The sequence below is a fragment of the Alosa pseudoharengus genome, unplaced genomic scaffold (genome assembly GCF_046254945.1).
Source record: "Alosa pseudoharengus isolate Yale_2024_CS ecotype anadromous, Long Island Sound unplaced genomic scaffold, YU_APseudo_1.1 YU_APseudo_1.1_scf_4, whole genome shotgun sequence".
In the NCBI taxonomy this organism is placed as follows: domain Eukaryota; kingdom Metazoa; phylum Chordata; class Actinopteri; order Clupeiformes; family Clupeidae; genus Alosa; species Alosa pseudoharengus.
The window spans coordinates 16,096,708-16,336,707 of NW_027468774.1; the positions used below are offsets into that span (position 1 = coordinate 16,096,708).

General features: G+C 42.3%; 14 protein-coding genes and 1 long non-coding RNA gene across 21 annotated transcripts in view; 11 read left to right on the forward strand and 4 right to left on the reverse strand.

The window, feature by feature from the left end:
- The window catches only part of vat1 (vesicle amine transport 1), a 27,104-nt gene extending 25,803 nt beyond the window's left edge, over window positions 1-1,301 (forward strand). The window contains exon 6 of the mRNA XM_076265013.1: window positions 1-1,301. This exon is cut by the window's left edge and continues 2,850 nt beyond it. The gene's annotated coding sequence lies outside the window, so the exon portion shown is untranslated.
- Window positions 1,302-3,497: 2,196 nt separating this feature from the next.
- On the reverse strand, window positions 3,498-5,553 carry LOC143101795 (E3 ubiquitin/ISG15 ligase TRIM25-like). The gene has a single exon (XM_076265014.1). The coding sequence runs from the start codon at window positions 5,408-5,410 to the stop codon at window positions 4,568-4,570; it is 843 nt and encodes a 280-aa protein (XP_076121129.1). The 5' UTR covers window positions 5,411-5,553; the 3' UTR covers window positions 3,498-4,567.
- Window positions 5,554-5,859: 306 nt separating this feature from the next.
- On the reverse strand, window positions 5,860-9,797 carry LOC143101797 (E3 ubiquitin/ISG15 ligase TRIM25-like). The gene is made up of 5 exons (XM_076265017.1): window positions 8,645-9,797; window positions 8,233-8,328; window positions 7,816-8,049; window positions 7,469-7,628; window positions 5,860-7,234 (listed from the first exon to the last, which is right to left on the reverse strand). The coding sequence occupies exons 1-5, from the start codon at window positions 9,230-9,232 to the stop codon at window positions 6,858-6,860; spliced, it is 1,455 nt and encodes a 484-aa protein (XP_076121132.1). The 5' UTR covers window positions 9,233-9,797; the 3' UTR covers window positions 5,860-6,857.
- A 125-nt stretch (window positions 9,798-9,922) lies between these two features.
- On the reverse strand, window positions 9,923-17,473 carry LOC143101796 (uncharacterized). Its single transcript, XM_076265016.1, has 6 exons — window positions 17,403-17,473; window positions 15,784-15,976; window positions 14,717-14,826; window positions 11,841-14,600; window positions 10,388-10,605; window positions 9,923-10,279 (listed from the first exon to the last, which is right to left on the reverse strand). The coding sequence occupies exons 2-6, from the start codon at window positions 15,965-15,967 to the stop codon at window positions 10,177-10,179; spliced, it is 3,375 nt and encodes a 1,124-aa protein (XP_076121131.1). The 5' UTR covers window positions 15,968-15,976; window positions 17,403-17,473; the 3' UTR covers window positions 9,923-10,176.
- Window positions 17,474-17,994: 521 nt separating this feature from the next.
- phb (prohibitin) lies at window positions 17,995-22,154 on the forward strand. The gene is made up of 7 exons (XM_076265018.1): window positions 17,995-18,111; window positions 18,627-18,729; window positions 18,971-19,132; window positions 19,247-19,389; window positions 20,211-20,327; window positions 20,520-20,615; window positions 20,776-22,154. Exons 2-7 carry the CDS (start codon window positions 18,645-18,647, stop codon window positions 20,986-20,988), a joined length of 816 nt encoding a protein of 271 aa, XP_076121133.1. The 5' UTR covers window positions 17,995-18,111; window positions 18,627-18,644; the 3' UTR covers window positions 20,989-22,154.
- Window positions 22,155-25,414: 3,260 nt separating this feature from the next.
- znf652 (zinc finger protein 652) lies at window positions 25,415-43,392 on the forward strand. 3 transcript variants are annotated; one of them, XM_076265019.1, is made up of 7 exons: window positions 25,415-25,676; window positions 25,856-25,914; window positions 32,025-33,682; window positions 34,308-34,455; window positions 34,596-34,711; window positions 36,898-37,042; window positions 39,324-43,392. In XM_076265019.1, the coding sequence occupies exons 3-7, from the start codon at window positions 32,612-32,614 to the stop codon at window positions 39,992-39,994; spliced, it is 2,151 nt and encodes a 716-aa protein (XP_076121134.1). In that variant the 5' UTR covers window positions 25,415-25,676; window positions 25,856-25,914; window positions 32,025-32,611; the 3' UTR covers window positions 39,995-43,392. The 3 variants fall into 3 exon arrangements, with proteins under 3 accessions (XP_076121134.1, XP_076121135.1, XP_076121136.1); XM_076265020.1 differs by lacking the exons at window positions 25,415-25,676; window positions 25,856-25,914 and adding an exon at window positions 25,959-26,050; XM_076265021.1 differs by lacking the exons at window positions 25,415-25,676; window positions 25,856-25,914 and adding an exon at window positions 26,287-31,497.
- Window positions 43,393-98,356: 54,964 nt separating this feature from the next.
- Window positions 98,357-107,460, forward strand: LOC143101801 (protein S100-A1-like). The gene is made up of 3 exons (XM_076265025.1): window positions 98,357-98,510; window positions 106,233-106,366; window positions 107,272-107,460. Exons 1-3 carry the CDS (start codon window positions 98,372-98,374, stop codon window positions 107,401-107,403), a joined length of 405 nt encoding a protein of 134 aa, XP_076121140.1. The 5' UTR covers window positions 98,357-98,371; the 3' UTR covers window positions 107,404-107,460.
- On the forward strand, window positions 98,517-106,226 carry LOC143101800 (zinc finger protein 862). 2 transcript variants are annotated; one of them, XM_076265022.1, is made up of 6 exons: window positions 98,517-102,325; window positions 102,426-102,765; window positions 102,870-103,118; window positions 103,270-103,535; window positions 103,611-103,749; window positions 103,928-106,226. In XM_076265022.1, exons 1-6 carry the CDS (start codon window positions 102,243-102,245, stop codon window positions 104,213-104,215), a joined length of 1,365 nt encoding a protein of 454 aa, XP_076121137.1. In that variant the 5' UTR covers window positions 98,517-102,242; the 3' UTR covers window positions 104,216-106,226. The 2 variants fall into 2 exon arrangements, with proteins under 2 accessions (XP_076121137.1, XP_076121139.1); XM_076265024.1 differs by lacking the exon at window positions 102,870-103,118.
- A 1,703-nt stretch (window positions 107,461-109,163) lies between the features above and the next one.
- Window positions 109,164-124,100, forward strand: LOC143101802 (uncharacterized). 2 transcript variants are annotated; one of them, XR_012982524.1, is made up of 4 exons: window positions 109,164-111,133; window positions 112,016-112,161; window positions 112,807-115,016; window positions 123,368-124,100. It is a non-coding gene; the product is annotated as an uncharacterized LOC143101802 (long non-coding RNA). The 2 variants fall into 2 exon arrangements; XR_012982523.1 differs by having other exon boundaries at window positions 109,164-112,161.
- Window positions 124,101-134,910: 10,810 nt separating this feature from the next.
- On the forward strand, window positions 134,911-140,589 carry phospho1 (phosphoethanolamine/phosphocholine phosphatase 1). Of its 2 annotated transcripts, none has more exons than XM_076265026.1 (3): window positions 134,911-137,534; window positions 138,025-138,072; window positions 138,544-140,589. In XM_076265026.1, the coding sequence occupies exon 3, from the start codon at window positions 138,655-138,657 to the stop codon at window positions 139,516-139,518; it is 864 nt and encodes a 287-aa protein (XP_076121141.1). In that variant the 5' UTR covers window positions 134,911-137,534; window positions 138,025-138,072; window positions 138,544-138,654; the 3' UTR covers window positions 139,519-140,589. The 2 variants fall into 2 exon arrangements, with proteins under 2 accessions (XP_076121141.1, XP_076121142.1); XM_076265027.1 differs by having other exon boundaries at window positions 138,692-140,589.
- A 6,009-nt stretch (window positions 140,590-146,598) lies between these two features.
- On the forward strand, window positions 146,599-170,210 carry nmt1a (N-myristoyltransferase 1a). The gene is made up of 12 exons (XM_076265028.1): window positions 146,599-146,734; window positions 150,931-151,030; window positions 151,461-151,605; window positions 151,736-151,854; window positions 152,048-152,139; window positions 152,305-152,421; window positions 152,721-152,891; window positions 162,932-163,040; window positions 163,244-163,414; window positions 164,446-164,613; window positions 165,910-166,047; window positions 168,775-170,210. Exons 1-12 carry the CDS (start codon window positions 146,625-146,627, stop codon window positions 168,793-168,795), a joined length of 1,461 nt encoding a protein of 486 aa, XP_076121143.1. The 5' UTR covers window positions 146,599-146,624; the 3' UTR covers window positions 168,796-170,210.
- Window positions 170,211-172,054: 1,844 nt separating this feature from the next.
- retsat.2 (retinol saturase, tandem duplicate 2) lies at window positions 172,055-179,635 on the forward strand. Its single transcript, XM_076265029.1, has 11 exons — window positions 172,055-172,251; window positions 172,733-172,915; window positions 173,836-174,077; window positions 175,074-175,275; window positions 175,735-175,932; window positions 176,205-176,324; window positions 176,543-176,681; window positions 177,440-177,549; window positions 177,683-177,849; window positions 178,099-178,258; window positions 178,399-179,635. The coding sequence occupies exons 1-11, from the start codon at window positions 172,092-172,094 to the stop codon at window positions 178,542-178,544; spliced, it is 1,827 nt and encodes a 608-aa protein (XP_076121144.1). The 5' UTR covers window positions 172,055-172,091; the 3' UTR covers window positions 178,545-179,635.
- A 3,933-nt stretch (window positions 179,636-183,568) lies between these two features.
- Window positions 183,569-191,914, forward strand: cdk21 (cyclin-dependent kinase 21). The gene is made up of 7 exons (XM_076266785.1): window positions 183,569-183,798; window positions 183,908-184,037; window positions 184,222-184,389; window positions 185,281-185,390; window positions 187,201-187,251; window positions 187,844-187,985; window positions 190,564-191,914. The coding sequence occupies exons 1-7, from the start codon at window positions 183,569-183,571 to the stop codon at window positions 190,639-190,641; spliced, it is 909 nt and encodes a 302-aa protein (XP_076122900.1). The 3' UTR covers window positions 190,642-191,914.
- Window positions 191,915-193,028: 1,114 nt separating this feature from the next.
- Window positions 193,029-225,158, forward strand: svilc (supervillin c). The gene is given in 31 exon segments (XM_076266629.1): window positions 193,029-193,095; window positions 200,670-201,259; window positions 202,003-202,122; window positions 202,602-202,781; window positions 203,519-203,553; window positions 205,460-205,521; window positions 207,117-207,262; window positions 207,990-208,212; window positions 209,125-209,699; window positions 209,841-209,931; window positions 210,737-210,784; window positions 211,240-211,308; window positions 212,048-212,119; window positions 213,140-213,447; window positions 214,430-214,587; window positions 214,785-214,886; window positions 215,149-215,285; window positions 216,128-216,275; window positions 216,434-216,579; window positions 216,803-216,978; window positions 217,267-217,414; window positions 218,387-218,684; window positions 218,957-219,190; window positions 219,975-220,182; window positions 220,425-220,558; window positions 220,653-220,808; window positions 221,179-221,307; window positions 221,952-222,058; window positions 222,993-223,041; window positions 223,043-223,116; window positions 223,734-225,158. Coding segments are annotated over 30 exon segments (4,833 nt in total). The 5' UTR covers window positions 193,029-193,095; window positions 200,670-200,924; the 3' UTR covers window positions 223,899-225,158.
- Window positions 225,159-225,921: 763 nt separating this feature from the next.
- Window positions 225,922-230,485, reverse strand: tmem98 (transmembrane protein 98). Of its 2 annotated transcripts, XM_076266786.1 has the most exons (7): window positions 230,408-230,485; window positions 227,536-227,762; window positions 227,154-227,285; window positions 226,958-226,991; window positions 226,751-226,866; window positions 226,494-226,553; window positions 225,922-226,304 (listed from the first exon to the last, which is right to left on the reverse strand). In XM_076266786.1, exons 2-7 carry the CDS (start codon window positions 227,664-227,666, stop codon window positions 226,115-226,117), a joined length of 663 nt encoding a protein of 220 aa, XP_076122901.1. In that variant the 5' UTR covers window positions 227,667-227,762; window positions 230,408-230,485; the 3' UTR covers window positions 225,922-226,114. The 2 variants fall into 2 exon arrangements, with proteins under 2 accessions (XP_076122901.1, XP_076122902.1); XM_076266787.1 differs by lacking the exon at window positions 230,408-230,485 and having other exon boundaries at window positions 227,536-227,770.
- Between the last annotated feature and the right edge of the window lie 9,515 nt (window positions 230,486-240,000).

Here is a 240,000-nt window from a genome sequence, read left to right on the forward strand (position 1 = left end):
CACCCTTTCTTCTCTCCCTCCCTCACACACACATCCACACACAAACCCCGCCCCCCACACACACACACTCCTGCAATCTCTCCCGTCGGTGGCTCACTCTCTTTCTGTGATAAGTGACCTGTATTGGTTTTGTATTATTTGCACTCTGCTTGTTGATCTTAAAGCACTTACAATGATGGCAGTTCCTCTCCTTTCCCCGTGGGCCACAGTATCCGTCCAGGGTTTTGCATGTTACCCTCCGTTGCAGACACAACTACACACACACACACACACACACGCACACACGCCTGCGTCGGGTGCCACGCACACATTCACAGAATCAATTTTTCACACAAGCGCACTCACATACACACACATTTATACAGAAACAGACAGACATTCACATTTGTGATGCAATGCTCTGCTTTGACTGGGTTTGGTGCGCCAGACAAGGCCACCCTATCAGATACGGTCAAAGAAACTTTTTTAGCCACTCATTCTGCCAGCGTCGTCCACCACAGCTGACCACTATTAATACACAGAGCAGAATCATTCAGAGCACATGAGACACAGCCAGCTACAGACAACTGGCCAATAGGCCTGGCCCTGGTCTGACACCAATCCACACCAGACCAGAGCCAGATCTCACACAAAGTTAGACGCTATCTGGACAAACAGACACACACACACACACACACACACAGATACACACACACACACACTAGCACACACACACTGCCTCTTTCATTCCAATAACTCGGAGTTTCAGCTGTTTGGTTGAAATTCAGCGGTGCACTGGTAGAGGCGTGGTTCTGCCGTCCTGGTAATGGAGAATCATGGTATTCTGTCATTAGAACCAGAACGGAACCCAATTTCTGCTCTGGTCTGGGTGCTGGCTCTCACTAGCTCTGTTCTGTTGGTTGAGCTCGTTCCTTATGTGTTCCTGATCCTGTGGACGACACCTCAGAGTTGGCTGGGGTGTCACCTGACCTAACAAAATACTCTTGTGAAGGAAGTCATACTATTAGTCTGTTTATGTTTTTATCCATCTGTTTCCTGTTTTTTCTTATCTATTTGTTTCAATGTTTGACGAGTGTTGGAGCTCAAAGGTCAGCCTCTTAGAGTGAAAAAAGAGAAAAAATGAAAATCTTGTTGTCACTGTTTTTGCATCCTGACCGAATGTGCCAAACTGTGTTTGACCCACCTTTAACCATGCCAAGCAAATCCTGCTACTGTGCTTTCTGTTAACAAACAAAAAATGATAAATGAAATGTTTTCTGGATACATTTCCTATGACCTTGCTTCAAAAAAAAAAAAGAAAAGAAAGCAAACAGAGTCAAAAATTGTTCCTGGCGTGTGTGGATGAATATCTGTGGTTTCCAGTCACGATGCTCATAGGTGCTGACCGAGTTCTTGCTACCGAATATCATCTGATGCTGTCACAGAAATTCCATCCCAACAATGCAGAGTGTTTGTGCTGGCGACTGCAGGACGATGGCTGTGCCTGCATACCAAACAAACTCTGAAAGGTTGACCACAGAAAGCACTCCCCACACACATCTATCCCCTGCTCTAATCGGTAGGCCTAATGTGTCGGCTCAGCCAGTGCTTGATGCAGTATGCCTGCATGTGTCAACATGTCACAAGTGGCTATAGAGAGTTTGGCCTAAGCGCTCTGGTTACAAATCTGTTTTTCAGCCCCCATTTTGTAACAAAATACAGCATATTTTGTGAAGCTTGTGGCCATTTACTAGGCGACACACACACACACACACACACAATCTCAAGAAAGATTCGAAAGCCAAGTTGTAAAATATGTTGCTGCTCGAGAGCATGGAAATCAGATCATCTCTGCTCTGCTCCAGCTGTGGTGCAGCTGTCCAGAGACTGATCGAGCTAGACGCTCGGGTCCTGGAACCCATCTCGTAGAGTGCTTTCCATGGCAGTGGTCATAACAGCAGGAACAAACCACAGACACTCAAACTCTCAAAAGTTGCTGTGCTAGAATCGATAACCCGTCTTCAGTGACTTCAGATCAAGGCGCTGAGGGTTTTTTTTTCCGTCTTTCCGTTTGCTCAGCTGTGTTTTAATTGCTAATTACATCCATCCGGCCTCTCAACTCAAACAGACCCTAGTATCAACATCTGGACTGGAATGACACACATTTATTGGCATGTGTGCTTAAGTGCGTTGAATTCGGCCCTGAAATTTGACTATGAATATATATTTTTTCTTTGTGTAGGTCTGAGCCAGTATGGCAGCGTTCGGGTCTCAGTGGCAGGTGTGCATGTCTCCAGTGGGTGGGGCGGAGTGCAACTGGAGAGCCAGAGTGAGACGCTGCTCTGAGCCAGACCACTTCCTCAGGATGATGGCTTCCCCAGAGCAGGAAGACAAACGGAGTTCCGCTCACTCTCTCTGGTCTCTCAGCCACTCTGCCTGAGCTCCAGATGCACTCTGCCACTAGACCTTTTAAACGATCCCTGAATCAGACATTTTAACCGATCCAATTTCTCTTGGCTTTTAAGGATTAGAATGCCTGATCAGGGTTAATAGAGTTAATTGAGCAGTTAGTCGGGTGAATTTGAGAATAAAAAAAAACAGATGTTTCACTGTTTGATGATACAGTCACTTCAAAACGTAGCTGTGCTTGGAATATTGCTTGGAGATGCTTAGATGAGATTCTAGATTAATTCTATAGATTTGATGCCACACTGTAGATGATCTGCTCAAAATATGAGCTAAATGCCTGTGTCTATGGCATATGGCAAGTATATAAAGATGTGCTTTTTTCAGTATGAGGGTCAGCCATAGGTTAGCCACTACAAACATGTGGACACATTTTCACTCATAGTATTGTATCAGTATTTTACTTCATCGTTGACACCTTCTCTCCGAGCACAGCATCCCCACACAAACCTTGCAGTAGCTTTTGTCTGGTTGTAAAGTTGTAAATTTAGCTCAGCTTTCAGTACAGTAGAGAAAGTCCTGATAAGAATGTGTTATGTGCTTGTTGCCTCAGTGTGTGTGTATACTGCCTGAATAGTGCTTATATAGCTTAACCATTAGAACATTTTCACCGCATTAAATCTGGTCTGTCACAGCGTCCAGGTCAGCCTGTATCTTGTGATTGCCAGCTCAATATACCAGTGGACACTCTGGGGAAATGCTGCACAAAGTCGAAAGTCAGGGTCAGTCTCATTCCTCTTCACACTCCGTCCATCCGAAAGGAAAAGGCTTCTTCCACACACGTCAGAGATTCAACCGGTTGTTTTACTCTGTTTGTTTGTCTGTTGATTTGTTTGTTGATTTGTTTACCTCCTCTCCTCTCTCTTCCCTTGCATTCGTGGTCTCTCTGTTTGGTTTTTTGGAAACCCTCTGAAGTGCTGCTGCTTCCTGTGCTTGACTCTAGGTTGGAGCAGCCATAGAGCTCGTAATGCTTCTGTGTGTGATGTTACCATATGCCTTACATGTTTTCCAGGACTAATAAATGAGCATAACAAAAAAGGTTTTATGGGAGGAGTTTTTATTCATCTGAACGGGAATCTACGCACACACATAGAAGGCTCATTGATACACATACAAAAGAGACTCTGTAATGTTTAATGAGATGTCACCTAAAGTCGCATAATTGGTATGAAATAAACATAAAATCTGAAAAGAAAGAAATCTAATTGACAAAATAGATAAAAGATAATGTAATCAAAATGAAATGTAATGTAATGTAAGATAATGTAATCAAAATAGAAAAAAGATAATGTAATCAAAATGATCATGATGTTAGATTTTTTTCTCAAAATGACTTATTATGGAAAACGTCATAAATATTTTCAGTACCAAAAGTTAGGCTGTCCAAGACAACATGAAAAACATTTCTGTATGCCCCTACTGAGCATTTCAGCAGTAGTTAAAGCCCACTTCATTTCCTAATTAAAGTGTGAGAGATGAATATAGAGTGAATGAACAGCCACCCAAAGTGGAGCTCTGTGACTTCCTAGGACATCTAATCAACACAGTGGAGTACTTAATATCCTTATGAAAACAAGTGTGCAAGTGTGCAAGAGGAATGCACTCGCATGATTACATACAATTTCACGCTGATGTACAGAGAGATGATGAATTGTCTTCCTAAGTCTCTCCTCAGTAAAATGGGTCACCCTTAGATAATTAAACCGTGTGATGGTGTTTTAAAAGGTTAACTACATTCATCTTGGTGCATGAATATGCAAATATAACAGGTAAATGTTAATTTGACATGTTCAAAGACAAAGTAATTACACCCTCAGAAATTATTGTCAATCATTGTCAATATGATATTGGTAATCTTTTCAGGTAAAACAAACGTTTTATACATTAAACATTGCACAGCATTTATTGACCATGATATAAGACTTATCCTGAAAAGTGCAACATGGAGGTTTCTGACTTCTGTGTATGCCTTGTATGTGTACATAGAGGTGGGTCAAACAGATTGAGAGCATTCAATCCTTACCCACATTGTGTTTTTCGGACACATCACAGCCTGATAGTGGGTTTGCTGCTCTCTCCACGCAACTTGACTGCATGCCCTGTGCCAAAAATCAGCCACTTCCTAGTGCCCAGTCTGCCCACCCTTGTCATGATGGCTCCTCCGGTGCCAGCTCCCATGTGCATCTGACTTATGTTCACTTTTTCCGTGCCCGCTGCCATGCTTCCTCCTCTTGTGCCCACTGCTCCCATGTCCAGTTTTTACACGCCCACCAGTGTGATGCCCAGCCTTCCCATGCCGATGGAAATGGCCATCTCTGTGCCCACTCTTGTGCCCACTGTTCCCATGATTATTAATCGAGTGACCGTCCTTTCTGTGCCCACCGGGTGGTACCAAAGACTTGTCAGCCAACACTACATCATGTCCTCTGTGTTCATCCGTTGTGCAGAGACGACAGATGAAGCTCTGGTCAGAGCGACAGTACGCATCCAGTCTCTTACCATGCCGTGAGCAGAATTTCAACTGCTGCTCGGTGGGTTCGATCACCTTGTGCCTCTGCCCTGGGTGGAGGCTGTCGTGGAGCCTGAAGTGAGTCTCGCAGTAAGAGGCGACGCACACCAAGCACGTTTTGATGGCCTTCTGTTTGCGGTCAGGGCAGACGTCGCAGCCCACGTCCCCTGGTCCAGCGTAACAGTGGCCGAGGGGGGCGGCCCGCAGGCTGGTCCTCTTCAGCCTCTCCACCACCTCAGCGAACATGGTGTTCTTGTTGAGGGCTGGCTTGGACTCGAAGATCTGCCTGCACTGGGGGCAGCTGTAGACCCCTTTGTGGTCCTCCTGGCCCCAGCAGTCCTTGATGCAGTCCATGCAGTAGCTGTGTCCACAGGGAATGGTCACTGGGTCCTCCAGCGGATCCAAGCAGATTGGACAGCTGAAGGGGTCCTGGTCCTCCAAAATTCCATCCGCCATGTTGCAGCCGTCTGCTGCGATGCAGCTCACTTAGCCACATGAAATACTGTTACTGTGTTTAATGGCTCTATGTCCAACACAACGATTATAAACCAAAACTTCCTGGTTGTGTCTGTTTACTCCCTAGAACAGTCAGAGACGCAATAGGAGGGAAGTGGTGGGAGTGGTCAATTCCTTTAACTCTGGTTTGACTAGTTGGGTAGGCATCACACTGCCTGAAGCCAAACAATGCAGAACAGGCTGAGCAAAAATGTGCGTCTTTCTGGCAAACTCCTGTAGAGGTAACCCATTAGAGCTTCCTGTGCGTATTACTACTACATGTACGTGATTGCATTCCCTCTAAGTTGCTGTAAAAACTGTTGTCTGTATTACAAAAATATGGTAATCTAAACTGGAAAACAATGCAAAGTCATTAGATATGGTATGAATCAAAGAGGCACTAATGTTTTCCATATTCTTTATTTTTTAAACCCCAAGAGTCTACAGCCAGCAGATAAGGACACCATATAACGTTACTGGAAACATTTAAAGGTCATTAGATGGCATTGGACAGACCAAACTGTCCTCAACAAATAGAGCAGACTACAGAATACAGGCAGTACAACAGGCTAAATAAGGTGGTTGGTAGCTGGGTCTGGTGACATATCAGGGACAAAGCTGAAGTGAAACAGACCCACCTAATTAAACTGTTAAGGCTGTAGTGGTGGATAACAGCATGCTCTCAGAGACGTATGTGTCTGTAATCAACCCAGGTTTCCCCAGTTCTCTCCTCCTTCTTGCTGTGTTCCACAAAGCCCAGACAGCACTGGCAACAGGCCCCCCACGCCCTGACTGAGGGCCACTCTAGTCTCATTACCTTGAGTGACTTCCTCCCTGGTTGCTTGAGACAGCAGAGGCTGGCAGTCAGCATGCATGTAAGACCACTCATTCAAACATTTTCATTACTTTGTGACAGGCTAGTGGCAGCACTGCCTACGTCAGTGGCACAGACCAGGACTGGTGCCAGGGGCAGCGGTAAAGAAAGAGGTCTAGGAAGCAGCTGCGGCAGACTCAGGCATGGATCCCTCGCAAGGGTGGTTCCCACTAGCCTTTGGGCTGGAGAATGCGTCAGGGCCCCCTACAGGAGACTGGGGGAACTTCAACTATAATCACTTATGTCCATCAGAGGGCACCTTCTTACCTGTAACAGGGACACAACCAATGAAACTACAAATTTTAGAACCTCATGAGGCCTCCCTAACCTTTTGTCCCTGGATTACCATTCAGAGATCCAGCCATGATTTTACTGGGATACATCATCATCATCATCATCATCATCATCATCACAAACATACCATGCCTTTTTATGTTTAATGTCAGGCTATACATATAGTCATATGTCATCTATTTCAAATGTAATGCAACTAATTTGTACCCTATGAATATACTGCTTTCCTTTGTGGGGGAATCACTGTTTCCATGTTGAGCCCTCTTCCTGCCACTCTCTCCTTCGAGACTGCTGCCTCCAGGGGTTTTGCGTTCTTGACCTCCTCTGCCCCCTATCCCCTGGGCTGGCCTCCCGTGCCCTCCACTCAGACTGCTTTTTCCTCCACGGCGGCAGTGCCCATCCTGGGTCTTGCCTCGCTGGCTCCTCTGAGGCCGCACGCCTCCTCCATGGTGCTGAGGGGGTCTGGTGCGTTGGCGCCTGCTCCTCTGAGTTTTGCCGCCTCCACTGTGGCTCGTTGCGACATGGCGCCATCTCCCCTTCACTCTCATGCTCTCTCGGCACCTTGTCTTTGCCCTGCCAACCTTTTCCATCGTCAGTTTTATGTGTAGATACATGGTCTATGGACGTAAACGAATGTTAATCCCATCAAGTAGTTAATCCAAACTTCTCTACATACTAGTGGGATACTGTGGATAGTGTCAGTTACTGAAATACCATATAGTTTATAATAATAAAGAGGTTAAGAATGTAGGTTATTAGACTAAGCAAGATCTCATATAGTCAATGTAGTTTCTGCAGTGATTTTGAATAATCACAGCAGCTCAATTACTGCTAAAAAATATCTCTCTTACCTCCTTTAGATATCTTTTCCATCGCCTGCTTGCAGATCTCCTGTAGTTGCTTTTGCAGGTCAGAGATGGATTCCCTCAAGTTTCCAAAAGAGCAGCGTGTATTAATGACCATGCTGGATGGATCTTCAGATACAGCAGGGCCACATAGAGGCTGAAAACTCTAAAATCAGTACAGGATAAATCATAATTATTAGTGGTTTGCAGATGGTACTGATTTACAAATAGTAGATAGTTTGTCTTTCCAATGTGAATGTGAATGACTCAAATCTTTTTCCGTTTAAATCAACCCCATCTAAACAGGATATAACAATCATGTGCTGCTGGTAAGGCAATGTTAATACTGGCACCTGAATAAAGTTGATGTGGTCATCGGTGTCTGAGAGCTTGTCCATCTCAGCAGCCCTCTCCTTCATCTCACGGCTCTCCTTGTCCAGTCTCTCCAGCAGGGCTGCAGCACGCCGGAGTTCAGCCTCCTCCTGAGCCCTGATTACATTCGTCACCTTGGAGCAGATCCTCTCAGCTGAGCCAATCAGCTCCCCAAACACTCGCTCACAGTCCGCCACACACGTCTGGGCCGACTCCTGATGAGGCACAAAATGGGAACACGACCCCATTTGAACTGCCCTGCCCGTGGCTGACACACACGCACGCACACACACACACCAAACTGGAGCTTTTGTAGCATAGGGTGGGGTGCATGTCATCCTAAAATCTCTTATGATCTACTGATTGTTTTGTTCTGTTATTGTATTGCTTGTGTTTACCTTGAGAGAGTCTGTGGCCTTCCCCAGGTCCTGGGCTTGCATCTCTTTCCTCTGGACACTCTCCAGGGACTTCTTCTGGGCCACACCCAGCAGCCTCTGGAGACACATTAATCATTCAGAGCCTGCCGTCATGCACTGAGAAACAGGAAACTCAGAGGTAATACAAATGTAAGGGCAGTTCGGCTTCTTTATTATAAACTGTAAGCCACACTTTGACAGGCTATATGACAGTTTGGGTGGGAACAGCTTTCAGTCTATGCTTACTGAATTTTACAGTGCCCAAGATAGATTCGATTAAGAAATAATACCACCGGTTAGTATAAAAGAGATTATTTTGTTCAGACTCATTATGTACCTCCTTGCTAACTACATTCACCCAAATTGAATTATCTTAGTTTCAAAGTTCAGATACCTGCTTGTCAGCACTTCCCACAACTGAGATGGTTTCATGGCTCTTGTGTGTGTCGTCCATGGCGCAGAGACAACAGATAAACTGGTAGTCAGTGCAACAGTAAACCTCCAGTAGCTTGCCGTGGGCTGTGCAGATGCTCTCCTGCAGTTTCGTGGTGGCACTGACAACCCTGTGTTTGTTTCCAGCATTTAATTCATTGTGAAGGTTGAAGTGAAGTTCACAGTAAGAAGCTAGACAGGTCAGACATGACTGGGTGGCTTTCAGTTTTCTCCCAGTGCAAACGTCGCAGCTCGCGTCTTCAGGTCCAGGGTATGCGGGCTCTGCAGACACAGGCTGGAGTCCAGTCTCCCTCAGTTTCTCCACCACCTCGGCAAACATGGTGTTCTTGTTGAGGGCAGGTCTTTCACTGTAGACCACCCTGCAATAAGGGCAACGGTAGACGTCTCCTTTGTCATCATCCCAGCAGCGCTTAATACAGCCAAAACAGTACGTATGTCCACATGGAATGGTCACAGGATCATCAAGCAGATCCAGACAGACTGAACAAGTGATCTGGTCCTGAGACAGCACGCTGCTGAATCCTGCCATTGCCTGTGCTGTGCTGTGATGGAAGGCAAAAGGGCATAACCGCAGAGCTCTTTAATGCCACAGGATCCTCTCAGTTTCATTTCCTGCTCAGAGTTTCATCTCTGAGTAAAGAGGTTTGCCACTATGTGAACAAGAGAACTAGGCATGTATTTTTTATGAGGTTGCACATTTTACAACTACACAATTACCATGCATTTCCAATGCAAGGGGCAGTACTTTGTGCTTCAACAAGTTTTATATAGGGAGAATAGCTCATTATGCAAATTCTTATGAGATGATGATGTGTCTCACACTAGGGCAAAACTGAACGTTTGGATGGATAGTGTGTGTGAGAGAGGGAGACTGTTCAAGACAAAATATCTGAACAGTGGAACCAGACTGCCCTGTTAATGGATCAGGTGTTGTGCTGACTTATCAAATGTGCAGGAAAATGGGGAAATCATTATCTCCTTTATTAAATGGATGGACAGGATGGTCCCTGGCCAAGCCGAGTCCTGTTACTTCTCCTAATTGGCTGTGTGAGGGCATTTCAATGGGTAATGAAAAACAATTCAGAGAGAATCGCCCAGAGATTTTGTAGCCTCTGTCTGATATGCTGGGCTGATACAGAAGAGAGGCACTGATTTTCTACTCAAGACTTGTTTGATTAATTAGAAATACAAATCCTCATAACTGAACAAAATACTGTGACATGTGTAAATGATTTTACTGTACAAAAAATTGTCAAAAATACATTTGGTATTGGTATATATTTAAAAAAACACATTTTTAAAAGACAAGAGTTGAACATCTTCAATTATACAATTTCCAAAATTAAAGCAATCCACTAAAGTGGTTGATAAAATAGATACAACTAAAAAGATTTTAAAAAATTATTCTAACACTCAAGGCAAGCGTTTTCACTATTTTGGAAAGGATTACAGTGCACTTTTGATTCTGCTTGGTCATGGTTTGGCTTTGTCCTGAGTCACTGGTACGTCTTCAATTCCTTGAGCCTTCAGGGCCTCTGACAGACGACTCAGGTAATTGGAGTCTGGATAGCCATTTCTAAACAAACAAACACAATGCTTATTGGGTGCTTAATAGATTAATAATAAAATAAAAAAAAGTACTTGGTATTTTTGGTCGACTAATTCCATTACTGTGATGACTTACCCACTTTTACCACCTTCCATTTTTGTCTTGTGGGGAATGTTGTGCCACACAACCTTGGCACCAGTGGTGTTGCCCATGGAGATGGAGATGGTGAAGGTGAGACCCTGCCGAAAAGCTCTCTCAAGGAGTGGCAGGAAGCCCCTACCTCTTGCACTGAGGGGCAGATAGGCCTCAAAAACTCCCCCCTCGAACGGTGACCCTGGACAGGGATGTCCCTCCTAAAAACAGCAGGGGTAAAGGGAATGAGACTGGACTGTATGGGATTAATAGAGAGTGGGGAGGCTCTCCGTAGACGGGCTCTGGCACCACTCATTTTTTTTTCAGACGAGCGTGACAAGGCGGAAACAGTTAGATAGACTAGTTCGAGGGCAAGCGAGAGTTGCAGTGTTTTGTTACAGTCGTGAATTTTTAATAGTTTGCTGGATAAGTTAACAAAGTTACCAGTGAGAGTTGCAACACATGGAATTAAGAGGAAAGAATAGAAACGATTTATTTTCAAACAAAGGATATCTATTAAGGCCTGAACAAAATCTCTTTCCACTTCAGGAAATAGGGTGTGGGCATCATGACGTAATTACTCCGCCATGTTGATTGCCTCCTTTACCGCTACTCAGACTACTGCCTATGACTACTGCGTAATGTACTCCCTCTCAGCCGTTAATAATGCTGATTTTGTCAACATACCGGTACCTGGCTTCTCTATTGAATGCGTCCCGGTAAATTCCAGATCCTTTTCGGGATTATTCCAGATCCTTTTCGGGATTTTAACATATTTCTTCTATCTATTTTTCTATCTATTCTTTCTCAACTCTACTTCTAGCTACGTCTCTTCATTCAACAACGTTATGTCAGAGTTATTTTAACGTTCGCGTAGCCATCAACATGGCCGCCACGTCCCACAATGCAACGCGGATCCCACGCCCTATTACACAAACTCAGCCAGCTGCTAGCTAGCTAGCCAGCTAACTAAACTGTTTAAATTATTAAAATTTCCCTCGGGATGACTAAAGTACCTATCTATATATCCAGCTATCTACCTGTGCACACACCTTGGAAACTAGATGATAATGATGATGGTAGTTGTGAATAGTAGCAACCAAAGTCTGAAGTATCATCACAGAGGCTAGCTACTAGTGTTTCTTACTGCAGCTTCTTCTGCTGTGTAACGTAGTAAGCGTTAGTCTTTTCACAACAGCGACACCTCTGTTCAGGAGAATATTAAAACTAGTGTCGCGACCACCACGCGTGAGTATACAGTAAATGGTTACGGCACTTCTGTGACGTCACATTGTCGCGCTACTGGTCGGGTGCGTCGAGTATGTGGGACATTTAAGTTTTGTGCAGGAGTTACAAACTGCTCTGGTCTCCAGAGCAACTATCACAAATGTCTAACTGAAGCTTCTGCTGGTATGAATACAGCCTAAAATATACAAATTGTGAATCCCATTCTTACATCTTGAATGCCATCAGTGATGACGTAGGTGATTTTGGCTGTGGTGTCTCTGGCATGGCCCGACAGGCTGAAAGGAAGCTCCACACAGCTCATGGTGCCATGGATACCCGGTACAGATTGTCCCCGTAACCGGCCAGCCGAGGCTTGGTCCTGGTTTTTGTTCTGTTCTTGGCTCTTATTTGGAAGTGACTGCTCTGTCCCTTTACTAGAGCAGAGCTGGCAGTGGCCATGGAGGGACATGCACCGACGACACAAAGTCAACCCACATGCCATGCGTGCCAACTGTGAACAACTCTCCCCACAAATGCATGTGGTCACTGTCGGGCTGGGATGAAGGTTAGTCTGTTTGACAAATTCTTGTGCTTTGGACAACGTAACTGGCAAAGAGGATGGCTTTTCATCAAACCTCCATGCCACTGCTCCTTGGCTTGTGTCAGCCGATGGGCTTGGAGATGTGTACGTCTTGCTTTTCCTGCCTGAGGTGGTACCACCCCTTTCAACCTTCTCCCTGGTGACAGGCTCTTTCTTTGCTAATGGCAGGCTAAGCCCTTCGGCCGTGGGCTCCAATGGATGGCCTTTCCGTCTGTGGGTGCTTTCTGTAGGTTCTGAGGGGAGTCTTTCTCCTTTCTGTAGGTCTTTCTTCCTGTTTGTATTTTTTTCTGTGTCACTGCTGCTGGAACCTCTTTGGGTGTGGTCGGGGTCCAAGCCATATTTTGAAGAGACTGGCTGTTTAAGGAAGGGTTGAGAGGGGGCCTTTTGCCCGGGCCCTCCAGAAAACACTTCTCGCAGCATTGCATCCACCTGTGAACACAGCAGTTTTGGGCCAATCAGGTAGAGACTTCCTCTGCACTTTCGCTGGCTAACCTTGCTGAATCGTGAACGTACGTCCGCGCAGCAGGCTTCAAACACCTCGTCCCCCTCGACAATGCCCAGGTCGGACAGACGCAACTCCATAATGCTGAAGTCCGACGTCACCATGGAAACAAGTTTCTGAAGCTCACGCTGGCAAGTGACCACCACACTTGACTCAGCTCCCTTCAGAACCACCTTAACACCAGAGTCTGTTCCTGACTGACTCTCTGACATCTGCAAGTCGGACGTCATATCGTCCAGGCGCGTGCGGTACGCCTCCTTCATGTAGGACCACATCAGCTGCGGCACTATGACCTCGGCCGAGTGAACTCTGGTGATGCTGTTGGATCTTGGTCTGCTGCGAGGAGCGGAGCCCGTTGCCTGCGCAGCCTCTGGTTTCGCCTCGTCCTGCTTCGCTCGGGTCCTGCCCGAGAAACTGCTAGCTCTCTTTAGACCAGAAGATCCTGAAGACCCAGACGGAGGACCAGGCGGATGAAGTGTCTTCACATCTAAAGGAGTTTGAAGTGGTATGGATGAGAATGAGGTGCCGGCACGAGTGGATATTGTCATGGACATGGGCACAAACATGGCTGCAGTGGTCTGTGGATCCGTGCCTCTGAACAGAATATCCTCTCCAGTGCGTTCAGGTGGCGAAATCTGGAGTGCTGCAAAATCTATCCCAGCGCCTCCAGACAAGAGCCTGTCTCTGCCAACTAACGAGTTTCCTGATGCCAATAGTGTCTCATTTTTAGTAGAGAGCCTCTGCAAATCTAAGTCTCTTTGGTCCTTCAGGTCACTCAGGTCTCCAGGCTTAGGCCCCAGCCCCCCTAACGTTACTCCAGAGCTCTTAAATCGAGCTGCCAGCTTGTACTCCATCTTGCGATCCCCTCCAGAGGTACGAAGCATCTTGCCCAACCTAGGATCCTCCACTGTGGGTTTGGAGTCCAACCGTTCCCCTTGGCCTGCATCAGAGGGGCTGGAGGCTGGTGAAAGAGTATGTGATGGAGAATGTGAGGGTGAGTGAGCAGATGTGGCAACAACGTCCTCCTTTCTCAGGCGATAGCCCAGCATTAAAAGCTGTTTGGCCTGAGACACGTCACTACTCTCTCCAACAATATACACATTTTCATCATCTTCAGTTAGCAGGAGCTTTGGCAGCAGGGACTGAACATTCTCCAGGGCTCGTGTACTACAGAGGGTGCTTTTACTCAACTGAGCCCTGCGCAAGGATGCCTCCTGCTGCTGCTGGAGCTGCCGTAGCTCTTTCTGGGCACGCGCCAGACGCTTCAGTGTGCGCCCTGGGACTTCCGACTCCTCTGTGACCTTTGACCTGGCCTGAAAGAAGAGAGTGGTGAGACCATGTGAGGTCTCGTCCACCACCTCCACATTGTGATCCCTCAGGATTTTCCGATACTCCTTACACCTCTGCAGGTACTGGAACAAATCAGAGTCCATAATCAGGGAGAGATCCTCCACCTCAGCATCACATTTTAACTCATCCTCCAGCCTCAACGGGTGACTTCCGGGCAGGCTTAGACCCAAGGCACCTCCCTCGGCACCCAGGTTCTTCACTTCCTGTCCTGCAGACGAACCTAAAGCTCCCAGTGCGAGTGGGCTGGGAGGTCCATTTGACTCCGGCCACATCTGCTCTGACTGTGATGCTGTAAGACCAAACCCATTCTCCTCCTCTGGCCTTGGATTCCTGCCCCGACTGTGCTCATGTAACTCGAGGATGTGGGCCACAGCGGGCTGCATCTGAGAGTACGGTCCACTTAATGAGCAACGGTTCCCCTCTGGAGAGGGGAAGCTGATGTGCAGATCTGGGAACTGGCGCTGCAGGCTAGTGACTGCCCTCTTACCCAGTGGTAGCTGATGGCAATCTACAGTCACCGACATTGTCAAAATAACCTGGAAGACATGAAAAGAGATGTTGAAGGAGGCAGCCGAGAAGAGATTATTTGATGATGGCATATGAGGAGTTCCGTGGCTTTAAACACTGTAAACAAAACGACAAACCACCTCACCATGTCTGGGTTGACGGCGGGTTGTGCACTGGCTAAACTGACAGAAAGTTCGTGCCTCTGGCCATCCAACTCCAAAATGTGGGGGCGATGGTTGAGCACGCTCAGTGCCACTGTATAACGTCAGAGAGGAGAGATCAATCACATTAGAGACTCAGTCTAACTCAGCACTGCACTGGCTGAATAACTTAAGCCACACACCTACACACGCTCACACACTTATTCACTAAACACAAATGACCAGTATTATGCACGTGCATGCACGCACACACACACACACACACACACACACAACCACAACCTATTCACAAATGTACATACGGTAAATACAGGCACACAAATACATAGATACACGAGTCACAGATATACAGAGTTCAAATATCAGATTGCCCCGACACTTTCAAATGCATTCCACAATTTACACATGATATTCACAAAAACAATCCAAAAACACAAACAGCAATTATATTACAGAGGCACAGAGCAAAACAACATTGAATAATTGTTGAACTCTTACCACCCTACTGTATGGTATACACCAACACACACACACACACTGCCTATCTCTACAGCAGGTCCCACCCACTCCCTCTAAATCAATTGAGGCAGCTCGTAAAAAAGTCAAACCACATCTCCCCACAAGCCAACTTACAAAAAACAACAACAACACAAAATGCAAAGTTCAAAACACTGGAGCACCACGGCAGGGCACTGCCCAAAACCTGAGCACAAATAGCACCAGCAATATTTGTGCTACTGGTGTAATCAGCAAGCCATATCCATCAGCTGTCATCACATAAACAATGTCTGGATCGCCTAGAATCCCCATTCACTCTGGTCTTGTTTCCAGTCAGCATTCCTAGGCACAAACCACTCAGCCCCACAAGCTCTCCCTATGAGGTTAGGGCAATGACACACATGGAAAGTAAATAAGATGCACAAACTTAACATGCGTAGGCATTCTCTCTCTCTCTCTCTCACTCACACACACACACACACACACACACACACACACACTCTCTCTCTTGCTCACACACACACACACACACACACACACACACACTACTGACCTTTTCTATCCTCAAAGGTGACGAGGGCAGACCGTGGCCTGGCTTTGCTGACAGTGACGGACAGCACCTCACCTCCCCCATTGCTGGGGCGGAGGAAGTGTATCAGGAGTTTGTCAATAAGACGGTCACGCTCAACGTCACTGGGCAGACCCACGATGTCTAACGACCGGCCCAAGCCTGCCATCTGCTGGATCTACTCTGAGGAGAACAATGGAAAAAAAAAAAATCAAACTATAAAATTTGCATTTTACCATGCCATTAAGAAATGAATTGGTGCAAAGGACAACAAATCATGCATCTCCAGATGCTGACAAATTAGGGATAACTTTCTTGTCTAATAGTAAGAGCATAATATTTGTAAATTAAAATATTTTTAAGATAAAAGGTAAAACGCACCCGCAAGCTATATCTAAACTAATCGAATGGTCGCAGTTAGTTCTAGCCTCTTTGATAGAATTGAATCACTGCTGAATAATTATAAAGCTTGGTTGTTGCCATGACTACTCATCAACAAATCCTTGCCTTGTGCTAAACATAATGTCAAAAGCATTCTGCATGGAAGCTGCCACTGTTGCCAACCGGTTGTCTGGGATGATTGTAAATAAGAGCCGCTCATGGGTAAATGATGAGGTCACAGTAGCCTACTTAAGCTGAAAATTCTAATCGGCTGTTTGTGCAAGCCATGTTGTTGAAACATGTTCTCCATATTTTCACATTTAATGCTTATTATCAGCACCAGAATAGTGGAACATGTAAACCATTCTGGCACTCATGCTTGACCGTCTTTGTAGTTTCACAATAGTCTTGCTCAGTGTTTTGAGATGTTTCCCAGTCTGCTTTGAGGGGGAAACCATCCTGTCACACAGTAAATCCTTACTCAGGTTGCAGTTCTTGACATTCAGAAACTGACTCATCTGGATTCACAGACCCTTCCAAATGAACATATTTTGTCTCCCCCTTTTATTGTCCACGCACACAACTCTCGTCTCAAATATCCAAAGGTTTTCCTAACCTTTTCAACCTGTCCCCTCCCATCCACATGAAAACACTGATCTGATTGGATGGATGAGACAAAAAAAATCAAAGCTTCCACAGTGGGACCACCACCACCTGGCCCCTCTATTGCATCCTTCTTGACTACATAGGCCTATGGCTCGATTAAAATAATACGGTGTGAAATGTTAAACAAAAGAAATGAAATACCAAATCCACACAGGATCACAAACAAACAAAAAATCAGCAGGTGGGCGCCAACCTCTTGGTGCGCGCGGGAGGACTGCTAGCTAGCTTTAATCACCACAACATATTTACCCCAAAATGCATTGTCTACAAGACAGGGATGTGAAGGTATGGTTATATGTAACAAATCGATCCAGTGTTTATACTACCAATAGTAACACATAAGCTATCTTGAGTCTAAATAATCAAAATTTGAGTTTGAAATGCAGCTGTCTGCAAACAGAAACTGATTATCAATTTGTCACAGAGAAAGCTGACTAGCGATGTGCTGCCTTTGGTACGACAATTCCCCAGCTAGATGCACACTGACATTCAATATGCTATGCATGTATTCTGTGCGTATCACATCAGTCATCTCTCGGACGAGAAGTGCAGTTTACCTGGCTCTGAAACGCAGAGAGATAGCATTCGTACTTCGCACTCACGCCGACATCTTCGCAAACCAGGAAAGTGAAACTTCTATGAAGAATTGAACATTGTATTTCTGTGGCTTGCAGCTAGGTGGCGTTTTAAAAGAAACGTCAGATTTGAGACAGGGGTTACAGAAGGACAGAGGGGCATGGTGTCAGACAGGCTGGCCACCAGTTTGAGTTTAATAAATACATGTGAGTGCTGTCAGCCTTACTTTACTTCCAGGGTTATTGTTTAGTTAACAAGCGCGCACGCGTTTGTGTGTGTGTGTGTGTGTGTGTGGTGTAGGCAAGTCGTTTTCTTATTTCCTTAACATACTCTTATTTTTTATTGTATTTTGATGTATTTTCATTTTCTTTAGAGAAGAATTGATTGCAACATTTGCTGTGGCAGCGATACCACCATTCATGCTAAACTATTTTTATAATTTATAGATCAGCAAAAGCCACCTGAATGCATGCACACACAAAAAAACTTAATCTACCGACATATCTTGGGCAGTCTGGACCGACCAATGTCATTTCACAATACATGCTAGACATACCTATGACAGAAGTCATCTGACCAATAAGAAGAACTCTTATTAGGAGTCAAGCGCATGCTCAGTAGGCTCAACATTTCATGTGTGTCTTACATCGCGAGTCCGGTGGAGGTCACAGTGAATTGGTAAAGCATTGGGTAAGTGCAGAAATAACAGAGCATGTGTTTGAAATATATGTAAAACATCCTCACTAAAGTATATCTATCACGTAGCATAAACCCATAACTCTTCAATTTAAGAAAGTAGTTGCGTTTTTGAACGTTGCTGGAAGACTGAGTGAAGAACGTCAAGTTCTAAGCTGTCTTCCATGCTAGTTTACATCAGCTAGCACGCATCCAGTGTAACGTTATCAAATGAGCTTTGTCACTGTATTTACTATCCAAGGAAAATTTTAGTTTAACGTTACTGACGCTTAGGCGGTTTTGCAGGTGAGAGGTTAACTAAGCTTCTTTTACGCCACATGGTGTCTGTCTGGGTAGCCTACTGGGTAGTCAAGATCAGAGAATCTTGTGTTCATTAACGTTATCGTCTGAGCTCCCAAGGGTGTCTTAAAGAAGGGGCAGAATTTGTCAACGTTGACGGTTTGACGTGTTTTATAAAAGAAGACATCTACCTCGCTCTAACTGAAATTATTTCTCTATTTATTTTTAAGGACTGATCCTTTCCCATCATGGCTAAATTGTTTGAGTCAATTGGAAAATTGGGGCTGGCCCTGGCTGTTGGTGGAGGTGTGGTGAACTCTGCCCTTTTTAATGGTAAGTTTTTGAGACGGCTTGCGGCATTTTGGATGGACTTTTGCTTGAAGTAGGATGTCAACCGTTGACTGGTACTTTTTGGTGTTTTTCAGACATATAGTGTGTAGCAAACTAAATATTCTTTCCTTGAGTTGAATAGTAATACACATAGAATTCATATTGTGTTTACTAATGCGAGTTAACACTCAATGGAGTAAAAGCCTACATGTTGATGATCCATCATCCTGTATGTGTGTCATAGTGGACGCAGGGCACAGGGCAGTGATCTTTGACCGGTTTCGGGGGGTGCAGGATGCCGTAGTTGGGGAGGGGACACACTTCCTGATCCCCTGGGTCCAGAAACCAATAGTCTTCGACTGCAGGTCTCGTCCCCGTAACGTGCCAGTCATTACTGGAAGTAAAGGTATGTGCCGCTCTGTACACCTTCTCCATCTCTGTTGGAGAAGGACCCTTCTCACAGGCCCGGTCATTTGTGTGCATGTGTGTGTATTTCTCAATATTTGTGGCCCACTTGCAGATTTGCAGAATGTGAACATCACCCTAAGGATTCTATTCCGGCCCGTTGCTAACCAGCTACCACGCATCTTCACCAGCATTGGCGAGGACTACGATGAGCGAGTGCTTCCCTCAATCACCACCGAAGTGCTAAAAGCAGTTGTGGTGAGTGACTGACTGTTGGTTCTGTCCTGATGTGAAGTACAGTAAGGATAGAGTGGAAATGAATGACCTTAGTCTTGACATTGTGTAAACAATTATGTGCTAAATTCAACTACTCCTGCAGATTATCTTTAGTCCTTATTCAAGACTCACTTTTATTTCTTTAAGCTAATGAGAATATACAAGGTCGGAGAACATGATCAACGATTAAAGATGTGCCCACCGCTTTGAAGCTTTTCCAGTTGTCGCCATGACCAATGTTTCTCTTATTCTGAAATATGTCTGGAGCTGATGTGTGTATTAGTTAATTAAGGTTCATGAACTTTGCCATGGCCAGTTTGATTACAATAACTAATATGTAATAACGAGTGAGACTACAAATGTATGTTTGCACAAAGATGTGTTCTTCATGCAAAAAGTGAACCTCTTAATCCTCACATAAGAATGAGCATATTAGCCATTGACGTCCTCAAGGTCTTGTATGGTATAGATATTTGCATTAAATAAAAATGTTGTAGGCCTAAAATGTCAAGCCACACAACACACAATACCCACTCATCAAACAACTCGCATCATCTTAACTTTCCTACAGTCTACATGTGTAACTGTTACACATTAAATCACTATATTTCTTGATACAATAAACGTTGTGATGTATTTAACCCTCTCAAGATGGTTCTTGATATGCTGTTGTGTTGTGCTTTCAGAATCACTCGTTTGTAGTAATTGCTATAGGCAATGTGACCTGTTTTTTTGTAATGCTTTAGCAGAGATGATTACATTTTGACTATGTGTTGTACTGCCTATATCATATGTGTTTGTAGGCCCGGTTTGATGCAGGAGAGCTGATCACACAGAGAGAGTTGGTGTCCAGGCAAGTCAGTGAAGACCTGACTGAGCGTTGCTCCACATTTGGCCTTATTCTGGATGATGTGTCCCTGGTAAGGATTCCTCCTCCTTAGTTCTCTCAAGACTTTAGACTTCTCTCAACACCTCCTAGTCTTTGACTCCCTGTGTTGTTTTCTCCACCTGTCGCTCTTTTCTCTTAGTTCTGTATGTATATCTATGGGGTTTCGTTTAAGCTGTTGTGTTCGTTGGTTAGTCTCATGTTGGCACGCCCTCTGTCTCTGCAGACACACTTGACCTTTGGTAAGGAGTTTACGGAGGCTGTGGAGATGAAGCAGGTGGCACAGCAGGAAGCAGAGAGGGCCCGGTTTGTTGTGGAGAAGGTAAGTGTTTACAATGGTTGAATATTGTAAATTTAACTGAAATGTTATCTGTCTCTACAAGAATACTCCCCTAAAACATGCAGGCTTCAGAAGGTAAATAAAACCTCTCTCTCTCGCGCGCGCTCTCGCTCTCTCTCTCTCTCTCTCTCGTTCCCTCCAGGCGGAGCAGCAGAAACAGGCAGCCATCATCTCTGCGGCAGGAGACTCCCAGGCTGCCCTGCTGATCGCCAACTCGCTGGCCACGGCCGGCGACGGCTTGGTGGAGCTGCGTAAGCTGGAGGCGGCAGAGGACATCGCCTTCCAGCTCAGCCGCTCCCGCAACGTCACCTACCTGCCCTCCAACCAGGGCACACTACTGCAGCTGCCCCAGTGAGGGCAGTAACACCCACACACACACACATATATACATATACACACACAGTAACGGACGTAACTCCAGACTGACTCACGCATAGACTGTGTTGAGCCACTGAAAGGACTACCAATCTCAAACCCAGAATGCAACTCGATTGTGACCTTTACGTTGTCGCTCCCCCGCTTAGCATTTCTTTGTCACTTGCTTACTCTCTCTGTAATAAAAGTATGAGGTCTTCAGATCATGGTTGAGGAGCATAGAATTGAAGGTGTGTTTGTGTGCATGTGCGTGTGTGACATTAACTCTTGTGGTAAAGCTTTATCTCAATTTAGCAAATGTTTCTGAAGGAAAATAAAATTACCGGATAGTGTCACACACACACATCACTATGCAGTGACATGATCCGTTGTGCATGCACCTCCTCTGAAATGAAGCAGACAGTCCAGCTTAGCCTTTTTTTCGCTGAGGCACAGGAAACGTGTGAGAAGTAGCAAACTGAGTTGTGTTATGTCTGGGTAGAGGACAACATGTGCTTCTTGGAGGGGGTTACAAATCGAATTAATAAATTATAAATACCACCAATCATTCAAATTCATTACTGGAAAAGATAGCTGTTGTATTGCCTGCTAGCTTATTAGCATTTTAAATTAATCTTGCCATTGAACTGAGGTAGATCTCTACAACAAGACCATATGTAACTATAATATCAAATATGTTGATGTAACAAATTGATACTGACATGAGAAGTGTTGGAATTGACTTAATCATTTTCTCAAGTATGTGGCACTTGCAGGGAATGGCATTTGGATCTCCCTATGTCCTTGAATTTTCTTTGGAACGCTAAAAAAGGTATATAGTACAAGATAGTACAAAGTACAGTGATGTGTCTTATTTTTGGTTGGAGTGTGAATGAAAAGTATGGGACTGTGTCTGCACTACCAGTATCCTGCCCCTTGAGAGCTTAATGGGTCAAGGTCCTACCATGTCCAGTGCAAAATGTGCCAGAGTGTGTTCAGATCAGGTCATTCATGCACACAAACAATATTGATTTGTGTTTGGCTTTGTGTTCTGCTGTGATTGATATGTTTTTGTAAGTTTAAGTTGAAGGTAAATATGTGAAGCTCTGCATTCCGTGCTGAAAACTCCACTTGATTCAATAAAAAATATCATATTTCTACTGGAAAGATCAAGGTAGTATGCACTTAACAATAACATGACTTAACGTTTATCCTACAGTTGTAAAGGGCAAAGAAAATATTTCATGTAAAATTCAAGTGTTTATGTAACAAATCTGGAGTTGGTGAGCTCTTACAGTACCTCATTTTGACCACTAGAGGATGGTATTTCCTTTACACTAGATTATCTGTACCAGAAGGAAGCCATGACTGATAAGAGTTGTATGACATGAGTCTCTCCTTACACATTTCAAGTAACAGGTAAATAAATCAATAAGCTTGTGTTCCACGTAATGGCAAACATGAAGCATGTTTGGTACTGAAAGTACCCTAGAGACCTAGTGAATCTTGCAGCACACTTGAATTGAGATTTGATCTGGTGTCAGCCATGCAGGCTATAAAAGAATCAGCTGCTCTCTTTGAGCCAGTTTAACTAGTCTGTCATAATCCTGGACATTAGACAAGTTACACCACTGAATATACCATCTTTACTCATCCAGCCTCTCAAAACACCATGAATAGGTCCTGGTTGCAAAAGTTTTGCCTATAGAGTGCATTGCCCGATTTGCAGATGCCAATTCATGGTATGCAAAAAGATGGAGGTGTTGAGGCATGTTCGTTTTGCTCAATATTCAATAATACATGGCAGGTTAATGTTAATGTTCAAACTACTTTACATTTCAGTTCCTAACCATGCTGTTAGAGCACTGGTTATTTAGAACAGGGGTTTTCAACTGATTGTGAACCAGGGACCACCACTCTGACTAATTATGTAACGCCATGACCACCACTGAATAAAAATACTGATTCCCACATTGCAACTACATTACTGAATCCATGGTCAGGGACCACCAGCAATGTCCTCGCGGACAGTACCCACAGCTTGCAATGAATTAAACCCCCTAACCTGCACCCATCCTTGCTGTACATAAGTCCTTAATGAACACATATTAGCCTTCTACACTTCAGCGGTTGAGAGTGTTCTAACTGGTAGCATCATCACCTGGTATGGGAACTCCACAGTTAGAGATTGTAGTACTCTGCAGAGAGTAGTGCGCTCAGCTGAACGTACTATAAGAACTCAACTCCCTGCTCTACAAGATATCTATTCCAGAAGAGTACTCCTAAGAGCCCAAAAGATTCTGAAGGACTCTTCTCATCCTAACAATGGATTATTCCTACCGCTGAAATCAAGAAGACGCCTATGTAGTCACAAAGCCAGAACAGAGAGACATAGGAGAAGTTTTTATCCCCAGGCCATCCGAACTCTGAACTCACACTACACTGACTTTGCACACATTCACTCCTCAGCACTCTCAAACATTTCCCAACTCTGAACTCACACTATACTGACTTTGCACTCATTCACTACTCAGCACTCATGACCCCCCCCCCACACCCACACCCACACACACACACACACACACACACACCTACAAGACTTTTAGCACTTTTACATCCCTCTCCCTATGCTACAGACCTTTTATTTATTTTCTTATTTCATCACACGTCAAAACACACAAACACACACACACACATATCTGACTTTCTCCAACTTTTGCACATCTCCATAGAACTTTTTATTTATTATTTTTGATTTCTCCTCCATCTACCCATGTCCTTGATTGCCTAGTCTTTCTGCCCCCCCCACCCCCCACCCAACCCCCAACACACACACTTACATCATCACTGTCATCACTTCACATACATACAGCACACTGCTTGCTACAGTAAGCCTCCTCTACATACTTGCTGCACACTGCCCCCCCCCCCCCCCCCCCCCCCCCCCCCCCCCCCTACATACACAGCACATTGTCTTCAGGATCTTCTCCAACACACATCCTCTACATACTTACAGCACACTGCCCCCACCTACCCACACACACACACACAGTCACTGCTCCACTCCCCTCCCGCCCACACACACATCTTCACTGTCATCACTCACATACATCATACATACAGTACTCTGCTTGCAATAGTAAGTCCCTGCCCCCCCCCCCCCTACATACACAGCACATTATTTCATCAGGAAGCTTCTCCAACACACATCCCCAACATACTTACAGCACACTGCCCACACACACACTACACACACACACAGTCACTGCTCCACTCCCCTCCCGCCCACACACACATCTTCACTGTCATCACTCACATACATCATACATACAGTACTCTGCTTGCAATAGTAAGTCCCTGCCCCCCCCCCAATACACAGCACATTTTCTCATGAGGAAGCTTCTCCAACACACATATTGCACACTGCCCTCTCCCCACATACACAGCACACTATCCCATCTCCCCTGTCATCCCCCCAACACACACACCAAGACCCCTGGCAGTTGGGTTAGCCCCTTGAGCCGTGGATCTGCCCGAGGTTTCTTCCTTGGTAAGGGAGTTTTTCCTTGCCCCTGTTGCTCTTGGGTGCTCCTTGTTGGTGCCCCCCACCCAATCCCAATCCTCCCCCACCTTTTTTATGCAGCCCTTGCCACTTAATCTACTAAACCCCTCTTCTACTGCACTTTTTAACCCCCCCCCCCATTAATGCACAAATAGGCTGACACCAGACATAATTTCACTGCATTTCTTACTTCCAGTAACTATATGCATGTGACAATAAACTTCCTTGTATCCTTGTATATTGCATTGATAGATAGATAGATAGATAGATAGATAGATACTTTATTGATCCGCAAATTGTGCTGCTTGTGAACCAACAGCCATATTGCCCCTTAAGTGCAGGGCAGAATAGCCAGCAGATGCAATGCTCAGGACAGTGTTAAGAGACTGACACCCTTTCAAAGCCACAGGATACAGTATATGCTTCTATTTAAACATGTACCTGTTAAAACCCCCAGTGAATTTAAATGCAACCATTTTCCATTGTGATTTCTTATCATTTTTTTTCAGCACCAGAGCTGATGGTGGTATTGGAGATAGATTCCAGCCCCTCACCATAGCCCTTTTGAGTGTTTCCTGTGTAAAACTATATATAGTTCACAGTGCAAGCACTCACAATCTCATCAACTCATTTGTGCTCTGGTTCTCTCACTGGCACTGACCAGTGGTCTATGAGCTAGGCCTATACTAGGGTGCCCCTGCGTCGTGTCTGACCTGCGCTGACCATGGACTATGGACTGTAAACTGAGGTCTAATGATGTAAAAATCAAACATGAGTCAACTGCGAAGCTAATCTTTTCCATGTCCCTCCAATAAGCACCTGAAATATGAATTCTGGAATATGAATAAAGCCACGTCTCCTGTTAGGGTACTTTTTAATGCATCTTCATTTAGCACTGTTTCAATCACGGACGGGGACGACTACGTGCGCGCGCCCCGTCTGATCAGGGCTCATGGCAGGAGACGGGTGAAAATCCTCCGCGACGATATGCGCGCCCAGACCAAGCCAGACAGAAACCGCGCGGCAGCCCCATTAGAGCGCCTCTACGGGATGATGGATGGTTAGTGCTCGAGACATAGGCCGGGCGGCCACGTAGCGATGGCTTGCTCCTGACGGTAACGGCAAAGGTGGGGGTCTGTTTGCAAACACACACTTCTCGTTTCAAAACAGCATTGCGAGATTTACCACACTATTTCTAGTATGCCATACTTACTGACAACCGCAAATTTAAGAGTTCAATACACCTGATTCTCAGACCTTATGGGAAGACAGACGTTTTTGAAGATTGTTTTGTTTTGTGTCTCAGCTCTGAATCCCTGCAACTCTTGACAGCACGCGATGAGGAAGAGGGCGCTCGCGAATCGGGTGAGTAGCCAACTGAGCACAAGAGCTCGCTACAAGTTAATTTAAGCTTTTTACCTATATCGTTTATTTACAAAGATGACAATCAGCCACGAACTACAACAAAGAAGAAGAAATTCTACCGTGGGCGTTTTCACAGGTACAGCACTGCTGTGCGTGAGTAATTGTCAACAGCCAACTGCGTTTGTATGTTTCAGCGGGCAAATTGCAATGCACAGGGTTTTGTTCAGAAAAGAGATATTTTAAAGCGTTCTTATTTAGTTGCTAACCTTAATCCGGTTGTCAAACAAAGCAGCACATACGCACAGCTCTGAGCTGCAAGTGGATCATGCGTGCGACACCGTGTCAATGCAAACAATTTAAAAATCACAGCAGGTTTCAAATCAATCTGGGCGGTTTTTGGGTTAAAAAAGTGAAAGTCGTTTGCGATTAGGATTCGCTAGCGAGCTGTGTGTCACGAAGGTAACGTTAGCTAGCTAGCTAATTACCTCCAAACACTAGCATTCTTTGTGGTTGAACAGATCATGGCTAGCTACCTAGCTAGTGAGATTACGTAAGATTGAGCAAGCAGCTACATAAACCCCTCAGAACAAACAACCTTTGTAATTTAGTGCGGTGTCTTGCCGTCTGGTTGATGCATCTGCAGACGCATCTGTGACTGTGGTAATCGGTCGTCCGCTAGCTCGCTAACTAGCTAGCTCGCTAGTATAACTTGGCTAACCGAATGGCCTGCTTTCCTGTCGTCTTGACCAACCAATGTTTCGTTCGATTTAACCCTTTCTTTGCGCAGATTTTAAAAAGTTGACGATTGCCACGCAGTACTGTGTGTTTGTCCAAATGCTGGTGCCATAAACAATTATTATGACTGCTAATGTTTTAGAATCATTCGGTATTTCACATTGTAAATGTGCATAGTGTTGGACTTGCAGGACCACTTTCAGATTCATAAAGTAGGCCCTTATTGAGACGGCGGCTTGGTGAACGTTAGCGGAGTTAGCTTACGTGCTAGCTTCTTCTGGAGAGGGGCAGGAATTTGCAGGCGACGGGTGAACTTCCAGGCCTAGAAACCCATGCCAATCTTCCCCCCTCAAAAAAACAAAGATGTCGCGCACAGTCTGATGGTTTTTGATTAAATGAATGGAAAACAAACGAAGCTGTCAACTTTGAGGTTCCCCAAATATTTCCAGGTACATCAAAACGTAGTTTACGTGAACGTCGTAGAATGACCGTACTTCTCTCTTTGATGAGAACTCGGATGGTGTTAAGGTATTTTCATAGATAGCAAGTGTTTAGCAGTTTATTATGATTTCTCAGCATAGCATGGCATTGTGTGTGTGTGTCTGTTATGATACGTTTATGGGTATTTATGGCCAGTAATGACAAAACATTGTGTTACATTACATTGTAACAATGTTACTACTTGAATTGAGAAGTTCCATACATTCAGCATTGATAGCCACTGTCACCATGCAGTTTAATTCACTTCAGTCTAGTGAGCAATGAAGGGCATCACTGAATCATTTCTAGCCTATTTCTGAATCCAGTTAATCACTTGCCTGTTGTCCATTTGCAGCCATCTGTAATGAAAACAACTTGCTTAATGATGGTAGGTGTAAACCAGAGAATTGGATTGAAACTTGTTCTGCTAGTTATCTTTCCCGGAGACCTCTTGGTCGATGACCTTCTAGGTCAGGGGTTTTCAACTGATTGTGGACCAGGGACCACCATTCTGACTAATTACGTAACGCCAGGACCACCACTGTATAAAAATACTGATTCCAATGTCCTCACGGACCGCAAGTGGGCCGCGGACCACCGGTTGAAAACCCCTGTTCTAGGTAATATAATTCCATAGCAGAGAAGAGTAGACAGAAACAGCATTTGTGGGGAACAGCAGAAAGCTCTGCAGAGTGGAAGGGACCACCTGGGGGATTGTACCCTGTAAAAACCCTTTGCAAAGAATGCATTTAAACAGGGAGCAGTGGATTAGGCAGGTAGCAGCCAGCATACTTCCCGTTCTATCTCTTCACTACTAACCTCCTCCCGCTATCAAGTTATCCCTTCTCTCTGCTGAAGATATCCCTTCTCTCGGTTTGGATTTGCATGTAAATACCTGTGTTGGTACTGCTCCCTTGCTTAAGGTCTTGCTAGTTATGTAGGTCTCTGTAATGCCTTATCTCGCTGCCTCATTCTTGACAACTTTGTCTTTGAGTGATTCCCTTCATGCTTTGATTTCTCTCTTCCTGTCTGTGTTTTGCATCCATTTCTTCTTCTTCCCTCCACCTCTAAAGCCTCTGAAAGCTAATTAAAGTTCACAGAGGGAGCTTGAGAGAGTGGAACAGGTGGATAAAAGTGAGCAGGAATTCTCTCTCTCTCTCTCTCTCTCTCTCTCTCTCTCTGGAAAGAAACTCCAACCTGCCTCTAGCTTTACAAATCTTAATTCCCCCCCAATTCTGTCTGCTTGGGTCTCTTCACCTCGCTCCTCCATGTTACTTTCTCTTTTGAATAAAATCCCATACTGCATTGTTTCCAGTCCCATTCACACTCTTTCTCTAATCTCTGCTGTTCCCTGTGCTGCCCCCTCCTCGTACCCTAATGTTGCCTCCTGCCTCTGATGAAAGAGGGATTGTAGAGTGGACATGCTGTCCCTTCTGACCTTGCCTGATGTATCTAAATTAGAGAGCTCGGGTCTGCACTTATAGTTATAGCAGGTCAAGCAGAGGGTCTGGAAACCATCCGAAACAGGCCTGCCCCCACTGCTTAAAAAAATCCTAGAGGAAACACTGCAACAGAAAGAGTGAGTAAGGGAGATAATGTGCTACAGTTGTGAAAGTCAAACGACTGGAGGAGGATTCTCTTTTCACAGCCACACAAACGTGCAGTCACAGTCTGACAATAGGCAGCATTGGATACAGAGTGGAGTGGAGTGGAGTCGTAGCCACAAACTCTTTAAAGCACCATGTGCAGTCGCATGGCCTTTCTGCTCTGAGAACAGGAAAGTGGGTGGCTGGCACACAAAGTCAACCAACCTGATCGAACACTTGAAGTGTTTGAAGGCAAACAGGTGCTATATTAAGCCAGATCTCCTCAGTGCTTACTGAGCTGAGCACAAGTATGGTTTGTTTGCGTTTAAATTTGGTTTTGTTAAAAGAACGGTGCAGATGCTTTTTGGAAATAGTTGCACTCTCCACGACACAGTATGTCTGTTGGCAGTATAATTCATATTCCATTCAAATTAACAGTCAAGCTACTTCCAGTTTGATTGTGAGTATGGCCATAACCTGCTACCAAAACGGTTGTGATGCCAGTTCATTTTTTGTTCAAGATGGCTGCCACCATTGCATTACAGTTATGCAATATACTTAAGTAAATGTGTTAGGCTGTCAGAGACCACACAAACAGGAATTTAAGCTGTTAATATTTTTTATCTTGAATGTTTTTGTAAATATATGGATATTTGCATGCATTTGTCATAATGCTAAGGTGGAAGAAGGAACTCAACTGATGTGCACACATGCACAGTTAGCGGCCTCATAGCTGTAGTTTTAGTGGAGGGGGAGGGGGTTCTGATGTGCTGTGATCGATTGATTACATGTGCAGCTAGTTAAGCTTATTTCATATTCCATCTGGGGTCAAAAAGTTTATTTATCAGCCTAAATGATTCAAGATTTGTAGGCGTGGTTTAGAAGTCACTATGACTATGAACCATATGATTCCATTTCCTCTGCCTACTCTGACTAGATCGCCTGTAGCACAAAGACAAAGAGGAATAGGATTCTGTGTGAATCTCCCAAAACAGGGCAAGGTTGTTTCTCAAGAGCAGAGGGCAATGTTCTGTGTATTTGGAACCATACTCCCGCAGTGATGCATATGGACCAAAGGGGCAGCAATGCTGTTGTATTGTGGCAGTCCCACTTCTTCAGCTCTGACCTTGTTAAGATCTCAATAAGTCCCTTTTCTCCCTCCATTATGTAGGCCCTCTAGGTAAGTTTACGAGAATGGTACATCCTCAAACCTCTATACAAACGGGACATTCAGGAAGATTTGGGCAGGCACAAAGTCTAGGTACAGGCTTGTATTTGACATAAAAGTTATTGGAATAAGCCTCACATTGTGAACTGGAAATGTAGCAAGAAATCTGAAAATGGTTCCATATTTCCTGTCATATTTGAGGAAAAAGGCATTCTCTTGGACATCACAAAGCAACAGAAAAAAAAAGCTAGCAGGAAAAGCTTGCTTTGTTCCCTAACCAACCAGATTAAAACCTTGGCTTTTTGCCACAGAGGACTTTTTGCATCTTGAGGTCACTTCAGTGAGAGTGCTCTCACAGGTGCAACATCTGGAAAGCAAGCACCTTTCCATCAGCTAGATGTGTGCCTCAAGAGAAGAACTCTGCGCTTACTGAACATCTGATCTCACGGATGTCAGGGCAGCATTTGGTGGCGCCCTACAATAAAGGGCTGAGCGCTCAGATAGCGTAGTAGAAGGTACTTTTGCTCTGCCACCACCAGCATTAACTACTCCACAATCTAGGCTTCGTCTACACGTGCACAAACGGTAAATGGTGCTGTCTGCCCATTGGCCCCCTTTCCCACATGCGCGCAGACACAAGTTTGTGGTTTGTTTTAACACATCTAGCTCCCCTCAGTTCTCAGAAAGCAGCAGCAGCATGCACCGGATGAAAGGTGGAGTGGCTGTGGCTTTGTGTGAGTGTGTGTAGTTCTGTGAGAATGTAAAAGTGGAGGATGTTGATATGGGACACCATTTGTTATTCAGTCATATTCAGTTCATTTTAAAAGTAATCAAGATTAATTTGTACAGCTTGTCATTCATCATGCACTCAGTTGATAAAGTATTTCTTAACTTTCATGGCTTTTTCAGTGTCCTTGATCATGCGTGAATTTTGTGATACAAGCCTGCAATGTTTACCAGATCTTTTTCAAATTTGTCTAGCACACTAATGTCACCAATGACACTTACGTTTTATACCATTTAAAGATGCAGTCCAATTGGCTTTCGTTAATCGCTGTATATTATTTCAGCTCAAAAGCCAATCAACTTGCGCTCCTTCCTTCTTTGTCCCTAAACTGATTGGCTGGCATCGTTTATGACTTGGTTCTAGGCGCTGCATTTGTTTCCTATTTGCAGAGCTAGTGTTGTGTACGAACAGAACACCAGAGTTGTCTTGAGTGCAAACACTAAACAGACAGCTAGAAGACCACAAGAAGCAATTTGCTGAATCTGCCAAAAAGTGTGTGGCTCTGCACCTATCACAGGGGCTGTAGCTTCAGCCTTTTGTTTCTTGGAATTAGTGTTGCACTGACAGTTAACCCTTAAAGGTGTAGGTTTTTGAACATTCTAAGTTCCGCAACAATTGAAGGTTCTAAAATTCTATGTTGAATTCAATGAACCCAGATATTCTTTAGAACGTTCATTTCTCAACATGACGGTACTCCTTTATTAAGGGAGGAAGAGGGAGGGGTGCTTTCTTTGGATTTGTGTTGGTGCTGTTTATTTCGGGGGCCTGCAAGTGACAGCGCTGCTGATTCTCCACATGTGTCCCTAGAGGTCACACAAAGGTCACAGGTAAGGGCAGTGTCCATGGATATGTTCACGGATCATGGTGTACGTTTACAATACGTGTGGAAGTGAATCAGTAATTGCTCGGGAGACATCCTGAGATTTGCTGATAGCGATGTAGATGGCCCACAGTGGATGAGCCGTGGCTAGCGATGTTACGATGGGAACCTAAACTGGATGGGAGAACATATTGAGCGATGTTGTCGAGATGTGAAACATCGAGGGCTGCTTTGCGTGTGTGGGAGGTGTGTGCCTTTTGCTAAGTGCTGCATGTGGTTTTCCTCTGTTCTCACACACACACACACACACACACACACACACACACACACACACACAGTCATTCTGAGACGTAGGGCCCGTTGCGGTGAGGCGTGCATGGTAGTAAGATTTAGTGTTAGATCTCAGCACCTTAACCAGACTGTAGTTTCGTGTCACACACTGTAGTGCACTGTTATCACAACTGTTTTCACAACTCCCTCTCTGTCTCCTTGTTTCTCTCTTTCTCTTTGTTTTGTTCATCCCTCTCGGTAAAGCAACCCTCAGCGGCTGGATGCTGAACCAGAACAGGCAGGTCCAGGCGATATCGCCCGCAGACGACGGAAAGGCTGAGCGAGATTCATAAAGTAGGACTTGATAGCATCTGAAGCAGCAGACAAGCAGGACCGTACAAAGAGGAGATAAAGCGCAAATCAAGCAAGTCTAGCAGTCTCTGCAGACTGTCACTGAATATATTCACTGTCTGTTTTACACCTGTAGCCTTCTTGGAGAGTGTGGTGCTTTTTTTGTAAAAAAAAAAAAAAAAGAAGTCCTCTGTCATTGTCTCGCACCTGTTCCTTCCTCTCTCGTCTCGGCGGAGTGCTCCACCACGCTCACTCGGAAACCAGAGGTCATGGGCGTCCCTTGGGGGTCGGGCTGAGAAAATTTTTGGGGACGCCTCGGCTCTGACCGCTCTTGTTTCTTCTGTGTGCTTCTCCGTCAAGGGGAGGGGTGGGGGATAGACCTGGTGCCCCCCTGCCCCTCCTGAACCATTCTTATTCTGACTGGACGAGGGCCTCCATCCTCGCCTGCGCTGGCCCAGCCGTCCCCTCGGTCGCCCGTCCCCGGCGGCTTCGCCACCCCGATGAAGTCCTGCCAGGCGGCGAAGGAAGCGGCGCCTGGAGACGGAATGTCCCAAGAGGAGGCGTCCAGGACGCACGGCTCCCAGCCCTACTACCACCCCACCGCTGCCGACGGCAACCTAGCAGGCAAGCTGTACAAGCGCGAGGGCGGGGGCAAGCCCTACTCCGTGCTGGTGGACAACAAAATGGCCGCCAAGCCGCCAGGCGGGGAGCCGGTGGCCGCCGCCAACATGGGCGCCACCAACCCCTCCCAGCAGTTCTTCAGGGAGGGGGGCAAGGAGGCAGCACCAGGCGGGCAAAGCCAGAACGGGGGCTCGTCAGAGGAGGAGGACGAGGAAGAGGAAGGAGAGGAGGAGGAGGAGGAGGAGCAATTTAAACGGGAGCAGATCATCGTGGAGGTGAACCTGAACAACCAGACGCTCAACGTGTCCAAAGGGGACAAGAGTGGTGGCTCTGGCACTGCCAACACCACAGAGGAGGGCAAGATGGGAAGTGAGGAAGAGGAGGAGGATGAAGAGGAGGAGGCGGAGGCTGAAGAGGAGGAGGAGGAAGAGGAGAGTCCAGAAGAAGAGGAGGAGGAGGAGGAGGAGGAAGAAGAAGATGAGGAAGACGAAGAGGAGAACATGAACCGGACAAGGAGGGCGAAGCGAGCGAGGAGAGGCATGACCCCGGTGCAGCCACGCCGGAAGAGCCAACGCGTCTCGGCCGCTGCTGCCGCCACGGTCAGCCCCACCGCAACCACAGGCATGACCACCAGGGGGCGCCGGAAGAATACTGAGGCACCTCCGCGGAAGCGTAGGCCCGCCCGCGAGTCCAAGGGCTCGGCCGCCGGCTCCGCCGTGAGCACGACGGCCGGCTCACGGGGGGGTGAGGTCAAGGCGGAGGCGGGCGAGGAGCGGGAGACGCTGGCGTGCGAGAAGTGCCCGCGAGTGTTCAACACGCGCTGGTACCTGGAGAAGCACATGAACGTCACGCACCGCCGCATGCAGATCTGCGACAAGTGCGGCAAGAAGTTTGTGCTGGAGAGTGAGCTGGCTCTTCACCAGCAGACTGACTGTGAGAAGAACATCCAGGTGAGTGTGTGTGTGTGTGTTTGTGTGTTTGAGTGTATGTGAGATTGCACCCTTAGAGTTGTTGTGGGGCCAAAGTGGAGGACTACTTGCATTAAACATTTCAACTGTAAATCAAAGCAGTAGAATGAATCAGGGGGCCCCTGTTATTCCCATAGTGGCCACCAGAGGGTAGCAGAGGTTTACTTTGCACAGAGTCTTCATTCACAGCTCTGGCTGTTCAGCTGCAGCTGCAATTTGAGCACTACTTCTTTATCAACACGATGTTAGTAGTATTCTCGGTCTCCCTTTCCCCCAATGCTGCAGCAGCAGCTGGATAAGTTAACCCAACATCAGTCACTATGAGATCCTAGTTAGTAATAGATTTGTGAGCGATCAATCAGACTTTGGTCACTTGCTCCTGTGATCTTGGATGTAGTTCATTGGTATGTTATGTAAAACAGTGTGTGGGTCCAGACAGAAAGCTTAGCTTAAGTACACATGTTTACTTATGTAGTATGGGATGCTTTCACTAAGTTTATTTATCGACTCTTTGAAGGAAATAAAATGCTGTCACTATTAGTGTTCTTGTTCCCTCCTCTTCCACTATAGAAATGCATGTCCTAACCTGTGTGTGTGTGTTTTACAGTGTGTGTCATGTAATAAATCATTTAAGAAGCTATGGTCCCTTCACGAGCACATAAAGATTGTCCATGGCTACGCTGAGAAAAAGTTTGCATGTGAAATCTGTGAGAAGAAGTTCTACACCATGGCTCATGTGCGCAAACACATGGTCGGTACGTATGCACACACACACACACACTCACTTTGGGATTCTAGTCAAGGCAGGAAATCTCATTTTTCCTGGAAGGTTTATCTATTGGGTACAAACACACCCTTTTCTCTTGTGACTATTGTCCCTTCTCCCCACCCGTAGCGCACACTAAGGATATGCCGTTTACATGTGAAACGTGTGGGAAGTCCTTCAAGCGGAGCATGTCCCTAAAGGTGCATTCACTGCAGCACTCAGGAGAAAAACCCTTCCGCTGTGAGGTAAACAACTACATCCAATGTCTCCCCAACATACACACACACTCACACACTCACTCACTCACACTCTTACACACCACACTCAGACTCTTACACACCACACTCATACTTAATCAAACAAGAAATATTCAGACCCTTGTATGTGTACTGTTGTAATAAATGTCAGTGTTTCCCACAGAATTGAATTCCATCTGTGGGGGTTGGTTTGCAGAATGAACTTGAATACAACAGTTTTTAACAAATTAAGTATAAGTATAAGTATATATACTCTTTTGATCCCGTGAGGGAAATTTGGTCTCTGCATTTATCCCAAACTGTGAATTAGTGAAACACACTCAGCACACAGTGAACACACAGTGAGGTGAAGCACACACTAATCCCAGCGCAGTGAGCTGCCTGCAATAACAGCGGCGCTCGGGGAGCAGTGAGGGGTTAGGTGCCTTGCTCAAGGGCACTTCAGCCGTGCCTACTGGTCGGGGTTCGAACCGGCAACCCTCCGGTAACAAGTCCGAAGCGCTAACCAGTAGGCCACGGCTGCCCAAATTAAATTAGCACAGCGTGGTTATGATGCTAACCAGATTTAAGCGCAATTTAGTACAACTTGGAAAATCATTGTGTGGTGGTCAATGTTGATATTGTGGTGGGCCGCCACAAATAAGTCAATGTATGGGAAACACTGAATGTGTTCATTGTTGGCTCTTTATATTGCAGTCTGGGTTGGAACATTGTATATTTGTGTTCTTTTTATATAAGCTGTTTGTTGAAGTCAAATCCCACAGGATTTACTCATTGGTTAGATTTGTACAGGATGTATGGAGGTGTCTAAAGGCATTGGTGGATATAACCAATTCTTGGACACTCCACTCCATTGAATTTGTCTAAAATGTGCTAAGGCTTACCAAAAACAAACATATTTATTAATTCCTGCCCAAAGAGGTTATTTATTTAGGATATGTGACATGAATTTGGGAGGAATTTGGTCTGCCGTAAACAGTGTGAGTCGCCAGGAAATGTTTAGTTGACAGTACAGACAGTGCAGGTGTTTGGATTCACCCAGAAGAGGAGAGCTAAGCTGCAGACACCAAGGTTACTACATGCTGAAACACCAGAATATGCCTACATGGAAATGTACAAACAAGTAAAAAAAACAAAACTGCCCAGTTTGTTGAATGCGTAAGCAGAGCCATGGATAGTTTAGGCCTTTCCAAACCATCATCATGGCTTACCAGATGTTATGTTGACACAGGAAAAAAAATGGCAGAAATGTGCTCGACTCGCCGTACACTAAAATAGTCGAGCCATAGAACGTGAGAGAACTTATGGAGTTGAATGTGGAATGTGTTCAGCTCCCGCATGGGTGTTCTCAAGCTGGCGCTGGTGGATGTTGAAAGGCAGCTGAAATAGCAGCACACTGTAGTGTAGTGGCATTGCACTCTGGTACTTCTCTGATGGAGCTCTTTGGACATCCTGCCAAACAGAAAGCTAGTTCAGCATGCTGATGCACATCCTCCATACGCACCACAGGTCACAGTTGTCATAGAGACAGGGGAACCTGGTGGGTGTGGTTGAACAAGGGTGGTCTGGGTGGGGAGCCGTTTACTCTTAACGTGTGTGTGTGTGTGTGTGTGTGTGTGTGTGTGTGTGTGTGTGTGTGTGTGTGTGTGTGTGTGTGTGTGTGTGTGTGTGTGTGTGTGTGTGTGTGTGTGTGTGTGTGTGTGTGTGTGTGTGTGTGTGTGTGTGTGTGTGTGTGTGTGTGTGTGTGTGTGTGTGTGTGTGTGTGTGTGTGTGTGTGTGTGTGTGTGTGTGTGTGTGTGTGTGTGTGTGTGTGTGTGTGTGTGTGTGTGTGTGTGTGTGTGTGTGTGTGTGTGTTTGCTTGCTTGCTTGGTGGGGCTGCATTTCCTATAAATAGTGCTGTAATGACAGTGCTATGCGCAGTAATAGAAGGCTGCTTTATTACAGACTGCCATGGCTCAGTCTCCAGTCCTGTCTACCGTTCCTCAGCTCTGATCTCAGTGACTGCTCTGCAGAGCTCTCATTTCTCCTCTCATCCATATGTGTGTCTGTACAGTACAGTAAACTTTTAAGTGCAGTTTTTCTGTGTGTGTGTGTGAGAGAGAGATTGTGAGTGAGAGAGTATGGGTGTGAGATTGCAGTGTGTATGTGTTAATTCTTCATTATCGCCTGCGCAGAACTGTGACGAGCGCTTCCAGTACAAGTACCAGCTGCGCTCCCACATGAGCATCCACATCGGACACAAGCAGTTCATGTGCCAGTGGTGCGGCAAGGACTTCAACATGAAGCAGTACTTCGATGAGCACATGAAGACTCACACAGGTGACAGACACACACACACACACACACCTGTGTGCATGCAGGCTTACTGCATGCGAACACTCAACACACAGGGAAAGCAGCCACAAATAAATCACGCTCACACACACAAACACACACCTTATAATGAACACCAATACACTGAAGAAGTCATCCACAAATAAACTGCGCACGCACGCACACATCAAACACACACACAACAAACACACCCACACACACACACACACACACAGATGTTTGGTGTGCCTCTGCTGTGCGTCTCTCCTTTTCTTTCATGTCCTCCTCTCCCTCGTTCCCTCCCTCTCGTGGCCAGATTTAGAATGTTGCGGTGGCGGACACGCCCGTGAGGCCAGGCAGTGGCCTGCAGTAGCCCCAGCAGGCGCGTGCTCACACGCACACACACACACATTTCCCACAGATTGCAAAGAAGGCAATAGGATGGCAAGACCAGTTGGGAAAAGCTAGGATCCCTCTTGAAAGTGAAAATCTGCATCTATATTGTCAGAAGTAAAAAGTGTTCTTCTAGCACAGGGCTCGGCAACCCGGTTGTGGAGCTCTGGAGCCCTCTGATGCGGCTCAGCTTTTGAAAATAATAATGAGTAGGCCTATTTAATTAAAATGTATTTTATTTTAGTTCGTAGGTCTATCTGAGTAATTTATATAACTTCCCACCTCACTTGACTCCGTAACCGTAGCCTGCACAATATTGTTACATTCACGGTTCGTTGCCATGTCAATATCAAAGAAAATCACCGATTTCCCTCCATTTCAGTCAACGAGAACACTTGTCTTTAATTGTTATTGTTGATGTGTGCGCTTGCTGTAGGCTAGATAAGGAAAATGTCAAAAGGGAAACGTCAGCGACCACAGCTTGCAAGCGCAAACACAAGCGGGCTGAAATGGGAAAGTTTCCAACCAAAGACTGATTCTGAAAACGCGAAATGAACTACCCGTTATATATCGCACACTGCTACGAATTAGTATTGCTGTTAACCCTATTCCACTTGCATGTAAGAAATCTTTCTCACATATGAAAAATATAAAGACAAACCTGCGCTCACATTTAAGGGCAATTCCGCGCAAAACTGTCACATCCACATGTCAATGCCATGGCTATTTAGTTGGCGTTATGGATATATGACAGTTTTGCGTGGAGTTGCCCTTAAATGATGACCGCCTCAATTCTTGCATGAAACTTCACCTCACTGAATATGAGCCAGCCAGACTCCAAGGCCATCAAATCTAATCTCTGGTAGGCCTAATGTTCAATTTCGCCAATGACATGTCAATGAAAATTGAGTGTTGTGTTGTACTAGTAGAAAATGTATTAAAAAATCCTCTGTTGAATGAAAGTAACTGTACGTTAAATATCCAAACTTTTTCTTGTAACCGTCTTTATGTGGCTCTTCTGAGATTAAAAAAAAATAAATTTGGTAAAAGTGGCTCTCCAGGCAAAAAAGGTTGCCGACAACCTTTGTGAAACCATAGAATATCACTGTGTAGCTGTACAGGATGTAAAGGATAATTTTTTTTTCAGAGTGGTGGTGGTGGTGAGGTGTGTGTGTGTGTGTGTGTGGGGGGGGGAGTAATTTGGTTCAAAATAATTAGTCATGAGAAACTGCGCAAGAGAAAATCTACATGAGGGAGGAATAGAGGGACTGTGTCTGAATGTGTGTGTGTGTGTGTGGACTTGACAGATTTTTGTGTGTGTGAGCGAGAGAAAGAGAGAGAGAAGCTGGGTGAAAGAAGTCTCGGTTGTATAATTGCATGCTAATTCGGATACCTATTCACACATTTGCTGAACATCATCACATCCGGCGTTTTCTCTCCTCCTCATCACCCTTTCATCTCACCTTCCCTCATTCTGTTCCTTCCTCCCTGCCCTCCTCGTGCCTCATCATCCCTCCCCCACACCCCCCGCTCCTCTCTCCTCTCTATTTCTCTCCTCCTCATCACCCTTTCATCTCACCTTCCCTCATTCTGTTCCTTCCTCCCTGCCCTCCTCGTGCCTCATCCCTCCCCCACACCCCCCGCTCCTCTCTCCTCTCTATTTCTCTCCTCCTCATCACCCTTTCATCTCACCTTCCCTCATTCTGTTCCTTCCTCCCTGCCCTCCTCGTGCCTCATCATCCCTCCCCCACACCCCCACACCCCTCGCTCCTCTCTCCTCTCTATTTCTGTCCTCTTCATCTCTGGGCCCAACTATTTAACTTTCTTTTTCCATTTTCTCCTCTCTCTCTCTCTCTCTCTCTCTCTCTCTCTCTCTCTCTCTCGGACTGTGCAGGAGAGAAGCCGTTCATCTGCGAGATCTGCGGCAAGAGCTTCACCAGCCGGCCCAACATGAAGCGGCACCGGCGCACGCACACGGGGGAGAAGCCGTACCCCTGCGAGGTGTGCGGCCAGCGCTTCCGCTTCTCCAACATGCTCAAGGCGCACAAGGAGAAGTGCTTCCGGGTCACCAGCCCCGTGACCCTCCAGCCCGCCGCCGCCGCCACCCTGGCCATGCCCCTGCACCTGGCGCCCGGTCCTGCCCCAGTCTCGTCTCCGCCCGGCATGCCCCCGGGCCAGGTGCCCCCGGCGGGGGTGAGTCCGGTGGTCAGTGTGGCCTCCCTGGGCATGATGGGCGCGGCAGCCGGGTCGCTCCAGCAGCGGGGCGGAGGTGGGCACAGCTTCTCACACCTCCACCTGGTGCCTGGACAAGTGCCTGTCTCCACCCAGCAGCAGCAGCACCAGCAGCAGCACCACCCGCAGCACCACCAGCAGCAGCAGGTCCAGGTGCACGGCAGCCATGTCCAGCATGCTCTGCCGATCCCACCGCCACCGGTCAGCCTGCTGTCCCCGCCCCCCGCCCTGTTCAAGAGTGAGCCAATCAACCACTGCGGCCAGGAGGATAGCTACCTGCGCCACCTGACCCAGCCCGACAAGGGCACGGGACCTGGCCAGCAACACCACTGAGCCCTGACTCTCCCTCTCTCTCACACACACACACCCCGGCTACACACAACCACTCACCTCCTGTAAGAAACACACCTCCTGAACCCTATGCACCATCCTTTTTTGGAGAGAAATGAAATGGTGATAGAAATGAAATAGAGACTTAAAATGGAGCTTTCACACATACATACACACATACATACACACACACACATACTCACATACACACACACACATACTCACATACTCACACACATACTCACATACACAAATACATACACACACACACATACATACACACACACACACACTCACATACACAAATACATACTCACATACACAAATACATACTCACACACATACTCACATACACACACACACATACATACACACACACACACATACTCACATACACAAATACATACTCACATACACAAATACATACTCACATACATACTCACATACACAAATACATACACACATACATACTCACATACACAAATACGCAGAGCTCCGCTGCTGACTTCAAATTCTCTTAGGACATAAGCATTAGAAGCTTGCATCTTCATGTGAGACATATGAACATGACCAAGCGCTGGGGCAAACCATGTTCCCTCTTTAGACTGTTGACATTTACAATGCACTTATGTAGGCACAAATACACACACACACACACATGCAGGCTCAAGCCTCAAAACCATTATAACACCGCTCACATCACACAGGCCTCATGTGAAAGCGATTTCGCTTTATACTAGTGAAACAGTACCTCTCCGCTCTCTCTCTGTCTCTCTCTCTCTCACAAACTAATGTCTACTCAGCTGCTGCTGCCTATGGTTCTACGGGTTACTTTCTTAATCAGAAACAGGTGCCGGTTATAGGTGAGGACGTGAAGTTTGAAACCGGTCATTCCTCACAACTCTCTCTTTAAAAGAATACTGAAAATGAAAACAAACCTCTAAATACAGGTCTCCCTCAGCGTCTCCTAAGGAGAGGGTCAGGGCTTCTTCAGTCATACGGACGCACCCACAGGCGTCTCTCCGTGTTTTTGTCTTTCCTCTTTTACACTTCACATACACACACACACACACACACACAAACACACACACTCACACGTACAATCACAGACCTGTTGAAGGTGTGCGGTAAGGGCACTTCTAACTGATTCGGACATGGTAACTTGGATCCTCTGAATGTGACCTTGTGCGGGGGATTGTCTTCAATCAAACTGGTTTTGGCAGGTTGTCATCAGAAGAAAGGAAACGTCTCTGGGTCTTGCCGCAAGATTGGGGGAGAACGGCTACCAGCTACGTGAATCCCAAGATCGAAGAGGCAACGCTGTCGTGCTTTAATAGGACTAGTTAGAAAAAAAATGGAAATTAACGGTTTTATATTCTAACACACTCACCTAATTTTTGTAAGCGTATAGACATATTTACTGTTTTCTTGTTGTGTTTTGTTTTTTTAAGGAAAATCTCATCTTAAGTGTAATCATACTTTGCGTGTATACAGTATATGTATGTTTGCATGTGGGGTGCGTGTTGAGGCTGGAGTTGCGGAGACCGATATGTCGACATGTACTTTGATGAGTTGGATTGACTCCCTCTAGAATGTTCTTTTGATGGAGTTTCCTTGAGAATCTGTGTGTCTGAGTGAGTGTGTGTGTGAGAGAGAGAGAGCGAGAGAGATTGTTTGAGCGAGTGTGTTAGCAGTGATGTATACCCCGTGGTGCTGATATGAAAAGCTGCTTTCTCTGTCTTGAGTTTGGTGTAGGGGGATTGGGGCTGGTTGAACACAGATATTTGTCATGATTAGGTTCTGTGTGTGTGTGAGAGAGTATGTGAGAGAGGGAGGGAGAGAGAGAGAGAGTGAGGGATAGAGAATTGTCTTACTTTGGCGTCCTTTGATTCAGCTGCTAGAGGTGTTGGTTGGTGAAACTGTTGATGGGATGAGAAGAAGTGAGGGAAGAGGAGAGGGGGTGCCCCTGTGCAGCGCTGCTTTAGAGCTGGGCCCTGTCTCAAACCGCTCCCTAGCCCCCCTGCCAAGAGCACAAGGCATCACGGCACTGAAGGGAACTCGTAACGGCAAATGAGTGAGCGATTTGTTAAGCAGCCCAGGAAGAGAGCTGGATTATGGCTTGGCTTTCTCGTGATTTATTTTCTTCTGTCTTCCCCCCCCCCCCCCAAAATTGGTGTAGTTGTTTTTATCCTAGGCACTTTACTGCTGTGAGAGACGGGCACGGTTGAGGTTGGAGACTGACAAAAGCATTGTGGGAAGAGTGTGTCCTGTTTTGGGAGGGTGAGTGAGAGAGTGTGTATGTGTGTGTCTAGATGGCTGAGACGTGAGAGAAAAGGAGGAGAATCACCTCGGAGGTGCTGAGAGGGTTTCAGTCCTTCCAACAGCATGATCAATATAATGTTCATTATCACAATTCGTTTCGTTCTATTTTTTTTGGTATTTTCTCGCCCTTCCCACTCACTAGGTTGTTTGTCATAAAGTGAACTAAGAGGGTTGTTGCCCATATTTAGTGGTGGTCCATCATAGTTGCTCATAGCATGATGGAAGTTAGAGAATGCATGGAAAAATGCATATTTTCTGATACCTCAGATTGCTTTCAAAATCCACCAAATTTGATCGCTAGGTGACCTATTTGAGGTTGGGGTTAACGTTAATGCAGTATTACACCTCGTTAGATTACTGAACACACAAGTAATTGTAACTTTTCTTTTCCAATGATATAAAATGTAGTGAAGGTTTTTAAAAATGTTATAGGAACATGATAAGAACAACATTCTAACAACACCAAATTAGCATTTAGTAATTATACGGACTCACTAAGTGAATCCTCCAGGAAAAAAAGAAACTTAAACGTTTTTTTTGTCGTGTCCGCTCTGCTCCTGATGGCTGTGTGTGTCAATCATAAGGCGGGGCTGGCTAAATAATGAATCCAAATAGTTTTGGGTTTGTTTTTTCTTTCATCACCTGCATCTGATTCTCCTCCTTTTTTCCTTGGCATATAGAATGCACTTTCTACTAAAATCTTGCTATAGTTAAAAAAAAAAAGACAAACAATAATGATGTATATTCTTTAAAGATGTGTTTTAATGTTTGTTGGTTTTATTTTCTACTCAATACTATTTCATTTTCTGCATTTTAACCACTTCAGTGTAGCAGTGAGTATTTTATCATTGTGAGTCTGGTACCAATATGTGCAGCTTTACCACATTCTGCAGTTTTTCTTTTTGTTTTGACTGTTTATGCGACAATGTAAGAGAGATGCATTTATGATGTAACGATGGCCTTTTTTTGATAATGTACATTTAACACTCAGCTAACTTTCAGAAGTAAAAAAAATGTAGCCATAATTACAGCAACTGAATTGTGAGTCTCATTTAATATCTGAAAGTGTAGGCTAGTGACAAATGGTCAGAAAGGGCTTTAGTTTTTGAGATACCCCTACCAGAGGTAGAACTAAACCCAACAATGTTTTTCCTCATCTCTAAGGTCTCCCATATATGAAATGATTCTTGGCTAAAAATATTTTACTGCTAAGATTGTTAAATTAACAGATATTGTTATACACCCCAAAACCAAAAAAGGACTAAAATAGCCTGTCCGTATTGGAGTTAAGGCATATAAATTAGTGCAGATCAATCACACAAGCTCTGAGAACTTTGAAACTTGGCATGTTTATAGCCAGGAAGTTGCTTTACCTACTAAAAAAGACTGAATGTGAATATCTTGATGTATGGAATGAATAGAGACATGTAAACATACAACTAAAATAAGCGGACATGCAAAAAATGAATATCTATGCAGAATGTTTTTATTTACTTTGTAGCTGCTTTACCAGAGATTATCATAGAAACCCATATGATTGCTTATGGGAAAGGTGGGGTTGTTCTGAATCCAACAATACCAAATATGTAAATATAGTATGACGAATCAGGGTGTTCTGTCACTGAATGTATGAGGTGTCCAAAATGAAAGAAAACGGAACACTGGCAAAATACAGTCTCAAGTCCAAATCACATTATCAGTGGTGAGAAGAATGTTGACAAATTCATTGTTACTGCAAGGTAAGTTACATAAGGCAGTGGTTCTCAAAGTGGGGTCCGGGGACCCCTTGGGGTCTGCGACCCATAGCCAAGGGGTCCGCAAAATAATTTGCTTGAAATTATAAAGTTGAGTTTTATCATTTTAAAAATTAATATCTATGGATGATGCCCCTTTTCACCCATAAAACAAGCAAATTGTGTCTATTTGCTCTACCCACATTTAACTTCACTTAGGTCATGAAGAACCATTCCTACTACTGCAGGGGTCTCAAACTCAAATGAGCTGGGGGCCACTTCTGCCAATGTCATCTGATTGGAGGGCCACGTCAGTGTAATACAAAAAAACAACGGCTATTTCCTAAAAGGCAAAGTTTTTTTCAAATACTGTATTTTCAAACACAAAACCACAAACAGAAAGTGCAAGTCTTTTTATCTATTTTTAGACACCTGTGCTAGCAACCTTAGCTTATAAATAAAATAATGATAAAATAAATATTAATACAAATTATAAAAACAAACAAAAAGCATAAAAACAGGTAGGACTATGTGTGTGTTTCACACCAAATAAAAATATTTTCCTCTCATAACTTTTTTAAATCTGGCAAACTAGGCGTCAGGTTTAAGAAAGCCTGAAAACACCATTGGATTTTTATATCAAAATATCAAAAGTCCATGGCTTGAAAGTGGTCAGAGATAATGTCCTACTGTAAATGTAAAAATCTTTGAGTATAAACAAAAGTTTATGAATTAGAGTTTGCCACTGGATGGCAAGCACCTCAAATTATGCACCTTTCAGTAAATACTGGATGAACATATTTGAGCAGGTTTACTTTCTTTTTTTGTCATATTACCCACATAACAAATTAACAGGAAAACACCTAAGATGTACACCAACAATACTAAGCTATTACTAGCCTATAACCACAAGGCCTACAATAAAGTATCCTGGTCAAATCAGTTCTTATCGCGGGTGACTTTGAGCACTTTGAGTCCCTTTTCTGGTTTGTTTTGGATGAACTAGAGACATTTTGACGATTGGTCCTGTCTCAACCTTTCTGACTCGTTTTGAATCGCCTTTGACTAGTCAGGGCTCCAGAGTGCGACCAATTCTAATTTTTCAAAAGTGCGACTAAAAAAAATCAGAGGTCGCACCGGTGCGACCAGCTATTCGAGAGAGTTCAAGTGTCCGCATTGAAACTCTACCTTTGGTTCAATAACAGACATATTTGGCCAATATCGTGGTTTAAACAAATCACAGATAGTGAAGGGCGGGACCTCCCCTCTGATTGCCCGTGGCCCAGTGCCTGTGTGTAAATTTGAAAATGCGTGTGCTGCAGAGAGAGAGAGAGAGGTCAGAGACGCGTCAGATAAACAGAGTGGATGTAGTTGCATTACAGTGTGGTCATACCCTGGAAATCCAGAGTTCTCGCGAGAGCACAATTTGAATTGTGCCCGCAAGATACTCTGGCCACGAGCAATGATCCGAATTTCTTCTACCTCTCAAGCGAGAGGGACCAATCAAATCGGTGTAGGCGGGACAAAGGCGAGCTGCACTGATGACGACGGTGCTGCGACGTCCGGAATCATCTAGAAAACATTGCAAGATAGCTACCGATGAACACCAGTTGTTTGAAACGGCTATGGCCGCTACAATAAAGGATTTAGATTTGGCTTTTCAACTAAAAGAGGAGCAGAAAATCGCCCTCAAATTGTTCCTTTGCAAGAACTGGATACGTCACACCGTGAATTGTTGTGATTGGTCGTAGCGTTATCCAACTGCGTGCAGTGAGAGTTTCAAATGCATGCTTGGTGCCGCCCCTCGAATTGGGCCATTTTCATTACTCGCGGCCAGACCAAGGGGGCAGGCGAATTCCCGGAAGTAGAAGAATCGACGTAGGCTGGAGGGACCACCTCTCTGCTAACTCCCATAGAAGTACATTCATTCTATGATTTTTTTGAAATACCATAACTTCATATAACATATATCCTGTGCCGATATTGTAGCTTCTGTGTAATCTACATAAACACTACAAAGGCAAAACAGACTCCACTACCTCGTCCGTAACGTTGGTTACCCGTAAGAAGAATGGTTAGCTTGTTCGGTTGGAGGGAAGCTAGCTTTGACGTAATCTCTCTTTCGCGCCGTAGGGAGATAACCGTATTGTTTGGATAAGAAGCTCAGTCCACCTTACTGTCTATGACGGTAACTCATAAACAAAACCTAGCATACACGACCGTATGTAAGGTAAAGCATTACACAGAGGCAACCTAATAATAATAAAAAAGTAAACCTATTTTTTTTTTTAAAACGGCACTAATCATTTCAGAGGTTTTAGATGGATTGACCGTAGGTCGGAAAAGTGGAAAGAAGATTAGCTTCAAGGCTATAACTTTTTTGTTTTGTTTTAGCATGACTGTTTTTGAAGATGATCATGTGTGGTAGCTTCAACATTAACACGACTTGGTGAGGATGATATTAATAATACATACATTTTGAAGGCGAAGGAAGTGTGAGAAGAATTTCTGTGTATCTATCATATGAGTTACAAGATTCAGTTTGATGGCTAACGTCACGAAGTTAAGTGTGAGTCTGCGCTGTACTGGGGGGACCAACTGAAAAATCGTTCTATTTGACTCAGTGCCCTCCCATTGAAAACGACGGAGTCTGTTCGTCCATTTCTTTTACTGTCTATGGGCCAGACCCTTAATCTGAAAGATTCCAGGGTCTGGTTTACCAGGCTAGTGTGGTCACATAGGCCGAGATAAATGTCCCCTCTCCCCACTGCCTTTCGGCGGCTGGCAGCAGCAAACCGATCAGACGCCCGAGATGATGATCAAGTTTATCGTTGCCTACGATAGGCCGAGTGAAACTTCCCTTCACCAAGTTCAGTCCGAAATAATTATTCACCAGAAAAATAGTTTGAACGTAAACCCGACGTACAGGAATGCCACTTGCGCCAAATTTATAGGAGTCATTGCAGATGAAAAGACGTCTTAAAATTGCGAACAATGCTAAGGCCTTCCCAAACGACAGAGATACAGATATCGGCGAAAAGGAGTGCGTCATTGACCGCAGTTACGTGCAGGGAGTAACCCGGTTTTCAACAGCAATATTCGTTTTGCGCGCGAGTTGTGTAAACTCATTCTGATGGCATCAATCAATTTAATCCGGTATTTGGCGCAAACCGAATATCGCTGCTACATTTAAAGCCCGAATATTCCCTGCATGTATAACTGTGGTCATTGTGTACGGTGAATTGAATGGACACATTTAGATTGAGCATGGTAGGCCTAAGTCATTGCAATAGCCTATAATAATAGGTCTACCATTTCGTTACTGCATTAACCATAGTGATGTTCTTATTGAACATTTAAAAATACTAAAATTAAAAAGTAAATTGCATTGTGGGGCTGTCAAATGATTATTGCAATCATCATTGCAAAATCACATAAAAATCCCCCAGGCTACTTGGAACATCTCTTTAAATTGTGCTCAAATACATTTCTATGGAAGATGCTAGCATGGTGAGCTGGTTTAGCCAAGGCCTAAAGATCATGAAGGATAGTATGTAAGACATTGAGCCATGAGATGTGCAGTTTGAAGCCCTTAAAAGACTGGCACTGTTAATTTACTCATTGTTATTTTTATTTAATTCATCTTGAGATGTTTTAAGTTTAAATTTTAGCTCAGTGAAGCACTTAAAGCACCAACACTTCAATAAGTTACTTTTCTTGTAGAATTGTAAATCATAAGTCATAGGACAACCTATATAGGACAGTAATTAAGGAAGAAAAGTGAACCTGCTGCGGTGTTAAATGCGATGTGGTTGAAAATTTGGGTGCACCTAACTTTTGTGCTGGTGCACCTAAGAAAAAAAGTTAGGCGCACCAGTGCAACCAGTGCAAAAGGTTAGTCTGGAGCCCTGCTAGTCAAGAGTGGCTGCCAGCAGGCATACTGTAGGCTACTCAAACATGTCCTAAAACAACCCTTAAAGGAAAATTCCGGTTTTTAGCACTTTAAGGCCCTTTTCTGGTTTGTTTTGGATGAACTAGAGTGGTGGACACCGAAATTTTGACGATTGGTCCTGTCTCGACTTTTCTGACTCGTTTTGAATCGCCTTTTCACTTCTCAGGGTGGCTGGCAATGGGCATACTGTAGTAGGCTAGTCAAACATGTCCTAAAACAACCCTTAACGTTCGTTTTCAAAACTGTGCAACTTACCGAGTGGTTAGTGGTGTTCGTTGATGTTCCAAAACAACTAGCATAGCGGAATACAGTTTCTGTCGTCTTTTATTTGGCATTTTGTAAAATCCCATTGATTTCTGTCAGTGCACGTTGATATTACTGCGCCACCGTATATGCTTCAGGTTCAAATACGAATCATACATTGCGCCGATATATTTGCTTTTAATAGTCAACGAACTCCACTAACCACTCGGTGAGTTGCACAGTTTTGAAAACGAACGTTAAGGGTTGTTTTAGGACATGTTTGAGTAGCCTACTACAGTATGCCCATTGCCAGCCACCCTGAGAAGTTCAAAACGAGTCAGAAAAGTCGAGACAGGACCAATCGTCAAAATTTCGGTGTCCACCACTCTAGTTCATCCAAAACAAACCAGAAAAGGGCCTTAAAGTGCTAAAAACCGGAATTTTCCTTTAACATTTGTTTTCAAAACTGTGCAACTCACCGAGTGGTTACCAAAGTGGTCACCAAATTTCTTGAGCATTCTTCTAATTTGACCCTTAGTCCGTACTCATGCCAATGGGTGAAAAGTTACGCGCATGAACGCACATCCAACTTTGGCCTGTTGGTGGCTAGAGGTGCCGGCATGAAACTTGGTGAAATGATTCATTGGACTGTCCCCAATCAGTGTGCCAAATTTCACAACTTTTTACCAGACGGTTCTATGGGCTGCCAGACTCCCATGGCGGAATAATAGGGAAGAAAACATACAAACACAATAGGTGCCTACACCGCTTCGCTGCTTGGCCCCCAATAACACAAAGCCTCAATTAACGAACAAAACCATCATTCAAGCAATAAATCTTTTTTATTATTATTATTAAGGCCTTTTATTCAGATAGAACAGTGGAGAAAATGACAGCTACAGTTGGACCACTGCGCCCCTTCAAGCATGAGAAGTCCCCCATGCCACTATAGCAGCTATTATATTTGCTTCAGTTAAATAAAGTGAAAATGTTCAAAAACAAAATCCAAAAAGACTTTACCTCCAGAAACTCCAGGGTTGGTGCCAGTTCTGTAATTCCAGTGTTTCCCCTACAATGTATTCAGCAGCGGCGCAGCGCCACTCCTAGAATTCAAGCACCGCAGCAAAAAAGTTGCCTAATTTAAAAAAAAAAACACAAGTAAACTTCGGGAACAGCTACCATTCGTTCCTCTCCAGGTTTGATGTCAGCAAATAATAGTAGACTAACGTTGAAGGCGCAGTCAGGGATTCCACAGGAGATCACGTTTGTTTGTGTTTAAGTTTATTAGCAGATGCAATTTTGTGCAAAAAAACGTAGCCTACATTATGTTAACCAAGGAACCAAATTAAATACGCAAGCAGGGTAGCTCGCCCCTACCTTCAGTAGCCTATTCCCAGATAAATTCCACACATTGTTTTGTTTTTGTTTGTTCTATATATAGTCAATGCTTTCAAGCCCTGTGTTGCTAACTTACTAGGGCTGGGCGATATGGACCAAAACTGATATCCCGATATTTTTGGGCTGATTGGCGATATACGATATCGATACGATATTGATATTTCAAACAGAAAGAGCAAAGTGCTTCATATATTCACTCAACACAACAATTATGACAACAGCCAGTTTTAATTATATTAATTTCAGACTGCTCTAACAGAGCTGTGCAAAAAAGTGTAAACAATAACATAGGCCTACAAAAGGCATAGGCTACAGTTGCTCTGATAAAGCTGTGCAAATAACAAAAGACCAAAAGTTGACCCTGACTGACAACGCAGGCCTACATTGTACTGCACAATGCAATAAGCTATTTTGGGCACAACAATATTGAAAAAAACTGCAGTTTTGTCACACAATGCAGGTTTTTTACCTGTAAGGATTTGATAGGGCCTAGATGACAAGCAAATGTAGACTATGATGGTCTAGACATGTTGCTATCAACAACAAAAATAGTTTTAAACAATTAGGCTACTTAAACAACGTAACTGAGTCACTCATCAAGAGTGTGATAGACGCTACCGTCGTTTTGTATGCGTTCATTTTTGCATGTTCCGGTTCGTAAGAAAAATCCCTATGCAAGATTGAATGGGGTTTCAGGAATCATAAAAAATGATGCCCTAACTGCTCGCGAGTCGCGTGCATATCCTCTTAATAAAATCAGCGTTTAGGTTGTCTCCCTGAGGACTTTAGATCTGTTACTGTCGCTAAACGCAAGCATTCATCAGTGTATTTAAATTAGCTAGGCTATGTACCAAAAATGACATTTTACCGTGAGTCGAAGAGCTGTAGCTGCTAAACAGTGTTGTAACTTAAATCTGCGTGTACAAAACCGCTTGGAGCTCCAGTGGAATTTTGATTTCACAACGAGAATTATCGGTCTAGCCGTTGATGTGCCGACGGAATAGGCATCAGCACTAACCTCTCTGATCGATCAAGGTAAACAAAATCTGACTCAGTGTCCGTCATGTTTGAAAGTTTGTAGTGCTGCGAGGGAGAACGTGCACACGCAAGGGGCGCAGTTGAGCAGAGCTGCGGCTATCTGAATGGTCTGAACACAGAAGAGCAAGTGGCTTTGATAAAATGGCCCATTATTTGACATAATACCGGTATTACGATATTGTCTCAACTACATATCGTTTTCAAAAATATATCGGTCGTAGTCGTAATACCGATATATCGCCCAGCCCTATAACTTACCTAGGCTGTGATAGGTCTAGCTTAGGTCTAGCTTATTGGTGAGTTTAATTGAATTTGAGTAATAGGATACGCAACCATTTAAATCTGGAGATAGTTTGTAATTCCTGTAGAACTCACCTAAATTATCATTTAAGACCCTTATCTACTACAATCTCAGATAGATTTTCTTTGAGTTGTTAGGCTTTTGAGCATTTATTTTAACAAATGACATGGAAAACAATTAATTCAGGGCTCTCAAGTTTTGAGGACAGGCAAGAGTGACATTCCCCGTTGACAATCCCCCTCCCCGTCCGAGGGTTAAAGGGGTGGCTGGTCAGACGGGTTGCGAGAATGGGGGTGTTTCATTAATAATGCTACAACTTTTTGTTGCTGTTATTAATATGCCTTCAGATGTTCCAGTGTAAAAGGAGGTCGTTTCGTCCTCAGCGGTTAGAGCCGTTCTTAAGGTTAGGGGTGTGAGGATTTATACGCGCAACTAGCATCACCAGCTAGCATACACCAGCCCCAGGTCCGTTACCAGTTGATCCAATATTAGTTGTGCAGAAATATAGCCCATCGTATACACACCAATTGAATTGAAATAGAAATTGTAAAGATTTGTATTTTTTGTAATTATTCCATATTCAGTGTAGTCATATCAGAACCTGCATGCAAGGATGAAACTTTAGAGTATTACCTTTCATTTGAGGCCAAGATTATGCTTATAAGGGATTCATATGCAGTAAGCATTTGATTGCCAGTATGCATTTTGGATAACCCAAAGTCCTATGGGGAGTTTTCATAGGGCATTTTACAAAATGCATGAGCATACCTTGGCAAATAATGATCATATTACTCATATTGTCATTCTATATTGATCTACTTTTGCACACAGCATGACAAGACCTAATGCTAGGACTCAAGTCATATCAAGTCAAGACCTAGAGGGCTGAAATGTGGTCAGTTCAAAGATGCTTGTTATCCGGTAGAAAAAGAAAAGAATAATCTAGCCTTTGTAACATTGTGTCAGTACATCACACAGTTATTCTAATTTTTTTCCAACAGTGTCTCAGCTTTCCAAAAGAGAGCAGGCATGTAAGAGCAATGCCAAGTCAAAATGGGGCAAAAGTATAATTTATAATTGCTCAGATTTGCAAAAGAAAAGATTTGACACATGGCACTGACAATTTAATAATGGGCCTTTTCACCACCTCTGAGCATCCACTAACCTGGACCTTTTAGGGGGCTTTCCTCTCAGGGTGAATAAGAGGATGCTCAAATGCTTTTTAAAATGTTTGAATACAGATGCAATGATTAATGCATCCATGGCCTAGCCTGGCTAGCGCCACCACTTCTCAATGAGACGTGGTCTGGAAACCAAACGTTCATTTTCTCGTATTTGAAAAAAATGCCCAGATCCGTTTATTGGGTGCCACGGATGTCTATCAAATGCGTCTGTGCATAGCTCATCATCGTCTTGCTTTCCCCCTTGTTCTGTGTGTGATTGGTCCCCTATCTCAGGCGAAAATTTGCTCCATGGTCTCCAGGCTGCCTTAGCAGCGTGAATCAAATCGCGCGCAAGGCAGCATGGGAACACCCAGGCTATCCATGGCCAGGATATAATTATATAATATGACATGATTTTAAAAGTGACCTATAACTATAGGCTATGCAATACACTTTAATTTGTTTAGTGCTAATAAAATGATTAAGCCTATTTGGAGAGTGAGATGTTTAGAATGTGACAATATGTCAGTCATCGTGTGAATGAAAGTATGACTAGGCATATAGGCTACTTTTTCTGAGCAAGTGTTGTCAATGAACAGGCTGTGAAACTGTTGGCTAAGTTACAGTCATGAACAACTGATGCTAATTATCTGGGAAACATTCTATAGCAGCAGTCACGTTGTCATTGTTTGTGTCAAACAAGTTGTGGATTTGTTGTATCATTAAAAGATGACTTACTCTGTGCTGAAACCATGAACTGATGCTCGAAGCTCCAAGGTGAACGAAACTTGGAAGAAGTAAGTTCACGTTCTATAATTCACGTTCAACAATTCCAGGATACGCGTTTTTCATTGGTTGTTGCGTTAAATCTTACCCAGATACAATAGAGCTATTTTTTGATTGGCTATTGTGTAGCCCTCTCGTTATTTTTGATTGGCTGATAAGTGGCAGGCTCAACTTCAGAGGAGACGCGCTTGATTCCTGCCGGTTTCATAGTGAGAGCGGAGCGACCAGAGACATTTTGGGCGCTGCGGCAGCATATTAAATATATAAATAGTTTTTCTGCGTGAGAAATACAATATGTGGCGGGAGAGCCCTGTTAATTTCATCCACATATCCTTATGCACCATGCGCAACAACGCAATGCAAAAGTTAGCGCAACAAAATTTGCTTAAAACCATGAGAATCAAGCAAGCCTCACGGGCCGTCACGGCCTTAAAGGAATTATCCGGAGTAAAATGCACTTTAGATCAATTTACGGATGATTGGGAGTACATACGTTGAGTTGACATCAAAATCATGTCATTCGGATGTGTTTTGAGAAAGTTCGATTTTACCGTTTTTAGTCAAAACTCGTTAGCCTGGAAGTGACCAGGGCATGTCATTTCGCCACTACAAAACGCTATTTTTATACCTCTTCTACAGTTCCAAACAACATTACACTTACGTGGTAGTGAGTAGAGGGTCCCTAAAGCCAAACCGAAGTATCCCGAGGTCTTTATGTGGTCGGATAGAGTCCAGAATGAATTTCATCAAGCCAGTACCTTTCCGGAAATGTTGCTGCTGCAGCTGGCATCTTTAGGGGAAAGTCCGTAGGAGTCGATTGCCGAGTGTGGAGTAACACGCTCTGGAAATTCTCATCGCCGTTCAAAAAAAAAAAAAAAAAAACATAGTCCAGTATTTCTTTCGAAATTGAAATGAAGTTGTGTGCAACAGCAAACCCTAGCTTACTAACAGGTTGGAATTTTGAAATGTCACGTGACGTCGTGCAACGACGTAATGCAATCGACTCCTACAGACTTTCTCCTAAAGATGCTAGCTGCAGCAGCAACATTTCCGGAAAGGTACTGGCTCTTCGAGGCGCCTCGAAGTGTTGCTGGGGAGTTTCGCGATTTGATTTCAGCATTGTTCAGGTGCTAGGCTACGCTCATTTTTAAAAGATGCATTTAATCCAAAGTAATGTCAGCTCTCTATGCAGGGAGTAGGGCTGTCACTTTTTATTCGATATTCGAATATGCATTCGAACATGACGTGAAATATCCGTAGGAGCCAGAGCCCAGCAGCCTGTTTCGAAAATGGAAGATAACACACAGAACGGCCAGCCTGAGCGGACAATTGCGTCCCCAACTCATCTAAAATGTGGTGTCTGGAAATACTTTGGGTTCTACACCATAGATGGTAAAGTGACCGTTAAAGATAATGTTAAAGAATCTGTATCTGTGGACTGTGGCTTTACATAGGTCGAAGTTGACTCCATGTCGTGGTGTTTCACGTACAGTGGGCATTGCTTCAATTTGGCCAGCTTCCCTCGCGGTCCGCACGCGGGATCACGCGACTTTAATTTGTATTTTTCCAGTGACGCTGCAACAACCCAAACAACCGGCAGATGTCTCTTGTGAGCAGGGTGTCTCTTAAAAAGAAATGGAGCCTGGAAAACCCTACACAGACTTCACTACAGACTTTAGCAGACTGGTTTAGAAATAATTTAATAGCCAGAAATATGCCAGCCCTAATAAAGAAATATTTGGTTAACTGCGAGTGAATCCCGTTTGCAGCCGTAGAAGAAACGCAGGACAAATTAAACATTCCGGTTTTCTCCGAATGCAACGATGATAGACAGACATAATTTGGACAAAATATAGAGCATAATAACCTCCGTTGCTCAGCCAAATGCCTTCCTGTTACGTCCTGTTATCACAGAGTTACAGGAGATAAACGATTTTTGATGGTCACAAGTTTACTTCATTAGCATTTATTTTTTGATTATTAAAGAGTGTTTTTCATTTAAAGGTTTGACTTCGTGCTTATTCAGTAGAGCATTTAGTGCTCTCCCCAATCCCAGACGTTAACATTGCATGTTTGTTTGTAATAAATGCAACCGCGAGATACTCGCTTGTCATAGGCGCCAATACCGTGGGTGCTCCGTCGCTCGAGCACCCACGGAAAACATCGAGCACCCACGTGTGCCAACTTACAGTCCCGGCTACATTTACATTAATTTAAAATCAAACATCGCAGTTGATGTTAAATTCAGCATCTCTCATAATGTGATTGGCTATGTTGCTGTCAATCCCCTACTCCATATACTAACCACCAATGAGAGTGTCTCTCGTATGAAAATTCCTGACACTTCCCACCTGAAGAATTAACGCAAGGCTTTGTCGGGTCTTCAGCCCCAAATGTTTAAAATGTATATAGCCCTGAATATCATTTTAAAAGTAGTCTGACAAAGCTTATTGTTTTGTGACACAGCTAAACACTGGTACCTCATAGAACGTCTATAACATAGCCTAGGTGGTCGCAACTCACAAAAGTAAAGCAGATAGAAAGAACTCACGCAAATCTAGCCTACAACACGCAGACAGCTTCATGCGCAGGGGAGAGAGAGCGCGCGCACAGGTGTTTTATGATTGTTGGCTTCTGATGGTGTCTTGCTAATTCACTGAAGAAAGACTTATTATTATGGATAGAAAGAACATTCTGAAAAGGAAAGGAGTAAGGCAATGAGGAGCAATGCTATAGTGCAGGGATTCCCAAACTGTGGTACGCGTACCCCCGGTGGTACGCGAGCTGCCACTAGGGGGTACGCGAGATGAAAAGGGCAATGGCGGAAAGGAGTTAAAAATGATTAATTAATTAATACTCTAATTAATTCATAAATAATACATAATTTCGAATCGAGTTATTATGATATGGAAACGTGAAATTAAAGGAAATCATTTGTAAACTCTATAATAGGGTATGTTTTCATTAAAAAATAAGCTACACACAATAGGCTACACATGATTTCCTACAGGCAGCCAGAATATCTGGCGCGTTAGTTTCGTTGAAGTATAGGCTAGGTAGAAGGCTGCGTAAACATGGAAAACAGGGACACTGTCCAAAAGGCCTAATTAAAGCGATCGAAGAGGAGAAGCGAGATAAACAGAGCAGGACACAGGTAACGATGGAATGGGATGGGGGGCAGACTAATGAAGGTGGAGATGGAGCGCAGGGAAAGAACGAGACAGAAAAGACTGCACAAAGAAAACAAAAGTATGATGAGGCATATAGCCCTAGGCTTCAGTGAGATGCTACCTAACCATTCTAATGTGGTTCTCCACACTGTTTTTTTTTTTAACGTGAGAGCTCATAGACCAGTTGCACATTTTGATTATGTTATCATGTAGGCCGGCTAATTAAACAACGATGCCTGGAATGCGTCAATAGAATGAGTTACTTTTTTATGTGTTGGATGGTGGGGGTACTTAAGCCGAGTCAGGATGTAGAAGGTGGTCCACGGGGGAAAAAGTTTGGGAACCGCTGCTATAGTGGAATACTCATGTTGCTGTATCAGCAGATGAGAAGGACCTGAGAGTGCCACTGACGACGTGACTGCCTCATAGGCTCACAGGTTGGTGAAGGAGAAAGCTACATCTAGCTGAGCCCAGTGACTATGCTTTTGTGAGAAGGCACACCATTCATAGGCCTAAGAATATCCCTGGCAGACCTTTACAAAAAATATGATACCATACACGCCTTTTACACCAGTGTAGGATATGGCAAAGTTTGAGAACCCCTGCCTCCACTTACTGTCGGCTAATACGTGCTTCTGGATGGATTGGCTATATCTCGTTTTTTTAACGGCGTGATATCAACACGAAATATAATTTCTGTTTATAAAAACAAAGAAAAGTGTTTTTCCTTCTAGTTTGGGTTGACGCAATTAACCTTCTGAGTTACGTAAACTGTTCAGGAGTCAAACGACGGATCATGCGTAATTTAGGACGTAGTGTAGGTGACTGAAAGTGCACAAAAAGTATGCAACATATGTATACTTTGCTATTGTTTCAACCAGCCTGTTGTCCATAGCCTGTCAAGAGAGTGGTGCCGGAACGATTTTAAGGCTATTTCGCATAGGCTACTCAATGGTGCTATTTCACATGCATTATAGCAACCCCCACTCGCCGGGGTTAGGGGGAAGGTGTTAATAGACGATTGGCGTAGCCTACAGTGGACTAGGGCTGTCAAAATTGCTCAAAAATGACGTTTGAATATCCCCTCTACAATAAACACATGTATTCGAATATATTGGAATATCTAGAGATGCGCGGTTCGCGGTTACAGCCGCGGACTCCGCGGTTAAACCGCGGATCGGGCGGATGACATGAAGAAATATAATATTTTAATTAAATTCGGGCGGGTGGCAGTTGAACCAATCAAATGGAAAAAATATATAGTCTATACATTGTTAAATTGTGTTACCTACATCCGAAAAAAACGAGCACACTTTGAAATAGTCAAATTTTCCTCAGGCAGTAATTTGGCCTAGTTGCTTCTATGCATGCTGCTTTGTTTAGGCCTAGGCTACTATCAGAGATGGTGTTGCGGAATTGGTGTATTCCGATGTTTCACTGAGCAACCCCTCTCACGCACACACACACACACACACACACTAAAGGTAACAAAAAGTGTAAATTAAGTAGCCTATCGTAGCCTACCAGCATTTCTTCCTCTCCAGTGTGCAATAAGAAAGTAGAATAGGCTACAGTGCAAGTTGACCGATGATTCATCTCCCATGTCGCGTCTGGTTGCAGAGCCTTGGTAGGCCACTAAGCAAATCTGCAACCTATGAGCCCAGCTGCCAGTATGGGCCAGATGGGCCTAGGCCTGTCTATTGTCAGTCTTGCGCGTAGACGCGCAAGTCAACACTGTGCTGAGAGCAGGTGGCTGTTTACTCGGCCGCTTCTCCGGTCAAATTCGCGTCAGGTCAATTTAGCTCCCCGGTCCCAAAGAACTAAGAGCAACGCCAATATATTTCACTCAGAACATTTATTTTAAAAGACTGCAACACTGATAGTGCAACAACAAACAAGCTTGGCAACGTTAACTAAAGGGATCAGTCGGGATTAATTGCCAAAAGAACGAAAATGACAAATCACGCAGTCGGCTAAATATTTTAAACTTGCGCCAAACGGATGAACCCAGCATCGATGCGTCGCATAAATTAAAACACAAATTGAAGCAACAACTTGATCATTGGACAACCCTACCACTAAACCTTTCCATAGGCCTGCAACGTTTATGACATAAAAAGTGGAATATGAACCCATTTCATCACACCTGACAATTAAACGGAGCTGTGGCTGTTCGCGATTTGACTGATTCTTGAGAACGAGGAGCGAGATATTTGCACCGCTCAGCTCCGCTCACTAGCTCTGATTCGGAGGCATATCACATATGTAAAGATTATAAAATCTGATTATTTTTTGATTCATGACACGTTTCTTATTATTTTTTAATGTGTTCTGCGGAGAAGGGAGATTGGCGTTGGTCACGGTTTGGAATGAAAGGGAGAAAACAGGACAAAGAAACACTTTTTTTTTTTTTTTTTAACGACGTAGTTAAGGCGGCAGGCTTGTTTTGCCAAGGCGGCCGCCTTGACTGCAAAGTGCTGCGGGAAACCCTGGTAGGACTTTAGCCTTTTAATATATTTGCTGCATTGGATCAGTCTTTCTAGAACAGGCAAGAGCTTTCTAGCCTCACGTCAGCAGCGCCGCATCACCCATATATATTAAAACAACCAGCGGATGGCGGGCGGGTGCGGTTTTGAAAATTGGTCAAAAAACATTGGTGCTGATGGATGACGGATGGATGATAAGTTTTGCTATGCAGTTACGGTTGAAATAATAGCCCATCCACGCATCTCTAATATCTAGGCTATATTATTTGCGCATTATGTCAACTGTTTTTAACTTTTTGGAAACTTTTGAATGAACTGAAAGAAGATAAATATTTTTTGTTAGTTTTGGAAGTTTCTTTTTACGTAGCCTACAATGGCCAGTTCCAACAAATCCCAACAAACGGGCTACTTGGTGAGGCTTGGCCTCACAGATGCGCTCGTGCCTTAAATGGCAAGAAAAATCTTCACGATATAGGCCTATTAACTGACCGCCCAATTCACGTTGGCTGGGGGGCAGGGGGGGCCATCAGACATTTGTTCCCAAGGGTCTATGAATTGTTAATCCGGCCCTGCCCCCAACGAACGCAACTTTCCACCTCTGAGACAGCTTAAAAGAAGTTGAGAGGACTCCTAACTCACTAAGACCTACTTACTGTAGGCTGCGCAAACCACAGGCCTTTTTTTTAGGCAAGCCTGCATTCGAGCCAGGCCTTCTGTTGAAGAATTTTATATAAATGCTGCGCTAACAGTAATCCTCCTACCCCCCGCTACCACAGCTGTGGATAGTGTGGCATGCTCACGCGTTATGTCTCCTTCTTGCAAACTAGGCCTATAGCCCAACCATTTACGTCTTGGAAATTTACTCTTCTACATTTGCTGCCTGCTGCATCCTTTCAGTTTGTATTGTTTAGAAAAAGTTTGACGTCTTGAGTTAATGCATTAAACATTGTTTGCTGGTAACCCGCCACAAATAGCCTACAGATTCTTGCGTGCGTACATTCTCTATTCTCTCCAAAATGTGCCCGTTCTATAGGCTGGCCAAGTGCGTAATTCTGCGGCATAAAGCAGATGTTTATTGTACAGAAAAATAAAAATAACCTGTCAAGCAGTCAATTGACTACACTGCATGTAGATGCTACAAGGTAAGAAACACGGTAGTCCCAATGTCGGAAGGTTGGTTTTCTGCTAGGGCAGGGGTCGGCAACCTTTTATCTCAAAAGGACCATTTCTTTGACCAGAAATAAAAATAAATCTGTCTGGGGCCGCAAAGATGTCGGAACCATTTAAAAGCAATCAGTTTAAACATCTCTATCTTCATTAGCCTCAGGCATATGGCATAATCGCCATACTCTGCATATGTGGTGTATTGTATAATACTTTCACTAACTGTTAATGTGTTGGGACAGCTTAAAGCTTAACAACTATATGAAATTGCTAGAAATATTTTATAACTTCCATTTTTAGAGAAAGCCAGGGAGGCCCTTTTGAGAGAGGAACTAAAGGGCCGCAGGTTGCCTATCCCTGTGCTGGGGGAGCGGAGAAAGTCACAATTTTCACCGGAACAGATCATTTAACCATCCAAATGATTTCTAAACGGGTTTATTAAGTTGAAATAGTTGCCAAGTGCCCCTTTAAAAAAGGATAAGTAAAGATAAATGGTAAATTTGGCTGGGGTAATTCACAAAGCAGTATAACCTTTTGTAGAACTGTTCAAAAAGACAGCCAACCCCTAAAAAGATTGCATCATATCAGCGCAAGCTTGAAACTGGTTTCTGGGGATGGGGTTTACATGATCCTTCACTGGGCTAGTGCCTGCTGTGTTAATATGACCGTGCTGATGCTGCTGCAGCTCCCTCAAATCTATATAGGTTCTCATGCATATTAGGCTAGCTTGCCAATGAAAATTAAACATAAAAAAAAACAGTAGGCTACTGCTCCTAACTGAAGAAACGTTTATGTTACTGTCAGGAAATTATTATTATCATTGTATAACAATTTGTGTAAGCAGAAATATTGTTGTGCTGAGTTCTAAGAACAGAGTTCAAGTTAAATGTTGTTGTGCTGAGTTCTAAGAACAGAGAGTACAAGTTAAGTGTGCACCCAGACAGACAGGAATTGCACCCTGTCTGTGTGTGGGTGAGATAAGAGTATGTCACAATGAAGTCGCTATGTCTTGCTTCCTATTTTCTGTGTGCATCTGTACAATAAAAGAAACAGCTTTTGGGCTGCAGAGTCAGAGACTGATGGTGTGAGGAATTCTTCCTTACATTAGCAGGGCAGGCTCTCCTCTTGGTACCAGAGTTTGTGGGCAAAGCCATACTACGTGTTGTGGCACTAGTTACTTAAAAAATATACCAATTAGATACAAATCCAAATGGCCTCATGTCAAAGACAACCTATTTGAGGAATATATGGAAGATTAAACGATAACAATTTAAACTGACCAAGATATTGCAAAAAAACAACCGCTGGGATCATTTTTGACCCCACTTATGCATCCCTTGTTTGTATACAATTCATTTTCCATTCAATACAGCACAAAACACAATTAAAAATATCAAACCAGAATTATAGCTGCACTTTACCGACATTGAGGATTAAAAACATTACACTCCGGATGACATCTCAATATCTTATCTGAAACCAATATCTGCTACCAGACGAAAGAAGACATATCCCTGACTAACTTGCTTCAGAAGACAGCTGGACGAAAGTCCCGACCAAAGAATCACTTGTAAGCTAACTTACAATAACGTCTACAACAAACAACATTTCATACAGAAAAGCTGAAAAACGAGACCATGAGTTTGATAAAAAAAAAAAAACTGTTTACCTTTATTGAGGCAATGGGACAGGCTTATGTACTGTATGTACAGATCCATGTTGCCTGTCTAAAAAAGCGTATTACTGTCACAGGTGCTACTAGTGAAGGGAATCGTGTAATTTTAGGAACGGTTCATATAGATTTTTGCAACTGGTGATTTTTTACTTGCTAGGACCCCACTGAATACAAAACAACCTGTTTCCAATTTTTTTCTTCATTTTCAGTGCCAAAATTCAAGATGGCGGACAATATGCAGAAAAATAATATAAAGGCTTAAAGTGGTCAACTTTTTGATAAATATACCCTAATAAGGTAGACAAGTGAGATACAGACTATTTTGAAAAGATGTATTGCATCATTTGCCAAGAAATTTGGAGAAAAAAATGGAAAAAAAGAAAAAAAAATCTTGTTTCATTATTGAAGAGTTCAACAAAACATTGTCATTGTCACTCAAGTATTTATCCTCACTGTCACTATCTTTTTAATATTGGTGCACATCTCCTCAGAGCCTTCACACCTGCAAAGTTGTGTGAATGGTAAGTTGTTACTCTTGCAAGAACACCTTCTACTGCATTGGCTGGTAAGACAACAGCACTTCACAAGCGCCACAACAGCCTCTGGTGCTGGTGGAAGTTTTGACAGAACAGGAGCCCATTACCCATCAATAATTTGCCTCCATCCCAGTGATAGTGAGTCAAGAATCTTTTAAGTTGAGATATAGTCCTGTCATCTAAAATAAAATGGTAATTATCTAACATATGGTAATTTATCAGATTTTTACTCAAAATGACCTTGCCGCTGACCTTGAGAATGTAACTCTGACCTTGAAATGACCTTTATTTGACCTCTGACCTTTTCAGTTACCTCATAAATGAACTAACCACCCCAGAAAACCTATAGTTTGATATCAAAACCATCAAAATTGATATATTAGACCCTGAAATATGATTTTTTTGGTTTTCAGCGTCTCCAGCGGCGGCCATTTTGGAAATATGCCAATACAAAATTTGCCACAATAAATAACCAGGCTATGAACTCATAAACAACAGCATTTTGTCACCGTTTGTCATTCACCGTGCTGTGAATACAGCATTAAGATGCTAGGCTAAAGAGCTTGAGATTCAGAGAACCTTGGTTGTGCTCATCCTGTAAGAAAATAGCAATTTGATCAGTGATCATGCATCATATCAGCGCAAGCTTGAAACTGGTTTCTGGGGATGGGGTTTACATGATCCTTCACTGGGCTAGTGCCTGCTGTGTTAATATGACCGTGCTGATGCTGCTGCAGCTCCCTCAAATCTATATAGGTTCTCATGCATATTAGGCTAGCTTGCCAATGAAAATTAAACATTAAAAAAAACAGTAGGCTACTGCTCCTAACTGAAGAAACGTTTATGTTACTGTCAGGAAATTATTATTATCATTGTATAACAATTTGTGTAAGCAGAAATATTGTTGTGCTGAGTTCTAAGAACAGAGTTCAAGTTAAATGTTGTTGTGCTGAGTTCTAAGAACAGAGAGTACAAGTTAAGTGTGCACCCAGACAGACAGGAATTGCAACCTGTCTGTGTGTGGGTGAGATAAGAGTATGTCACAATGAAGTCGCTATGTCTTGCTTCCTATTTTCTGTGTGCATCTGTACAATAAAAGAAACAGCTTTTGGGCTGCAGAGTCAGATGATGGTGTGAGGAATTCTTCCTTACATTAGCAGGGCAGGCTCTCCTCTTGGTACCAGAGTTTGTGGGCAAAGCCATACTACGTGTTGTGGTTCTTGTATCTATATGTTGGGGTTAAATTCCCTGACAGTTACCAACAATGTTAACAACAAACTCAGCTTCACTGCTGCAAACAAAGTTGGCTATATGCTTCGCCATATAACGAACCAGCTAGCCTTGTGATAACAAAATTTTTACCTTTTGTTTAGTCCACTGAAAGTTATCCACATATCAAACGATTAAATACACAGTTATGGAGGAATTGTTTTGGGGAAGCAGTTGCACTATATCCCACTTTTGCTGCCTTTAAAGGAGAATTCCGGTGTGATATTGACCTAAAGTGTGTTGAAACATGATACCGAGTGTAAACGTATGTCTCATAGCCCATCTCGGCTTGTCCCCTGCACTCCAAAATCTGGCGCTAGTTAGCCGATGCTACCAACAGCTTTTTCAATGGTGGTGCTTCGGCATCGGGCTAGCCATGCAAATAAATCACTGTTTTACACCATTTATGAGGCTCAATGTATCTCCACACTTCATTGGTAGACTACCGAAGGCCCTGACATTTAAAACGAGACATTGAGAACTTTTAAAAAGCACTGGTAGTTTACTTACAAGACGATTTATACAGACAGTATCTTCACGAAGTTTAGCGTTTGCAGCCATCTTGAATTTAGTCACGATAAGTAGAGCGACGACTTTGGTAGACTACCGACATTCAGTGGAAATGCATGGACTCCAGTTGCTGCTACTGGAAGAAACTGGAATCCATGCATTTCCACTGAATTATTTTTGGAATCTGATCCCTTATCATACCTGTTCATTCTTACTCGTCACTTGACTTATCGTGACTAAATAATACACGGGTTTCCCATTTACCAACAAAACTAGATGCGCACGCAGCCGTGAGGCAGAAGACGCTTGGTGGCCGTCCACAACGTTATAAATTTAACCTAAATAGTCGGCTGCTGTAAGCTACAATCAGATTTTTTTGTATAGCCTACCCCTGTTGTCTCAATGATAATAACATCTCAATTTAGACTATATTTCAAAGTTTGACGTTCATTTGAATGATTAATATAACATTGTTGCCGTTTAAGTAGTATACTATAGACTATACTACTTAAACGGCACCGAAAATCAAAAAATCCAGTGGAAACTAGATGGCAGAAATGTGTAGGCCAATCTGCCCAGCAGCTTTTTCTACTTTGTCACCTACAGAGTTTGACAGGTACGATCTTTCAAAACGCCATGTTATTTCCCATAGACCAGGGGTCTCAAACACCCGGCCCAATTCCGGCCCGCGACGTATGTCAAAATAATAATGTAATCCGGCCCTTGAGACTTTTTAATTGCGACAAACAACGATACTGATTAAAATAGACGATAGTTCCAAGTACGCGGTGACAAATCTCATTTGTACTCTGCTCCACTATGTGCTAGACATCCAGAGCTTCATGGGGAGGGAAAGTAATCTCATCGCCATCTAGTGGTTGCGTTCCTAGAGTTTAGCGGAGGGGATGGGATTTTTTTTTTAGAAAAAATATATCTCGGTGCACATTGGGATCTTAATTTAATGCCTTCCATATGTTAGGCACTGGGGTCACCTCTATTGCTTCAAGTGGTCATACCTTATTTTTAGGATCAGTTGAATTGTTTTGAGTTTTTGTCGTAACATGGTGATAACAAACTACAGTTGCATGTGATGTCACAGGTTTGGGCGCTTAATCTCTAACTGATCAATACGGCAATTTGCTTAACTGGCTTACATATTTTTGTAATAACGGAAGGTGATGTAAACCGCGTGGTGATAACCTTTATGTCTGGATAACTGGTGTTGTGCTTTCTACTCACATGAAGAGCTGGCAGTAATTGTTAAGTGGCAATGCTAACCAGGCTAATCAAGCCTTACATCCCCAACCGCCCACTGCGGTCTTCTGGTGAGCGTATGTTGTGTCGACCAGTCATAAAAACTGGGTCTAATTCCAGACTCTTTTCTTCAGTGGTTCCATGTTGGTGGAATGAACTGCCCAGTGCTCTCCGTTCCTGTGGTAGTTTTGGGTCGTTTAAGAGGGGTCTAAAGACATTCCTATTCAACATATACTTAGTTGTTTAAGCGCTTATGTGTTACGGTTTATATAATGTTTTTTTATTTTAATTGGGCTGTTAATTAATTTGACATTATTGTTTATTATTGATATTCTCCTTAATGTAGTCTTAGCATGTTATTGTTTTTATATTATTGATTGAATTGACATTATTGTTTTATTATTGCCTTTCCCCTTTTTTACATTGCTTTTTTTATTAGGCTATTGATTGAATTGATATTGTTGTGTACTACAACTATTCTCCTTACTATATTTGGCCTAGATTTTGATCTGTTCCCTGTTCATTTTTAAATATTATTATGTTGTTTTGTGTTTGTATGTCGCTTTGGACAAAGGCGTCTGCTAAATCCATAACCATAACCATAACCATAACCATAATAAACAAACCATGCTATGTGAGTGAAGTCGAAGGGTAAAGTCACGTGGCTTTTTGTAGTTCGTTTATGAAACAAAAGGAGCAATTTCGATTTTTTTTAAATAAGGCAAAATAGGGTCTGACATTTTCACAGTTAGAAGATTATTACTGTATAGACACTGAAAAATATTTTTGGTGGATAAGATCGCTGATTTGGCTTCACAGTATTTTTTTTAAAATAGGTCTTCGATAGTGACCCCTTCACGTTTCACGTCACAGAAGAATTCGCGGTTCGCACTGCGCATGTTGGGGTCAGAAAAGTCATTCCATCTGAATTGCATGTTGTCCCGTTGAAACCAAAGAGTATCTCGTCAAAAATGCCTACTTGTTGCGTCGTGGGCTGTGAAAATCGGACCAGCTCTGCAGTGAAGTTTTTAAGGATTCCTGCAGGATCTCATCCATTTAAAAAAAATAGACGACATCTGTGGCTGCAAGCAATTAAACGAGCAGACTGGGACAATGCAAAGATCAAGGAGGCTCGTGTTTGTAGTGCTCACTTCATTTCAGGTAAGTAATCCTTTATCAGCCTTTTCTGTTAGATTAAACTAGAAAGCCTGGATTGTATGAACAGTTTTCTATACACTAGCCTATAACGTTAAGCTATGCAGGTTAATAGTTTTGTAAATGTCATGGACCTGTGGCATGCTAACGTTATAACGACGTAGCCAGCCACTAGTAGCTAGCCGTAGGCTAGCGCCAACATTGTATCAACAATGGTAACGTTACTGTAGGTTAAGCCACGGTAGGTAAACAAATGTTTTCTGTAAACTGTAGACTGATTTAATAGTTGAAATTTAATTTGACATTTGATATCTGGCAAATTGTGACTTGTGGCATGCTACAGAGATGTAGTCACGTAGGCTACCAGGTAGCAGACTTAGCAGACTAGTGCTTTAACTATGACAACAGTAGATCGCCTTGTAATCAATGCTGCTTTTTTTTTTGTAGGAGAGGCGTCACTTGATTCCAGTAGTCCTGACTTTGTGCCCTCCTTGTTTGTGTACAAAAAACAATCTCAGACACCTGAGACAAAAATGGAAAGGTATGAATAAAAAAGAATCTATCTATAGAAAACTGGCGCAGTAGTCTAGACCACCTAGTCTAATCCTTATCAAAATGTCTTCCTCCTCCTCTCACTAGCCTTCTCTTGAGTCACATGTATTTCTCTCTTATGTGGACTGTGGACGTTGTTTAAATTCAATCAATACTCATTATATTGGTCTGATGTTTGTCAATGCATAAGCATGCATGCCTCAAGGATACTAAGACCTCAAAGGTGTGAAAGTAATTGTAGTGAATAATTACTTAATATTAATCTTAGACTGGCGAACTTCAGGAAAAACTCAGGAATCAGGTTTATTCTGTTACAGGCAGAGAGAGTACAAAAAAAGGTCTATGGTCTATGTAGGCCTAGCCCAGGCCATGGCACAATAAACAAACCATGCTATGTGAGTGAAGTCGAAGGGTAAAGTCACGTGGCTTTTTTGTAGTTCGTTTATGAAACAAAAGGAGCAATTTCGATTTTTTTTAAATAAGGCAAAATAGGGTCTGACATTTTCACAGTTAGAAGATTATTACTGTATAGACACTGAAAAATATTTTTGGTGGATAAGATCGCTGATTTGGCTTCACAGTATTTTTTTAAAAATAGGTCTTCGATATTGACCCCTTCACGTTTCACGTCACAGAAGAATTCGCGGTTCGCACTGCGCATGTTGGGGTCAGAAAAGTCATTCCATCTGAATTGCATGTTGTCCCGTTGAAACCAAAGAGTATCTCGTCAAAAATGCCTACTTGTTGCGTCGTGGGCTGTGAAAATTGGACCAGCTCTGCAGTGAAGTTTTTTAGGATTCCTGCAGGATCTCATCCATTTCAAAAAAATAGACGACATCTGTGGCTGCAAGCAATTAAACGAGCAGACTGGGACAATGCAAAGATCAAGGAGGCTCGTGTTTGTAGTGCTCACTTCATTTCAGGTAAGTAATCCTTTATCAGCCTTTTCTGTTAGATTAAACTAGAAAGCCTGGATTGTATGAACAGTTTTCTATACACTAGCCTATAACGTTAAGCTATGCAGGTTAATAGTTTTGTAAATGTCATGGACCTGTGGCATGCTAACGTTATAACGACGTAGCCAGCCACTAGTAGCTAGCCGTAGGCTAGCGCCAACATTGTATCAACAATGGTAACGTTACTGTAGGTTAAGCCACAGTAAGTAAACAAATGTTTTCTGTAAACTGTAGACTGATTTAATAGTTGAAATTTAATTTGACATTTGATATCTGGCAAATTGTGACTTGTGGCATGCTACAGAGATGTAGTCACGTAGGCTACCAGGTAGCAGACTTAGCAGACTAGTGCTTTAACTATGACAACAGTAGATCGCCTTGTAATCAATGCTGCTTTTTTTTTTGTAGGAGAGGCGTCACTTGATTCCAGTAGTCCTGACTTTGTGCCCTCCTTGTTTGTGTACAAAAAACAATCTCAGACACCTGAGACAAAAATGGAAAGGTATGAATAAAAAAGAATCTATCTATAGAAAACTGGCGCAGTAGTCTAGACCACCTAGTCTAATCCTTATCAAAATGTCTTCCTCCTCCTCTCACTAGCCTTCTCTTGAGTCACATGTATTTCTCTCTTATGTGGACTGTGGACGTTGTTTAAATTCAATCAATACTCATTATATTGGTCTGATGTTTGTCAATGCATAAGCATGCATGCCTCAAGGATACTAAGACCTCAAAGGTGTGAAAGTAATTGTAGTGAATAATTACTTAATATTAATCTTAGACTGGCAAACTTCAGGAAAAACTCAGGAATCAGGTTTATTCTGTTACAGGCAGAGAGAGTACAAAAAAAGGTCTATGGTCTATGTAGGACTAGCCCAGGCCATGGCACAAGGCCATGGCCTCTGTAGGATCACCCTCTCTCTCTCAGTTCTCCATGCTCTAATCTTGTGTCTTACAATGCAAGTTAATCACTTTTGTATGAGTTAAACAAAGCGGAAAATGGCGTCAAGAACAATCCCACATGATTGGTTCTCCAGTTGGCATCAGACACACCTACTCACACACCTATTTCACACCTATGCATTCTTATCAGAATAGCATGAGGGGAGATATCATATATATCAGAAATATCACTTATAGAATGTTCCAAACATTCTCACAATCAAATCATTACAAACCTTGTACTGAGACTATCAGAATGATACCAAACATGAATACATTTACATTTCATGACACATAGATACATTATATCAAGGTAGCATCCTTGGTCTTGTGTACCTGATAGTCCTTAACCAGCACATTAGCATTCCATTGGGGGAGGGGAGGGTGTCTTTGTTTAAACCAAGAAGGGTTACATGGCTAACTAAAAGCAGTCTTGAAGTTAAATTATTATCCATTTTAACCATAAATTTATTGCTATCAGGTGTTATTGGTGATATGTTCAGTGTAGAATCTGATATCTGTTTATAATGAAAAAGATTACAATTACGGTATTAAATTCCTTGTTCTGGTACATTCATTAATTTCATGTATCTTGTAATTTCAATATCATAATATTGTGCTGGCCTAGTTTAACAAGATAATGAATAATTAGATAACTAATAATTAAATGGTTTCACAAGGCATTAATTCCTTTTGTTTTCCTTTAGGTATCACAGGAAAAGGAAGAGAGATGAACACCCTGAAATGCAACCTGCTTCTTCCATGGCTGAAATGGAACAAGACTGTACCATTGATCATTGTAGTGGTATGACTAATCTCTCAAAGCTAAAACTAATGCAGTCTGATACACCATTCCTGTGGTACCACAAGCTACACTCTCCAAATTGTCATCCTTTTTCACTAAACGTCTGTATGTCTGTTGATTTCTGTTCAAGATGAGGAGGAAGCTGAAGGGAACTGCCCAGTGTCGAGAGGGGAATATAGAGCTGGGCGGTATGACCAAAAATGTATATCACGGTATTTTTCAAAATTCTTACGGTTTCACGGTGTATGACGGTATTTTTTTACCATGCATAATCAGATGTTCACAGCATTTTCTACAGGTTGAGAGAGGAATTGCTGCAGTACATTGACTAAGGATGGTCTATTTTACTGGCATGATGTAGAATAACTCTACCACTAGTGGTAATGCAGTTTTGCATGGCCCCAGAAAATGATGCTGTTTACAAAGAGCCACTCATGATTCTAATGAAGAATCTAATCAGAATGCAAAAACAATTGCAGTCAAAATACAGAACTTTTACTGTGCAAATTTCACAAACATCTTGTATAAAACCAATGCAAAAAGTAGTGCAACTTGCAATAATTATACTTTTTTGAAAATGATACCATTTAAAAACCTCTCTGTTAATATGCTTAGGCTACTCTGTCAAATAGGCCTATCAGAAATGTATTGTTATTGTGTGGTTTACATGACGTTAGTGGTAGGCTAACGTTAACTTCATGTGGATGTGGATTTCTTGTTAGCCTGCCATGAGCTTCGGTTCGGTTCGCTAGGCAAAACATTAACAAAAAAGTTTGTTTTGGTGCACTGATGACAGTCAGGATCATTTCTAACTAGCCAGCTAGTATTGCTCAGTGCATGTCTAGAACACGCTTTACTTGCTACCTGGATAATTTCAGCGAATATTCTTAAGGTGAGATGAATGATAAGATCATTAAACTTCACTAACGACATCACCTACTAGCCAGCTAGTTACAGCTGTTGAACAATCTCAATAGAAGTTTCGTGACGGTAAATCCTTTTCAATGCAGTATCCCTTAACGTTTTTCCTTAACTAAAGAAACAATTTAAGGTATTATTCTGTGCAACACCCTTAAATAAACCCCTTACCTAAGGAGAAATTAAGCCTTAAGGGTCATACTTCAGGGGAAAAACTTAAGGCGTTTTGTGTTTACCCTCACTATGCCTCGCAGTGGCACCATGCGTGCGTGTGAAAAAGTCCCGTCTGAAACACTGTCGTGCGGCGCAGCGTTCCAAACGTTGTGTAATCAAATACACCGGTATGGCGGTATATTAAAAATTCATATCATAACGAAAATATACACCGGTATACGGTGTAAACCGGTATACCGCCCAGCACTAGGGGAATATGATGATCTTTGCTTCAGACATCATCAACTGCAGGAAGACTACATCAACCTGCAGCAGGACTGTTTTAAATTACGCCGTGAGAATGAAGAACTAAGGCATGAATTACAGAATTCCAAATTTTCATACAGCAATGTTAAGAGTAGCGTTGGACAATTACTGTTTTTCACTGGACTGGCCTCTGTAATCTTTGAATGGCTCCTAAAAAAAATAGGTGGCAGTATTGAGGTAAGTCACCAAGCCCTTCCTCTAGAGGACCAATTGTTGATGGTCTTGATGAAATTAAGGATGGGCCTCAGTAACACTGACCTATCATATAGATTTCATGTAACATCAAGCACTGTATCAAATATTTATCGGAATTGGATCTCTGTTATGTCTGTGGTCCTCAAGCCATTAATTAAATGGCCAAATAAGGGAGCTATACTTAAAAATATGCCCAAAACGTTCAAACGACACTTCAAAAAATGCCGCTGCATAATAGACTGCACAGAAATCTTTATAGCCCGACCTAGTGCTGGGCGGTATGACCAAAAATGTATATCACGGTATTTTTAAAAATTCTTACGGTTTCACGGTATATGATGGTATTTTTTTCCCATGCATAATCAGATGTTCACAGCATTTTCTAGAGGTTGAGAGAGGAATTGCTGCAGTACATTGACTAAGGATGGTCTATTTTACTGTCATGATGTAGAATAACTCCACACTAGTGGCAATGCAGTTTTGCATGGCCCCAGAAAATGATGCTGTTTACAAAGAGCCACTCATGATTCTAATGAAGAATCTAATCAGAATGCAAAGACAATTGCAGTCAAAATACAGAACTTTTACTGTGCAAATTCCACAAACATCTTGTATAAAACCAATACAAAAAGTAGTGCAACTTGCAATAATTATAATTTTTTTGAAAATTATACAATTTAAAATAAAACCTCTCAGCTAATATGCTTACTCTGTCAAATAGGCCTATCAGAAACACATGCCTTATTGTTATTGTGTGGTTTACATGACGTTAGTGGTAGGCTAACGTTAACTTCATGTGGATGTGGATGTCTTGTTAGCCTGCCATGAGCTTCGGTTCGGTTCGCTAGGCAAAACATTAACAAAAAAGTTCGTTTTGGTGCACTGATGACAGTCAGGATCATTTCTAACTAGCCAGCTAGTATTGCTCAGTGCATGTATAACATGCTTTACTTGCTACCTGGATAATTTCAGCGAATATTCTTAAGGTGAGATGAATGATAAGAACCATAGACTGTATTAGGCATATTCGATCTACGTAATAATCAGGTAATAACGTTCGCAGCGGCCATTTTGATATAGAAAATGCATAGGTAGGTCTATTTAATGCAGCTGTTAATTGACAAGTGCGACAGCGCCGGTATTATCGCTGTAGGCTATTTATTTATTTGTACAAAATTTAACATGATGGTAGGCCTATGTGCAATAGGCCTACCGGCCGTTCTAACAACAGCAATACAGGCCGTTCTAACAACAGCAAAGAGCCCTAGAGTCACCCACTGTCAGAAACATAACTGTCAACTTTTTTCCAGCTGTCTTCCAGTTTTAATATTTTCCCGTAAAATATCCCATATTTTATTACTTTCATAACATTAGCCCCGTCGGACTTGGCCGTTTCTGTACTGTTGTCCTGTACCCCTGCCCTTCCAGATGAAAATATGTTTTTAAAGCATCATTTTTCTTGCCTGAAGGCGACCTTAGAGTGATCAGAACAGTGTGTGAGAGAGCACGATTTGACGCCAATCTTTCAAGCAAAGTCTCATTAGACGTAGCTTCACACCTCGTTTAATTAGTGCAGCAGTTTTGTAGTAGGCCTACGAATTCTTGCTCTCAGCAGGGGGATAGCAACAGAAAGACGACTGTTGACATTTTCCTGTATTTTGGGTGAGTAACCTGGAAAATCTTACTTATTTTTGTTGCTCAATGTTGAAAGCTATGGTCAGAAAACGAGAAGAGAATGAGACTACTGAGAAGTAGTCAGCGCAGACTTGTGGCTACATAGGATAAATAGCCTAGGCTAAACTTACAGCCAACTCCTCACATCCATCGCCATTATTATATTTGTATTATTAAAACTATATTGTCCTCTGTGGGCTTAAGTTAAATAAGTTTTAGACAGTGCAGACAGCTGCCCCTATGCAATGCGGAGACATCAGCAGTAGCCTGATGTAGTCGACTACCGTAGATTACCTTTGGACATATTGCATTTGCATAGATAGCATTGCTAGGTAGGCAATGTTAGCCAACGTATATATATTTATTCATGATGCGTCCTTCTCAGCTCGTCTTAGTGGCACGGCAAGTGGCAAATAGTAGGAAACTCAGCGGAGAAAGATATCAGTAGATAGGCATACTCATGATTTGTATAGTGTTTTGTTCACTTGGATTTTGGAAATGTTACAGAGAAATATGTTAGCCCCTTCTGCCTCCAGATCATATAGTTGCATCATAGATAATCCTGTAGAAGTTATCAGACAAAAACGATCACTGGCTAACCCACTTTAAACTACTTTAGCAAAGTCCTTGGCTGCAGGTTGTGAGCAACAGGCAAACGCAAGATACAATTGCAGTCCAATGAGATGCAACTTTATTCTCTGCGATCATGGCAATGTTAGACGATGTCGTTGGTGGAACAAATATAAGTTCGCCGACCTTGACTCAGGCGACTTGAAAGCCTTGTCGTCCCCTTCAGCGGCGACGTGTTCAGATGTATGAACAAGACAGTTAGGCTATAAATAAATATCGGGGTAATTGCTACAGCTGACAATAATGACGGATCTTTACTTAATGCTATTGAGTCTATTAGATTTGGGTCCATACGTTTATCTACTTATATTGACGAGATTAAGCCGTTACTGTGCTCTGCTCAACTCATCTACGCGCTACAGGCGATTGTCACATAGAATAGCCTATAGAACTATATCAACAATATGGCCGCGGCGGTGTTTGCGAATAAGCCCTATACTGTATACAGTCTATGATAAGAACATTAATTGACCTCTCCAGAATAAGTCCCGCCTCCGTAACTTCCGTATCCATCCAACTTCCGGGCGTGGATTGTCTATGGGAAATAACATGGCGTTTCGAAATATCATACCGGTAAGTTGAAAGAGCTGGTGGGCAGATTGGCCTACACACTTCTGCCATATAGTTTCCACTGGATTTTTTGATTGTCGGTGCCGTTTAAGTAGTATACTATAGAATTCATGTTTTTTCATTCATATATGTAAATAAACATGTATAAGTTGCTATTAGTGAATTAATTGGGAGATAATCGATAATCGAATCGAATCGAAATCGAATCGGACTAAAAAAATGAATCGTTAGCTTAATCAATGCATCGAAAAAATAATCGTTAGATTAATCGTTTAAAAAATAATCGTTTATCCCATCCCTAAACATTAAACTTCACTGTGTTCGGTGGGTTGCTAACTAACGACATCACCTACTAGCCAGCTAGTTACAGCTGTTGAACATTCTCAATAGAATTTTCGTGACGGTAAATCCCTTTCAATGCAGTATCCCTTAACGTTTTTCCTTAACTAAAGAAACAATTTAAGGTATTCTGTGCAACACCCTTAAATAAACCCCCTACCTAAGGAGAAATTAAGCCTTAAGGGTCATACTTCAGGGGAAAAACTTAAGGTGTTTTGTGTTTACCCTTACCCAAACGTTGTGTAATCAAATACGTCGGTATGGCGGTATATATAAAAAATTCATATCATAACGAAAATATACACCGGTATACGGTGTGAACCGGTATACCGCCCAGCACTAGCCCGACCTAGTAATTTGACTGCAAGGGCCCAGACCTGGTCTAATTATAAGCACAACAATACAGTGAAATATTTAATTGCCATCACACCTGCTGGGGCAATTTCATTTTTGTCTCCAGGGTGGGGTGGACGGGTTTCAGATAAACAGATTACCAAAAAGTCAGGTTTCCTGGAACTGTTGGAGCCTATGGATGAGGTTTTAGCGGATAGGGGATTTTTAATACGGGATGAGCTTGCAGCAATTGGTGCCACTCTTCGTATCCCTCATTTTACCAAAGGGAAAAAGCAACTGTCTGCACAAGAAGTAGACACATCCAGGCAACTATCTCGGGTTAGGATTCATGTTGAACGTGTCATTGGTCGATGGAAAAACTTAAACATTTTGCAAACAGTTATTCCTGTGTCTCAGGTTGATATGCTAGATGATGTAGTGATTGTGTGCGCTGCATTAACAAACCTCTGTAAAGGTGTGGTTCCCAAAGGCAAAGTTTCCAAATAAGTGTTTTGAAATGTTTAATAATTAATGCTATATTACTTTTGTATGTTGTCAAAATATGTAATATTGTTTCTGGATATGTTCCATTAAAGAAAATCATATAATGGAAGAGTGTAACAATTACTGTTTTATTTAAGCTACTAGGTAATGAAATGGAATTGTAAAGAAACAATAACAAGTGAATCTGTAAACATCTATAAACAAACAACAAAATACATTTTCAAGAAATGTAACAGAACACATAAGTGAAACGGTAGCTTCTGCCATTGACAAAGAAAAGAGTCAGTTAGACACATAACCCAAGTCTCTGACTTCCTTTTGATCTGTGCACAGCTGTAATGGAAGTGGCAATCACATCTGGCACATTTAATCATTTTTCCAAAATCTGGCCTTTCACAGATTTTGCAAACTGACTGTGCCTGCAAGGAAGGGTCATGTCTTCTTGTCAGGATCTCAGGCAACACAGTTGAAATGAAGGCATGTTGAGCCTTTGACAAATTCTCCTGAAGAAACTCTGTGTTTTTAAGGATGCGTTGCACTATAACCTCATTTCTCGTCCACACCACAAAGTCACAGTAGCTTACGTCACTTACAAACATATGTAGTTGGGTTTGGTAGTAGTATGGGTGTGAATTCTTCAAATTGAAAGACTTGTCCAGGCAAAACTGCCTGTCCTCTACGCTTCCCTGAAGACCATCACGGTATTTGTAAGGACACTTAATTTCTACCAAACCTTTGCCACAACAGGTACATCTTACCATGCCATCTGGTGATGATCCGAGGTGTGGCTCAGAAGGCCGCACCACTAGGCCACAGGAACTTACACTGAAGTCTTGATGTTTTTCGACCATAAGGGCAGTGTAGGCTTGTCTTGCAGTTTCTTCCATTGACTTACCCCAGAGAACAGATGGGACATTTAGCTGTGTGTGGTTGTACTGCATTATGTCACTCAGGTAGGTGTTGCTGATATTGTCAGCTGTAGCCACATGATAAAACCTAGTACTTGTAATTCGACCAGCTCTGTAGGTTTGCCAATCCTTTGAGCTTGTGTCCTCACTTTTCACCTGCAATTCTTGTGGTGAGAGTTCCCTGAGTGTTCCATCAAATAAAGCAATCAAGGGCTCAGGTAGGTTTGAGTGTTCCTCTGTATCACTATTTTCTAGACTTGTCAGTACAGCAGCACCAGGGGCTATAATCTGCAACTCTTGGATGTCATCATCTGTCAACACTAGAGAAGAGGAAATAGACAATTATGTCACTATAGAACATTTTCAACAGTATAGCCATTCAACAACAACAAAATTTTTGTCTCTCTCTCCCTTTATTAGATAAGGTGTAATAAAATTAAATTTTAGATGGTTAGTGCACAATCTAGATACCCTTATTTATAGAATGTTGGGATTTACACAATCTAACTACCATAACACTATACAGCAAGGAATTAATATATGCATTACAGTGTAAGATAGCTGTAGAACAAACTTGATCCTTATATGACCATTACAATGTCAACAAAAAACAAAAAAAATCTCGGGAGGAGTAGCGAAAATAAACAAAATGAACTTTGGCAAAAGGAATCTTATCTATGTTCTGTCAACTATTACATGCCTTTGGCTCTGGCGGTGACACTAGACCTACTCCTGACCGTTTTTGGAAGCTGCCTGTCTAACTTGCCTGTCCTCTTTGGCTTGTGGAAGCTGATTTTATTTAATGGAGCTGGATCAACTTCTTTCCTGCTCAAGTCTTTCCACATACACTCTCCAGAAGTGACTGCTGGCTTCTCTGTCCATCCCATTCTAGTACAGATTTCAATTTTGAATAAAATTGCAGCTGCGTGACTGCAGCATGACCCAAGCCTGAAATTAAATTACATACTTTAAATTTACATGTCAAGCCATTATCCTTCATGTTATGAGTGGGTCTTGAAATTAACACTTGCTCTCAGCAAATTTGGTCAGACTAAATACTACTACTAACATGACTACTATGAAATAAAAATAAAAGTACTATGTACGTGTTACGTATGCCTGTTCTAACCGTGTGTTGTGTGTCTTAATGACACGTATTTATTTTCTTTGACCTCATCACGCACTGACGCGATTTCCATGCTTCTCCGCGATAACTGGTAAAACTAGATGTACCGCAGAGCGGTACAAAATATGACCGCCGCCCAGTCCAGCACATTTTTTCCACAAAAAGAAATCACGCTGAAAGGCCTATATGATTCTAACTGTCTCACTAAATTGCATTATCCACACTCAATTCTCAATGGTATCTGCTAGACAACAAGTACCAAAACATGATTAGTTCATAGATTTCACTAGAGCCCGACCGATAAAGGATTTTGAAGGCTGATACCGATACAAATATTTGTTGATTTAAAAACCCGATATTCCGATATAGCGGCCGATATATATTTTTTTTTTCAGAAACGCGAAACAAAACATTAACAGATTTCCCTAACATTAGTTATTTGTAGTTATTTATGAGCATTGACTAAAATAATATGATAATGCATTTTAAAAACAAACTTGTTTATTTTTAAATAATATTGTCACAGTGGAACATCGAAATATATTAAAGTTCTGATAAATAAAATGTATAAAAATAGAAACTTAAGATATTAAACTTAGTCTTTTGAACAAAAACACAATAATAACAACAACCAAATCAAAGTTACCAGTATTAAAAGACTTGGTAAGCTTCATAAATATAACTTTGAACTAAGACTTAATTACAAAAATGAATGATGACATTATTACTATCATCATCATTTGTATTATCATTAAACAAGATAAAGGTCACTCCTAAATGTTTGCGTGTGTAATTATTAGTCCCTATTGCCTTATAAGCTACCTTATAATTACAATGTCAGCTTGCTTATCCCTTTACCTGCACTTTTAAAATTATTTCCATCAAGCTACATCAAACCATTTTCAATCATCAGTTGCTGCCTGCCTTCTAAAACCTACTATTTAGTGATCTAAATCCATTATGTAACTTGTTAATGCTGCGGCTGAACGACAGTCTGAAACGCACACTTGGCGTCATTGGATTTCACACACGTTTAAAAGAAAAGCTAACTTTTATGCACAAGCTACGTTTGATACTTTTTCTCTATGTCTAAATGTTCACTCCTCGCACGTCTAACTTACATTTTACAATGCAGGGACTGTAACTACAGATATACTAGTTATAAATACAGTAATCATTACTTTATTTAGGCAGAATAAGTTCGTTGTGGTTTCCAAGCTCATTAATGTTAACGTTAGCGGTCTTCCACTGATATTCATGGCATTACCTAGCTTTGTGGTTAGCTAGTCTATGATGAGCCATAATTTAGCAATGGATAACGTCATACTGCAAATTATAAAACATACGCTTTCATAACAGGCCGGGGAGAGATGATACGTCTCACTGCTATAACTGTCACGCTATTAAAGAAATACAGTCATATTCAGTCACATTGTCAAAAGTTAAAAGGACAGACAGTCAACTACACTGTAACAACGTAACTTAATTACTAGCTAATTCCGCTTCACTCGGCTTATTTAACAGCAGCAAAACTGGACATTGTTTTCACGAATTTTGTCATGCTTACTTGAGTTAAGAGAACTGATGGGGATGTTCTTTTCAATTGTTTTCAATCACCATGAACACACTTAACTGATGATCTCACTCGCGGATAACTGGTTCTCTCTGCCCGACTCTGGCTGGATCAGCAGGTTGCAGGATGTGTGGCGCGTTATAAACGAGTGTTGCCAGCAGGGACGGTGTAGAGTGCCCTCTGGTGGACAAACTATACAACGCCAACACTCATGACATGGTTGAAGGGTGTTTCGTCCGTTTTTATTTTATTTTTAAAATGGTCATTTATCGGCCATTATAAATGCCGATACCGATAGTTTGGAAAATGCCTAATATCAGCCGATAATATCGGCTCGCCGATAAATCGGTCGGGCTCTAGATTTCACATGTAAAATTCATTTTATACAACCCCACCTCCATCTTGCCTGTTCATAATTCTGAGAAATTCTTGATTTGTTTGTGTTATGTTTATGTTATGTGTGTGGGTGTGTGTGTGTGTGAGTGTGTGTGTGTGTGCGTGCTTGTGTGTGTGCCTGCGTATGTGTCTGTTCATGGAAGCGTACATATGTCTACTGTGTGAGTATGTGTCATACGTATGATTACTGTGTGTGTGTGTGTGTGTATCTGTTTGTGCACATGTGTGCACATGAAATGGGTTAACATGACCCCTGGAGGCAAATATACGGGAAAAAATGGTCATCCTAGGCCCTACAGTTCTCAAGATATTCACAGAGAACTGTGTCTGGCCTACCCTCCTTTCGGGGGGTCCAGTCCAGCGGGGGGGCTACAGATCAAAACGAAAAATGACGGTTCCATGCTATCCATGTGGGGGTACATGCCCACCAAGTTTTGTGTACCCCGGTCTTTCAGTGTCCCGAGAATCCTTGTTGGTGTACGTCACTAAATGTACACATAAATTATTTTATTGTAAGGCCCCCCATGAACGAAAGTACACAAAACTTGGCATGCATTCGGAGGGTGTCATAATGATCCTACACTTTCAATTTCGTGCAGTTTTGACCATGTCAGCCAGAGATATTGTGATGAAAACACCTAATTTTTTGCTTTTTAATTTTTAACTAGGTGGCGCTATACATGAAATAAGTGGTAATGGGATGGGTTGACATGGCCCCTTGAGATCAACATACAAAAAAAAGGTGGACCTCCAAGGCCCTACGGTTCTCGAGATATTCACAGAAAACTGTCTCCGGCCACCTACAGGCCAGTTGGTGTATAGTAACATAAATTAATTTATTGTGTGGCCCCCCATGAACGGAATTCCACGAAACTTGGCGTGCATTCAGAGGGTGTCATAATGATCCTACACTTCCAATTTCGTGCAGTTTTGACTAAGTTAGGTCACAGATACCTGCGATTACAACACCTCATTTTTACTTTTTTGTGTTTAACTAGGTGGCGCTATACATGAAATGAGTGGTTATGGAATGGGTTGACATGGCCCCTTGAGATCAACATACAAAAATGGTCCTCCTAAACCCTACGGTTTTCGAGATATTCCCAGAAAACTGTGTCTGCCCTACCCTCCTTTCGGGGGTCCAGTCCAGCGGGGGGGCTACAGATCAAAACGAAAAACGATGGTTCCATGCTATCCATGTGGGGTTACATGCCCACCAAGTTTCGTGTACCCCGGTCTTTCAGTGTCCCGGGACTCATTGACGGAAATTTGGGCATGCGAAAAAGAAAAAAAAAAAAAAAAAAAATCTGACTAAACCTATATGACTTCGCTGCGCGGCGGTCATAATAACAGACACAAGTTTAGTTTAACAGTAGCTACCTTAGAGGTAAGGTGACGGAGGCAGCGTAATTAGTAGTTGTGACAGCGGAAGGACACCTTTCTCACAAGAAAGAATAATGGATTAACGACGATAACTAACGAATTATGGATTAACGAGGATAATTTACGAATGATGGATTAACTGGCTCTGTCTGAAATAAAATGCAGACTGTGTGGAGGCTACATTGACGCAGAGAAGAGGTAAGCTAGCAGCGACTGGACTAGATGCTATGTTGAACTGAGAGCAAGTGCAATGAAGTTTAATAGTAGGTGTATATGGATTGTATTAGTGCAACAGGGTTTTGTAGAGCAATAAACCCATCAAATAAAGGAAATCGGTCTACAGTGCACCCGTTTCCTATGATAAATACAAAATACTTACCCTGCCATGCAGGTGCAATTTGCAGTGTGGATGTAGCCTTCACGCTTGTTGATCACAACCCAGGCTTGGTACATAGTGGTGTTTTTCCCTTGGCGCTGGCTCGGTAAAACCTCCGCTTTTAACGCACAAAAGTCATCACCTATATCGCTGTACAACACCGTCTGGACATGCCCACAAACTACGTAATTATACGCGTCTAGCGATTTGTAGGCTCTCAGTTTTTCGCGAGTGTAAACACTCGGCTTGTCCACCAGGTAGCTGTATATAGCGGGCCAGTGAATATCTGGCCACTTGCTAACGTTGTCTACCCATTCTGTTAGGAGCTCAGGGTCAGGCAGACAATCACCATTAGCTAAAACAAGTTTGTTATGGAACTGTTCCCGGTCCTGTGGTGACAAAGACAGTGCATAGCTTGACACAATTTGCCGGTCTATTAGCCGCGCCATTTTTCTGACCCCATGCTGCGTGCGCACCCAACCCCAACGTTCGATGTTTACAAACAATGAAGGGGTCTATAGGAACGCAACCACTTGGGGCGCTGGTTTTCACTTTCCCTCCCTATTTCGGAGTTTCCTCCACTCAGCTAGTGACGTCGTCTGCTGCCTCGACACCAGCCGTCAATCAAGTTGACCACGCCCTTAATTATTCATACATTTAATATCTAAATGCGATCTAAACTTAACGAGTTAGAAAAAAATTTAACCCCCCTCACAGTTGTCAGGCACTCGGGAACTACCAACAAATACAATAAAAGTCCATGGGACCAACCTGTAAAAGCATGAATTTATGCTGTGAAAACGGACATTTTAACATGGGGGTCTATGGACATTTGCTCCCTTTTGGGACCTGCCCCTAGCGGATTTTCGATGTATTGCAATTTTTCGCATTTCCGGGTAGGCTTCATTGTTCAAATTAGAATGTTGCCGCTTGCTACCGACCTACCGATCTATTTTTTACAGTCTATCTATGCTACCGACCTACCATCACAGAAGTAGCTCTAACATAGGTGTCTGTCGTTAACGTTAGAAAAAATGCAACGCTGGCAAACTGGCTAGTAGTTACATTAACATGAGGTTGATGAGGTCCATGCTTCACATTACGTTAACTTGCGTTGCTTTATCACATCATACCGTTGCTTTATCACATCATATACTGTACTGACTGTCTAGTGTTATTAATCTCCATGTACAGTCAATGGTTACTCCATGTTGAGATGGCATACATTGAGATATTTGAAAACAGCAACAACTAAAACCAAGTATATCATGCATCGACTGTTACGGGAGCTGTGTGCTAATCTTCACTTCAACGACTAACTTAGCCTCCCGTTAACGGTAACGTTAATGTAGCTGCTAACGTTAGCATGTAATTCGCTGTCCGTATTTCTGTTGTTAGCTCATTAGTATTCACCATACTAAATTGTCACAGTCTGTAATCAACATAATAAGCTCTCTTAGACGTGTTTAAGAACACCAATAGACAAAAAAAAACTTTTCAGTTGATACAGAACACTTACCAGACAAGAACAAACCGATTGTTGTTTGTACTGTTTAGCTAACTCACAGCTGCAAAATTCATCCAGCCAGCTAGCCTTCGGCGCCGAGTCGACCTGCGTTGTGGAAAGGAGAAAGGGGCGGGTTTCACTTGACAAGGGGTGTGTTTAACTTGCTGAGTGGGCGTGCCTGACCGCGACTCCTCTTCACTGCGCATGCTTCAACTTTTGCTGCGCAGCCGCACTTCAAATTGGCTCCAAATTTTCCAAGATGGCGTCGCCTCGGCGGCTTCAATTCCATAGAACACTGCAGAATGTAGCCACACTGTCCAGTTCTATATATACAGTCTATGCATGAAATCTATCAGCATGCTAACAAACAATCAAACCTCAACTCAAGTAACCTAACGTTAATTTAATGTTAACAGTTCACTGACAAAGTCAGTTAACAGTTCACTGCAAGCTTTCTGCTGTTTCGTAATTTAATTGACAAACTTAACATATTGTGAGCAACAAATAAACGTCCCTTTCACATAATGATGATAACCAACAGAGATTTGTGACTCACCAAGAAACTTCTGTGGAGGATGAAACGCTGCCATCGGTTCTTCACGTTAGAATTCTAGCTGATACTTTCGTTTCAGGTAGATTCACGGTACAGGGGCCAGTCAGGGGCCAATGAGATTTCAGATGGGGCCCTGTGGCCCCGCCCCTAGAACCGGCCCTGGGCTTGAGTACAGAAAGCACCTATAAAAATATTAAATCTTTTAGCAAACATCACAAAACGGCACAAACACGTTTCAACTGAGAGTTATCTGTGTGTCAAGGAGGTTAAGGGTAACATTGAGTTCCCTCATTTTGCTAATTCCAGTTAAACGGCCAGAACTGTCTCGAGTGTACTCATTGTAGAACTACTTTCAATGGCCGGACTGTGTAGCTCGGTTTAGCAAGCTAACCCTTTTGCCTTAACATCACATACTCGTAAGTTGCATCTGAATTTATTCTCACATGAATGCACATTCCCTACAATGGCCGTGGGAATAGTTTTAACAAGTAATGTGTACCAGTTGGTTATGTTACACTGACGATATAAAGTTAGCCAGTTAGCAACCTAATGATGCTTCCATTGAATAGCTTCCAGAGAAATTTGTCGTCAACATTGGGCAATCGAGGGTGAAGTTGTTAGCATACACTGGGCAGTTAAGTAAACACAATTCCTTCAAATTATTGTGTTCAGAAACAAGCAGAACTCCACCTGAATCTAAAACGAATGTATAAAGTCTAACTGTTAGCTAGTTCACCCATTGACTTCCATTGTGTGAAGTTAGCATGCTTTCCCCCTCGTGGGGGGCGGTAACCTTTCCGAACGTCTTAACCGACTGTATCTATGTAAAAATTCAATGCAATTTCTCCATTGATAATTGCGGTATAAGCCATAAAAACTTAACTGCACGTGGTAGATTTAAAACCAGCTACGGCTGTACTAAGCGATTGTATATGCTCCTATAGACACCAAGAGTTCATGGGGCACTAACCTTGTTTTGAGATAAATGCCTTTTATTCGCGATCTCTTGGATAAGTACTTCATTACTCCCACAATCCTGAACAATCCCACAGTGATGCCTCTGATTGGTGGAAAGGCCGTTATGGTCATAGCAGAGCCCGTCTACGGAGAGCCTCCCCACTCTCTATTAATCCCATACAAACCGAATTTGGCTGCAGTTCACCAGAGTTCACCTAGATGGCGATCGCGGGCGAGTCCAAAATACATGGGGTCCTAATGAGCTACATGGCTAAATTTATTGTTTTCACCTATTTAACAACTGAAACCCTCAGATTTTATTTTATTTTTCGCAAAATGGATATGGATTATCAATCAAAAGGGAAATAATCCGGGAGTCATGTCCTTTCGTTTTCTTACAGGTTGGGTTGTTGTTGCCCATAACACACTAGCATTGATGCTATGCTATGATCATGCTAATGAATGACGTCATTGACACGTTTGAAAGGCTTTTTAGAACAATTAAGTGACTTTAAAAAATATAATGCTCAACCAAGTGTGTTGTCTTTGCCTCCCCTTTCGAATACAATATTCAATATTCAATTACTTGAAAAAAAAACTATATCCCGAGAAAAGTGGATTTTGAGGGGTACTACTCCATAGACCTCCATTCATTCTGGACTCGCCCGCGAGCACCCCTAGATGCAGTACCACACCGGAAGAGTTCCGAGAGTGAAGGTTGGTACTTGTATCAACAAGGATTGGGGTTTATACATCACACAAACTTAGTCAGGGCCAATACACTATCAAATAGACCACTGTAAATGTTAGTTTAAACCAGACATGTCAAAGTCAAGGCCCGCGGGCCGGATCTGGCCAGTCAAGGCATACTTTGGGGTCATAGGGCCCACCTACATGAACCCATGAACCCCTCCTCCCACCCCCCATCAAATTATCATAATGATATCACAATTATTATTATTTTTATACTATATTGCTATACATGCATTTCAAAACAGTCAATGTTTAAAGTGCTAAGATTGCTCACAAAAGTTTGTGAAAACATGCACATCAGAGTACTGCTTTACTAATGTAAAATATAATTAGGCCTACAATAGTTTCATTGTTTTTGCATTGTTGCATGAGAAATACTTCTCAAAACAACAGCAGTTATATGGGTGCCGTTGTTTTGGGATGTTTCCCTCATGCAAGCATAATACACTGATAGAATATTTATATGCTATTTAATTACATTTAATTTGAATGCCTGAATGTAAGGATTCAGGAAACACAATACCAGCTTTTGTGAATGGTAACGTGCAGTCATTTTAATATGTTTTAATAAACATTGAACCAATCCGGCCCTCGGCTTGTAGCAAATTTGTTTTTTTGGCCCTCTAATGTATTTGACTTTGACATCCCTGGCCTAAGACATGCTGTAAAACTCTTTAGATACGGATTTTTCCAAACGTCAATGGGACAAATGAATGGGAATCTTACATCCGGCACCTAACCGCATTTTGGCTGTGGGCGGGACTGTGCAGCTCTATTCACCTTATTCAGCCCCGCCCATTTTTTTAAAATCCAAGTTGTCTTTAAACTTCCGGTCAGCTAGCTACGTCTAGTTAGCTTCATTGGGATAACACGGCAGAAGAGGATAGAGAGGCTAACTTACAGAACAGCCGCTCCAAAGTCAGTTTTTTCTTAACTTCAGATAGGAAAGCTGTATAACAGAAATGTCTTAAGTCACCAAAATCCTAAATAAATGTTCCTAACTTTAGGATGACCCATAATATATGATGCCAGTCATCTCGATAGAGCTCTGCTATCTCAATGTATCGCAATGGATGTACTGTTCAATCGGAAGTTCGGAGACAATGTGGGCAAAGCTAGCGCCCCCATGTTTGCGCGCGGAATAAGGTGAATAGTGGCGCGAGTATGCTCGCCCAAAAGCTGGCGGGCCAATCAAATTGTCAGGGCGGGCTTTATACGATGATGGACAGTAGGGCTGTAACGATTTACGATTCGAAACCGAAATCGCGACATTCATATCCACGATACTGTGTCTCGGTGTGAAAAGGCAGAATCGCGACACACCCTTTCTAGTGTTTCACGCAGTGCTTTGCAGCTTATGCGGCCGCAAAAGCAACCCACAACTCCCGCTTTACTTATCGGTAGCCTACGTTGTCCAAAAACAAACAAATAAATAAATAATAATTTCATACCTCTCCTTGCTTTCATTTTAGACTATGTGTGCAACTTTACCAAACAGTATAGAAGTAAACCCCCTCTCCTTGCCCCGCTCTCTCTTGCGCTCCCTCCCTCTCACTCTCCCTCCCTCTCCTGCTCAATGAACACGCGCGACTTAAATAAAACATTCACAATCGTGAAAGCAAGGATCAGACGACTAGCTAAATTACTATTAAATCCGCTTAGCATCATTAGCATGCTGCACATATTTGTTTAAAACTCATGCATTGAAGTTAACTGATCATCTCAATACCAACGTTTCCCAAAAGGGCCTGTCCCAAGGAGAACAAGTATTACCTTGAAACTTAAACACACATGGGGAAACTGAACAGTCCAATCAGTAGACTATGATAGGCTAAGCTATATGCTACTTTGTTTACAATATTTCCAGGCTTCAACCAGACAGCTGGATTAAAGAGGTAGAGTTGTAATAAAAAATAGTAGGCCTAGGCTATAGGCTAATCTGCAGAAAGTGTGCTGTCATAAATATCAGTCATTCAGAAACATATTGTTATATCAGGATATAAAATAATAGATATATTATATTGTAATCCTCTGGTGTTCTAAGGGAGGCTATTAAAATGTTATTTAATAAAATGTCTAGCCCCCCCCCCCCCAAAAAAAAAGGGAAAAAAAGAAAAATCGAGATTCGTATCGAACCGTGGGTCAAAAATCGTGATACAAACCGAATCGTGAGGTTGGTGTATCGTTACAGCCCTAATGGACAGATGCTCAACAGTAACGTAATCAACCACGTCACCAAAGAGCGCTTGGGTTGAATTTGTTTACAACAACGATGGCTGCCGCTGGAGAATTGAGTTCTGTTGACATCACCTATGCGTCGCTTAACATACGTCACACACTCCGTTGCTCTGATTGGTTGTAGGTCTATCCAATTGAGTGCAAAGGCATTTTTTTTCCTGGTTCGTTTGAAACACGCCCCATAATCACAGCTCAGACTCAAATTCTGACTAGAATCAGAGAATGTCTAATATAGTAGGGGGGCCAATGTGTCTAATTTGGGGGCTTGTGGGATTCGCATGTTAATCTCGCATTCGCATTATATCTTTGTTCTAGGGGTTCTTCAGAGTAGAAAAAAACATGTCTCCATTTTTTTTGAAGGTTTTGAAGGACCCAAAGGTCAAATTCAGAAAAGGTGTTTTGTCCATAAACCTCACATTGCTGGTATTATAGCATAGGGTTTGGTGCCAAAAAGCAAAGATATTCTACAAGGTAGTGTGCAAAAGTGGACCACATAAACAATACAACATTATAAAACATTTTTAGGCTGATAATTGATCTCTTTAACAAGAAATTGTGCCTAAAATTCTTGAAATTGTCCGCTTAAAAAAATAATACTTCAATATCAATTCATGCCTATTAGTGTGCTTGAGTGTAGGCCTAGCCTGCTCTGCCAGTTCTTGTCTACACCTATTCAGAGCACAAAGTGCAGAGATCTCTGTTAAATCAAGTTTAATAGACTTTTACATAGCTAGTATCAGCTGAGATCTGTAAGGCCTTCAGTAGCCTATGTAAGTGTAAAGAAAAGAAAGGGTAAAAGGATCAGATAGACAAACAGACAGGTGAGTGTGTGTGTGTGTGTGTGTAAGAGAGAGAAGGAGAAAGAGAGACACTAGCAGTGACAGTTGGCTGTTTAGCTGGCAGTTATAGAATTTAGAATATCGAATAACCTGAAGCACATAATGTTCTGTTCTTCATGGTTGGTGATATTAGTGACCTTCTAGCCTTCTACATTTGAGCAAGCAGATTTTCATAGTTCATGGTGGCACAGTCTAGTTAGGTTATATTCTGAGGTGTGTCTTTCTGTTAGTCAGGTGATGGCACACATATTCTAAAAGAAACAGATTTTGGGCTATGTATCCAGTGGCAGATATGTGGTGAATGACCCATCACTAGAGACATATGCTTGTTTTTGTCCATGAGAGAGTATGGAGATTGGCGATCACAGATCAGCCAACGATTACAATGTTACAGTGCAGTTATTTTACAACAGGACAAAGCACTTTGGCACAGGAACTGCTACAAATCCACCTGGAACAGTGAGCATCTGCAGCATGCTAAGATTCACTACTAGAAATCATGTGAGGGGCCCCAACAGTGGCGCGACTGGCTGGGGCACCTGCACCATAAGCCGGCGACCCGGGTTCGATTCCCGCCCCGTGGTCCTTTCCGGATCCCACCCCGACTCTCTCTCCCACTCACTTCCTGTCAATCTCCACTATCCTATCTAATTAAAGGCATAAAAAAAGCCCAAAGAAATCATGTGAAGCAGGCAGGACTCAGTGTCTTCAGAAAAGACGTGGTAGACCATCTTCTGAACCTGTAGCAACACCTCCAACTGCATCAAGTACATTTAGAGGGACTTTGTACATTTGTTCAGCTGCTGCCAGCATAGATACAGTAAGTGCTTCTTCCGTCAGAAGCAGACAAAAGAGCAACCAACCAAGAGATATAAGTAATATTTTGAAGTCAATGACTTTTAACAGGTAGCCAGTGTAGAGATGCTAGGATGGGGGAAATATGTTCATATTTTTTGTGTGTGTGAGCAGCTGCATTTTGTATAAGCTGTAAGCTCTTTAGACAGGTATTATTACAGCCAGCGTAATAGCATTGCAATAGTCTATCCCTGAGGTGACAAAAGCAAGGATTAATTTCTCGGCATCTGGTAAGGATAAGGACTTTCTTATCTTTGAAATGTTCCTTAAATGGTAAAATGAAGTTTTGGTGATCTGTTTTATGTGATTATTTAGTGCTAGGTCCTGGTCAATTATAACTCCTAGGTTTTTAACACTTGTGGATGAGGTCAGTGGAAGATCACTATATGTAGCCTGTGATGTGGATAGGATATCCCTCATCTTTTTAACCTAAAACCTTGACTTCTGTTTTATCTGAGTTCAAAAGCAGGAAATTATTCGTCATCCATGTCTTTATATCTCTTATACACGTGTCAAGTTTGGCTAACAGGGTTAATTCATCAGGTTTTATAGAGAGGTATAGTTGTGTATCATCTGCTAAACAACAGGGGCCCCAGTACTGAGCCTTGAGGCACTCCATATTTTACCATAATCTGGGTAGATGGTTTATTATGGACCTGTACAAATTGTTGACGGTTAGGAAGGTATGATCTAAACCAAGCGAGTGCTGAGTCTGATGCCTATCTAATTTTCAAGCCTAAGTAGTATGTCATGGTCTATGGCAGGGGTATTCAATTAAAATTCAAAGAGGTCCAGTTACTAAAATTTCCTCCCGGCAAAGGTCCGAATCTGATATTGTCACTCAAAATAGTGTACCCTGATGTTAATAAAATCAATAACTCACGTACATTTCTATATCATTTATTGTTAAATTTCAAGTGTTTTCAAAGTAATATGGTTTTAACATACTGAAACTGAACTTGTCTGTCACTTAAATGGAAAACAATATTGTAGTTGTCTTTACTACACTACAGGCAACAGACACTGAATTTCTTCTGAATAAAATAAATAAAAAGTGCAAACCCAGCTTTGAGCAGCCTGAATTTAGGACCTATATTTCAAGTAGCCTAATGTAAAACAAAATCTTTTGAGTAAAATAAAAGTGCATCTTGAAGATTTTTTTAAAAGAAAGACCTTTGAGCTGCCCACCCTCTTTTTTAAACATTAACTACATTTCAAATAAAATAACAAAGGAACCTGGGCTAATGCCTATTTCAAGTAAAATAGAACAGGGAAGAATTTACTGAATAAAAGAAAAGTGCAGGGCTTTGAGCAGCTCCCTTTTCCTCTGTCCATTCCACCTCTCCTTCCTCCCTTTCCACCTTCCTTTCCTAGTGAGAGAAATGGGCATGTAACTGTCCTGCCAGCAGTTTGAATCTTGGCTTAAATGGGGTCAGTGCCAGTCTCATGCACATGTGAAGATGGTCATTGGTGAGCCTAGAACGGTACTTTGTTTTAATAATGTTCATTGTAGAGAAAGCTGTCTCACAGCTGTAAGTTGATCCAAACATGGTTAAGGTGTGCAGTGCTACTTTGGTTAGACCAGGGAACATTGTTTCTGGCACAATCTGTAACCAGAAAGTAACAGAGTCAGTTGTTTCAAAATGCCCTCTCAGAGCAACATCTGACTGCAGATCAGTGAGCTCTAGCTGTAAAGATCCAGGATGTGCCCATTTGAAGGTCTGTGCCACCTCCTTTGAAAATCCTCTGATTTCTCTGATAAGGAATGGATTCTCGATTAGCAGGAGGAGCTGGTGTCCAAGGTTGAAGGAGTCAAATCGTTGACAGAAGTTTCTGATCAACTTGTCTATGAAGCCGACATAAGGGGAAATGTCTCTCTCACCCTGAATTTGTTCCCGCATTTGTGGGAAGTGCTCACACTCTCCTTGGAGATCTTCTTTGAAAATGTCCAGCTTCATCTGGAAGGAGCGGACATTTTTCATCAAATCGCAGACAGAATTTTTCTGACCCTGCAGCTTTAAATTGAGCTCATTAAGGTGTCTTGTGATGTCCACCAAAAAAGCCACGGCATCCATCTTGTGCTTATCTTGCAAAAAGTTTGCAAACTGTGTTGCTTTTTGACTCTTGAGCTGCTGTAAGAAAGCAGCTATTTCCTTACGGATGGACCAGAAGCGCTCCAGTGCATTGCCTTTGCTCAGCCATCTCACGTTGTTGTGGAGTAGTAGATCATTCGCATCTGCCTCCATTTCTTTCAGAAATTCTCTCAGCAGTCGATGCTGATGGGATGAGGATGCTCTGAGGAAGTTTATAAGTTTCATCATGGTATTCATTACTTCAGCAAACTCTTCAGACAGAATGGCACAGAGAACAGTCTGATGGATGATACAGTGGTAGGCTATGAGATCAGGGTTGTCTTGTTTCATCCGTGCAACAGCCCCCTTCTCTCTCCCAACCATAGCAGGTGCACCATCTGTGGTGACTGAGACTACTTGCTTCAGATTAATCTTTCTTTTTGTGAGCATCTCCTTTATCCCCTCATATATATCCTCTCCTCTTGTGTGTGTCTCCAGTGGCGTTGAACCTAATATGTCCTCACACATCTCTTTCTTCTCTTTGTGAGGAAATCTCACATACACCAAAAGCTGGGCATTATCTGTTACATCTGTGGACTCATCAATGGCTAAGGATATGCATACTGCGTTCTGAACAACAGCATCAAGCTGTGCCAGTACATCCTCTGCTAATAGTTCAGATTTTCTAGTTGTTGTTGAAGCTGATAATGGGATTTGCTTGATTTTTTCACACATGTCGTCTTTTTGTTTACCGTCAAGTAAAGTTTCTGCATCCTTCACAACTGTCCCATTGCTGAATGTTTTCTTGTGTTGCGCCAAAATCCACGCAATCTTTAACGAACACTCATTTGCACGTTGCTGGCTTGTAAATGCATGCGTGATGACACGAGTAGACCTGTCATATTGCGCTTTCAATTCCATAATCTTACTTGCCCTCACTGCGGACTTCTGCGGGTACCTTTCCTCAAACGGCCCGTGTTTGGTCTCATAGTGACGCTTAACATTTCCACTTTTTATTAACGCCACAGTTTCACAGCATATGAGACACAAAGGTTTAGAACTGGCTGCAGGCAAAACGAACATGTATTGGTCCGTCCATTCATCTTTAAAAGTTCGGTTTTCACCATCTACTTTTCTCACTTTTGAGCAAGCCATTTTCTCTCATCTCCTCTCTCTCTCTTACACACCCGCGCTCTGTTGCTGAAAGGTAAACAATCGATTTGATTGGCTTGGCTATTGATGATGCTCCTGTCGTAATAGGCCTAACTAGATTAGTTGCGCATGAACGACTGATTTATCTTTTTATTAATATCAAAGAGTTTAGACGGATTTTAATGGGTCCGGGCAGAACCGTCACTCGGTCCGGATCCGGACCGCGGTCCGCCATTTGGTGATGCCTGGTCTATGGTGTCAAAGGCAGCGCTGAGGTCCAGAAGGACCAGTATTCGATACAAGGCTAGGTTTTTTGAGGGGGGGCTTAATAACAGATGTCTTAAACGACTGCGGTACATGCCCTGATAGCATTGAATTATTTTTATACCATGGTCTAGGTTGAAAAGGGTGTCGTTTAAAAAGTGATATACTACACCTATAAAAAAAAAGTTGTGTTCGAATTGCCTGATGACAGTTCTAAATCACTGTGCTGGCTCAAACGCTAGTTGGTAACCAAGGCAGCATTATCAACAATCAACTTATCTACATTCCACAGCGTTGCGATAAACAGCTGAAAAAACTAACGATTTTAGCTCTAAAACTCATTTAGTATTTATTTATTTCGTAAGTGACCATGGTATAAACGGGATAATGCCGTTCGATGCGTCCATTATCAGAAATAAATGGACTTCGCGGAAGCAACCGTCCTCCGCTTTGCGTCGGACAGTTCACGCCTCCGCGTCCTCCATTTATTTCTGATAATGGACACCTCGTCGGGCATTATCCCTTACATAATCTAGAGCAAAACATTATCCAGGAAGGGGAGAGCAGTCTTAAGAAGGTGTTTAGGAATAGGGTCTATCTAGTAGACTAGTTGTAGATTTTGATGAGGAAATTGTGGAGGTGAGATCTAATATGTTGTGTATATGTAAATGAATTAAATGTTGTTCGAGGTCTCATCTGTGATTCTGTTATGTTTTTGCTATCTTTCAGCAATTGAATATGTGTATTTGGTGAAACTGATTGGTTATTGATCTTATCTCTAATTGTTTGACATACAATCATAATACTGACATACAATCATACTGTTGAAAATAACTGTTTTGTGAACTTTATTCAACATAGCCAGTGATTTAGGCGAAATTTATGGTGTTAATTACAGTGAAATATAAAAAAAAAAAAAAATAGGGTTGAAACCGGTAAAAAAAAATGGAGACATCATTTTACTCCATGTTCAATGAACTCTAAAGACAGTCCAATCAAACTCCAAAAATTAACATTTCAAACCCACAGAAACCATATAGGCCCCCTGACTAAATAGGAAGAGAATTGGCACTGTCTGGTTACTTCCGGTTTCTGGACTGGTTGCAGTTCCTCCTCAGATTCCACTTGAGGGCGCTCGCAGGCGAGTGCAGAATGCATGGAGGTCTATGGAGCTTTACCCCTCAATATCCACTTTTCTCTGGATATAATTTTTTGAGTAGTAATTTGAATGTTGCATTCGCTAGGCAAAGAAAATACACACTGTTGATTGTTATATTTTTTGAAGTCACGTAAGTCTTCTAAAAAGCCTTTCAAATATGTCAATGACGTCATTCATTAGCACAATGCTAGCGTGATATGGGCAACAACGACCCAACCTGTAAGAAATGAAAAGGACATAAGTACTCGTTCATTCAACTTTAGATCTAAAATCTATATTGAACCTGCATAAACTACAATAAAATCTACGATTCTTCTACGACAAGCAGGTGAAAGAGATACATTTAGCCGTCTAGCTCCATAGACCCCCATTCAACCTGCACTCTCCCGCGATCACCCCCAGTGGAATTCTAATGGAACTGCAACCAATGTCGATACAATGAGGCTTAATAGGAAGTGCCAAGGCTCTCTGTAGACGGGCTCTGCTAGAATTGAGTATAACTACGTCAGGCTACGCATTTTACACAACGTCACAACTTTTTCTGATTTGGGGTTGTATCAGACTCAAATTCTGACTATTATTGAGTATGACTACGTCAGGCTACGCATTTTACACAACGTCACAACTTTTTCTGATTTGGTGTTGTAGTTTAAAGTAGGCTAGCTAACTTGCATGTCATTTAGATCATTTAGATCTCCTGCCAAGCAATAATAAACTAAGTTAGCAGTGAGTAGAAAACCAGTTTTCATTACGGCCAATACTTATGTGTACTTGTGTAGTAGTTCATAGATGAGTCATGGCATGTTAAGAGGGGAGTGGTAGAAAGAAGAGGTGTGGACGCCAGTGAGGGATTTACCTGAGTGAAAGGAGACTATGGGGGGGATTAAAGGAAGCAGGGTGTGGCTGGCTGGCAAGCATAAAAGATGCAGCTCATCCCTCCCAGTTTCACAACTTCTGCTCAACATTCACCACGACTCTCTTCATCCAGACCAGGTTCACAGCACATCAATTGGTGAGTTCAACTTGGGGGCTTTTTATCATTTCTGTCTTGCTGGGTTTATATCTGCATATTCCCCCTCACCATTAAGCTTTGATTGGAATACGTGATCAGTGCTGGTTCGTCCATTGCAAATGAATCAATTTTTGTGATAAGAATCAGCTGAAGGTTACATTTAACAGTGAGTACACTGCACCTTTTCAAAGTGGTTAACTTGGAGATCTCCGACATACAGTTCCAGAATGTAATGTATTTCTATTTGCCACAATGCTTCATCACTGCTTCTTTTGAAAGCACTCCTAAGGGGAAAAGCTATGAAATCTAAAAAAAGAGCCTCTAAAACATAATTTTCATTCAAATGTATAGTAGACCCAAATGTCAATTTGTGAAAGCAGTCTTCCTCTGTTTCTTACAGCTGTGATACAAATTCATTCAATAACACCATAACCTTCAGCCACTGTTTCTCAAGCAGGGATGGGATTAAAAAATAAAAAAATCAATTGGAATTTATCTTTAATTAATTTGATATTTATTAATGAAATCCCAATTTTAATGTTCTGTAGCCCTATGCCTATTCCTGTGGAAACTTGAATCGAAAGTACATTAATGTAACCTCTTTGGTTTAATTCTATGTCTTTAACAATGCACCGTTTTCCAGATAAATATAATTCATATGAAACTGGGGGGTGGTTCCACCATTGTGCCCTTGAGATAGGCACTTAACCCCAAGTTGCTCTGAGGAGACTGGCCCTTGTAATACAGTTGACATTTGTAAGTCTCTGCTAAATGAATAAATGTAATGTAAATGCATCAACTCCAGGAATCGAGGATCTGACATTACTTAACTTGAGTGATGTCTGTAACCATAGAGCCAAGAATGTTTTTTTAGTTTCTGAAAGTGATGCCAGTTTTTGGGTGTGGCACCATTGGTCAACTGTGTTGTCAAACTGGTCAAGTAGCTGCTAGCAACATAAAGATAAAGGTCACAGGGAGGATAGGCTCAATCACCAGTCCAGACACACACCCACATACACAAATACACATGGGTGTGTGTGTGTCAGGCATGCAAACTCCTCACCTTTCGGCGAAATTCGCCGTTTTGAATCCAGAATGACTGACTTACGTGGTTGTGCAGAACCGATGAGAAAATATTTAGGGGGGGGGGGGGGGGGTCAACGTGAGCTGAGTTTACTATTGTGCAGACGCAAACACATCTTGGTGTTGCCAGAGCGCCATAAAAATTTCAGCAACGAATGTTAGGCTATGTGCGTTTACTAAACATCAGTGGAAGCTTGTTGCTGCAGAGGCAACGTGAACAGAACGCTCGCGCAGGTATAGCCTCCTTTTGTGAGCGCAGATAGGCCTAGATGCGTCTGAAATGTCAGCTGGAATGTGAGCACGGCGAGGAAAGGGATGTCACAGGTGGGCTAGTTGAAACGTTCAACTTCTGTTAGCAAAAGACGTTGAGATTAGTGTAGCAACGTAGCATTGGCGGTTTTGTTTTAAAGTTAGCGATATGAGACAGAAATATAGACACAACGAGTTAATTTGATGAATAGGTTACGTGCTGTACTTGGTCTAGATCGGCAAAAGGTGAAGCAAATACACAGACCTTATCAGTATAGCAAAGGCTAATGTGAATAACCTAAAGAGTTAAATGTCTCCTAAACTGGGCTGTGCAAAACGTTTAACTCTTTAATTATTCACATTTAACTCTTTAATTATTCACATTAGCCTTTGCTATACTGATCTTGCTCAGAGACAAAATTATTGACGTGTCTTTAAGAAACGTTCAGTGACCTGATCTGAAGTATAGGGTAGGCTACAGTTTAACATGTAGTGTGAACACTATTCACACAACACAACTTTATTGGTTGGTTAAACAAACTAACTAGCACAATGCCACAATCTGTAAGTAACCTAGCCTGCAGGATAACACTTGTTATGAAACAGTGTGCCCTCCACAACACACCCACCCCCCTCTCCCCCAACATTATAAATCAATTGCACCATATTGCTATGTAGCATAGTAATGTTATACACCATTTGAAAGCTTGGACACTTGGGAATCCATATATGACAACCTTTTTCATGTACAATCTGTATAGTGCTTTACATTGTCAGATTAATCTTACTATGTCTCCAGGGCTCTACAGTGCGCCCATTTCACTCGCATATGCGACTAAATATTTCGGCGTGCGAACGTGAAAAAATATTTAGGCGCACTCGTGCGAGTGACTTTTCACAGCATTTTACACGTATATATTTTCTATAGAAACAGTTGCAAATACATCATGAGGAAAGTAGGACACTATATTACGGGGAGATCAGTTATTCAAATCGAATCTAGTCTGTAGTCTACTATCCTGAATGTAGTTGTTAATGTTACGGGCCGCGGGGAGTGAGAATCATAAAAAAAACTACATTGCCCACACACTAACTATTTCAAAACAGCACGAATTCATTTCTTTCTTAAAACATCCTCTGATATCATATCAACAAGTAAGCCTAGTTAACGTTAACGTTAGTAGGCTAGTCTAGCTTGGAGAACTTTGACAAAATGCAGAGCATAAGTGCCTTTTTTAAACCAGCCAATGGACAGGAAAAAAACAAAAACACGAGCGAGGAAGAAAGTGTCAAAAAGAAGGCTAAAACGGATGAAAAAATCTACAAATTCAACCAGGATTGGCTAAAGGATTTCGAGTGGCTAGAGTACCAGGCATCGACGAAGCTAATGTTCTGCAAGTTTTGCAAACAAGCCCCGCTGTCACTCGCAGGTTCCTCACTTTTTATCTCCGGTAATCCGAATCTGAAGAGGGATGCTGTGGTGAAACACTCGACATCCACTCGGCACTCTCGCTGCAGGGATGTATTCATCAACAAATCACAGCCCAGCAATCCACGTACGGTTGAAGCCGCTGTTAGCAGGCAGGTAGCATTAAGTAACCAAGAAGCTATTCGTCAGCTAAAAATTAAATTCAACATCGCCTATCTAATTGCCAAAGAAGAAGTACCATTTACCAAATTCCAAAACTTTATTCAACATAGCCAGTGATTTAGGCGAAATTTATGGTGTTAATTACAGTGAAATATAAAAAAAAAAAAAAATAGGGTTGAAACCGGTAAAAAAAAATGGAGACATCATTTTACTCCATGTTCAATGAACTCTAAAGACAGTCCAATCAAACTCCAAAAATTAACATTTCAAACCCACAGAAACCATATAGGCCCCCTGACTAAATAGGAAGAGAATTGGCACTGTCTGGTTACTTCCGGTTTCTGGACTGGTTGCAGTTCCTCCTCAGATTCCACTTGAGGGCGCTCGCAGGCGAGTGCAGAATGCATGGAGGTCTATGGAGCTTTACCCCTCAATATCCACTTTTCTCTGGATATAATTTTTTGAGTAGTAATTTGAATGTTGCATTCGCTAGGCAAAGAAAATACACACTGTTGATTGTTATATTTTTTGAAGTCACGTAAGTCTTCTAAAAAGCCTTTCAAATATGTCAATGACGTCATTCATTAGCACAATGCTAGCGTGATATGGGCAACAACGACCCAACCTGTAAGAAATGAAAAGGACATAAGTACTCGTTCATTCAACTTTAGATCTAAAATCTATATTGAACCTGCATAAACTACAATAAAATCTACGATTCTTCTACGACAAGCAGGTGAAAGAGATACATTTAGCCGTCTAGCTCCATAGACCCCCATTCAACCTGCACTCTCCCGCGATCACCCCCAGTGGAATTCTAATGGAACTGCAACCAATGTCGATACAATGAGGCTTAATAGGAAGTGCCAAGGCTCTCTGTAGACGGGCTCTGCTAGAATTGAGTATAACTACGTCAGGCTACGCATTTTACACAACGTCACAACTTTTTCTGATTTGGGGTTGTATCAGACTCAAATTCTGACTATTATTGAGTATGACTACGTCAGGCTACGCATTTTACACAACGTCACAACTTTTTCTGATTTGGTGTTGTAGTTTAAAGTAGGCTAGCTAACTTGCATGTCATTTAGATCATTTAGATCTCCTGCCAAGCAATAATAAACTAAGTTAGCAGTGAGTAGAAAACCAGTTTTCATTACGGCCAATACTTATGTGTACTTGTGTAGTAGTTCATAGATGAGTCATGGCATGTTAAGAGGGGAGTGGTAGAAAGAAGAGGTGTGGACGCCAGTGAGGGATTTACCTGAGTGAAAGGAGACTATGGGGGGGATTAAAGGAAGCAGGGTGTGGCTGGCTGGCAAGCATAAAAGATGCAGCTCATCCCTCCCAGTTTCACAACTTCTGCTCAACATTCACCACGACTCTCTTCATCCAGACCAGGTTCACAGCACATCAATTGGTGAGTTCAACTTGGGGGCTTTTTATCATTTCTGTCTTGCTGGGTTTATATCTGCATATTCCCCCTCACCATTAAGCTTTGATTGGAATACGTGATCAGTGCTGGTTCGTCCATTGCAAATGAATCAATTTTTGTGATAAGAATCAGCTGAAGGTTACATTTAACAGTGAGTACACTGCACCTTTTCAAAGTGGTTAACTTGGAGATCTCCGACATACAGTTCCAGAATGTAATGTATTTCTATTTGCCACAATGCTTCATCACTGCTTCTTTTGAAAGCACTCCTTAGGGGAAAAGCTATGAAATCTAAAAAAAGAGCCTCTAAAACATAATTTTCATTCAAATGTATAGTAGACCCAAATGTCAATTTGTGAAAGCAGTCTTCCTCTGTTTCTTACAGCTGTGATACAAATTCATTCAATAACACCATAACCTTCAGCCACTGTTTCTCAAGCAGGGATGGGATTAAAAAATAAAAAAATCAATTGGAATTTATCTTTAATTAATTTGATATTTATTAATGAAATCCCAATTTTAATGTTCTGTAGCCCTATGCCTATTCCTGTGGAAACTTGAATCGAAAGTACATTAATGTAACCTCTTTGGTTTAATTCTATGTCTTTAACAATGCACCGTTTTCCAGATAAATATAATTCATATGAAACTGGGGGGTGGTTCCACCATTGTGCCCTTGAGTAAGGCACTTAACCCCAAGTTGCTCTGAGGAGACTGGCCCTTGTAATACAGTTGACATTTGTAAGTCTCTGCTAAATGAATAAATGTAATGTAAATGCATCAACTCCAGGAATCGAGGATCTGACATTACTTAACTTGAGTGATGTCTGTAACCATAGAGCCAAGAATGTTTTTTTAGTTTCTGAAAGTGATGCCAGTTTTTGGGTGTGGCACCATTGGTCAACTGTGTTGTCAAACTGGTCAAGTAGCTGCTAGCAACATAAAGATAAAGGTCACAGGGAGGATAGGCTCAATCACCAGTCCAGACACACACCCACATACACAAATACACATGGGTGTGTGTGTGTCAGGCATGCAAACTCCTCACCTTTCGGCGAAATTCGCCGTTTTGAATCCAGAATGACTGACTTACGTGGTTGTGCAGAACCGATGAGAAAATATTTAGGGGGGGGGGGGGGGGTCAACGTGAGCTGAGTTTACTATTGTGCAGACGCAAACACATCTTGGTGTTGCCAGAGCGCCATAAAAATTTCAGCAACGAATGTTAGGCTATGTGCGTTTACTAAACATCAGTGGAAGCTTGTTGCTGCAGAGGCAACGTGAACAGAACGCTCGCGCAGGTATAGCCTCCTTTTGTGAGCGCAGATAGGCCTAGATGCGTCTGAAATGTCAGCTGGAATGTGAGCACGGCGAGGAAAGGGATGTCACAGGTGGGCTAGTTGAAACGTTCAACTTCTGTTAGCAAAAGACGTTGAGATTAGTGTAGCAACGTAGCATTGGCGGTTTTGTTTTAAAGTTAGCGATATGAGACAGAAATATAGACACAACGAGTTAATTTGATGAATAGGTTACGTGCTGTACTTGGTCTAGATCGGCAAAAGGTGAAGCAAATACACAGACCTTATCAGTATAGCAAAGGCTAATGTGAATAACCTAAAGAGTTAAATGTCTCCTAAACTGGGCTGTGCAAAACGTTTAACTCTTTAATTATTCACATTTAACTCTTTAATTATTCACATTAGCCTTTGCTATACTGATCTTGCTCAGAGACAAAATTATTGACGTGTCTTTAAGAAACGTTCAGTGACCTGATCTGAAGTATAGGGTAGGCTACAGTTTAACATGTAGTGTGAACACTATTCACACAACACAACTTTATTGGTTGGTTAAACAAACTAACTAGCACAATGCCACAATCTGTAAGTAACCTAGCCTGCAGGATAACACTTGTTATGAAACAGTGTGCCCTCCACAACACACCCACCCCCCTCTCCCCCAACATTATAAATCAATTGCACCATATTGCTATGTAGCATAGTAATGTTATACACCATTTGAAAGCTTGGACACTTGGGAATCCATATATGACAACCTTTTTCATGTACAATCTGTATAGTGCTTTACATTGTCAGATTAATCTTACTATGTCTCCAGGGCTCTACAGTGCGCCCATTTCACTCGCATATGCGACTAAATATTTCGGCGTGCGAACGTGAAAAAATATTTAGGCGCACTCGTGCGAGTGACTTTTCACAGCATTTTACACGTATATATTTTCTATAGAAACAGTTGCAAATACATCATGAGGAAAGTAGGACACTATATTACGGGGAGATCAGTTATTCAAATCGAATCTAGTCTGTAGTCTACTATCCTGAATGTAGTTGTTAATGTTACGGGCCGCGGGGAGTGAGAATCATAAAAAAAACTACATTGCCCACACACTAACTATTTCAAAACAGCACGAATTCATTTCTTTCTTAAAACATCCTCTGATATCATATCAACAAGTAAGCCTAGTTAACGTTAACGTTAGTAGGCTAGTCTAGCTTGGAGAACTTTGACAAAATGCAGAGCATAAGTGCCTTTTTTAAACCAGCCAATGGACAGGAAAAAAACAAAAACACGAGCGAGGAAGAAAGTGTCAAAAAGAAGGCTAAAACGGATGAAAAAATCTACAAATTCAACCAGGATTGGCTAAAGGATTTCGAGTGGCTAGAGTACCAGGCATCGACGAAGCTAATGTTCTGCAAGTTTTGCAAACAAGCCCCGCTGTCACTCGCAGGTTCCTCACTTTTTATCTCCGGTAATCCGAATCTGAAGAGGGATGCTGTGGTGAAACACTCGACATTCACTCGGCACTCTCGCTGCAGGGATGTATTCATCAACAAATCACAGCCCAGCAATCCACGTACGGTTGAAGCCGCTGTTAGCAGGCAGGTAGCATTAAGTAACCAAGAAGCTATTCGTCAGCTAAAAATTAAATTCAACATCGCCTATCTAATTGCCAAAGAAGAAGTACCATTTACCAAATTCGGACCAATGATCGCACTTCACCACAAAAACGGAGTTGACATTAATCCTACATATGATAACGATGTGAGGTGTGCGGAAATGATTGGGCAAATAGCTGAAGACATAAGGGACGCTCTGGCTGACCAGATGCAAGCGAGCCGTTACCTGTCAGTCCTGATTGACGGCGACACTGACATCTCAAACACCGAATGTGAGATTGTCTATGCGCGTTTCCTGGAGGATGGGAGACCCGTGACCCGCCTCATTGGTCAACAGAGTATAGAACACGCCCATGCACAAGGTAAGTGTTTTGCAGTTTTAATTCTACCCAATAATACTTGATATTTTGGAAAGTTAAGAAATCTATCTGAACAAATCAGTAGTAATAATAATAAAAAATATATTTAACATTTCCAATGGTCAAGATGCAATATAAATACATAAATAAATAAAAGGAAACAAGGGCTAAGGCATGTCTGCTTCTATAAGAAAGAGTAGGTCATGCATAATGAAAGCTTAAACACAATTGGAGAACATGAAGTTATTTAAGTTATATTTGATTTAATCATGCAATAATGTACTGTCTTTCTGTGTTGATGTTGTTTATTGCCTTTTGTGAAACTTAACTTTAATGTCATTTTAGGTATTCTGGATGGAACCAGTGCTGCTTTTGATGCACTTGGCACAGTTGACTGGAAAACCAAGTGTGTTGCATTTGGGGCAGATGGTGCAGCAGTTAACATGGGTGTCCATAGGGGAGTAATTGCCTTACTCAAGAGGGATGTGGGAAACCATGTTATCCCTATCCACTGCATGCCACACAGGTCAGTATCCTCAATATCTTTAACAATTTAATATGGGCTCATGAGTATAGGCCTATGTCTGACATTAGCACATTTGAGCTTTTTTGTTTTCAATGGCTAGGTTGGAGTTGGCCATTCTGAATTTACAGCGCAAGGATGCAATGGTCACAAAAGTATACGACCTTCTCCATCTTGTGTGGAAGACCTACCACTTTAGCCCTAAATCCAGGCGTGAGCTGAATACAATTGGGGAGGAGCTTGGAGTGGGGATCTGCACTCCTTCAAGTGTAAAAGGAACAAGGTGGATTCCCCATGTCCACAGAGCACTTAATGTGCTCCTTCGTGCTGGAAGAGGTGGGAATCTGGCAACTGACAGTGGTCAGTATGCCGCCATTCACCACCACATGGAACACCTTGCCTCATCTGCAGCCAATGCAGACATACAAGGTCGTGCTAAAAAGGTGAGTTTTGTAAAACTGTTCAGTACACACTGCTTTGAGGGTGACTTGATATGAATGAACATTTTAAAAATGTTTTTTTTCCTTGAACTCCTGTCCTTTTTTAGATTAGGAAGGAAATGCATGAAGTTAACTTCTGTGCATTTAGCCATTTCCTGGCTGATGTTTTTCATGAGCTGGCCTCACTCAGCTGCATCCTTCAGAGGAATGATCTCATTCTACCTCAAGCAGTTTCAGAAATTAGGAAGACAGTCATGGTACTGCAGGCTATGCAGGGAACCCCTAAGAGAGGTGGCATGCTATGCCAGTTTTTGGCTTCTCTTCCAGGACAGCAAATGGAAGAAGTCACATTTCAGGTTTGTTAGGGGTACAGAGGATAGCATACATCTCAATACATTAGCGTAGCTGAGACTGCATTTTGCTAAACAGTGATTTACAACCATAAAGCACCACAGTACACAAGCAATGTCTCTTACATTCTCTCTCTTCATTCTTTGCTCCTATCAGGGTGTGCCACTCTCTGGTGATGTGACGGGTAACTTCGGCAATCAGAAACTAAAAAAAAACATGACTGCTGTGATTGCCATCACTGTGGAAGCCCTGAATACTCGCTTTGGTAGTCTGATCAATGCCGAAACCCAAGACTACTCTGTGGTAAATTGTTTCACAATTTTCAACCATGACACATGGCCTGAAAATAGTGATGAGCTCCTCAACTATGGATCTGACAAAGTGGAGACCCTCGTGGAACACTTTAGTGATGTGCTTACTAGGCAAGTTGTGATCATATACGGTTTGAACAGTTTATCATTGTACGAGATAGATCAGTAACTTTATTCTCTCTTTAGCTTTGGATGCCAGCTTGAAGCTATACAAGAGGAATGGCAGAGTGTTAAGGCACTCATAAGCCACACATTTCAGGACAAGTCCTACAGCAGCTTATGGCAAATGCTTTTGACTAAAGAGCCATATAAAACAGACTACAAGGTAATAATATACACAAAGTTCAACAACACCAAAAACACTTAAAAGTTCTATCAGCGATAGCGGGGATATGTCACTTCTGTTGATGTTCAAACAAAACAGAGAGCTAGCTCACTAAACAAAATTATTTGTTTAATCAATCAGTATAAATTCCTATTTAAATGACTTAATTGTTTTACAGAACCTCCTGCACCTAGTTGAGATCCTATTGATTCTGCCCATTTCTGCTGCACAGTGTGAGCGCGGTTTCTCAGCACAAAAGCGCATCAAGAGCTCTTTAAGAAGTAGTTTGCATGTATCTACTACTGAGGACCTGATTCGGATCAGCACAGAGGGACCCTCCCTGGAACGTTTTGATCCTACAAAATGTGCTGAAAATTGGCTGTCTGCTGGAAAGAGGTCAAGGCGACCAGGCTACAAAGCTTGGCCAAGTGACTCAGACATGATCTTCATTTCAGATGAAATGTGAAACATGCATAGGGCCTACATACAATAATAAATATACAATGAAATCTACATGACGTTTTGTTTGACAGTTTTGGTCTGATGTTCTTAACCTTACAACAAGTATTGTAATGTGTTATTGTTAATAACAATAATAATAAACTTATACAACAAAAATGACTGCTCCCAAATATTTGTCTGTGCTCCTAATTATTTTTATTTAGGGGCACCAGTGCTCCTGGTTCAAAAAGTTAGTGTAGAGCCCTGGTCTCAATTAAATTGTATCAAATTGCCCTCCTCCCCCTCCGGTGCTTCCCTACCTTCTAGCTGCAGTGTGTATCCTTATCAATAAGATAGATGCAGCAAATTGGGTATTGAAATAGTCACAGGAATCCATATTTTTATCCATTGTTTTATCCAATATTTGTTGTGCAGATGTATAATCCATCTTATCCACACCCATTGAACCAACAAAGAAAATGCAAAGACATTTCTGTAATTATTCCATAGTGTAGTCATTCCATCAGAACCTCTGACAAACAATCCAAATAGTCCAGAAACCACACAGTAAGGCTTTTATTGTCAGTATGCATTTTGGGTAACCAAAAGTCCTATGGGGAGTTTCCATTGGGCATTTTACAAAACACATGAGCATACATTAGCAAATAATGGTCTAAATGACTCATTTTTCATTTTATTTTGATCTACTTTTGCACACGGCTTCACAAGACCTGGTCTAGACACAAAAATGCCCATTCCATAGGAAGTTAAAACATTTCAAATCGATTTTACAAATTAGTCTAGTCTACCCTATTTTATATAATGTTAGTCTGAAATAGTGTGTGTCTCAAGCAAGTTTCACCTGGTTTGGTTCAACAAATATTCAAACTTATCATCTTTATTCTAATACTATGCCTACTATGTCTTCATGTCCAATAGGCCTGAAATCTTCAGAAATGTCTGAACTTCAGGCACAGAGAAAAAAGAAAGAAAGAAAACTCATGTAGATTGCTTAGGAGGAGAGGAGGGCCATGCTGAAGCATGCTGCCAAACAGTGCAACGGGCCCCTCACACTTAAGGAGAAATAGGAGAAGAAGACACTTTTTTTATATTCACTTATTTTTATCATACATATGATATTTTTGGCCACAACAATTTTTTTAGTGATTTTATAGTTTGTTTTCTTTGTAAATCTCTGGTTTTGGGCCATTTCATACTCCGTGGAAGCTATGCACTATTGTCACTTCGCGTGCCCTTCTCACCTTTTTCACCCCTGACCAGTTTGCATGCCTGGTGTGTGTATAATACATGTGATAGAATAAACAATATAGGTGCAGTGTCAAGATTGGATCAGATCACATACAGAAAGCTGAAACCTGTTTTATTGTGCAAACTAAACACTGGAGGTAGACGTCCCTTTTACGCCCATTTGAGGCGTATTTCGCAACATAAAAACATGGCATGGTATGTACTGGCCGCACAAAAATACTCAGGCTGCCTGTCGCAGGTGCTGAGAATGGCAATTTTGCGCTTTTCCGTGTCATGCATATATGCAGGGAAAGTGGGAGTTTTGTGTAAAAAAAATGGGAGAATTGTAAAATGTGTGTAATCAGGTATTCCTCTGTACTGTATATGAAAACTGCCTATGAAAACACATGTCTGTTTTGCGGTGAAATATGTTTTGCTTCTTTGTACTTTGTCAGAAGCATCCTTAACTTTCGCTGGCCTTTCTAACTTGTCTAACTTTCATGTTATCAACTATTTGATTATTTCACAACCGCTAAACTTTTGATTCCTTTTAATGTTGCCATCAGTTAACTCCGTTCAACTGAATGCTGTTCAGTTGTGAGCAGTACAAATTGAGGTAGGGGGTGGAAAAAGGCGCTGATTACTCAATGAGCTACAGGTATGATAAATAGCACGTAAAATGAAGTTAGTTCATTGAGTCACAGCGCTTTCTGCGGATTGGCCATGGCACTGATAACGCTGAGTTCGCAAATGTACGTAAATCTGCCCCTCACTGTGCTGTCTCTCTTTCACAGTCACCATGACTCAACTGCAGGCAGCTATGATGACAATCATTGGAGTCTTCCATAAAAATGCTGGCCAGGACAAAGTCCTAAACAAGACTGAGCTGAAGACTCTTCTGGAGACTGAATTCCAAGGTCTCCTTGGGGTAAGACTTGGCATTCTACCTAAAATAAATTTTAAGGGGCTTAAAAATATTACAGATTAACCATCATTAACTCATTGAGTGCCAAAAACGTAATATTACGTTTTTCCTTCCCATGCGTTGAGTGCCAAAAACGTAATATTAAGTTTTTAGCTTTTTTTTTTTAATTACGAAACTAGACACTCTAACACACCTTATATGTGATTTTGGGAACTCTGTGATGAATGGAAATTAAATATATGACGATCGAAAACTCATGAAAACGCACAATCTGGACATTTTATCTGGACATTTAATCTTAAAACTCTGCTTTTGATGGTTGCCGCTTTGGGTTGAATCAATGACACATGCACGTCAGGTCAAAACCAGGCCATTTTCGTGGGTTTATCACTAGGTGGCAGTCTCGCCAGGTCTCGCTAGGTCACTTCCCGGAAACTTTATAGGCAACACTTCATATTTCATCAAAGACGCTACATCTCCATTTCTAGAAATAAAACAGCGATTTTGATGAAAACTAGCCACTGTTTAGCTTGGGATTTCTTAGGAACAGAGGCATGTAGAAATAAACGGTTTGTACCCACTGAGAGCTTAAAGTCTCACCTTTCAAACAAGCCATAGTATGTGTCCATAGCTATAACATAGAATACGCTGTGGCTCTACAAAAATCGTCAACAATGATCAAGATTGCTGGCACTCTGGGCCAAAGCTTCCGAAAACAGCGTGGCATTCAATGAGTTAACTGTCATTAGTCACTAGACATTTGCCTATAAGTTTCAGTGTCCACAAAACGATTAATTAACTAGCGTTACAAATAAGAAGAAATAACTTCAATCTCGCAGCAACTCTGTTTGGTAGGCTACTTTGAGATATAGTTACCACAATGCTGACGGCCATACTCTCTCTTCCAGAATGCAAAGGACAAGAATGTTATAGACGAGCTGTTTAAAGGACTGGACCGAGATGGCGATGGATCAGTCGACTTCACTGAGTTTGTCACTATGGTGGCTGCCCTATCAGTAGCAATCAATGGCATGTGTTGATTTCATCACTACTACCACTAGATGGTCTATCTGTTCTTAATAAATATTAAATATATATATTAAGTGTTTGCTGTGGTTGCATTACTCTCTCTCTCTCTCTCTGTCACGTATATACACACACACACACACACACATGCATGCATACACGCACACATACACAGTCAGCGAAATTAGAGGATGTCACTGTATTGTAAGAGTGTTATGTGCAGATTGCTGATATAAAGCCTATCATAAGACATGCAAATATTATCACATCATACTTTCCCAGATATGGGTAGCCCAGACTGTCATGGAAAAGAAAGATATAGCATGTTTAGATGACCATTACATCACAATTAGATTAGATGACCAACACAGGTGATTATGCACACACACACACACACATAACTATTATATTTGTGATGTAATAATTGTAGTTTCTATGTTCCTTAATTGTGTCCTCCTAACTGGGGCTGCTCAGAGCCATATAAAGGTAGAGTTGCGACAATGGGTGTTCAAAATTCTTTAAGGTCACGTGGTTCATGTAAACTTTAAAAAGTTCCCGGAAGTGATTGACAATGGATTCAAATCATTAAATAAGCTACTGTTCAATGAGACAGAGCCACAATTTTGGGTAATTGACAGACAATAAATGCATTGATATACAATATTTATAACACAGTGTAATTATTGTGTAAACTGTATAGTTATCCTACCATTACAACAATAGGCTATTAAATTAAATTCCAGACCGTAGCCTGCTAAATATCGGAAGCTTTTTTTCTCCCTTTTACGTATGTGTCACTTAATATTAATTTCTGTACAAAACCAAGACGGGAGATTCTTTAGAAAACGCAATAGCACCAACCCCATAAGTGTAGCCTAGGCCTATCTAAATTATCGTTATAAAAAGAAATTACCTAGTACGTGACTCAAGAGCTGTAAACAGTGTTTTTGAGACTGCGTGTAGCCTACAAAAGCGCATGGAGATTTTAATTTTGCAACAAGAAACTGTAACACAGCTAGTCTAAGTCTAACATTAACTTGTTTTAGTTTTCTCCCCAACGTTTTCTCTGGTAGTTCTTCACTGATCTGAGATAATGAGCGAACTACCTTAAGTAGCGTAAAAGTTTTCTAACATCTCTCCAGTGTAATGGTGGGCATGTTAAGTTAACCGTAGCATTACCTACACAGTAACCCCATGGTAATGCGATGCGAGTGATCATAATAAAACGTGATATAGTCCTTGATAAATAACCAGGCTATGAACTCATAAACAACAGCATTTTGTCACCGTTTGTCATTCACCGTGCTGTGAGTGTAGCAGCGGCAGTAATGGAGTTCGACTACGCCACCCCAGGGTCTAACCCGGGGAACTGTAAATGACCACTAAGACCTCTATCAAATTAGGCAATCAGGTTCGGGTACTGAGCAAACAGAGACATGGTTCCATACAAAAATACAATTCTGTCAGAACCATTTTAGTCAAGAAAGACAAGAGAAGATTCTGAATGAAATTTATTGTAAATTATGATTTATATTTGGCGGTATAGCTCTGTTCGGAGGAACCCCCCTATTTCCATGAGCACCATGGAAAAGCATTAAGTCAGGGGGCAGCAGCAGTTTAGGGAATTCTCACCCCAGCAGACAGGGAGAGATAAATAATCCCCCAAACAGACTATACCTGGTAATCCTCTCTCAGATACGATGAGAGGATGTCATAGTTATAGAGATAAGCCCCCCAAACCAAAATATCTAGAACTAAATTTGGTAAAGGCGGGGGGGGGGGTATAGCAGCAGGAGCAGCAGATGGCAGCATAACGCATAGATGGAACAGACACTGTTAATGGTCATCACCAGGGGCGGCAGAATTCCAGCGCCCCATGGCCTTCAGGGTCGACACCGGAGCGAAGCTGCAGCAGTGGTTGCCGCCCCGATGCGCAGGGAATGAGGCGTGTAGCGGTCTGGAGGCAGCCCACAGAATTGGCAGAGGAGGCGCAGGTGGCACGCGAACCAGGCTCTGGACATTGGCTTCCCCTCTGGGGTAACGAAAAGCGGCTCCTGGGGTGCAGCACGGGGACGGCTTTGCAAGTAGGTCCGCATGGAAGACAAAGGACAAAACACACCATAAGATTCAGAGAAATAAATGACAGTGCCTTGGCCACTTTTGTCAGTTTGAGTGCTTAAGAAGCAAGGTGAAATAGTGCTCGAAATTGAGATATCAGAAATTAATCAGTCGTCTGATTACGGCTGTGAAACCACTGCTGCATTTAAATCCCCCTTGGGTTGGTGGGGAAGTAATGGGCTGTGAGACTTGTGTGCATGCTGGGCCCCTGTGGCTGTCCTGGCAGAGCAGAGCGCGACCAAGTGACAAGGTCATGAGTTAGTGTTTCCCACAGAATTAGATTCAATTTGTGGCGGTAGATGACTTTGACAAGGGGGGGGGGGGTATTAAGATAGTCTTGTGTATAGGTCTAATTCAACTTTATGACGTTTGAGGGAACCCTTGCAATTGTAACACAGTTGAAAGGCTGTTGATGTGTGGATGCAATTCATAATGTTTTCTACATAGTTAAAATAAAGGTTCGTACTTCTCCTTGGGACAAGCACTTTTGAATTTTGGAAAACACTTTTCCATTTACATCGGGATTTTGCAAACATTCAGTGTCAGTCAATAAATGACCCCTTCAACGAAATTGACAAGGAGCTTAGAAGTAGGCTAAGCATACTAAATTCGACATCCAAACAGTATTATAACGTTAGCTTTGAGATACTGCTTGATTCAACTTAACTTAGTTTAGTCTCTTCAATGTAGCCTACTATGCTGTGATAAGACCTTAGCAGAGTTCACTTCAATGCAGCAGTTTTGAACAAATTTGCGCAGCATGGTCACGATGCTAAGCGGATTTAATAGCAATTTAGCCAGACGTCTTCTATGCAATGCTTCTATGTGGCAACAACAATCCTTCAACAATCGTGAATATTTGTTATATGCACATGCAGAGGAGTGGCAGCGGGCTACGAGAGAGAGCAGAGCGGGGCAGGGCAAGGAAAGGCTCCGTGCGTAAAAAGCGCAGCTCAATGGCAATGCAAGGATTTGACCTTATATTTAATTTAAATTAAACAGAATATTCATCTGTGGCGGCCGATTTTAATTTCGTGGCGCCCCGCCACAGATTAGTCAATGTATGGGAAACACTGAGTTCACCTCTCTGGGAGGAAGTACGCCTCCACTGCAATGGGAGTCAGTCTGCATAGAAACGTTACATGACTCAATGGGAATCATGTTAGCGTGGCCAGCTTTAATGGGCCTCACACATTGGAGCTGCTCTTAGATAGATAGATAGATGATAGATAAATACTTTATTGATCCCCAAGGGGAAATTCTTCGATACACTGTAAAAAATACAACTTGCCTTTAGTACTGCCAAATAACTTTTCTGACTAAACAGAACTCAAATAATCAAATAGTGTAGTGAAACTCATTATAACAAGTTTTCACAACTAATTTGGGAATTTCACCTAACAAACTTAAGAAACTGAGTTGACTCAACTTGTATAATTAAGTATCTATAAGAGAGAAGTTTCCCAAAGTTCACTGAACTTTTTAGTCAAGTTGGCGCAAGCGCATTGTTTCCTAACGTATCAAGGCGACCTGTGGGCTGCGGCTTGAATTTGTCAGGAGGACAGAAGCCAGACACCTTCCCTACCTGTATGCAGCGTGGAGCAAATGACAACAGCGTTGTCAAAGGTAAGTAAGGCATTTAGTTTTATCCAATTGTTATGATAGTCAGTCTTTCTCGGTGTCGTGTTGCTTTAGCTAAGCTGATCTGACTGCCCACATTCCGTTAGCAGCTATCACTAGCTAACGTTAGTGATGTCTAGTTATGACTGTGAATGTTAGAAGCTTGCAATGTTCTGGGAAGACATAACCGATAGCTGCTAATGCTGAACAAGGATGTTCCTAAAACATTCACTTTCAGGAACAACTTTGTGTAAAATGGATGTCAGCAAGGAACGTTCTTGGAAATAGTGTGGTGTTGTTGAAATAGTAGCTGCTAGCTATTAGGCTAAGCTAGCCTGCTAGCTAATCTTAGTGGCTAAATTCCACCATAGTGATAGCCATACAGCTCAATTAGCTGCTACAGCTCAATTATCAAGGCAATGCAATAGTATAATTGTCTGGTTAGCTATTTACCTGTTTTGCTGAAAACATGTATGTTCCTAAAATATTAACCTTTATAGAAAGACCTTTGTATTGGATGCCAGCGAGGATAGCTATCTCACTGTGGAGTAAGCTAAACCCCCTCACTCCCGCCCAAAGTTTTTAGCAATGTCTTCCAACTGCTGCCACTCGATCTGCAGAGGCGCTGCATATAGGTTGAAAAAAATTAAATGGCAATGTAATTTTTAATGCAACATATGTCAATAGAATGCAGGCACATAAAACAATGGCAACCCCACATTCGCCGATCGCGCTCCCTTAAAAATGCTTGATCAGAGCCAACAAATGGACAAGTTATAGCTTCATCACTACAGTACGTAAATGTCCTCCAAGATGTTTAAAAAAAGTCCACTACACTACAAACCTATATAAAAAAAAACAATTTTCTATTCTTGTTTGTTGTTGCAGACTCTTCTGTTGCTATGCAATGTAAGGACTGTCCATTTTCTCACCCGGAGAGACCCTCCTGACCCATTACAGGCTTCATCACGGTCACTAGGGAAAAAGCTGGCTCTGCCTCCACCCCCAGTGCGTGTGCATCTTTAAGACTTCAGGTAAGCTTACATTAAAATTTAATTTGGCATGGTACCATGCAAAAGACAAATCACCTCAGGTCGAAACTACATTCAGTTGTCAATAGTGTACATTCCAATGTGATTGCAGTGCAGTGGACTTTTTTAAACATCTTGGAGGACATTTACGTCGTGGTGAAGCTATAACTTGTCCATTTGTAGGCTGCGACCATAGCATTGGCAATGTACAAAACTTTGCGACACACAAAAGTAGGAAGCACAAACTTCATAATTAGGGAACTCGGAAATGCAGTAGGTGCACCAGTTAATGATGAACTCAACGTGTTTTAAAATGTATGCAAATTATCGCATATTTAATTAGATACTGCCTAATTTGCATATGTAAACACTAAATTACAGAAAACTTGTAATACTTTTTTTTTCATATTAATGTAAGTAATACATTAATATGAGTATAAGTAATACAACTGGGAAAGTTTCATAGTGATATCTGCTAGTTAAAAATGTTACCCTATTCACCTCTAGTGTCTCGCGTTCCTCTCCTTCTCTTTACATTTTCTGTCCTGGCCTGGTTGCACCAGATGGTCGCTAAAAGGCACACGTGCGGAGAACTTTTAATTTATTTTTTGCAAATTTAGTGATGTAGTTCTGTGCTTTTCCACCAAGGATGCAGATGCTGAGGAGGACTAGAGGCATGAAAATTGGAATCTTGACCGTCATTGAAGACGACCACGCCATGAAAGCACCGGACATTGTCACCAATATCGCCATCGTCCTGGAAGAGACTGTTGTTCTACAGGACATCTTATACTTATACTCAATACTTATGACCCCTGTATTTTAAGGAAGAACATTTATTTATTTATGATACATTATTCATTCACAAAGAAAATTGGTGTTCTAATATGTTGGATATTCCCTCATTTTTTAACTTAAGGCATTAAGATCAATTTCCAAAAGATGATTTAATATTCTTCTTTTTAGTCAGCGTTTGCAGAGGTGCCAATAATTCTGGAGGGTACTGTAGGTCAGGGGTGTTCACACTGGCTAAAAATAAAAACATAGTTTGATCTATTTGGATTTTTGAGTTGTTATTTACACTTGTTTTTGGTTAGAGTCAATGTATTAGTTGGCATTAATATATATTTTCAAGTTGGGAGCATTTGTTGATTCAACTTGCTTATTTAAGTTCTTTACTGTCAAGTAGAACTTACTCAAAAAAGCTAGTGAAATGTGTTGACTTGTTTTTTTAAGTTGGAAGAACTTGTGATTCAACTTGAATTTTTGAGTTGCCTACCTAATGTAAGTCCACCTTACTTACAATACTAAGTTGGCATTACTAGATATTTCAAGTTAAAAGCACTTGATTCAACTTGAATTTTTGAGTTGCTAACCTACTGTAAGTCCACCTTACTCACAATACTAAGTTGGCATTACTAGATATTTCAAGTTGGGAGCATTTGTTGATTTAACTTGATTATTTGAGTTCTTCACTGTCAAGTTGAAATTACTCAAAAAAGCTAGTGAAATGTGTTGACTTGTTTTTTTAAGTAAACGCAGAGAGTTTTTTTTTACAGTGTAGGAACGCAACCACTTGGGGCGCTGGTTTTCACTTTCCCTCCCTATTCAAACCCAAAATCGCTGCGCAAAGTTTTTACACGCGAGAAACACAAAGACGTGCATTTGTAATGACGCGGAAGCAATGCATGCCATAGTGTTGCATAAATTGAAGCAGAAATTAAGCAGAAATAGGCCTACAACAAATGTTGAAAAACGTTTACGTATGATGAAGTCTTAGGTAGGCTATGTTATTCACCTATTTTAAATCTGAAGGAGAATATCCTTTTGGAGATTATGATCGATCGTCTATTGAATAGAGGTGCGTCTGCGTGTATACGACGGTGTCCACTAAGCATACCATGCTTATTTCGACCCTCTGCCCGACATAGCTTGGAGGTTGCAGTGGTAATCGTGATGATAGTGTCGAATGGACGTGGTACAGACAGCAGGGCTAGTAGAAATAGGGCTCTAAACTACTAAGTCACCCGCAATATGATGCGAACTTCTGGGTACTCAGATTACCCGCGATAGGAACTGATTTGACCAGAATACTTTATTGTAGGCCTTGTGGTTTAGAAACCATATACATCTTAGTTGTTGGTATACATCTTAGGTGTTTTCCTGTTAATTTGTTATGTGGGTAATATGAAAAAAGGAAAGTAAACCTGCTCAAATATGTTTATCCAGTATTTACTGAAAGGTGCATAATTTGAGGTGCTTGCCATCCAGAGGCAAATTAGATAAATTTACCCCTTCATAAACTTTTGTTTTACTCAAAATTTTTTACATTTACAGTAGGACTTTATCTCTGACCACTTTCAAGCCATGGCCTTTTGAAATTTTGATATAAAAATCCAATGGTGTTGCTTTCTTAACCCTGACGCCTATAGTTTGCCAGGTTTAAAAAAGTTATTAGAGGAAAATATTTGTATTTGGTGTGAAACACACACATACCTGTTTTTATGCTTTTCATTTGTTTTATAATTTGTATTAATATTTATTTTATCATTTTATCATTATTTTATTTATAAGCTAAGGTTGCTAGCACAGGTGTCTAAAACTAGATAAAAACACTTGCACTTTCTGTTTGCAGTTTTGTGTGGTATTTGAAAAAAGAACATTGCATTTTCAGAAATAGCCGGCCCTCCAATCAGATGACGTTGGCAGAATTGGCCCCCAGCTCATTTGAGTTTGAGACCCCTGCCATAGACAATCCACGCCCGGAAGTTGGATGGATACGGAAGTTAGGAGGCGGGATATATTCTGGAGAGGTCTATGGAGGCAAACGGAAGTGGCGTCACTGGGACACTCAATAGGCAAGGGTTATTTTATTTGATGAGGAGCTGATAAAGATTGAGCAGCAGAAAAGTCATAGTCGATACATAAATCGTTTAATATTATAATTAGGCTATTGATAGCCTACTATTACTTCACTACTATTACTGTTATTATTATTATTATTCGGATGAGGCAAAGGAATGTAAATCTGAGTCTGAAATGTTGGCTACAAACAGTCTATGTAACTGCACTGCTGCTGACACGGTGGTCTGTTCACAGAAGTTAATGCATGGTCGAGGTTGTAAAACGGCCCCGACGTGAAGCGGAGGGCCGTTTAAACCTCGTAGTGCATTAACTTCTGTGAACAGACCACCGTGGAGTCCATTATCCCCGTTCTAAATTACGTAGGACAATGGGAAATTCAACCAATCAGTGTCTAATCAGAAGTGCAAAAAAGCAAAAAAGTGCAATGTGATATACAAAGAAGGTGGTGCATTATCATGCACAGTGGTCATCTAATGTGCTTTACATGTAATGACACAATAATAATATTTAGCCCACAATAATGGAAACAGTAGCCTAATATAAACAGCACTATAAAGACAAAATAATAATAATAATAATAATAATAAATTCACTTTACAACTCAACTAAAAGACATCAGGTTAATCAAAGGCAATAAAAAATATTAGAGTTTTTAATTTATTTATTTGTATTATTTATTTTTATTTATTTTTGCTCAAACTTAAAGGAGAACTCCGGTGATTTTTCAAATAGATCTCCATTTCTCAACGTCACCGAATACTGTCGGTGAACAAAAACGGAAATAATCAGTTTTACCAAGCGAGTTGCTGCAGCTACACGCTGGGATCATTAACATGGCTGCCTTAGCTGCTGGCTGCAGCCATAGATATATAATAAAGGCTAGATGTCTCGTCCACGCTGCTGGCCAATGGAGGTCGACGTCCGTCCGCACCTCGCAGCCATCTTGCCACAGTCAGCTCGCTAACTCATAACATTGTGGGCTGTATTTTGGGTCACCCAAAGAGATGGGAGCTGACCAAAAGGCTGTAGGCTACTCTTTCACAGCGAGGCAAGGTGGCTTTCCCGAGGTAAAGTGCTGTCGCGTGTGTTTGAGCTCCGAGTCGCCTCTTCTTGGAGGAAGAGCACATGTTTGAATCTGCAAACATTTCTTAACGAAGCTGGCCTATCTTAGCGATATATTTGGAAAGCTCAATGAGTTAAATCTCCAGTTACAAGGCTTACTGCATTCACCAAAAAACTTGAGGTATGGGACAGGCGCCTCGATCGCGACAGTATTATGCCTTTGAGAATCTGAGTGAAATCCCTGAAACGTCTAATTCGGGAGCCACTCTTGTGATCCCATGTATTAAACAGTAGGCCTACATCACATCCCTGCAAAGTTTATTTCAAAAATATTTCCCAACCAGCAGTGCTCAGTAGCCTATGACTGGATTATGGATCCATTTAATGCAGCATGTTGGTATTTCATTGAATATATTGTACAGTGCTTTAAAATATTGCCCTATGCTTCCTAATATGTTGCTGGAAAACAGAAATATATGTGTTTAATTTACAATGGCACATTATGTATTTATTTATTATTATATCTGCAGCACCAGCTGATGTTAACTCTGCTGAAGAGGATATATTTAGAACTTGTCATTATTTCAATAAATTTGACAATTTTAAGCTTGACCTACCACTTTCTTAGAGCGATGAGGGACAGGTGGGGCTCGAAAATTGATCAAAGTGGGGAATGAGAGAAAAAGTTTGAGAACCACTGAGCTAGGTAAAACTGATTGTTCTAGTACCCCCCCTAACAAAAACTAAGTAACTTTTACTTAAAGTACATAAATGAACTACTTTTTACTTTTACTTGAGTACATTTTCAGATCGGCATTTTAACTTACTTGAGTAGCCTAATATTTGATCAAAGTATTGGTACTTTTACTTGAGTACAATATTTTAGTAATTTTTCCACCTCTGCCAATCTGGCAACACTGCCTACACATTTTCTCACTTTCTTACTCGACCTCTTTCTTATCTTCAAACGTCTTTATAAGTGACACAGACATAAAAGGTGCAACAATCTAATCTTAAATAATTACTATATATGTCTGTGTGTGGTATATAGCCTAGGATGCTTGTCAAAGTTTTTCTATTTTCGTATTGGTGTGAATTAACGTGTAGATACGAAGTTGAAACGGTAGGCCTAGCTGTGACGTGCAGTCACCTGACATCACCATCAAATTAGAGGATATTTCAGAACTATTGACATGGACAGCTCCCCTTAAGAGCGTCTTAAGAGCAGTGCATGCACGTTCACGATGTCGAGCATGTTCGGGAAACAGTTGGAAAAACCAAACGAACGATCGTAAGATGAATCGTAGAAAACCCTCGTAAGTGCGTGTCTCCATTGTTATCGGGAAACGGGGCCCAGGGCTGGTTTTAGCCTAGGCTACTACATTTGGGTGGGCAACATAGCAAAGCGGTCAAATTGGATCAAAATTGACATAACAAAACACAAAAAAATTGTGCTTCCTAGGTCGAGTTGCTGCAGCCAGTATTTCTGATTCAAAATAATTATTTCAAATACAAAATAGTATTTTGTCATTTGTATTTTATTTTTGTTGAATAAAATGGCTTTGTATTTTGTGTCAAAATACTTTAAAGGTGTATATTTTTGTAGTTTAAAAATACTGCCAAATATTTTTGGTAAAACCAATAGCAGAGGTGAACGAAGTAGCCCGCAATTCCTTTACTTAAGTGAAAGTACAGATACACCTTGTCAAATATTACTCCAATACAAGTGAAAGATGAAGGTGAAACAAAACAAAGTTGAAGTAGAGAACTACTTGCTTTTTAAACATAAGTATTCAAAAATCAAAAGTACAACCATTTTTCCGTTTTAATGTAATATTTTTCATACACAATAATAATATGTAAATCCTTTGGTTAGTCACTAGCACTGTGTATTCATTCACATGCGTGCATTCACACTGATAATTATGACAACAAAGTGCGCTGCAAGTACACGGATGGTGCACTCATAATAGTAAAAAAGATTGCCCTCAATGATCGCATGACCATGATGAAAGAACACTAACCGATTTTGTTTAATTACAGTTATTATATTGGTAACACATGACTGGACATTTTTATATATTGTAAAGGGGGGGGGGGGGTATTTACGTTCAGTTGTGAAGACCAATACCCTATTTTGAATGACAAAACAGCTTTGGCGTGTGTAACAGCTTAGAATGGCTTACAATGCATCCAGCAACATATTTGGGGACATGAGCACTATAGCTTCAGGCATCCCAAAGTGCTTGGAGGATAATGCACTGAAGTACTTGAATTGTCAAGGACCAGTTGGGGCAGTTTCATGTCTCTGTTGCTGAGATAAGTTTCGATCGTCAAAAGGTCAGAATTGCCAAGAATCTTGTAGGGGCTGTTTGGGGCATATCTCTGTTCCTGAGATAGTTTCGATCGTCAAAAGGTAAGAATTGCTAAGAATCTTGTAGGGGCTGTTTTTAAAGAGTAGAGATTGTCTGTGCTGTGGGGGGTGAGACAAGGTACTCATGTTTCTCATGATATCTCAGCACCCAAAGTTGTTATAAATCCATAGTAGCACATATATTATCATCTAATGTGATAGACCTTTGTATGAACGTATGTTCTATAGATATAACCTATTGAACTTCCATTTGCTATTTATGGCCTGTAGGCCTCATTGACCTGAGCTCATGCAAGTCAGAAAGGGGAAGATTCTATTGGGGAAAGGTTCCAGTGGGGGCTGGCATAGAAGCAAAGAGGGGGAGTGAGGGTGTTTTAATGTACAGAAGCACACATACAGTCCATCTAATCAATAAGTATGTGTCTGGATTCAATTTTATACTCTGACCATTTTCTCACCCATTCATTTATAATGGCCGGTCATATTTGAGACCAGGAATACACATGGGTGCTAAATAAAACACTCAAATTGTCATGAAAATTATCAAAAATTATTTTGTGTGTTCAGATGCCCTGTATTAAGTAATGGCGCCTCATGGTATTCAGAATAAGGTAACAATATTTTTGAGAGAAAAGAATTGTCAATCGGTCACATTTGACCGCAAACACAACAGGAGAGGTTTTATAACTGCAGTCTTAAGTGCTGCTGGGAAAATGCCTGAGCTGAGAATGGTTCACAATTTGCATAAGCTCAAAAGCCAAACAGCTGAAAACATTTTTAAAGAAGTTTCTAGGCAGCGCGTCAAGACAGCAGGTACTGTAGATCAACTAAGTTGCAGCACAGTTTTTTCAAGGGTTTGGCCATCATAGCAGTAAATTCAGATAAGGAGGCTACTGTACATTTTGTCTAGGCCTGTGGTCAAGGGCGTAGGTTTGGTCTCAGCTTTGGTGGGGACACATCCACAACTCCTGTTGTCACGATACCAACATTATTGTTTCAATACCAATAGCAAGTGAAGAATCTTGATTTCGATACTATTGCGATTTTTTTAAATTTGATTTGGTTTGTGTGATTTGTGAGATCATTCACATCAGTGGCAATCCTAGAATTTGATTGACCCTCCACACACACACACATTGAAAGTGATGGTTGTCATAGGTTTCTTTTTCATATTTTGGAATTCATATAAACTATAAATTTATATTGATAATTATGTATAGTATTTTATGATCTGCATGATTACTAATAGCTAAACATATTTAGTAATTTGATTATACATCATATTGATATTTAAATTATTAGGCTACACTTGTCTATATCATCACATTTGGTGTGTAAATCTAATTGAGTGCCTGTCACTTTAAGAGGAACGTGAATGCTGAAAAATAGTTTCGCAAGTGCAAGGATATGTGGATTAAATTCATCATGTTTGCTATGTCATTAGATAAAATAAATGTTCAAAAAACTAACAAGTCAAAGAAAATCTTTCTGGGATGAGATCATAGAAGAGATAGGCTAAGTGTCTCGCAATGTTCATTTCTATGAATATGGAAATGCACCAGTTTATCTTTTATTTCTTTGCATTGTCAAGGCTACATTCACAAATACATTAACCTACATAAACAGAATATAGGAACAGGAAAATGTCTCGGATCCATTGTTTATTGCTACTGCAAGATTGATAGCCCAATTAGCCTAACAGTCAGTGATGGTGACTTATAGCCTATGTGACTGTCCGTGCGGCACACCCTTATTCAACATGACAGTCATGACTCCTAACTTTGGTTGAAAGATTACAGAAGCTAGGTTCGCTGTGACAATATCCTGTGTAATATCCTAACAGCTACAGTAATGCTATTTTACACAGTAAAATCCGCATTTGAAAGCCTGGTCACCAGTTGCCAGTTTGTATGGCTAATTATTTTGCCTAGACTGCATTGAAAAAGCTTCGCATTTTTGGGTGGCATAGCTGATCTACAAACCACAAAAAGGGGCAAACATGTACATGCTGAAGGGCAAAGGGAATATCACAATGTTTTACTCTGGGCAGACAGCCCTTACCGTTGTCGTTGACACACCCGCTCGCCGGTGCAAACAAGTACAGTAGCCTGACACTCTCCATGCGTGTAGGACTACTGTAGCGTGCATGTAAGATAACCCTTCCCCCTCCCCCTCTGTTTTTCAGCAAATCATATGACGACGTTTCTTGTAGCCTACTGTTGTGCTGGCTGTCGGAATGATCAGCAGCACAAATAAGTTCGCTAAAATATTGGTGGGGACAATTTTGTCATCTTAAAATATTGATTAGCGTCCCACCCTAAATCTACGCCCATGCCTGTGGTGAACTCTAATATTTTCATTTTTTTTGATGGAAAAAAGAACCAAAGTCATTAAACATTTTTGTTGACTTGAAATCTTGAGGTAGCTCTGTTGGGGAATTTGTTAACTTATCAACAATGGCAAAAAGAGCACGGGAGTTATTATTAATGTGTTAATAATGTTACAATTAATGAAGAATGCCTGGCCCTATACATAACTCTATAAATGTGGAGTCTCTTTTTGAAGATGTATAGTTAATCTGAAGCTTAGTGTTTCTCCATTTACGTTCAGCTTTCCTACATTCTCTCTTCTGATTTGCTACTGTTGTGATATTCCTCCATGGTGTTTTAGGTTTACTGAAGTCTTTCTAACCTTGGCAGGTGCTATTACTATATAGACTATAGAGTCAAGGACCCTGAGAATATTAGAGCTAAATTGAGTAAGATGGTCTTCCTGCACACATGGTGTCATAGCTATGGTTTTACTGTAAAATTCACTATGATAGTTCATAACACTGTCAACTTATGGATCTTTTACAGTTCAACCATGAAGTATTTATTAACAGTTCAATGACCGCTTTTGATGTGTTCATGATAAGTGATAATGGATGACACTGTGTTCTTTAATCAAAAAAAACTTTAGCAGATACAAGTAGCCTAACATGTGAGTAACTAAACATAAGTATAAGTAAATATACTCTTTTGATCCCGTGAGGGGAAATTTGGTCTCTGCATTTATCCCAATCCGTGAATTAGTGAAACACACTCAGCACACAGTGAACAGAAGCACACACTAATCCTGGCGCAGTGAGCTGCCTGCAACAACAGCAGCAGCGCTCGGGGAGCAGTGAGGGGTTAGGTGCCTTGCTCAAGGGCACTTCAGCTGTGCCTACTGGTCAGGGTTCGAACCAGCAACCCTCTGGTTACAAGTCCGAAGCGCTAACCAGTAGGCCACGGCTGCCCCAACATAGCCTTTTTGATGACCACATCAAACATGACGTAGGCTTAAAAGTAGAGGTAGCACAGGAATGTGAAGGATATAAAAAGAGGGAATTTATGTTTTATTTCATACAGTCTGGTATTATCCCAGAAATGTGATTTACTTTTGAAGTTGAAAATGTTTAGTTGAACTGTAAACTTCATAGTAAACCTCATAATTATGAAGACCTCAGTCTGACTAGGGGAGTGCGGGGCACAAAGTAACGCAGGGTTAAATGTAACACAGACTTTTTCCCTATTTGCAGGGGGTTGATCGAGGCATGCTATTGGTCAGTTAATCACATTACTATGAGACGGTGTTCCACAAATTTTCAGTCAGTATGGACGTGTTTCCACGTAGATCTGCAGCAAAACGCCTTTTGAAGACATCAACGTAAATGTCTAGGTGGTAGGGCTGGGCGATATGGCTGAAAACTGTATCACGATGTATTTCATATCAGTCGATATCGATAATTATTGATTTTTTTTTTCTAAATCTATTTCAGATAAGGACCAGAAGGGGAAAAAAGTTCAATTTAAACACTTTTATTTTAAACTTAACCTTACTCTGATTTGAATCACCTCAGTTATTAATCAAATTAAACAGGGAAAAGAAATAGCAACACAATCATGAAAAACACTCAAATAAATAATTGTGCACATAAGTCTGAATGAGCAGCACTGGTGGAAGCCTGAAATATTGTAAACAAAGTAATTTGCTAGTTTATCATAGTAAGTCTACTGGTTAGACTGTTCAGTTTCCCCACTGTGTTTACGTTTCAAATGAATACTTTTTCTCCACGGGACAGGCCCGTTTGAGTCTTGGAAAATACTTTTCCATTTGCATCGGGATTGAGTTGATTAGAATTTAGCAGTCAATTTGAATGCAACAGTTTTGAACAAATTCGTGCAGCGTGCTAATGATGCTAACCGGATTTAATAGCAATTCAGTCGTCTTGCACGATTGTGCATGTTTGGATTACATGCGCATGCTAAGGAGGGATGCACCTAGAGAGAGAGAGAGAGAGAGAGCGCACGGGGCAAGGACTCATTGAGAGTCTGTGTTGAGGTAGGCCTACTTCTATCGTCACTCTGGTAGAGTTGCACACTAGCTACAATGCAAGATATATTTAGCCTATTTATTTATGGACAACGTAAGGCGGGAGGTGTGTGTTGCTTTTATCGAATGTTCTATCGAACGCATTTTTTATTGATATCGATTACATGTCTATTGCGATACATATCGCCATCGTCTTATCGCCCAGCCCTACTAGGTGGTACTTGTCTTTCCATCACTGAGTTGTGGGTGCAGCTCACTGACTCCAATCTTGTATCATCTTAATAACCGTCTTTTAGGCTAAAAATGAACACCGTTTTGAAACATGTAGCCAACTCATAGCAGGAGCTAGCTTATCTTATAACAAACGTGACCCAGCGGGGTTAGTTGTAACAGGCTGTTACAACTAAGCCACTCATACTGTACTGTAATGATCTGAGCCTAGCTGTTCATGACTGTGCTCCCATGATGCTGTGCAGTGTGTGTATGTGTGTAATGTTCATGTTCTAAACCATGTGGGTTGACAACGTTGTATGTCCTGTCTGTTGTGTTTAGGTTTGCAGCCAGGGCTTAATTTGAGCCGGAACACGCCGGAACATGTTCCGGCACCTCCGACGTTGGATCCGGAACCTTTTTTATTGGATCCGTCAATTAAGTCAATATAAAAAATAAATCGCCTAAAGAAAAATAAATAAATTACTGTTTGTGTAGTGTTCAATGTTGATATCTTTCTTATAGTCTTTAGAAATAGGGGAAAGACCAAACAGGATACAACAAGCTAATCGAGGATTTGAAAGTGCTTTATCCACAATATTGGTCACAGGAGGGTGACGCGCTGTTCGGGGAGAGAGAAGTTGAGACGCTCTTCCAGCAGTTTTGCATCGATAGCCCGCGGAATGTCAGGGCTTTCAGGGAATACCATCTCCTCCCCATTTGCCTTGTCGGCCCGCCGCTTGCCCGGTTCAACCCTTTCCTTACGTGAGGTCATGGATTTCTTAAGGACATAGGTGTAGAAAAAGAAGCAGGGTAATGGAGGCCGGGGGTCTGGATGCTGTATGGGCCATTTTGGACAAGTAGGCCTAGGCTACGGTAGGAAGAAATCACGCTGTATCCAGTTGATCATTGATTACTGGGTGTGGGTGGTCATCATTGCAATATATAGCATACTTAAGCGCCGAGGCTATTAGCCCCTTGTTGGACTGTTTTGTTGGTTCTTTTTTACATTTTACACCCATGCAGTGCAGTGTGTTGCAAGTTCTGAAGTTAATAAACATTGCCCTGGTGTACACACCGCGTTGTTTAGTTTTTTTTAGTCAGAGCTATGTACGCAGGTTTTTTTTGTTGTTGGTCCGGAACCTCAAATCCCCGTTTTGAGTCGCCGGATCCACCCCCCCTTTGCGTTCCGGCACTTCCCACTTTACAAATTAAGCACTGTTTGCAGCTGGTTACAATGTTCATAACTAGGGTTGATTGGTGTGTGTTTTAGATACAGCCTCATATAGAGATGTTTTGTGCTGGAGCATAAGGGCCAGGTCTGGCCCGGAATTATGTGTCGTGTGTTTTGGTGCGTAACCAATAAAAACCATTCTGAGACAACTGTGCAGTTTGTTACAGTACAATGATATTGCAATACAAAAATATGCGCGTATTAGTGTTAGTTTAGTTAGTTTTTGTGATGTTTTGCATTTTGCCTCATGTGTTTTCAGGTTTGAGGGCTTGTTAGTTCATGACTTATGTATCATAAATAGTCAGATCCTATTCTATCATACATATTCAGATACATTTATTGAATTAATTTAATTAAAAACAGCCTTTGGGATGAGTGTTACTAACTCTAACCCCGCATATGGGGCAGGTTGTAACACACCTATCGCCACTCTCGGTGGAATTGTAAAAGAAAAGTAGCTCCTACAAACAAACTTCCAGTGCATATGTGTAACAGAGATATGTATGTTGCTTGTTAAAATATAACTAGTGAAACTCAAATGATTTTAGAATTATTTAGCCATAACCAAAAAGTGTTACTTTGTGCCCCGCGCTCCCCTATAAACAAATTGCAGTCAATCATCATCTTTACTTATTAACTGTAAACTTTAAAGTCCGCATCAGACGTGCGACCATGAAGTTCATAGTAATGGGAGAGTTCATAGTCAAGTTATGATATATTCATGGTCGAACTGTAAAGGCAATGGTAGAACTATATCAAATTTAAGTTGAACTGTAAATTTCATTGTTTTACTGTGAAATTTTACAGTTAATTTTTTCCTGGGAACGCAGACGCATCTCCATTCACAGACGCACCGTGACTATCACTGTCAATACACGATCGATCATAATCTCCATTAGGATAATTCTTCAGAATCATCAGAATAGGTGAATAACATAGCCTACCTAAGACTTCATCATACGTGAACGTTTTTCAACATTTGGTGTAGCCTAGGCCTATTTCTGCTTCACTTTGTGCAAACTATGGCCTGCATCGCTTCCGCGTCATTACAAATTCACATCTTCGTGTTTCTTGCGTGTAGGCTAAGTATTTCCTGAAAACTTTGTGCAGCAATTTTGGGTTTGAATCAAGCTCTGGATGTCTAGCAAATAGTGGAGGAGAGTACACATGGGATTTATCACCGTACTTGGATCTATCGTCTATTTTAATCAGTATCGTTGTTTGTCGCAATTAAAAATACCCTCAAGGGCCGGATTACATTATTATTTTGGCATACGTTGCAAATTTAAGTTGCGGGCCGGAATTGGGCCGGATTTGGCTCGCGGGCCGGGAGTTTGAGACCCCTGGGCCCAGTTTCCCGATAACGACGGAGACACGTTCTTACGAGGGTTTTCTACGATTCATCTTACGATCGTTCGTTTGTTTTTTCTGACTGTTTCCCGAACATGCTCGTAGCGTGAACGCGCGTGCACTGCTCTTAAGATGCTCTTAAGGGGAGCTGTCCACGTTAATAGTTCTGAAATATCCTCTAATTTGACAGTGATGTCAGGTGACTGCACGTCACAGCTATAGGCCTACCGTTTAAACTTCGATCTACACATTAATTCACATCAGTACGAAAATAGAAACACTTTGACATCTGCATGAAGCATCCCAAATCCCAAGTAGGCTAGGTTATATACCACACACAGACATAAACAATTGTAATTATTTAGGATTAGATTGTTGCACCACGCAATATTTTTTCGCGGTGTCACATAAGAACACGTTTGAAGATAAGAAAGAAGTCGAGTAAGAGAGTGAGGAAATGTGTAGGCTTAGATTTTGATGCAGTACAGACTAAACCACATGTTGCTTTCTCTGCTTTTTACCTTATAGGCCTAATAAAATATAGCCTTCACTTAGCAAAGATAATGTCAAACTATTCTGGCAATGTCTCGTTTCATAACTTGATTGCATTTTTGTCCGCTTTTCATCACATTATTATGACCATTAAATGTAGGCTATTTTGCACGCTAAAATCTGATTCATCACAGGTAAACACAATAAAGAATGGGAACGTAAATTGGATTATGTATTCTAAGTTGTAATTCCTCTGTATGTCCTGTTGGTGACCTCAGTGAGAAGTACTGTTAAGACGCTCTTAGCCGGTAACGAGTACTCTGGAGCACTCGTAGATCTACGAGTGTTTTCACGACGCTCTTAAGCTATGATGGTTTCGGGAAACAGTCGGCAGTCGACCCTGTACACATCTGACTTCTGCTACAACACCGAGTCATGCCACATGCAGAAGTTTTCTGATGATACTGCAATTGTGGGGTGTATCAGGAACGGGCAGGAGGAGGAGTACAGGAGCCTGGTGGAGGACTTTGTGCAATGGTGCAAACTCAATCATCTTCAATTTAACACTTCAAAGACCAAGGAGATGGTGGTGGATTTCCGCAGGTCTAAGCCCACTCTGCTACCAGTCCACATTGATGGGGTCAATGTGGAGGTGGTTAGCCCCTACTAGTATCTGGGTCTTCACCTGGACAATAAACTGGACTGGTCAGCCAACACTGATGCACTCTACAAGAAAGGGTAGAGCAGGCTGTACTTCCTGAGGAGGCTGCGGTCCTTCAATGTGTGCAGTAAGCTCCTCAGGATGTTCTACCAGTCTGTTGTTGCCAGCGTCCTCTTCTATGTAGTAGTATGTTGGGGAGGAAGCACAAGGAAGAAGGATGCGGGGCGAATTGACAGGCTGGTAAGGAAAGCTGTCTCTGTAGTAGGAGCTGAACTGGAGTGCATCACTTCACTATCTGACAAAAGGACCCTGAACAAACTGATCAACATCTTGGACAATGAGTGTCACCCACTCCACAGCACTATTGTTAAGCAGAAGAGCCTGATCAGCTGGAGACTTCGCTCACTGCCTTGCTCAACTGACAGACTGAGAAAGTAATTTGTCCCCAGGGCCAGGGGCGGACTGGGATCAAAAATCGGCCCTGGCATATTTGGCCCAAGCGGCCCTCAAATCGGTCGAGCACACCTAATTAAATACAAAATCTTTGCATTGCCCTTAAATATGCATATATTTTCAACTGTCATGGAGCACTGAAAGTGATGTAGGCCTCATTGGTTATCTCTGACTGATCAGAGGTAGGCATGGAGCATAGGCTATGATCTCCATATTCAAGTAGGGCAGACTAACAAGCAATTATTAAGGAAGAGTTTCTGCTTGAATTCAAAGTATAATTTCAAAATTCAACAGGCTACAATTGACAGCAGCACCAAAAATTACTGAAGCCTATGTGTAAAGAGTTAAATTACCCAGATTGTCTTAAGGCATTAATGTAATTTATACCAGTTATCACTGTCGGACAACTGAAACAACACAAACAGGGCTGTTGCTGGAAATATTTTATTCCTGTACCTACAGTACCTACATTGCTGGTACATTTTGGGACAGTAGCCTACAGCTACATGGACTAATTATCTTTAGTATCTTCCAGTAGCCTATCGTAGCCTATAGGCTATATATGTAGCTTAGTTGGCTTGTGCATGATGTGACGTTTTGTAACTTTCCGTCAGTCTACAGTCTTTTAGCCCTTCTTTACCATGATAACCCTTCCAAGATAGAACCCTTCTCTACTTTGAGAGACCAGCCACCACTCATGCCATCGATGTTGAATTTTGTGTGTCTGACGGAAACTGATCAATCTGACCAACAATTAACGTCGATTTTACACTATTTTGCTGTCCGGGTTTGCAAATCATTCATTTAGAAAATTTAAGTTGCGCTATTTGTTATTATAACCACAGCACGGCCTTACTATGTTATCATTAGGCTACCATATCATTACATTATCGCAATTTATAAGTCATCATAGTCAGCATGGCATGCATCACAGCCTACCTGTTACCACATGTCTGTCTTATCATGTAGCCTCAACTAGGCTCGCACTCTCCACCTGCTCACTGTCCCTTGCTCTGTATGCTTGTTAACATCCTCGTTCAAACTCAACGAACTTCAACATGTTGCTGACATATGCTAGCCTACTTGCAATATTGTATTTTTGCACAATTGTCACTACCGGCACCCCGCAATTTCGTTTAGGCAACTCGATTAACTTTTGAAGCGCTCACAGAATCCTGGCTCTGAGCCAAAATGGAAGGGGTGGGGCCTGACATGAGCTGTTATTGGATCAGTCCAGTGTCAATATTGAAATGTAACCAATGGGCCGCTGATTTTCCTTCCTTTGGGCCGATCGTTGGCCAAAATAATTAAATTATATATATAGCCTATTCTATCGGCCCAAAAGGTGCGTCGGCCCACCGGGAAAATGCCCGGTATGCCAGATGGCCAGTCTGCCCATGCCCAGGGCCATTGAACTGTTCAATGCCTCACTTAAGGGAAGAGGAGAGATAGCCTTCTCTGCATAGTCTGTCTGCCTCTTCACCCCCTCCATGTTTGGATACTGTCTGTCCACTAGCCACTTTTACCACTGTCTTTATGCCTCACTGTTTGCGTGCTATATTAGCACATTAGCACATATGCATAACCCCCCCCCCCCTCTCCATGCCACAGCCGAACTGTGGCCACACTTATACATTTTCTTTAAATAGTTAAATATATAGATATATAGACTTTACTTTATGTCTGCATTGTTGCACTGTTGGACTTACTCATTTGCACTATCACCATGACCACTATCACCATTGCACTACCACCATGACACTCATTCACACAGAGCACCTTAGAGCACCTTACCATACCTTACTATGCACAGAGAATCACAGGCTCAGTCCCTGCCTCAGTCATTGCAAGCGCCTCTGATTGATTAATCACCACTATGTGGATACTGTTTTTAGAATTGATTTAGATTAAGTGTTAGTTAGTATAATTTGTATTTTAGTATATTTAGCATATTCTTTATCTTCTACGGTCCTTATTGCTTAGTTGTGTTTTTATATTATATACAGTACTTTAATTACTCTTTCTGCTGTTAAAGAATGTGTTTGTGTTGTCTGTATGCTGCTGAGACCTTGAATTTCCCCTGGGGATCAATAAAGTATCTATCTATCTATCTATCTATCTATCTATCTATTCAATCATATGCAAGCATTTTTTGATTAGGCCCAGCCTTCTGAAACACCATTCCAATGGATCGGTTCCAGATGGATGAGTGGAGCTAGGCGGAATGAAATTCATCTGGCGAGAGTCAGGTTATGTCTTACAGGCATTGGATCCAAAGCTTTGTATAATTTGTGGGAAACATTTTGAAAAGGGCAAGAAAAAAGATCCATATGTCCAAAACCCCACAGTAGAAGGCCTCCAACGCATACTTACCCTTGCTCAGCAGAGAGAGAGATTAGTACAGTACGCTGTGTTTGGAAAATAGGGTCCCGCTGGATTTTCATGTAAAAATTGTTTTTTTTTTGCATATTTTGCTAATATAGATTCTAAGGAACAAGATTTTTTTTGTCTTCAAATTTTCACGATCCGTCTTTAGGGTTTTTTTCTGTATGTTTGAAAATAAGCGATTATATCTAGTCCGAAAAGTAATTTTCACATTTTCCTTTAATTTTTCGACAATTAATTCCACTTTTTGCACACAAAACCCCCGGATAATGTAGAAAGGTTGTTGATTCTACAACAATATCCATAGTTTTCAAACTTTGAGTGTCTGAAAAGTGTAAAAACACCTCCACCCTTGTTGCCTACTGTATGTCAAAAACGATTTCTTAATCTTTGCTTCTCTTGATGCTTTCCTTGACCTGCCATGTCATTCTATTGTCTACCTTAAGAGAAATTTGTCTTGGAAATAATCTATAATAGTACAGGCAACACAGTACGCCACTACGTGTCATAGGCATGGGTAGTTCAGTAACAGTAGGCAAAATTAACAAACCAAAGAATATAAGGTACAAACAAACAGACAAACCACGGATGGCCCTCTCACAGCCTGAACTAATAAAAAAAAAATAACTCAAGGGAAAACATAGCTCAGACACTAAACCATATGCATTTGCTCTGTTTAAAAGCAATGGGTTATCCACAGCCAACAGGCCGGGCATGCGAGAGAAGCAATGAAGTCTTAGAATTAAGAACAAAGCCATGTTCTTCCAACAACAACAACCACAAACACCCATGCGCCAAAAATTTCAAATGACCGGCATTGTTCTCCCAGAGAGGAAGCTACTGTACGTATATGATCACCACCAATGGGTGGGCGTGTGCGCCAGCGCTGCAGGTCAGCCTTTCCACATACACACCTGACTTTAAAGTTCACCGTCCTGGTAGCATACCTATCTACTGCCAAGGCCTGAAGGGGACGGGGAGAATATTTACTTCTGCTACACTGGCAGAGAACTCATGTGAAACAGACTGTGGGAGGTGGAAGGGGTTTGAATGCTGTCTGGCAGTATTATGAGTGGAATGTCTTAAGGGGGCCCTCTTCCCCATACAGCCTGATCTTATAGTGTGTGCCAATTCCATCAAGACACTCCACAATTTCATACTTGGTATACACCCATGTATCCTGGATTTTGTGGCGACCGTGAAAATGGTTCTTGCAAAGGAGTTTACATGTATATTATATTTAGCAGACACTTCTTGACCAAAGTGACTTACATACTGTATGTCAGCTATATTACAAGGGATCACATTTTCCCCGGAGCAACTTGGGGTTAAATGCCTTGCTCAAGGGCATAACAGTGAAAGCTGGGAATTGAACCAACAACTTTCAGGCTACTGCACGCTAGCCCAGCTCCTTAATCACTACACTACCACTGCCCTCTAGAAAAAGATTAGAGTGCCAGGTGGTAATATGGGTACAGTGTCATGACCGCACACTGCAATCTCCTAGAAGAACTACATTTATTGAGTTAAAAACATAACACAACGTTTCGACCCACCAGGGTCTTCATGTGTTATGATTGCAGTGTGCTGACAACTACTCCTCTTTCCTTGATAAGCTTGCACCTGATGTAGACATCACTGTCCTTGATCTATATTTCTTGTGTTGATACCAGTGTTGTAATGTAACAGAGTACAAATACTTCGTTACTGTACTTAAGTAGAAATTTCACGTAGCCTATCTGTACTTTACTTCGCTATTTAAATTTATGTCAACTTCCACTTTTACTCCACTACATTTCCTAGATAAAATGTATACTTTTACTCCGTTATATTTCCACTAAGCATCTTCGTTACTCGTTACTAAAACATAAAATTAGAAAAAATGTGTGCGACTGCAATAAGGGAGGTTTGGCGAATCACTGCTCCTAGATTGCATTACGCACGCTCCGCACGCTGCGCGCTCTATTTCAGCTCTTGTTTGTTGCTAAAGGAGGAGGACCGCCATGGAAGCACGAGCACCTGCTGGAGGACCTCCCGTTATCATAGACGACCACCCCGACGATAGTGGTGAACTCGGTGAACAGGGTAGTGGTGAATATAACGTCATACACCCGTGGCCGTATTTGCAAGAAATGTTTCTGTACATCGGCTACCTGCCCTAGCGGCCTGTGAAAGGCTATTTATCCATAGCATCGCAGGAGTTGTCTTCAGTCCAAGAAGAGTAAGACTGAATCAGGCCCGGGGTGGGTAATCGGGAGAATTCCCGGTGGGCCGCTTCACTTTTGGGCCGGTCGAGGAAACAAATATTGACATTTGTCACGTTAGTCTATCTTTTCTTAAAGTAGGACACGTTCCGCATTCTGTGCATGACACCAATGCAATGCCTCTGCATGGGTTGTAGCCTACGTGAGGGAGTTCTCCTCCCAAAAAGAGTTGGTTGGGTCCATATAGCCCGTCTTTTCCAAAAAGTTTTCTCAGATACGGATAGCCAAGCCGGCCCTACAGTAGACACAAGCGTCAGGAAGGATGGAGGGTAGAAAGAGGCCAGGAGAGACTGAGCAGCAGATCAACCAGTCGGCCATTGAAAATGATGAGCCCGAAATTAGTGATGAGGAGGCCATGACTACAGGGACAACTAGAGAGGATAAATTAAAGTTATTTAATGTAAGAAAGAGCAATTACCCTACATGATAAACCTATGCCTTGTTTGCTCAGAAGAGGGTGTAGTAAAGGAGTAGGCTAAATCACCAAACAACAATATAGCCTACCCATGCAAAAAACATGTAGCCTAAACATTAGTTCAATATGCCTCTTTGTGGAAGCATGGGATAGGCTACATTTCAAAGGCTTTCTTTCTTTCTTTCTGTTTTGGTAACTTGTGGAATAGTGGAATATTTTTTGTTAACTTCTAGCTATCAGTCAAAGAGTTGAGAGTCCTCACTTTCATACCTTTGGACAATACTGTTTTATCAATGTCTTCAGTGAGCTTAATAAAGGCTTTGTTATAGACATTGGTCTGCTTTTTTTATTATTTTCTATGGCTTCTGCTATATTTCATTTAGAGATGTAGTGTGCAAGGCCGTTTATGGTATTTGGTATCATATGCAAAGAGATATGGGCATGAAAGAATTTGAAGATGTACATCTTCATCAAGCCTTTCAGAAGCTGCCCGAAGGACCTTGTCTCTGGTACTTGCAACTGTTCCAGTTGAAATTGCTGTCAGAGGTTCTGGTTTAGAGCTGGCCTTCCCACAAATTAAACAATCTCTCCATATTTGAAATGATGTTGTATCAGCCCTACTCAGCCTTCTTGGTGCAGATGTGCTCTCACACTCAACATTTGCAACTTGCTGCTGCTCACTGATTTTTGTCTTACTGCAGTAGTTCGCACTACACGATAAATGGTATGAAACTTTGATTTTGGAGGAAATATCATCTGTATATGGAGCCAGAGTTTTATCAGAGCCCGTCTACGGAGAGCCTGGCCACTCCGTATTAAGTCCCATTGTACTGAATTTTGGTTGCAGTTCCACCAGAGTTCCACTGGGGGCGATCGCCATGAGTGCAGAATGAATGGGAGTCAATGGAGCTAGACGGCTAAATTGGTCTCTTTCATCTGATTGTCGTTGACAAATCTCAGATTTGATTGTAGTTTGTATAACTTCAACATGGGTTATAAGTCAAAAGTTAAATGAACGAGTACTTATGTCCTTTTGATTTCTTACAGGTTGGGTCGTTGTTGCCCATAACACGCTAGCATTGTGCTAATGAATGACGTCATTGACACGTTTGAAAGGCTTTTTAGAACAATTAATTGACTTTAAAAAATATAATACTCAACCAAGTGTATTTTCTTTGCCTCCCCTTTCGAATACAATATTCAAATTACTTGAAAAAAAAGTATAACCCGAGAAAAGTGGATTTTGAGGGGTACAGCTCCATAGACCTCCATGCATTCTGCACTCGTGGACGAGCACCCTCATGTGGAACCACAGGAGGAACTGCAACCAGTTTAGAAACCAGAAGTTTTCAGAGAGTGGCAGTTCTCCCTTTATTAGACATTCTCTGGTTTTATGGACATCACCATCTCTCTCTCTGCTGAGCAAGGGTAAGTATGTGTTGGAGGCCTTCTACTGTGGGGTTTTGGACATAGGGATCTTTTTTCTTGCCCTTTTCAAAATGTTTCCCACAGGCTTTGGATCCAATGTCTGTAAGACATTCTCCATAATTCAAGAGACTAGTGAAAAGGAAAAATGATATACATTTCAGAATTTTCATTGAAATGTAAATCAAGTTGAAATATAGCTGCAAGCAGCAATGCGGGGGCCTAGCAGTGCGCTATAGCAGGAATGGCGTTGCCATGGCATGAGCAAGCACTCACAGCAAGAGGCCAAATTACACCAATGTCCTTGTGCGTTCTCACAATCAGCTACCATGTCCCTCTACCAAGTTTGGACTTCATACACCAAAGTGTTGCTGAGATGTGAGCTCACTTTCTTTATTACAGCACCCCTAGAGGTCAAATGAGACCACTCTCCTTGCATGTCCTCACAATCAGCTTATATGTCCATGTATCAAGTTTGGACTTCATACAAGGAAGCGTTGCTGAGATATGAGCCCACTTCCTGTATTACAGCGCCCCCTATAGAAGCCAAATGATGCCAATTTCCTACTGTGTCCTCATAATCAGATACAAAGTCCCTGTACCAAGTTTGGATTACATACATTAAAGTTTCTCCGAGATGTTAGCCCACTTCCTGTTTTGTGGCTTCATTGCCATATTTGATTGGCTGTCATGGGCCAATAAAGTGGAATTTGAAAAATCTGACAAGTATCGTTTGTGCGGCTCGGTCTGAAGATCATCTCCGCCAAGTTCCGTGAAAATCAGATACAATTTGTGACCGCAGAAACTTTCCGTAGAGTTTGGACCAAATTCAATATGGCGGAGGTCGAATATGGCGGAAAGTGACGGGATAGGGGTCAATGAACTCTGGTCGGTCCAGTGATTCCAAGAGTGCTTTATTTGTGAAAATTGGACGCACCGTTCAATGGTCACATGCATGAATGCAATCTAGTTTCGACCCATTGGTGGCGCTAGAGTGTTGGGCATAGAGTTCTGTAAATTGGTGAGAGTGATCATGGGACAGTGCTGAATCAGTGTGCCGAATTTCATAACTTTAGACCCAGCGGTTCAATTTTCGGCCAGATTTTGACCTCTTGGTGGTGCTAGACGACTGGGCTTAGAGGTCCGTAAATGAGTATGAGTGGTCAGTGGAGTGTCCCGAAACTTTCTGCCAAATTTCAGCACTTTTTAGCCAGGCGTTCTATGGGCTGCCATAGACTCTAATGGCGGAAGTATAATAGGAAAAGCTAGTAACTCAATGGGTGCCTTCGCAGCTTCGCTGCTAGGCCCCCAATTACACATGCAACATTAGTCAGAGGGCTAAGTACTTTCTTAGCTAGGGATAGTAGTTTCTACAACTAACTGTTTAACTACTTAGGGGTGAAGTAAGCAGTGTAGGCTCTTGAATTCCCCCTCAGGGATCAATAAAGTATCTATCTATCTAGGCTACTGTCCACTGCTGGTCTGGTCTGTGTGATTGATCTGCACTAGTTTATATATTTGTTGGAGAGTGTGTAGGCACATTTTCACAATTACATCAGCATTATTGGGATCTGAGAAATGTCAAAGGTCATTTACCCTACAACCAGTGACTACATTCACTCTGGTGGCAGCACAAGTGGAGTTATGACAACAAGCACAGGTTACTTCAGCCTGGTTTGCCATGGCAAACTACAACTATACTGTGCTCTGGTCACTCAGGCTGGTTTGCTATGGCAATCTACAACTAGTACTGTGCTCTGGTCACTATAACTAGTACTGTGCCATATAACTAGCATCCGCTGCGTGTTATGGTCGCATTACCATTTTGAACGTGCATTATTTTTCTGATCCCCGAATGCCGTGTCGTCCCATTATCCCTTACGTAATGTGCAAATCACAGTCTGTAACATATCTGTCTATCTCAATCCCCTTGTTTATAGAGGGAATACACAAGTCTGGATTTTCTAGAGTCAGTCCTGACTCTACCTAGCTTTTGGAATCGTGTCTTCGTCAGTGTAAGATTGTACAGTTTACCCATTGTAAGAACATCATATGCCACTTTATGTCCCACATGGTGATCTTATCAATACAACACTCAAAGGTCCATGCTATGTCCTCACCTGGGCCCAGGATTGAACTGAGGTGTGAGACGCATTACTCAATCTTGAATTTCCCCTTGGGGATCAATAAAGTATCTATCTAGCATTAACATTTGTAAGAATAAGTATGGGGCCAGGCCTTTGAGAACCATCCCAGTCAAAGTGGAATTTTAATGATCATACAGAACAAAAGGCGACCAGTCCTGATGGATTAGCAACCTAACTCATTAAGGAGATAAGAGGGACTTTTGAAAAAGAATATATGCCAAGAGTTTGAGAAGCTCTGGAAGCTCTCATGAAGGTTCACTCAAGATCGGTGGCCAGAAGTACGTTCCGTCATTGATTTTTTTGAAGATTGAAACTGCATTAACCAAAGAAACATCCTTTTCCCTATGAATACCTCGTGTTTTTCTTACATCAGTCACTGGTGGAGCCTAGAGCTCACTCCCTCTGCTTGTTGCTGTGAAGTTACATATCACTTATTTGGTTTTTATATTATCCAAAATCCAAAACGCAGCTATGTCATGTTGAGTATGAGGACCTAAGTAGGACAGCTTTGTCAAAGACAACACGTGTGAGTGCAGTGGTGGGGTTAAGGCAGGTCATTTCATGGGTGGAACCCTGCTCAGTTTATTACCTATATATTATATATATATTTATTACCTGGTGTCTGCCTTATCAGGTGACATTTTTTCAGGAATGCTGCCTATGGATGATTTACTTGTTGCACTTGAAGGGTGAGTGTGTGAACGGCTGGATTGGATCCTTCTGTTGTGTAGGAATGCAGAAGCTGGTGGTAAGCAGGCACGTGCCTTGGGGTGAACTCACAGTGGAGGCCGAGTCTGTGACACCAATGAAAAGTAGGTCAGAGCACTGCATGCTCCTGTGTTTGTGCTTACTGTGGGGTCCACAGATAAAGGGCTTTTTTTTTACAGACAGTCCATTTTCCTCTGCCTTGCACATTTTTTGCACAGAACAGGAAAAGGCAAAGAAAAAAACACTGAGGAAAGCTAAGGTTCTCAACTTGTTCTTCCTTTTTCTCTCATGCCAATATATTCTCTTTCCATTACTTGCGCGCACACTCAAACCTATTTAAACAAGTGGAAGTGAGAGTCATTCTGAACACAGACTAGCAGAGGGGTGGGTGGTCCAAATCTTTCATTTCCAGACAGGGGTGGAGGAGATGGTAATGATACATTAAAGACCCTGCACTTAGCAAACACACAGAGCTTATACCCCCAATTTGCAACTAAAATAGGACACAGATGCACTGGATGGCCGTCTATTAAAGGGTATTTTTCCCTATTGAATATGGGGGAGGGTAGAATGGTGGAGCTGGTATTCTTTGGAAACAGTCACAATACAATATCTGCCCATATGTGCATGTGAGATCCACAGTTTAGTTCATCGGGGTGTTCTGCCAAAGATGAGGTCTGAACCAAGATTATTCGTCAATCGAGAGACTAGTCTCCCCTCCTTTAAAAAGTAATCACGGAGGGAGGAGCGTTTGCAGAGCACGACAGTGTACGTCACCCAGCCGCCCGAGCTGTGGTTTTGACCGGTCTTTAAAGCTCTGCATACTATATTTGTTCCTAGAAACAGGCGAAGGGAGGCAGGGAGAGGAGCGCAAACCCGTGCAATGAGGTCCTGATGGGAGAAGTCGAAAGCATATCTTGTGAGTTGCCATTGAAGTGGCACTCTGCTACATCTGGGAGGACATAACCCCACCAGGTATGCCACAAACAACTGTAATTTTCTCATCCTATTATGTAAAATATAATTCCTAGCATTACATTCTGTCTCAATTGAAACAAAGTGGAAATGACAAAATAATCAATTAAGTTGTGTGTTTCTTGTAAACGTGCGCGTAATTGCGCGCGTCAAAATGTCAGTTGTACACTTGAAGTTTTCTCGAATAATTTAATTATTACCTACCTTCTTATAATGATTTTTTTAGTAAAACTGATGTTAAAGAAAATGATTGTTCAACCATTGTACATAACACTAGAATAATTACGTAGTGTCCCGCCGGGTCAATCAGGTGAAAACTTTGTTTATGAACAGTGAGAGTGTGCTATTTCTAGGATGGAATAGCGGGATTATGGGGTGCCGAGAGTACACTCATATGCGAACCCAATATAAACTTGAACATATGATTTTACCCAACAACTGAGAAGAATTGTATCAAATGTTCCCTTTCTTTTGACTGTTTTTACTTTAGGCTATACTGCATGCACAGATTTTAGCCACCGAGGGGAAATTTGAAAAGGTAAGAGGAGACGACATGGATGTGTTTGTGTGCTTTAAATTGTTCTTATATGTGTGCGTACAAAGTAAATGTTCGAGAGGTTTGAAATGTTCAGTGTATCATTATTATACATAGACCTGGCCTGCTCCTAGTTAGGGATGTCATTTGAAAGATGTGCCACCCACTCGAGAATGTGAGTCATTCGATGACTGTTATGTGATGAGCAGCAAGACAGGCCTGTTTCTGCATTATTGTTTTGATTACCACCGAGAGACACAGGCCAAACAGAATCACAATCTAAGATGTAAAATAGCCCAGCTCTACTTATGTGTGTGATTCCCTGTTTCCAAAAATAATCACCCTGCTCTTTGTAATACATCTGTCATTTCCCAACTATTTACATGTTTCTTTGTTTTGTCCTTTCTTGTTTTGTCCCCTTAATTCCTCCTCTTCTGTCCTCACACTCTGATTCCTCATTCGAATATTTCCCAGACGCCTTACTGACTCAGGTTAACAAAGTGAAGGAATTGAAGTTAACAAGAAATTAAAGAATAACAAGTAGTGCCTAGAGCAACCAAAGAGTGCAGTGAACCCCATGCAATCATGCGGGATTCTGTTTTCAATTGCTGTTTTACTCCAGCACATCCTTCAGCCGCTGAGGTTGAGCTGCCAGCGCACCGCCATCGTCGTGGAAACATGGCTGAGGCTCCTCCGCCCAACGACCGCCGGTTCCTGATCTTCTTCGACTTCGACGAGACGCTGGTGGATGAGACCAGCGATGACATGGTGGTGCAAGCCGCCCCTGGAGGGGTGCTCCCCGGGTGGCTGAAGGACACCTACAGGCCCAACCACTACAACGAGTACATGCAGCGCGTGCTGGCCTACCTGGCCGAGCAGGGCGTCTCCGAGGCAACCATGCGCTCCATCATCGAGAAGATCCCGGCCTGCCCGGGGATCCCGGCGCTCCTGCGATTCCTCCAGTCTCGTCCGCCGCGGGACTTCGAGGTCGTGTGCGTGTCCGACGCCAACACCTACTTCATCGAGTCGTGGCTGACACGCGCCGGCTTCCGACCGCTATTCCTGCGCGTCTTTACCAACCCCGCTCAGTTCGATCGCGATGGCCAGCTGCAGCTCAGGCCCTACCACTCCCATGAGTGCCAGCGCTGTCCGAGCAACTTCTGCAAGGCCGTGGTGGTGCGCGAGTACATAACCAGACGCGTGCGGGAGAGGGGAGGCCGACCGTTCCAGCGGGTCTTCTATGTCGGCGACGGGGCCAATGACTTCTGCCCGTCCTTGACGCTGTCGCCGCGGGATACCGTTTTCCCGCGCCGGGATTTCCCAATGCACCGACTCATCCAAGAGATGGCTGAAGCTCAGCCAGGGAAGTTCAGGGCCAACGTGGTGACTTGGGCCAGTGGGGAAGATGTGATCAATACGCTCAGGAAGGTAGTAGAGGAGAGGGGGTAGCAAGGCCTGTAGCCTTGGACACACACACACACACACACATAAGCACACACAAGCACACACACACACAGACACAAGCACACACTGACACTCACAGACACCCTCAACACACTGCACTACACAGATCACACTACACAACAAATTAATGCCAACTCCTCACAACCTAAACCCATTAACTCAGTATTTCACAGATACAAGTAATCAGCCTCGCTGCCAGGCATCTCAATAATAGTTTCATGTGCAGCTGAATGAAGGTTGAGCAAACAGTGTATTGCAGGGATTACAAGCTGCTTCGGTTACTTGCAGCATTTTACTGGTGCTCTTATGAGGTGTTTATCCAAGCAGAAACAGATTGTTGCTAGGCAAATTAATATAACCTTTAGGCTTGAGAGAACACTGGCACTAAGCAAGCCCCTCTCATCCTGAGAGTGTCTATATACAACACTTGCTGTTGCCATCGACCCAGGTTGTTAATTAGTTTACACACAATAAATTGCCAGGTTAATATTAACCGAAACGCTGGCCAGTCCAACCTCTTGCCACAAGGAAAATATCAGTCACATTAGATGACCACTGTTCAGGTCAACATTGAAGATTTCGGATGTCATAGTGGAAGCTGTCAATCAAAATAAGTCTTAAAATTAGCCTACCAATGTGTACTTTACTAATGTCTATATATGTCAGAGAGTACATGAGCCAATACAAATCAGTTGAGGAACAATAACATCATGTGTTTAACCAATTAAGATACAACAACCAGCAATTCTTTGGAATATGTGGAAAATGGGATTTTCTAATAATAAGCCTCCCAGACTGTCCCAGTTTTGTTTTATTAGTGCCTGGCATTTGAACACACATTTATGAGTTGTTGTTTGGATGATCTACAGAAGTGGTTAATGCTAGATGTTACTTGTGAAAACATGTATTGTGCCTTTGAATTGTCTCTGGCTGCCTGTCAGTCTAGCTGTTCGTTTAGCTTTGCATGTTTGTATTTGTCTTTTAGTTCTATTGTGTTCGTCTGTCTTGTATGTCTCTACTCAGGGTCTGTATACAGCTGACCTCTTACCAACAGGAATAAAGCCATTCAAAAAAGCTCTGTGTCTGAGTCTGTTGTGTGTGCAGTGTGAGTGTGTCATAGGTCAGTGTTCAAATTATACTGTAGTCTGTCTGTGTATGTGGTCCACCAAGATCATCTGCTCTAAAATGCATGGCTGCTGCACACTATACTGTACACCAGAACTCCTGCCTCTACGTCTTGGATGCTGAGTCACCTTTAGAATGTTCAAAGCTCAGGAGAGATTACCAAAAAACATAACTGGGGGAAATCAGTGACCCGGAACAAGTCGATCTATAGATTATAAGGCACCTCTCCCCTTAAGTGTTCATCTCCAGGACAACCAGTTTATGCCCATACCATATGTAAACTGATCCTGCTTCTCGCGATGTCTGAGACTTTGTGAGACTGAAGGTCGGCGGGTACGATACACTAAACTTGCAAGCGGGATATTCTTCCTACAGGCAGTTGGGGGCGGGCGAGAGAGTCTTCATTCGCCCTGTAATGAGTCATTTAACCATATACCGACTTACGAAGATGATGATTAGTTAACATGAAAACGTTGCCTGGTGTCCCTTTAAGTTCCCATTGGGTATTTTACCAACAAAGTGCATTAGACCAGACAGTCTTGCTGGTAATTGAGCTGACTGTGGAATGTTAAAAAACAATCTTCATCCACTCTGACACTCACCAGACATTCCCTCTCGCAAGAACTACGACCTATTACTCTGTGGGACCGCATCCAAACATGCACAATAGTGGCAATGCAATGGGATCCCATCCCCATTAAACAGACGATGCCGTCCATAAACGGTATATCAGTGGCATGCCAGACCAAACCCCCCATATAAGGAGGAGAGGGGGGAATTAAACATAACTGGATGGGAAGTTGATGTGGCCATAATTCACATACTGTGTGCATAAGTGCTTGTGTCATCAGAAGGCAAGCCAGAGGCATGCAGTCCAACCGCAGGTTCCATAGCCTTTAGGGCATATCACCCCCCCCCCCCCCCTGCTGAGCATATCTCCCACATGCTTTGCTCATGCCTGAGCAAGAAGCAGAACCGGCTTAAGAGAAAGCATCTTAAAAACTGGGGAGGCCCTGGCAGCGCATGCAGCACCACTAACAAATCCCAGGCTGGAAAAGAGTGGGACGGGAGAGCCTCAGACGTCTTGCTCCCACCATAAAGCTTGACACCAGCGGACGCAACCCTGGGCTTGCCCCTTCAATGCAGATATGACATACTGATATAGCTGCTAGATACAGTTTGAAGGTTGAAGCAGCTTTCCCTTGTTCAAGTAGCTCTTGAAGAAAAAAAGATAAGACCCATCCGACCGAGTACTGAAGGCCCATTATGACCCAGTGATGAGCACCAATGGAAAAAGATGTCACTTCAAATGTACAGGAAAACGCGTAGAGGCCTAGCACGTTTGTATGGTCTCAACCACTGCATCAGACAAGCATGACGCTTAAAGGCCTGACCCTCTCAGCGGTCGAGCCACCAGTTCCCTGAGCGCCAGGGACTGGGCCATGCGCCTCCCACGGTGTCTCCATCACCAGACTGCACAGGTCTGCAAACCAATGCTGGATGGGCCATCATGGGGCAACCATGCAGGATCACTGTGCTCCTCTCTCACCATGGCCAGCAGATGAGGGAGAAGAGCCGCCGCATACATGCCTATGCTTACATACAGCCATGCCTCGGGCCAGGGGGGTGCTAACGCATACACTCAGTGACCTCTGGTGTCCTCTGAGTGTTTTCTTGTGATGCAGAGAGGTCGATGTCCGCCCTACTGAATGCACACCAAGATCTCCTTCACCACCTGTAGTCATGGATGCGCCAGTGCACCGCGAGTGGGTTATTCCATGACCGCAGATCCATGGCCCCACTGACACGCCTTTGAACATCCACTACCCAATGAGAGAAAATGTTTGTTCCTCTCCGTCTCTCCCAAGAGTGTCAGGCGAGAGTGGCCTCACACTGCCACCTGCTGACTGAAATTGAGAACTACAGGTAGTGTCTTTGTAACTTAAGGCACTCAGGATGCTGAGTTTATGTCTCAAAAGCAAGTATTTATGCCAAGGAAACTGTCTGTGCAGCATTGTTTATGAACAACATAGTCAAACTGCTTGTGCAAAATGCCCAACATAGCTATTTCAAAACTACAAAGTTACACATGGGGGGCTGATTGCAAGGATGTTTCAAAGTTTTTATACTGTATTGTTTGTATCGCAATTTGTTGACAGACATTGTTTAAGGTATAAAGAAAACAAAGGCTTTTACAGTATTGTGGAAAGGAAAAATGACAAATTCACATTCCCCATTGGGAAGAGCTGTGCTGTAAGCCAGATATATTGTATAAGTAAATCAGCAAAGCTGTTTCTGATTCTCAGATTTTAATGAAAGGATTTCCTAAGCGGACATAAAGTGCCTCTCAGATGGTTTACTCCTGCTGAGAAGGCAATCAACAACCTGCTTCAGCACTATTTTCTTCCTTGTGCTTTGAATACCCGTGCCCTCTCTGATTGGATTGCAAAAGTGTTCTCCAATGTTTTCTTAGTTAGCCTTTTAAAATGATGTCCGATTAGTGCCTTTGGAACATTGGATGAATGGTTGCTGATAATGGGCAATGCCGATATTGCATTTAAGATCAGCCATTTCTTCCTACAACAGTCGAGAAACCTTTTGCAATTATGTAAGCACATAATGCAACTTGAAAACTGCTGCCCTGAAAAAAACAATGCAACTCATCTCAGCTGGTATTCTGTCTATAATGGAATGGAATGGAAATGTCTAAGTGACCCTAAACCTTTGACCGATAGTGTGTGAAGGGTTTCTGTGTTTCTGGTTCAGACAGCAGTGAACAATGGTCACTGTTCTGATGCGGCTGTTGGTCAAAATCCGAGATCAACCAACTGCTTCTGTTGATATGATGGGGTCCTCCAGAGAACTGATGCTGCCATAACAGCCCAGATTAGCTGCCAGATCCTCCGCTTAGCTAGTGCCTGCAGCAGATGAACTGATTAGACTAGATGCCCAAAATGAAGTTCAAAATTATGTATAATATATAACTAATCATGCATATTTTATCATGATGTTTCTCACAATTGTACATCATCATCTGAATAACTTTGTGTGTTACATTAGTGTTACATCAATTTGTAATTTGTGTTACATTAGTGTTCATCAGATGGAAAAAGAGGCAGTAACATTGTCTCCCACCAATGCCTTCATATATTCACTGTGTAATTCTATCATTAAGATTATCTTCCAGTTATAGTAGCAGAAGTATTAAAGCTGCAGTTGGTAAGATGAAACCGACACTATGCTCCGACAGAACAACATAAATCAGCCGGTTTTAGCTGGTTGCATTACTTTAAGACAGTCTGATGTATAGCTACAGAAGCATATTCACTTAAAATGTTGTGCTTTTTCTGAATTACCGAGATGGTAAATTCATTCATTAAAGGTGCTCTAAGCGATGCCACACATTTTTTAGGCTAAAACATTTTATGTCACTACTGCAAACATCACTTAACCAACCGCTAGCTGTCTGTGTCCTGAATACACTGTAAAAAAATGCGATCTCTGTGGACAGCCCAGGCTCCAAAAACGGCAACAAAAACAACCTGGGCAAACCTAGCCCATAAAAACATAAACTGTTCCAGCAAATCACAGACGAGATGTACGTTTAGGAGAGTTTCAATTGCATGGGAGCAGCACTGGAGGGAGGGGGAGGAAGTAGCAAGCTAGCTCTCTGTTTTGTTTGAAAGTCAACAGAAGTGACGTTACCCAGCATCGCTTAGAGCACCTTTAAGAAAAGCAGCCCTGTTTTTTTATAAAAAAACTTCCTGAAATTTTGGAACACCGATTTCCCGGGACACCGAAACACCGGGGAACATGAAACTTGGTGGGCATGTAGCCCCACTAGAATTTCATGGAAAATTTTTGTTTGGTCCCCCCCCCACACACACTGGTGTTGAACCATGGCACCGAGGATGACACATTTTTTATGGTATGTTGGTCTCAAGGGCCCGCATCAACCTAGCCCATAACCACTTATTTGTGATTTGCACCCCCCCTCCCCCAGTAACAAATGAAAATGCAATATTATACTGCTTTAATCTTTAAACACAGGCACACACGCACACACACACACACGCACAGGCTCACACATACAAGCATACACAAAAGTTGCAAAAGTAGGGGATGGAGTAAGGATGAAGACAAATTGACAAGTGTGGTTTATTGGTCTGCAATAGTACTGTCAAAGTTCACAGCATTTCAAGTGAGTCAGTGGTTAATGAAAAAAAGGGTGGATTACAGTTTAACTCTAATCTCTTCTTGGGAAAGTGGGGACTCTGCTTAACTTGAAGTCTTTCCAAGTTTTTGTAGAGAAAGCTGTTTCATTTTTTCACTTCTATGATCTAACCAAATTCACTGGAATGGGTGACGCCATGTGTCAATATTGCCTGAAAGGGCAAGGACTCTAAAAGGCGCTGTACTAATAATGTTTTTGCCCACACTGCTTGCATCAGGGTTCCCACTCCAAGTGTAATGTAAAACTCCATGACTTTTCCTTGACTTTCCCTGACAATGGCAAGTACATTTTAAACTGCTACAACAAAATTCCCTGATATTCCATGACTTTGCTCCCAAAATGATAAAATTCCCTAAATTCCATGATATTCCAGAAATTCCATGACCGTGGGAACCCTATTGCATGGTCCGGTTCGGTCAGTTACAGATACTCCCAAGGGGATTGAAGGATCTTTATCAAATTCTACATAGTTATTCAATACAGGGTCGTAGGGTTAAAGATCAAGCTCACAAGATTCTACATCTGATACATTGCACAATATCTCCCAAAAGGTTCAGTGATTGTTGTATGGCTTATTACTACAAATGCTACATGAACTGATTGGGTACTCAAGGGCATGGGGTATAAGGTCAAGGTCACATATAGTGCCTATATCTTTATTCTTTTGCTGTCTCCTTAAACTAATATAGCAACCCTATAATAATGGTGGCATACACTCTAGGCCAGTGGTTCTCAACCTTTTTTCAGTGATGTACCCCCTGTGAAATATTTTTTCAGCCAAGTACCCCCTAACCGAATTACCGCTACGCTTTAACCACGACTCCATCGTTTGAGTTTTGACAGTGATTGACAGGTGATGGCGGGTGGCATGTGACAGGTTGGGTCGAACCATCCTGGTATGGGGGGGGCTCTGGGTTTTTAGGATAATGAAATTGAATAGCCTACTGAAAACTTACAATATATTTTCCTGAAATATTTATTAAATAATTGTTTTTAAAGTATTTTTACATACATTCTTCTACTTTTTAAATATATTTTAAAATCGCACGTACCCCCTGGAGTGCCTTCACGCACCCCCAGGGGTACGCGTACCCCCATTTGAGAACCACTGCCTAGGCTACACATTCAATCATTTGTTTCACTGAAGATGTAAATATTCTATATTTAGATAATGTTTCTATACCTGGATGTGGCTGCAGTCATCCAAGCCACTTCCAAGCATGAGTCAGATAATTTTAAAGAAGAATCTATGTCCGGCACAAAATGTCCTTACTTCTTAGCGGAGAAAACCCTCTCTGGTCACTCATTCACTACTAATGTTCTCAGTATTTCAATAAATCTACCACATTAAACCATTGTGGCATGCATCAATTAATCGACAAATGCTACAGCATGTATGATAGGCTAACTAACAAATACTGAATTTGATTCAATTTCAGCATTTATCTATCTATCTATGCACCACATATCTAGCCTACAGTTTTAGACAAAAAGTGATTGAATCTTGCTATTTGTTTTGCATGCTGTTATTTAATTATGACAACAATTGTCATGCCATAGACACTGAGAGGCGTCAGGGTCAGTGCCATTTTCAACCTAACAACATCAAAGCCCGTTTACGCCAGTTACATTTATCTGACATTATTCAGTCTACATGTACCATCCTCTTCTGTGATAGGCCATGTCTTTCGGTTCTTCCAGGGCCACGCAATTTCCTACTTCCTGGTTAAAGATGGCGGATGAGAATGAGACAGCACCGAAGACGGAGAACGAAGTAGGAATAGAAGAAGACCATGGACATTGCAGTGACTGCGAAAATGAAGAACATCACTTTGATGATGGGTGAGTTTGCATTCATTTTTGCTGTTAAGTTGAAAATGTGACAATCTCATGTCTCAAACTCTTGTAGGGATTCATTCAGCTAGGCAGGTCTGGGGGAAACCAGAGACGGTAAACCTAATTCCAAGGAAGCAAGCCCCCCCCCCCCTCCCTTTGTGAATATTGGTCAAACGATGATATTGAAGGTTGAATTTACGCATAGATTGGCTTATACAGGCGTCAGTTCTCCAAGGAGGTGGGACATGGACTTGTCTGTCGTTGTCCCCTGTGGACTAAAAGGTGGTAACGTTAGAAATGTGGAAATTTGTGATGCAATGGTCACCCATCTGCAAGGAACAGTGAAATAAAAGAAAAAACAACGCTTTATGCTGGTTGCGATGGCATAATGTACGTTTAATTTCAATATGGTTGATATTCCCTGCCACGCGACGTAGAAATCGAAAGCAGTTCATTTGCCTCAAGGCGTAGGAAGCTAACGTTTGCTAGCTAGCTAACTTCACTAATGCCCCCGTAAAGGGCTAGAATCTAGCGTGATGGCTAACTTCGTTAGCCAGCCATGTGATGTTAACATTATAGCACATCTTGTGGAATTAATGCTAACAAAGATTATTTTCTAGTAAGCGGCTTTACCGTAGTAAGACTGACCGTGTCTTTCTTATGATGAAACGCCCCTTGCGTAGCCAAATTACGTTTTAACCAGTAACTGTTACCCTCTGCTAAAAACTATCTTCGGAGCATTGAGTCAGATTTATTCAGCCGGTTGCCTCCGTGGATTCAGCCATAGGATTCCGTTCATCATAGGCTCCGGCGTCTATGAAACCTCTAGCTTCTATGGTTGTCTGTAACGTAACGTTACCGTTAGCGATTTAGGCACGGTTGGCTCCTGCGCTAGGAAACCCAGCCGTCATTGCAATGCCACCTCATAAGAGTTTCAGTAGAAAACAAACATAAATGAAGTGCGTCCGTGTCTCTTGCAGAACATAATAACGTTGTTTATATGCATATTGCCGTTGGCTAACGTTCACGTTTGATAACATAGACTTCGCTTCTTGTTTGAAAAGCAAAGCGAGCCGTTTAACTTACCATTAACGTTACCGAGTGGTGGTCATAAATTAGCGTTAAGTTGACGTAACGATACACTCAGTGGTATCTAAATTATTAGGCAAAGCTTTGCCAGTTATGTTAGTGAAGATAGTCAAGGTCATGTACGGCCTATTCGTTTTAACACTAACGTTAACGTCAGTTAATGTTAAAAACATGTGTGCTATTTGAACTGTGAGATTAAATCCGCCCGTTTGTAGCAAGGCACTTTCCCCCCAATTATGTTAACTCTGTTCCCCTTAACGTTACCCGGTATGTGGCTGAATACTACTGAAGTGTAAAGCCAAGCAGATAGATCTAGTTCTAACTTTAACTTGGCTAGGTTACGCCAGTTAGCTCGCTAGCAGCATTCGGTGCTAACGGTGCTTAGCTAGCTGTGTCAGTGTCTCCCATAAGCCACGAATTACATCATTACGTGTTTTTTGAGTGATTCGTAGTACATAATGTTGCCAACATTTATCATTCTAACAAATCTATTGGCATGTATTTAGATCAGACAGATCTATGGCTAATTTACACTTTCCCTTCATGAGACCTAACGTTAGCTTATTAACGTTATAGTCTTTATTTTACAGTCTGTCTCTTGCCCTGCCCAAATTCGCTGTCCCTAACGTAGGCTACTCTTAGATATGTCCGTGTGTTTTAGATTAGAAGATAAGTTAAGACCTCTATGCATTTTTGCTGTTGTCGTTATTTAACTTACTGGACTGACCATAACTGTAGGCCTAGTTACCATCAGTGTGACAGCAGTTCAATACAATCAAGCATATACGTTTCCTAGGATTATCTATGGATCATGCCCAACCAAGTATTTGTGGAAGGCTATGGAACAACTAACGTTATAGATGGCGAGCTGTTTTGTTATTGTTACCCATTGTGTTACACTAAAGTCAGTGTCCCCCTAGACCCCCGAGTCATGTGATCCACCATACTGGTGTAACCAGTGTACTGGTTGCCCGAGCCTCATTCCTCACTCCCCCCACGGACACTAATAGGATTAGCCCGCTCTCTTCAGTAAGTACGTTCTTCTATCAATGCCATCCATATCTTGGCGAAAACCCCCTGAGTCATAATATTCCAGAGACTTTAGCTGTCCTTGTGTAGGTTATTACTGGATTTGTTTTGTGGTTAGGACCTGTAGGCCTACAACACCCATGCCTGTTCCACACTGTTCCATCCTTTATGCTCTTTTGTATGCTCTCTCTTTCCACTCACACTTTGCCAGATTGTGTCTTAAAAGAGTTTGCTTTATATACCTGTACTTTCCTCTTTTGCATCTTTCTATAGGCGTAACCATGATTGAATGTCCAGTAGCAACTACTTTTTTATGTTATAGTCTGTCACAACTTCTGTCTAAATAGGAATTGCCGATACTGTTGCTCTTGTGGTTTTTCATTTATATTGTGCGTTTGCTGGTGTGTAACTTGATAGCCTTAATTATGTCACCATGTCCAACAAAAGGTCATATTTTTCTTATTAAAAAGTTGCTGAGTAAAGTAACTGACCTTAGGCTGCATGACCTGAAAGCTCTCTTTTACATGGCATCAGTCAAAATGACCCATAGTTGGTTTGTTATAACCAGTATTTATGATTTACAGATGAGGAGACTTTAGTTAAATCTACCTGATATTGTAAATATGCTCTTTTAAATATGCACATTCATTTTGTCTGTTGCACCATTTCTAGGTAAGTCTGTCATAAAACAATTAGACTATGGATGGATTTCCGTACATTGATATATAGTATATATACATACTCTGATTAAGACTAGTCCTTTACTAAAAGCTCTTTTTCTTTAGAGATCTTCATTGAAGTTCTGTTTTAGTCTAGGAGAGGGCTTAATCCATGTACGGGAAACAGAACACCTAGACTAGAGGTTTCCCAATTAAAGTGTAGCTCCAGTGAAAATGGACCCCAGGGTCTTTTTTTCTACCGTGGAGACAATACTTTTCGTTGATCAACCACTACAGAGCTTTTCCCGGTATACGCTATAGCCCCATATCGCAAACTGTGGATTAGCTAAGGGCGGTGAGCTAAACGCTTCCCAAATAGCATTTTTTAACCAGTAATATTGTTCAAAACAGCACAAAACCTCGTCAGTAGCTTGCTCAGGGTCCCAACACATAAAACGAAGCATCAACAACGTAGTTAGCGAACCCGGAGTTTATTACAGAAGACAGTTACCAACTGTTACCAACTGTCCCCCTACCAGCACCTCCAACCCCAGCATGAATAATAGATTAACCAAGCGTGACCGTACAAAGAATCCCTGCGATAACTGGGTTGGAGGAGCTGGTAATGTAAAGAAGGATCCCCAGTTCTAGTCACAGTGTGGATGTCACATCTACTTGTGTAAGTCTTATGTTGCATACTGAAGTGGAAGCCGAGATACCTAATGGGCGTTGGGAGTAGATCCAATAGCAAAAGGAGAACCCCAATTTGTATTGCAATGCTCGCCACATGTCCTACAGTGTCAAGCTTAATAATTTATTTATTTTGTTTAGTTCACCACTTCATTTGTTTTCCAGCGAACATTCTGGTACTTCAAAGTGTGAAATGTCATTGTGATGCCTTATGCATTTGCTGAGGTAAAATGGTGCCTCTAAAGAGATGTAGGACTTACTAGTGAAAGCCAGTTGTGAAATTGTGGGAGATTTGACGAGTATATTGTCAGGCTGCAGCTCGCATTATATACACTATATTCAGACAGATAATTCACATACATTCTTGACCTCACACTTGCACAAGTATTCTCATTTTCATTGAAAATGAAACGTCAAGTGTCTACCAGTGCCTCCTGCATTCACCAAGTAGCCTGTTTTGCTAGTGTACTTTTTTTCTGTGGCTTTATTCTATGTTTCTATGGTACTGTGTCTGGTCATTAATCAGGCTTTGTGCTTGATAAGAAGTGCTTGGATTCAACACAATTGCATACAGTATTTATTGTATGCTATTGTTCACTGGCAGTGGCCAGATTATTCAGTAGTTGTGATGTCAGAGTCGTCATGACACAATATGTCAGGAACATTTTGGGTTAAAAGAAGAAGTGAGCCACAGTAGTGGGATGTCCACTGTAAATGTGTGGTTTTGCACTCCAGGGAGAAAGGGGACAGTGGAGCCAAGAAGAAGAAAAAGAAACAGAGGAAGAAGAAGGACAAGTCTGGAGCCAAGGAAGTTGTGCAGGACCCCCTGGCGAAGGTGCCTCTTTCAATCTTGTCACATTCTTTTTAACTCATTGAGCTGCACGTTTGTCCTGGTGCGATCTTAATACTGAATACAGACAGCTTTATTGAGCTGTAATGTTACACTCTCTTGCTTATTTCTGGTACTGGCTTGTCCATGTGTGTATTGAGTTGCACTCTTTTAAGGCCATATTCTACATCAATGCCTAGAGAGTGACTGTAGGGTGTACTTTGGCTCATACTGATCAGGGCTGTGTGTCCATCTACAATGAAACCTGTGCTACAACTGTCAAGGTCAAGACTGACCTTTTGAACATTCTTCATTCTTCATTGTTATCCTTGGGTGTTGACATAATGTTTAAATCATGTCATTCTAATGTTCACATCCAGCTGAAAAAAAATTGCATTAAAAATTGCATTTTCCTCCTCTCTTTGTCACTCTGAAGGTGAACTCGCTCCCCGCAGATAAACTGCAAGAGATACAGAAAGCCATCGAGCTCTTTTCCGTAGGCCAAGGTCCTGCCAAAACTATGGAGGAGGCAAGTCGTCGAAGCTACCAGTTTTGGGACACGCAGCCTGTCCCCAAGCTAGGTAGGCAGGCAGGCTTTTCCTCCTTGTCCATCTAAAGTCATGAACGATTGACACTTTGGCAATGTTCACTGTACTCATCCTAAATCCAACCCTTTTTCTTTCGGTTGATGTTGTTTGTTCTTCATTTTAGGGGAGGTGGTGACGTCGCATGGCTCCATCGAGCCAGACAAGGACCAGATTCGAGAGGAGCCTTACAGCCTTCCTCAAGGCTTCAGCTGGGATGCTCTAGATCTGGGAAACCCTGCTGTGGTGAGACACCCCAGGAACCCTTACCCTCCCAATCTCTGATCCATCTCCTTAGCATAGCAAGCCAGAATACTTTGTCAGTTAGCTTCACAGTCTCCACTCTCCAGCAGCATTTCTTACATCCAGTAACTATATGCATGTGACAATAAACTTCCTTGTATCCTTGTGTTGGTGTCCTCCTTGTTGCGTTTCTCAGTTGAAGGAGCTCTACACCCTTTTGAATGAGAACTACGTTGAGGATGATGACAACATGTTCCGCTTTGACTACTCCCCTGACTTCCTGCTCTGGTAAGTTAAAGATTTAAGAGAGATTTGTCAATAAGAAAATAAAATGAATAATACTGACCATAACTACAGAGTTGGTGGGACTGTACTCTTCATTTATGAACTGTGTTTTCCCATGTTTCTGTCACATCTTTACCACTCCTCCTCGCATCACCTGTGCGGTCCCAGGGCTCTCCGACCGCCAGGTTGGCTGCCCCAGTGGCATTGTGGAGTGAGGGTGGACTCGAACCAGAAGCTTGTGGGCTTCATCAGTGCCATCCCAGCCAATATCCGCATCTATGAGAAGTGAGCATGCATGAACACATGCACATACATACACACACATACATACATACATTGTTTATTTCATTATTGAGTGACATCTTAAATTGTTCCCTTTTAAATTGAAGTATTATACTGTTTTGTGTATGTCGCTTTGTACAAAAGCGCCTGCCAAATCCCATATCCATAACCATAACATACACAGCTCAGAAAAATGAAGCATCCACCCACTAATGTTTTCTCTGATCTTTATGGTTTCTTTGTGCCTTCTGTGTTGTGTTGTTGCACTAACTTAACGTCTGTACGGTTTCTGCCGCTCCCAGTGAGAAGAAGATGGTGGAGATCAACTTCCTCTGTGTCCACAAGAAGTTGCGTGCCAAGCGTGTGGCCCCTGTGCTGATCCGTGAGATCACCAGAAGGGTCAACCAGCAGGGCATGTTTCAGGCTGTCTACACCGCAGGGGTGGTTCTACCCAAACCTGTAGGAACTTGCAGGTAAGAAACACACACACACACACACACACACACACACACACACACACACACACACACACACACACACACACACACACACACACAGGTGCACAGAATGATTTGAATTTAGTGACTTGACACTTCTAAGTACACCAAGGTCAAGGTAGCCCTTATTATAATACATTATCCCCGGTGGGCCATTTGAACTCACTGAACAGGATTTTAGAAATGTTCTTCTACTGTTAGTAGTGCAAAGAGTGTGCCTATGGTAGAATAGACTGCCATGAACTAGAGCTACACATATGGCATTATTAAAAGGTGAACTAGAGCTACGCATAGGGCATTTAAAGGTAATCTCCATGTGGATCACTGTCTGATCTCATTTCCCCACTGTAGCAACACATAAATAATTTCATATTTTAGGGTTCTAGAGTGCGACTAACATTTTCAAGGGTGCGACTAAAGTGTTTCCTGGGTTGCACTGGTGCACCTAACGTCATAATTGTGAGCGCCTAGACTTTCCTTGCATCTGCTGTCTCGCCACAAACTAAGTGTTTGTTGTCTTTTGACCAGTGTTGCACAGTGCACCAATACTACAAAAGTATCGCAATACCCTGAAATGGAAACGTAATTTTTATTAGTATCGATATACTTTTAAGAATGACAGTCGGTGCTTTTCGTAGCCTATGTGTCTTTTCTCCTGACACACACACGCAGCTTTTAACCTGCAGCAAAGATTATAAATGGCGGAGCTTTGCCTGCAGTTGTCATGTGGTAAACTAGCAGCCATGTCTCGCTGCTTAAGTGATGCTGTGGCCTCTTGTCAACAAATAATAGTAGGCTAATGTTGAATTGCTTGACTTGAACCTCTCAAGTTTGTGTTGCTTACCTACCTTAGGCTATGGAATTGAGTTCATTTGGGCCTTCTGTTTGGTTTAATGACATTTCCGAAATAAGCTACACAACCTATTGGCAAACAAAGTTTTACATCTTGAGAGAGTTCCTTCTAGGTAACTATCCCGTTAGCTCACGCATCATGTCTTGTAGTTCTCACCAAAATCATACAAATTGAAGGGATATTCCACCATTTGGGGAATTACACTCATTTTTCACCTCCCCTTGAGTTAAAAAATTGATTTTTACCTTTCTCCAGTTCATCCAGATGTTCTCTGAGTGGCGATACCGCTTTTAGCTCAAGCCTAGTGTATGTACTATAAATTATTAACAAAATATATGAAGTATATGAATTCCAAAATATGAAATAGAAAATATGACAAGCCATCATTTTCCATGTGTGTGGAGGGTCGACCAGAGACTACAGTGGGCAGTGCTTCGACTTGGCCAGCTTCACTCGCGGTCCGCGCGTGGGATCACGCGACTTTAATTTGTATTTTCCCAGTGAGACGCTGCAACAACCCAAACAACCGGTAGATGGCTCAAGTGAGTAGGGTGTCTCGTAAAAAGAAATGGAGCCTGGAAAACCCTACACAGACTTCACTACAGACTTTAGCAGACTGGTTTAGAAATAATTTAATAGCCAGAAATATGCCTGCCCTGCCCTAATAAAGAAATATTTAGTTAACTGCGAGTGAATCCCGTTTGCAGCCTGTTTGCAGCCGTAGAAGAAACGCAGGACAAATTAAACATTCTGGTTTTCTCCGAGTGCAACGATGATAGACAGACATCATTTGGACAAAATATAGAGCATATTAACCTCCGTTGCTCAGCCAAATGCCTTCCTGTTACGTCCTGTTATCACGGAGTTACAGGCGATAAACGATTTTTTAAGGTCACAAGTTTACTTAATTAGCGGTTTATTTTTTTGATTATTAAAGAGTGTTTTTCATTTAAAGGTTTGACTTAGTGCTTATTCAGTAGAGCATTTTTTAGTGCTCTTCCCAATCCCAAACGTTCACATTGCATGTTTGTTTGTAATGGATGCAACCGCGAGATAGGCTACGCGTTTGACGGCAATGAGTTGTGAACGGACATGAACCAAGACATATAGGCTAGCCCAGCAGCAATCTAGGGACTGTTCGTTATTTATTGAAGGGGCCACCGGATGAATTTTGAGTGCTTCAGTCAAAAGTTGCATGACCCTCCCTTGCCTGCTAGAAATTGTTCAATGACCCTCCGACAGAATTGTTAAAAAAGACATGACTCTCCCCTTGCCAATTGTCGCATGTCTTCCGCCAGCGCTGCTTTGCGCCACAGCCACACACTGTGATAACGTTCTTAAATCAATATTTCGTGAGCTTGCATGCTACCAGTCCTTCCTTTTCAAATGTGTTGCGCCTGTTTGCACAATTTCACAAATAATCATATGTGATTAATAATATGACAAATAATCCCTGTGCATGGGGACCGAAACAATGCATGCCAACTTTTTCCGTGTTTATCACGTATTTTAACTTTCCCCCGCTGTCGCTACCCCTTGCCCTTCCAACGAAACAGATGTCTTCAAATCATCGTTTTCCTTGCTTGAATGTCATAAACATACAACTTTATGCAGCAGAATTACGCATAGGCTACTTGGAACATAACACATTTGACAAAGGACAGATGTATCGTAACACCCCCAATTATCACCACTTTTGTTCAGAAATTCTAAAACAACCATGTTTTTTAACACTTCAAAATAACATTTGCTAAATTAACCTTACATTTTTCAGTGGCCATAGGTGTGTAGATTTGAACAAAATCTGGTTTGGTTCTTAACGGCACATGGACGGTTAGACCTAGAATTCTTGTCGTGAAATTAAAATTCCACTGGAGCTCCAAGCGGTTGTGTACACGCAGCCTTACAACACTGTTTACAGCTCTTTGAGTCACGGTAAAATGTCATTTTTGGTACATAGCTAATTTAGATACACCTATGGTGTGGGTGGTTGCGTCTCTTTAGGAGTCCGCTGTCTTGGTTTGTATAGAAATGGATATAAGTGACACATACACGCAAGACGGTGGAAATACGGGACCGACGGTAATAGGGGGAGTTCCGATATGTTGCTAGTGACAAAATATTAACTTTCAGTGTTTTACGATGTCTTTGTCATGAGGAAGTGTTTTTCCCCATGCATTTATTCTAGGCTACTGTCAGTGACTGCCGTGAGAGAAGCGGGTTCTGTGTTTTGTTCATGTCAGTGACTGACGCGAGAGGGTCTGTGTTGTGTTGCATTGCGTTGCGTTAATTTATTTTCATTGGGCATACCGTGCCGTGCCGTCCACGGCTCTTCAGTTCTGACAAAGCCAACATTTTTTTGAAACTCTAAGCGCTTTCAGATATAACCTCCGGAGTATATGAGGAGGTTTGTCAAACGGAGGTCCTACCCTTCGGATGATTCAGATATGATGCTAAACTGCGGACCTAATACTGACCTTACACGGACGTATGTGTGAACGACATACACGCACATTACAGAATCTCCGTGTGGTTGTCGAGTGAGGGGTGGGGGCTTGTAGAGTTCACAAGATGCTGAGACATGACGCAGATTATATGCGGCCGCTGCCTGTCACAGCTGCTTCTTGTTTACAAAATATAGCCTATCATTATGTAGGCTAAAGAAGAAGAAATCTATTGTGCAAAGGCTAATACTTGAAGTAGGCTAGTCACGTAAGTGGGCACTTGAAATTGACCTAGCCTACAGTATTTGTATGTGTGCTTCAAATAAACACATTTATCTGTTTTCAACGTTATGTACCAGAATTAGCTAGGCTATAGAACCCCAAATCTGGTTTGCGTTGGAGAGAGAGAGCATGCACAAACTTTATGGTAGGCTACCAGCCAATTCAGTAGGCTAACTCAAGACTTCAAGATCATACAACGTTTTTAAGCAACAAACAAAATACTAACATTAATAACAGTGAAGTTGTTCGTTTTTTCATGGTTTATTTTTTCCAAAAGCATCCTCTCCCCATGTGTAGCATTTACGTAAGGAGCTTGGAACAAAGTTGGGTTTTCTTCGTTTTCATTTTCTCTAGGCATATGCTCAGCAAATATCAGCGAGCTCAGCAGGTCATGAAGGCTATCAATGAACAGAAAACCGTGTTGGCTAACAATTTATTAAATACTCCTGTTATTGTCGTCAACGACGTCGCTATAGGCTACTGCCTTTTCAGCGCCTTCTGCTTATGATGATTCAGTCTTCTGAATTCGTTTCTCCTTGCCATGCAGTTGTAGCCTAACGTGTCTCTAACGTTCCCTTCAGGTGTTCTATCAAAATGTTGTATGCCCTCAGGAGCTCCGTGATGTCTGCATCTTTCCAGGTTGGAGATTTTCTAGACAGCACTATGCCACTCCATCATAACACTGGCATTTAAGTCAGATCTAACCACATGGACGCATGAAAGAAACGTCACCAACACGCCCTCTCACTAGGTGTGATTTTAACCGAATGTTCTACTCCTCGTTCAGACACTAGGTCGGGGGTAGTATAAACACCGGGTGAATTCGGACTTCCATATGACCGGTTATGTCGTTCAGATATACGGCCCCACCGTTTAACATCGGCAGAACCTCCGGTCTTACACGTATGTCTGAAAGCGCTTAATGAGTGCAGGAAGCGCGTTTGTATGGTTATATTGCTTGACGGGGGGATCCCAAGCAGCTTTCAGCCATAAGGCTACTTTGAGAACATTTCAATTCACCCGACACTAATATTCAAAATGTTGAAAACTATTTCGGCATAGCCTATAAAGCAGTTTAATTAAATGGAATGTTAGTTGTAAACAAACGAGCTACTTGGTGAGGCTTGGCCTCACAGATGCGCTCGTGCCTTAGATCAGGGGTCCCCAACCTTTTACGTACCATGGACTGGTTCGATTCCCTTTTTTTTTTTCACGGACCGTGGGGGGGGGGGGTTGGGGGTTCGGGGGTTCCATGTTCCATATGTGTTGTGCATGCATTACTTGAAAGAACTAGCTCCAGTTATGTATGAACAGTGAAGGTAACGAACTCTTAAAAACGTGAACTTGAAGAAGTGAAAATTTAACAATATGAACTATGAAAATTGAACAACTTGAAGCTACATCTATCAAGTGTGAACATGCTTTAACAAAATATGGGAACAAAACATGGGAACTAAACGTGCATTATGAATATAATCAGTGGGAGCCCTGTGCTTGTTTCCCTGCAACAAGACAGTGACACCCTCAGTGTGTTTGAAATGTCCAGTCGATTGCGCAATTTGGTTTTAGTTGCAGTCATTGCAGAAAACCCGGCCTCGCATAGATACGTGGTGGGAAATGGTAGCAACGTTTCCAGCGCTTTTACGGCTATCTCGGGATATTCTGCTTTGGTTTTGATCCAAAAACCCGCCAGAGAGGTTTCCTCATACACACTCTTAAGACCACCGTCATTTGCAATTTCGATCAACTGCTCTTCCTCCTGCGCTGACATGTTAGGACTATTCGGGATATTGACAAATGGGTTGCGGACCCACTCATTGGTTTGCCGTGGATCTTTGGAGGATGGGAAGTAGCCTTACGCTCACTCATTTGAAAGCGCAACAAGGTAATCGCGCACCAGCTGCAAGAGAAAGGGCCCTGCCTCAGTCTCTCCCCAAACCCCCACTAGGCTACTGTTTGGAACATATCAAATACACCCCGTCCCCATTCGCCCCCACAAATCAAGCTTGGCTTTAAATGCAGCGACTTTATCTGCCAGTTTAAAGACAGTCGTCATTCTCCCCTGGAGTGACAGGTTGAGGTCATTAAGCAACCCGAATATGCCACATAGGTAAGCGAGTTTTGACACCCAGTCCTCATCACTAAAATGTGCAGCTAACGGTGACTTTTTTTCTGTAAGAAATCTCTGCAGCGGCTCTCGCAACTTAAACACCCTGGCCAGTGTCTGCTAAAAATGCTTGTTTTTTGATGCTCATTCTAGCAGTTTAGCTAACTTCGTGTGACACTACCGTTTGCCAAGAACTGATCAAGTGAAGTGAGCTGACCTGAGGCTGCGCAGCGCTGAAGGCAATACTATGTAAAGTGTTGAAGGCGGGACAGACGTAAGAAAATAGACCTTGCAAAATGCAAACATGTGTGCAATCAAACAACTGCGTATAGGCCTATGCCATGTAAAAACGTGACATTATTGCGAATTAAATTGAGTTTAGTTTGCATGCATTTTTTTAAAACTCATGTCGTAGGCTACGGCCCGGTTAGGAATGTACCAGCCGCGGCCCGGTGTTTGGGGACCGCTGCCTTAGATGGCAGGAAAAATCTTCAGCCTATTAACTGACCACCCGATTCACGTTGGCTGGGGGGGAAGGGGAGCCATCAGACATTTGTGACCAGTTAATTCGGCCCTGCCCCCAACAAATCACACCTTCCCACCTCTGACAGCTTAAAAGAACTCACAGACCTATTCACAAACCTGCGGCATTTTGCCGTGTTTTGAAATCCTAATGCAGCTTTCAATAGTGAGGAAGCAATTTTGCATTGTAGGCATAGCCTAACTAACATGCAATAACGCCACCAACAACAACCAAAACTAGGCTAATCATTGTCAAAATGTAAATTAAATGTAACATTATTGTGCATCAAATTAAAATGTTCTCTTTTGCAAACGTAGGCATAGTAACAGAATAATTTAATAATGTTACAAAGATAGCCTACTACATCAATCCGTATGTTTCATTAGGCTACTAGGCTAATTGTTTTGCCTTATTCTTGATTCATTTAGGCTAGGCCTTTTTATTCAGGGGCCATAGCCTATTCACAAAGAATTTTAAGGCTAAAAGTAGCTCCTAACTGGCGAATTTAGGAAATAATGGGCGTGTCACTCCTAACTTTAGGACTCCTATTTTTTTCGACAAAAAGTAATTCACGAAGCATTTTAGACCTAAAAGTAGCACCTAAAAGTCTGGGACAGCTTAAAAGAAGTCGAGAGGACTCCTAACTCACTAAGACCTATTCATAAACAGCTTTTTGTGGCATTTTATGCTGCGATGTTTTGAAATGCGCTATGCGGCAACAGGAGCTTCCAATCACGAGGGAACAATTTTGCATTCATAAAAGGAATGCAATAACGCCACCAACAACAACCAAAACTACTCATTGTTAACATGTAAATTAAATGTAACATTTCATTGTGAATCAAATTAAAATGTTCTCTTTGCAAATGTAGCCTAGGCATACGGTGACAGATTAATTTAATAATGTTGCAAAGGTACTGCATCAATCCATAGGCCTATGTTTCATTAGGCTACTAGGCTATTTGTTTTGCCTTACTCTTTATTAATTTAGGCTAGGCCTTTTTATTCAGTTATTAATCATCTTCCGTCCTTCTCACTACTTGTGTAGCGCACGCATTCTCTGACCTGTCACCTGTCACTCATCATCGGAAGGGAGGTGTTTGGAATCATTCCCGCGTTACAATCGTCAGCCAATCAAGGTGGTCACTTCAGTCAAGCTCGTGCATGAGTAATGACGTCATCTATGGCAACGAAGACTCACTCCTAGTTTAGGAGTTGTCTGAAAGGCTTTGTGAATAACTTTTAAGAGAAAACTCCAAGCTAAAATCTTTTAGTGCGATTTAGGAGTAGCCTACTCCTAGTGGTAAGATAAAAGCCTTTGTGAATAGCCTACGGCCCCAGTTATTCATCATCTTCCGTCCTTGTGTAGCGCACGCATTCTGAGACCTGTCACCTGTCACTCATTATCGTAAGGGAGGTGTTTGGAATCATGCCCGCGTTACAATCATCAGCCAATCAAGGTGGTCACGCTTGCCCATTTACACAAATTAATGGTCGAATATTACTGATGATCATTGTTATTTAAGAACATGCAGTGTGCGTAGGGCACCAAAAACATCTTGCTCGTAAAAAAGCATCATACCGCACATTGTGGCGGTATGTTTTTTTTTTACATTGTGTTATTTACTGTAGGCTGCGCAAACCACAGGGCAAGCCTGCATTCGAGGCCTTCTGTTGAAGAATTTTATATAAAGCCTGCGCTAACAGTAAACCTCCTGCCCCTGATAGGAATACCACAGCTGTGGATATGTGTGGAATGTTCAAGTAATAACACAATCCAATGTGTGTCTCAATTGTCCCCCGCTGACCACCTCACACATTTCTCTAGATTTTGCAACGAATTTACATGACACAATGCCATAAAATATGCCAGTTTTAGGACACAGAATAATGTTTGTAATGATACCAGTTAGGCCTACGTTTAACAGTAACAAGTGTAATGAGCTATTCATTGTCGAAGGTGCATGGTCAAGTGAAATTCTTACTTTGGAAAACAAACATTTGCCGATATCATCGCCGATCATCAGAATATTGCTCTGGACTGCAGGTAACTTGTTAACCCAGTGGTTCTCAAACTTTTATTTAATTCCCCACTTTGATCAAGGGGCATGACTGATGATAGTGGAGATAACGTGTTATCCCGAGGCCTTTGCCAGTCAGCATCTCCGACGGTAGTCTACCCTATTAAAAATAGGCTATACGTTTTCGATGTCCCAAACGGAGAGACATAGGCTACTTTATTGTTTTTAACGATCTCTATGCTACTCACAAAAATGTAGGCATGGGGACATGATGAAGTAGGCTATCCAACTGTCGTGTGTTAAATTATTGTGATTACGAGCCAGTGGTTTTCAAACATGCGTGACTCGGACATCTAACTAAATGCAACAGGCTCATATCGTCCTCGCATTCGCAAAATGAGGACCAGTGTTTTGTCAAATTGCAAATAGCTATTCGTTTTAACGAATTTTATGATAGTAGCCTATACAAAAAGCATACTATCTTAATCTTGGAATATCGGGAGGGAAGTGGCGCGTCTGCAGTCAGCCAAATATGAATGTAATTCTGCGGCATAAAGCAGATGTATTTGTTTATTGTACAGAAAAATAAAAATGACATGTCAAGCAGTCAATTGACTACATTGCAGTCAAGAAGTAGGGCAAATTAAGACACTGTTTTGATTTGCGTAGTTGCATTGCCCCCAACACTGACAATAACATAGCAGATTTCAATTTTCGCTACCACCGTGTAGTCAAGCCTTAAGCCATACCCAAGTAGCCTTAATCGAGGTAATGTTTAATTATGCATGATTTATTTTGTTATTGAATTCGTAGGCTGGGATTCCTCTCGGTAACAATTATGTTTGGTAGCCTCCTGCTTTTTCAGAAGGGGCGGCAGTCAGGCTACTGACAGAGCGATGTACAGTGGCAGAGCGACGCACAGTGGCTGAAAGTGGTACTAAAGCTTCACGCAGCTTCACGCCTCGTAATGCGCGACTGAAGTGGCCATTTGAAAGCGATGCCCACTGTAGGAACGCCACTGATGTTATTGATCACCCAGTATTAAATATTACTGATGGCGTCAAGGTGGTGGGGGCCCGAAATTAAATCAATGCTGACATTCCTGGTCCATGCTCTGACCACAGCTCAGACACGGAATGTATATGGAGCGCGATAAAAAGGTGACCTTGAAATTGTGGCGTTAAAGGCGGCTCAATAAAACATTTGGGTCCACCTACATTTTGTGCTGGTGCACCCAAATAAAAAAGTTAGGCGCACCAGTGCAACCAATGTAAAAAGTTAATCTGGAGCCCTGTTTTTCCATACAGTGTATGTATTACTATAGTGTATGTATTACTATTATATTAAGAAAGGAATGATGATTTTCAGTTTGTGGCTTTAACATTGCTTAAAGAATGTGGGCATATGTGGCTCAGACAACCTTTGTAAGTAGTCTGAGGTATTGGGTATCGAATGCAGATTGAGTCCGTAGACATTTGGACATTGCTAATATCTAATCATTCTGGCCAAGTGTGCACACACACACACACACACACACACACACACACACACACACACACACACACCCACCCCCAAGGTGGACCTTCTCACACTCAGAGACATGAAGCAGCCTGCCTCAAATAGCTTTCTTCAGGAAACGTCCAGCGCACTGGGAATTAGGAGCAGACAGATGGGCCTTAGGTCCAAAAAATTGTTTAAAAGTGGAATGAAATTTGTTGAATGATGCTGGTTGTGCTGATGTGTAATAAAGCATCTGATTGTCTGCGTGTTTGTATGTAATTGTTAGGTACTGGCACCGATCTCTAAACCCCCGGAAGCTGATCGAAGTGAAGTTTTCGCACTTGAGCCGGAACATGACTATGCAACGCACCATGAAACTGTATCGTCTGCCAGACGTAAGCTCTGCTAATTACACCCTTTTATCTATTTTCTACACAGATTAGAAGGAAACAGAAAATATTCTGCTAGTTATATATAACAATGTATTATATTATTACTCTTGTTAGTATTAATGTTATATTATATGTGATATTTGAAAAGATTCTCTGAGAAGAACAGTGGTTCTTAACAGGGCTCTCTCTGTACCCTCTAACCCCAGGCTCCCAAGAACTCCGGTCTGCGCCCCATGACGAAAAAAGATGTCCCTGCAGTCCACCGGCTGCTGCTGGAATACCTGAGTCAGTTTCATCTGGCTCCTGTCATGAGCCCGGATGAGGTGGAGCACTGGCTACTGCCAAAAGAGAACATCATTGACACCTTCGTTGTGGAGGTAAACATTAGACCTTGGTGTACCTGTTAACCCTTGGTGATGTGTTTTTGTCTGTGTATATAAAAACACTTTGCCTTGTTAATGTCAGTTTCCCACCCAGAGGTTGGGCTGCTGTTGTTCTGAAAAGAAAAAAAAAAAAAACTTCTAGAGCTGCAGCTCTATATTTCAAAAGTGTGAATGAAAACAATAGCCTTCCCCTTTTCAGACTGGGTACAATATGAACAAATGCCAAAAGACCTAGTTCAAACAGCAAATGCAGACTGTGCAGAATTATTGAGAAATGGTCGCTTGTGCCCTGGGTTGATCCCTCTGAACTGCAAACGGCGTACTTCAGGTCCAGAAGTATTGACATGGAATGAAAACATGCATCTTTTAAGAATCTATGTCATTTAATAGTACAGTCTGTAAAAGGTTGTTGATATTATAAGCTCAACAGCCAATCAAAGAGCCAATCTCTCTTCTTTGCCCCCAAAGTGATGTGTTGATTGGCTGTAATAGTGTATTATCAGTGGTTTGAAAATAGATATTTATTTTGACGTGTCTACATACCTGCTGCTACAGGCTATAAACAATTTTGTTGCTAATGCAAACAGTCTAGTTTAAAACTCCTCCAATTAACGTAATTTTGTTCCCAAACGAAAGTTTGAGCTCATTATCATCCATAAATAGACAGGTTGTTTTAACTCCGGATCTTTTCTTTAAACTAATATTGGGCTCATGCAAAAACTGTGCTCTTGGTAGTTCTGTAGCGCTGATTTAAAGGTACAACATGCAAGATTTTCATGAGAATCCTGAAACATTACCTTGTCAATAGATATAGCTCTTTGGAGATCTTTTTTGCCTCTTCTTAATCCTTCACCTCCACAACAACAACATTTGCATTGTGTACAGGGGGGGATAAGTCACGAGACATTTGCTATTTACAATAGCAGAGTAACATATAAATACATGTCGCCAAAAATACCTAAACCTGCATAGTGTACCTTTAAGTAGACTCACTTGGCCATTGTTCTCCACTGTCTGTACCCTAGAACTCTGAGGGGAAGGTGACTGACTTCCTCAGCTTTTACACGTTGCCCTCCACCATCATGAACCATCCGGTACACAGGAGTCTGAAGGCTGCCTACTCCTTCTACAACGTGCACACCACCACAACTCTGCTTGACCTGATGGGAGATGCGCTCATTCTCGCCAAGTCGGTGAGTTCTCTAGATGTGTGTGTGTGTTTGTGTGTGTTTGTGTATGGGTGTGATAAAGGTGAGATATTACTTAGTAGTAGGGCTGGGATATAAGATTATTTTTTAAATTATTAATCTAGCGATTATTTTTTCGATGCATCGATTAATCTACGATGAATTATTTCAGTCCGATTCGATTTCGATTCGATTATCTCCTCATTAATTGACTAATAGCAACTTATACATGTTTATTTACATATCTCAATGAATTAAACATGAATTCTTTAACATTGCAATATATGTTTATTGCTCTTAAGATTCCAAAATCAAAGACTATACAAGTGCAAAGTAATGCATTCTTAGTCAGAAGTAGCATTCACTAAAGTTCAGTAGTGTATAGGTCTAATTGAGTGCCTGTCACTTTAAGACGTTCGAGGGAATCCTTGTAATTAACATTAACACAGTTAAAAGGCTGCTGATGTGTGGATGCAATTCATAACGTAGTTAGTTCAAAAAACGGTTCGTACTTCTCCTTGGGACAAGCACTTTTGAGTCTTGGAAAACACCTTTCCATTTACATCGGGATTTTGCAAACATTCAGAGTCAATAAAATGAGCTCTGCATGAGTAACGAAATACAAGCAGCTGTAAGTAAGCATGCTAAACTTGACATCCAAACGTTAGTACTGCTTGATTGCATACTGTAACTTAACTTAGTTTAGTCTCCTCAATGTACTATGTTGTGATAAGACCTTAGCATAGTTTACTGTAACTTTAATGCAGCAGTTTTGAACAAATTTGCGCAGCATGGTCACGATGCTAAGCGGATTTAATAGCAATTTAGCCCACTGTGTTCTATGCAGTGCTTCTATGTGGCAACAACAATCTTTCAACAATCGTGAATATTTTGTTAAATGCACATATTATGCAGATGAGGAGCAGCGGGCTCGTTACGAGAGAGAGCGGGCGGGGCGAGGAAAGGCTGCGTGAGTAAAAAGTGCAGCTCAATGAAATTATTTTATCTTATCTTTAATTTAAATAGTACAACATAGAACATCAATGTGTGCTGGCCGGTTTTGATTTTGTGGCGCCCAGCCACAGATTAATCAACGTATGGAAAACACTGAAGGTGTAAAATTTTAAATATTAAGCAGCACACGATATGCTTGACGAATCGACGCGCATATTTTGCGTCAACGTATTTTTTGCGTCGACGTCATCGATTACGTCGACGCGTTGTCCCAGCCCTACTTAGTAGCAATAATTCTGTTAGTGTGTGAATTTTTTGTATTCATGTCACCTTTAAATTTATTTACAGAAAGGGTTTGATGTCTTCAACGCACTGGATCTGATGGAGAATAAGACCTTCCTGGAGAAGCTGAAGTTTGGCATTGGAGATGGGAATCTGCAGTACTATCTGTACAATTGGAAGTGCCCCAGCATGGCCGCTGAGAAGGTGTGGTCTCCTCATCATCCATCTGTTAATGACAGGGATGTCTGTCTGTCTGACATTGTTAAATATATCGGTAAAAGATGCACACATTGGGTTTTGCCACTCTAGTCGCTGGCCACTCCCCCTCTCACACAGCACACTGAGCACAGCGCAGGACCAGAGACAGGGTATTCTATATTTGCACGTGACGTCATGAATTGTTCAGCAAAATAGCCTAGTGGACGGTAAAAAGACGAACCGGAGCATTGACAGCTCGGTGATTATAGTAAGATTTAACCTTAGTAATGCTCTTGCACGACTGCTGACTGCTGAAAATAACATCCATTGTTTGATCTAGATATATTTTGTTTTGTTTTATTTGTGTTTCGGGAGTATTTCAACCACGATTGCACTGTTATCTCGTCATGGTTGCTATAGACTCTTGACGGTTGCTATGGACTCTGAGGAGGATGGTAGACTTAGCAAGCAAGCACTTTGCAAAGTCTTTGTCAGTCTATGGCAATATCTGAATGTAAATGGATAATACAGTTCAAGTGTTCTTTAACTTAAGGCGAGACACTACAGGTGAATAGGGTAAAATTTTTAAATAATAGACATCACCATGAAACTTCCTCAGTTGATTACTTACACAAGTATGAACAAAAAATGTATTAAGTTTTTGAAATTCGAATGTCTAATTATGCAAATTAGGCATTATCTCATTAAATATGCGCAAATTTGCATATATTTTCGGTAGATAGATCTGAACATATGATAAAGCCAGGTACAAAATTATTTTTTCATTTTGTTTGCATACAAGATAAAAATAAAATTACAGAGGGATTTCAGGATATCTGCTTTCATTACCTAGGAAATCAGAATATACTTTCCATAGCCTTAAAAAATCGATTTTTGCCATATATTTTTGATTAAAATGTCACATAAATCAGGCCAGGAATGATTTATTAACAAATCCCTCTGTAAATATCTTCAGAACACTGCTAAGTGTATATCTGGAAAGTTTGGTGTACATAGGTGCTACATAGGCTGAGATGTTTCTACTGGAAAATGAGAAAAACTCAATTTGAGAAAACAGCCTTGGAACACAGCCAAGAGATTCCGTTCTCAGCCTAGACTCGCCTTTGAACTTTCGCGATTGGTTGCGGTTACAAAGGAAGTGTCCATATTTGGATAGCACACCGTCATGCAGGAAAAACAGAGCTTTCCAACGTTACTACACATGTTATGTTTTGTAGCACGGTCGCGGTAGAGCATGAAACGTTAGAAGACTAACTTTTGGTGAATTTAGGAGAAATATACAGGCGCGAGTAGACAAAATGTAATGAAATAAACACCTAAATGTGTAAATCGGGCTTTGTTGTTGTAGTAGTGTGAAAGAATACATGCTAAGGTAGCAAATTAGCCCAAAATCTCGAAATTGACCAGTGCATGAAAAAACGATGTTTTCACCTGCCGTGTCTCGCCTTAAGAGATGCAGGTAAGCTTACTTATTCGCTGGACCACGTACAAACTGACAAATTTAACATTAGCCCTAGGTGCTAGGATAAACATTAGCTAGGATAGCCAATAATAATGTAAATCAGGTTTCTCGGCCAAGTATACTTCCATATACAAGGAATTTGGTCTCTGCATTTATCCCATCTGTGAATTAGTGAACACACAGAGCACACCGTGAACACAGTGAGGTAAAGCACACACTAACCCGGAGCAGTAAGCTGCCTTGCTACAGCGGCACTTGGGAAGCAGTGAGGGGTTGGGTGCCTTGCTCAGGGAATCCTAGGAGGATTTTTTTTGTATGTTGGTCTTAAGGGGCCATGTCAACCCATACCATAACCATAACCACCTCATTTGATATTTAGCGCTACCTAATTAAAAATGAAAAAGCAAAAATGAGGTATTGTAATCACAGGTATCTCTGGCTGACATGGTCAAAACTGCACAAAATTGGAGGTGTAGGATCATTGACACCCTCTGAATGCATGCCAAGTTTCGTGGATTTCTTTTCATGGGGGGTCATACAATAAATGAATTTATGTGTAAATTTAGTGACTGTACACCAACTGGCCTGTAGATGACCGGACACAGTTTTCTGTGAATATTTGAGAACCGTTGGGCCTAGGATGACCAATTTTTTTTGTCACATCGTTGCAAATTTCATGTGATGATGCATCATTGCACAGAATGTTTTTTCTTATTCATAAAGTTATTCAATAGCCTTAACTCAAAGCTTTAGGCTTAGGCCTTTGTCATTTTGATCAGATACAAACAACGAGTGGCAGACCGAGTGTGATGTCATGTATAGGCTACCAGTGATTGTTTTTCAGTCACATCGTTGCAAATTTCATATGATGAGGAATCATTCCACAAAATGGTTTGTCTTCAAATTATTTAATAGGCTAAACACATAGCTTTAACTCAAAACAACTGTTAGGCTTATGTCATTTTGATCTGTAAAAATGTCACATGCAGCCATGCACATGTATCATAATAAAGTATCCATTATTGAATGCTGAAAAGCTGGAATTAGGTTAGGTTTAAGCAGGCCTACGGGCATGTAATTGGGCTACAGGTTTACTACAGGAATAGCATGCAGGAACAGGCACTAGTTAGGGTTGCACTGCAGTAGTTAAATGAATTTAGCAAAACATCTCTGTGGATTTCCAGACAAATAGCTTAGGACATGGTTATATCATGGTCCTAAAGTTGAGTCTTTTTCTTCTTTGATTAAAGGTTGGCTTGGTACTGCAGTGACCTCTCCCATCCTGGGCCTCCACCCCCTTACTGTGACATCCACAGTGACCACCAGAGCGACGCTACAGATGGACTTCCTGCTTTAGGAACGAGCAGCCACCACCGCCCACTTTTACTTTTTGAACTTTGACCCCAGAACCTGCACTACTGCCGCCAGGCAGACAGTTGAAAGCTGGGGAAGGCAGGGGTGTCTCCTCTTTCCTCTCTTTTCTTTCATTCTCTCCCTTTCTTTCTCTCTCAAATTCTTTCCTCGTCTTGGGACTTTTCTATTTCTCTCTCTCTTGCTATACGCATGGACCTGAAGCCATTGTAATTACCATCATTGGACTACGCTAACATCTTAAGTCTGTAACGATTGTAACACTCAGTGCACGCACACAAACACACTCACACTGTACACACACACACAAACACTGTTCAAGTCACCATCAACAGCCCATACACTTGGATCTGAACAGTCATGTAATTCTGACAAATGTTATGCTACACCTAATCTCTAACATGCATAAACACACAGAAAAGAAAACATCCTCCCTAAATAAAGGAAGATGCTTTTGCAAAAAAAAAGGATGGAAAGAAGAAAAACAAGGAAGTGTGAACTTATTGTAATTTTTCCTCCAAACAAGCATTAGAGGAAAACAATCAACAAAACAAAACAAAAAAACAGCGAAAAAGAAACAATAAGCACCAGAAATCAGATGAGAAAATAAGCATCCAAAGGGGACATGACAAGGGCTGCTGTCAGTGACCGCTTTATCTTCACCTCTGTCTCAGAGCGAGGCTTGAATCCTCCTCCCGCCCGCCCCTTTGCCTGAATCTCAGTGTTGCCATGGAGATAGTGTTGTTTAAAGTTTTTATTATTATTGCTTTTTTTGCAAATTGTGCCCAAGTAATGAAAGAGTGTGACAGGCAAGGACATTAGTGGACATGCTTTCCAGTTTGTGCGACTTCTCCCCCCCCCCCCCCCCCCACGCTGCCAGCTACTGTATGCCAAGCCCTGTGAATAGGAAATGCAAACGGCATCAATAAAACAGACTTGTTCAGTGAATGCAAATATGGCAAACAGTCTTAAGCTGGAGGCACTTGACCACTGTCCACGGAAGTGGGCGGGAAGAACTGTGGGAAGCGTTAGGAATATTTGGAATAGAGACTGCAGCTGATGAGTTTCAGATCGTTGGTGCTCTGGAGAATGGAATTCTCGTGTCAGGGATTCATTGGGGATGGAGGCGTGTATTAGGGTTGGGAGGGAAGAATTTAGCATTTGTTTTATAAACGGTATAGGGTTGGGTTGGGGGGAGAGAGGTCATTGGATAGAATGGTTAAAAACGGGTCCTGTGGTATAACACATGATGGAGAGACAAATGTGAAGATGCAGGTGATTCTTTTTTGTGCTAAATAAAGTTTAGAAATTGTGAGGGCTCTTGTTCATCCTTTCCTTCTCAAAAAACATTTGTGTTTTTTTTTTTTTATTAAAAACTGATTAACTTAAACTGCTAATTTATAATCTAACACCAACACATGCTATATTTAGCGGATTGCGTTCTGATAGATAAAGACATACAAATAGAAAGGTACTGAGTGGTATTTACTCATCAGTGAGCTTGATACTACCATAAAATATTGACAAAATGAATGAAGTACCATCACCTTTAAAATGTTCATGGTATGCATCTACCTCAATTATAACTCAGCAACTAATTTTGAGCCTAACTTTTTTTAGAATTCCTTGTGGTAGGCTGTGTCTCCTTGCTTGAGGAATGACCGGTCAAAGACCACAGTTAAGATACTGGGTTTGCTATTTGTCTCCTATGAATTGTTAGCAGAGATTAGTAAACAGGTTATATCAGTTAAATATACTATACTACTTGGAGCGTGTACTTACTACAGAAAAACTTTCAGACAACTTTGGGAAGTTAAGACAGAATAACACAGAAAACAGGCTTTTGTCATCCCCAAAGTTTTCAGGCCTTTTTCAGTTCCTACTCACAAATGCTGAAGGTTATTGACCCAGGTCAGTGTAGTGGGGTGTGCAGGCCTAGACTGCATGGCAGACAAACTTCCCTCTACTCTGTCATGAGTCAATGTGAACTGGTTAAGGCTTCGGGCTTGTAACCGAAGGGTTAACGGTTCAATCCCCGACCAGTAGGAAAAATGTGGGTGGGAAAAGTGGCAGTGAGCACTGCTCTCCTATGCCCACATCCACGGCTGAAGTGCCCTTGGGGGGCACCTAACCCCTCACCGCTCCCCGAGCGCCGCTGTAGCAGGCAGCTCACTGCTCCGGGTTAGTGTGTGCTTCACCTCACTGTGTGTTCACTGTGTGCTGTGTGTGTTTCACTAATTCACGGATTGGGATAAATGCAGAGACCAAATTTCCCTCACGGGATCAAAAAGTATATATACTTATACTTATACTTAATATATGACCACCATACACCAAATGTGTCCGCAAGTAAATGCTGAATAGATTGTTTGTTGTTGACGCAAACATTATTTATAATCTTATACACTGACTCCTAATGCTGATGAGTGGACAATCTCATTATGTTCACACAAACATACAGTGTGGTCTGGCTTGTGTTGCTAATGGGTCTCCTTGGTGGTTAACGTTAGATGGGGGTTTATGTGTCCATGCCCTAATTGTTGTCTAGCAGCTGTTTTCTCTTTAGAAAAACATATAAATACATCAACTTGCTAAGCAGACTGGTGAAGCACATTTTAAGTGCTCTAGGACAGTTTCTTTCAGACCAAGAACCACTTCACCAATAAAAAAAAAACACGGACCACCTAACTAAAAAAACTGTTTGGATTTACATACAAGTTGGTTCAATATTGTAAACAACTCATCTATATTATATTTTACCACGTCTGCTCGCGGCTATCCAGCCACCAGTGGACCATACTTTGAGAAGCACTGGGATAGAGCACATTAACTGATGGCCTAGCGTGGTAAATGTAGGAGGCTACTTTAAAGTTCCTTCTAGATTAGATATCGATTCATACATTCATACACATTATAAATAAGTCAGATTATGAATGGAAAGTGAAGCAAGTTAAGTTAATATTTTGACAGCTTGCGCTGACGAGAGCTCACTCATTTGCCCTAACCCTACTGTCCGATGTCCCATGCGGCCCCATGTTATGCCCCATGGCAGACCACCGACATGATGAACAAAACATTTCTTCATTGGCTCCCATGATAACCAAGCCTGACTCTGGTCCAATAAGCGGAGAACAGTCTACGCGGAAGTGTTGCGCTCGCTATAAATTGTAACAACGTCCTATCGTTGCTGGTAACGATGTGGATCACTGTTGGGATAATAGCTGCAGCGCTGGTCGCGTTTGTGTTAAAATATGTATTCAGCACATCTGGACCTAATCCCTTTGACAAAGATACTCGAGAACCACTGAAACCTCTGGTAAACGACCACAAAGTAAAAAACAAAGTTTTGAAACAAGGTAGGTCAAATGGTGGCCTTCGCGAGGGGGTGGGGCCGTTCATGAGACGACTGAAAGAGACTTTTGTTATTTGGAAGTATAATTGTCATTGTTGTTGACTGAGCAGAACAAGCTCTCCATTTGTCAAAATCGTGGAAATGCGTTTTTTTGACCGTGCATTGTAAGCATAGTAAGCAACTATTGCAAGTTGTAGACAGCTACTACGTTGCATTATTGCTAGGTCTGTCTGTGTAAATGTCAAAACATGGATGATTTAGCAGAGATTCAAGTTATGCAAAGTCACTCGTGTCGGCTCGTGTGCATTTGCAAATCGATTGCGCATAGTGATACGTTTCATCTTATCTCACTTAACTTAATATGAGCCGAATATGACCCTGCTGATGACACAGTCGTATTGGTTGCGTAATATGCCTATGATGTGTATTTGATTTAACACTGAAGTGGCTTCTAATCTAATTGTCATTTTTCTTTGCATCTCAAGGGTTTTTGGCCAACAAGGTGCCAGAAAATCTTGATGCTATTGTTATTGGCAGTGGGATTGGAGGGCTCGGACTAGCTGTTCTTCTGGCTAAAGTTGGCAAAAGGGTTTTGGTTTTGGAGCAGCATGACCGTGCAGGAGGCTGCTGCCATACCTTCACAGAGAAAGGATTCGAATTTGATGTTGGTAAGAAATAGTGCTCCCCAAAAATCCTGTCCGTGTCCTTTAAGAGGGATATTTTTAAAGCCCAGAAAAAAAGGAAACACCCAAATTTCTTTCAGAAAAGCTTGATGCCACCCTTACTTTTTATAGGATATATAATATATTATCTATTCATTAAGTGACACAATGCAGGAAATGGGTTAATATATATATAAATAGATCATAGACACAATACGATTTGGGAGGTTCCATGAGTTTCTTGATTTCTCGATCTTTCCACACTCTTGGATAGTCTGTGCCTGGACACAGATCTGTGTGCATGGCCCCAAAAGTTAAGAAACCAAGCTCATCTGCCAGGAAATCAGATCTACACTAAGGGCCCTTCATTTTTGTTTCCAATATGCCATGTATACATGCTAAAGACTTAATTACAACCAGCATTCTTCATGGACCCCTTCTGCAGATTTGAGTTTTATGTCCAAGTCTTGGTTAAATAGGCTGCACATACTCAAATCTAGGTAGCGCAACTGAATATCTGTATCAAGGATCCTGAAAAGTTATTGGCCCAAGTGGTAGAACACACCATCCCATGACACCAACAGAAACATGTGGCTTAGCTGCAGATTTGAGAGTAAAGGATCAAATTGCATGTTGTGTGGCTAAAAGTTGTGGGGGACTGCTGGGCAGTTGAGGGGTCTGATGGGATCTCTGATGAGTATGCTTATTCAACCACAACTCACATATCTGGAAAACATGTTACTCTTAAATTACCCTGCCACCTTCTTGAAGGCAGTGGATATAAAGACTCATCTGAGCTGATATTTAGCTGAGATATGTCAGCTGTATACCATTAGCCTCAGTAGCTGTCTCAGTGATTGCACAAATAATGTAGTTCTGAGGTGCATGACTAAACCTGCCCCCCTGCTCCATCCATTATCCCCTAGGCATCCATTATATAGGAGACCTGCTCGAGCACAAGCCTTTCCGCTGCATGCTGGACCAGCTGACCAATGGCCAGCTGCAATGGGAGCCCCTCAACAACCCCTACGACATGGTAGTCATCGGGCCACCTGAAAATAGACGCACCTATCCCATCTACTCGGGACGCGACCGCTTCCCTCAGGAGCTCAAGAAGTGCTTCCCCGGGGAGGAGAAGGCCATCGATGAGTACATGAGGCTTGTGAAGGTGAGAGAGCCAGATGTTTAAACGCTGCTTTTTCCCCACTCTGCAGGGTACTGGCTACTGTGTGTCTGCCAGTCTGGAGTCAAGTTAAGTAAAGTTTGTTGGTAAGGAGATTGAGGGATTTCACCATAAAAGTTGTGCATGTGTATTGAAAGATATTTGCCTTGCTTGTGTTTGTGATTTGAATTAAGGATTAAACCGTTAAACCATTAAACAGTTTTTTCACATATAACATTGCGTGACATAACATTTTTCACATATAACATTGCGTGACATAACATTTTTGTTGCAATTTTGTTATAGCCAAAAGTGTCTGATAAAGAGGTGGGTGTTCAGGGTGAGATTGTGCAGTAGCGTCAGTCTATCACGTCTCCTTTATCTGAACCTTGTGGTTTATGGATGGTACCAAAACGCTCCTTGCCCCAGCTGCCAGAGTGTCAGAGTGTCATCATTTTTAGGTCAAAGGTGAACATGTCTTTCTAACTTTAGACAAGATTGCAGAATGCTACAAACTTAATCATACAATCAGCAGAATCCTACCATTTAAATTAGGTTGAAAACCACTTTCTGTTTCTGTACTTCTGCCATATATATGCATATAAACTATTAACTATTAAATTGGATTGCTTCAGTATCCATACTGCTGTTTTAATCCTTGGATCTAGAGGGAGTGTGCCTGCCCTCTGCTCTTACCAAACTGGTTGGCCAAGTTACACAATCCACAGTTACCATATCCAGTGGTAAAGGCCAAAAATGTAATCGGTAAATCTGGAAGTCCATTGTCGTTTATGCTTTTGTACACAGTGATTCCAAACAATACAATGGTTTACCAGTTTGTATGCCCCTGGGAGTCTGCCATGACCTGAATGTTGTTACCACCCTGTTCTACCACTTAAGCTATAGGATCAAACCTGTCTGTTCTACCACTTAAGCTATAGGATCAAACCTGTCTGTCGAGGTGCTGTACTTACATACCTCTGTGATCTGTGCGTCCCGTAGAGAGCTGGTCGAGGTGTGTGGGCAGTCGCTGTGCTCAAGTATCTCCCTGCCCCTGTGGCTAAGTTCTTGGTGTACTCTGGCCTGGCTAAGCGCATGTCCTTCTTCTTCCGGATGGCATCACGTAGCCTCACAGATGTGGTCAACGGCCTAACAGACAACAAGGATCTGAGAGCTGTTTTCTGCTACATCTTTGGAACATACGGTAGGTAGGCAATAGTAAATCATTTAATCATAATCAATCATTCATATTCATTTGTCTTTCAAATTGGGGCCCTAGGAGTATAAACTATAACTGAGATTGCTAACAGGGAATTCACACTAACATGAACTATAAGGGATATTCAGAACATCTGAAATTAAAACACAACACTAAGAAATACACGATAAACTATTCATGCTCCACCTGCACTGCAGTCTGGCTAACAGCTATGTCACTCACACAACACAGAACACCACAAGCTCGTCCCTTGCTACAATATGAACATGATTTTGTTTGAAGACACCAATTCAAAACGCATCATTATAATTGGCACAGTAACAGTTAAAAAATCTCAGAGGACTTGGTATGGCAAGTGACACCTGGCATTGTAGTTGGTTTTGATTTACCATCCTCTTTATGATAACGTTATAGTCATTTGAATTTTTTTTTTCTTTTGCCTAGGAAACATGCCCAAAGAATCCAGCTTCTCCATGCATAGTCTGCTGGTGTGCCATTACCTACATGGGGCATGGTACCCCAAGGGAGGGGCCAGTGAAATTGCTTACCACATGATTCCCATTATTGAGAAGGCAGGGGGCGCTGTTCTTGTTCGAGCTCCAGTCAACCGCATCCTCTTCAATGAAGCCAATGAGGCTATTGGTAATATGTCCAAACTTGGTGAAATGTTTTTCATGTTTGAAGATAACTAGTTTGCATACAGATCAAATTGTTTTAACAAACTGTAAAATGGAGATGAAGGCCTTTTTTCAGCCTTTTCCTGTGCATTATCTGCCAGTACAGTACCTCTGCTGTATAAGTGTAGTTGCAGAGTGACAATGGTAACAGGGGTGAGTGTGCTGAAGTGTGCTTTGGTTGTCAATGGTAACAGGGGTGAGTGTGCTAAAGTGTGCTTTGGTTGTCAATGGTAACAGGGGTGAGTGTGCTAAAGGGGAAGGAGGAAGTTCACGTCCATGCTCCCATGGTGATCTCAAATGCAGGCATCTTTAATACTTACCAGAAGCTGCTGCCAAAGGAACTGCAAGCGAGACCAGGTGAGAAATACTGTGTGTGTGTGTGTGTGTGTGTGTGTGTGTGTGTGTGCGCGTGTGCTTGCATGTGTGTGTTTAAGTGGGTGTGTGGTAGTTGTGGTTGGTGGAGCAGTGGCTCTGGAATCAAGGAAGTTGATGATAATATTTCTGGTGAACAATAATTAATCTGATCAGTGAAGTATTCATGTCTCCCGGGTGTTTTCTTTTTCTTTGTGGAACAGACATCCAGACTCACCTGAACATGATGAAGAATGGAGAGGGTGGATTGAGTATCTTTTTGGGTATCAACGGAACCAAAGAGGAGCTGGGTCTCAAAGCAGATAACCACTGGATCTTTACTGAAAACAACCTGGATGAACTGTAAGTGACATCAGTTTGTGTTCTATTCTAATACAACTTTCCACATGGCTTACCAATGACGTAAGGAAATACAGTAGCTGCTACATGAAGTCTTCAGACTCATCTTAAAATGGATTACATTCATTTTTTTCTCATTAATCTACACACAATAATCCATCACTCTATAAAAAACAGGTTTTTGGACTGTTTTTTTAAATGAATAAAAAATAAAAGTCTGAAATATTCCATTTACATATATCCAGACCCTTTGTTATGATGCTTGCAATTGAGCTCTGGTGCATCCTACTTCTATCAGTGGTCCTTGAGATGCTTCTACAATTTGATTGACCTGTGCCTAAATGAATTCACTGGAATTGTAGAAGCGTCTCAAGGACCATTGATAGAAGTATGCACCAGAGCTCAATTGCAAGCACCATAACAAAATGGTCTGAATATTTATGTAAATGGAATATTTCATGGAATATGTCTTTTTTATTTTTTATAAATTTACGAAACATTCCAAACACCTGCTTTTTTGTGGTGTTGAATCCATTTTAAGATGAATCTAAAACATAACAAAATGTGGAAGACTTGAAAGGGTCTGAAAATGTTCTGGTTGCACTGTATACAACAGGTATGCGGATATACAAATATAACTGTAAATTTGTGGAATTTGATTAAATTGGAATTTTGGTTTAAATGTACAAAAAAGACACCTTCAGAGAGGTAACTGAGGAATTGTGTGGTTTTCTGATCTTTTCCTTTTTGAAAAAAAAAAGTTGTACAGAGTACCTGGAGGGTAAGAGAGAGGAATCTGCAAAACATATCCCACTGCTCTTTGTGGCCTCCCCTTCAGCCAAAGACCCCACCTGGGAGGAGAGAAGCCCTGGTAAGTAGAGAATTAGTTATGAAGCAAACTGCAATGTGGTTTGAGATTAACAATATATCAATGGAGGTGTGTGTGCACATTCTTAATGGTTGCCCAGAGGGATGACACAATGGTATTTCACATGTATACACAGGGAAGTCCACACTGAGTCTGGTGAGCTTTGCTAAATATGAGTGGTTTGAAGAGTGGAAGGATTGCAAGGTAACCAACCGGGGTCCTGATTATAAGGAACTGAAGGAGACCTTCATCCAGACAGTGGTGGATGTGGTCGTCCAGATCTACCCAAAGATCAAGGACCGGGTATGTGCGCCTAACCTCATATCTCTTAGCTATTTCTGCCCTATCAGCACAAGTTGGGAGTCTCCTTGCAAAAATCAACTTGTACAGCCATTGGAGTTATTTAGTTAGTTATTTATTTATTTATTTATTTATTTATTTATTTAGTCTTATATCGTCTTCATTTGTCACTAATGTATTTGTTTTTATTTAATTTAATCAGATTTTTAGTCATTCTCTAGTTTCTTAACATCTCTAATTTTCTCTCTATAGATTGAGTATGTGGATGCTGGCACCCCCATAACTAACCAGTACTACATTGGGGCCCCCAAGGGAGAGATCTATGGTGCAGATCACGGAATGGCACGGTTTAGCCCAGAACTCAATGCAACCATCCGACCACAGACCCCACTGAAGAACCTGTACCTTACAGGTGAGAGGGCAGGGCAGGATCTGTAGTTAAGGAGGGCAGGAGAGTGGAACCATGGAACCATCACTATGGAACATCAGAAACATAGAAATCATTCTGCAGGTACATACATAGTTAACCTATACTCTGTGTTTATCGTGCAGGTCAGGATGTGTTTCTGTGTGGCTTTGCCGGTGCCTTGGCTGGAGCCCTTACCTGTGGCTCAACTCTCCTCAACCGAAACCTTCACCTGGACGCCATTGCCCTAGCCAAGAAAATGAAATGTATCAACACGAAGAAGGACCAGTAACTAAGTGGCATGCAAGAGCTAAACAAAAACTGGTCCATACAGCAACTCTAAGATAATGCAATAACTGTCTAATCTCTATAACTGACGAACATCAACACTACAAAATGAGCAGCAGTGTTTCGCTGGGATACACTTCCTCTCCATTCAATACAACGGTAATGACACTACTGATGCAAGCCAATGAAAAGCTACAAAGCTGGCATGTCCACTCTGCCACTATCTAACCAACCGCAGAACCTCACATCTCCTAACATCGTTAGTGTTGACAGGGTTGATGTAAACACGGGACAAATAATACCATTGTATATGTGGCCATACGGTTTGGAACGAAAAACAACATTTTATATGTGGCCATACGGTTTTGGAACAAAGAAAAACGTCTGTTTTGTACAGTCATCGCCAAAAGTTTTGGCAGTGAACCAAATTTTGTGTTTCACAAACAAGTATTTTTGGATACTTTTTTTCTTTTTTTACATTTATACTGAAGAACAATTAAGCATTCAGATGTATTTGTGTCTTTGGAGGTAACCTTTGCTAACATAAGAGAACACTTTAATTAAAGTACTTTTGCGAACTCAGGGCTCCCTTGAAAAAGAGATGCAAGATCTCAATGGGACTTACCTGGTTAAATAAAGGATAAATATATATATTATATATATAATTACTAATTACTTCTTTCCTCCATTTATAGCAATCAGTGTGTTCTTATAATTCAGTCAGAATGATAGTGATTTTAGCTGACTTGTTGCCTACTCTTTCACAGTTTCCCCTGTGCGGATGATTTGATTATAGGCTACTAAAAGGATGCCAGGACTAAAATACAGTGAAAATTACTAATGAAGCTATTTGCAATGAATTACTGGTTATGCATCTGATCACTCTGCACAATAATCTAGAAACGATGTAAATCGCCACCATAAACTGAAGCAGCAAAGTTTGTGGAACATAACATTTGTGTCACTGCCAAAACTCTTGTTTCTGTTTTTCCTGTAAGGGATGAGATTTTCTGTAATTTACTGCCTGGTTTGTATTTTGCATCTTGTTTATTTGAATGTTGCGTTCCACTAAATAATAAATTAATCTGATAATGAGATCACTTTCATTTGTTCCTTGGTGGAAAATGTATTTTCCTATAGGTTAGGACAGAAGGGTTTAATTTTAGATTTGACACCACACATTTGGCATTTGCATAAACCATGACTTTTCCCTATACAGAAGTTCAGCCGATCTTAAATAAGTTGAGGTAATGACTCTTATTTCTCTACTGCCTGTTATCATACCTCAACTTTCATACATTGTCGTGTGCTTGCATTTTAAGCAAAGTTAATAACACTAGCATCATTTTTACTTTAGAAGGTAGACTGGGACACGTGATGCAGTCAGATAAGCAACAGTTGAATCTGGAATAAGGAATGCAGAAACAAATGTTTTCCCTGTTGAAAGAGAATAATGCCTTTGCAACTGAATGTATGTGGAAGATAGTAAGGAAGGGGGGCAGGGGCCAGCAGCAGCAGCCCCTAACCACGCTAGGCCCCACCATTGCCTGGCAAGAACAATCATACAGGCCACACAAGAAGTTAGGCTTACTTGTTATCCCTGATATATTTCTAAATGTTTAAATACTAAGGGAGGGCAAAAAAGGAAATTGAAGGAAAATAAGGTTATATGAGCAAGGACACATGAAAGGTACAACAGGCATAATGCATCCTTCACAAAGTCTGCATAATAGGCCAATCTAGCCCAAAAAGACAAAATATTTGCAACAGAAATGTCTCAGTTTTTATTGGTCCTAATACCCTCCTGAATCATATACTAAAAGTATACCGCCGTAGATGGAGTGGAACATATTTTCCTTTTTTTAAACAGGCTAGGGGGCACCTTTGCTAAAGAAAACCAACTGATGTGAAGAACTACAGACCTGTGTCTCCCTTCTTCCTTTCTTGTCAAAGGGTTTGGAAAAAGTGGTCTTCAAGCAAGTATGTGACTTTCTTTATCAGAATAATCTACTAGACCTATGCAGTCTGGTTTCAAGAGTGGTCATTCTACTGAAACTGCTCTTCTGTCTGTGACTAAGCAGCATTGAGAGTAGCTAAGTCCTCTGCTCAGTCATCAGTATTAATTCTACTAGATTTATATGCAGCCTTTGATACTGTTAACCAAGACATTCTCCTTTCTATACTATCAGAACTGGAAATTTCTGGGAAAGCTCTTGACTGGTTTGAATCTTACCTTAAAGGGCGTTCTTTCAACGTGTCTTGGCAGCCAGGGACAGGTATCAAAGTCTCGTGACCTCACCACAGGTGTGCCTCAGGGATCAGTATTAGGGCCCCTGCTTTTCTCTATTTACGCCACTTCCTTAGGTGAAACCATTCGCTCCCATGGATTTGACTATCACTGTTATGCAGACGACACTCAACTTTATCTTTCCCACCTGATGACTCTAGCGTTTCCCATCGGATTTCTGCATGCCTTAAGGATATTTCAGCCTGGATGAAAGATCGGCACCTTCAGCTTAATCACTCAAAAACTGAGCTTTTGGTGTTTCCAGCTAAAACAGCTATTCCCCAACGGATTAACATCCAGTTTGACTCAACTTCACTGACCCCAACTAGATCGGCACGTAACTTGGGCGTTGTAATTGATCGACTTAACTTCTCTGAGCATGTAGCTTCAATTGCAAAATCATGTCGGTTTATCCTTTACAACATTAGGAGGATCAGACCTTATTTGACACAAGATTCCACAACTTCTTGTTCATACCATGGTCATCTCCAAGCTGGACTATTAATTCACTATTAGCTGGCTTACCTTCTTGTGTAGTAAGATCATTACAGCTGATTCAGAATGCTGCAGCACGCCTGGTCTTCAATCAGCCAAAGAGGAACTCTATTGGCTCCATATAGTAGCCAGAATTAAATTTAAATCTCTTACTTTGGCCTATAGGACACTGACTGGATCTGCTCCTTGTTATTTTAATTCAATGATCAAGATGTACATCGCAACCACCCACTGCGGTCTTCTGATAAGCGTCTGTTGTGTGGACCAGTCATAAACGCTAGGTCAAATTCAAGACTCTTTTCCTCAGTGGTTCCATGTTGGTGAAATGAGTTGCCCAGTGCTCTCCGTTCCTGATAGTTTTAGGTCTTTTAAGAGGGGTCTAAAGGCATATCTGTTCAACATGCACTTAGTTCATTAAGCGCTTCTTATGCATTATGGTTTGTATAGGCCTAATATAGTTATATTTCCATTAGGCTGTTGATAAATTTGACATTGTTGTTTATTATTGATATTCTCCTTAATGTAGTCTTACCATGTTATTGTTTTTATATTATTAATTGAATGGACATTATTGTTTATTATTGCTTTTTTCCCTCATTTTATTTCATTAGGCTATTGATTGAATTAACATTGTTGTTTATTATTGCTATTCTCCTTATTACAGTATGACCAACATTCTAATCGGTTCCCTGTTATATTTGAAATATTATATTGTTTTTGAATTTGTGTGTCACTTTGGACAAAGGCATCTGCCAAATCCCATAACCATAACCATGATGAAACAATACATTTTTAATCTGGCTTCAATTTTCAGATTGCGTGTTTTGCAATATATGCAAATTATGGTACATTTTATGAATAAAATTTGCATGTATAAGCATAACATTTCAAATCCTTGTAATTTTTTCTTTGGTATGTCACTAATCAACTAGAGAAGTTTCATATAGTAATAGCTATTTGAAATTCCCCCCATATTCTACTTAGTGTTGGGCACAACTTTGGCCTTTAATCACATTTTCAGACAGACATTTCTGTTGCAATGTTTTTGTCTTTTTGGGCTAGATTGACTGGCCTATAAGCACAATCGTGTGCACACTGCATTTAATTCAAATGTGTGTGAACAATTTTAAGCGATTATTAAGTGTGCATCAAGATATTAATATGGCAACTAAGAGTACTAAATGTAGGCCTACGTACTCTTCGCAGTACCCAAGCAATGTACCAGGCATAATAATAATGTATTAAAACAGAAGCATGCGGGATGGATTGATAGCGAGCGCGAAGAAAAGAACGTACGATCCGTGGGAAAAAAGGGGGTTCTAATCATAGGTTCTAATGGACCATGGGACTGGGAGGCTACTGCATAGACAGATACTGCCATGAGTGGGGTGCGTGTATGATGACGCAGGTGCATGAAAGATTTGGAGGTTTTTGATTAGCTCAGAGGCTTGGAATGCTGATTTTTTTTCACAACTTTTCCTATAATAGACTTTAACAAACCCACAGTCTGTCTCTAACACTTGGACTAGGAGGTAAGGAGTGATAATTCACATGATATGGAAATTATTGCTATTTTAGCGGCAAAAGGTAACAGAAAGTCCAAAGTTATTTCTTCTGGTGTAATGATAAAGTTTTTTATTAAGAAAATAGCCCATTGCTGCAATGTTAACTATAAGCTTAACATTGCACAAAACCCATTATTTTGCCTAGCAACAACATAGGCTAGCTAATGCACCGTCTATATTCAATTCCTTAGAAGCTACCTGTGTGATGAGTTGTTAGCTAAGTTAACGAAACCGCCAGTTAAACTTACCTGAATAATTAAGTAACATGCTAGTGTTCATTTTCATTCTTTCTGCGTCAATACAGTGATGAATACTGTGTAAGCTAAATGAAGCCTGTAGCCAAGTGGTTTATTACTTGATGAATAAGAATACGCTTAATTCATCTTATTTTGTCCACGTGATGTGTGTTAACTGTTATGGGTGGTAAAAAAAGAGTACATGTCATCCATAGTTATTCAGAATATAATAGATCTTTTCTTGAGACAGTTCCTGATTTAGTTTCTTGCAGTCCATAATGGTACTTGCTGAGTTGCATGGCTAGGCTAGTTTTTCACTCACCTAGGTAGTGTAATGTTATAACCATAGACTGTATAAAACAGTTTATAACTTGATTTACCAAACCTTAAAAATAAGTGAATCGGAATGCTTAAATGTTATTTTTTCCGGTTGTGTTTACCAAGAATGGACGACGGCACCTGTGGTCGTTCAGATTACGAATATCTGGCAGAGATAGGAGAGGGCGCCTATGGTAAAGTGTATAAAGCCAGGGAGATCGCCGGAAAACAGCGTCTTGTTGCGGTGAAAAAGCTCAATTTACCTGGGGATCCTGAGAGTGGAATACCGGCCTTCATGGTTCGCGAAGTGGCGCTATTGCGCAAAATCGAATACTTCAACCACCCAAACATTGTAAAGTGAGTGAAAGGAAATTAAACAAGTATTTAATTGATTATAAATAATTGTCCAAAACAATTTGCAATGCATGCCTGCATTAAATATGTGTTCTTTGTTTATTTAAATCAGGCTTTTCGATGTGTCAGCATGTGTTAGGAACCAGTCATTGGACCTGACACTTGTGTTTGAGTATATTGATCAAGATTTAACATCATATATGAGCTGTACTAAAAATGAATTGAGCCGAGAAAAAATTAAGGTAAGATTATGTGAGGAGAAGGTACCTTGGGTATTCAAGAGTAATACTAGGTTCTTGATTTTATTATCTAAGAGTGTTAATATTTTGCCTAGAAGTTGAAAAGCAGATTCTTTACTTTGAAAATCAGATGTAATAGACAATAATGACCAGTAGGTGGCATTGTGGTTTATTTCTGTCTCCATAGGATGTGATGCGACAGCTGCTCAAGGGCCTGGACTTCTTGCACTCTAATATGTTGGTGCATAGAGATCTGAAGCCTGACAACATATTAGTCAGCAGTCGTGGGGAGGTGAAGATTGCTGATTTTGGCTTGGCAAGGATCTACACCTATCACATTGCCCTCACCCCCTGTGTAAGTGTATACAGATGCCAAAGGTGCATGACAGACAAAATCACACACAGTCAGATGAAAATAACTGTTAATTACAATTGTAACATGCCTTCTACACAATTGCATTGCATGTTTATTTATTTATTTACCACATCCTCTAGTCTACACTGTCTCTGTAGCTATTGATATGCATGACTCGGTATGCATGTCTTACAGGCAGGTTACACCTGGCATGTAACTGAACTTTTGCAGAGCGTATGCTGCAACAATTAGCTTCCACTATAATCAATGGAACTGGCCACACCAGACTTGATAGCGGCGTCTGCATTCGGAAAAGTTAGACCAGTCTTCTAAAACAAGTTCAGTGTTTCCCAAAGAATTTAATTCCATTTGTGGTGGTTGGTTTGCAGAATTAACTTGAATGCGACAGTTTTTAACAACTTAGCACAGCATAGTTATAATGCTAACCAGATTTAAGCACAATTTAGTACAACCTGGAAAATCATTGGGTGGTGGTCAATGTTGATATTGTGGTGGGACGCCACAAATAAGTCAATGTATGGGAAACACTGAAGTTTTTCAGAGCGCTTCAATTGGCACCTGGTGTAGCCCGGCTGTTGCACCTACAGCACACACTCTGTGACGTGAGTAGATCAGAAAGGTCCTGGAGGCAAACTGACCTTCATAACACATTAGAAGCAGAGCTGCTCATATCTCGTCTCCTGTGTACATGCTCCAACTGATAAATATAGGCACCAAAATGAAAACACTTATACACAACATCTCTTATTCTGCTTACAGTGTGTTTCCACATAGGTCTGAAAGAATCTTGCTTGGGTCGTCTCTTTTTCACTGTGTGTGTGACTTTGTCATATGTCTTTGCTTTTCTGTATGTGTGCATGCGTGGCTCAGGTGGTGACTCTGTGGTACCGGGCTCCAGAAGTTCTGCTCCACTCGGGCTACATGTCCTCAGTGGATGTTTGGAGTGCTGGCTGCATCTTTGCAGAACTCTTCCTCTTGAGGTAAGGAAAATCGCACCCCCACCCCTTTAGAGGGGTGCTTGTCAGGTGGTGTGGAGGAGCGGTTTGGAGAGTTGGTGACAGGCACGCACCTCCACTCGCTTGGGGGTTGTGTGTAGGGTGGCTTGCAGGTGAGTAAATGTAAATCAGGTTTATAGGCCAAGTATACTTGCGTATACAAGGAATTTGGTCTCTGCATTTATCCCATCCGTGAATTAGTGAAGCACACAGAGCATACACTAACTCAAAGCAGTGAGCTGCCTTGCTGCAGTGGCGCTCGGGGAGCAGTGCTCAACCACTTCCCCCACCCACAGTTTTTCTACTGGTCAGAGATTGAACCGGCAACTCTTCAGTTTTAAACTCGAAGCCCTAACCCAGGGGTCGGCAACCCAAAATGTTGAAAGAGCCATATTGGACCAAAAAAACAAAAAACAAATATGTCTGGAGCCGCAAAAAAATAAAAGCCTTATAGAAGCCTTATATTGAAGGCAACACATGCTGTATGTATCTATAGTAGGCCTATATTAGCCTACTATCGAAATGGCTAAGTTAACTACAAATACATAATGAGCCTTCATGATTAAATGTTTATTTTTCCTGCAGTGCATTCTGTAGAGAGTGACGCACCACGTGACTACTCTGTTGTGCGATGCCGCCTCAAGTTTAACTTCATTACAATATTAATGAATTATGTTTCATTGCTTTGATGAAATTAAAGAAATGCAATAAAGAAATCAGATTTTTGATGTCGTTTTTATTTTGAGGATTCGAAAAAACAACAACAAAATGGAACGTGCCCCTTATCTGGGCAACAGAGTGCAATAAAACGCAGCCTACATTTTAAAAAATAAAACATCAGCCTTTTGAAAAGGTAAAGTATATAAAATCAAATTAATACAGTTCAAGTTTGACGTCTGTGCAAATGCCAAGCAAGTCAGTGCAAGAGTAAAACGAAGCAGCATCCTCTTCTCTTTTGACACGCAACCAACGCAGCTATGCTCGGACCTGAGCAACAAAACACAATAATATCCCTAAGTGTCATTCCAAATATATACTGACAAAAATCAGATATACTTTGTTAGTAAAAATGTGCCTATGACAGGATTGTGTACCTGTTTAATGTGACTTCTGTTTTCGGACATCACTGGTCAGCTTCTCAACATCGGGCATGTAAGATGTAACTTTAATCTTGACGCAGGACTGCAAGCTCTCATCTGTGAGGCGGGTGCGATATTTTGATTTGATGTAGTTCATGTTTGAGAATATCTGCTCGCACAGGTATGTTGATCCAAAGATGGATAATACTCCAAATGCATATGTCTTCATGTTCCTATAGCTGTATTTATTCTACACAAAAAATATATTTCTTTCCCCCATTTTTGAAAAAGCTTCAGGGAGCCACTAGGGCGGCGCTAAAGGGCCGCATGCGGCTCTAGAGCCGCGGGTTGCCGACCCCTGCCCTAACCAGTAGGCCACGGCTGCTTCACTCACGGAGGCGGTGTTGTACTGTGATGTGTTGGGTACTGAGTAATACTTATTAGAGTAATACACTAAACAAGATGCAAGTCATCTTGATATCTTTTTAACTTTTACTGATCATAGTAATAAAAAAATATATGTTTGAATGAGTGGTTCATAACCACGCCACACTCACAGGCTATACTACATGCCTGAATTAACAGTGTGATTGTGCTACAAAGTTTTAGTTGGTAACAGTGGTACACTGTAGTGGAGGTCTCATTGAGTGTGTTGACCCATTGTGCGAGTACTAGTTTTCATTCCAGGCCTTTAATTGTTCTTCTCTTTCCCACAGGCCTTTGTTTCAAGGGTTTACTGAAGCTCAGCAATTGAAGAAGATCTTTGAGTGAGTAATTTACAGCTTAAATACGGTCTTCACTCTTCAAGGGCCACGTTGGGATTTGAAAAAATTGATTGACAGGCTGGACCACTAGTAGATGAGGTGAAAAAATAAACTGGCATATGCCTTAAATGGAAATCTATTTCTTAAAAAGTAAAGAAAACAAACTCAACATTAAGTGTTTGATTCAATTTGAATGGGAATAGTGCTGTTGGACAACCCTTTTTGCCAGTGCATCAAAATTTGGTGTCATTTTAGTTGTGGCAATTCGTACGTCAGAGCTCAAGTGTTCCTCAGTGAGCTGAGGTCTGTGGGTTGGAGTAAACTGCATAACCGGCCGCATGTGACCCACGGGCCTTAGTTTGCCCATCTCTGCTCTATACAGTACATGGAAACATTGAATTTTTTGTTGACTTTGTCCTAACTGGACCTGAAACTGAATAGTGCAGGGTAAGTGAGACCATGAGTATGACCATATGTCAGACCATTTGCAGTACTGAATGGGGCCAGTAATACCATACTCTAATCCAACATTGAGCGCTTGAGTTCATTCAGCATTTGATACAGTATTGACCTTACAGTATTTCCTTTGCTATAGGGTGATTGGTTTGCCTAGTGAAGAAGACTGGCCCAAGGAAAGCCCGATCCGCTATTCCTCCACCTGGGGTCCCGCCGGCATGGCACGACCTGGCACCCAGCTCCTTCCCAGTCTTGGCATGCAGGAGAACAACCTGCTTTTCGTAAGTGCAAGTATAGATATACTTAAACCTTTATGTATACTTTATGTGTAGACCAAGTATACTTAAAGCAACACCAAAGAACTTTTCCTCTGTCGCACGCACTATTTGTTTATCCAGCGCGGCTTTGCAAATAACAATGTCCACAGACAAGGTAGAATATGTTGCATGATTTTATGAAAGTACGATGTATTGCGACATCAGATGCAAGTCAAATTTGTAGTTTCTCATGTCTCATTCCATCGAACTACAGATCCGCTACCCAATCCGGCAAACTTATATAGTGCGGTTATAGCCGATAGAGGGCCGCGAAGCGAATGCAGAAAGTGCCGTTCACCCTGTTACGAGTTGATGAACCACTTAAACGATTTTGGAAACATTATTTTACTGTAAGGTACAAAAACTCTTTGGTGTTGCTTTAAGTATAAATCAATTTAGTATATCTCTGATCAGTACACAAAAAGAGTAATATCAAGTGTATTTTGTCCTACAGTGTCCCACCACCACCAGCCTCTGTTACCTGTGAACAGACCATTAAATGAGTTTGATCTTCTGACAAATTTAGTATGTGTGCTAGTATACTCCCTTACCAGATAATGTTTACATTTACATAATGCATTAACATACTGTATAGACTGAATGACATAGAAGGTTTAAAGGCACAATTTCCCTGGTGAAAGGTTGATATTACAGCTCAACAGTCAATTTAATCTCATACTTCCGGAGCAACAATTTGATTGACTAGAATAGCTTATAGATATATATATATTAACTAGATGTCGCTTTTGGCCTTTCAACGTGTGTCTGTCTCCACCATATTTGCCCTGACGGAAATACGTTAAATTAGCTTACGGAAGCTAGCAGGCTAAGTTGTCTGACAAATGGCGTATACCAGGGGTCTCCAACCTTTTTGGGAATGAGGGCTACCTGAAGACCTGAAATCATATGGAGGGCTACTCATTTGAAACAAACATACCGTCACCCCTTTTTTGCGAGGGTAGTCCTCCTAAATAATAGGCCTATGAGATTTGTACTTCTAAATTATCAATATTGTGTAGGCCTATGCAACACTACCAACATTTTTGTTCAGTTTGTTCATTTCAAAGTTTGCATGGGGAATCTAATCTATTTTTTTTTTTAACAAAAAAAAAACAATCGTTTTGTGCAATTAATAATTTGGGTTAAAATTTGTACCGAATTTATAACCACCCACCATTATGAATTCAGGGGTTGTTTAAGTTCTGATTTCAGTGGACAATTCAGTTTTAACATTTCAATAGTAATCGCCCACACCACCCTAACATATGAAAACTCCTTTTAAAGTTATTGCACACCTGAAATCTCTCCATGATCTGACAAAAAAGGTAATGCACAGTCCTGCTCAGTCATGCATGCCACAACATTTTCAGCGCTATTATACGGCAGTAGCCTACGGAGGAGAAAAGGTGAGCTAAAGCAATTGTTTTTCAGTTCTTGAACAATCATGCAAGAACCGTATTTGACGAACATGGAATGGCCACAGAACTTTTGCAAAGATATGCTTCCATTGGCTACACCAGACGAGCTAGTTTTTCCCCCTTTACTGTCTATGCGTGCGAGCAGCGTGTATGCGCTCCACTTCTGTTGTTGTTTAAAGACTGAATGGGAAACGGATTTGGAGCCAAAGGCTAAAATTTAACGCAGCTACAATTTGTAAGGTATCACCAATATCAATTTAATGTTACAGATGTATGGCTACATACATTCTTAAAATGGTTCTGGTCTAGACTTAAATATCGATTGAAAACTTCACAATAAAGCGTGTTTTTAGAGCGTGATCTGCAGGCGACCTGTTGGCTATTTTTAGAAGGTGCGCTGGGGGCGCCTCATAGCCGTCCCGCGGGCTACCTGGTGCCCACGGGCACCGTGTTGGAGACCACTGGCGTATACATCAGACCAGACGCTATCAATGGTTACAACAATGGTATAATCAGATTGTGCAGTGTTTATTTCTCGCTAGATTTTGACAAATCTAAGCAAAAAAATGTCATACACGTCACATTTCAGCAGCCGTTACGAGTGACATCTACCATCTTCTGTTTCAAAGAGTACTGCACAGATTTGTGTGTAATAGGCAGCATCAGGGATACAGCTGTTTACATAGGACAGGCATACTGCAGAGGCTAGTATATTTATTTTCCGTAAATAGTGTTGAATAATCAATTTGTACATTAAATATGAATATTTTAAATATGAAAAACATCCATGCCCATCGGTTGAGCAATGTATGCGTTTACGGCTTTATAGTCCCAAGTTCTCCCGCAGCTTCTCATTACGGCTGCGTTGATGTATCTGCGTCATATGCTTTAGCGGGCAAGGCGACATCTACCGATATCTATGGGAATAGCCAACCTGATAGAACATAATTGTGGTTCTATGGGCTAAAGAGTATATTTGGGAACCTTTCTAGGTCTTTTAATTATTCAATGCACGCCCTTAATAAGAAGCCAGTGAGTGAAATAGATCATTGACTCAATTACTGGATAAAGTTATCAGTTTCACACACTTAACAAACATGTGTCCCCTTGTTTCTCTTTTGCAGGAATGTTTGACCTTCAAGCCGTCCAATCGCATCTCTGCTTGTCGAGCCTTAACTCACCCCTTCCTGGCAGAGTTCTAACACCGGCAGACAGGAAGTAGTGAGTGGAGGCCTCGGCTCCTGCTCCCAGCCTCACCTCAGTCCGCTTAGGGTTTTTCTGCTGTGAGATGATTATCATTTGTACCTCTCACGTTCAGACTTGAAAATCAGTTTAGTTGATACACACACATCGGGCATCACACGTTTTCCCTTTTTAAACATATTATTGTTGATCACAGTTCATGTGGAATACGACATCATGCACAAAATGAACTAATGAGTTCATAATTGACATTGCTTATTCATTTATCACGCTGATGCAATTCAGGGGAAGTATTGAAGGATCTGGAACATCTTTGGCCATGCAATCCCACACTGTTCCAGAAAGTAAATGCTCATCTCACGTCACAGAAACCCTTAGCAGAAAAGAGAAATGTTTTATCAACAGCAACAGGTATTGGAACAAAGACATTTGGTCAGTAAGGTAAATTAAAAAAAATTTTTGTTGGTTTGTTTGTTTTTGCAAAAGAACAATCACTTAATTGCAGTTGTTTGAACACAAGCCATTTTACCCTTTATTTTTGAATACTTTATATTTGAAAGTTACAAAATTACAGAAAAATTATTGAATCGGGGCGAACACACCCCAGCTACCAACATCTTTGAATGTGTCATGCCCCCTTAATAGAGTGCATAGTTAATTGATTTTATTTCCTTTGCTGTGCAATATGAGCACACTGCAACAGTTTTTGCAGGGTGCTGCCAGACCCCTCTTTGTAACCTCAATACATAACATCAGAAGGAAAAAAAAAAATAACGATTAACATTTCAAGAGGCGTTTTATTACCAGCTACACTTATGCGCTTTAACTTATTTATATTGCAGAGGGATGTGACCGTCAATTACATTGCTCAATTTATGCAAGTAAAATCTATTGTTGACAATGAATTTTCATGTTCCATGTGGCCAGCATTTGTTATTTAATTTTCCTCTGTTGCCCTGTTTGTATCATCTGGCTTTTTTATTATTATTAATTTCTTTTTTTTCTTTTTGTAGGTAACACATATTAGTAACCAAATAGTTTTGCTTTGTTATATGTCACTAATTGGCTTATAAGTACGAGATCATCTTCCATGATAAAATTCTCTGTTATCAGAACCATAGAGGCAATTTATAATTTCCCTTTTTACAGTGTGTTTTTTTCCCTTTAGCAAAAAATAATGACAGGCAACGAGTTAACCAGTTACACTGTCATTTATGAATTGTGACTGTAGCCCTTGTTTACAGTTTGTGGGCTGGGTTTGATGTCACTCGCAGTCAGATCAAATTTGCTGAAAGGTTATGTCTCATGAAATAAAAGCTTTTTTTTCCACAGTCATGTTCCCAAGTTGAAATGTTATTTTTCACTGTTGTCTTTCTTTTAAATATTTCAAATAGTATGTGATCATTTTGTGGAACAAAATAGAAAATACATGTTTTCACTATTAGCTTGTGTTCATGAAGAAGCTCGTGACATAGTCCTATAACAGATGTCATGCCTAACCAAATCGATCTCTCTTCATGTCCCTGGCCTCCTCTCTGCAGGACCCAGAGGTGATAACCTAAATTTCGGCTTCGCCACCCATAAACTAAAGGTCAAGGTGGACTAAAGGGAAGTGTGGTTGGGAACTGCCCTTCACGCTTGACTAGATGGATTGGTCATGCCCTGGCTATTCTAAGGTCGTTATTGCCATGGTGTTATTTTAAAAACGTTATCTTTGGCCCTTCTCAGATCACTAATGGCCATCTATGCCACAGGCATACCCTTACCCCTCACCACAGCTAATGTGTCTCAACTCCCTCTGCTAAACGCTGTAATAAGTCTGTAGACTGCTCCCCTAATTAATGGAAAATCTCAAAGCTTTTGGCTGTGAGTGACTATTTAAAGATTCCCCTAAAACCACCAGCAGGAGAGGCTATTGCAGCATAGGGATAGGCATAATGACTAGCCCTTGCTCGATTCCAGACTCACCAACAGGACAAAGGCTTTGCATGCCATGACCCATTCATAGGGTGGATCTTCCATTTGGCCCTTATGGCTCACAATAAATCATTGTCAAGCAGTGCATAGTAAGCCAAAAGGTGTAAAAATATGTGTAAAAAAGTAATGCGTGTGAGTATGTGTTTCTGTAGTAGAATTGACCATCTCGTGTTCTATTGGTCAGTCCCAAAACCTGTATCCTTACTGTATCAGTCCAACTTTTGACATTCTTGGCCATCCCCTTGTCCCCCCTCCTGGCCATGGCCTCACGCACGGAATGTAAAACCGAGCCACGCTGAATGCTATTTTTATCAGTCTCTCTCTCTCTCTCTCTCTCACTATCAGTCAAACACACAGACACGCGCCCATACAGTTACTCACCCTAAAAGGGATACACTCAACCTGCAGCGCTGAATAGGCTATGTCATATCCACCACTGTGCACATCAATGCTCCTGCCAAAGCCAAAGAGTGCATGTAAGTACTTCTGTCTGCCATATATGCCCATATTATAGTGTTGTGTAAAGCTTACGTGAGCTGTCTGTTTTGTCTTGTCTACAAAATTGCATTGAGCTAGAGCAGTCAGAACCATATCAAATTGTCCATGGATCAATTGTCGATTAAGGTTGAACATGTAGCCTACTCAAATAAGCTTACAGAATTATATTAAACGAGTTCTCCCTCATTAGATGTAGTCCACTTGACCGTTTTATGTACCATGTGTGCCGGCTCATCCTCTGACGAAGCTATCCAATTTGGGCTAATTTTCAGTGAATAGCCTACCTGTAAGAGTAACCTGTAGGCTACTTCACAGAACAATAGGACGCCAAGCACGTTCCGTTCGCTTTTGGTTTAGTTGATTAGTCTCACTCGATTTCATTCAGTGTTTGTGCTTTCGCTTTCTAACGAGATTTAGTGTTATAAATTAGTTCAAGCTGTTTTTTCTTCACTAAAGCAACCTAACAATTTGGCGAATGGCTATGACCAGAAACTTTAAGATAATGCAATGTGATGTGAACGAACGACAAGTTCAGGTCGGCTTTTCAGTTAAAGCAACAGAGGGAGAAGCGCTTACGTGTGAAATGACAGTTCAGTGTTCAGACCCGCTTGTCCCCCTCGGATTTGCGAGCTATTTTTAATGGTCGACACAAGTTATTTTAAGACAAAACGACCATCCACTTTAGGCATGAGTCAAATAAGTCTTAGGTCTTAGGTACTATTGTCGTAGTAATTGTCGATTCATTTAACTTCAGTTTTTTAGTCTGATATGCCCTCTGTAGATTTTGTTTTTGGGGTAGCGTAGACCTAGGCTAGATTTGAGGATGAGTAACCATTGCTTGTAGTGGTTGCAGTAGGCTATTTCAGTTTAAATCTAAAAAATGAAGGTTATGAAAATCATAGTTAAAGGTCATGCATTATAGTCAACCCCCATACATATTGTGTGTGTGTGTGTGTGAGTGTGTGTGTGAGAGAGAGAGAAAGAGCTGCCCCTTTTCTGTATACATAAAGACAGCAGCTGCCCTGTTCTGGGCATCATTCACATACCAGTCAGTGTGCCTCGCCGACTGTTATAGAGGACAACATCTTGCATTCCAACAAAATTCCACCAGCTCTCGTAGAGGACTGGGAAAACTTTGATTGAGTTCATGACCACACTCTGGCATGTCAAGACTGAACGTGGATGATGGTTGTGATAGTCAGGGGGCCAATTCTGAAAAGGGCTTCCGTTAAGACTTTTGCGGATATGGTTTGGTACAAGCTGTCACCCTATTTTTTTAGGTAGAAGACACCCATAGGTAAGATATTAGGGTGGTTGTCAAGTGACTTGTACAAGCAATTTCAGGCCAATTTTTTGGTTTCCTGCTCAACACGACATGCCAGCAATAAATGTTGAATATCTCCACAACCGCAAGGACCATATACATAAAAAAAGGTATCAAATGAAAGCAAACACTCATGAGCTGTCAGAATTGACATTTATTGTACAGTGTAAGAGACAACAGAACTAGAACATGAGAAAAACAATCTCCGCCTAAAGAGAACCAGTTTTCAAAGTGAATATCAGCTTGGAAACATAACATAGTAACCCAAAACCTCTATCAATCAGTACCCCTATCTATGGGAATGAGTCAAGCCAAGTTTAAAGCTTGTAGGGAGAGACAGTGCAATACTGCACAAGTTATAATTCTTTAATGTCAAGGCAGCAATGTAGAACTGTAGATGGTGGTCTATATTTGACTTCATTAATGTACCAGGTTGTAACACAAATTATATTTAATTGACATATCACTATAGTTATTAATTCCATCCTATCATAACTGCTCTCTCACTTCTTTAGGGTAAGGGGTTAGTAGTTAGTAGTAATAACTAGTCTTGCTGATCCTAGCACTTACCACCTGACTAGAACTGACTCTCGATTGTTTAAAAAATAGCACTCACTGATGCACTTATTCTTATTGTACTAGAGCTTTTTAAAATGGTCCTATAAGTGTTGATAGAATTGCTATGTTATGTTTCCAAGCTGATATTCACTTCGAAAACTGGTTCTCTTTAGGTGAAGATTGTTTTTTTACAATACATGTTCATTTCATGTTTATGTTCATGACACTTCTGCAGACAGCCCATGAGTGTTGGCTCTATGTATATGGTCGTTGCGGCTTGACAACCACCCTAATGATCATGCTTGCACATAAATTGGATTATATTGCACATTTGCCCAAAATTACACTAGGTAACATGGAAGAAAATGAAAGCACTTTGGGGGTAAAAAATCCGCTTTTACCACTTATAAGAATATAGTGTTAAAATGGACAAAAAAAACATTTTCTAAGCTGACAACCTGGATAGGTTGTATGCTTGTACCAAAAAGTGTCTGACATAGTTTTAATATCAGTTTTGGCCCCCTGACTATGATGAAAGGATAAGACTTTTTAAAGGGCAACATTGCGGACCAGGAAGGGAATGGATATCTCAGACTGCCCATGCATTGGAATGCATATACATTGAAAGAGATACTGTATGCCATATCGGGCTGTCTGGTGCGATTTCCTTTGCTACTTTAACTTTTGACATGAACTATAAAAATGATTGGACTGAATTGTTTGTCTCATTGAGGAAAAGTTTGGGATCAGTTGTCTTGGATGCTATACTTGTAAGTACTGATCACTTTGTTCAAGACACTGTCCATTTCTTGGCTTTATCGCCCATGCGTTCTTAATCATTTGTAAAACGGCGTGTTCCCAAGGGAATTCTCTTTGGTGATTGGTTGCTGGTACAGCCTTTGGCTTACCAACTCCATAGGAGGTTTGGTCTGATTGTTGGTGTGCATTTAATCATGCGTAATTCTCTGCAGGCCATCAGAGCCCGACATTCTCTGAGGCCATCTAATCTGGTCTGCACATGCCTTGGTGCTCCACTGGAATAAATGACCAGACTAATTTTGTGACCCTACGACTTCACTTGTGTCACATAATAATAACCGGTTAGAATGTTAACACCTCTGGTTAGACATGAAAACAAAGCAAACAACTAAGGGAAACAAATCTCATTTGTTCAATCTCAAAACTCTTTGTTAAATCTTAAGAAGCATTTAGCCCCTCAGACTCAGACAGTTTACTTGACTGTTTTATGAGGTGTTGTCATCACACTCTGTAATGAAGGACAGAAGCCAGTGTCTCTCTGGTAGCCAATTAAGTATGAATTACTGTGAGACGGTGGTTGAGTGACTGTCGGGGATTAACCAGTTTACCTCATCTCCCAGTGAGACTATGTGGTGCTATGAATAGTTACTGAAGATTCTTTGCATTTGTGGAATGTGCAAATAGACTAAAATGTTACAAGACACTTTTGTTGTGATGTATGATGTGACTGCCTATCAATATTTGGTCAGTCTGTTTGGTTAAACTTGTTATATTTTAGCCATTCAACCATGGGTTTTTATCTCGCATCATTTTCTGAATGGTGGTCCTTGGTGCCTGTTTGCATCTGCAATACTGGAATTTGAGCTTGAACAGATTTACACAGAGCCAATGGTCTCATTAAAGTTCCGCATGAAATTGCCCTCTGTTAGCGTTATTCTTGCATGTGGGTCATCGAGATGAGTTGTCTGACCTTTTGATTGTGTCGTCATTGCACACTGTCCTTTGTGGTGTATGTGGGATGCATAATGCATGATAGCAGCATAATTGGTGTTGATGTTGGTGTGGTGTAGTGGTGTGGTGTGGTGTGGTAAGGTTCCGTCTGAGCCAGTGCTACTGGTGAATGGCGTCTGCTGCTCGCTTTGCTGCTTGGCACATGTCAGTGTCAGCTAGTATTACAGGATTAGCCACGGACGAGCCGCCCTGATCCCAAACCCCCGACCAACCACCTGCAGCCTAACCACTTCCCTGTGTGGTGGAACGCACCCCCATCCCGCCTCCGCCCCCTTACATGAGAATCCCTCCTCCATCGATTCTTTTCTATCTTTCTCTCTTTTATTCACTCACTTGTTCATGGGCCCTGCTGCATCGTACTCCAGCATGTGGCTGTGTGGTCAGTAGAGGTTGGGAGTTCCTTGGTCGTCATGGGGATGTTGGTCATCCTGGGGGTGTTACTCAGAAAGGTAGGCTGACCGCTGACTGGAAATGTATCTGTGGCTGTTTCTTGCTGTGTGTTTTACTTCTTATACCATTCACATTGCATACTCAAGCACTCAGACAAACACAGATAAACACACATGGAAGAAAGCACATTTAGAAACACGTTCAGTCACACAACTAAAGATTCTTTTAAACTCTGTCTGAATGCATCAATTCTCAATGCTCAATTAATTAATGGTCTTTAGTCTTGACCTCAGAGCAGGTTGTAGTTGTTTGGTAATTGCCGTGAGCTTGTTAAATCTCACAGGAAATGTGGGCAGCATGTGCCGGTTTGTTTTAGGACCATACAGAGACAACAGATCATCTCCTCCCACAGACACGCAAATGTGGTAAACACACACACAAACATGCAGACTCGCGCGCACACACATACACACACACACACACACACACACACACACACACACACACACACACACACACACACACACATACACACACACACACCTGGCGATGATAGATCATCCTCTCTCTGCTTGTCCAACCAGCAGCTTTCACTGACTTTAATCCATCTCGTTGTGTCTGCCTGATCTGTAGTAAAGGCCATTTAACTCTGAGAGGTAAGGAGTTGTTTGGAGGCATCATAGTCTAAATGCTTCAGTCGTGCATGGGCAGTAATGTCTGGTCTTTGGCCATTGAACCATTGTGAGGTGAGAAGCGTATACTGACAGTAAAAAGATGAGATGCTTAAAGCTACAGTTTATAGGCTTAATTGCTGTAGAAAGTGGTGAAGAGGAGATCTGTATATGAACACACTCCTTTTGTGTCCAGGTCATTTTAGAGACTATCAGAGAGAAACTGTTACAGTATGTTTTGTTGATGTGGTTCCGCTGAAAGTCTCAACCCTTACCAATCATAATTGTCAGTTATTTGACTTCCAGGATATTAGTGGAACATTGCTTGGACTTAAAGAGATATAAGGGTGGGTTTGCTGTCAGGCTTGATTAGCTGGTATTAAATGCTATAGTTTTAAGTAATAAGGTATGTGTACGGTATGCATTATTAGAACCACTCTCCTTTCAAATACCAGCAATGTGAAACAACCCCATGTTTTTAAAGATTACCACTATATCACCTTCAAGGTTGAGAATAGGTAGAGGTACAGCTTTTCCATATGGATCATATAATTGTGACGGGTACTGGTATCTTCTTGTTAAAGTATGTTTTCCTCTTATGCTGAACACAGTCCTCAACATTACAAAACATAACTGACGGTAACACTTTGAGCTGCATTCATAGGCTGCTATGAGTTTCAGTCCTAGGGGAGGTCTGTGAAACTCTAGTCCTTTAACAGTAGCTAACAGCAGAGTCCCTGCTGCTGCCTGTCGGTCATTCAACGGTTGATGCCTGAGTAAGCTGTTTTTCAGGCGCTAATGTGATTTGGCCTGGCTAGGCTAAGCTAGCAGGATAACTGGTGGTCAGCAGTAGTTTATGATGTCATGTTTGGACTTTTTTCGGCTTCTTTTAAAGGACTGTTTTGAAATGTTTAGCATTCCCAACCGACTCAGTGGCCTTGTGCAGGGGCTGGGCTGGGGTTTGCTGACTGATAGGTAAGCTTGTGTTCTACTGCATCCCCATGGCCTGCTAAGTCCCCATGGCTGTCAGAACTATTGTTTCACGGTGGCTATTGTGTTTCAGCTGTGAGTGAGCGTGTTCAGAATGCTGACGTTGACATTAAACACATCCAGAAGAGGATGAGGGCCTCATACACACACAAATGCTCACACACACACACACACACACACACACACACACACACACACACACACACACACACACACACACACACACACATTCATGCCCGCACAAACTGTCAAATGCTCTACAACTCTCAACATACTCTTCAATCCACAGCCATTTACTCCTACCCACAAACACTCAGCAGCCAAGCTAACACTGAACCTCTGAGCGCTCCACCCTGGCCATCCCATGTGGGCTGATAATGTGATGATGTCATTATTTATGTATGGCTTGTGGGTGCCCGATTTGTTTGTGTTGTGCCTACAGCCCGGCAACCAGGTAACCATGGGGAACCATGTGCAGGCATGGAGTGTTGAGTCAGGTCAGAAAATAGAGGCTACGACATGTTTATACACTGTGTACCCTCCAGAGATGATAGTTCCCCAGTTATGACCTAGCCATTAGGATAATGACACATCGATCATCTCTCACAAATACTTACTTTGACAGTAGCACACAGTAAACCTTTTTTGTAAACCTTTGGATCGTTTCTATGGCTCCTGCAGAAATGTGTTTGCTTTATATGTCCCCATACCAGCTGACTTGGCCCTGGTCTTGGCACGTTTCCATTGAATCTGTGCCAGAGCAGTGCCAAACCCATTCCAGAGTCATCTGCACTCTAGGGATGGCGTAGGACAGATTACCTTCCTTTACATTAAATACACACAGGTACCAAACAACAACAAATAGAAAAACATATTCCAACATTTTTTTTCAGTTAATATTGCGCCAAGGTGATTCCCCACACAGATGTTGTGTCTCTTTGTGTGATCTTCACTTACTCAATTCCTGAGATCCTTGAATGAGGACAGCTCAGGTTTCCATCATACTGTATGAACGCCTGCTCCTGTGCCCATGACAGATCTATGGTGAGTTTACGTGCTGTTGGCCTTTGAAATTCCAATGTTGCAGTTGTACACAATGGAAATCAGATCTGAGAATCATCTCAACCAAACCTGAAACTATTATATGGGCTGTCACATGAGCCATCATTACCGACCAAGTCCTGACGTCTGATCTTGAGTTGACTTCTCCCTCTAATCTTTGAAAGCCCAATCTGTGATCAGGTAGCGAGAGCACAGAAGCGTCCATGCGTTTTTCTCTAAATGGACGCGTGGCAGTGTTCGTGGTCTAATCAGCTGTTTTGGAGAGCACAGGCCGCCACTGGAGAGCCTGTAGCCGCTGCTCTGAGTTGAGGCGGGGTTTAAGGTTTCAGAGCAACGGGAGATTCCCTCACAGTGAATTGCAGCACCAGGGACAGGTCATTTTACAGAGAGAGAGAGAGAGAGAGAGAGAGGGAGGGAGACTGAGAGAGAGAGAGAGAGAGGAAGTGAGATACATCTTTATAATATTAGAAAGCCCCTGGAGCTAATTTCGTCGTGGACACTGAAGGTGCCAATATGGTGATGAGGGATAGATTTTTCTGTTTCACTCTCTGTCAACTTTTGTTAATGAAACACTTCATCATGAAATGTTGATTTAAAGATAGACCATCTGTGTGTTTTATTACTTTTACAGAAATGAATATTTCAGAGTGCTGGTTTACATATTTAATGAATGTGTTTTACTACAGTGGAAGAGTTAACAGACTTAATGGGTTTATTAACTTGTGCAGCTGTCTCTTACCAGCATGGCTTATCTGATATGTGTCTAACTCTGACCTCTCTGTTTCAGGTGTGCCATGACCTCATTGGAGTATTCCATCTGACTGAAAAACCTCTAATTGGAGGAGTGCTCTTCCATTGTTGCTTCTGATTGGATGAGCACGCTTGAGCGGAGTTTGCGGATTGGTCGCACTGGAAGTGTAGCACCGGGACGAGCTTGGTTCTTCTCGTAAATGCTGCGTTGTGTTTCGTTGTCTAAGGGTCTCCTCTGACGTGACGTAACGGACTGGACTGAACTGGCAAGTAGAGAGCACACAAATAAAACATGGACACCGTGGAGACCCCGGCCCTGGAGTCGCGGGCCGAGCGCATCGCCCGCTACAAGGCGGAGCGCCGGAGGGAGCTGGCCGAGCGCTACGGCAACCTGGACGAGGAGCTCCCCTCCAAGTGGGTGAGGAGGGAGAGGGCGGGGCGCCGGGCGGGGGACTCCGCCGTGACGGACAGGGGACTCTCCGGCGGGGTGAACGGGGGGACGACGGGGGAGCACGGCAGAGGGCCACACTGGGAGGGAGGCACAGCAGCACCGGAGCAGGACCCCCTCCCCCCAAAGATGTCCAACGGCTTTGAGACCGACCTCCCAGAGTCCTCAAGCCTGAACAGGTAACACATGAGAGCTAGAGTTGCAGATGGGACATGAAGGATAGATGAGTGTGGGTGTGTGGGGTTGTGGGGTGGGAAGCTGGATGTACATTGCTATGCATCCTGCAAGCCAGTTTTATTCTATAGTTTGAGCAATGTAACAAAGACAGCACAAATATACCTCGGGGTACCTCTATCAGGATTCTTCTGATGGTCCGTTGGTTTCACAGTCAAGAATGACAGGGAAGTCTTTTAAAAACTCTTTTAAAACGTTATACCCTTATGGTGACCATACAGTATGTCAGTCATTTACCAACATTCACTGTTAAATGAAAATAAGTTCACATTGTGTTGGACTATCCTGCATTACAGCTTATTGGAAAGTCCCATGTGCAAAAGGCTCTCTGTCAGTGCAAACTACGCATGTGTGTAGTGCGATCACTGGTTGCACAGGGTGTGTATTGGGCAGGGGTTCTAGTAAACAGGTTGGCACAAATTCTCCCTTGACCTCCAACCTCCTCCTCCTGACCTTTTCTCCCCAATGAGCCTTCTCTCACAGTGCATAAAAGCGGTGAGCTTTTGGGTTGTCCCTGGGAGACAGACCACAGAGGCACTGGTTGAGGATTGCTACAGTACCTTTTCTAGAGTCGGCAAAGTCTACTCATTCCCATCTTTCCATCTTTGTTCCCATCTCCCCTCTAGGATTTCATCCTCTTTTTCTTTTCCCCCTCCTCCCCTCTCCCTCCCCTGCTCCTCCACTCCAGGCAGGGCCCAGGCACTGGTGGGGAGCCAGACACGCCCCACCTGCACACCCGCGTCTCCGTTGGCCAGCTGAGGAGCGCCTTACTGCAGCAAACCTCAGGCGGAGCCCAGCCAGAGAAAGCGTAGGGCCCTAAGCTGTGTGTGTGTGTGTGTGTGTGTGTCACTGATGTGTGTGAAATCCAGCTTCTACCAGTTCCCCACAGTGGTGGGCATGGTGTAGCAGCAGGATCGCTGGACAGTCGCTCAGAGTTCGAATCCCAAACTGGCCGTTGCGAGTCTGTGTCGCTGTGGATGAAAGCATCTGCTAAATACTAGTCAACACTACCTTTAACTTTAACCATCAGCATTTCATCTCAAGCTGCTTGACTGACTTTGAATGCCCTTGCCATGCACACTGTACAAACAGGAGCAGCAGCCTTAGATGAAGAGGGTGCACGATTGTATGGTCATTTTACCCGCCTGCCACCTCCAACTACATCTGTCCCAGCGTCCATCTATCTGTCGACATGTCCACTCCATACGACTCACTTGTCCTTCTCTTCTCTTTTGAACATTCCTAACTTTTCTTCCTCTCTCCTTCCACTCCTCCTCCTGGGGACAGTCCTGTCACAGAGGCGGGTCACATGACCTCCTCCCTAGACCTGGCAGTGAAGCCAGGAGTGGAGGGAGGCCGCAGGCGCACGCGCCGCTACCTCCCGGGCAGCGCGGGGGGCAGCAGGAAGAACAGCGAGCGCTTCCGGACACAGCCAGTCACGGCCAGCGAGATGCAGGAGAGCTGCGGGTAGGCAGGCCATGCCTTCTAGAGCCTCACGGAGGCCCTGGGAAAAGTGTTGGGCCCATGCATGGGGACTTGCTGGGATATAGTTTAGCATTGTTGCCTGTTGGTTTTGTTTGTGCTGATTAGTGGTCATAAGTGTGGGATTTTGTCTGTCTACTTTGTATGCTTTAACGGTGTAAATTGCTGGCAGGACAACAATAACTTGCCAGCACTTGTGTTTGGGTTCAGACGTGTGTGTGTGTGTGTGTGTGTGTGTATGTGTGTTTGTATGTTTGTGTGTGTGTGTGTGTGTATGTGTGTTTGTGTGTTTGTGTGTGTGTGTGTGTGTGTGTTTGTGTGTGTGTGTGTGTGTGTTTGTGTGTGTGTGTGTGTGTGTGTGTGTGTGTGTGTGTGTGTGTGTGTGTGTGTGTGTGTGTGTGTGTGTGTGTGTATTTGTACAGTGTGTGCGTGCGTGCAAGTGTGTGTGAGAGTACATGTGAGTTTGTGTTACTAACACCCTGTTGGGTAGAAGTGTGCTCGTAAAAGTTTTTGGCAGGTATTACGCAGATGATGTCATAACATCCTTTGTCTAGTTGACGTGTGTGTGTGTGCATGTGCACACAGCTTCATTACATGTCTGGCTGACGTCTGTGAGTGTCTCAGCGGTGGCCTCTGAGTGTGTGGGAGCGTCAGATTGGGAATCTGGGAATGTGTGAGGACGTACTCTAATCTCTCACTTGCTTCATGTCGGTCTCCTTTAGACTCCTGGAGAGTGAGCAGCAAGACGCCTCTCAAGGTAAGTCCCGGGTCTCACAGTGATTATTTGGGTTGTTCCATGGGTTTCTTAATTTGGTCAGATTTTGGAGATTCAGTCTGTTTGTCAGTGCTGTCATGGTAATGATCAGTGAAAAACAAAATGATCACCTCTTTGGTCTTAGTGAGACTTTCTGTTGTGGTCATGGTAGTGTCCACATGATGAGTCATGATCTTACTTATGACCAAATAGTGTTATATACATGTAGACATATAATGCCCTGCCATGCACAGAATTCTGTATTAAATTATATTTTTGATTTATGGAGAGAGAGAGAGAGAGAGAGAGAGAGCGTTGACATGGGAGAATGGAGAAACTCTGCATTTATTTTTATTTTTATGTACTAACCATCGTATTAATTCGTATTCGGCCCTCTGTACTATTGTGGCCTGCTATCATCATCCATGTGTAATCAGTACTCATTCATTTTGTAAAATCCTTCTCTCTGTCTCTGTTACTTTCTGTCACTCTCACCCACAATAATACAAACTGCACTTTGAATTGTGTTGGTGGTACTACTTCCTGGTGGGCCCAAGCCAAACACTGGCAAACAGCGCCAAACACTGGCAAACAGCACCAGAGTGCTTGTGTTTGTGCCACCTCTTTTAAGGGCATGGTGCAGGCAGTGCTTGTATTGCCAGGTGGCTCTTTACTGCGGGCGTAATTTAGCTGCTGACTTCACACTTACTCACAATGTGATCATAGCTTCTCTCGTTCTCTCTCTCGTTCTCTCTCTCTCTCTCTCTCTCTCTCTCTCTCTCTCTCTTTTCTCTCCCTGTCATGCTGGCTGTGTGTGTGTGTGTGTGTGGTGTACACTGCTGTTCAAAAGTTTGGGGTCACTTAGAAATTTCCATTCCACTCCATTATAGACAGAATACCAGCTGAGATCAGTTGCATTGATTTTTTTTAATCAGGGCAGCAGTTTTCAGATTACATTACTGTATGTGCTTACATAATTGCAAAATGGTTTTCCAATGTTTTCTCAGTTAGCCTTTAAAAAATGATATCAGATTAGTAAACAGAATGTGGCTTTGGAACATTGGGTGAATGGTTGCTGATAAAGGGCAATGTAGATATTGCATTAAAGATCAGACATTTCTTTCTACAACAGTCATTTACAACATTAATGATGTAAACAAGGACATTTCTAAGTTACTCCAAACTTTTGAACGGTAGGGTAAGTATACAAGTATACAATCTATCTAAATTAGTGAGTGTGTGTGAGTTAGTGAGTGATGGAGTGAGTGTGTGTGTGTGTATTACATACTGTACCTTAATCAGTGAGAACCATTTTATGTGGAACTGCAGTTTGTTTCACTCTTTGGAACTGAGTGTAACCACTGAGTTACCGGAATGTCAGGAGTGGCCACCTTTACTTTTGAAATCAATTTGCAATCACATCAGCTCTGCTGTATCAGATATGAGTGGGTGCAGTGTGTATGTGTGTGTGTGTGTGTGTGTGTGTGTGTGTGTGTGTGTGTGTGTGTGTGTGTGTGTGTGTGTGTGTGTGTGAATGAATGTGGTGTATGGAAAAACAATTTATAATACCTGATCCAGCTGTATTTACAAAAATGGCATTTCTCCTCCATCCCACACATATGTAAATTATGAGTGTGCTAACCTTATCTTTGATTTTGAGATAGCATTTGGTTTCAGGGTCTTAGAGCACAGTCTTTCAGGGCTGTTGTTTCAGGGCTGAAAAGAAACACACTTGCCTCAGAGAGCTAACTGTGTGTGTGTGTGTGTGTGTGTGTGTGTGTGTGTGTGTGTGTGTGTGTGTGTGTGTGTGTGTGTGTGTGTGTGTGTGTGTGTATGTGTGTGTGTGTGTGTGTGTGTGTGTGCGTGTGTGCTTGCGCGCGTGGTTTGTTTGTTTCCCCAACTCTCTAAGGTGATGCAAAAATGGACGACAGAGCCAAAATGAGTGTGGCTGCCAAGATGTCTCTGTTTAAAGTAAGTGCTGTTGGATATTGAAGGCTCTTGAAACAGGACCCCACTTCCCCCAATGAGGTCACGACCCCATGCCATTCTTAGCCGTCCAATTCAATGCCTAATCATAAAAGGTCATCACCAAGAAAAGAATGGAAAAGCCCCACTTACCCATTGCGTGTACCCCTCACTGTGCCAGAGGTAGACAGTAGTCTTTAAATGGACATTGTGGTTAGTTTGGCGTTGCATAACCTGCCTCTCACCTGTTATAGAATGAAATAAAGCATGATGTGCCTACATTCTGTAAAACATTTATAATGGGGGGGTTCATGTGCTGTAAGGGTGTGTAACATTAAGGGATAATAGGGGAATAATAAAGAAGACATTCTTTAAGGGACAATTGAAGCAGACAGTGTCTGTAAAAAAAGAGTGTGTTTGAGAGAGTGTTTTAGGAAGACTGAAAGATAGTCTGTGAGGAGGAGTGGGAGAAAGAGGGATAGACAGAGAGAGAGACAGACAGAGAGAGAGACAGAGAGAGAGACAGACAGAGAGAGTCTGTGAGGAGGAGTGGGAGAAAGAGGGATAGACAGAGAGAGAGACAGACAGAGAGAGAGAGAGAGAGAGAGAGAGACAGAGAGAGAGTCTGTGAGAAGGAGTGGGAGAGAGGGATCCAACTGTAGGTCAGGTCTGCTGTTTCTGTACCCTGCCTAGCCTTCCTCATGTTACTCTGTTGGCTCTTTGATGAGTGGGCAGTTTCGGTGTAGAGCTTGGCTGCCTGCAGACGTCCATGCTACTTTACCTCTGCATCTCACTGCAGTTGTATTGAAATGACCAGTGTACAGTATAAAGTACCAATATGTTGATGTCTGTCCAGGCTGTTGCTTCTCTTTCAGTGTCAAGGTTTTAAAACAGTTTTGTCCTTTGTGTTAATATGTGAAGTGTATGGTTGTTTTGTATGAACCCACATCAGAGGGTAGTGAATGGGCATTATGCGGCTATAATTAGTGACATCCCTGCCATCTCTCTCTCTCTCTCTCTCTCTCTCTCCATCTCCCCCTTTTCCTCCTGCCCGGTAACGGAACACCGGAGTGTCTGGTTACACTGTGACAGGGCAGAGCTGGTGTACCACTGGTTCTCATGGTGCTCTGCACTCTGGCATTCTGCTGCTGCATTGAAAAGAGTCGACATGTGTGTCAATATACATTTACATGTACAAATAATTTCATTACATGCAAATTGCTACACATAGATTCATAGATTCATGATTCATAGATTCATGATTCATAGATTCATGCACATATATACATTTATAAATTGATGTGTGATATATAACATATGAGGAACAGAGACTCACATGGCCTTTTGGTTTATTGCAGTGCACCTGAAACAGTTTACTAGTATTCTGCTACTGTCCACCTCAGTATGTGAATAGAAAGGGTTCATACAGAGAACAGGAACAGCGATTCCACATTCCAGGGTGCTGTTTTAAGAACACATTTGATATTAAGTGGTTTTGTTGTTCCTCAGGGTGTTTGCCGTTGTTTCTGTGTGATGTTTCAACATGGCTTTGTGTACGTTATGGAAGTCAAGTCCTCCTTTGCTTTGCCACCTGCGTTCAGGAGCTGGAGAAGACAGTGCCCGAAGCCTCCTCTTTCCTGAAGCCTCGCTCTGCAGCCAGCTCCCATGAGCGGCGAGTTCGCCGCAGCAACGAGCACCGGGCGCTCACTCAGCCAATCACGTGCGAGGAGCTTGTAGTGGCCGTCAGGTGCGTGGAACATCTTTGTCTTCAGACAGATGGAAAACTCTGGTTTCAGAAATGTAAAGTCCTACAATGTATTGGTTCTACCTGTGCACTTAACACAAGTTATTTCATTAATTAGCTTATTTACCTGATTGAAGAACTGTGCTAATCAGAATCAGATGGTTTAAAGGTATCCAATGCAGTTTCAGGATTTTTTTGCTCCTGGGCTCCACCTACAGTTACAGAGTATTTGTATTGTACACAATAAATACCACTAATGGCTAGCACCCTTCCCACGGAACATGTGGATTTGTTTACAAACCGGCAAAGATGATTTCTGAAGAGCCATGTCGACTGACAAGGTAATATCACATGATTTAATACAAATAGAAGGCTATTGCACAATTGCTGTAAAGCAATTTGTGATTCTCTGGGTCGGGGGAGAGCAAGTTGCAAGGCTGGCTCTCCGTACAGGGCTAGACTGCAGCCGCATAAGGTGCGCGATTCTTCCTATTACAACTTAGTTTACCATCAAAATGACGTCAAAGCTGTTATATTAAGGTAAAAAAACCTTGCGTAGAATGCCTTTAACAAACAAACAAATAGAACAAATATGTGGTAAGACTTTTTACTCTCTGAAACCGGAGTTTTCCACCTCAGACCGCCACAGGTAAAACACTACACAACAACTGACCCACCCTGAGCACTGGAGGGTGAAAGCATGGTGTGTTGTCTCCCCGCTCTCACACAGCCACCCTCAGTCCGAGGAGCCCAGCGAGACGCCGGCCGCCCAGGGGGAGCCGGAGGTGGAGGACGACGTGAGCTCGAAGCTGAGCATGAGCGAGAAGCTGGCTCTCTTCAACAAGCTGTCCCAGCCGGGGGCTCTGGCCAGGGAGCCGGGCTCCACCGAGGCCCCCGAGAGACGCAGGCAGAAGGGCGCGCGCTACCGCACACAGCCCATCACTGTGGAGGAGGTCAGTCTAGTGTGTGTATGTGTCTGTGTCTGTGTGTGTATGTGTGTCTGTGTCTGTATTTGTCTGTCTACTGGAGTCATTTAGAAAATTGTAAATAGTTAACGTTCTGTCATTTACTAATTGTTCCTGCTTGTCCTGATGTACAGTTTGTGTGTGTGTGTGTGTGTGCGTGTGTGTGTGTGTGCGCGTGTGTGCGTGTGTGTGTGTGTGTGTGTGTGTGTGTGCGTGTGTGTGTGTGGTTATAGTGTATATATTCAGCTGGCGGTCAGAAGGCTGGTTAGCAAGCAAGCAGCTTAATTAGTGGGCGGTGGTAGTGTAGTGGTTAAGGAGCTGGGCTAGCGTGCAGTTGTGGGTTCAATTCCCGGCTTCCACCGTTGTGCCTTTGAGCAAGGCACTTAACCCCAAGTTGCTCTGGGCACAATGTGATCCCTTGTACAGTAATATACTGTAGCTGACATATGTAAGTCACTTTGGTCAAGAAGTGTCTGGTAAATGTAATGTAATGTAATGTATGTATCTATGCAGGCAGGGAGATGGAGCTAGAATCTAGCTGCTAGATGGTGCGACTTACATGTGAGTGGGAACTCTAGACCTCTAGAGGTGGAGAGGTAAACTTCAGCTCCTGAATGTGGCTTTGCAGCAGGAGCAGAGGGGAAGAGGTCAGGTTCAGGAGCAAGGTTAAAGTTCAAGGGTTACCGCTCCTGTTTAGAAGAGGGTAAAGGTTTTGGTGTGGGGTTAGAGTGCTTATTGTCTCAACAGTTTCGGTTTCTACTTTCAATAAAATATGATGTTCAATGCATATGCATCAAATACATTCACATACATTCATAGTATTTCTCTACGTTTTGTTGTTTTTCTGTGTATTGTGTATTTACATGACCTTGCCTCTGTGCCTGTCTGTTATTGCTGAAGCTCCAGAAGGCCCCAGTCCAGCTGCCCACTCTGAGCCTGTCCCCACACGTCTTTGACCGGCAGCAGGCCCTGTCCACCAACCTCAAGCCCAGCGAGGTGCGCCAGACCCGGCCACGCTCCAGCGGTGAGTGGGGCTCAAGCACGGAGCTCCGGGCCCAGCTCAGCCTGGAGCCTACTGTTGAAGACTACACCTCCCATCATGCCGTTCAGCGAGAGGTGCGGGGCATCCTTAAGAAGAGCAAGTCAGGGGGAGAGGAGTGGAGGGCCAGGCGTGCCAGTGAGGACCTTCTGACTGGGCACCAGGAGGAAGAGGAGCAGAACGGTGGTCAGAGGAGGGAGAGAGTAGACGAGAGGAGGGAGGAACCGGAGGAGAGCGAAGCCTATACGGAGAGGAGGAGGGGCGCGTCTGAGTCGGGAGAGGGAGGCGTCGCGGCGTCTGCTGCCCCCTGGAGGCAGAGGGCCAGGAAGGAGACCGCCAGAGCCCGCCGGGCCACTCAGGAGCCAAAGCCACTGGCTTGCCAGGAGCCTCCCATTCAGCCTCAACCCAGAGACACACATACAGACAACCAGGACAGGTGTGTGTGTGTGTGTGTGTGTGTGTGTGTGTGTCTTTGTGTCTGTGTGTGTATGCTTATGTTTGGGTGGGCATAATACTTGCTGAACCTTTATTGTATTTTCTGTCATTAAGCATCTCACTCTCCCTCTCTCTCCTCCAGCAGGTTGGCTGATCATCACTCTGAGGAAGAGGAGAGGGAGGAGAGGAGGAGGAGACCTAAGAGGAACTCTGTACGCCTGGAGCCACTGCAGGTGTGGAGGCTAATGATAATTCTATACCACTACATAAGGAGGCTAATGATAATTCTATACCACTACATAAGGAGGTTAATGATAATTCTATACCACTACATAAGGAGGTTAATGATACACTACACTCCTAAGACACTGCAAGACTGTTAGCATTAGCGCTAACAGTTTGCCACTGTGGAAAGAGGCTAATGACACGCTGCGCTCCTCATCCTAAGACACTGTACGACTGTTAGCATTAGCGCTAACAGTTTACCACTGTGGAAAGAGGCTAATGACACGCTACGCTCCTCATGCTAAGACATTGCAGGATGCTTAGCTTTAGCAATAACTCTAGTATTACTGCTGGGGGAGCTTAATAGCACACCACACTATTCTCATTTAGATACTGCAGGTCAGGACTGATAGCTTGCGTGGCTTCTCTGAGCGTGAACAGTGGGGTGTAAAGCCAGTCTCAAGCTCTTGCATCAGCTGTGACTGTGCCATTGATCTGTGGAGCTTCATCCCCTTGGAGAGAGATTAGCAGGATTTCTGGAGGGAGGATGGCTGGTTCTCTTCTTAAGGCCACAGGGGGCCGGGCAGCCTTACGCCCCAGTGACCTGTAGCGTGTCCCCAGACACTCTCTCAATCCCTCATATGAGTAGGATGCTTTGACTCAGGAAATGTGTGTGTGTGTGTGTGTGTGTGTGTGTGTGTGTGTGTGTGTGTGTGTGTGTGTGTGTGTGTGTGTGTGTGTGTGTGTGTGTACCTGATCTCCTATTACTCCCACTCACTCACCTTGTTTTTCTTTCTTGTGCTGCCTAAGTAGACAGAGAGTGAAACTACCCATAATGCATCAGCTCGCCCTCAATGCTGGGTAAGAGTACTGTTTTAGCCATTGAAGGATGACATTGTGTATGTGTGTCTGTTGTGTTGTATTATTTGTGTCGAATATTACTTTATGTATGCTGTACTGTATACTCTATGTACTTTGTTTGACTGAGTGAATGAATGAGTGGATGAGTGTCTGGTAATGTGTGTGTGTGTGTGGTGTGTGTGTGTGTGTGTGTGTGGTGTGTATGTGTGTGTGTGTGTGTGTGTGTGTGTGTGTGTGTGTGTGTGTGTGTGTGTGTGTGTGTGTGTGTGGTGTATGTGTGTGTGTGTGTGTGTGTGTGTGTGTGTGTGTGTGTGTGTGGGTGTGGTGTGTGTGTGTGTGTGTGTATCTGGTGTATGTATGTGTGTGTGTGTGTGTGTGTGTTTCCATCCGATTGGGTCTCTGGTATGGCTCACCCCTGTGCCACATGTCCTCTCTCTCCTGCCCTCTCGCTCCAGGAGCCTGTGTTCTCCTCCGTCTATTCCCCCCCTGTCACCACTCCTCAGTATGTCATGTGCTTCAACCAGGTGAGCGCGTGACAAGGGCTCGTGGCCGTGCCTATGCATGCATGTGTGTGTTGGAGCATGGCACACACTCCTGCATGCCCACCCTTCACTGCCTGAGACCCTGGGGTCTCGGGACCATCGTGCGCTTGCACTGTTGTCAGAATATATTGCTTATTATGGTGCTTCCAACTGGCTTCATGTGTTTGTGTGCGTGCATGCATGATTGTGTGTGTGGGGGTGTGTTAATCCAACTGTGTGTGTTATGTGTGTTTACTGTGTGTCTGTGGTGTATGTTGTTATGGTGTTTCCTAGGTATCAAAGGTAAGGGTTTGAAGAGTTGAGAGGGTTTAGCTTCAGACCAAATGAGCCATCGTCATCATCTGTTCTTACTGTAGTTATATTGTTTTATTGCTTGTTCATATGATGCATGGCCTCTTTAGATGAAAAGCATTTTATTGTGAGTTTCAGGTTATATCAACCCAATTGGGTTGTTTTCATTAGATTTATTTCTACTTAATTACAATTGCTACACAATGCACAATGGAAAAAGCATGTTTTTAAATATCTGTAAAAATGGAGATATCTGTGTTTGCAAATTAATTCTTCAAATACAGTTGTGCAACAGTTGATGAGGATGAAACAGTCACTTTTTTGCTGTCGTTTGCCTGTTTATGGTCGCTGGTGTTTGCCTTCTTGAAGTTGGGACGCATGCTAAATGTGGCCTCTGTCTCTGTCTTCTCATCCCTCATCCATCGCTCAGACTAACCTGTCATATGAGGCGCAAGAAGTGTGCTCCACCCAAGCCCCATCTCAGCCCAGTTGGAGGAAGCAGGTGGATCCCATCTCTCCACTTCTCTTGATCTCTCCTTTTTCCATCTCCTTATCTCTCCTCCCTCTATCTCCTCCTCCCCTTTCTCCATCTCTCTATCTATCTCTACTCTCTCTCTCCATCTCTCCTCTCTTCATCCTCTCATTACCTGCCTTCTCTCTCTTTCTCTCTCTCTCTCTCTCTCTCTCTCTCTCTCTCTCTCTCTGTCTTTCTGACTCTCAGTCAAATTGTTGTCTCCCTGATTTCCTTTCTTTCTTTGCCTCTATTCTTGTCTTCATTATATTGTATATTGATTGTTAGCCCAGTGAAATGATGTCACCTTTGGTAACCTACTCTGACCTCAGATCTGTTTAGTCAGTGAAATGTCACCTTTGCGTAGCCTACTCTTACCTCAGATCTGTTCAGTCAGTGAAATGTCACCTTTGCGTAGCCTACTCTTACCTCAGATCTGTTCAGTCAGTGAAGTGTCACCTTTGCGTAGCCTACTCTTACCTCAGATCTGTTCAGTCAGTGAAATGTCACCTTTGCGTAGCCTACTCTTACCTCAGATCTGTTCAGTCAGTGAAATGTCACCTTTGCGTAGCCTACTCTTACCTCAGATCTGTTCAGTCAGTGAAATGTCACCTTTGCGTAGCCTACTCTTACCTCAGATCTGTTCAGTCAGTGAAATGTCACCTTTGCGTAGCCTACTCTTACCTCAGATCTGTTCAGTCAGTGAAATGTCACCTTTGCGTAGCCTACTCTTACCTCAGATCTGTTCAGTCAGTGAAGTGTCACCTTTGCGTAGCCTACTCTTACCTCAGATGTGTTCAGTCAGTGAAATGTCACCTTTGCGTAGCCTACTCTTACCTCAGATCTGTTCAGTCAGTGAAATGTCACCTTTGCGTAGCCTACTCTTACCTCAGATCTGTTCAGTCAGTGGTGACCTACTGTATGTTGTGTCCATATCTTGCCTCTGTCTTCTGTCACTGGTGTTACATGGTTGATGTAGCTCTAAAGTGAAGTGGATTGTGCTTATTGTAGACAGTGGAAGTGGACTTTGCCCAGACAGATGTGCGGACCGAGACGCAGACGCAGACACAGGTGCAGGCCGATGCGCGGGTGGAGGAGCAGACAGAGGAGCAGAGAGACGCGCAGACGTCTGCGCAGGCTGCCAGCCCAGGCCCCACTGCTCCGTCCCCCCTGGAGGCTGCAGCAGCACCAGCAGCAGCAGCTGTGGCCTCTGGGTGCGCCAAAGAGGTCATGACCTCTGGCGTCACGCCCGGCTCGCCGAGCACCTGTGCAGACGCAGAGCAGGACCTCAGCTCGCTGTGTCAGACCAACACACCAATGTGGGTACATCTGTACATGCGTGTGTGTGAGAGAGAGAGAGAGAGAGAGAGAGAGAGAGAGAGAGAGAGAGAGAGAGAGAGAGAGAGAAAGAGAGAGAGAGAGAAAGAGAGAAAGAGTCTGTGAGGAGGAGTGGGAGAGAGGGATCCAACTGTAGGTCAGGTCTGCTGTTTCTGTACCCTGCCTAGCCTTCCTCATGTTACTCTGTTGGCAGTTTCGGTGTAGAGCTTGGCTGCCTGCAGACGTCCATGCTACTTTACCTCTGCAGCTCACTGCAGTTGTATTGAAATTACCAGTGTACAGTATAAAGTACCAATATGTTGATATGAGAGAAAGAGAGTAGCAAGCACAACTGTATGTGGACTGATGTGTAAGTATGAGAGTTGTATGAGATGGTGCAGTGTTTCCCATACATTGACTTATTTGTGGCGGCCCACCACAATATCAACATTGACCACTACACAATGATTTTCCAGGCTAAATTGTGCTTAAATCTGGTTAGAATCACAACCGCGCTGCACTAATTTGTTAAAAACTGTTGCATTCGAGTTAATTCTGCAAACCTACCACCACAAATATAATTCAATTCTGTGGTGTATGCGCATCTCTCATAATTTCATTATGGGCAAATTCATTATTTTGTACATCTTTGATATCATTTTTGTGCTGATGTTTTATTGAGAAGCAACATTGTAGGGGATGCATGTGTTTGTACACTCACACTCACATGTGTTTTCTCTCTGTGTGTGTTTTGTGTGTGTGTGTGTGTGTGTGTTTTGTGTATGTGTGTGTGTGTGTGTGTGTGTGTTTTGTGTGTGTTGTGTGTGTGTGTGTGTGTGTTTTGTTTGTGTGTGTGTTTTGTTTGTGTGTGTGTGTGTGTGTGTGTGTGTGTGTGTGTGTGTGTGTGTGTGTGTGTGTGTGTGTGTGTGTGTGTATGTGTGTGTGTGTGTGTGTGTGTGTATGTGTGTGTGTGTGTGTGTGTAGTCTGTCATCTGCAGTAGCAGAGCACAGACGTTCAGTGAGGCCCTCTCGCCGGACTCAAGGCTCGCGGAATCCTTTACGTGCACTAGCTGCCCGTGACGATGTTCGCCAGGACTTCAACGAGCCCCAAGACAACGGGGCTGCCGAAGAAGCCAATAGGAGTGAGCGTTTCGACACAGATACATTTTCTTTGTCCATTTTTATCCATATTATTTGGCCATCATTTGACATGTCTGTTGTGCCCTCTAGTGGTTAAGAACTGTAACTCATCTTCAAGTGATGCCACTGCTGTTGAAACAACAGGCATCAACACAGTGCCCTACAACTCACTCATGCTCATGTCTGTTGTGCCCTCTAGTGGTTAAGAACTGTAATTCATCTTCAAGTGATGCCACTGCTGTTGAAACATCAGGCATTAACACAGTGCCCTACAACTCACTTATGCTCATTCAGGTTAAAGGTGAGATCTCTGCTTGTTTGAAATAAAGAGAAGTGAGAAGGCAGATAGAGATGCTGACAGAGATAATGTCTATGTAGTTTAATTTATTTAGTTCAATTTCACACCTTTGTCTTTAATTGCTTTTCTTTCATAAGGCTTTGAATACTAAGGAAGGTTCTAAACATGTTATAGTTTTAAAATAGACAAGAGTTGGACTCATTTCTTCTTGAGGATTCTGGGAGCTGTAGTTTGGTGACCGGTAGTTGTCTGTTTGTTGCTCCAGGCTGGCGGCAGGTGCAGGTGCTTGTTGTGGAGCCGACAGCCCGGTCTCTGAATAGCGGAGACTGCTTCCTACTGGTGACACCGCAGCACTGCTTCACATGGAGCGGCCGGGCAGCCAATGCTGCCGAGAGGGCAAAGGTTAGCGCCGCAGAGTACCCCTCTCTCTCTCTCTCTCTTTCTCTCTCTCTCTCTCTCTTTCACTCTCACTCTCTCACTCTCACTCTCTCTCTCTCTTTCACTCTCTCTCTCTCTCTCTTTCACTCTCTCTCTCTCTCTCTCACTTTCACTCTCTCTCTCACGCTCTCTCTCTCACTCTCTCTCTTTCACTCTTACTCTCTCTCTCTCTTTCACTCTTACTCTCTCTCTCTCTTTCACTCTCTCTCTCTCTTTCACTCTCACTCTCTCTCTCTCACTCTCTCTCACTCTCACTCTCACTGTCTCTCTCAGATCTGAAGCTGGATACAGCAGTACAGAAACTCTTGGGAAGGAGTTAGGTTTCCCACCTAAACATCTCAATTTCACATAGACTGAAGCTGTACATAATGGAGATGTATATTGTATACATAAAGCATAGTCAGATTAATGTGATATTTAATGTGACATTCAAAATGTGGTGAACATTTTGATGAATTAGGTGATCATTCTTCAGGTGCAATGCAGAAAACAACCTGTGTCTGGAGAGGAGGAAAAAAGCAGCAGGCCACACATTGAATACTGTCATTACACTTTACACCAACTATTTGCTAGGTAGCACTTGCATTGTTATTGAGCAGATCTGTGTGCATTTAGCAGCACTGATGATTACAGAGAATTGTATGGCCTATAATGATGATTTGCAGTTAGCAATATTAGCTGTTAATGGTTGTTACTGATGGTTATAGCACATGTGAATCACTAATATTTGCTGGTGTTTGCTGGTACAAAATGTGTTTGCGTACTGCTTATTTTTTACCAAATCAATTTCATTTGTAATGTTACAGGCCTCTGAGATGGCCCTCATAGTCCAGAGCCAGAGGGACCTGGGTTGCCAAGCAACTCAGGTCATCCACCTTGATGAGGGAGTGAACAGTGAGAGTTCTCAAGCTATGGAGTTCTGGAACCTCCTAGGTGGAAGAGCAGAGTACTTGGGTGAGTGTCGGTTGTCTACAGGGCAGCATTGGTCTTTTCATCAAAGAGTACATGTGCGGGTACACGTGCATCACGTGTGTGTGTGTGTGTGTGTGTGTGTGTGTGTGTGTGTGTGTGTGTGTGTGTTAGTTAACCAGCGTCTCTGGCCTTGACTGCAGGTGCGGGTGGCCCTGAGGAGGACGAGCTGTTTGAGAGCGCACTGGTGGAGTCCAACTGTGTGTACCAGCTGGCAGAGGACCGGCTAGTGCCTCACGAGCAAGGCTGGGCCACAGCCTCACACGTCGGCCTACTGGGCTCCACTCAGGTACGCGCACCTCTATCTAACACACACACACACACACACACACACACACACTAGAGCAGATCCACCTCTCTCTCTCTCTCTCTACTGCCCCCTGGTGGACAACTGTGGTGCTATGGTGAAAATGAGACTAACCTACCCTGCTCATCCATTCTATGCCAGATACAGATTGAGAGCGTTTCTATGCTCACACCATGTGTACGTCCTGCTCTTGCTCCTCTCCCAGACTCTGCTGTTTGACTTTGGGAGTGAGGTCTACCTGTGGCATGGGAAAGACGCTACCCCAGGTGACCGCAAGGTGGCGCTGCAATTGGCTCAGCAGGTGTGGATCGGAGGGTATGACTACAGAAACTGCAGGGTCAACCCCTTGGACCCTTCAGCTATTAATGCACATATACCCAGGTGAGTTCTTTTAATAATACACAAATACAATCACACACACACACAGACACACAGACACACACACACACACACACACACACACACACACACACACACACACACACACACACACACACATACATACACACACACACACACACACATGCACTACATACTTCATTAACTCACACAGTAGTTGCAGGAGTCCTTCAAATACATGTCTGTTTATTTAAGCCAGTATGGGGGACCATCAGGGACTACCATGTCATGCCATGTTTTGTAATGTCATGTTTTTGTATTTTTGTTCAGGCTGGGTGTTGGGCGCCCTACCTGGGCCCTTCTGGGTCGTCTGTTTGAGGGGGCAGAGACGGTGCTGTTCAGGCAGAAGTTTGTGGACTGGCCCGGCACAAGCTCCAGCAAAGAGGACATCAGTACCCCCACTGTGGACACCTCACAGGTGATGAGAGCCATCAGTACCACATACCCAGACTAATTGTAGTAGAATCCTCTATTTAATGTCAAATTGAGAGCACTGGTACAAACAATACAATAATAGACATATGACAATAGGACACCATGATAAGCTCTTCAAAAGCTTAGGGGCCCAGAACCACTAAACATAAAATAATACATACACTATGTAGCACTATGAACCAATAATTTTATCTAAAATATCTTGAAACTGAGGGGAGGACCCATCTAATACAAGTTTACGGACAAACCCTTACATATGAAAGAGAGCCTTAAGCACTTATTAGCCTAAAGATAAATGTCATGTATGACATTATACGGAAAGTTATTAACACTAATGTTAGGAGTGTATGCTAAACAATATGCTATCAAATTTTTGTTTTCAAAACACGTGTTTGGGGTAGGTAAATTCCAATCTTATTTCAGTGTTCTTTTTCAGTTTGACAGCCTTTGATACCATCAAATCTGTTAGTCCGTCCAGGCCATTTTAGAATTTATGGTTTGTCTCCAAATAAACAATATGTTGTTTCCTTTCATGCCTTCTTTGCTTTACTATACAGTGGGGAGATACATAAGAAAGTTGCTTTTACTTGCATGACTTTTCAGGAGTAATGAAGTAATGAACTGTAAGCGTACCAACAAATGACCCACGTCTACAGAGTGTTACATATAGAAATGTTGGAAACGATGGGGAAGAATTTCAAATCTCATAGCACCATACCGTAACATTGTAAAACCACATCACTCCACAACATATTTACCCAATACTACTTTTGGTTACCTAGACTTGTCCCAGTTCTTATATTTGCACTTTTCTTGTGCACAGTACAGTTCTGATTTAGTGTATAATTGGAATAGAGAGAACATGTAATTCTGAAGATAGGAACTGTTGGAGGTGTTTATGAATGAGATGTGATTGGTGGACCCCCTAACCTCCCATACCCATGTCTTTACTCAGCGTGCTTTGCCAGTGACCTCTCAGCCCTCGGAGGGCTGGTCATGCGATGCCAAGGCCCTGCTGGCTGGAGAAGGTGCGCCAGGGGCCGGGTCCGTGCTCCTGGATGGTGTGGATGTCCAGAGAGGGCGGGACCTGGTCACGCTTAGCGACGGTCGCCAGGCGGAGCTGAGCACAGTTGGCGTGGACGTCTGGCACGTTGGCCAGCACGGGGAGAGTCCGATGTCTCCTGAGAGTGCTGCACAGTTCCATGAGGCAGAGACATACGCCGTCCACTGGAGTTACCGCCTCACCGCTCTGGGTGTGTGTTTGTGTGTGTGTGATACTGTATAGTGTCTGTGTATGCGTATATGTCCAGTGTATCGGCCTATATGCATGCCCATATTCCATATGTCTTTCATATGTACTATAGTACATAAAACATTTTTTCCTGGATTTGATTTAAGAATATTAATGATATATTTCAATCATACAGTATATTTTCATAACTTTGATTGGGCTATGTGTTTGCTCAGGCTTGACTATATTTTACTGAATATTTATGTAATTATGTATTTGTTACTGGACTTGCAGTTGACCAAATAGTCGCCGCTGGTGACGGCGTGGGTCAGGATTGCTCGGCACTCTTTCTCTGGCATGGCCGCCACTCACACCACTATGGGCGGGAGCTGCTGCCTGCCCTGGCCAATCACTGTGGAGCTGAGGTGCTGGTGGCTCAGGGGGAAGAGCCTCCCTGCTTCCTGCAGCTGTTTCAGGGCGGCCTGGTCCTCCACAGAGGCAGGAGGGAAGATAGTGTCAATAACACAGGTGTGTGTGTGTGTGTGTGTGTGTGTGTGTGTGAGTGTGTGTGTGTGTGCGTGTGCGCGTGTTTCTGTGTGCGTGAGTGTGTGTGCGCGTGTTTGTGTGTGTGTGTGAGTGTGTGTGTGTGCGTGTGCGCGTGTGTGTGTGAGTGTGTGTGCGCGTGTTTGTGTGTGTGTGAGTGTGTGTGCGCACACATGTTGCTCTGCCATCTTATTTCATGGCATAATGTGTATGAAATATTGGTTGTTGCTGGTTGCATTTATTCAGATGACACATGAATCCAAAGTGTCTACAGTGTACAGATGTCATTTAAAAAGCATACAGATCACTTTTTTCATTAATATGTGCTCCCTAGACAAAGACATACGGTAAATAAACTATAACTTGGGAGCATATACTGGTGTTGCGGACTTTTTTCCCCTCTCTCTCATCGTAAGTGTTTTGTCCAGCACCCAGGATTAGATTGGGATGTGCGTGCGTTTTTTCCTCTTTATACTGCTCCCTAGACATAAAACCAATGATCGCGAAAGGTGTGGTTTCATGTTTCATTCATGTGTGTGTTTGCGTGTGTGTGTGCGTGTGTGTGTGTGTGTGTGTGTGTGTGTGTGTGTGTGTGTGTGTGTGTGCGTGCGTGTGTGTGTGTGTGTGTGTGTGTGTGTGTTTGCGTGTGCGTGTGTGTGTGTGTGTGTGTGTTTGCGTGTGTGTGTGTGTGTGTGTGTTTGCGTGTGTGTGTGCGTGTGTGTGTGTGTGTGTGTGTGTGTGTGTGTGTGTGTGTGTCTGTGTGTTGTAGCTGGCTGGCGTCTGTTTTGTGTGAAGGGGGCCGTGCCGGTGGAGGCGTCTCTCTCTGAGGTGGAGTGCTGCTGCTCCAGTCTGCGCTCGCGTGGCTCGCTGCTGCTGCTCAGCATCCAGCAGGGGGCACTCTACCTGTGGAACGGCTGCAAGGTCCAGCCCAGCACCCGGCAGGTGGCCAGGCACACTGTAGAGCAGCTACTACACACGTAAGCGCAAGACCCACACATCATGTCACTGTCTATGGTTTGGAAGTCTAAGTAAATTTGATTGTGTTTTGTAAGACTTATATCGAGTGTGTGTGTGTGTGTGTGTGTGTCTGTGTGCGTGTGCGTGCGCATGTGTATATGTGTATGTGTGTGTGCGTGCACGTATGTGTGTGTTTTGTATATGTGTGTGTGTGTGTGTGTGTGTGTGTGTGTGTGTGTGTGTGTGTGTGTGTGTGTCTAAGGTGTCCTCCTGAGCTGGGTCTGAGTCCTGATACCAGTCTCAGGGTTCATGAGGTGGAAGAAGGGGCGGAGCCCACAGAGTTCTGGGCTGCCATTGGGCAGCAGGACCGAAAGGCCTATGACTGCATGTTACAAGGTGTTTCATATATACACATATACACAAACACAGTCATGTACAATGTGTAGTTCTTTGCATGTACAAATAGTCATTTTATGCTGTTTGATCGCAGACCCTGGGAAGTATACCTTCACCCCCCGCCTGTTCCATCTGAGCGCCCAGTCAGGGGCCTTCAATGCCGTGGAGATCCTAAATCCTTCCAGGGTGACCGGTGTTGTCATGCCAATGCCTTTTCTGCAAGAAAGCTTGTACTCTGTGTCACAGCCAGGTAAATGGTAATAGCATCACACACAGACACACACACACACACACACACACACACACACACACACACACACACTCACACACACGCACACACACACATATAAGCACAATCACACACTCAGACATACACACATACTCACTCACACAACAGAGCTTGATGATATGGTAACATTACATCAGTATCTCATTTTGATGAGTCATATTGATTTCAATCATATTCAGGCAAATTCAATCACATTTAAACATTTTTCAAAAACAATTCGGCATCAAAATTGATATTTGGGTTTGCAGTGTCATACACCATTGGTTGTCTAAACACTGATCAGAAAGGTGTGAGTGCAGGTCTTCCTCCCCTCTTCCCTCTGTGTGTCCAGCTCTCTTCCTGCTGGACAACTGTCTGGAGGTGTACCTGTGGCAGAGCAGTGAACCAGCAGACCGCCAGCGCCCCCACTGGGACAAAGAGAAGAAGTGCGCCATGGAGACCACCCTCCAGTACTGCAGAGGTCAGTGCAGTGTGTGTGTGTGTGTGTGTGTGTGTGTGTGTGTGTGTGTGTGTGTGTGTGTATGTGTGGTGTATGACCCAAGGGGGCAGGTGAACGTTCGGAGAGCGTAGACACTATGGCGGATCTGAGGCTAAATAGTAGACCAGTTCCACCTAGCCATTCCATTGAACTCCATTCAATTTGGTGCCACTTTGACATCAAATAATGTTACAGCTGAAGCATTTTAAGCCTTTATATAAACTTTTTCTATTTTCAGAGTAATACAACATTGTGTGATTGGTGTCATAACCTCGTAACTGACTTACCGGCTGAGTAATAATCTTTTTTCCGAAATCAATGCTAACGTGACGTAATTTACATACAGTAATGAGCATGCGACCAGAGCGGGTTAAAGTGTCGCATAGGAGCAAAATAACCGTATTCTCTGAATAAGAGCTATCACAAGAGTTACACGAATCAGACTACGTGCCTACGTTACATGTACGTCCCCTGAGCCTGCGCAGAAAGCCTAGTCGACCAATAGGAAACGGTTGAAATTTGCTTCACCCGTCTTGACTGACGTCTATGTGATGACTCTGTCCATATCTTTTACTGTCTATGGTATGAGCGTGTAAATAATTTGCATGTATGCTTCTGTGCTCCAGAACGTAACCCACGGCGCCCCCCGCTGGCCTATCTGATAGAGGACGGTGCTGAACCGCTCACCTTCACTAACGTCTTCCCCGATTGGTGCCCCAGGACACCACCCCAGGTCAGGCCTTAGCCCCCTCCACTCTCCACCGCCTCCCATCTCCAGCACACACACCCCACAGCCAACACCACTCCTTCATGTGTCAGTGCCAGGTCCCAGTCATTACCCACACATAGCTCATGTGGATCATGTGAATTGAATTTCCCCTTGGGGATCAATAAAGTATCTATCTATCGATCTATCTATCGATCGATCTATCGATCTGATAGGAGTTGATGTGAAGTGGGGCAGCTGTGGCCTACTGGTTAGGGCTTCGGGCTTGTAACCGAAGGGTTGCCGGTTCGATCCCCGACCCAGTAGGAAGAATGTGGGCGGGGGAAGTGGTTGAGCACTGCTCTCCCATGCCCACATCCATGGTTGAAGTGCCCTTGAGCAAGGCACCTAACCCCTCCCTGAGCGCCGCTGTAGCAGGCAGCTCACTGCTCCGGGTTAGTGTGTCCTTCACCACACTGTGTGCTGTGTGTGTTTCACTAATTCACGGATTGGGATAAATGCAGAGACCAAATTTCCCTCACGGGATCAAAAGAGTATATATACTACTGTATACTTATACTTAATGTATTGTCTCTGGGTTAGTTTGGGGTTCCATCCGTACTGAGCAGGATTACTATTGCAACAACGCATCATCAGTAAGGTAAAACTGACCTGTCTTTACGACGGTCGAACCCTAGCTCACGTCTTCATTTTACTCTTCAGCTTCATTTTCATTTACTCTAGCCAATGCGTTGGTGTTGGTAGTTTCTAGAAAGATGAGCTAGAGGAACACAACACTCTCTCTCTCTCTCTCTCTCTCTCTCTCTCTCTCTCTCTCACACACACACAAACACACACACTCAATAGCTCACTCACTCAATCACACATACACACACACTCAAAGAGAGAGAGACAGTGTGTGTCACCTGGTATTCAACCTCTTTCTGCTTCGTGCTGGCAGGGAGAAGCTCCACGTAAGAAGCTGACCCTGGTGCAGGATGTCCTGGACGCCCTCAGCACGGCCACTACCGGACGGGGTGGACGCACTGCACCTTGAGGCCTACCTATCTGACCACAACCTGCAGGCAAGTGTTACTTCCTCACATGGAGAGCCCAGTGGGCCAGTGGCCCTGATTGGTACAACCTACAGTCCCTTCAGCTCACAGAGACTGCAGGTTCTCCCAATTATTACCCAGGGGAATCTAGGCAATAAAGAACAATAAGCGTTTCTAGGTCAATACACATTTCGTCACATTCGACTAGATCTCTGTGCAATCCACTAGCGGTCCAATCTGTTGCCACGCTGAAAAATACCCTGGGGCTGTAAACTGAAAACAAATAATGTTTGTTGCAGCGAATCAGAATTAGTATGTACCCACACATTCATGCAGCACTAAAGAGTCTCTCTCCAGCGCCACTAATTCTACCTTTAATGCATCAAATACACTGACATGTAGTACCAATGTGACGTCAGTAACAGTGGCTGAACGTGCTATGAATATGTTTTTGTTGCCAGTATTGTTGCTCAGCATAATCTGGGTTTATGCATTGAAAAAGAACTGGCACGGATTACCTGGTCATCCAGAGACCTTTTGTTACAGCGTTGGCCACAGGCATTGTGAATAAATGTGTTAACTTGGTCATACTGTCATTACATGTAATAAACACATTTCTGTTTTCTTTTTATCCAATAATATTTTAGATGGCTTTGGGCATGAGGTGGGATAAGTATGCTGCACTTCCAGAGCAGCAGATCAACCTGAAGAAAACGAAAAGGACTGTATTGATATTCACCTTTCAGCACACTGTTTTTTATATAACATATAGTGTAGATTTTATTTTCTGTCAGCAAAAAGCTATCTTTTAAAAAGAAAACTTTTTGTATTTTCTATTTTTGTGAAGAAAAAAAAAGTATTCTTGTTAAGTGGCCCCTCTTTGCACACACACATGTACAGCGTTTCCCCCTCTAGTTGCCTGTTTAAAAGTGTGTGCTTGTGCGTGGGTATGTAAGCGTGTGTGTGTGTGTGTGTGTGTGTGTGTGTGTGTGTGCGCACGTGTGTGTCCTATGAAATTGGTCATTATAGAGCCTTAAACCCTACTCACAGGGATTGGCCAAATGTTCTTTTTTGAATTTGATTTCCTTGTAGTGTATAGTACACATTCAGTGCAAGCACAAGGGGCAGCTCCATGCACTGTACTGCATGCCCAACCCCCCTGCCTAACGTGGGCTTTCTTCACCTCTGGCCAGAACAGAGGAGGTGTCATGAGAATGATGTGTGGTTTTAATACTGAACTTAGCTGTAGATTTCATCAAATGTGTTTTAAGTTAATGAAACAACATGGACGACAAACTGAATGATGTAACATCGCAGTATTGTGTTTTTTTTTTTCCTATGAAATTTTAATTTACCTGTACAAATCAGATCAAAGAGATGGAAGAGAGAGAGAGAGAGAGAGAGAGAGAGAGAGAGAACAGAAAAACAATGTAAGAGTCAGTCACAATCTCTGTAGATATTTTATGAGAGAAAGAGAATGCATATAAAAACAAAGCAAGGAAGATCAATCTAATAAATACAGTAAGGAAAGTGAAGTCCCTGTCTATGCTGTTTTTCCTCAATCACTCTTTTAGAGCCTATACGCTTCTACTGAAACAGCTGTGCTGTTAATGAAAGCTGAATCCAGGACTACATTTATGACAAAATGTTCTGTGGGGGGTGAGGGAGTGAACAGTCTTCATATCTACACTCTTAAAACATGAATCTGTTGAAAACAACACAACTTGTGTTGTTTTTAACACACCTCTGTGTCCAGATAGGGACAACACAGTTTGTGTTGTTTCCTTTTTTTATTTGTTACACAATATTTGTTGAAAACAACACAACTTGTCCCAACTTGTCTCAACTCTGTGTCCAGGTAGGGACAACACATTAGTTTTAAGAGTGCAGTGAGTTTTACTGTGTAGGTATGTGTTATATGTGTGTGTGTGAGGGAGTTTCTCTCGTGGTGGGGGGTGGTGGTTAAGAGTTTTCTCAGATAAAACTGGCAAGTGTACTCTTCTGGGGTGTTAGGTGGTGCTGAGTGGGTGAGACTATGCGAATGTTGGTTGATGTAGGGAGCTGCAGGAGGTGACTGTGTGCTGTTGTGAGGTGGACAGGAGTGGCTAAGTGGCCATGTGTTTTCACCGATGAGATTAGCAGGAGCTTTAAGCCCTCATGTGATGCTGCGCTCCACAGCACAGCCCTGACCGCCTATTACTGTTGGAAAAAGGTGTGTGTGTGTGTGTGTGTGTGTATGTGAAAATTACAGCATTTCCTTGTTTATATAGATAATGTCTATGTAAACATGTGTTATAAAATCATAACATTACGTTTTTATCAATAATCACACAATTATAACAAAATATTATCTGTTGACAAAATACAGAGCACAATTTTAAAAGTAAAAGAATTCTGTAGGGACCAGATTAAAATGCACAAAATAACTGCCATAATTCTGATCTGTTCAACTAAATATCTTACAGTGATTTACTTTGTGATTAAGTTTTTAACATGTTGAACTTTTTCAGCTTTAAGACTTCATTTGAATTAGGCCCCTCAACCTTTCCTATGTAATCTTCACTGACTCAAAAGACATTTCTGTGGCTCCAGGACTGTCGACAAATGTCAAGACAAATTATGTGTTCCAGCAAACTGGACAGAAAAGAGTTCTGATATGAGAGATCTGGTGTAAGACATAATGGTGGTAACAGGCTGAGAAAAATGGCATGAGAAAGCGACAGAAATAAAGTTAAGGAGAAAATGGCATGATAAAACTACAAAAATAAATACAGAAATAAAGATAAGGAGAAAACGGCATGATAAAACTACAGAAATAAAGGTGGGGGGGGGGGTGTTCCACTCTTCTTACAGCTAACTGTAAATAAGCTATGGGGATGGCTACTGTGAAAATAGGCCTGTGTGAGAGTGTAACGTGTATATACAGGTGTGTGTTGTTTCACGTGTGTTTTTCATGTGTGTGAGAGTAGTCAACAATTTGGGTTTTGTGTGTGTGTGTGTGTATATGCATGTGAATGTGTGTGTGAACTCAGATGGCTTGCTCTCTCTCCGGTAACCTCCTCTCGGGTTCGGACGCTAACGCCGCCTCTCTCAGTACAACCATGTGATCCTCTGCGGCATGCAACGATTGGTCAATCCAATCCATGCTGCCCGACATGTGACAAGCGTTTCGGGTAACCAGCACCAGATGACTCACGGACAGCAGGAGGGCGGTGGCCCTGATAGGACATAATTAGAACACAAATATACTAAAAACTAAGTCAGAAATACATCCTATTACAAATTCTAAATGACAAAAAGAACTATATTTCATGCACATGTTGTGGATGTTTGTATGTGTTTGTATGTATGTGTATACTTTTTAATGTTTAGATACAGTTCTTGTTGGAGCATAAAGTATCCATTACCTGGCATCCAAGAGAATTGGGTCCAGAGGAGGGTACATGGAACGTACCACATCATCCACCCTACACAGACACAAAAAAGATGGGTAATGTAGTCCTGTGAAGGCACTCTATATACAGGACTATTGTTGGTTGAGTATGTTCCGTCCTGCCAGGCTTTCCCTTGATATGCAGATAATTTTAAAAATAATACCATATTTCTGAACCCTTTATGTTCTTGGTTAGTTGAAATGGGTGACTTAATTTAGCCTTGAGCATACCTGGGGCTGATGCGTTTGGCCACAGTGATGATGTCACTAAGGCTGGCTGGAGCCTTGACCTTTGCCCCAGAGCCCATTGTCATAGCAACCAGCTTCTCAGTCAGAGTGTGACATATCTGAACAAAGCCCACATGTTATTGGTTAATCCATTTGTTTTGGTCTCCAGTGTTCTAATATAACAAGAAACGTTTCTGCTATCACTCTTACCTTCAAAATAGAAATGCAGTGGGACACCAGACCGCTGGCAGACAGGGCAAAAAGAAGAGGTCAGTTGGAGAGAAAACACAAACTAAATTAATAGCAATGGTAAAAGTAATGTGTAACTCCCTCTAATGGTTATTTTGTGCTGATGGGGGGCTGAGGAAGGCTGGACATGAGTGAGAGTGTCGGGGCGAAAACGTACGAGGCATCCTCGATCCAGTCCTCGTTCTCCAAGATGGCCTCAATGTGGGGGTTGGTGATGACCACGTCATCCAGCTCCAGCTCAGATGGCTCGCTCTGAGTCTCCATCGCCCCGATCAAGTCAACTGTGGGCCTGGAGGTAGTTGGACATATCATCTTACATACCACATATTCAGGTGAAATGTTATAGGCTCAATATATATATACCTTCCAACATTTTCCATCAGATTTAAAATCTGATCAATGGAACCTCAATCTGCTTAGAGTTTTAGGGCATTTTTATACACAGCATTTTGAAGATGTTTGGTATTAATTAAAACATGGTGAACACCCCCCCCCCCCCCTCTCTCTATTTCTCTCTCTCTCTGTGACTGTATACTCACTTGGAATCAAAGTGGTGCAGGAGGCCCGGTGGGTGACAGTAGCGATGACGGCAGACCACCACCAGCGCCACAAACGACGCCAGGAATATGGTCGCCAGCACCCCGATGGCCACAATCACCACCGTCTCCATGCCAACACCCGAGGTCCCCGTGGTAACTGACCTTTGAACCTCTAATTAGTGGCTTGGTTGGGGATCTGGAGTCAGCCAGGCAGTGTGAGCGTTCATCTGGAGAAAGGGGCAGTGACAAAGATTATGAGCAAAGTCCTTTTAGGCAAGTCCCTCCACTCGGTGGCCATATTGTAAGGCTTTTTGGGCACTTATCGGGCATCTATTTCGGCAGAATTGTGCGTGCACAAGGCTTCACGACACCATCCTTGCTCCAGCGGCGAGATCATAACACATGATAGGCACGATGCATTCACAACACACCACATGATTGGCACAATGTATTAAAATGTCAACGTTTTTGCCACAGAAGGGGCGATATGTGTAAACAACTACCATATTGGCATTACAAACTAACCCCATGCATTTCTTTGAAGGAATTTTTGAGTGCTGTGTCTCCTCATTAGAAAGGCTCTGTTGAGTCACACATCCATGTTCTTAAGTCCTCAGGAAGCTAGTTTGCAAACATAAGCCTTGCCCGTGATCTCTGGCTATCAGGCAGTTTAGTCCAGTAATGATGCTAACCCATTCCCTCAAGCACTAGCAAATGCAAGGGCTTGAGAAAAAACAAACAAAAAACCTGATGCCCTTGATCATTATCGAACTTGAGTGTCCTGGAATGACCTATTTGTCTACATACTTGACGCAGAGTAACCAAGAGTGTGGGAGGAAAGCAATTGGGCAGGCTTGAAGAGGCCAGTGATTTCTAAATCTATCAAGCTCACACCTTCACCTTCTGAGTACACAGAACAAAACTCAATGCATTTCATTTCCCTCTGCTAAGACTTCCCCTAAGCCTGTGAATTAACAGCCTCTCTCTTGATTACACATGGTGGCACATTTCAAATACTTCCTTCTCTCTTTTTTATGTGGACATTTTTTATGTATCCTGTTGAACATGTGGGGAGTGGAGCATTGAACCTTGCATGACGTATTATTTAAACAATTTTCAATTTTATCTTGAACTTGTCAACTTGTTCTTGTTGACAAAAGGCAGCACAGATAAAATACCAGTTCCCTCTGCCCTCTTTCATCCTACATACACACACACACACACACACACACACACACACACACACACACACACACACACACACACACACACACACACACAAAATGAGCTTTGGATGTTTCGTGGGTATCCAGAATGTGTGAATCGACTAAATGCCGCCCTCCCTCTTTCATTACTCCTGGGTCACTCAGTGTTTGTATTGGGTGTCTGTTAAACATTACCTAGCCATGATTAATACAGTGACACCCATAATGAATAATGACAAAGAGGTGTGTGTGTGTGTGTGTGTGTGTGTGTGTGTGTGTGTATAGACGTATTTGCCCTCATCACATCGAAACCCTGGTAGAATTAGGTTTTCCACAGCACACTAACACACTTAAAAAATGGATCCCAGCAATAATTCATTCTGTAGACTTGAAAAATCCCGTGGGTTGAATCTGGTAGCCAAGAGTAAATACTTCATAATGAGATGATCCTCCTTACCCTTTTACATCTTATCTTTGCCACCCTTTGAGGCTTGGAGTCCAGAAACAAGAGCTAAATGGAGGAAGGGACGATTACATTAGCCTACCTGTGTTGTGGACACAGATGTGTGCATACCTCATTTGGGGGGGTTGTTTAACTTTCACATAATACAACTACAGGATAATTTTCCAACACCAATGACTGTGATGAATTAAATGAGGAAATGTCTTGAAAATGTAAGAAAATGTCAAAGAGAAGACAAGAATATGATAACAGTTGGCAGTGTCCTTTCAGTGCACAGCGTTACACAGAGTTAAAGAATTTCAAAATGTGGTATTTTCATCTGGATGATTATCTAAAATGCTGTTTGAGAATGCTGTAAATCACTAATCGGATTAATTTGCGAGGTGCACTGGTCGTGTCATACAGTGCTTTCTCCCCGCGCGCTCAATGTCGTGAACTTTTGTGTTTCCAGTGCAATTCGTCGCAGGACATAAATGAAGCTTTTTAATGAAGCATTAACCGAATCAGATTGTTGTGACAGGATACGGTTATATAAATAGTCTATGGGTTGCCAATCGCCTAATTATTCCATGACATGGGCCAGAATTCTAACCTCGCAAAACTGCAGTTTCCTTTGCTGGAGAAAAACATGGCAAGGTCACATAATCATAACAGATCTCTGTAGGCCTTGTTTATTTAAAGTAGATAGACTTTTGAATCAACAAGGAAAACACTAACTCCATATATGGTCAGACAACGAATGATAAATTGACTTCCACTTGGAGGGCTACACTATTGTTGAGCAGGCTGCAAGAGTTAAATGTTCGTGTGAGCTCTGTGGCTTCAATTTGTCCTCAGAATGTATTAATACAAACTATAAGGGGGTAAAACATGTACCACATTAAAAAAACTATGTATTTTTTTGATAGAAGGCATAGGCACTTACTGGTGATTAAAAAAAAACAATCGTTCTGCCCTAACTATTAAGAAAAAAAAAAGATGTGACCCTTTTAGAAATAAGCCTATGGTTTCCGCAAAAGATGCTTACCTGCTAGCCTAGGTTATGTATTATAGTTGTATGTTTATTAGTCAAGTCTGATAGCTTGAACACTAAATTGTAACATTATTCCTTATTTCAACCACAACCATTTTTGTTAAAATGTGTATCAGCTATCTCGGCTAAAATCGAAATGCAATATCAATATGGAAAGTTTAATAAACTTACCGATACATTTTGTCCTTTTTCCTGTGGTTTGCCTACCGAAACAAAGCACCTATTCCCGGTGGCATGCGGAGATGGCACGGACCTCCCCAGTCAGGGAGCGCGCAGAGGCTCAAACGTGCACTGCTAGGTCATTCTGAAGTTAAACCACAAAACTTTCGCATATCACGCGCGCTCACGTCCAACAGAAACAAGCCTAGATGGCGCGCACTAAAAAATGTCAAGCTGTCAGGGGTGGACCGACTAGTCCCTGAATTCGGCAAGAAATCCTAGGTATCTCAAAAACACCATATACAGTCAGATACCGTGATAAAGTTGAACAGATGTTCAAAGAAATGTTCATAGTTCCGTATGCATTTCTTGTGATGAATGTCTGATCTCTTGTGCATTTCTTGTGCAAATTGGTGAGTACACATAAGGTTCGCCAGGTGGCAGTGTCTACCTTACCCTTGTGTCGTGTTCTGGTGAAAGAGCCTAAATGTTGGTATTTATAGTCATAAAAATACTCTTTCATATTAAACAGCGGGATTTCACAGCACTGGTCTATAGTAACAGTGAAACACCACTGACTAGATTAAATGTGACTTCCATTTTATCATTAATGTTCGCTCATGACATTCGCATAATATTCATTTAAATGCCCTGTCATTTGACCACAGAATCATAGATATGCAATGTAACATTGTTAAATCGTTTGAAAAACGAATCTTAAATCCGAAAGCATTTAATAGCCTACAAATCGGTGGGTGCTGTGAATACATACAAATCGGTGGGTGCTGTAATCTAAAGAGTCGAATGATGACTCAACATGAGGACTAGTCTATGAGGACTCAACATGAGGACTATGTCTAGTCTATGTCAATGCAAGTGAATCAGTAGAAAAGTAAAATAAAGAACATAAAATAACTTCCTTGCTGCTCTGTTGGTAGCACCATGCAAATCATGAATGAACACTTTTTTCTGTTTGACATTTCTAATGAAACAGGTGCAGATAACAATAAGGACTTATCTTAGATAAATGTGACGATTAGCTGATAAGCATGCAGGTGCATAATGCATAAAGAGAGAGATTTCAATAGAACAGGAGGCACTGATGGAACACCAACAGTGGAAATAATGCACGAGTTAAATCGCTGCCTCTATCAGGACACTGAAAGCAATGCTAAATCTCTCTCTCTCTCTCTCTCTCTCTCTCTCCCTGTGTGTGTGTGAGAGACAGAGAGAGACAGAGACAGAGAGTTCTGACTTTGTTACATCAAAAACACACTGTACAAAATATGTCACATATGTCCAATTGGCTCTTTAGCACAAACAAGGCAAGACACATACCTCCATTGATATATTGACACAGATACATAATGAGATGGATTCACACATATTTCCATGTGGTAGTGATGCATTCTATGCCCATATCCGCCCTGCGCCCTAATGTGCTCTGGTAAGAGCATGAAGAATATAAGGGCTGACTGGGGTCATATGCCATGGTACTTGCTCTGTGTATAACGCTTTTCTAGTGAAGTATGAAACGTTGAGGCGGTGGGGTGTGTGTGTGTGCTTGTTTGTGTGTGGAGGCCAGTCATTTTGGAGGCATAGTGTGTGATACATATGAGTGTGTTTCTGTAGGAGGCAGATATTGAGGAAACAGAATTAAGTGGAACAACTTAATCCCTGGATGCAATTGAGCTATCAAAACCGTTATGGTTACTTATTATGTATGGTTAGTATGGTATGGTTACTGTACTATTTCAGGCCTTTTCTACTACTGTATCTTTGAGTTCACTTTCCTTATCTAATCTAATTTGCCATATAGCCATCAGCATGAAGTATGCTGGATACAAGAGAAGACAGAGCAAAAGCACTCATATTGGCTCTAAGGTCAGGGATGTTGCATACGATCAGAGCTTTAAAAGGATTTGGACAGGAGGAACTAACCCAATTACATCCAGAAAGGGGAGAAGGGGTGTCTCTGTTCAGTGTGTGTGTGTGTGTGTGTGTGTGTGTGTGTGTGTGTGTGTGTGTGTGTGTGTGTGTGTGTGTGTGATTTAGAGAGTTAAGAAGAAAGAGAGGGAGAGAAAGTGTGAGTGTGTTGGGAAGAGACTCATATGAGCATATGTGCGTTGGAAAGAAAGAATAATGTGAGACATGGATGGAGGTTGTCTCTGCCAATGTGTCTGGCCGTGTGTGTGGGAGAGAGTGTCTTTGTGTGCATGTGTACTGTATGTATGAGAAAGAGAGATAGCTGAAAAGAGAAACAGGAGAATAGAAAGCCTTGTTTATCACTGCAGTTTGTAAGCAGTTCCTCCGCTGAACCCGGAGAGAGAGCCAGTGGCAGTCGATGCAATGCAGAGGCTCCTGCCGTACCGCTTCTTCTTCAGCCATTAACTCATTAGCTCAACTTACCTGGACTCACAGAGGGCCCTGGCTGACAGACACAAGGCTGCGGAGCAGTGGATGCTATGACTGCAAGGAAATGGTGACAGATGGCGGAATAACAACAAACTCTCAAACTTATTTTCACAAGTCTGTTTTGGACGGAAAACAGGTTTAAGGTGTCTCTCTTTCTCTCTCTCTCTCTCTCTCTCTCTCTCTCTCTCTCACACACACACACACACACACACACACACACACACACACACAGCCACCGACATACACACACACACACACACACACACACACACACACACACACACACACACACACATACACACAGCCACCGACATACACACAGCCACCGACATACACACACACACACACACACACACACACACACACTCACACACATATATATATATATATATATATATATATATATATATATATATATATATATATATATACATACACACACACAAACACACACTCACACACACACGATACAGTGATGAACAGCATGCACATTCAAAGAGTGCCTGCCGAAACCTCATTTACTTTTTAGGAAAGCGGTGCATCCAGGGGCACTTGTGTGTGCTTTTCATCTCTCACTCTCTCACTCTCTCACTCTCTCACTCTCTCACTCTCTCACTCTGTTTTTTCTTACGCAAGTGCTCTCCCTAATTTCCTGCGCTGCCAGAACCCCATGGGCCCCAGAGTGCCAGAGATGTTTAAAGGCGCTGACACATGCTCCAAAGTACGTGCTAATCCCCCTGAGACATGCAGCGTCCAGGCCTGGGGGAGCAGGGGACACAAATTCCTCCCGGAGCCCTTCCGATTTGTCTGGTGTGTGTGTGTGTGTGTGTGTGTGTGTGTGTGTGTGTGTGTGTAGGGAAGGTTGGAATCCCTGGAGGAGCCCCCACCTCCCCTGCATGGAAGCGTCTGAGCTGGGTGCATCTGCTGGAGCGGAGACCTGTGGAGGACAGACAGAAAAGGGCACAGGGAAGTTGTTTAGACATGATCTTTTTCCTGCTCCCACTGCTCACTCTGTTAGCCTTTGTCTGGAGCATTCAGTCTGAAAAGTTGTTATGTGCGTACCTTCTCTCGTCTGGAGATGCGCCTGGAAATCTGTTTCAGTGTTATCTGGTTATGTCAGTACACCTAATCATGAGCAAGGGAACGAGAGTGAGTGTGTGTGCGGTGTGTGCGTGTGTGTATGTGCACCCGTGCGTGCGTGCGTGTGTGTGCGTGCTTTGACTAAGAGAGAGAGAGAGAGAGAAGGAAGCAGAGTTTTTCCCACTGCGACATGATTCAATTTTGTTTCTACTTTGCCGAGAGAAATGTAAGCCGTGCATTCCAATGAGGGACATTTAGGAGAGTATTTGTACCATGGGCTACACAGAGATATGCATGCAGTTGGTCTGATGGGAGAGAGAATCTGAGGGATTTTCACAAATCAAAGTTGTTTTTTGGCAGAGGCACAGTTTCCGTCTGCTCCAGGAAATTATATTTAGGTGCATTCTGTGTTAAACTAAAAAGGTGCATTATATGGAACTGTGTATGCAATACAGAATGTGGATGTTTCTTATGTTTATGCCATCAATATCTTCTGCTAAGGTGATTAACCCTTAAAGGTGTGGGTTTTTTAACATTCTAACATAAGATTCCGTTCCGCAACAATTCAAGGTTCACCAGCAAGGTTCACCTTTACACACACACGTACACACTCTCTTTCTCTCTCTCTCTCTCTCTCTCTCTCTCTCTCTCTCTCTCTCTCTCTCTCTCTTTCTCTCTATCTCTCTCTCTCTTTGCCTCTCTAACTTGTCTTTCTTGCTCTAACTCTCTTTCTTCTCTGTGTGCAAGCTCTTTGTCATGTTTAATTAGAGTGCATGAAAATGCAATCTACTGTTATCCGATTTCTTCTTATTATTCTTCTTCAAACGCTTTTTCTGCGTTTAATGCGGCTTCAACCGTTTAATGTAGAAACTTTATTCAAACTGCGTTACGTAGGTCTTACTTAGGACAGGTGTGGAATGTATTTTTCATATTTGTAACTTTTATACTTTTTGAACTATTAATTAAAAACTATTAACATTTTCCACATAGACTTAACATAATTATGGCATCACAATAGAGCACTTAAAACCCTATGCCAAGTGTTCCGGCCAGAGCCATATGGTTCCGGCCACCTCCAGCAACTGTCTGTCTTAGGCTTTAAGCACACAATCTGGCTCTCTTAAGACTACAGATCCTGTTCAACTGTTTCCTCTGCCCACAACTGTTTCAAAATAAAAGTCTCCACTACAATAATTCCCTATTAAATAATTTAACCATTTAAACTATCCAACTATTTAACTGTTCAACTATTCCAACTGTCAGTTATCATTAACTATGCCTCTAGCCTACTATATTAAACCACCACCTACCTAGCAACCATTGAAATTAAGCTTCTATGTCAGTTTCCATAGCAACCAAGATGATTATACTAGCAAACCACTGTAGTAACTCTTTTATTTCTGATAGTAGCCACCATGGACACCCTAGCAACAACCTAGCAATGACTTCAACTACCCTAGCAACAGCCTAGCAACCACATTCACAGTTAAAACCTAGCAACCAGCATAGCAACCACCATAACTACTCTAGCAACAGTCAGTTGTCATCAACTTTGACTCCCGTCAACTGTTTCCTCTCCCCACTGTTTCAAAATAAAAGTCTTCACTGCTATAATCCCCAATCCAACGGTCACTATAGTGACTGTACAGAAAAATCTGGCTCTTCTGCCTTTAAAACTGTTCCTGGATGAATTATCAATACATTTCTCCCCAAAATAGAAACCTGAAAGGGTCTCAGTTAAATATGTGCAGTGCCAAATGTGTAGTGTAATTTGTCACATGGCCAGAGCTGCTTATGTTTTGGTTGCACCCTGACCAGAAAATGTCCACCCAAAAGCTCCCAAACTAAAGCTTAGAAAAGTATGTCTATGTAAACATAGGACAAAGATTTTTGGCACACATCATCTTGTGTCATCAAGGTGTCTAGTATGGAGGGATGCAATTGAAATATATGAACTTTGTTCAGCGTTCTCATAGCATGAGTGAACATGATGACGGTCACAATTGTGACCGTTGGGAAACAACATAGTCCGATTTTAGGGATTTTCGCACATTTCATTGTACAATCATCTAATTTCCACTAAATTCCATTCAAAGATGATATGGGGACATTGTCCCAGGTCTGTTCTTTACTTTTACATTTGTATCACATGGCATTTCTCAACATGGCCTCTAAAATTCTCTATTATATTCTAAGTGTGCCAATTATTACATAGAAAATCCATTATACCACACTATTATACATAATTATTGTAATAGCTGATTTTCTATGCTGTTCTTTATTTTAATTTCACTTTCAGTCACTTCCTGCACATACTGTATCATATCTAACTGACTGCCCAGATTTTACAATCACACCTCAAAAACAGTAAATCATCATACTTATTGACTATTATAATACATAATGTCACATATAAACAAGGTGGTGGGGGGTATAATCAACTTGCCAGTCAGCCTGTTGAAGGCATATTGGCTGAATTTATGCAGAGGCTTGCAGTAGATATGAACAACCTTACCAGAAAAATTATTCACCACCGCTTTTCCCAACAATACCCCTCCACTTATGTAGGGCCTCTGCCATAGGGACCAGTCAGACGAACCATAAGCAAAGCTTCATGTGATCAAAAATAAAGATCAAATGTCTCAAGAATCTGCTCTCACACTATTGTATGTCAAAATTACAGAATGCTTCCTATTATGCATTTAGAACCTTACTTAATTCAGTGGTAAAATTAATCAAATTTAGCAATTTAGTGGACATCACACCCCTCTGACACTAGATTAAGTCAATAACTGAGGTCAGAGCAGGCTCCTATGCTCCTCAGGTTTATATGTGATGGTATCGTGGACAGATGTCCTGTGTTCCCCAGGTCAAGCATTGTGTGTTTCCAGGGTCCTCCAGCTTTATAAAGCACATAATAGGTACCCAAATGAGCATAGGTCCCAGGATACACACTGGGAATATAGGGCCTTATGAAGATGGCAATTTACTTAGTTGCATGCTGTGATAAAAATATGTTTAACAGCACTCTCCAAACAAATCTCTCCACTTGTGTGTTTGATGCCAGACAGGCTCATATGGTAATGCTGTTGTATATGCATTTAGAACCTTACTTAATCCAGTGGTAAAATTAATCAAATTTAGCAATATAGTGGACATCACACCCCTCTGACACTAGATTAGGCCAATAACTGAGGTCAGAGCAGGCTCCTATGCTCCTCAGGTTTATATGTGATGGGATCGATCATGGATAGGTGCCCTGTGTTCCCCAGGTCAAGCATTGCATGTTTACAGGGTCCTCCAGCTTTATAAAGCACATAATAGGTACCCGAGTGAGCATATGTTCCAGGATACATACACTGGGAACATAGGGCCTTATGAATAAAAGGCCTTTAGAGCATAGGGACCAGGTAACATAGGTTCACTTCATTTAGTGACCTTAACAATACCACTGACCAAAGGAGACCAATTGCTGGTCCAATGGAAAGGCAATTAATGTCATTGGAAGTATGGCAGACTTGCAGGACAATCTGTTGTGTAATTAATTAATTAATTAAATTATGAATTATAAAATTAAATAATACAATAATAAACAAACAAACAGACAGACAGACAACTAACATCACTTTTTGTAACATTTGTGGTTGCTGTTGTATTGTAGGGTGGTGTTGTTTACACTATATACATAATAGTGTGATATAATGCCTTTTCTATGTAAAAATCAGCACACTTATAATATAATATAGAATTGCAGAGGCAATGTTGAGTATTGTATTGTGATACAAAATTAAAAGTAAAGAACATACCTGGGACAATGTCCCCTTATCATCTCTGACTAGAATTTGTTGAAAATTAGATGAATCCCTAAAATCGGACTATGTTTTTTCCCAACGGTCACAATAGTGACCAAGCATAAAAGACTCCTTTTCACCCACTTTTTCAGGAAAATTTGAAAAAATAGTAATTGATTACTTCAAAGGGTTACTCAAGACACATGATTTTGATATATTCAAGTCTGGGAAAAATTTGGGATTAAACGGGTTAAATTATTTAACCATTTAAACTATCCAACGTTTTAACTGTTCAACTATTCCAACTGTTAGTTGTCATCAACTATGACTCCCGTCAACTGTTTCCTCTGCCCAAAGCTGTTTCAAAATAAAAGTCCTCACTACAATAATTCCCTATGAAATATTTGAACCAATCCAACTGTCAGTTGTCATCAGCTATGACTCCCGCCAATTGTGTCCTCTGCCCACAACTGTTTGGCAGCCTGGGCTTTTCAGTCAACTAGTGTGATCAACTCCTAATATTTAACTTTTAAACTGTCTACTTTTAAACTATCAACTTTTATTAAGCTGTGCAACCACCATGTCTGTCCTAGCGACATTTTTATGCACTCGTAATTCCCTGGAATTACATTCTCTAGTTTTAATGTAATATTTCGTTTCCAATTTAAACTAAATGCTTATTCAGTAAATCCCCCTCCCTTCATTTAGTGCTTGGTTTAATCCCATGACAGAGACAGTGGAGTGGAAAGTTTAGGAGCACAAACACCACTCTAATTAGCCCAAAGCAGACACTTTTTATGAGGCTGTGAAGTTGCAGTTAATTGGATAAGTTTCAGTAGTTACAATATGTAGATAAGGGCGCATAATGAAACCAAGGGTGAAATATGCCTAATGCCAAATCAGTAATTTGATATGGATTCTTTGATATTCATGTTGATTTTTGTGGGGCATTACTGTGAGACTGCTCCACAGAGCCATCACTCAGTTCTTTCCTTAACATATGAGACATAATAGGCCCTGACAGACAGAGACCTGTGAGCAAGCGGAGGTTCAAAATCGCCCTTGAAGTGGGAATGAACTTACTGAGAAGGATTACTAGCCTGTGACAATTATATATGAGTTCTTGTACAAATGGTCCCTTGCCATGGTAAAGTATCTACTTTACTTTCTAAAAGGGTTCCTTCATTTCCTTGAAACACTCTAATGGGTGATTTCTCCAACAGGGATTAAGCCTAGCTGAACACTCAAAGGCCCTTTTAAAATTGGAGTTTTAAACACTAATTTAATTTCAAAATGAGAGATTGAAAATGGCCCAGATACATGCTGGAATGTTTTGTTAACTTGTGTGATTCCCAGATCAAAGATTTGTTTTACTCCAGTAATTAATTTCAGAGTTTAATGGACTGTAATCTGTAAGAGGGGCACAAACAGTAGGTAGCACCCATTGTTTTATTTTTATTTTGTACTGACAGTATTCGTGACCTCGGGAAACAGAGATCTATGTGAAAAATCGCTGGAATTCTACTTTAAGTTGTACTGACAAATGCCCACCATCAACCAAGTAGTAGAAACACACTTATGGCTTGGGAATATTTGTTTAAAGGTGCTCTAAGTGATGCTGGGTAATGTCACTTCTGTTGACTTTCAAACAAAACAGAGAGCTAGCTTGTTACTTCCTCCCCCTCCCTCCAGTGCTGCTCCCATGCAATTAAAACTCTACTAAACATGCATCTCGTCTGTGATTTGCTGGAACAGTTTGCTATGTTTTTATGGGCTAGGTTTGCCCAGGTTGTTTTTGTTGCCGTTTTTGGAGCCTGGGCTGTCCACAGAGATCTGTTTTTTTTACAGTGTATTCAGGACACAGACAGCTAGCGGTTGGTTAGGTGATGTTTGCAGTAAGTGACATAATATGTTTTAGCCTAAAAAACGCATGCATCGCTTAGAGCACCTTTAACCTAAAATGTACTGTAGTACAGTAATAATATAGTTTTTAAAGTAAAGTTTGGCATTAGATGCTTATTGTCCTTGCCTGTACACTCTCAGATTGTACAGCTGATGAAGCTGTGTACTTCAGTTGCTGTCAAAATGCCTTTGATCCTCTGTCATCTGGGCCAAGTTGTCAAGCCCATACTACTATCTTTCAGTGTCCGCTTTTGCTCTGACTTAGACTGGTGGCTCTATATCAAAGGTCTTCTGACAAAGCATTTTAGCTCAGTGATGAACTATATTTTAGGATAAAAATAATATACAATGTACCAGGGGGTTTTAACCGGTGGTCCGCGGCCCACTTGTGGTCCGTGAGGACATTGCTGGTGGTCT

Coding starts and splice junctions, on each gene's coding strand:
- LOC143101795 (XM_076265014.1), bottom strand. CDS start 5,410: ATGGCGGATGGAATTTTGGAGGACCAGGACCCCTTCAGCTGTCCAATC.
- LOC143101797 (XM_076265017.1), bottom strand. CDS start 9,232: ATGGCAGGATTCAGCAGCGTGCTGTCTCAGGACCAGATCACTTGTTCA. Junction 8,329..8,644: donor TGGGAAGTGCTGACAAGCAG/GTATCTGAACTT, acceptor ATGTGTCTCCAG/AGGCTGCTGGGTGTGGCCCA. Junction 7,629..7,815: donor ACCACATCAACTTTATTCAG/GTGCCAGTATTA, acceptor TACTGATTTTAG/AGTTTTCAGCCTCTATGTGG.
- LOC143101796 (XM_076265016.1), bottom strand. CDS start 15,967: ATGGCAGGCTTGGGCCGGTCGTTAGACATCGTGGGTCTGCCCAGTGAC. Junction 14,827..15,783: donor CACCTTTGAGGATAGAAAAG/GTCAGTAGTGTG, acceptor GACGTTATACAG/TGGCACTGAGCGTGCTCAAC. Junction 10,280..10,387: donor ATGGAAGGTGGTAAAAGTGG/GTAAGTCATCAC, acceptor TTGTTTGTTTAG/AAATGGCTATCCAGACTCCA.
- phb (XM_076265018.1), top strand. CDS start 18,645: ATGGCTAAATTGTTTGAGTCAATTGGAAAATTGGGGCTGGCCCTGGCT. Junction 18,730..18,970: donor GAACTCTGCCCTTTTTAATG/GTAAGTTTTTGA, acceptor TGTGTGTCATAG/TGGACGCAGGGCACAGGGCA. Junction 19,133..19,246: donor AGTCATTACTGGAAGTAAAG/GTATGTGCCGCT, acceptor GCCCACTTGCAG/ATTTGCAGAATGTGAACATC.
- znf652 (XM_076265019.1), top strand. CDS start 32,612: ATGAAGTCCTGCCAGGCGGCGAAGGAAGCGGCGCCTGGAGACGGAATG. Junction 33,683..34,307: donor ACTGTGAGAAGAACATCCAG/GTGAGTGTGTGT, acceptor TGTGTTTTACAG/TGTGTGTCATGTAATAAATC. Junction 34,456..34,595: donor TGTGCGCAAACACATGGTCG/GTACGTATGCAC, acceptor CCCCACCCGTAG/CGCACACTAAGGATATGCCG.
- LOC143101801 (XM_076265025.1), top strand. CDS start 98,372: ATGGGGGGGATTAAAGGAAGCAGGGTGTGGCTGGCTGGCAAGCATAAA. Junction 98,511..106,232: donor GGTTCACAGCACATCAATTG/GTGAGTTCAACT, acceptor TCTCTTTCACAG/TCACCATGACTCAACTGCAG. Junction 106,367..107,271: donor AATTCCAAGGTCTCCTTGGG/GTAAGACTTGGC, acceptor TCTCTCTTCCAG/AATGCAAAGGACAAGAATGT.
- LOC143101800 (XM_076265022.1), top strand. CDS start 102,243: ATGGGTGTCCATAGGGGAGTAATTGCCTTACTCAAGAGGGATGTGGGA. Junction 102,766..102,869: donor TACAAGGTCGTGCTAAAAAG/GTGAGTTTTGTA, acceptor GTCCTTTTTTAG/ATTAGGAAGGAAATGCATGA. Junction 103,119..103,269: donor TGGAAGAAGTCACATTTCAG/GTTTGTTAGGGG, acceptor TGCTCCTATCAG/GGTGTGCCACTCTCTGGTGA.
- phospho1 (XM_076265026.1), top strand. CDS start 138,655: ATGCGGGATTCTGTTTTCAATTGCTGTTTTACTCCAGCACATCCTTCA.
- nmt1a (XM_076265028.1), top strand. CDS start 146,625: ATGGCGGATGAGAATGAGACAGCACCGAAGACGGAGAACGAAGTAGGA. Junction 164,614..165,909: donor CGCTCATTCTCGCCAAGTCG/GTGAGTTCTCTA, acceptor ATTTATTTACAG/AAAGGGTTTGATGTCTTCAA. Junction 166,048..168,774: donor CCAGCATGGCCGCTGAGAAG/GTGTGGTCTCCT, acceptor CTTTGATTAAAG/GTTGGCTTGGTACTGCAGTG.
- retsat.2 (XM_076265029.1), top strand. CDS start 172,092: ATGTGGATCACTGTTGGGATAATAGCTGCAGCGCTGGTCGCGTTTGTG. Junction 172,252..172,732: donor AAACAAAGTTTTGAAACAAG/GTAGGTCAAATG, acceptor TTGCATCTCAAG/GGTTTTTGGCCAACAAGGTG. Junction 172,916..173,835: donor AGGATTCGAATTTGATGTTG/GTAAGAAATAGT, acceptor ATTATCCCCTAG/GCATCCATTATATAGGAGAC.
- cdk21 (XM_076266785.1), top strand. CDS start 183,569: ATGGACGACGGCACCTGTGGTCGTTCAGATTACGAATATCTGGCAGAG. Junction 184,390..185,280: donor ACATTGCCCTCACCCCCTGT/GTAAGTGTATAC, acceptor TGCGTGGCTCAG/GTGGTGACTCTGTGGTACCG. Junction 187,252..187,843: donor CAATTGAAGAAGATCTTTGA/GTGAGTAATTTA, acceptor CCTTTGCTATAG/GGTGATTGGTTTGCCTAGTG.
- tmem98 (XM_076266786.1), bottom strand. CDS start 227,666: ATGGAGACGGTGGTGATTGTGGCCATCGGGGTGCTGGCGACCATATTC. Junction 226,867..226,957: donor ACTGCATTTCTATTTTGAAG/GTAAGAGTGATA, acceptor GGCTTTGTTCAG/ATATGTCACACTCTGACTGA. Junction 226,305..226,493: donor CCAATTCTCTTGGATGCCAG/GTAATGGATACT, acceptor ATGTCCTATCAG/GGCCACCGCCCTCCTGCTGT.